Source organism: Cinclus cinclus, chromosome 14 (genome assembly GCF_963662255.1).
Source record: "Cinclus cinclus chromosome 14, bCinCin1.1, whole genome shotgun sequence".
NCBI classification, from domain to species: Eukaryota; Metazoa; Chordata; class Aves; order Passeriformes; family Cinclidae; genus Cinclus; species Cinclus cinclus.
This window is the reverse complement of record NC_085059.1, coordinates 4,962,592-5,228,447: the sequence shown is the minus strand read 5'-3', so window position 1 is coordinate 5,228,447 and position 265,856 is coordinate 4,962,592. Positions and strand designations below refer to the sequence as shown.

The following is a 265,856-nucleotide window of genomic DNA, read 5'->3' as shown; positions in this document are numbered from 1 at the left end:
GGCTGCACCATCCCGGCCGGCTCCGTTCGGGGGTCGGCAGGCTGTGTCGGCAGCTCCATCCGGCTTACAGGAGAGGAGATCGGGTCTCTGGAAGGGAATGAAGCTGAGGAAGAGCGAGGAACCGCTCCTGGGGAGAGCGGTGGCTCTGATCTTTGTCCTCTGCGTCTCGGGGATGAGAGCAGAAACCGCTCGGTACTCCGTGCCCGAAGAGGCGGAGAGAGGCTCTTTCGTGGCGAACATCGCTAAGGATTTGGGGCTAAGCGGTGAGGAATTATTGTCTCGTCAGGCTCGAGTCGTTCCTGAAGGAGAAAAGCAGTATTTACAGCTGAACCAGCACACCGGGGATTTGGTGGTGAGAGAGCAAATGGACCGGGAGGAGATGTGTGGACAGAGCGAGCCGTGCTTGGTGCGTTTCGAGGTGCTGCTGGAAAACCCACTGCAGTCCTTCCGAGCTGAGGTAAAACTCACTGACATAAATGATCACGCTCCAGTGTTCCTAAATAAAGAGATAATTTTAAAGATGCCGGAATCTGCAGTTCTGGGGACTAGGTTTTTGTTGGAAAGCGCTCACGATCCAGACGTGGGGAACAATAGTCTTCAGCATTATAGTATCAGCTCAAACGAGTATTTCCATGTGTACACCCAGCGGCGGAATGACGGCGGGAGGTACGCGGAGCTGGTGTTGGATCGAGCCCTGGACCGGGAGCAGCAGGCAGAAGTTGTTTTCAGCATCACGGCTGTGGATGGCGGGACTCCACCGCGGTCTGGCACAGCTTTAATCCGCGTGGTAGTCCTGGATATAAACGACAACATCCCGGTATTTACCCAGACTCTGTATAAAGTCTCTGTAAAGGAAAATAGCTCCCAGGACACCATAGTGGTGGTAGTGTCTGCTAGCGATTTGGACGCAGGAACGAATGGGGAAATAGTGTATTCCATATTTCGAAATTCAGAGGAAAATCTCCAAACGTTTAAAATAAACCCAGAGACAGGTCAGATTCGACTCAAAAAGCTTTTGGATTATGAAGAAAAAAAGACCTATGAGATAGACGTCCAAGCGACAGATGGAGGGGGCCTGTCCACGCATTGCAAGGTGGAGGTGCATGTGAAGGACGTGAACGATAATGCCCCCGAGGTGATCATCACCTCTCTCACCAGCACCCTCTCCGAAGCCGCCCCGCCGAACACTGTGGTGGCCCTCTTCAACGTGCGGGACCGGGACTCGGGGGACAACGGCAGGACGACTTGCGAGCTGACAGGAGAGCAGCCCTTCAGGATCACGGTGCTGGCAGCCGACGCGTACGCGCTGGTGACATCAGAGACGCTGGACCGGGAGCAGGTGGAGGAATACAACGTGACGGTGCGAGCTCGCGACGAGGGCTCTCCCGCCCTGTCGGCGTCCAAAATCCTGTTCTTGCGGCTCTTGGATGTGAACGACAATGCACCCAGCTTCACGCAGGCTATTTACACCATGGTGATGAGCGAAAACGAGCCCGCGGGAAAAAGCCTGGGCCGCCTCAGTGCCACGGACCCTGACGCAGGAGAAAACGCCCGAGTGAGATACGCTCTAGTGCCGCCACCGACAGGAACCCTCGCCGCGGCATCATTCGTGTCAGTGGACGCGGAGAGTGGGACCGTCCGGAGTTTGCGCCCGCTGGACTATGAGAAGGTTCCTGCCTTCGAGGTGACAGTGAGCGCAGCCGATGGCGGCTCCCCGCCGCTCAGCGCCCAGGCCGTGCTACGCGTGGTGGTGCGGGACGAGAACGATAACGCGCCCGTGCTGCTGCACCCGGCCCCCGACAGCAGCGCGGCCGGAGAGCTGGTGCCGCGCTGGGCACCCTCCGGCTACCTGGTGGCCAAGGTGGTGGCGGTGGACGCGGACGCGGGGCAGAACGCGTGGCTGTCGTACGAGCTGGCCAAGGCCACGGAGCCGGGGCTGTTCCGCGTGGGGCCGCACAGCGGCGAGGTGCGCACGGCGCGGGCCGTGACAGAGAGGGACGCGGCCCGGCAGAAGCTCATCGTGCTGGTGCGGGACCGCGGGCAGCCGCCGCGCTCTGCCACTGCCACCCTCGCCGTGGCACTGGTGGACGATTTCTCCGATGCCTTCCAACAGCTTGGCCACGATCCTGCAAGCGGACAGCAGCCGCAGGAGGCCGAGGAGGAAATGCTCACGACTTACCTCATCGCCTCCCTGTGCTGCGTCTCGTCCCTTTTTCTCTTGTCCGTCCTCGTCTTGACGGCTAGCACATTCTGCAAAGCTCGGGTCCGGGCAGAACTTCCTCCTCCCTCTCCCATCTGCTACGCCGATGGAGATTTTGCCAGCAAAGGCTTGGCTGTGGGCAGCACTGGCACTCTGTCGCCAGCTTACCGCTACGAAATGTGTCTGACCAGCGGCTCGGGGACGAGCGAATTCCAGTTCCTGAGGCCCATCCTGCCAAGCCCTCATATCAATGCTGAGGCGGGGCTGGACAAGGGCGAGGAGCCGCTACGCCTCTCGCAGCCTGCCTGCGTCAGGGAAGCCCAAGAGGGGAGCATAGCCGCTCCTCTCTTTTAGCTGAAAGACTGGCCAGCAGAAGTGTGCCGCCATCCCTGAGCCGCGCTGGGATGCGAATCCGTCCTCACCCTGAGATTCCACAGTAGTTGTAGTGCCGTTCCCTACTGTTACACGCCTACACTCCCTGTATAGGATCCAGGCCGGTTTCTCCTACGGGGGAAGGCACTTCAGTCCCTCCGAGTGCAGCCTCTGCCTCATGATGCCCTGGAAAATACAATCTGCCGCTTTTGCCTCTGGGTCTCTCCAAGAGCACAGAATTGCCTATAGAAGACGAGAGCGCGGGGTCGGGTCTCAGAGGGACGAGGCGGGACGAGAAGCAGATAAAGGTGATAGTGAGGCTCCACGACTTCCCCATGGCCACCCCCGATCGTGTCTTCCGCCTATCATCCCGAAGGACATGAGCGCGTCCTGCCACAGGAGCCCCAGAATGTGTGCGCGGCTCCGCGGGCCGGGGCGAGCGGCAGCGCGGGCTGCGGGCGGCGGCGGGTGCAGTCCCAGCGCGCACCGCTGGGTGGTGCCCTCGGCCAAGGCGGCGCCGAGCGGCTGCGGCAGCGGAGGAGGCCGAGCCCGGAGCAGAACCCAGCCCAGCACAACCCAGCCCAGCACAACCCAGCCCAGCACAACCCAGCCCAGCACAACCCAGCCCAGCACAACCCAGACCAGCACAACCCAGACCAGCACAAACCAGCCCAGCACAACCCAGCCCAGCAGAAACCAGCCCAGCACAACCCAGCCCAGCACAACTCAGCCCAGCAGAAACCAGCCCAGCACAACCCAGCCCAGCACAACCCAGCCCAGCACAACCCAGCCCAGCAGAAACCAGCCCAGCACAGCTCAGCGCATCTCGGACGAGCCGAGCCGAGCCGAGCCGAGCCGAGCCGGGCGGAGGTGGCAGCGGCTGCGGCGGCGAGCGCTGCCCCGTGTCACCCGCTGCCGGGACACGCCGGCCCCGTTCCGAGCCGCCGGCGGAATCTCAGCCAGCCACGGAAGGCGCCCGTCCCCCACTCCGCCGCTTTCCGCGCCCAATCGCCCGGGACATCCCCCACACCGAGCCCGGCCGACACCGCCGCCGCCGCCGCCGAGCCATGGCGATCGCAAGGCAAGTGCTTTGTCTCTCTGCTTTCCTCTCGCTGCCGCACGCTCGCGCCGAGCCCATCCGCTACTCCGTAGCCGAGGAGGCGGAAAGCGGCTCCCTGGTGGGCAAGCTGGCGGAGGACGCGGGGCTCACGCCGCCGCAGCTCTCGGCTCGCCGCGCCCGCCTGGTCTCGGAGGACGGCCGGCAGCATTTTCGCTTAGAGCGCGGCTCCGGCCGCCTCCTCGTGGCGGGGAGGCTGGACCGGGAGGAGCTGTGCGGCCAGGCCGCCACCTGCATGCTCCCCTTCGAGCTCCTGCTCTCCGACCCGCTGCAGTTCTTTCGGGTCGAGGTGGCTCTGCACGATATCAATGACCATTCGCCAGTTTTTAGGAAGGATCGTGTCAGTTTTAGGATCCCCGAAACGAGCGAGCCGGGCTCTCGTTTTCCGCTGGAGGTGGCTCGCGATCGCGATATTGGCAGCAACACTGTCCAGGCGTACAGCATATCACCGGAGAACGAGTCTTTCACTGTCTCCTATGGTAGTCGGAATGCGGATGACAAATATCTTGAACTGGTCTTGGAAAAGCCGCTGGATAGGGAGGAGCAGGCAGAGATGAGTTTAACTGTAATCGCTGAAGATGGGGGCACTCCTCCCAGAAGTGGCACCACCGAGGTGAAAATTGTTATTATAGATGCAAATGACAATGCTCCCACCTTCACACAGCAGGTGTATATTGGAAAGGTCCTGGAGAACACGCCAGAAGGTTCTGTGGTTCTGACTGTTGTGGCAAACGATCCAGATTCTGGTGTTAATGGGGACATTTCCTATGAACTCAGTGATACAGTGGGGCAGAGCGACACAGCATTTGAGATTGACCCCAAATCTGGTGAAATTAAACTCACAAAACCTCTGGACTTCGAGGCAGCAGAATCTCACGAGCTGAGTGTAAGGGCCACAGACGGTGGGGGTCTCTCCGCAATCTGCAAAGTGTTGGTGGAGGTGGTGGATGTGAACGACAATGCCCCCGAGCTGGCGGTCAGCTCCTTCAGCAGTCCCCTCGCCGAGAACGCCGTGCCCGGCACCGTGGTTGCCCTGTTCACGGTCAGGGACCGCGACTCTGGTGCCAACGGCGAGATCTCGTGTGCCCTCGACCACGAGCTCGTGTTCTCCCTGCGGCCAGCCTACAAGAATTACTATGAGCTGGTGACAGTGAGCGCGCTGGACCGCGAGCACACGGCTCAGTACGTGCTCGGGGTCACGGCAGCAGACGCGGGCTCGCCTCCTCTCTCGAGCACGCACACCTTCACCGTGGCCGTCTCGGACGTCAACGACAACGCCCCCGTCTTCAACCAGACGTCCTACACCATGTATGTGCGGGAGAACAACGTCCCCGCGGTGCTGGTGGGAGCCGTGAGCGCTGCAGATGCCGACGCGGGGCTCAATGCCAAGGTGACCTATTCCCTGGCGCCGGTGGCAGCGGCGGAGCGGCCGCCGTGCTCCTGCGTGTCGGTGAACTCTGAGAGCGGCCACGTGTTTGTGCTGCGGCCCCTGGACTACGAGCGCTTGAGGCAGACCGAGGTCACGGTGAGCGCCTCTGACGCGGGCTCTCCTCCCCTCAGAGCCAACGTCACCGTCCGCCTTGTCGTGCTGGACGAGAACGACAACGCGCCGCTCGTGCTCTACCCAGCCCAGGACGGCAGCCCGGCGGCCAGCGAGCTCGTGCCCGTGGCGGCCGAGGCGGGCTACCTGGTCACCAAAGTGGTGGCCGTCGATGCCGACTCCGGACAGAACTCCTGGCTCTCGTACCACCTGCTCAGGGCCACCGAGCCCGGCCTGTTCACCGTGGCTCTCCAGAGCGGCGAGGTGCGTCTCAAGAGGCCGCCGACCGAGAGGGACAGCGTGAAGCACAAGCTCCTCGTCCTGGTCACAGACAACGGCAAGCCCCCGCTCTCAGCCACCGCAGCTCTGAGCGCGCTCCTGCTCAAGGACTTCTCCGACGTGCGCCTCCCGCACGGCAGCCCGCCCCCAGACCATCAGGGCGACTCCCTCACCACCTATCTAATCATCTCCTTGGTCTTCGTCTCGCTCCTCTTCCTCGTCTCCACCGCCGTCTTTGTGGCTCGCCAGGCGTGCAAGAGGAAGGAGCTCGAGCCCGCCCATGTGCTTTACGCTGCCGACAACTTGCAGAGCGGCCTGGCCGATGCAGCCGCTGCAGGGACCCTGCCCCGCGCCTATTGCTACGAGATCAGCCTCACCACGGGCTCGGGCGACAGCGAGTTCAAATTCCTCAAGCCCGTCCTGCCCAGCCTGCCCCCACAGCCCTGCGCCGCGGGCCAGGACCCGCATGAACAGGAACAGGATTTCCCCCGTGTCCCTGTCAGCACAGAGGACGTGGCACCGGACTATGCTGGCACTCTCTCTGCTCCACAGTTCAACGCTCTTTCCTTTGACTAGCACGGCGTCTGCACGGACAGGGGCTCCGTGGCTCACGGGAGGAGGGCATCCAGGCTGCAGCATGTGGGAAGGGTTCCTCCACAGAAATCCTGTGTATCCAGTTGGCATAGAAAATCTCCTGGAAATTCTTTAGCTAAAATTTCGCTTCCACCCCCAAAAACACCGATAGCGAAACAAAGTTTCCGTGGTTCTCTCCCTCACGCAATAGTCTATTTTATCTCTATCTCAGCCACTTCAAATCGCCTTTAGTAATGCACTCCCAGCTTGGTTCTTGCCTCTTGCTGTCAGAACAGACCTTGGAATCATTTGTTTTCGATCAATGGCACATCCGCTGCAACGATACAAAGCCTTTTCCACGGCACGTAAAAGAAAGGCACATAGGTAAAAGCAAATAGAGCATCTGTCCCGATGTTCAGTTAGCACACGGCTTTTCCTTTCTGGGGTTCTGGATGTCCCTGTCTGAGATGGGCGGGTTCTGTGTTCCTTTCTTTTTTTTTTATGGCAGTATATATGTCTGAATGGCACTTGTGCGTCTGCAGATGCTTCACTACTTGTGCCCAGTGAAACTGTGAATTTGTCCCATCCAGCCATCGCAATGCCGGCAATTCCAGCTCTGCAGAGTCAAAGGCTGTTTAGACCCAATGAGTCCTCGGGACTCATCTCCTTCCTGGCAGACAGGAACAGGAAAATGCACAACAAATCCTTCTTCGGCTTGTGTGTGGCTTTGGTGCTCTATCCCCTTGGGATTGTCTTGGAAATACAGAAGCAGCAGTAGATGTGTTAGGGTAGGCTATATGGTAGGCTATTACTGTCGAGAGTCGTTAAAACTCATTAATTGTTCTTGTGTGCATGGAAATGCTACATGTCCGTCAGTGATGCATTTTCTGGAGTTAGAATTAAGAAGGACATGAAAACACGATTTTATTTCCTCCTTCTTGTTTCTGAATTCAGTGATCTCTTGTTGCGCCTAGAGAGCTGTCCCTGGAGGATGGTTTTCTGTTTGTGTTAGCGCATCTGCATTCCCATTTTTGCCCTTTCTCCTTCTATCCTCCGAATTGTAACGAGCATTATTTGGCTGCTTCCTCTAGACAAGGAAACCTCCCCGGTATAAAATAACAGGTTGTCTGAATGATGTCTGTGATGCATGGAATATTCAGAAATACTTCCTCACGCTGTGTTGTGCTGAACTCATGGAGTTTAAGATTGCAAACTGTTACGACTCCGAGTTCAAAAATTGTAAAATATCTAGAATCGAAATAAAGAGAACCCTCTGACTCCTTTTGTGAGCATCGAATTATTTGTAGAGGTGTTGAATCTGCAAATGCCCGGGCAAGACTTTTCCAAATTTTGCTAGTCACTTTCTCACTATGTCCCTTGACAGGAGCAATGTTGGGTGGGTGCAGCTCCTGAGTGTGGGGATGCAGGCGGGAGAGTGTTCATTGGCATGACCGTGCTGTCAGCATCGCACTACGGCCGTGCGATTTCTCCTACTGAGGGAAAAATGCTCTGTCCCTCTGGGCTGAGCCGCGGCTTTAGGCTGGGCCGGGAGAGATCGGGTTGGGTTCTTGGCGCCGGGTGTGTGGGAAGGTTTGGAATCGCGGGCCGGGGCGAGCGGCAGCGCGGGCTGCGGGCGGCGGCGGGTGCAGTCCCAGCGCGCACCGCTGGGTGGTGCCCTCGGCCAAGGCGGCGCCGAGCGGCTGCGGCAGCGGAGGAGGCCGAGCCCGGAGCAGAACCCAGCCCAGCACAACCCAGCCCAGCAGAAACCAGCCCAGCACAACCCAGCCCAGCACAACCCAGCCCAGCACAACCCAGCCCAGCACAACCCAGCCCAGCAGAAACCAGCCCAGCACAGCTCAGCGCATCTTGGACGAGCCGAGCCGAGCCGAGCCGGGCGGAGGTGGCAGCGGCTGCGGCGGCGAGCGCTGCCCCGTGTCACCCGCTGCCGGGACACGCCGGCCCCGTTCCGAGCCGCCGGCGGAATCTCAGCCAGCCACGGAAGGCGCCCGTCCCCCACTCCGCCGCTTTCCGCGCCCAATCGCCCGGGACATCCCCCACACCGAGCCCGGCCGACACCGCCGCCGCCGCCGCCGAGCCATGGCGATCGCAAGGCAAGTGCTTTGTCTCTCTGCTTTCCTCTCGCTGCCGCACGCTCGCGCCGAGCCCATCCGCTACTCCGTAGCCGAGGAGGCGGAAAGCGGCTCCCTGGTGGGCAAGCTGGCGGAGGACGCGGGGCTCACGCCGCCGCAGCTCTCGGCTCGCCGCGCCCGCCTGGTCTCGGAGGACGGCCGGCAGCATTTTCGCTTAGAGCGCGGCTCCGGCCGCCTCCTCGTGGCGGGGAGGCTGGACCGGGAGGAGCTGTGCGGCCAGGCCGCCACCTGCATGCTCCCCTTCGAGCTCCTGCTCTCCGACCCGCTGCAGTTCTTTCGGGTCGAGGTGGCTCTGCACGATATCAATGACCATTCGCCAGTTTTTAGGAAGGATCGTGTCAGTTTTAGGATCCCCGAAACGAGCGAGCCGGGCTCTCGTTTTCCGCTGGAGGTGGCTCGCGATCGCGATATTGGCAGCAACACTGTCCAGGCGTACAGCATATCACCGGAGAACGAGTCTTTCACTGTCTCCTATGGTAGTCGGAATGCGGATGACAAATATCTTGAACTGGTCTTGGAAAAGCCGCTGGATAGGGAGGAGCAGGCAGAGATGAGTTTAACTGTAATCGCTGAAGATGGGGGCACTCCTCCCAGAAGTGGCACCACCGAGGTGCAAATTGTCATTTTAGATGTGAATGACAATGCTCCCACCTTCACACAGGAGGTGTATATTGGAAAGGTCCTGGAGAACACGCCAGAAGGTTCTGTGGTTCTGACTGTTGTGGCAACCGATCCAGATGCTGGTGTTAATGGGGACATTTCCTATGAACTCAGTGATACAGTGGGGCAGAGCGACACAGCATTTGAGATTGACCCCAAATCTGGTGAAATTAAACTCACAAAACCTCTGGACTTCGAGGCAGCAGAATCTCACGAGCTGAGTGTAAGGGCCACAGACGGTGGGGGTCTCTCCGCAATCTGCAAAGTGTTGGTGGAGGTGGTGGATGTGAACGACAATGCCCCCGAGCTGGCGGTCAGCTCCTTCAGCAGTCCCCTCGCCGAGAACGCCGTGCCCGGCACCGTGGTTGCCCTGTTCACGGTCAGGGACCGCGACTCTGGTGCCAACGGCGAGATCTCGTGTGCCCTCGACCACGAGCTCGTGTTCTCCCTGCGGCCAGCCTACAAGAATTACTATGAGCTGGTGACAGTGAGCGCGCTGGACCGCGAGCACACGGCTCAGTACGTGCTCAGGGTCACGGCAGCAGACGCGGGCTCGCCTCCTCTCTCGAGCACGCACACCTTCACCGTGGCCGTCTCGGACGTCAACGACAACGCCCCCGTCTTCAACCAGACGTCCTACACCATGTATGTGCGGGAGAACAACGTCCCCGCGGTGCTGGTGGGAGCCGTGAGCGCTGCAGATGCCGACGCGGGGCTCAATGCCAAGGTGACCTATTCCCTGGCGCCGGTGGCAGCGGCGGAGCGGCCGCCGTGCTCCTGCGTGTCGGTGAACTCTGAGAGCGGCCACGTGTTTGTGCTGCGGCCCCTGGACTACGAGCGCTTGAGGCAGACCGAGGTCACGGTGAGCGCCTCTGACGCGGGCTCTCCTCCCCTCAGAGCCAACGTCACCGTCCGCCTTGTCGTGCTGGACGAGAACGACAACGCGCCGCTCGTGCTCTACCCAGCCCAGGACGGCAGCCCGGCGGCCAGCGAGCTCGTGCCCGTGGCGGCCGAGGCGGGCTACCTGGTCACCAAAGTGGTGGCCGTCGATGCCGACTCCGGACAGAACTCCTGGCTCTCGTACCACCTGCTCAGGGCCACCGAGCCCGGCCTGTTCACCGTGGCTCTCCAGAGCGGCGAGGTGCGTCTCAAGAGGCCGCCGACCGAGAGGGACAGCGTGAAGCACAAGCTCCTCGTCCTGGTCACAGACAACGGCAAGCCCCCGCTCTCAGCCACCGCAGCTCTGAGCGCGCTCCTGCTCAAGGACTTCTCCGACGTGCGCCTCCCGCACGGCAGCCCGCCCCCAGACCATCAGGGCGACTCCCTCACCACCTATCTAATCATCTCCTTGGTCTTCGTCTCGCTCCTCTTCCTCGTCTCCACCGCCGTCTTTGTGGCTCGCCAGGCGTGCAAGAGGAAGGAGCTCGAGCCCGCCCATGTGCTTTACGCTGCCGACAACTTGCAGAGCGGCCTGGCCGATGCAGCCGCTGCAGGGACCCTGCCCCGCGCCTATTGCTACGAGATCAGCCTCACCACGGGCTCGGGCGACAGCGAGTTCAAATTCCTCAAGCCCGTCCTGCCCAGCCTGCCCCCACAGCCCTGCGCCGCGGGCCAGGACCCGCATGAACAGGAACAGGATTTCCCCCGTGTCCCTGTCAGCACAGAGGACGTGGCACCGGACTATGCTGGCACTCTCTCTGCTCCACAGTTCAACGCTCTTTCCTTTGACTAGCACGGCGTCTGCACGGACAGGGGCTCCGTGGCTCACGGGAGGAGGGCATCCAGGCTGCAGCATGTGGGAAGGGTTCCTCCACAGAAATCCTGTGTATCCAGTTGGCATAGAAAATCTCCTGGAAATTCTTTAGCTAAAATTTCGCTTCCACCCCCAAAAACACCGATAGCGAAACAAAGTTTCCGTGGTTCTCTCCCTCACGCAATAGTCTATTTTATCTCTATCTCAGCCACTTCAAATCGCCTTTAGTAATGCACTCCCAGCTTGGTTCTTGCCTCTTGCTGTCAGAACAGACCTTGGAATCATTTGTTTTCGATCAATGGCACATCCGCTGCAACGATACAAAGCCTTTTCCACGGCACGTAAAAGAAAGGCACATAGGTAAAAGCAAATAGAGCATCTGTCCCGATGTTCAGTTAGCACACGGCTTTTCCTTTCTGGGGTTCTGGATGTCCCTGTCTGAGATGGGTGGGTTCTGTGTTCCTTTCTTTTTTTTTATGGCAGTATATATGTCTGAATGGCACTTGTGCGTCTGCAGATGCTTCACTACTTGTGCCCAGTGAAACTGTGAATTTGTCCCATCCAGCCATCGCAATGCCGGCAATTCCAGCTCTGCAGAGTCAAAGGCTGTTTAGACCCAATGAGTCCTCGGGACTCATCTCCTTCCTGGCAGACAGGAACAGGAAAATGCACAACAAATCCTTCTTCGGCTTGTGTGTGGCTTTGGTGCTCTATCCCCTTGGGATTGTCTTGGAAATACAGAAGCAGCAGTAGATGTGTTAGGGTAGGCTATATGGTAGGCTATTACTGTCGAGAGTCGTTAAAACTCATTAATTGTTCTTGTGTGCATGGAAATGCTACATGTCCGTCAGTGATGCATTTTCTGGAGTTAGAATTAAGAAGGACATGAAAACACGATTTTATTTCCTCCTTCTTGTTTCTGAATTCAGTGATTTCTTGTTGCGCCTAGAGAGCTGTCCCTGGAGGATGGTTTTCTGTTTGTGTTAGCGCATCTGCATTCCCATTTTTGCCCTTTCTCCTTCTATCCTCCGAATTGTAACGAGCATTATTTGGCTGCTTCCTCTAGACAAGGAAACCTCCCCGGTATAAAATAACAGGTTGTCTGAATGATGTCTGTGATGCATGGAATATTCAGAAATACTTCCTCACGCTGTGTTGTGCTGAACTCATGGAGTTTAAGATTGCAAACTGTTACAACTCCGAGTTCAAAAATTGTAAAATATCTAGAATCGAAATAAAGAGAACCCTCTGGCTCCTTTTGTGAGCATCGAATTATTTGTAGAGGTGTTGAATCTGCAAATGCCCGGGCAAGACTTTTCCAAATTTTGCTAGTCACTTTCTCACTATGTCCCTTGACAGGAGCAATGTTGGGTGGGTGCAGCTCCTGAGTGTGGGGATGCAGGCGGGAGAGTGTTCATTGGCATGACCGTGCTGTCAGCATCGCACTACGGCCGTGCGATTTCTCCTACTGAGGGAAAAATGCTCTGTCCCTCTGGGCTGAGCCGCGGCTTTAGGCTGGGCCGGGAGAGATCGCGTTGGGCTCTTGGCGCCGGGTGTGTGGGAAAGTTTGGAATCGCGGGCCGGGGCGAGCGGCAGCGCGGGCTGCGGGCGGCGGCGGGTGCAGTCCCAGCGCGCACCGCTGGGTGGTGCCCTCGGCCAAGGCGGCGCCGAGCGGCTGCGGCAGCGGAGGAGGCCGAGCCCGGAGCACAACCCAGCCCAGCACAACCCAGCCCAGCAGAAACCAGCCCAGCACAACCCAGCCCAGCACAACCCAGCCCAGCACAACCCAGCCCAGCACAACCCAGACCAGCACAACCCAGCCCAGCAGAAACCAGCCCAGCACAACCCAGACCAGCACTGCTCAGCGCATCTCGGACGAGCCGATCCGAGCCGAGACGGGCGGAGGTGGCAGCGGCTGCGGCGGCGAGCGCTGCCCCGTGTCACCCGCTGCCGGGACACGCCGGCCCCGTTCCGAGCCGCCGGCGGAATCTCAGCCAGCCACGGAAGGCGCCCGTCCCCCACTCCGCCGCTTTCCGCGCCCAATCGCCCGGGACATCCCCCACACCGAGCCCGGCCGACACCGCCGCCGCCGCCGCCGAGCCATGGCGATCGCAAGGCAAGTGCTTTGTCTCTCTGCTTTCCTCTCGCTGCCGCACGCTCGCGCCGAGCCCATCCGCTACTCCGTAGCCGAGGAGGCGGAAAGCGGCTCCCTGGTGGGCAAGCTGGCGGAGGACGCGGGGCTCACGCCGCCGCAGCTCTCGGCTCGCCGCGCCCGCCTGGTCTCGGAGGACGGCCGGCAGCATTTTCGCTTAGAGCGCGGCTCCGGCCGCCTCCTCGTGGCGGGGAGGCTGGACCGGGAGGAGCTGTGCGGCCAGGCCGCCACCTGCATGCTCCCCTTCGAGCTCCTGCTCTCCGACCCGCTGCAGTTCTTTCGGGTCGAGGTGGCTCTGCACGATATCAATGACCATTCACCCGTCTTCCCTGAGGAACGAGTTACCTTTAAGATTCCGGAGCTGAGCGAACCGGGCTCTCGTTTTCCTCTGGAGGTGGCTCGGGATCGCGATATAGGCAGCAACACAGTCCAGGCATACAGCATCTCTCCCGAGAACGAGTATTTCACTGTCTCTTATGGAAGCCTCAGTGACAATGACAGAAGTGTGGAGTTGACTTTGGAAAAGTCTCTAGACAGAGAGGAGCAGGCAGAGATGAGTTTCACTGTTATCGCTGAGGACGGTGGCTCTCCTCCCAGGAGTGGGACCATCCAAGTCAACATTATTGTTCTAGACGTAAATGACAATGCTCCTGTCTTCACACAGAAAATCTACGTTGGGCAGGTTTTGGAAAACTCACCGGAAGGTTCTGTGGTTTTGGTTGTGGTTGCAGCTGATCGGGATATAGGACTTAATGGAGACATCACCTATGAGTTCAGCCAAGCGGTGATTCAGAGCGACAACACGTTCACAATTGACTCTAAGAGTGGTGAAATCAAACTCTCAAAACCTCTGGACTTCGAGGCAGCAGAATCTCACGAGCTGAGTGTAAGGGCCACAGACGGTGGGGGGCTCTCCGCAATCTGCAAAGTGTTGGTGGAGGTGGTGGATGTGAACGACAATGCCCCCGAGCTGGCGGTCAGCTCCTTCAGCAGTCCCCTCGCCGAGAACGCCGTGCCCGGCACCGTGGTTGCCCTGTTCACGGTCAGGGACCGCGACTCTGGTGCCAACGGCGAGATCTCGTGTGCCCTCGACCACGAGCTCGTGTTCTCCCTGCGGCCAGCCTACAAGAATTACTATGAGCTGGTGACAGTGAGCGCGCTGGACCGCGAGCACACGGCTCAGTACGTGCTCGGGGTCACGGCAGCAGACGCGGGCTCTCCTCCTCTCTCGAGCACGCACACCTTCACCGTGGCCGTCTCGGACGTCAACGACAACGCCCCCGTCTTCAACCAGACGTCCTACACCATGTATGTGCGGGAGAACAACGTCCCCGCGGTGCTGGTGGGAGCCGTGAGCGCTGCAGATGCCGACGCGGGGCTCAATGCCAAGGTGACCTATTCCCTGGCGCCGGTGGCAGCGGCGGAGCGGCCGCCGTGCTCCTGCGTGTCGGTGAACTCTGAGAGCGGCCACGTGTTTGTGCTGCGGCCCCTGGACTACGAGCGCTTGAGGCAGACCGAGGTCACGGTGAGCGCCTCTGACGCGGGCTCTCCTCCCCTCAGAGCCAACGTCACCGTCCGCCTTGTCGTGCTGGACGAGAACGACAACGCGCCGCTCGTGCTCTACCCAGCCCAGGACGGCAGCCCGGCGGCCAGCGAGCTCGTGCCCGTGGCGGCCGAGGCGGGCTACCTGGTCACCAAAGTGGTGGCCGTCGATGCCGACTCCGGACAGAACTCCTGGCTCTCGTACCACCTGCTCAGGGCCACCGAGCCCGGCCTGTTCACCGTGGCTCTCCAGAGCGGCGAGGTGCGTCTCAAGAGGCCGCCGACCGAGAGGGACAGCGTGAAGCACAAGCTCCTCGTCCTGGTCACAGACAACGGCAAGCCCCCGCTCTCAGCCACCGCAGCTCTGAGCGCGCTCCTGCTCAAGGACTTCTCCGACGTGCGCCTCCCGCACGGCAGCCCGCCCCCAGACCATCAGGGCGACTCCCTCACCACCTATCTAATCATCTCCTTGGTCTTCGTCTCGCTCCTCTTCCTCGTCTCCACCGCCGTCTTTGTGGCTCGCCAGGCGTGCAAGAGGAAGGAGCTCGAGCCCGCCCATGTGCTTTACGCTGCCGACAACTTGCAGAGCGGCCTGGCCGATGCAGCCGCTGCAGGGACCCTGCCCCGCGCCTATTGCTACGAGATCAGCCTCACCACGGGCTCGGGCGACAGCGAGTTCAAATTCCTCAAGCCCGTCCTGCCCAGCCTGCCCCCACAGCCCTGCGCCGCGGGCCAGGACCCGCTTGAACAGGAACAGGATTTCCCCCGTGTCCCTGTCAGCACAGAGGACGTGGCACCGGACTATGCTGGCACTCTCTCTGCTCCACAGTTCAACGCTCTTTCCTTTGACTAGCACGGCGTCTGCACGGACAGGGGCTCCGTGGCTCACGGGAGGAGGGCATCCAGGCTGCAGCATGTGGGAAGGGTTTCTGAACACTATATCTTCATTTGCCATTTTTTTTCGTAACTTCCTGGAAATTCTTAGTCAGAATAGAAGTTTTCTTCGATTCCACAATACATAGGCAAGCATACAAAATGAATTCAGGTCCTCTCACATGAGGTATGTTTTAGCTTTGTTTTTTCTCACATTTTTTAAGGATGGGATTAACACCCCCGTTATGATCCTGTCTCTCTTGCTCTCCAGGCAGATAATAGAGCTTTTCTTGTATGTTCTGCCACAAAGGCAAAATTTGTCAGACATATCTCCTCGTTCAAAAATGTACAAAGCCCCTTTCCCAGGTTAGGAAAGCGAATATATTGAGAGTACAGTGTCACGATGTGGTTTGAGGTCTGTACTTTTTCTTCCCTGCATTCTGGTTCCCTTTGTGTGAGATGTGTGGTCTCTGTGTGTTTTGTTGTCCTGTCAGTCAATACAGCTGCTGTGTGGCTGCATATTTTTCACTAGTGCTGCCCAGTGAATGGCCAAGTTGCTCCCTTCAAACTTTTGCAATGCAGGCAATTGCAGCTCAGCTGGCAAGAAGAGTATTCTGACCCTCTGAGTACAGGAGTCTCATCCTCTCCAGGGCAGAGAAGAGCAGTAAAATGTACTGCAAAATATTCTTTTTGTCCCTATAAAGCGTTGCTTGGTGTTCTCTCTCATCGAAATACAGAAATAGAACAGCCCAAATGGTGTTTGGTTTGCTATAAATGTACAAAGTTTTGAAAACACGTTAATTTCCTTTGGCTACGTTTCATGAAAACTCCATAAGTCCTTCAGAGAGCATTTTATGAAGTGTAGAATCAACATGAAATGGCAAAAGTAACGTTTGTCTTCTTATTGTTCCTATATACCATGTCTTCCTGCTGTGAGTAGAAAGCTGTCCCCACATGATTCTCTCTATCTGTGTTAGAACATTTGCATTCCCATTTTGCTCTTTCTCCTGCTACTCTCTGAACTGAGTTCGAGCACTATTCTTCCTTTTCTGCTTAGGGACTGCCACCCCATATATAATAATTGATTATTTGAATGATGTCTGTGATGCATGTAATATTCAGAGAGCCTCACTCTATTCAGCCACACCGAATGCTGTGTTTTGTTGAAGTTATAAAATTTAACATTATAAACTTGAATAACCCTGAGTGTAAAACTGAAATAAAGAGAACGCCTGAATGCCTTGTGTGGAGACAGTCTTTGCATTTTCCTTTGCCTAGGTAGTAGGTGAGTGGGCACATTTCTCCAGTTTCAAGATGCAGTTGAAACAGCATTCAGGAAAATTGGGAGGACAATGGAACAGCTATCAGGCCTCTATTTTTTTTTTTTTTTTTTTTGAGCACTGACTTTCTGGCTCTGATAGAGCCCAGTAATAGCCAGGCCAGGGGAAACTGGACCCTACCTTAACAGAGGCCCTATGCGTGCTCTGCCTGTGTAAAGAGGTGATGTAGGGGAGTGACCTTCTCAAATCTGACAGCTGAACCCACAGATGGCAACTAAGAGGTGTTTGTAACACTTCAGATGTAGGAATTCTGGAAACAAATGGCATAAATCCAGGAAGTATTGCCCTTGGGAAGTATTTCTAGGGAGTGTCTGGGGGCGTGTATTTGCTGAGCATAAACTGCTGCCAGGGAGAAGCTTTGGTATCATGAAATGAAGAGGACTACAGCAGCACTGCTTCCACAAGGGCCAGATGAAAAGGTAAGTCCTGGGGAGGGAATGCTGTAGTGATGCTGACCAGAAGACTGAAGAACATCTGGGATGAAGTGATCCATAATCCAGTAAATCTGGGAAGACACAGGCCTCTGCTGTGCTGTGTTCTGCTCCACAAATACATTGGTGGTGGGTTAGATTAATCTCATTTTAACCAAGGAACCTGCAGGCCGTTTCCCCTTCCCAATGGTGAGAAAGCCACCCACAAGCAAGAAGTCTGCATGCAAGCTTCTTTTATTGGAACTCTAAAAATTATGAATAAAACTGATTTACTGTGTGAAAGTCCAGTAATGTCTTGACTGAGTGGAACAGGGAAACTCTTCCTTTCCTGGTACCAGGATCTGTTTGGAATTCTGTGTATGGCTGGATTCCTATGTGAAGTTACTTGACTAAATGTTCTCCACTTCTAAAGGGATGTAGAATGTACTGTGTAGAATGTACTGTAGGATGTACTGTGCTGATCTCTTCCACTATTCTGTGTTGTAAAAGAGAGCTGGTGTGTCTCTCTTACTGAGATCACTAGGGACCATCATCTTTTGTTGTTAAACTTCTCCGGTTTGGGTCATTCCAGTTTGAGGCTTCAGGTGTCTGAGGCAGTTCACAAACAGATAGTTTATTATGGCTTTAACCCTGTGAGAGGGGGAGACAGTGTCCTGTCTTAGAATGCCTGAACACACTGCTGAGTTCTCCCAAGAAGTGCACTGGAGGTGTCCTTTAGGAAGGATTAAGCCCTTAGTCCAACCCTCCTTACCAGAAGAAATGTTTTTCTGGACTTGTTGGTCATCAAGACATGTGAGCTAATCAAACACATCAAGATTGGTGGCAGGCTGGGCTGCCAGGATCATTCACTGATCAAGTTCACAGTCCTGAGGGATATGAATCAGGCAAAGAGTAAAGTCAGGACCATGAATTTTAGGAAAGCAAACTTCCAGCTCTTGAAGGATTTAGTCAGTGGGGCCCCTCGGGGAAAGTGCCCTGAGGGACAAGGGAGCAGAACAGACCTGGCAGATCTTTAGGGATGCTTTCCATACTGTCATGACCTCTTGAACCCATGTGCAGGAAATAAGAAAAAGAAGAGAACAGACCAGCATGGCTGAGGGAAGAGTTGCTGGTCTTAGGGGTAAGAAAGAAATGTGCAGCAGTGGGATGAGGGACAGATGTTCTGGGAAGAGTATAGGGATGTTGGCTGGTTGTGTTGGGGTAGGGTCAGGTCAGTCAAGGCATGGCTGGAGCTGAACCCTATTAAGAATGCAAGGAAGAGCAAAAACGGCTTCTACAGGTAAGTCAGACTGAAGAAGAAGGTTTAAAAACCCCTGTATGTGTCCTGAAGAACACAGCAGACAAACTGATAAAAACAGACCACGAGGAGGCTGAGATGCTTAGCCATATCTCTGCCTCAGTCGTCATTGACAAATCTCTTCCCACACCTATCAAGTGGATGGAACTCAAGGCAGGGACTGGGGGAAAAAAGTGTCTCCCACTGTAAGAAAAGATCAGCTTCGAGACCACCTGAGGAGCTTGCACATAGAAAAGTGCAAGCTGCTGGCTTGTGCTATCACATGGGATTTGGAAATCTGAGGTTGCTAATAGGTATTCCAGTACTGAGATGTATTGGCAGAAAAGGCAAAGGGAACAAAAAGGATATCCAGTAATGATTGCTGACAAAGCTGGGCAGTTAAGGGGGAAATTGTGGTTTTGAACTAATGGAGCATGACTAGTAATACTTCTGCTTATTTAAAGATTTACATCAATAAAAATACATTATATCAACACTTCATATCAATACTGTATCATCATGGCAAAAAAATTTTCCTGTGCGGTAGAAACATCACCGGCCTTGATCAGCTTCTCAAAGAAGAGATGGGCTTGAGAAAAGCAGAGGCAGGAGGTCCCCGCTTGACGGGTCCCGATGTCCCCGTGGCGCTGTGCTGTCCCCGCGAGTGGCCCTTGGGGGAGGCAGGACCGCAGCGCTCGGTGCTGCAGTGCCGGGAGGAGGCTGCGGGCGCCGCTGTTGACCGAGAGGAGCGAGAGGAAGCTCGGAGCGCTGCAGCCCCGCCCGCTGCGGACGGGATCTCTTGCCCGCTCCCTCTCTGACTTGGCAGGGGTTGGGATCGTCCCCGCGGTGCGGATCGGTGCTGCAGCGAGGCGGAGGGGGCAGAGGCAGCTGCTGGGAGCGGTGAGTGGGAGAAGGAATTACAGCACAAGCAGCAGCCAGAGCGTGGTGCGGTGCCGCGGCGGAGATGTTCTCGGCGGGGAGGCGCTGGGGCCGGCGGCAGCGAGCTCTGCTCTGGGTGATCCTGCTGGCGGCGGGGGAGGCGGCGTGGGGGCAGCTGCGCTACTCGGTGCCCGAGGAGATGCCCAAGGGCTCGTTCGTGGGCGACGTGGCCAAGGACCTGGGGCTGCAGCTGCCGGCGCTCCGAGATCGCGGCTTCCACATTGTAGAAAGAGATAGGATTCAATACTTCTCTCTGCATGGGAAGACGGGACATTTACTGACTGCAGAGAGGATCGACAGAGAGCAGCTGTGCGAGGATTTGCAGCAATGTGTGCTGCGCTGTGAGCTGATAGTGGAGGGAGAAATGATGATTTATGCAATAGAAGTGGAAATCACAGACATCAACGACAATCCCCCCAGCTTTCGAGAGGCAGAAATTGAACTGAGAATGAGCGAGACGACAGCTCCGCAGTCACGGTTTGCCCTTGCCAGGGCTCATGATCCGGACTCAGGCAGGAATTCCCTGCAGAGCTACGAGCTGAGCGGTGACGAGCACTTCTCGCTGGCCGTGCAGGCGGGCCCCGGCGGCGATCAGCGTCCCGAGCTGGTGCTGGCGAAGGCGCTGGACCGGGAGGAGGCGGCGTTTCACGAGCTGGTGCTGAGGGCGAGTGACGGCGGCGATCCGGCACGGACGGGCACGGCTCGGATCCGTGTTACAGTGGTGGATGCGAACGACAACGCGCCGGTGTTCAGCCAGGCGGAGTACACGGTGCGTGTGCCCGAGGACGTGCCCGTGGGCTCTGTCCTCGTCACCGTTACGGCCACGGATGCCGACGAAGGTCTGAACGGGCAAGTGAAATATTCATATGAAATTGTTTCTGTGAAAGCAACAAAAGTATTCCATCTGGAGGCCGAAACGGGAGCGATCACTTTGATACGTAATTTAGACTTCGAGGAAGCTAACTCCTATGAACTGGAGGTACAGGTTCGAGACGGCGGGGAACTTTCAGACACAGCAAAAGTCGTTATCACTGTAACAGACGTCAACGACAATGTACCGGAGATTTCGGTGCGGTCGGCAATGAGAGAGATTTCGGAAGACGCCCCATCGGAGACTGTGGTAGCCATTCTGTACGTGCAGGACCGTGACTCGGGGAGAAATGGCAAGGTGCGCTGCTCGCTTGAAGGGGATGTCCCGTTCCGGCTGCAGAGCTCCCACGGCGGCTACTACAGCGTGGTGACAGCGGGCGAGCTGGACCGGGAGCAGGTGTCGGAGTACAACGTGACGGTGCGGGCGGCCGACGGCGGGTCGCCGTCGCTGCAGAGCAGCGCGGTGCTGGCGCTGCGGGTGCTGGACGTGAACGACAACGCGCCGGTGTTCGCGGAGGAGCGCTACAGCGCGCGGCTGGCGGAGAACAACGCGGCGGGCGCGCTGGTGCTGACGGTGCGCGCGACGGACGCGGACTGGGGGCAGAACGCGCGCGTGCGCTACCGGCTGTCGGAGGGGCGGGTGCGGGGCGCGCCGCTGTCGTCGTACGTGTCGGTGCAGGCGGAGACGGGCGCGCTGTACGCGCTGCGCTCCTTGGACTACGAGCAGGTGCGCGAGCTGCGGCTGTGGGTGCGCGCGGAGGACGGCGGCGCGCCGGCGCTGAGCGGCAACGTGTCGGTGCTGCTGCTGATCGCGGACGAGAACGACAACGCGCCGCAGGTGCTGTACCCGCCGCCGGCCGCGGCGGCGTGGCGGGGCTCGGGCGCGGCGCGGTCGGTCGTGGAGCTGGCGCCGCGCTCGTCGCCGGCCGGCGCGCTGGTGGCCAAGGTGGTGGCGGTGGACGCGGACGCGGGTCAGAACGCGTGGCTGTCGTACGAGCTGGCCAAGGCCACGGAGCCGGGGCTGTTCCGCGTGGGGCCGCACAGCGGCGAGGTGCGCACGGCGCGCTCGCCGCTGGCCCGCGACGCGGCGCGCCACAGCCTGGTGGTGCTGGTGAAGGACCACGGGCGGCCGGCGCTGTCGGCCACGGCCACGCTGAGCGTGGTGCTGGCCGAGAGCGTGGCCGAGCTGCTGGCCGAGCTGGGCGGCGCGGCCGACGAGGCGGCGGCGCCGGGCGAGCCGGCCGGCAGCCTGACGCGCTGGCTCGTGCTGGCCGTGGCCGCCGTGTCCTGCCTCTTCCTCGCCTTCCTGCTGCTGCTGCTGGCGCTGCGCCTGCGCCGCTGGCGCCGCCAGCAGCTGCTGCCGCCCGACAGCGGCGCCTCCTTGCGCGGCGTGCCCGTCTCGCACTTCGTGGGCATCGACGGCGTGCGCGCCTTCCTGCAGTCCTACTCGCACGAGGTGTCGCTCACGGCCGACTCGCGCGAGAGCCGGCTGCGCTTCTCGGCCGCCGCCGCCTGCTGCGACACCCTCCCGGCCCGCCCGCTGCCCGACGAGCCCGCGCCGCTGCTCGGGGACGAGGACCCTGCCGCCGCCCTTCCCGTCGATCCCGCCGCTCCCTCGGTGAGTTTCTCTGCACAGGTTTCCTCCTAGCGCTTTCTCTTGATGATGCCCTGCTCTTCCCGCGCCGTGCCCTCTGGCTTGTCTATGAGATTTGGTTTAAAAACAAGGTGACGTTTCATTCGGTGACTTTCTGAAGACTCGTGTCCGTTGTTGTTTTGTGAACACGGCGTCGGTCCTCAGATTTCCAGTTTGTGAAGAAGGAAGGAGGGAGAAGGCTGCTCTTGGCTGTCTCTTGGTTAGGTCGGAAGTTTGGTTATTGTTCAGGTTCCAGGTATTCTTCCTTTATGTCCCATGTGCTATGTGCTCTCTGTGTTCCTGTTAGTACAAGATCTTCTGAACGGATGTATCGCATTATTAAGAAATTCACCCTTTTAGCAGGCTCACGTGTCTTCCCAACAGCACCTGTGCTTGAATAGGTTGAATGTGTCGAACAAAATGCTGATGGCTTTGCGTGGAACTTGTGTGCACGTTGCTCTCAGCCTTTATCGTTGTGCATGGTGCATAGTGGGGGTCAGCAGGAAAAGTCTTTGCGTTATCCATGCTTTGATCTTTGTCCGCAGCAAAGGATTGCGCCAGGCACCAAGTATTCCCACCGTGGTCCTTCGCTTGCATAGGTTGGTCTGCCGAAAATGAAGGTGAACTTTCGTTTAAGGGTGTTCTGTTGGCATTTGCTTCTTTCTGAAGCAGCTTGGAGGCGTGGTGGATGCAGGGCCTGAAAGTTGTTGGGAGCAGCAGGAGAAGGGAGACTGCCCTTGGATGGAGATTTTCAGAGCAGGGCTTTCTTTTTTTTTTTCATCCAGTGCCAGAGTGTAACTGTGCTTCAAGACATGGAACACTGGTTGTCTTGCTAGCTTCTTGTGAATGGAAGGGTTAAGTTTTGAGGACATTACCTTTAGGTTATTAATAGGATCCGTTTCTTTGCTTAAGTACATGCGTTTATTTTGTTGGGGCTTCTCTGGGTGTTGTAACTTCCCCTTTCTCCTTTCATTCTGCTCTCGGCCTTTATGTTCCCCCCTGATAATGCACATTAGCAAGAATAGCAATCGTCTATTCTGTCATCTTTGAGCCGCATGTAGAGGAATGGTCCGGGCAGCATTGATAATATCAATCTGCTTGTCAGGAAGAGGAAAGATATAACCTGGATGTTATTCTCCAGGTGGGATTCCCGATTCAGGGTCAGGGTCCTTCCTGTGGATGACTGTTACTGAGCACAGATATACATTTTACATTCAGGTCTGAGAGTCATCTCCTCCCACTTGGCTCTGTGCTGTGATAGGATGTTGGTGTCTTTGGGCAGATACTTGGACAACTGGGCCTGTATCTGAGCTATATATCGGTTGTGCACTTGAGAACACTCTTTATTTCTACTAAGAAGAGAAATCTCTTTACATGCCTCCATGTTATAATTTTTCTTCTCTGTAAGGAGGACCCGTGTGTGCAAGACATTTCCTTCAATGGTGACTTTCTGCAAAGATAGCATTCTGTGTTTGTGATGTTTGGGCAGGGTGAAAAACCCTGTCAGTCCTGAAACAGGGTAGGTAAAAGTTTTGCTCTGGTACAATTTGGGATGTGTAAAAGATGCAAAGATGATGGAAAAGTTCATGTTTATGTATTTGTGATTTGAGGGACACTGTTATACTTCTGTGTCCAAGCAGATTACACAGTGGCTGTGGTCCTTGGTGTGAGCTCCTGTGTAAGTGTCCTGGAGATCTTTCACTAATCAGATGCACTTCTGTGTACTTGCTGCAGTTCACATGCTCTGAAATGCCAGGGCTTTGAGCCTTGTAGAGAAATGTACCTCTCCTTTCAGGTAAACGCCCATGGCCCCATCCTGGTGCAGGTTAGAGGTATTTTGTGCGGGACACTGGCCTTTTGCTTCCGTGTACTTGCCAGTTATGGGGTTAAAAACCCAATGGAAATTGTGACAGGTTAGGGAGGAGTGTTCTGAGGGCTGGCTGTGAAGGCCGGTTAAGTGGCACAGGGGCTGTTATTTATTTGCTTCTTTCATTGTTTGGTGCACATTTGCAATATCCCACAGTGTTAATTTTTTCCTTGGTTGTGTTTTTGTAGGTTATTCTGCTTTTTTAAACAGATAACTGAGTGATGGCCCCATGGCAAATGCTGTACCTGGAGGTATTTAGGAGGAGCTAACTGGGTACTTATTACCCACTAAATATCTGAAATCCGTGCCTAGTCTGCCTGATCATGTGGCAGAGGAAGGTGTGCAGGTGAAAACTTCTTCCCTCACTTGTTCTCTTAGGGAACACTTGCAGAGATAGGAATTGAAGAAATGCTCTTGCTTGTCACGTACCCATGGCACGAAGTGAAATATGAAGCAGGGTAAGGAGAGGTTGTCTGTGCACCTTCTCTTCCAGTAGAGTCCATCTGCTGAGTTGGAAGATGCATGATAGCCATGGGAGCTGTGAAGTGTGTGTGGAGAATCTTGGGGGTGCTGTGTGTGAGGAGTACTGGTGGAGATGTGGCATGAGCAGCGTTTGTTGCCGGCCTTCTCTAAATAAAAGTGTTTTATTTTCTGCTGTCACATGCTTTCCATTCAAAGGGGCATGGTGCAGGTGCAGCAGTTTTTTCATGAGAAGTGGCAGAGTCATGTACCTTTTAAGAAGCTCACGTGCTGAAGAAATGTGATGTTGCCTTTGAGGTGATGCTTTGAAGACTGGCTCTTTGATTGATCTGCTGATCAGTTCTGCTCTTTACTACATTTTACATTTGTTCAAAGAACTGGGATGTGCAGGATAATCTCTGCATGCTTGCCTGGTTTTGAGAAGCCTTGTGTGCAACTCTTCTTCCAATGGTGTCTCTCTGCAAAGTTATCCTGTTTTGTGATAGTACTACAGGGAGAAGTGTTCTGTCTGTCCAGAGACAGCGTGGGTGGAAGAGGTCACTGTGGTGTCGTTTGAAACGACTTTAAAAAGCGAGTAAATATTTCATCTGTCCTAGCTGCTAAAAGAGGCCTACAAATCTGATCCCATCCATTTTCCTGGAATGATTTTCTAAAGACATCCATACTGCATTATCCTCTCCTGACACGTTTTGCCAATCAAGTAAGATTAATACGGGTCATAAAATGCAAGTGTTTGTTTATCAATGTGTTGTGTGTTAGTGCCTCTTGCTCATGCTACAGCAGTTGTGAGAGCCAGGAGGTGTGAGAATTCTGCTGCTTCTTTTCAGAATCTTGCTCTGCAGGCAAATGTACTTCAACTATTGGTGAGATCATAGTGCACTATTGTCCAGGATATGATTCTCCAAATGATGAGAAGGTCAGAGCTGAATCTGCCAAATCTATATGATTGGTTGGAGGACTCTAACGTTTTACTTGAGACGAAGTACAATGCAATTTGAGCAGCTCCTGCTCGATCACATGAACCTAAGAAATGTCATTGCACCTGACCCGTACATCTCTGTTGGTTTCTAATTCCGACACTACTAGTGGTCATGAGCTACCTTGTTTTATTTGGTCTAATGTGGAAGGTCAGGTCTGTTCCATTTGTCCAAGAACAGGTGCAGTCGGCACAGACACCTGTGCCATTTAGGGCTGTAAATGGGAAAGGGTTTCCTAGGCCTGTGTGTGCTCACTGAACCAAATGTCTGTAGTCTGAACCTGCAAAACCACCTCCTAAGGCACTCTTTATCGCACAGAGGTGGACACAGTGATTGATCAACGTCCATTAACACGTAGGCAGCTTTTTGGTCCTATGAGATCTCATTGTGGCTTTGGGAGTTCCCATTTTCAGCCCTTCACGTACGGGGAGGAGCAACAAGGGAATTACTTGAATACAAACAAAAATGCAAATCTGATTCTTGTCTCTTAGCATACAGAGATAAATCTTTGCTTTAGCTTGAGTTGTTTGTGCGGTCAAATAGCGGCAAGGAAATGAACACGAATAAAGCGCTTCTTCGCTTGGTTTTTAGGAGTTGGGAGAGAGGCCAGAGCCGGCTCAGGCGCTGAGCCCCGCCCAAAGCCGGGCCCCCTTGAGCGCGGCCATCCGGCGGCTGCAGCGGCGCGGCGGCGCCTCCGGGTGTCGCTGTTGGCCGCCGCCGAGCGGCGCTGGAGCCGCCGCCGCCGCCGCCGCAGCGTCCTGCCCCCGCAGGCTGCTCGCTCGCCCGGCGCCGGCCACAGCGGCAGCGGCACCGGCGGCAGCGGCAAGAGGCGGCGGAAAGCGGCGGAGAGAGGCGGAGAGAGGCGGGCAGCAGCGGCGTCCGAGTGCGGCCCGAGCGGCCTCGCCGCGCTGCCTTTCGGCGATCCGTGCGGTGTGCGGCGAGAGCGGCCGGAAGGGAGCGGCGGGGCAGCGGCGGGAGGCAGCGGCGCGGCGAGCTGTGGCGGCGGAGAATGGCGGTGAGGCTCGGGCGGAGGCTCGGCACGGGCGGCGGGCGAGCGCTGCCGGCCGCGGTGCTGCTGTGCCTGTGGTGGCGGGCGGCGGCCGAGCGGGTCCGCTACGCCATCCCCGAGGAGCTGGGCAGAGGCTCGCTCGTGGGGCCGCTGGCGCGGGACCTGGGGCTCAGCGCGGACGAGCTGCCGGCGCGCAAGCTGCAGGTGGCGTCTGGCGGCAAGAAGCAGCTGAAATACTTCACGGTGAATGAGGAGAACGGGAACATGTACGTGAATGAGAGGCTGGATCGGGAGGAGATGTGCGGCGCAGCTGCGACCTGCTCCGTCAGCTTCGAGGCTTTAGTGCAGAACCCGCTGAATATTTTCCACGTCGAGGTGGACATCCAAGACGTGAATGACAACGCGCCGCGCTTTCTCAGAAACAAATTCCAGCTGGAAATCAACGAGTTGACTTCTCCCGGCGCCCGGTTTCACTTGGGCATGGCAGAGGATCCTGACGCGGGCAGTAACTCGCTACAGGGCTACGAGCTGGAGGCCAATGGGTACTTCACGGTGGAGGTGAAAGAGAGCCCAGACGGCAGCAAATCCGCGGAGCTGGTGCTGCGTCACGCATTGGACCGGGAGACCGAGCCAGGCCTGCGGCTAATGCTGATTGCGAAGGACGGCGGAGACCCGCCCCGGACCGGCACGGCCCAGCTCTGGATCAACGTCACCGACGCCAATGACAACCCACCCGTGTTCGCGCAGGAGCGGTACCGCGTCACCCTGCGGGAGGACACGCCTCCGGGATCGACGGTGCTGAACGTGTCTGCCTCCGATGCTGACGAGGGCACCAACGCCCACATCACCTACGGCTTCGGTGAAATGGCGGCCAAGGTGCTTCAGAAGTTCACGGTGGATGCGCAGAGAGGGACGATAACGCTGCAGGAGGCACTGGACTTCGAAGAGGCGCGGGCGTTCAGCCTGGCTGTGGAGGCGACTGATGGCGGTGGTTTGGTGGCACACTGCAAGGTGGAAGTGGAGGTGCTGGACGTGAACGATAATACGCCGGTGATCACAATTCTGTCCCTCTCGAGCCCCGTGCCCGAGGACGCGCCGGTGGGCACCGTGGTGGCTCTGCTGAACGTGAACGACCCAGACTCGGGGGAGAACGGTCAGGTGTGGTGCGAGCTGTCGGGCGAGGCGCCGCTGTCGATCGTGGCGTCGGCGGGCGGCTCGTACAAGGTGGTGACGGCGAGCGCGCTGGACCGCGAGCAGGCGTCCGAGCACCGCGTGACGGTGGTGGCCCGCGACCGGGGCAGGCCGGCGCTGCGGAGCAGCAGGGAGCTGGCGCTGGAGGTGTCGGACGTGAACGACAACGCGCCGGTGTTCGAGGAGGCGGCGTACAGCGCGTACGTGGCGGAGAACAACGCGGCGGGCGCGCTGGTGCTGCGCGTGCAGGCGCGGGACGCGGACGCGGGCGCCAACGGGCGCGTGAGCTACTGGCTGGCGGGCGGCAGCGCGGGCGCGGCGGGCGCGGCGCCGCTCGTGTCGGTGGAGGCGCGGAGCGGCGCGCTGTACGCGCAGCGCTCCTTGGACTACGAGCAGTGCCGCGAGTTCGCGGTGGCGGTGCGGGCGCAGGACGGCGGCGCGCCGGCGCGCAGCTCCACGGCCACGGTGCGCGTGTTCGTGCTGGACCGCAACGACAACGCGCCGCGGGTGCTGTGGCCGGCGGCGACAGCGGGAGGGGCCGCGGCGGCCGCCCCGACGGCGTTCGAGGTGGTGCCGCGCTCGGCCGAGGCCGGCTACCTGGTGGCCAAGGTGGTGGCGGTGGACGCGGACGCGGGGCGCAACGCGTGGCTGTCGTACGAGCTGGTGCAGGCGTCGGAGCCGGCGCTGTTCCGCGTGGGGCCGCACAGCGGCGAGGTGCGCACGGCGCGGGCCGTGTCCGAGCGGGACGCGGCCAAGCAGCGTGTGGTGGCCGTGGTGAAGGACCACGGGCGGCCGCCGCTGTCGGCCACGGCCACGCTGCACGTGGTGCTGGCCGAGAGCTTGCAGGAGGCGCTGCCGGAGCTGAGCGAGCGGCCGGCGGGCGCCGAGGAGGCGGCGGCGGCCGAGCTGCAGTTCTACCTGGTGCTGGCGCTGGCGCTGCTGTCGGCGCTCTTGGTGCTGAGCGTGGCTCTGGCCGTGCTGGCGCGGCTGCGCCGGGCCGGGCCGCCCGCCGTGCTGCGCTGCCTGGGCGCGCAGCGCTTCTCGGTGGCCGGCGCCGCCTTCCCGGCCGACTTCTGCGAGGGCACCTTGCCCTACTCCTACAACCTGTGCGTGGCGGCGCCGGCCCGCGCCGTGCCCGAGGCCTCTTGGCCCCCGCCGCCGCCGCCGCCGGTGCCCGTGCTGTCAGCGGAGGAGCTTCTGGGCGGCGAGTCCTGCGAGAAGCAGATCTCGAGCAGCAGCGTCGCCGAGGGCGAGGTGCCCACTGATCCCCACGCACCGCAGGTTTGTAAGTCCTTGACGTTTTTCCTCTCTGAACCATTCCCCTACGGCGTGGTATAGGCAGTATTCTCATGAGGGTTGCTTTTTATTTTCTGGATCTTTTCGTGCCCTTTTGCGCTTTCCCAAAATGCATTAAATCGTGCCATGTCTAGCTACTTTTGCTGTCTTCTAGTCTTCACAAATGGCAATTACAGCCACATTAGCTTTTAGACTTGTATGGTTAAAGCGACGTTCTTTCCTTTCTATTTCTGCTCCATGAATGGTATGTAGAGGTTTGAAATTCTTTTTATTAATCTCATATTCTGGCTCAGTTTAATGCTTTTCCCTGGGAAAAAATTATGTCTGAATTGCTTTGTGATAGTAGGAGGCGGATCCTTATTATGTAAAATGAGACGTCCATGAGGAGTTTGTATTTGAGAACCTTCATTCCTGGCAGTTTTTGGTTTTTTTTTTTCGTCGTAGCTACGTTTATTGACTTTTAGTAGGTGGAGAAAACCCGCTGGTAAATGTTTTTATGCTGTATGACTTCTGAGAGAAAGTTGCATGTGGCTCAATGGAATAGGAAGCTCCACCTCTGTGAGTTTGTTCTCGTCTTTTGAGTGATGGCTGCTGTAGAAAAGCTTGCTCTACTGAGTCGGGTGAAATCAGAATTTCAAAACCTCTCTATGACTGAGTGGTCAGAGTAAGGCTCTGTGTCGGGTCACCGTGGGTTCAGTGCTACATAAGCTTGTAATGAAAAATTCCGACCTCGTACCCATAGAAAGGGGAGCAGTGCAAACTTTTGTATGGTAGTTGTATGTGCGGATGCAAAGTAAGGACGTGCAGTGTGGTATTAGGGGATTGCGACTGTTCACGAGTTGTTTCTCTAGACTCTGACACTGTTTCGATCCGTAAAAAGGTAATGCAGAGAGTGCTTCAAACACGAGTAGTATAAAAGCTTTGTGGGGGGGATTTGTGCTTCCAGACTTTTTCATTAGAAGTCCTTGCTTTCCTAACTTAACATTACGTGAGATTTTTATCTATGTGGTATTACCACGATAAAAACAATTTCCCCAATGGTGAAAATAACATAACCATAGGAGGCGTGTTGCTTCTGTCTGCACGTCATCAGCTGGATGATCAAGCAGGGGTCAGCAGGAGAAAACTGAAACGTGTCTGCCTACTAAGCCACCCCAGCAAGCTGCTCGTGGGCAAGGGAGGGCGGGCAGCGCTCGGTGCTGCAGTGCCGGGAGGAGGCTGCGGGCGCCGCTGTTGACCGAGAGGAGCGAGAGGAAGCTCGGAGCGCTGCAGCCCCGCCCGCTGCGGACCCGCTCGACCGGTTGCTGGCTACCTGACAGGATTAGCGGCGGACGGTCTGCGACCATACTCTCTCTGCGAAACCGGATTAAGCGAGGCGGAGGGGACTACAGAAGCACCTCTGTACAGGAGCCCGGATCGCTAGTCAGTGGCGGAGAGCTGCTTGAACAGTTGCGATACCGGCGGTGCCGCGGCGGAGATGTTCTCGGCGAGGAGGCGCTGGGGCCGGCGGCAGCGAGCTCTGCTCTGGGTGATCCTGCTGGCGGCGGGGGAGGCGGCGTGGGGGCAGCTGCGCTACTCGGTGCCCGAGGAGATGCCCAAGGGCTCGTTCGTGGGCGACGTGGCCAAGGACCTGGGGCTGCAGCTGCCCGCGCTCCAAGACCGCGGCGTCCACATTACAGAAAGAGGTAGGATACAATACTTCTCTCTGCATGGGAAGACGGGACATTTAGTGACTGCGGTGAGGATCGACAGAGAGCAGCTTTGCCGATTGGTGGAGAAATGCGTGCTGCGTTGTGAGCTGATAGTGGAGGGGGAAATGCAGGTTTACAGAATCGAAATAGAAATCACGGACATAAATGACAACTCTCCTAAATTCAGAGAGGTAGAAACGGAGCTGAGAATGAGTGAGACGACAGCCGCAGGGGCGAGATTTCCACTTCCTAGGGCTCATGACAACGATACGGGACTGAATTCCCTGCAGAGCTACGAGCTGAGCGGTGACGAGCACTTCTCGCTGGCCGTGCAGGCGGGCCCCGGCGGCGATCAGCGTCCCGAGCTGGTGCTGGCGAAGGCGCTGGACCGGGAGGAGGCGGCGTTTCACGAGCTGGTGCTGAGGGCGAGTGACGGCGGCGATCCGGCACGGACGGGCACGGCTCGGATCCGTGTTACAGTGGTGGATGCGAACGACAACGCGCCGGTGTTCAGCCAGGCGGAGTACACGGTGCGTGTGCCCGAGGACGTGCCCGTGGGCTCTGTCCTCGTCACCATCACGGCCACGGACGCTGACGACGGCTTGAATGGTCTCGTGAAATACGCTATGAAGAAAGCGACCAACATGGCACCGGATATTTTCCATCTGGATACTGAAACGGGAGCGATCACGCTGTTGCGGAGCCTGGATTTCGAGGAAGGCAATTCCTACGAATTGGAGCTGGAGGCACATGACAGCGGAGCTCTTTTCGACACAGCAATAGTCACGATCTCTATAACAGATGTGAACGACAATGCGCCCGAACTGACAGTATCATCAAAGCTGGACGAGATCTCGGAAGATGCCCAGCCGGGAACTGTTGTGGCCCTCCTGCACGTCCAGGACCGGGACTCGGGGGCCAACGGCAACGTGCGCTGCTCTCTTGAAAAGGACGTCCCATTCCGGCTGGAGAAATCTTTTGACGATTACTATCGCGTGGTGACAGCGGGCGAGCTGGACCGGGAGCAGGTGTCGGAGTACAACGTGACGGTGCGGGCGGCCGACGGCGGGTCGCCGTCGCTGCAGAGCAGCGCGGTGCTGGCGCTGCGGGTGCTGGACGTGAACGACAACGCGCCGGTGTTCGCGGAGGAGCGCTACAGCGCGCGGCTGGCGGAGAACAACGCGGCGGGCGCGCTGGTGCTGACGGTGCGCGCGACGGACGCGGACTGGGGGCAGAACGCGCGCGTGCGCTACCGGCTGTCGGAGGGGCGGGTGCGGGGCGCGCCGCTGTCGTCGTACGTGTCGGTGCAGGCGGAGACGGGCGCGCTGTACGCGCTGCGCTCCTTGGACTACGAGCAGGTGCGCGAGCTGCGGCTGTGGGTGCGCGCGGAGGACGGCGGCGCGCCGGCGCTGAGCGGCAACGTGTCGGTGCTGCTGCTGATCGCGGACGAGAACGACAACGCGCCGCAGGTGCTGTACCCGCCGCCGGCCGCGGCGGCGTGGCGGGGCTCGGGCGCGGCGCGGTCGGTCGTGGAGCTGGCGCCGCGCTCGTCGCCGGCCGGCGCGCTGGTGGCCAAGGTGGTGGCGGTGGACGCGGACGCGGGTCAGAACGCGTGGCTGTCGTACGAGCTGGCCAAGGCCACGGAGCCGGGGCTGTTCCGCGTGGGGCCGCACAGCGGCGAGGTGCGCACGGCGCGCTCGCCGCTGGCCCGCGACGCGGCGCGCCACAGCCTGGTGGTGCTGGTGAAGGACCACGGGCGGCCGGCGCTGTCGGCCACGGCCACGCTGAGCGTGGTGCTGGCCGAGAGCGTGGCCGAGCTGCTGGCCGAGCTGGGCGGCGCGGCCGACGAGGCGGCGGCGCCGGGCGAGCCGGCCGGCAGCCTGACGCGCTGGCTCGTGCTGGCCGTGGCCGCCGTGTCCTGCCTCTTCCTCGCCTTCCTGCTGCTGCTGCTGGCGCTGCGCCTGCGCCGCTGGCGCCGCCAGCAGCTGCTGCCGCCCGACAGCGGCGCCTCCTTGCGCGGCGTGCCCGTCTCGCACTTCGTGGGCATCGACGGCGTGCGCGCCTTCCTGCAGTCCTACTCGCACGAGGTGTCGCTCACGGCCGACTCGCGCGAGAGCCGGCTGCGCTTCTCGGCCGCCGCCGCCTGCTGCGACACCCTCCCGGCCCGCCCGCTGCCCGACGAGCCCGCGCCGCTGCTCGGGGACGAGGACCCTGCCGCCGCCCTTCCCGTCGATCCCGCCGCTCCCTCGGTGAGTTAGTCATGCCGGATGTCAAAATTTCGTTCAGCGACGCTTTGGTTCGCCTTGCTACGGGGTATTGCGCGTATATTTAGTTGTTTCCGGAGATAGAAGTGATGCTTTTCCGCGGTGCATCGTTTATTCTCGTCTTTGATTTTTATCTGCCGCCTGATCCTTTCTTATTTTGTCCCTTTACTCCTATATTATAGTTTTCCTCTCTGTCTTTGCTGTCCCATATCGACGTATGGCATTGTTAGTTAAGGCAATTTTGCATTATTAGCAGAATCAGATGTCTTCCCGACAGTACTTGTGTTCGACTGGAGTGAAATATTTTTGAATGAGATGCTACGTCCTTTAAGCCATTAGTCCTCTCAGCCTTTTGTTTTTCTCATGGTAAGCCAGTGACCAAGAACTGTCCTTGCATTCATCTATGTTTTGGTTTTTGTGCGCCTTGCGGAGGAATGTATGTTGCTGCGTATGAAGGGCCAGTGGAGGAATTAGCAGAGATGTTTTGCAGTTCCTATTTCTTTTGCATTTAGCATTTTTTAGGATCTGGAAATTGGTTGGCCTGAAAATTATTCTTGTGGCAAGAGCTGTGATAGTAGAGAAGCAAAGAGATTCAGGTTACAGGTGACAGGGTGAGGAGAATGCCCTTGTACAGATTTCCACCATCTCAGTCTCTCCTAGAGTACTGGTCCTTTTTGCTTTGCAGAAGTTTGAAATTTCTTCACAGCTCTCTAATGGCCAAAGAGATGTATCCTTCACCCTCACTACAGAGATCTAAAGACAGCTCTGTGAAATCCATGGTGTGATGATGTGTGTTGAAGGGAGTGGTCTAAGCCAGAAGGTGACTTCCATTTTCTCAAAGAGGCTTGACTAGAAGAGTTTATTCCAGCTGTACTGGGAGCCCTGGATGTTCCTTTCTGTGTGTTTGCAGGTTGATGAGATGTTTCTAACTAACGGCTTAATTGTGCAATTATGGAAATTGCCATAATGTGAGTTTTTGGAAGTTTTTGAATTTATTCCTTGCTGAAGACTGAAATTTGTCTCTGCTCCAAGTGCCATAATCTAGAAGAGCTGGATCTGACCTCTTGTTTTCTGCATGCTTTATTGTTATGTTCTGAAAGTGAAATGAGTCTAAAGATGTCTTACTTTTAATATCATACTGCTCATTATCTGCCTGGTCAAGGAGTAGCTTCATCAGTCTGTTTTCTTGTACTATGATATTTCCCGTGAATGGCACTTATTGAGTGTCAGCATACCCTGAATGCCAAGGTGTGAGAATAACATATCTTCCAATTTTCAGCAGCACAATTTGCTGAAGTAGGATGATGGTGTCTTTGAGATGCTACTCTGATGACTGGGTTTTCATCAGATGTGCATGTTGCTTACACAGTTCAGGACATTTTAAAGTTCTTTGAAGCATCATGATGAGCAGAGATACATCTTTGCATGCATGCATGGTGTGATCCTTGTTCTCAGTAAAGAGAAGTTGTGTGTGCTACTTTTCTCTCATGGTGTCTTGTAAAGATCTAGCGACTAAAGACACTTGCTCTGGTTGATTAGAAATAACTGACACATGTGAAGATGATGTAGCAGTTCAGTTTATCTCAGTTGTTATACGAGGCCCACAGTAATGGTTGTGTGCATTTTCCCTTCTTTATTGTCCAAAGAAACTACACTGGGATACAGTGGTTGTGGTCTTTGGTGTGGGCTTTGTTGTGAATGTTCTGTTGACTTTTTACAGATACTCTGTACATAGTCTCTTTTAGATACTCGCTTAGATACTTAGATACTTACTTAGATACTCTTTTAGATACTCAGATACTCTCTTTTAGATACTCTCTTTTAGATACTGCTTGAGCACCTCCTACTGAAATATTAAGGTATTGAAGTTTGCTGAGGGAGGCGCTTCCCAACCTTGGCGGTGTGCAGTGCACATTACAGATGTCTTCTTCTGTGCATCTGCGAGTTTTATTCCATGTTCTTGCAGCTCATGAGGGTCAGAGGACCCTTTGTAAGTTAAGAAGTGCTGAAGATCAGAGTCCTGGGGGCTGTGTGTGAAGGTCTCTGGAAATACACAAGGAATACAGTTTGCCCTTTTCCCTGACCAGTGCCCAGTTGTAGCATCAGGCAATGTGAGTTTCATCATCCCAAAATATTTAGCTTCATGACACTTTATTCCACCTATATGGGGAGCCCTGGGAGGTTCTCCTTATGAGTTTGCATCTTTTCTTCAATCCTTAACTAAAGCTTAAATATGTACTTACAACAAATACCATGGTGGAAGATTTGGGAAGATCAAACACTTCACTTAGAACCTAATAAATACTGGAATTATGTAGCTACTCTGAGCGCTCATCTGGAGCTGTATGGTATGATCCCTTCCACTGTGCATGTTTTAACTTGTAGTCTCGCTTGATCTAATGAGCTGAAGGTGGGCCGTGTGGAAGATGACGTCTGCCAGAGCTGCCGACTGTCCTGTACATGCCTTTCATGGTTTCAGATCTAAAGGAAAAAACGTCGAGAGGTGCCTTTCTGCAAAGCATCACTTTAGTAAACACTCTTTCTTGTCAAATATTCATGGTGAGAAGTCAGTGGCAAATCAGTGAGAGACTCGCCTCAGAGCAAGAAAAGAGGGGATTGCATGCTCCACTTGGCTCAGAGTGCTTTCACAGCATTTCTAGTGCCAAGATCTGTGCCACCTGTAGAACTTCCCCTTCTCCTGTATCCCAAACAGATACAGACTTAGATGGACTTGTCTGCAGACCTATCCATGGAAGCACAAACATGCTTCAAAGACTCTGTGTCTAAGAACTGTCACTTTTCCCGTTGTATGTGCTTGTAAGACTGTGGGAAAAAATGGTATATATAACAAGTATATGAAGTATATAAAAAGTATATAAAGTCTTGTCTTAGGTGTACTGAGCTTTTTCCAGCCTTGACCAACCGTCAGATGTTGTTAATGGATCTTGCTCATGTAAGTAACTGCTGGGGTTTTTTTAGCATTTAAACTGTTTGTTTGTGGAAAATGGAGGGCATGGGATGGTAGTTTTGTTAGGAAATTGTGGTTTGGGGGCTTGAGCATTTCACATTCCTTGAAATGAGAGTGAGCAGAGAAGTTCGTATTTGTGGACCTGTGCTGTGATCTTTACTCTCCATAAGGAGCAGTTGTGTGGGAAATATATTTTGATGGTGTCTGTTGGCAAAGTGGTTCCTGTTGGGTGGTGTTTGAACACACTGAAGCCTTCTGCCTGCACAGAGATAAGGCAGGTAAAAGAGTTTGCTGTGGTATAGTTTGAAGAGTGTGAAAGGCTGGTATAAACATTCCATTTCCCCTGTTTTTATCCCCGTAGTTACGGTCCTGTGCACTTTTCTTGTTTTCTGAATAAATTGCTTAGAGAACCACACTTGTGGTCTTTGGTGTAAAGTCCCATGTGATCCTCCTGTGTACTTTAGGCAAGGTAGATGATGCTTCCTGTGAACTTGCTATAGTTGACATAGTCTGAAATGTTAAGTCACGATTCTTCTGTGGCTTTCCTATTCCTTTCGTGTTTCTTATGTTCTACAAGTAGGCTTTGGCTTGGCTCATAGTCCCAGAAAGTAGAGATCTGTTCAGATTATCAGGCCATGGGAGGTGTTCTCATCCATGTTCATCCATGGAGGTGATCGGCTGCCAGCAGAAAGACTTTGGTACACCCTTATTTCCCTAGAATGTCACAGAATTTTGTGTTATTTTGCTTGTGGCTGATGTGCAGCCAAACACTGGGTACTACCCGTAGTGCAACCAAAATTTGTGAATGCAGAGCAAGGAAGGCAAGGGATTTGCTCAGAACCAGGAAAAGAGGGGTGGATCAATGTGTTTTTGGATGAGCAGTGGTTTGGTTTCATGCCTGTTGCCAAGGCCTGTATAATTTGTCTTACGATCCTGATTTGCCCGATTTGAAAGGCAATGGCAGTCCTCTGACAATAAGGTGTTAGAACGTGTGTACCTGGAACAATGATATCTGAATAGAATGGCTTGTGATTCTTGTGTGAATCCTCCGTTATCCACCTCTGTGTCTCTGGAACATTATGATACACAGTTTTCTCACAGTTGTATTTAACACTTCCTTTCAGGACTTTGTTTCCTGGAAGGTCATGGTTCATTTTCCCCCTTTCTGGAGAAAAGACATTTTTCATTGGAAGATGCAAGTGTTGTTTTGCAGCAAAAACTCCCTTTAATCACCTAAACGAGGATTTTTGTTGTAAAGCAAATGAAGAAAAAGCAAAAAAGTAGTCTCTCATATTTTCTCGTAGTATAGGAACAAGGCCCGTTATAAAGTGTGTACATTTAGGGAATTTTATTTGTAGGGAAGGTAACAGGCCACACAGTGGAAAAACAACACGAGAGCTGATGATGACTTCATGAAATGAAATTAGATGTGTACCATCCAATTTGTTTAGCTTGTGCTTAAGAAATTACTCGTGCCTTGCTTTTTGTTTTGAGTGCGACCTCGGGGTATCTGATCTCATGTGAAAGGTCCCATCTCTTCCTATTTTCCAAGTGCAGGTGGAGTTCACAGAGTTGTAGACAGTATCTCAATGTCCAGCTGGAAACTACCAATGTGTGGTGTCTTCAAGGGGCTGTACTTGGACCAATATATCCAACATCTTTATCAGTGACACAGCTAATTGGATTGAGAGTACCCTCTCCATGTTTGCAGATGACACCAAGCTAAGTGGTGCCATTGATTCAGTAGAAGGATGGGATGTCATCCCCAGGGACCTCGGCAGTCTGGAGGAGTGGGTTCCTGTCATCCTTATTAAGTTCAACAAGATCAAGTGCAAAATCATGCACCTGGGTCAGGGCAATCCCCTTTCCGTACAAACTTGAGGGACTGAGAGCTTTGGAGGAGGATTTGGGGTCCTGGTGGGTGACAAATGGGATATGAGTTGGCAGTGGGTTCCTGCAGACTAGGAAGTCAATCATATTCTGGGCTGCACAATAAACAGTGTGGCCAGCAGGACAAGGCAGATTTTCTGTCTTCACTGTGTTTTTGTGAGACCTGTTAAAGTATGTTCAGAGAAGGAAAACAAACATTTTCAAAGGGATGGAACACCTCTGCCATGTAGATGGGCAGAGAGAAGGTCTTGAGCGTGAGATGAAAAGGAGCTGGGAAGAACTTATTGTGATGTTTGCTATATAAAATGCATAACAGAAATGTGGAGAGATGTTGTATCCGTTAGTTGTTGGGGTGATAGCAAGTAAGGGAGCAGGAAGGGCCTTATGCAGGGGTTTCACAGAGATGTTTATTTGAGCCACGTGTGTGCATTGTCCATGGTTTAGAGAAGAAAAGGCCAAGAGGGGCTGAGGGGGTCCAGGTTAAGAACCCTTACAGACCAGTTACCAGGGGACACGGGGGTGTCACAAGGGTGGGGTTAGGGCACGGGCCAACAGGAAAACAGGGTGGGAGTGACCGAAAGGCTGACGGACAGGGAGAGGGCACAGGGCTGGAGGCGTCTCCTTTTCCTTAACTGGGAATGCCTCTCTGGGTCTCCACAGAGAGAAGCTTCTGCTAGGGCCCATCTTGATAGGATAAGGTCAATAGTTTGAAAAAGAGAGAAGGTAGATTAAGCCTGGTCATAGGTGAAACATGTTTCTCAGTGAGAGTGGTGACATACAGGAGCAGGTTGACAAGAGAAGATATTGATGTACCATGTTTGAAATGGTTCAGAGTCTCGATGGAAGGGGCTTTGAGAAACCTGAGTAGTGAGGTGTAGACTACACGACCATAAAGATTGCTTCACAGCCAAACCAGGACAAGGGAGAAAAGACGTTTGCTTCAATGTGTTACAGAATATTATTGACTATTCCAACGCAACTATAACCTTATGACTATTAATTTTTCCCAATTAATATAACAATTCAAAATATACCGCAGCGCTAAAGAGCTTTTAAAGTCTTCCCCAGCTATACGGTCGCTTCTTCTTCTGACAGTTTCACCTCGATTTTATTAAGAGTAGCTGATTTTACTCCTCTGGCATATTTACTTCCGATTGTTCACTGCAACAAAAGGAGATGATCTGAAAGTATGGAAAACGCCTACTCAGATTTAATCGCATCTGCTTCCGCGCTTGTTGATTGTAATGAAGGAGAGAGCCCGGAGCCGGCTCAGGCGCTGAGCCCCGCCCAAAGCCGGGCCCCCTTGAGCGCGGCCATCCGGCGGCTGCAGCGGCGCGGCGGCGCCTCCGGGTGTCGCTGTTGGCCGCCGCCGAGCGGCGCTGGAGCCGCCGCCGCCGCCGCCGCAGCGTCCTGCCCCCGCAGGCTGCTCGCTCGCCCGGCGCCGGCCACAGCGGCAGCGGCACCGGCGGCAGCGGCAAGAGGCGGCGGAAAGCGGCGGAGAGAGGCGGAGAGAGGCGGGCAGCAGCGGCGTCCGAGTGCGGCCCGAGCGGCCTCGCCGCGCTGCCTTTCGGCGATCCGTGCGGTGTGCGGCGAGAGCGGCCGGAAGGGAGCGGCGGGGCAGCGGCGGGAGGCAGCGGCGCGGCGAGCTGTGGCGGCGGAGAATGGCGGTGAGGCTCGGGCGGAGGCTCGGCACGGGCGGCGGGCGAGCGCTGCCGGCCGCGGTGCTGCTGTGCCTGTGGTGGCGGGCGGCGGCCGAGCGGGTCCGCTACGCCATCCCCGAGGAGCTGGGCAGAGGCTCGCTCGTGGGGCCGCTGGCGCGGGACCTGGGGCTCAGCGCGGACGAGCTGCCGGCGCGCAGGCTGCGGCTGAGCGAGGAGAAGCAATACTTCACGGTGAATGAGGAGAACGGGAACCTGTACGTGAATGAGCGGCTGGATCGGGAGGAGATGTGCGGCGAGTCGGTGACCTGTTCCGTCAGCTTCGAGGCTCTGGTGCACAACCCGCTGAACGTTTTCCACATTGAGGTGTCCATCGAGGACGTGAATGACAACTCCCCGACCTTTAGCAACGCTGTTCTTAAATTTGATATAGGGGAATGGACTCCCGCCGGTGCTCGTTTTCCCCTGGAGGGTGCCCAAGACTTTGACTCAGGGAGCAATTCGCAGCTGACTTACCGACTCACCAGCACCCCGTCTTTCTCTCTGGTCATGAAGGAGAGCCCTGATGGAAGTAAGCAGCCCGAATTAGTGCTGGAGAAAGCGTTGGACCGGGAGAAGCAGAGCTCTTTTGAACTGGTACTAACGGCGGTCGATGCCGGAGATCCAGTTAGATCCGGAACTGTTAAGATTCTCGTCAATGTGACAGACGCCAACGACAATCCACCCGTGTTCGGGCAGGATGGGTACCGTGCCAGATTGCGGGAGGACGCTGCCCCGGGGTCGAGAGTGTTAAACGTCTCCGCCTCCGACGCCGACAGCGGCAACAATGCTCGCATAACTTACGGCTTCGGAAAAATGCCTGCCAAGGTGCTTCAGAAGTTTATAATGGACGCGGAGACGGGAATGATCACGCTGAAAGAGGCTTTGGACTTCGAGGACACGAGAGGCTATACATTACTGGTGGAGGCAAGGGACGGTGGCGGTCTGGTGGCACAGTGCAAGGTGGTGGTGGAGGTCCTGGATGTGAATGACAACGCGCCCGAGATCACAATTTTGTCTCTGTCGAGTCCAGTGCCCGAGGACGCACCGGTGGGCACCGTGGTAGCCGTGCTGAACGTGAAGGATCCGGACTCGGGGGAGAACGGTCAGGTGTGGTGCGAGCTGTCGGGCGAGGCGCCGCTGTCGATCGTGGCGTCGGCGGGCGGCTCGTACAAGGTGGTGACGGCGAGCGCGCTGGACCGCGAGCAGGCGTCCGAGCACCGCGTGACGGTGGTGGCCCGCGACCGGGGCAGGCCGGCGCTGCGGAGCAGCAGGGAGCTGGCGCTGGAGGTGTCGGACGTGAACGACAACGCGCCGGTGTTCGAGGAGGCGGCGTACAGCGCGTACGTGGCGGAGAACAACGCGGCGGGCGCGCTGGTGCTGCGCGTGCAGGCGCGGGACGCGGACGCGGGCGCCAACGGGCGCGTGAGCTACTGGCTGGCGGGCGGCAGCGCGGGCGCGGCGGGCGCGGCGCCGCTCGTGTCGGTGGAGGCGCGGAGCGGCGCGCTGTACGCGCAGCGCTCCTTGGACTACGAGCAGTGCCGCGAGTTCGCGGTGGCGGTGCGGGCGCAGGACGGCGGCGCGCCGGCGCGCAGCTCCACGGCCACGGTGCGCGTGTTCGTGCTGGACCGCAACGACAACGCGCCGCGGGTGCTGTGGCCGGCGGCGACAGCGGGAGGGGCCGCGGCGGCCGCCCCGACGGCGTTCGAGGTGGTGCCGCGCTCGGCCGAGGCCGGCTACCTGGTGGCCAAGGTGGTGGCGGTGGACGCGGACGCGGGGCGCAACGCGTGGCTGTCGTACGAGCTGGTGCAGGCGTCGGAGCCGGCGCTGTTCCGCGTGGGGCCGCACAGCGGCGAGGTGCGCACGGCGCGGGCCGTGTCCGAGCGGGACGCGGCCAAGCAGCGTGTGGTGGCCGTGGTGAAGGACCACGGGCGGCCGCCGCTGTCGGCCACGGCCACGCTGCACGTGGTGCTGGCCGAGAGCTTGCAGGAGGCGCTGCCGGAGCTGAGCGAGCGGCCGGCGGGCGCCGAGGAGGCGGCGGCGGCCGAGCTGCAGTTCTACCTGGTGCTGGCGCTGGCGCTGCTGTCGGCGCTCTTGGTGCTGAGCGTGGCTCTGGCCGTGCTGGCGCGGCTGCGCCGGGCCGGGCCGCCCGCCGTGCTGCGCTGCCTGGGCGCGCAGCGCTTCTCGGTGGCCGGCGCCGCCTTCCCGGCCGACTTCTGCGAGGGCACCTTGCCCTACTCCTACAACCTGTGCGTGGCGGCGCCGGCCCGCGCCGTGCCCGAGGCCTCTTGGCCCCCGCCGCCGCCGCCGCCGGTGCCCGTGCTGTCAGCGGAGGAGCTTCTGGGCGGCGAGTCCTGCGAGAATCAGATCTCGAGCAGCAGCGTCGCCGAGGGCGAGGTGCCCACTGATCCCCACGCACCGCAGGTTTGTAAGTCCTTGACGTTTTTCCTCTCTGAACCATTCCCCTACGGCGTGGTATAGGCAGTATTCTCATGAGGGTTGCTTTTTATTTTCTGGATCTTTTCGTGCCCTTTTGCGCTTTCCCATAATGCATTAAATCGTGCCATGTCTAGCTACTTTTGCTGTCTTCTAGTCTTCACAAATGGCAATTACAGCCACATTAGCTTTTAGACTTGTATGGTTAGAGCGACGTTCTTTCCTTTCTATTTCTGCTCCATGAATGGTATGTAGAGGTTTGAAATTCTTTTTATTAATCTCATATTCTGGCTCAGTTTAATGCTTTTCCCTGGGAAAAAATTATGTCTGAATTGCTTTGTGATAGTAGGAGGCGGATCCTTATTATGTAAAATGAGACGTCCATGAGGAGTTTGTATTTGAGAACCTTCATTCCTGGCAGTTTTTGGTTTTTTTTTTTTCGTCGTAGCTACGTTTATTGACTTTTAGTAGGTGGAGAAAACCCGCTGGTAAATGTTTTTATGCTGTATGACTTCTGAGAGAAAGTTGCATGTGGCTCAATGAAATAGGAAGCTCCACCTCTGTGAGTTTGTTCTCGTCTTTTGAGTGATGGCTGCTGTAGAAAAGCTTGCTCTACTGAGTCGGGTGAAATCAGAATTTCAAAACCTCTCTATGACTGAGTGGTCAGAGTAAGGCTCTGTGTCGGTTCACCGTGGGTTCAGTGCTACATAAGCTTGTAATGAAAAATTCCGACCTCGTACCCATAGAAAGGGGAGCAGTGCAAACTTTTGTATGGTAGTTGTATGTGCGGATGCAAAGTAAGGACGTGCAGTGTGGTATTAGGGGATTGCGACTGTTCACGAGTTGTTTCTCTAGACTCTGACACTGTTTCGATCCGTAGAAAGGTAATGCAGAGAGTGCTTCAAACACGAGTAGTATAAAAGCTTTGTGGGGGGGATTTGTGCTTCCAGACTTTTTCATTAGAAGTCCTTGCTTTCCTAACTTAACATTACGTGAGATTTTTATCTATGTGGTATTACCACGATAAAAACAATTTCCCTTATGGTGAAAATCACATAACCATAGGAGGCGTGTTGCTTCTGTCTGCACGTCATCAGCTGGATGATCAAGCAGGGGTCAGCAGGAGAAAACTGAAACGTGTCTGCCTACTAAGCCACCCCAGCAAGCTGCTCGTGGGCAAGGGAGGGCGGGCAGCGCTCGGTGCTGCAGTGCCGGGAGGAGGCTGCGGGCGCCGCTGTTGACCGAGAGGAACGAGAGGAAGCTCGGAGCGCTGCAGCCCCGCCCGCTGCGGACCCGCTCGACCGGTTGCTGGCTACCTGACAGGATTAGCGGCGGACGGTCTGCGACCATACTCTCTCTGCGAAACCGGATTAAGCGAGGCGGAGGGGACTGCAGAAGCACCTCTGTACAGGAGCCCGGATCGCTAGTCAGTGGCGGAGAGCTGCTTGAACAGTTGCGATACCGGCGGTGCCGCGGCGGAGATGTTCTCGGTGGGGAGGCGCTGGGGCCGGCGGCAGCGAGCTCTGCTCTGGGTGATCCTGCTGGCGGCGGGGGAGGCGGCGTGGGGGCAGCTGCGCTACTCGGTGCCCGAGGAGATGCCCAAGGGCTCGTTCGTGGGCGACGTGGCCAAGGACCTGGGGCTGCAGCTGCCGGACCTAGGCGAAGGCGGCTTTCGCTTAATAGAAAGAGGTAGGACGCAGTATTTTGCTCTGCATGGGAAGACGGGACATTTAGTGACTGCGGAGAGGATCGACAGAGAGCAGCTGTGCGAGCGTGTGCAGCAATGCGTGCTGCGCTGTGAGCTGATAGTGGAGGGGGAAATGCAGATGTACGAAATCCAGGTGGGAATCACGGACATTAACGACAACGCGCCAAGCTTCCGAGACGCGGAAAAAGAATTGAGAATGACTGAGGCGACAGCTTCGGGGTCGCGGTTTCCCCTGCCACATGCTCACGACCCAGACTTGGGCAGGAATTCCCTGCAGAGCTACGAGCTGAGCGGTGACGAGCACTTCTCGCTGGCCGTGCAGGCGGGCCCCGGCGGCGATCAGCGTCCCGAGCTGGTGCTGGCGAAGGCGCTGGACCGGGAGGAGGCGGCGTTTCACGAGCTGGTGCTGAGGGCGAGTGACGGCGGCGATCCGGCACGGACGGGCACGGCTCGGATCCGTGTTACAGTGGTGGATGCGAACGACAACGCGCCGGTGTTCAGCCAGGCGGAGTACACGGTGCGTGTGCCCGAGGACGTGCCCGTGGGCTCCGTCCTCGTCACCGTCACGGCCACGGATTCGGATGAGGGGCTGAACGGGGAAATTAAATACTCGTTTCAGAAAATTACCGAGAAAGCATCGAAGATTTTCCAGCTGGACAGCCACACGGGGGTGATCATCCTGTTCAGGAGCCTGGACTTCGAGGAAGGCGATTCCTACCAATTTGACGTGGAGGCACATGACGGGGGAGGCTTTTTCGATACTGCCAAAGTTCTGGTTACGGTAACAGATGTGAACGACAATGCGCCCGAACTCACAGTGTCGTCGGCGCTGAGAGAGATCTTGGAAGACGCCCCATCAGGAACTGTCGTGGCCCTGCTTCACGCGCAGGACCGGGACTCGGGGTCGAATGGCGAGGTGCGCTGCTCGCTCGAAGGGGATGTCCCATTCCGGCTGGAGAAATCTTTTGACAATTACTATCGCGTGGTGACAGCGGGCGAGCTGGACCGGGAGCAGGTGTCGGAGTACAACGTGACGGTGCGGGCGGCCGACGGCGGGTCGCCGTCGCTGCAGAGCAGCGCGGTGCTGGCGCTGCGGGTGCTGGACGTGAACGACAACGCGCCGGTGTTCGCGGAGGAGCGCTACAGCGCGCGGCTGGCGGAGAACAACGCGGCGGGCGCGCTGGTGCTGACGGTGCGCGCGACGGACGCGGACTGGGGGCAGAACGCGCGCGTGCGCTACCGGCTGTCGGAGGGGCGGGTGCGGGGCGCGCCGCTGTCGTCGTACGTGTCGGTGCAGGCGGAGACGGGCGCGCTGTACGCGCTGCGCTCCTTGGACTACGAGCAGGTGCGCGAGCTGCGGCTGTGGGTGCGCGCGGAGGACGGCGGCGCGCCGGCGCTGAGCGGCAACGTGTCGGTGCTGCTGCTGATCGCGGACGAGAACGACAACGCGCCGCAGGTGCTGTACCCGCCGCCGGCCGCGGCGGCGTGGCGGGGCTCGGGCGCGGCGCGGTCGGTCGTGGAGCTGGCGCCGCGCTCGTCGCCGGCCGGCGCGCTGGTGGCCAAGGTGGTGGCGGTGGACGCGGACGCGGGTCAGAACGCGTGGCTGTCGTACGAGCTGGCCAAGGCCACGGAGCCGGGGCTGTTCCGCGTGGGGCCGCACAGCGGCGAGGTGCGCACGGCGCGCTCGCCGCTGGCCCGCGACGCGGCGCGCCACAGCCTGGTGGTGCTGGTGAAGGACCACGGGCGGCCGGCGCTGTCGGCCACGGCCACGCTGAGCGTGGTGCTGGCCGAGAGCGTGGCCGAGCTGCTGGCCGAGCTGGGCGGCGCGGCCGACGAGGCGGCGGCGCCGGGCGAGCCGGCCGGCAGCCTGACGCGCTGGCTCGTGCTGGCCGTGGCCGCCGTGTCCTGCCTCTTCCTCGCCTTCCTGCTGCTGCTGCTGGCGCTGCGCCTGCGCCGCTGGCGCCGCCAGCAGCTGCTGCCGCCCGACAGCGGCGCCTCCTTGCGCGGCGTGCCCGTCTCGCACTTCGTGGGCATCGACGGCGTGCGCGCCTTCCTGCAGTCCTACTCGCACGAGGTGTCGCTCACGGCCGACTCGCGCGAGAGCCGGCTGCGCTTCTCGGCCGCCGCCGCCTGCTGCGACACCCTCCCGGCCCGCCCGCTGCCCGACGAGCCCGCGCCGCTGCTCGGGGACGAGGACCCTGCCGCCGCCCTTCCCGTCGATCCCGCCGCTCCCTCGGTGAGTTTCTCTGCACAGGTTTCCTCCTAGCGCTTTCTCTTGATGATGCCCTGCTCTTCCCGCGCCGTGCCCTCTGGCTTGTCTATGAGATTTGGTTTAAAAACAAGGTGACGTTTCATTCGGTGACTTTCTGAAGACTCGTGTCCGTTGTTGTTTTGTGAACACGGCGTCGGTCCTCAGATTTCCAGTTTGTGAAGAAGGAAGGAGGGAGAAGGCTGCTCTTGGCTGTCTCTTGGTTAGGTCGGAAGTTTGGTTATTGTTCAGGTTCCAGGTATTCTTCCTTTATGTCCCATGTGCTATGTGCTCTCTGTGTTCCTGTTAGTACAAGATCTTCTGGACGGATGTATCGCATTATTAAGAAATTCACCCTTTTAGCAGGCTCACGTGTCTTCCCAACAGCACCTGTGCTTGAATAGGTTGAATGTGTCGAACAAAATGCTGATGGCTTTGCGTGGAACTTGTGTGCACGTTGCTCTCAGCCTTTATCGTTGTGCATGGTGCATAGTGGGGGTCAGCAGGAAAAGTCTTTGCGTTATCCATGCTTTGATCTTTGTCCGCAGCAAAGGATTGCGCCAGGCACCAAGTATTCCCACCGTGGTCCTTCGCTTGCATAGGTTGGTCTGCCGAAAATGAAGGTGAACTTTCGTTTAAGGGTGTTCTGTTGGCATTTGCTTCTTTCTGGAGTAGCTTGGAGGCGTGGTGGATGCAGGGCCTGAAAGTTGTTGGGAGCAGCAGGAGAAGGGAGACTGCCCTTGGATGGAGATTTTCAGAGCAGGGCTTTCTTTTTTTTTTTCATCCAGTGCCAGAGTGTAACTGTGCTTCAAGACATGGAACACTGGTTGTCTTGCTAGCTTCTTGTGAATGGAAGGGTTAAGTTTTGAGGACATTACCTTTAGGTTATTAATAGGATCCGTTTCTTTGCTTAAGTACATGCGTTTATTTTGTTGGGGCTTCTCTGGGTGTTGTAACTTCCCCTTTCTCCTTTCATTCTGCTCTCGGCCTTTATGTTCCCCCCTGATAATGCACATTAGCAAGAATAGCAATCGTCTATTCTGTCATCTTTGAGCCGCATGTAGAGGAATGGTCCGGGCAGCATTGATAATATCAATCTGCTTGTCAGGAAGAGGAAAGATATAACCTGGATGTTATTCTCCAGGTGGGATTCCCGATTCAGGGTCAGGGTCCTTCCTGTGGATGACTGTTACTGAGCACAGATATACATTTTACATTCAGGTCTGAGAGTCATCTCCTCCCACTTGGCTCTGTGCTGTGATAGGATGTTGGTGTCTTTGGGCAGATACTTGGACAACTGGGCCTGTATCTGAGCTATATATCGGTTGTGCACTTGAGAACACTCTTTATTTCTACTAAGAAGAGAAATCTCTTTACATGCATCCATGTTATAATTTTTCTTCTCTGTAAGGAGGACCCGTGTGTGCAAGACATTTCCTTCAATGGTGACTTTCTGCAAAGATAGCATTCTGTGTTTGTGATGTTTGGGCAGGGTGAAAAACCCTGTCAGTCCTGAAACAGGGTAGGTAAAAGTTTTGCTCTGGTACAATTTGGGATGTGTAAAAGATGCAAAGATGATGGAAAAGTTCATGTTTATGTATTTGTGATTTGAGGGACACTGTTATACTTCTGTGTCCAAGCAGATTACACAGTGGCTGTGGTCCTTGGTGTGAGCTCCTGTGTAAGTGTCCTGGAGATCTTTCACTAATCAGATGCACTTCTGTGTACTTGCTGCAGTTCACATGCTCTGAAATGCCAGGGCTTTGAGCCTTGTAGAGAAATGTACCTCTCCTTTCAGGTAAACGCCCATGGCCCCATCCTGGTGCAGGTTAGAGGTATTTTGTGCGGGACACTGGCCTTTTGCTTCCGTGTACTTGCCAGTTATGGGGTTAAAAACCCAATGGAAATTGTGACAGGTTAGGGAGGAGTGTTCTGAGAGCTGGCTGTGAAGGCCGGTTAAATGGCACAGGGGCTGTTATTTATTTGCTTCTTTCATTGTTTGGTGCACATTTGCAATATCCCACAGTGTTAATTTTTTCCTTGGTTGTGTTTTTGTAGGTTATTCTGCTTTTTTAAACAGATAACTGAGTGATGGCCCCATGGCAAATGCTGTACCTGGAGGTATTTAGGAGGAGCTAACTGGGTACTTATTACCCACTAAATATCTGAAATCCGTGCCTAGTCTGCCTGATCATGTGGCAGAGGAAGGTGTGCAGGTGAAAACTTCTTCCCTCACTTGTTCTCTTAGGGAACACTTGCAGAGATAGGAATTGAAGAAATGCTCTTGCTTGTCACGTACCCATGGCACGAAATGAAATATGAAGCAGGGTAAGGAGAGGTTGTCTGTGCACCTTCTCTTCCAGTAGAGTCCATCTGCTGAGTTGGAAGATGCATGATAGCCATGGGAGCTGTGAAGTGTGTGTGGAGAATCTTGGGGGTGCTGTGTGTGAGGAGTACTGGTGGAGATGTGGCATGAGCAGCGTTTGTTGCCGGCCTTCTCTAAATAAAAGTGTTTTATTTTCTGCTGTCACATGCTTTCCATTCAAAGGGGCATGGTGCAGGTGCAGCAGTTTTTTCATGAGAAGTGGCAGAGTCATGTACCTTTTAAGAAGCTCACGTGCTGAAGAAATGTGATGTTGCCTTTGAGGTGATGCTTTGAAGACTGGCTCTTTGATTGATCTGCGGATCAGTTCTGCTCTTTACTACATTTTACATTTGTTCAAAGAACTGGGATGTGCAGGATAATCTCTGCATGCTTGCCTGGTTTTGAGAAGCCTTGTGTGCAACTCTTCTTCCAATGGTGTCTCTCTGCAAAGTTATCCTGTTTTGTGATAGTACTACAGGGAGAAGTGTTCTGTCTGTCCAGAGACAGCGTGGGTGGAAGAGGTCACTGTGGTGTCGTTTGAAACGACTTTAAAAAGCGAGTAAATATTTCATCTGTCCTAGCTGCTAAAAGAGGCCTACAAATCTGATCCCATCCATTTTCCTGGAATGATTTTCTAAAGACATCCATACTGCATTATCCTCTCCTGACACGTTTTGCCAATCAAGTAAGATTAATACGGGTCATAAAATGCAAGTGTTTGTTTATCAATGTGTTGTGTGTTAGTGCCTCTTGCTCATGCTACAGCAGTTGTGAGAGCCAGGAGGTGTGAGAATTCTGCTGCTTCTTTTCAGAATCTTGCTCTGCAGGCAAATGTACTTCAACTATTGGTGAGATCATAGTGCACTATTGTCCAGGATATGATTCTCCAAATGATGAGAAGGTCAGAGCTGAATCTGCCAAATCTATATGATTGGTTGGAGGACTCTAACGTTGAGACGAAGTACAATGCAATTTGAGCAGCTCCTGCTCGATCACATGAACCTAAGAAATGTCATTGCACCTGACCCGTACATCTCTGTTGGTTTCTAATTCCGACACTACTAGTGGTCATGAGCTACCTTGTTTTATTTGGTCTAATGTGGAAGGTCAGGTCTGTTCCATTTGTCCAAGAACAGGTGCAGTCGGCACAGACACCTGTGACATTTAGGGCTGTAAATGGGAAAGGGTTTCCTAGGCCTGTGTGTGCTCACTGAACCAAATGTCTGTAGTCTGAACCGGCAAAACCACCTCCTAACATACTCTTTATCGCACAGAGGTGGACACAGTGATTGATCAACGTCCATTAACACGCAGGCAGCTTTTTGGTCCTATGAGATCTCATTTTGGCTTTGGGAGTTCCCATTTTCAGCCCTTCACGTACGGGGAGGAGCAACAAGAGAATTACTTGAATACAAACAAAAATGCAAATCTGATTCTTGTCTCTTAGCATACAGAGATAAATCTTTGCTTTAGCTTGAGTTGTTTGTGCGGTCAAATAGCGGCAAGGAAATGAACACGAATAAAGCGCTTCTTCGCTTGGTTTTTAGGAGTTGGGAGAGAGGCCAGAGCCGGCTCAGGCGCTGAGCCCCGCCCAAAGCCGGGCCCCCTTGAGCGCGGCCATCCGGCGGCTGCAGCGGCGCGGCGGCGCCTCCGGGTGTCGCTGTTGGCCGCCGCCGAGCGGCGCTGGAGCCGCCGCCGCCGCCGCCGCAGCGTCCTGCCCCCGCAGGCTGCTCGCTCGCCCGGCGCCGGCCACAGCGGCAGCGGCACCGGCGGCAGCGGCAAGAGGCGGCGGAAAGCGGCGGAGAGAGGCGGAGAGAGGCGGGCAGCAGCGGCGTCCGAGTGCGGCCCGAGCGGCCTCGCCGCGCTGCCTTTCGGCGATCCGTGCGGTGTGCGGCGAGAGCGGCCGGAAGGGAGCGGCGGGGCAGCGGCGGGAGGCAGCGGCGCGGCGAGCTGTGGCGGCGGAGAATGGCGGTGAGGCTCGGGCGGAGGCTCGGCACGGGCGGCGGGCGAGCGCTGCCGGCCGCGGTGCTGCTGTGCCTGTGGTGGCGGGCGGCGGCCGAGCGGGTCCGCTACGCCATCCCCGAGGAGCTGGGCAGAGGCTCGCTCGTGGGGCCGCTGGCGCGGGACCTGGGGCTCAGCGCGGACGAGCTGCCGGCGCGCAAGCTGCAGGTGGCGTCTGGCGGCAAGAAGCAGCTGAAATACTTCACGGTGAATGAGGAGAACGGGAACCTGTACGTGAATGAGCGGCTGGACCGGGAGGAGATGTGCGGCGCAGCTCCGACCTGCTCCGTCAGCTTCGAGGCTCTGGTGCACAACCCGCTGAACGTTTTCCACATTGAGGTGTCCATCGAGGACGTGAATGACAACTCCCCGACCTTTAGCAACGCTGTTCTTAAATTTGATATAGGGGAATGGACTCCCGCCGGTGCTCGTTTTCCCCTGGAGGGTGCCCAAGACTTTGACTCAGGGAGCAATTCGCAGCTGACTTACCGACTCACCAGCACCCCGTCTTTCTCTCTGGTCATGAAGGAGAGCCCTGATGGAAGTAAGCAGCCCGAATTAGTGCTGGAGAAAGCGTTGGACCGGGAGAAGCAGAGCTCTTTTGAGCTGGTACTAACGGCGGTCGATGCCGGAGATCCAGTTAGATCCGGAACTGTCAAGATTCTCGTCAATGTGACAGACGCCAACGACAATCCACCCGTGTTCGGGCAGGATGGGTACCGTGCCAGATTGCGGGAGGACGCTGCCCCGGGGTCGAGAGTGTTAAACGTCTCCGCCTCCGACGCCGACAGCGGCAGCAATGCTCGCATAACTTACGGCTTCGGAAAAATGCCTGCCAAGGTGCTTCAGAAGTTTATAATGGACACGGAGACCGGAATGATCACGCTGAAAGAGGCTTTGGACTTCGAGGACACGAGAGGCTATACATTACTGGTGGAGGCAAGGGACGGTGGCGGTCTGGTGGCTCAGTGCAAGGTGGTGGTGGAGGTCCTGGATGTGAATGACAACGCGCCCGAGATCACAATTTTGTCCCTCTCGAGTCCAGTGCCCGAGGACGCACCAGTCGGCACCGTGGTAGCCGTGCTGAATGTGAACGACCCAGACTCGGGGGAGAACGGTCAGGTGTGGTGCGAGCTGTCGGGCGAGGCGCCGCTGTCGATCGTGGCGTCGGCGGGCGGCTCGTACAAGGTGGTGACGGCGAGCGCGCTGGACCGCGAGCAGGCGTCCGAGCACCGCGTGACGGTGGTGGCCCGCGACCGGGGCAGGCCGGCGCTGCGGAGCAGCAGGGAGCTGGCGCTGGAGGTGTCGGACGTGAACGACAACGCGCCGGTGTTCGAGGAGGCGGCGTACAGCGCGTACGTGGCGGAGAACAACGCGGCGGGCGCGCTGGTGCTGCGCGTGCAGGCGCGGGACGCGGACGCGGGCGCCAACGGGCGCGTGAGCTACTGGCTGGCGGGCGGCAGCGCGGGCGCGGCGGGCGCGGCGCCGCTCGTGTCGGTGGAGGCGCGGAGCGGCGCGCTGTACGCGCAGCGCTCCTTGGACTACGAGCAGTGCCGCGAGTTCGCGGTGGCGGTGCGGGCGCAGGACGGCGGCGCGCCGGCGCGCAGCTCCACGGCCACGGTGCGCGTGTTCGTGCTGGACCGCAACGACAACGCGCCGCGGGTGCTGTGGCCGGCGGCGACAGCGGGAGGGGCCGCGGCGGCCGCCCCGACGGCGTTCGAGGTGGTGCCGCGCTCGGCCGAGGCCGGCTACCTGGTGGCCAAGGTGGTGGCGGTGGACGCGGACGCGGGGCGCAACGCGTGGCTGTCGTACGAGCTGGTGCAGGCGTCGGAGCCGGCGCTGTTCCGCGTGGGGCCGCACAGCGGCGAGGTGCGCACGGCGCGGGCCGTGTCCGAGCGGGACGCGGCCAAGCAGCGTGTGGTGGCCGTGGTGAAGGACCACGGGCGGCCGCCGCTGTCGGCCACGGCCACGCTGCACGTGGTGCTGGCCGAGAGCTTGCAGGAGGCGCTGCCGGAGCTGAGCGAGCGGCCGGCGGGCGCCGAGGAGGCGGCGGCGGCCGAGCTGCAGTTCTACCTGGTGCTGGCGCTGGCGCTGCTGTCGGCGCTCTTGGTGCTGAGCGTGGCTCTGGCCGTGCTGGCGCGGCTGCGCCGGGCCGGGCCGCCCGCCGTGCTGCGCTGCCTGGGCGCGCAGCGCTTCTCGGTGGCCGGCGCCGCCTTCCCGGCCGACTTCTGCGAGGGCACCTTGCCCTACTCCTACAACCTGTGCGTGGCGGCGCCGGCCCGCGCCGTGCCCGAGGCCTCTTGGCCCCCGCCGCCGCCGCCGCCGGTGCCCGTGCTGTCAGCGGAGGAGCTTCTGGGCGGCGAGTCCTGCGAGAAGCCGAGCCCCGACGACAGCGCTATTGTGGATGAGGTGCCCACTGAGCCGGGAGCAGCTCAGGTCTGTAAAGCGTTAACTCCTTCTCTTTTTGCGGTCTTTCGGCTGTGGTCCCTTTTGTCCTTGTTTTCTCTTGGTAATGTCAGTTGGGTGGTGTCATTAGTGTGTCGGTGTGGTGGCTTAAATTTTTAATTTCTCCTTCGTTAGAGCCACCGTTGAGATTGTCTGAGTATAATTCCCCTTTGAGGTAGTACTTGCGCTTTTTCATGTTTCCCGGTGTCTTGTTTTTGTGAGTTTGACTTTCCTTAGTCCGTGGTGGATTGAAATGAGGAAGGGTGTATCGCACCTCTGTGGAGATCTGGATGGAGATTGTAATGGACTTGATCCCTCCTTTGTCCAATGTTCAACTTCAGCGGAGAGCTTTTGTCTTTTACACTTGAACTCTATAAATTAGAATATTTTTACAATATTGAAATCAAATCCGTATTCGGTGGAAGGAGAATGGATGAGTCTACTTGAAGGAATCGAGTTTAAAAAGAGAGCACTGAAACTTGGTGTTGGAGCATTTTCCTTCCTGACTGATTTTCTCAGAAATGGTGTGCTTGGAAGTCGTGGGTAGCTTTAGGCGGTGTCCGTGCTGTCTGCGGTGGAGCTTCTGGGCGGGGATTCCTGCGAGAAACCGAACCTGAGTAGTGGCGCCGTGACGGGAGGGTTGCCCGCCGAGGCTGAAGTACCTCAGGTGTGTAATTTCGCAAGCGCTTTTTCTGTGAGCGGTATCTAAGAACGTGGTGGTGGAATCCGGTTCCTTGCATTAGTTCTTTGCTGCGGCGGTTGTTGCCGTTTCATATTTCCCTGACGAGTGAAATCGTTATATTCCGTCTGAATTTTGGCCGCGGCAGATGCCACAAGGCACTCCCTGCCTCGTTAGTTGTGGTGAAACTCTTATTTCTCTTAATCTGTAGCTTTCGTTATGTTTCTGAGTCGAGTTATGCCTTGTCATCGGCTATTGTTTTCAGTATTTCAAAATTTAAGGAACAACGTTACTTCTCCTTGTTAATTGTTATTTCTCGACGAAATATATTCGAACGTGATAGATAATTAAAAAAAATTCCAGTCTTAAATGTAGCTTTGATATTGTTGTACCATTGGAAGTTAGTGTGCGGCTCCCTAAATGGAGGATATATGCATGTATCGTGTATCCTAACATCTTTCGGGAAAATGGTGTCACAGAGACTCTACAACAGCGGGACGGGGTAATTTTGGATTTCAATACTAAAACAAAGGGAAAAAAAGCAAAAAAAGGAAGCGAAAAGCTGAAAGAAAAAACAAACAAAAAACCAAAACCCACACAAAGAAACTCCAAACCCTTTTTTGTGTATTTCAAAGTATCTTTTTACTAATTTATCCCTTTTTCCAATTCATACATCCTTACAGAATTGTGTTTTAGGTATGTTCTAGTATTTCGTTCTGTTTAGTTGTTTGTTTGGTTTTTTTTTTTTAATTTTTCTGAAATTTCCCCTAAAAGAGAATGCATAGGCTTGATCATATAGGAGTTTTTTTCCTAAAATGAATGATTCCATTGTTTTATGGCTCATTGCTTTCTGCTTCTGAGTTACTCTGCGTAGAAGAACCAGGTGTCAGCGCAGCCTTAGTAGGATGTAAAGCTGTAAGGAAGAATTCCGAAGTGATGTCTGGGCTGAGGTCAGGGTGGTTCTCAGCAGCCTTAGATGTGCAGCTGAAATGTAAGAAAGTCTAAAATTTTAAGGGAGTCTCTATATTGCGGCATTCGAGGATAGAACATTTCAACTCTTCACAAGTATTTCACATAATACATGGCGCTCTTTTGACTGCAAAAATGGCTGAGGAAAAGGTCCTTGAAAAAGGACTGGTATAAAAATCTGTGGAGTTGAAGGAAGGAGATTGTTTCGAGGTGTAAAAAGCCAATACTATATTCTGCATGCCTATTGGAAGAGCGTGGTATTTTATCAGCTTAAGGAACTGTTATCCGGTGCTGTAGAAATATCACAACCCCTAAAGATGTATTCAATGTGCGTGGGGATGGGCTGGATGACCGAAGAAGAGCTGGATGTTAGACAAGTCGAGGAAGAAGGTCCGCGATGCACGGGACCCCACGTCTCTGGGGTTTCTGTCCCGTTCCCGCGAGTTCTCCGTGGACAAGGAAGCACCGCAGCGCTCGGTGCTGCAGTGCCGGGAGGAGGCTGCGGGCGCCGCTGTTGACCGAGAGGAGCGAGAGGAAGCTCGGAGCGCTGCAGCCCCGCCCGCTGCGGGCCCGCTCCATCACTAGATCGCTGGATTCCTGCATCGGCAACCCGGCGATCTGCTGTCGTCTTCACAGTGCAGACCCGTGCCACGGAGCCGGTGAGCAGAGGATCCGCTGCGAAACCTCAGCAAGAGCAGGTACCTGAGCAGCAGGCTGCCGTTCCTCAGCGGCAGCGGGGAGCTGCCACGGCGGAGATGTTCTCGGCGGGGAGGCGCTGGGGCCGGCGGCAGCGAGCTCTGCTCTGGGTGATCCTGCTGGCGGCGGGGGAGGCGGCGTGGGGGCAGCTGCGCTACTCGGTGCCCGAGGAGATGCCCAAGGGCTCGTTCGTGGGCGACGTGGCCAAGGACCTGGGGCTGCAGCTGCTGGACCTAGGCGATCGCGGCTTTCGCTTAATAGAAAGAGGTAGGACGCAGTATTTTGCTCTACATGGGAAGACGGGACATTTAGTGACTGCGGAGAGGATCGACAGAGAGCAGCTGTGCGAGCGTGTGCAGCAATGCGTGCTGCGCTGTGAGCTGATAGTGGAGGGAGAAATGAAGTTCTATGAAATCGAAGTGGAAATCAAGGACATTAACGATAACGCGCCCACATTCCGAGAGACAGAAATAGATCTCAGAATGAGCGAGATGACAGCCCCGGGATCGCAGTTTCCCCTGCCAGACGCTCACGACACAGACTTGGGCCGGAATTCCCTGCAGAGCTACGATCTGAGCGGTGACGAGCACTTCTCGCTGGCCGTGCAGGCGGGCCCCGGCGGCGATCAGCGTCCCGAGCTGGTGCTGGCGAAGGCGCTGGACCGGGAGGAGGCGGCGTTTCACGAGCTGGTGCTGAGGGCGAGTGACGGCGGCGATCCGGCACGGACGGGCACGGCTCGGATCCGTGTTACAGTGGTGGATGCGAACGACAACGCGCCGGTGTTCAGCCAGGCGGAGTACACGGTGCGTGTGCCCGAGGACGTGCCCGTGGGCTCCGTCCTCGTCATCGTCACGGCCACGGACAATGATGAAGGGGTGAACGGTCACGTGAAATACTCATTTAAGAAAATCACAGAGAAAGAGTCGAATATTTTCCATCTGGACTCTGAGACTGGAGTGATCAGTCTGTTGCAGAGGCTGGACTTCGACGACGGGGCCTCATACGGGCTGGAGGTGCAGGCATATGACGGTGGAGGCCTTTTCGACACGGCGAATCTCAGAATAATCGTGACAGACGTCAACGACAATGCTCCTGAACTGACCGTATCCTCAGCCCTGTCAGAGATCTCTGAGGACGCCCCGCCCGGGACGGTGGTCGCCCTGCTACACGTGCAGGACCGGGACTCGGGGGCCAACGGCGAGGTGCGCTGCTCGCTCGAAGGGGATGTCCCGTTCCGGCTGCAGAGCTCCCACGGCGGCTACTACAGCGTGGTGACAGCGGGCGAGCTGGACCGGGAGCAGGTGTCGGAGTACAACGTGACGGTGCGGGCGGCCGACGGCGGGTCGCCGTCGCTGCAGAGCAGCGCGGTGCTGGCGCTGCGGGTGCTGGACGTGAACGACAACGCGCCGGTGTTCGCGGAGGAGCGCTACAGCGCGCGGCTGGCGGAGAACAACGCGGCGGGCGCGCTGGTGCTGACGGTGCGCGCGATGGACGCGGACTGGGGGCAGAACGCGCGCGTGCGCTACCGGCTGTCGGAGGGGCGGGTGCGGGGCGCGCCGCTGTCGTCGTACGTGTCGGTGCAGGCGGAGACGGGCGCGCTGTACGCGCTGCGCTCCTTGGACTACGAGCAGGTGCGCGAGCTGCGGCTGTGGGTGCGCGCGGAGGACGGCGGCGCGCCGGCGCTGAGCGGCAACGTGTCGGTGCTGCTGCTGATCGCGGACGAGAACGACAACGCGCCGCAGGTGCTGTACCCGCCGCCGGCCGCGGCGGCGCGGCGGGGCTCGGGCGCGGCGCGGTCGGTCGTGGAGCTGGCGCCGCGCTCGTCGCCGGCCGGCGCGCTGGTGGCCAAGGTGGTGGCGGTGGACGCGGACGCGGGTCAGAACGCGTGGCTGTCGTACGAGCTGGCCAAGGCCACGGAGCCGGGGCTGTTCCGCGTGGGGCCGCACAGCGGCGAGGTGCGCACGGCGCGCTCGCCGCTGGCCCGCGACGCGGCGCGCCACAGCCTGGTGGTGCTGGTGAAGGACCACGGGCGGCCGGCGCTGTCGGCCACGGCCACGCTGAGCGTGGTGCTGGCCGAGAGCGTGGCCGAGCTGCTGGCCGAGCTGGGCGGCGCGGCCGACGAGGCGGCGGCGCCGGGCGAGCCGGCCGGCAGCCTGACGCGCTGGCTCGTGCTGGCCGTGGCCGCCGTGTCCTGCCTCTTCCTCGCCTTCCTGCTGCTGCTGCTGGCGCTGCGCCTGCGCCGCTGGCGCCGCCAGCAGCTGCTGCCGCCCGACAGCGGCGCCTCCTTGCGCGGCGTGCCCGTCTCGCACTTCGTGGGCATCGACGGCGTGCGCGCCTTCCTGCAGTCCTACTCGCACGAGGTGTCGCTCACGGCCGACTCGCGCGAGAGCCGGCTGCGCTTCTCGGCCGCCGCCGCCTGCTGCGACACCCTCCCGGCCCGCCCGCTGCCCGACGAGCCCGCGCCGCTGCTCGGGGACGAGGACCCTGCCGCCGCCCTTCCCGTCGATCCCGCCGCTCCCTCGGTGAGTTCCTCGTCCCAAATTTCCTTCGCTATTCTATCTTCTACTGCTTCTCTACTCTTTCTCTGCGTTTTCTGTGTCTTGTAGAGCGATGATTGCCGGCTACGGTTGCGAGGTTTGTTTTAGGGAAGTGCTGATTGCGGTGCTTTTGTTTTGTGCCACGGTGGACGTTGGCTCAGACGTTGGGTTTCCAGTTTCGGGGGCATGCATGATAAGGGAGGCTTCTCTTCGCTGCAGGCTTTTTTTTAAATGAAGTTGTTTCAGTAACGTGTGATCATCACTGTCCCAGTATCTTTTGTAGGACAGGTTGTGTTTTACCTCCTTCCTGCTTCTTCTCTGAATTGTATTTCACAGATATATATTTCTTCCCTCTTAATACAGAGATGTAAAGAGAGCTGTTTGGAGTCTATCGGTTATTCTGCTGCGTGTTGGAGGGAAATAGCCTGAATTTCCAATTTGATGGAAACGGCTTTCAAACTTTCAAGGTGCAGAACAAACATGTAAACTGTTAGAGGCAGGAGATGAAAAGACTGTGCTTTATGTGTGAAAGACTTTCAGGGCATTCAAGATTTCGGTGTCCATCTGTAGTGCGGTGTAACACAATTTTCTCCTTCCCACCTAAGTGTGGCTTAACAGACATTAGTGCAGCTCTGTTGAGAGCCGTGGAGTGTTTCTGCCGTGTGCTTACAGGTGAATGTAATGTATTTGATTCATAGCCTTCTATATTCTAATCTGAAATATCTCCGTGGGAGTTTTGCAATAAGGAAATTTATTCCATGCCTACTTTTAATACGTAGATTATCTGTTTTCTCCAAGAGGCGTAATCTAGCTGAGCATGATCCTTTCATTTCTGCAGACGTTATCTTCTTACCTTGTTCTTTGTACTGATCTCAAGATGGGGCTTTTTATTTGCTGGTATCTGATCATATCTCTTTCATTTGCTTGTCTGTCCCATACATGCCTTTCAATTTTAGAACTCGAAAGAGGAAGACCTTCATAGATGTGTTTCCTTCATTTTTTTAATGGGAGAAATTGTCTTATTTCTCACGTGCACACGCGTTAAGAAGTTAAATGTTAGCCACGGTAAATTGTCACTGCAGCTTTTCTTTCATTGGAGTACATCTGGTAATGGTAAAGAGCAGAGAGGGCCACATAATCTGTAACGAGTTTGAGGAGACTCTAGCAGGTACAGCGTGTGACGAAGTACTGGGGGAGGGAAAGCAGGTGTTGTTTTAACTTCCATGGTCCATCGGTGGATTACATGAAATGAATACACTCAAGTTATAAATGGCCATGTTGTGGGTTCATAAATTTGCTTTCCTGTAATGGGCTCTCTGTGAAAGATAGTTATAAACTGTTGACTTGCTTGCCATGACCAGGTAAAGGTGAGTCTGCGTGTGTCTGAAACGTTATATGAAATTGTCTCCAGAATCCCTGATCTTACGTGTAACGTACTCCTGGTGAAGAGTCAGGGAGGGATTGGCCCCGGGGAGAGACTTGTCCCAAGTCAGGGAAAGAGGGGGGATTCTATGATCCACTAATCTGGCTGTCACTTCTTGTCATGCCTGTGCCACCTTTACCAAGGGCCCTTTTCCTATGTCCAGAAAAACGACGGCGATCCTCCCATGAATTTGTCTGCAAGCAATACCCAGGGAAGTGCACGCTTCAGGAGTTCTGTGTCTAACAACTGCTATGGGAAATGTCATTTTCTCTAGCTATACAGCCTTGCTACAATTGTGATGTAGAGTTTCATTGTGGTTGTACCGAGCCTTGCCAAGCCTCCAGCAAACCTTCGGATGTTTTTAATGGCTCTTGCTTGTGTGATGTTACGGATGATGTTTTGGTGGTACTGAAATTGGTAGGAATACAGGGATGGGAGAGTCTAATTTACCAGTGAAGTCAGGGGTTTTGGACTTGATATTTGAAGTACTTGCCAGAAAGTCACTCTGTCATGTCTGACATAGCTCTTCCCTGTGAGTGGCAACTCTTGGATGTGGATATAAACTTCACATTAATGGTTGTGGAGTGACGTATATTCAAAAATGTTCATGTGCTTAGAAAGAACGATGACATCTTTGAGCGGATTCAGATCTGAGTTTTTAACTGAGCTTCCTATTACTTATGACTGTTAGAACACTTTACAGTTCTTCAAATATCAGTGATGAGCAGAGCTCCTGTGCGTGCACCTGTGTTGTGATCCCTGTTCTCCATAAGGAGAAGTTGTGTGGAAAACTTCTTCCAGAGGTGTCTGTCTGCAAGGGGGTCCCTGTTGGGTGATGTCTGAGCATTCTGCCTGCACAGAGACAGGGCAGGTGCAAGAGCTGCTGTGTCATATTTTGAAATATCTCAAGGGTTGGTGTAAATATTCAGTTTTCCCTAGGTGTTACATGGATCACATATTTACGGTTCTATGCATTTTTAGTTGTTTTTTCTCCAATGAAATTATTTGGCGGGCCTTACCTCTAGATATTAGATATGGTTCCTATGTAGCTGTTAGAGCTGACACAAGTTAGGCCTTTAAACTTGGGCTTTCAAATTTGTGGAGTACGAGCAGGCCACATAGTAGAAAAGCAGACGAGAGTTTTTATCTATTTAATGAAATGAAGTCACACTTGTAGTCCAGAAGAGGATTTCAGGCAGGGTCACAATTCCAGCTTGAGACCTCAGTGGGTTCCAGGTGCTCGCGGGGATGAATTTCCTTGCCCAGAGTGAAGACTGAGATTTCCTCTTGGTGAGTTTCTCTGAAAGCATTCCCAGTGCATCCTTGCCTTGCTTGTGTGGTTTTCTTTTCTTGGTATGTTATTGCAGCTGATGCGGAGCAAGGAATGTGAGGAGGGCATTCTGTGTTCTGATTTTGTCATGTGTACAGAGCTGTAAAAACGACCTCAGGAGAAGTCACATCTCTGTGGATCAGTGGATATGATAAAACAGGGGGAGTGCATAGCTTGACAGAGACCTTAGGAGAGTGCTAATTACATTTTCCACCTTGGGTCTCAAATTTGGCTCTGTTTCCAGGAAGGCCATGGTTCATGTTTCTGTCCCATTTGTGAGTGCTGCTTTGCAGGAAATGGTAACTTCCATTGAGAAGCAAATAAAGACAGAACGCTGTGTGTGGGAAGTATAAAAAACTGCTTAACGCAAGCAGGGAGCTGTAAAATGCTGCTGCCCAATTCCACTTAGCTGGGGATTCTTCTTGTATCTCTGAGAACTACACAGCTACGTGCTCCTTGTGTGATTTCTGCACTGCACAGGCCCTGATGTGTCACAGTAGCGAATGACTGGCCCCACGTATGGCAGTGGGAGCTATTTGGTTTGGCTTCATTGATTTAGTAAGTGCCAAGGATTTCTGTTGTTCTCCTGCTTAGAGAAGTAATTTAGTCCAGTCAGAGAGACCTCGCAGTCCTTTAATATTCCTGCGGCTTGTCTGGCTTGCACCTTGAGGCCTCAGTGAGTTTCCAGGTGCCCTGGGAAAGAGCTTTTAAGGTTGCATTGCAGTAAAGCACCAGAAAAGAGAAGCAGTATCTCACGGACGAGGTCAGATGTAACTTTGGGGTTTGCATATGAATCTTCAGAATCAATTGAAAACCATTCCGCTGATTTTGCAGTCCTAAAATGGATTGTGCAGACGTTGGGACTTCTGCCTAGAGGGTAGGAAAATCAAAACAATGGAAATGTGAAATCAAGTACTGTAGGAGCCCTGATTTTTGAGTTTCCATGGAAAGCACGTAAGGTTTTGAGGATGGAAGAAGAGAGTGTAAGGATGAACACAGGGCAGAGTTTGCACAGCCTTGCACTTTCTCAATCTTTGTCAGGTATGTAGGTAAAGTGCCATTTTTCTGGGAGCAGATCCGCTGCTTCTGGGCTTCATACTTCTCTACAAGTGTTAATCACTGTAAAAAGGTCCTTCAGATTTACACCGGTTTCACTTAGGTGGTGGACAACCGGTATCTCGGGTATCACAGGGACAATTAAACTGTAAAGCATCTCAGGAATCTTCAGTTCTTTGACTGTGCATGACAGCAACAATTTATGTTTTACGGAAGAGGTATTTCCTTCATGGTTTTCGTGCCATCTCAAACCAGAGGATGCAAAGGACTCCCATAAGGGGCAGTACATGTTTATGTGTCTATTGCAGCTACAGGAAAACAAATCGGTCATAGACTGATGGTACTGGTGTAGTCATAGGGTTCCTACTTATAATAAAGGCACTGGGTCTGCGCTTGCAGATTGCAATCGGGGAGAGAGGCCAGAGCCGGCTCAGGCGCTGAGCCCCGCCCAAAGCCGGGCCCCCTTGAGCGCGGCCATCCGGCGGCTGCAGCGGCGCGGCGGCGCCTCCGGGTGTCGCTGTTGGCCGCCGCCGAGCGGCGCTGGAGCCGCCGCCGCCGCCGCCGCAGCGTCCTGCCCCCGCAGGCTGCTCGCTCGCCCGGCGCCGGCCACAGCGGCAGCGGCACCGGCGGCAGCGGCAAGAGGCGGCGGAAAGCGGCGGAGAGAGGCGGAGAGAGGCGGGCAGCAGCGGCGTCCGAGTGCGGCCCGAGCGGCCTCGCCGCGCTGCCTTTCGGCGATCCGTGCGGTGTGCGGCGAGAGCGGCCGGAAGGGAGCGGCGGGGCAGCGGCGGGAGGCAGCGGCGCGGCGAGCTGTGGCGGCGGAGAATGGCGGTGAGGCTCGGGCGGAGGCTCGGCACGGGCGGCGGGCGAGCGCTGCCGGCCGCGGTGCTGCTGTGCCTGTGGTGGCGGGCGGCGGCCGAGCGGGTCCGCTACGCCATCCCCGAGGAGCTGGGCAGAGGCTCGCTCGTGGGGCCGCTGGCGCGGGACCTGGGGCTCAGCGCGGACGAGCTGCCGGCGCGCAAGCTGCAGGTGGCGTCTGGCGGCAAGAAGCAGCTGAAATACTTCACGGTGAATGAGGAGAACGGGAACCTGTGCGTGAATGAGCGGCTGGATCGGGAGGAGATGTGCGGCGCAGCTGCGACCTGCTCCGTCAGCTTTGAGGCGCTGGTGGAGAACCCGCTGAACATATTCCACGTCGAAGTGTCCATCGAGGATGTGAATGATAACTCTCCGGTCTTCAGCAAGGCTGTTCTGGACCTCGAGATTGGTGAATTAATCCCTCCTGGTGCTCGTTTTCCTTTGGAGATGGCACGAGATGCAGACGTGGGAAAGAACTCACTCCTGACTTACCAGCTCACCAGCACCCCTTCATTTTCACTGTCCATGAGAGAAAAGCCGGGTGGAAAGAAGCAGCCGGAATTAGTGCTAGAGAGAGGATTGGACCGAGAGAAGCAGAGCTCCTTTGAGTTGGTGCTGACAGCCGTGGACGGCGGGGAACCAGCGAGGTCCGGGACAGTCCAGCTTCGCATAAACGTGACGGACGCAAATGACAACCCACCCGTGTTCAGCAAAAGTGTCTACGAGGCGCGAGTTGCAGAGAATCTGCCGGCGGGGTCGCTGGTGCTGCGGGTTCGTGCCACAGATGCGGACGCGGGCACGAACGGGCGAGTCTCCTACTCCTTCGGCAACGTCCCAGAAGGAGTCCGCTTGTTGTTTGCCGTCGACAGCGAGAGTGGTGAGGTCAAGACAGTGGGTCCTCTCGATTTCGAGGAGGAAAATAAATACGTTTTTGTCTTAGAGGCTACAGACGGCGGAGGGCTCACTGATCACTGCGAAGTGCAGATCGACATCACGGACGAGAACGACAACGCGCCCGAAATCACCATTCTGACACTGTCGAGCCCCGTGCCCGAGGACGCGCCGGTGGGCACCGTGGTGGCTCTGCTGAATGTGAAGGATCCGGACTCGGGGGAGAACGGTCAGGTGTGGTGCGAGCTGTCGGGCGAGGCGCCGCTGTCGATCGTGGCGTCGGCGGGCGGCTCGTACAAGGTGGTGACGGCGAGCGCGCTGGACCGCGAGCAGGCGTCCGAGCACCGCGTGACGGTGGTGGCCCGCGACCGGGGCAGGCCGGCGCTGCGGAGCAGCAGGGAGCTGGCGCTGGAGGTGTCGGACGTGAACGACAACGCGCCGGTGTTCGAGGAGGCGGCGTACAGCGCGTACGTGGCGGAGAACAACGCGGCGGGCGCGCTGGTGCTGCGCGTGCAGGCGCGGGACGCGGACGCGGGCGCCAACGGGCGCGTGAGCTACTGGCTGGCGGGCGGCAGCGCGGGCGCGGCGGGCGCGGCGCCGCTCGTGTCGGTGGAGGCGCGGAGCGGCGCGCTGTACGCGCAGCGCTCCTTGGACTACGAGCAGTGCCGCGAGTTCGCGGTGGCGGTGCGGGCGCAGGACGGCGGCGCGCCGGCGCGCAGCTCCACGGCCACGGTGCGCGTGTTCGTGCTGGACCGCAACGACAACGCGCCGCGGGTGCTGTGGCCGGCGGCGACAGCGGGAGGGGCCGCGGCGGCCGCCCCGACGGCGTTCGAGGTGGTGCCGCGCTCGGCCGAGGCCGGCTACCTGGTGGCCAAGGTGGTGGCGGTGGACGCGGACGCGGGGCGCAACGCGTGGCTGTCGTACGAGCTGGTGCAGGCGTCGGAGCCGGCGCTGTTCCGCGTGGGGCCGCACAGCGGCGAGGTGCGCACGGCGCGGGCCGTGTCCGAGCGGGACGCGGCCAAGCAGCGTGTGGTGGCCGTGGTGAAGGACCACGGGCGGCCGCCGCTGTCGGCCACGGCCACGCTGCACGTGGTGCTGGCCGAGAGCTTGCAGGAGGCGCTGCCGGAGCTGAGCGAGCGGCCGGCGGGCGCCGAGGAGGCGGCGGCGGCCGAGCTGCAGTTCTACCTGGTGCTGGCGCTGGCGCTGCTGTCGGCGCTCTTGGTGCTGAGCGTGGCTCTGGCCGTGCTGGCGCGGCTGCGCCGGGCCGGGCCGCCCGCCGTGCTGCGCTGCCTGGGCGCGCAGCGCTTCTCGGTGGCCGGCGCCGCCTTCCCGGCCGACTTCTGCGAGGGCACCTTGCCCTACTCCTACAACCTGTGCGTGGCGGCGCCGGCCCGCGCCGTGCCCGAGGCCTCTTGGCCCCCGCCGCCGCCGCCGCCGGTGCCCGTGCTGTCAGCGGAGGAGCTTCTGGGCGGCGAGTCCTGCGAGAAACCGAGCGTAAGCAGCAGCGTCGTCGAGGGCGAGGTGCCTGTGGAACCCGACGCAACGCAGGTCTGTAAAGCCGTATGCTCCTGCTGTGCTCCTCTTGCCGTTTCTAATCGTAGTCCTTTTTGTATCCTACTGTCCCCGGAGTGTGTGGGTGAGGTTAGCCGCTATGTTTCTGCCTGAAATTTGGGTCACTCCTCCCTCTAAGAGTTCGCATTTCATTGTGGCAGGTGTTGTTTGTGGGTGGTAGTAGTTCATATTCGAATTAAAGTTGTTCTCTAGAATGTTTACGTTGCAATAATTTGCATTAGTAGTAATCGTGAATGTTAATCTTTACTCCTTTGATTGCGATGATCTTTATCTCTTTCGAGCATTTGGGGAAAACAAGATTGACACTTGTTGCTGGAGATTTTTCCTTCTTAATATTTTTTTTTTCGATATAATGTGCTTAGGGATGCCTGTGGACGGTAGGATATAAACCCCATTGTTATTTCTTCCTTCTCACTACTATACTCTTAAAGACAGCCTCAGAGTCGGATTACATGAATGGAGAGTGTCAGGCTCTCTACCGGTGATGAATGACGAGAATGTCTTCTATTCTGTGGGAAATTCTGCTCCAGAAATGGCAGGAATGGCAACAGTAGTGGAAGCATTTAGCGGCTGTTAACTGCACTTTTTCCGTCCTGCTTGGTACTTCAATCTACTTTACGTTCCTGATCTTTCTTTCATTTATAAGTGAAAGTGTACAAGGTGTAAAAAAATAGACCTAGTTTTCTTTCTCTATGCTTTTTACAGAAAGAGAGAATATTTTGTACCTTTTTAAAATTGTCCTCCATTTTTTTCAATATTTTTGCATTGTTTTTTCAAATATAGAGAGGAGAGATCTAGAAAATTTCTATCACATATCAAGGTGATCTGCCATAATCACGATTTAAGTATTTGAATCAAGTCCATTTGTATATTTATCCATTGTCCCCACCATTAGGGAATGCACCGCTTCTTCTATTCTGCAATATTTTTCTTGAAAATACGTCTTGCCACCAGGAATAATCAAGAATTAGATTAATATTTTACTAACAACCTTCAAATCCTTGCACGCTGGGTTTCGAGAAAATGAAAGCCCTTTCTTCTCGCTACAGAACGACTTACTAAATGTAAGAGTGTACTAACTTAGATTATTCTAGTAAGGTTCGCTGCAGATACTTCCTGATTCCGGGTTAGTTGTAGTTCAGTCAGCGAAAAGTGCTCCAGGGACCTACAGTCTGAAATCGGGGGGTGGGAGATAATAATCTTTGAGTATCCAGAGGTTCTTCTCCTGTCCTCTCTTCCCATTTATATCTTATCGAGAGACGTCCCACAGCACCTGTCGGAAGCCTGAGCAATCAGACTTCACGGCAGAAATAAGGGGCTTTGTTAGACCCCGCCTTCTTCCGCTTTTAAGTGCCTCTTCTTAGTCGATCACAGCGAAGAAATTAATTCAGACCGTTTTCTGTATGAACTGAAAAAAAATAAAGCAAAGATCCTGTCACTGGGTTAATTAACTTGCTATATCCGGTACGCCTGTGGACAGAGTTTTGTGTGTGATCATACTGCTCTGTATTTCGGAGCCTCTTTAGTTTTGCTGTTGTCCTATCAGTAGTACAAGCAGTATGGCTTAAACTCGTGTTTTCAGTCTAATAGGACTAGGATTTTTCTACACAATTAGATCAGACAGGATATTTTACTTTATCGCCGGTAGAAAATGATATTTATCCGAAAGCTTAAACACCCTGCTATCGAGATACCTCTGGTTTCCTCACGCTCATTATATGTTCGAGCAGAAAAGAGCTTGGCTGGAGAAAAGCAGGAGGTGTCTGCGGCGAATGTCTCCATCCCGCGAGCTGCCTGTGTGCAAGGCAGGGCGAGCAGCGCTCGGTGCTGCAGTGCCGGGAGGAGGCTGCGGGCGCCGCTGTTGACCGAGAGGAGCGAGAGGAAGCTCGGAGCGCTGCAGCCCCGCCCGCTGCGGACCCGCTCCATCCCTAGATCGCTGCATTCCTGGATCGGCGGCCGAGCGCTCTGCGATAGTCCCCGTGGAGCAGACCCGTGCAGAGGAGAGGCGGAGGAGTTGGAATAAGTGAGCGGAGAAGGAGCGGGAGCGGCAGAGTGACCGGCGGGGAGCGGCCGACGTGTTTGCAGCGCCGACGGCGCCGAGGCGGAGATGTTCTCGGCGGGGAGGCGCTGGGGCCGGCGGCAGCGAGCTCTGCTCTGGGTGATCCTGCTGGCGGCGGGGGAGGCGGCGTGGGGGCAGCTGCGCTACTCGGTGCCCGAGGAGATGCCCAAGGGCTCGTTCGTGGGCGACGTGGCCAAGGACCTGGGGCTGCAGCTGCCGGAGCACAGCAATCGCGGAACGCGCATCCTGAACAAAGGTAGTACCCAGTATTTCGCTCTGCACGGGAAGACGGGACATTTAGTGACTGCGGAGAGGATCGACAGAGAGCAGCTTTGCCGGTCGCTGCAGCAATGCGTGCTGCGCTGCGAGCTGATAGTGGAGGGGGAAATGCAGGTTTACCCAATCGAAGTGGAAATCACGGACATTAACGACAACGCACCCAGCTTTAATGAAATTGATCTAGAAGAGAAGATAAGCGAAATGACAGCCCCAGGATCGCGGTTTCCCCTGGCAGAAGCTCACGACCCAGATTTGGGCCGGAATTCCCTGCAGAGCTACGAGCTGAGCGGTGACGAGCACTTCTCGCTGGCCGTGCAGGCGGGCCCCGGCGGCGATCAGCGTCCCGAGCTGGTGCTGGCGAAGGCGCTGGACCGGGAGGAGGCGGCGTTTCACGAGCTGGTGCTGAGGGCGAGTGACGGCGGCGATCCGGCACGGACGGGCACGGCTCGGATCCGTGTTACAGTGGTGGATGCGAACGACAACGCGCCGGTGTTCAGCCAGGCGGAGTACACGGTGCGTGTGCCCGAGGACGTGCCCGTGGGCTCCATCCTCGTCACTGTCGCGGCAACGGACAACGACGAGGGGCTGAACGGCCACGTGAAATTCTCCTTGAAAAAAACATCGGACATCGCATCGGATATCTTCCATCTGGACTCTGAAACTGGAGTAATCACTCTGTTGCAAAGCCTGGACTACGAGGAAGGCGAATGTTACGAACTGGAGGTGCAGGTACGGGACGGCGGAGGCCTTTCCGACGCTGCCAAAGTTGCGATCACACTCACAGACATAAACGACAATGCACCTGAGATTGCAGTGAGGTCGGCATTAAGTGAGATCTCTGAGGATGCACCATCGGGGACAGTGGTCGCTCTACTCCATGTGCAGGACCGTGACTCAGGAGGCAATGGTGCCGTGCGTTGCTCTCTCGATCGGGGCATCCCGTTCCGGCTGGAAAAGTCTTATGAGGATTACTATCGCGTGGTGACAGCGGGCGAGCTGGACCGGGAGCAGGTGTCGGAGTACAACGTGACGGTGCGGGCGGCCGACGGCGGGTCGCCGTCGCTGCAGAGCAGCGCGGTGCTGGCGCTGCGGGTGCTGGACGTGAACGACAACGCGCCGGTGTTCGCGGAGGAGCGCTACAGCGCGCGGCTGGCGGAGAACAACGCGGCGGGCGCGCTGGTGCTGACGGTGCGCGCGACGGACGCGGACTGGGGGCAGAACGCGCGCGTGCGCTACCGGCTGTCGGAGGGGCGGGTGCGGGGCGCGCCGCTGTCGTCGTACGTGTCGGTGCAGGCGGAGACGGGCGCGCTGTACGCGCTGCGCTCCTTGGACTACGAGCAGGTGCGCGAGCTGCGGCTGTGGGTGCGCGCGGAGGACGGCGGCGCGCCGGCGCTGAGCGGCAACGTGTCGGTGCTGCTGCTGATCGCGGACGAGAACGACAACGCGCCGCAGGTGCTGTACCCGCCGCCGGCCGCGGCGGCGCCGCGGGGCTCGGGCGCGGCGCGGTCGGTCGTGGAGCTGGCGCCGCGCTCGTCGCCGGCCGGCGCGCTGGTGGCCAAGGTGGTGGCGGTGGACGCGGACGCGGGTCAGAACGCGTGGCTGTCGTACGAGCTGGCCAAGGCCACGGAGCCGGGGCTGTTCCGCGTGGGGCCGCACAGCGGCGAGGTGCGCACGGCGCGCTCGCCGCTGGCCCGCGACGCGGCGCGCCACAGCCTGGTGGTGCTGGTGAAGGACCACGGGCGGCCGGCGCTGTCGGCCACGGCCACGCTGAGCGTGGTGCTGGCCGAGAGCGTGGCCGAGCTGCTGGCCGAGCTGGGCGGCGCGGCCGACGAGGCGGCGGCGCCGGGCGAGCCGGCCGGCAGCCTGACGCGCTGGCTCGTGCTGGCCGTGGCCGCCGTGTCCTGCCTCTTCCTCGCCTTCCTGCTGCTGCTGCTGGCGCTGCGCCTGCGCCGCTGGCGCCGCCAGCAGCTGCTGCCGCCCGACAGCGGCGCCTCCTTGCGCGGCGTGCCCGTCTCGCACTTCGTGGGCATCGACGGCGTGCGCGCCTTCCTGCAGTCCTACTCGCACGAGGTGTCGCTCACGGCCGACTCGCGCGAGAGCCGGCTGCGCTTCTCGGCCGCCGCCGCCTGCTGCGACACCCTCCCGGCCCGCCCGCTGCCCGACGAGCCCGCGCCGCTGCTCGGGGACGAGGACCCTGCCGCCGCCCTTCCCGTCGATCCCGCCGCTCCCTCGGTGAGTTAGTCATGCCGGATGTCAAAATTTCGTTCAGCGACGCTTTGGTTCGCCTTGCTACGGGGTATTGCGCGTATATTTAGTTGTTTCCGGAGATAGAAGTGATGCTTTTCCGCGGTGCATCGTTTATTCTCGTCTTTGATTTTTATCTGCCGCCTGATCCTTTCTTATTTTGTCCCTTTACTCCTATATTATAGTTTTCCTCTCTGTCTTTGCTGTCCCATATCGACGTATGGCATTGTTAGTTAAGGCAATTTTGCATTATTAGCAGAATCAGATGTCTTCCCGACAGTACTTGTGTTCGACTGGAGTGAAATATTTTTGAATGAGATGCTACGTCCTTTAAGCCATTAGTCCTCTCAGCCTTTTGTTTTTCTCATGGTAAGCCAGTGACCAAGAACTGTCCTTGCATTCATCTATGTTTTGGTTTTTGTGCGCCTTGCGGAGGAATGTATGTTGCTGCGTATGAAGGGCCAGTGGAGGAATTAGCAGAGATGTTTTGCAGTTCCTATTTCTTTTGCATTTAGCATTTTTTAGGATCTGGAAATTGGTTGGCCTGAAAATTATTCTTGTGGCAAGAGCTGTGATAGTAGAGAAGCAAAGAGATTCAGGTTACAGGTGACAGGGTGAGGAGAATGCCCTTGTACAGATTTCCACCATCTCAGTCTCTCCTAGAGTACTGGTCCTTTTTGCTTTGCAGAAGTTTGAAATTTCTTCACAGCTCTCTAATGGCCAAAGAGATGTATCCTTCACCCTCACTACAGAGATCTAAAGACAGCTCTGTGAAATCCATGGTGTGATGATGTGTGTTGAAGGGAGTGGTCTAAGCCAGAAGGTGACTTCCATTTTCTCAAAGAGGCTTGACTAGAAGAGTTTATTCCAGCTGTACTGGGAGCCCTGGATGTTCCTTTCTGTGTGTTTGCAGGTTGATGAGATGTTTCTAACTAACGGCTTAATTGTGCAATTATGGAAATTGCCATAATGTGAGTTTTTGGAAGTTTTTGAATTTATTCCTTGCTGAAGACTGAAATTTGTCTCTGCTCCAAGTGCCATAATCTAGAAGAGCTGGATCTGACCTCTTGTTTTCTGCATGCTTTATTGTTATGTTCTGAAAGTGAAATGAGTCTAAAGATGTCTTACTTTTAATATCATACTGCTCATTATCTGCCTGGTCAAGGAGTAGTTTCATCAGTCTGTTTTCTTGTACTATGATATTTCCCGTGAATGGCACTTATTGAGTGTCAGCATACCCTGAATGCCAAGGTGTGAGAATAACATATCTTCCAATTTTCAGCAGCACAATTTGCTGAAGTAGGATGATGGTGTCTTTGAGATGCTACTCTGATGACTGGGTTTTCATCAGATGTGCATGTTGCTTACACAGTTCAGGACATTTTAAAGTTCTTTGAAGCATCATGATGAGCAGAGATACATCTTTGCATGCATGCATGGTGTGATCCTTGTTCTCAGTAAAGAGAAGTTGTGTGTGCTACTTTTCTCTCATGGTGTCTTGTAAAGATCTAGCGACTAAAGACACTTGCTCTGGTTGATTAGAAATAACTGACACATGTGAAGATGATGTAGCAGTTCAGTTTATCTCAGTTGTTATACGAGGCCCACAGTAATGGTTGTGTGCATTTTCCCTTCTTTATTGTCCAAAGAAACTACACTGGGATACAGTGGTTGTGGTCTTTGGTGTGGGCTTTGTTGTGAATGTTCTGTTGACTTTTTACAGATACTCTGTACATAGTCTCTTTTAGATACTCGCTTAGATACTTAGATACTTACTTAGATACTCTTTTAGATACTCAGATACTCTCTTTTAGATACTCTCTTTTAGATACTGCTTGAGCACCTCCTACTGAAATATTAAGGTATTGAAGTTTGCTGAGGGAGGCACTTCCCAACCTTGGCGGTGTGCAGTGCACATTACAGATGTCTTCTTCTGTGCATCTGCGAGTTTTATTCCATGTTCTTGCAGCTCATGAGGGTCAGAGGACCCTTTGTAAGTTAAGAAGTGCTGAAGATCAGAGTCCTGGGGGCTGTGTGTGAAGGTCTCTGGAAATACACAAGGAATACAGTTTGCCCTTTTCCCTGACCAGTGCCCAGTTGTAGCATCAGGCAATGTGAGTTTCATCATCCCAAAATATTTAGCTTCATGACACTTTATTCCACCTATATGGGGAGCCCTGGGAGGTTCTCCTTATGAGTTTGCATCTTTTCTTCAATCCTTAACTAAAGCTTAAATATGTACTTACAACAAATACCATGGTGGAAGATTTGGGAAGATCAAACACTTCACTTAGAACCTAATAAATACTGGAATTATGTAGCTACTCTGAGCGCTCATCTGGAGCTGTATGGTATGATCCCTTCCACTGTGCATGATTTAACTTGTAGTCTCGCTTGATCTAATGAGCTGAAGGTGGGCCGTGTGGAAGATGACGTCTGCCAGAGCTGCCGACTGTCCTGTACATGCCTTTCATGGTTTCAGATCTAAAGGAAAAAACGTCGAGAGGTGCCTTTCTGCAAAGCATCACTTTAGTAAACACTCTTTCTTGTCAAATATTCATGGTGAGAAGTCAGTGGCAAATCAGTGAGAGACTCGCCTCAGAGCAAGAAAAGAGGGGATTGCATGCTCCACTTGGCTCAGAGTGCTTTCACAGCATTTCTAGTGCCAAGATCTGTGCCACCTGTAGAACTTCCCCTTCTCCTGTATCCCAAACAGATACAGACTTAGATGGACTTGTCTGCAGACCTATCCATGGAAGCACAAACATGCTTCAAAGACTCTGTGTCTAAGAACTGTCACTTTTCCCGTTGTATGTGCTTGTAAGACTGTGGGAAAAAATGGTATATATAACAAGTATATGAAGTATATAAAAAGTATATAAAGTCTTGTCTTAGGTGTACTGAGCTTTTTCCAGCCTTGACCAACCGTCAGATGTTGTTAATGGATCTTGCTCATGTAAGTAACTGCTGGGGTTTTTTTAGCATTTAAACTGTTTGTTTGTGGAAAATGGAGGGCATGGGATGGTAGTTTTGTTAGGAAATTGTGGTTTGGGGGCTTGAGCATTTCACATTCCTTGAAATGAGAGTGAGCAGAGAAGTTCGTATTTGTGGACCTGTGCTGTGATCTTTACTCTCCATAAGGAGCAGTTGTGTGGGAAATATATTTTGATGGTGTCTGTTGGCAAAGTGGTTCCTGTTGGGTGGTGTTTGAACACACTGAAGCCTTCTGCCTGCACAGAGATAAGGCAGGTAAAAGAGTTTGCTGTGGTATAGTTTGAAGAGTGTGAAAGGCTGGTATAAACATTCCATTTCCCCTGTTTTTATCCCCGTAGTTACGGTCCTGTGCACTTTTCTTGTTTTCTGAATAAATTGCTTAGAGAACCACACTTGTGGTCTTTGGTGTAAAGTCCCATGTGATCCTCCTGTGTACTTTAGGCAAGGTAGATGATGCTTCCTGTGAACTTGCTATAGTTGACATAGTCTGAAATGTTAAGTCACGATTCTTCTGTGGCTTTCCTATTCCTTTCGTGTTTCTTATGTTCTACAAGTAGGCTTTGGCTTGGCTCATAGTCCCAGAAAGTAGAGATCTGTTCAGATTATCAGGCCATGGGAGGTGTTCTCATCCATGTTCATCCATGGAGGTGATCGGCTGCCAGCAGAAAGACTTTGGTACACCCTTATTTCCCTAGAATGTCACAGAATTTTGTGTTATTTTGCTTGTGGCTGATGTGCAGCCAAACACTGGGTACTACCCGTAGTGCAACCAAAATTTGTGAATGCAGAGCAAGGAAGGCAAGGGATTTGCTCAGAACCAGGAAAAGAGGGGTGGATCAATGTGTTTTTGGATGAGCAGTGGTTTGGTTTCATGCCTGTTGCCAAGGCCTGTATAATTTGTCTTACGATCCTGATTTGCCCGATTTGAAAGGCAATGGCAGTCCTCTGACAATAAGGTGTTAGAACGTGTGTACCTGGAACAATGATATCTGAATAGAATGGCTTGTGATTCTTGTGTGAATCCTCCGTTATCCACCTCTGTGTCTCTGGAACATTATGATACACAGTTTTCTCACAGTTGTATTTAACACTTCCTTTCAGGACTTTGTTTCCTGGAAGGTCATGGTTCATTTTCCCCCTTTCTGGAGAAAAGACATTTTGCATTGGAAGATGCAAGTGTTGTTTTGCAGCAAAAACTCCCTTTAATCACCTAAACGAGGATTTTTGTTGTAAAGCAAATGAAGAAAAAGCAAAAAAGTAGTCTCTCATATTTTCTCGTAGTATAGGAACAAGGCCCGTTATAAAGTGTGTACATTTAGGGAATTTTATTTGTAGGGAAGGTAACAGGCCACACAGTGGAAAAACAACACGAGAGCTGATGATGACTTCATGAAATGAAATTAGATGTGTACCATCCAATTTGTTTAGCTTGTGCTTAAGAAATTACTCGTGCCTTGCTTTTTGTTTTGAGTGCGACCTCGGGGTATCTGATCTCATGTGAAAGGTCCCATCTCTTCCTATTTTCCAAGTGCAGGTGGAGTTCACAGAGTTGTAGACAGTATCTCAATGTCCAGCTGGAAACTACCAATGTGTGGTGTCTTCAAGGGGCTGTACTTGGACCAATATATCCAACATCTTTATCAGTGACACAGCTAATTGGATTGAGAGTACCCTCTCCATGTTTGCAGATGACACCAAGCTAAGTGGTGCCATTGATTCAGTAGAAGGATGGGATGTCATCCCCAGGGACCTCGGCAGTCTGGAGGAGTGGGTTCCTGTCATCCTTATTAAGTTCAACAAGATCAAGTGCAAAATCATGCACCTGGGTCAGGGCAATCCCCTTTCCGTACAAACTTGAGGGACTGAGAGCTTTGGAGGAGGATTTGGGGTCCTGGTGGGTGACAAATGGGATATGAGTTGGCAGTGGGTTCCTGCAGACTAGGAAGTCAATCATATTCTGGGCTGCACAATAAACAGTGTGGCCAGCAGGACAAGGCAGATTTTCTGTCTTCACTGTGTTTTTGTGAGACCTGTTAAAGTATGTTCAGAGAAGGAAAACAAACATTTTCAAAGGGATGGAACACCTCTGCCATGTAGATGGGCAGAGAGAAGGTCTTGAGCGTGAGATGAAAAGGAGCTGGGAAGAACTTATTGTGATGTTTGCTATATAAAATGCATAACAGAAATGTGGAGAGATGTTGTATCCGTTAGTTGTTGGGGTGATAGCAAGTAAGGGAGCAGGAAGGGCCTTATGCAGGGGTTTCACAGAGATGTTTATTTGAGCCACGTGTGTGCATTGTCCATGGTTTAGAGAAGAAAAGGCCAAGAGGGGCTGAGGGGGTCCAGGTTAAGAACCCTTACAGACCAGTTACCAGGGGACACGGGGGTGTCACAAGGGTGGGGTTAGGGCACGGGCCAACAGGAAAACAGGGTGGGAGTGACCGAAAGGCTGACGGACAGGGAGAGGGCACAGGGCTGGAGGCGTCTCCTTTTCCTTAACTGGGAATGCCTCTCTGGGTCTCCACAGAGAGAAGCTTCTGCTAGGGCCCATCTTGATAGGATAAGGTCAATAGTTTGAAAAAGAGAGAAGGTAGATTAAGCCTGGTCATAGGTGAAACATGTTTCTCAGTGAGAGTGGTGACATACAGGAGCAGGTTGACAAGAGAAGATATTGATGTACCATGTTTGAAATGGTTCAGAGTCTCGATGGAAGGGGCTTTGAGAAACCTGAGTAGTGAGGTGTAGACTACACGACCATAAAGATTGCTTCACAGCCAAACCAGGACAAGGGAGAAAAGACGTTTGCTTCAATGTGTTACAGAATATTATTGACTATTCCAACGCAACTATAACCTTATGACTATTAATTTTTCCCAATTAATATAACAATTCAAAATATACCGCAGCGCTAAAGAGCTTTTAAAGTCTTCCCCAGCTATACGGTCGCTTCTTCTTCTGACAGTTTCACCTCGATTTTATTAAGAGTAGCTGATTTTACTCCTCTGGCATATTTACTTCCGATTGTTCACTGCAACAAAAGGAGATGATCTGAAAGTATGGAAAACGCCTACTCAGATTTAATCGCATCTGCTTCCGCGCTTGTTGATTGTAATGAAGGAGAGAGCCCGGAGCCGGCTCAGGCGCTGAGCCCCGCCCAAAGCCGGGCCCCCTTGAGCGCGGCCATCCGGCGGCTGCAGCGGCGCGGCGGCGCCTCCGGGTGTCGCTGTTGGCCGCCGCCGAGCGGCGCTGGAGCCGCCGCCGCCGCCGCCGCAGCGTCCTGCCCCCGCAGGCTGCTCGCTCGCCCGGCGCCGGCCACAGCGGCAGCGGCACCGGCGGCAGCGGCAAGAGGCGGCGGAAAGCGGCGGAGAGAGGCGGAGAGAGGCGGGCAGCAGCGGCGTCCGAGTGCGGCCCGAGCGGCCTCGCCGCGCTGCCTTTCGGCGATCCGTGCGGTGTGCGGCGAGAGCGGCCGGAAGGGAGCGGCGGGGCAGCGGCGGGAGGCAGCGGCGCGGCGAGCTGTGGCGGCGGAGAATGGCGGTGAGGCTCGGGCGGAGGCTCGGCACGGGCGGCGGGCGAGCGCTGCCGGCCGCGGTGCTGCTGTGCCTGTGGTGGCGGGCGGCGGCCGAGCGGGTCCGCTACGCCATCCCCGAGGAGCTGGGCAGAGGCTCGCTCGTGGGGCCGCTGGCGCGGGACCTGGGGCTCAGCGCGGACGAGCTGCCGGCGCGCAAGCTGCAGGTGGCGTCTGGCGGCAAGAAGCAGCTGAAATACTTCACGGTGAATGAGGAGAACGGGAACCTGTGCGTGAATGAGCGGCTGGACCGGGAGGAGATGTGCGGCGCAGCTCCGACCTGCTCCGTCAGCTTCGAGGCTCTGGTGCACAACCCGCTGAACGTTTTCCACATTGAGGTGTCCATCGAGGACGTGAATGACAACTCCCCGACCTTTAGCAACGCTGTTCTTAAATTTGATATAGGGGAATGGACTCCCGCCGGTGCTCGTTTTCCCCTGGAGGGTGCCCAAGACTTTGACTCAGGGAGCAATTCGCAGCTGACTTACCGACTCACCAGCACCCCGTCTTTCTCTCTGGTCATGAAGGAGAGCCCTGATGGAAGTAATCAGCCCGAATTAGTGCTGGAGAAAGCGTTGGACCGGGAGAAGCAGAGCTCTTTTGAGCTGGTACTAACGGCGGTCGATGCCGGAGATCCAGTTAGATCCGGAACTGTCAAGATTCTCGTCAATGTGACAGACGCCAACGACAATCCACCCGTGTTCGGGCAGGATGGGTACCGTGCCAGATTGCGGGAGGACGCTGCCCCGGGGTCGAGAGTGTTAAACGTCTCCGCCTCCGACGCCGACAGCGGCAGCAATGCTCGCATAACTTACGGCTTCGGAAAAATGCCTGCCAAGGTGCTTCAGAAGTTTATAATGGACACGGAGACCGGAATGATCACGCTGAAAGAGGCTTTGGACTTCGAGGACACGAGAGGCTATACATTACTGGTGGAGGCAAGGGACGGTGGCGGTCTGGTGGCTCAGTGCAAGGTGGTGGTGGAGGTCCTGGATGTGAATGACAACGCGCCCGAGATCACAATTTTGTCCCTCTCGAGTCCAGTGCCCGAGGACGCACCGGTCGGCACCGTGGTAGCCGTGCTGAATGTGAACGACCCAGACTCGGGGGAGAACGGTCAGGTGTGGTGCGAGCTGTCGGGCGAGGCGCCGCTGTCGATCGTGGCGTCGGCGGGCGGCTCGTACAAGGTGGTGACGGCGAGCGCGCTGGACCGCGAGCAGGCGTCCGAGCACCGCGTGACGGTGGTGGCCCGCGACCGGGGCAGGCCGGCGCTGCGGAGCAGCAGGGAGCTGGCGCTGGAGGTGTCGGACGTGAACGACAACGCGCCGGTGTTCGAGGAGGCGGCGTACAGCGCGTACGTGGCGGAGAACAACGCGGCGGGCGCGCTGGTGCTGCGCGTGCAGGCGCGGGACGCGGACGCGGGCGCCAACGGGCGCGTGAGCTACTGGCTGGCGGGCGGCAGCGCGGGCGCGGCGGGCGCGGCGCCGCTCGTGTCGGTGGAGGCGCGGAGCGGCGCGCTGTACGCGCAGCGCTCCTTGGACTACGAGCAGTGCCGCGAGTTCGCGGTGGCGGTGCGGGCGCAGGACGGCGGCGCGCCGGCGCGCAGCTCCACGGCCACGGTGCGCGTGTTCGTGCTGGACCGCAACGACAACGCGCCGCGGGTGCTGTGGCCGGCGGCGACAGCGGGAGGGGCCGCGGCGGCCGCCCCGACGGCGTTCGAGGTGGTGCCGCGCTCGGCCGAGGCCGGCTACCTGGTGGCCAAGGTGGTGGCGGTGGACGCGGACGCGGGGCGCAACGCGTGGCTGTCGTACGAGCTGGTGCAGGCGTCGGAGCCGGCGCTGTTCCGCGTGGGGCCGCACAGCGGCGAGGTGCGCACGGCGCGGGCCGTGTCCGAGCGGGACGCGGCCAAGCAGCGTGTGGTGGCCGTGGTGAAGGACCACGGGCGGCCGCCGCTGTCGGCCACGGCCACGCTGCACGTGGTGCTGGCCGAGAGCTTGCAGGAGGCGCTGCCGGAGCTGAGCGAGCGGCCGGCGGGCGCCGAGGAGGCGGCGGCGGCCGAGCTGCAGTTCTACCTGGTGCTGGCGCTGGCGCTGCTGTCGGCGCTCTTGGTGCTGAGCGTGGCTCTGGCCGTGCTGGCGCGGCTGCGCCGGGCCGGGCCGCCCGCCGTGCTGCGCTGCCTGGGCGCGCAGCGCTTCTCGGTGGCCGGCGCCGCCTTCCCGGCCGACTTCTGCGAGGGCACCTTGCCCTACTCCTACAACCTGTGCGTGGCGGCGCCGGCCCGCGCCGTGCCCGAGGCCTCTTGGCCCCCCCCGCCGCCGGTGCCCGTGCTGTCAGCGGAGGAGCTTCTGGGCGGCGAGTCCTGCGAGAAGCCGAGCCCCGACGACAGCGCTATTGTGGATGAGGTGCCCACTGAGCCGGGAGCAGCTCAGGTCTGTAAAGCGTTAACTCCTTCTCTTTTTGCGGTCTTTCGGCTGTGGTCCCTTTTGTCCTTGTTTTCTCTTGGTAATGTCAGTTGGGTGGTGTCATTAGTGTGTCGGTGTGGTGGCTTAAATTTTTAATTTCTCCTTCGTTAGAGCCACCGTTGAGATTGTCTGAGTATAATTCCCCTTTGAGGTAGTACTTGCGCTTTTTCATGTTTCCCGGTGTCTTGTTTTTGTGAGTTTGACTTTCCTTAGTCCGTGGTGGATTGAAATGAGGAAGGGTGTATCGCACCTCTGTGGAGATCTGGATGGAGATTGTAATGGACTTGATCCCTCCTTTGTCCAATGTTCAACTTCAGCGGAGAGCTTTTGTCTTTTACACTTGAACTCTATAAATTAGAATATTTTTACAATATTGAAATCAAATCCGTATTCGGTGGAAGGAGAATGGATGAGTCTACTTGAAGGAATCGAGTTTAAAAAGAGAGCACTGAAACTTGGTGTTGGAGCATTTTCCTTCCTGACTGATTTTCTCAGAAATGGTGTGCTTGGAAGTCGTGGGTAGCTTTAGGCGGTGTCCGTGCTGTCTGCGGTGGAGCTTCTGGGCGGGGATTCCTGCGAGAAACCGAACCTGAGTAGTGGCGCCGTGACGGGAGGGTTGCCCGCCGAGGCTGAAGTACCTCAGGTGTGTAATTTCGCAAGCGCTTTTTCTGTGAGCGGTATCTAAGAACGTGGTGGTGGAATCCGGTTCCTTGCATTAGTTCTTTGCTGCGGCGGTTGTTGCCGTTTCATATTTCCCTGACGAGTGAAATCGTTATATTCCGTCTGAATTTTGGCCGCGGCAGATGCCACAAGGCACTCCCTGCCTCGTTAGTTGTGGTGAAACTCTTATTTCTCTTAATCTGTAGCTTTCGTTATGTTTCTGAGTCGAGTTATGCCTTGTCATCGGCTATTGTTTTCAGTATTTCAAAATTTAAGGAACAACGTTACTTCTCCTTGTTAATTGTTATTTCTCGACGAAATATATTCGAACGTGATAGATAATTAAAAAAAATTCCAGTCTTAAATGTAGCTTTGATATTGTTGTACCATTGGAAGTTAGTGTGCGGCTCCCTAAATGGAGGATATATGCATGTATCGTGTATCCTAACATCTTTCGGGAAAATGGTGTCACAGAGACTCTACAACAGCGGGACGGGGTAATTTTGGATTTCAATACTAAAACAAAGGGAAAAAAAGCAAAAAAAGGAAGCGAAAAGCTGAAAGAAAAAACAAACAAAAAACCAAAACCCACACAAAGAAACTCCAAACCCTTTTTTGTGTATTTCAAAGTATCTTTTTACTAATTTATCCCTTTTTCCAATTCATACATCCTTACAGAATTGTGTTTTAGGTATGTTCTAGTATTTCGTTCTGTTTAGTTGTTTGTTTGGTTTTTTTTTTTTAATTTTTCTGAAATTTCCCCTAAAAGAGAATGCATAGGCTTGATCATATAGGAGTTTTTTTCCTAAAATGAATGATTCCATTGTTTTATGGCTCATTGCTTTCTGCTTCTGAGTTACTCTGCGTAGAAGAACCAGGTGTCAGCGCAGCCTTAGTAGGATGTAAAGCTGTAAGGAAGAATTCCGAAGTGATGTCTGGGCTGAGGTCAGGGTGGTTCTCAGCAGCCTTAGATGTGCAGCTGAAATGTAAGAAAGTCTAAAATTTTAAGGGAGTCTCTATATTGCGGCATTCGAGGATAGAACATTTCAACTCTTCACAAGTATTTCACATAATACATGGCGCTCTTTTGACTGCAAAAATGGCTGAGGAAAAGGTCCTTGAAAAAGGACTGGTATAAAAATCTGTGGAGTTGAAGGAAGGAGATTGTTTCGAGGTGTAAAAAGCCAATACTATATTCTGCATGCCTATTGGAAGAGCGTGGTATTTTATCAGCTTAAGGAACTGTTATCCGGTGCTGTAGAAATATCACAACCCCTAAAGATGTATTCAATGTGCGTGGGGATGGGCTGGATGACCGAAGAAGAGCTGGATGTTAGACAAGTCGAGGAAGAAGGTCCGCGATGCACGGGACCCCACGTCTCTGGGGTTTCTGTCCCGTTCCCGCGAGTTCTCCGTGGACAAGGAAGCACCGCAGCGCTCGGTGCTGCAGTGCCGGGAGGAGGCTGCGGGCGCCGCTGTTGACCGAGAGGAGCGAGAGGAAGCTCGGAGCGCTGCAGCCCCGCCCGCTGCGGGCCCGCTCCATCACTAGATCGCTGGATTCCTGCATCGGCAACCCGGCGATCTGCTGTCGTCTTCACAGTGCAGACCCGTGCCACGGAGCCGGTGAGCAGAGGATCCGCTGCGAAACCTCAGCAAGAGCAGGTACCTGAGCAGCAGGCTGCCGTTCCTCAGCGGCAGCGGGGAGCTGCCACGGCGGAGATGTTCTCGGCGGGGAGGCGCTGGGGCCGGCGGCAGCGAGCTCTGCTCTGGGTGATCCTGCTGGCGGCGGGGGAGGCGGCGTGGGGGCAGCTGCGCTACTCGGTGCCCGAGGAGATGCCCAAGGGCTCGTTCGTGGGCGACGTGGCCAAGGACCTGGGGCTGCAGCTGCTGGACCTAGGCGATCGCGGCTTTCGCTTAATAGAAAGAGGTAGGACGCAGTATTTTGCTCTACATGGGAAGACGGGACATTTAGTGACTGCGGAGAGGATCGACAGAGAGCAGCTGTGCGAGCGTGTGCAGCAATGCGTGCTGCGCTGTGAGCTGATAGTGGAGGGAGAAATGAAGTTCTATGAAATCGAAGTGGAAATCAAGGACATTAACGATAACGCGCCCACATTCCGAGAGACAGAAATAGATCTCAGAATGAGCGAGATGACAGCCCCGGGATCGCAGTTTCCCCTGCCAGACGCTCACGACACAGACTTGGGCCGGAATTCCCTGCAGAGCTACGATCTGAGCGGTGACGAGCACTTCTCGCTGGCCGTGCAGGCGGGCCCCGGCGGCGATCAGCGTCCCGAGCTGGTGCTGGCGAAGGCGCTGGACCGGGAGGAGGCGGCGTTTCACGAGCTGGTGCTGAGGGCGAGTGACGGCGGCGATCCGGCACGGACGGGCACGGCTCGGATCCGTGTTACAGTGGTGGATGCGAACGACAACGCGCCGGTGTTCAGCCAGGCGGAGTACACGGTGCGTGTGCCCGAGGACGTGCCCGTGGGCTCCGTCCTCGTCATCGTCACGGCCACGGACAATGATGAAGGGGTGAACGGTCACGTGAAATACTCATTTAAGAAAATCACAGAGAAAGAGTCGAATATTTTCCATCTGGACTCTGAGACTGGAGTGATCAGTCTGTTGCAGAGGCTGGACTTCGACGACGGGGCCTCATACGGGCTGGAGGTGCAGGCATATGACGGTGGAGGCCTTTTCGACACGGCGAATCTCAGAATAATCGTGACAGACGTCAACGACAATGCTCCTGAACTGACCGTATCCTCAGCCCTGTCAGAGATCTCTGAGGACGCCCCGCCCGGGACGGTGGTCGCCCTGCTACACGTGCAGGACCGGGACTCGGGGGCCAACGGCGAGGTGCGCTGCTCGCTCGAAGGGGATGTCCCGTTCCGGCTGCAGAGCTCCCACGGCGGCTACTACAGCGTGGTGACAGCGGGCGAGCTGGACCGGGAGCAGGTGTCGGAGTACAACGTGACGGTGCGGGCGGCCGACGGCGGGTCGCCGTCGCTGCAGAGCAGCGCGGTGCTGGCGCTGCGGGTGCTGGACGTGAACGACAACGCGCCGGTGTTCGCGGAGGAGCGCTACAGCGCGCGGCTGGCGGAGAACAACGCGGCGGGCGCGCTGGTGCTGACGGTGCGCGCGACGGACGCGGACTGGGGGCAGAACGCGCGCGTGCGCTACCGGCTGTCGGAGGGGCGGGTGCGGGGCGCGCCGCTGTCGTCGTACGTGTCGGTGCAGGCGGAGACGGGCGCGCTGTACGCGCTGCGCTCCTTGGACTACGAGCAGGTGCGCGAGCTGCGGCTGTGGGTGCGCGCGGAGGACGGCGGCGCGCCGGCGCTGAGCGGCAACGTGTCGGTGCTGCTGCTGATCGCGGACGAGAACGACAACGCGCCGCAGGTGCTGTACCCGCCGCCGGCCGCGGCGGCGCGGCGGGGCTCGGGCGCGGCGCGGTCGGTCGTGGAGCTGGCGCCGCGCTCGTCGCCGGCCGGCGCGCTGGTGGCCAAGGTGGTGGCGGTGGACGCGGACGCGGGTCAGAACGCGTGGCTGTCGTACGAGCTGGCCAAGGCCACGGAGCCGGGGCTGTTCCGCGTGGGGCCGCACAGCGGCGAGGTGCGCACGGCGCGCTCGCCGCTGGCCCGCGACGCGGCGCGCCACAGCCTGGTGGTGCTGGTGAAGGACCACGGGCGGCCGGCGCTGTCGGCCACGGCCACGCTGAGCGTGGTGCTGGCCGAGAGCGTGGCCGAGCTGCTGGCCGAGCTGGGCGGCGCGGCCGACGAGGCGGCGGCGCCGGGCGAGCCGGCCGGCAGCCTGACGCGCTGGCTCGTGCTGGCCGTGGCCGCCGTGTCCTGCCTCTTCCTCGCCTTCCTGCTGCTGCTGCTGGCGCTGCGCCTGCGCCGCTGGCGCCGCCAGCAGCTGCTGCCGCCCGACAGCGGCGCCTCCTTGCGCGGCGTGCCCGTCTCGCACTTCGTGGGCATCGACGGCGTGCGCGCCTTCCTGCAGTCCTACTCGCACGAGGTGTCGCTCACGGCCGACTCGCGCGAGAGCCGGCTGCGCTTCTCGGCCGCCGCCGCCTGCTGCGACACCCTCCCGGCCCGCCCGCTGCCCGACGAGCCCGCGCCGCTGCTCGGGGACGAGGACCCTGCCGCCGCCCTTCCCGTCCATCCCGCCGCTCCCTCGGTGAGTTCCTCGTCCCAAATTTCCTTCGCTATTCTATCTTCTACTGCTTCTCTACTCTTTCTCTGCGTTTTCTGTGTCTTGTAGAGCGATGATTGCCGGCTACGGTTGCGAGGTTTGTTTTAGGGAAGTGCTGATTGCGGTGCTTTTGTTTTGTGCCACGGTGGACGTTGGCTCAGACGTTGGGTTTCCAGTTTCGGGGGCATGCATGATAAGGGAGGCTTCTCTTCGCTGCAGGCTTTTTTTTAAATGAAGTTGTTTCAGTAACGTGTGATCATCACTGTCCCAGTATCTTTTGTAGGACAGGTTGTGTTTTACCTCCTTCCTGCTTCTTCTCTGAATTGTATTTCACAGATATATATTTCTTCCCTCTTAATACAGAGATGTAAAGAGAGCTGTTTGGAGTCTATCGGTTATTCTGCTGCGTGTTGGAGGGAAATAGCCTGAATTTCCAATTTGATGGAAACGGCTTTCAAACTTTCAAGGTGCAGAACAAACATGTAAACTGTTAGAGGCAGGAGATGAAAAGACTGTGCTTTATGTGTGAAAGACTTTCAGGGCATTCAAGATTTCGGTGTCCATCTGTAGTGCGGTGTAACACAATTTTCTCCTTCCCACCTAAGTGTGGCTTAACAGACATTAGTGCAGCTCTGTTGAGAGCCGTGGAGTGTTTCTGCCGTGTGCTTACAGGTGAATGTAATGTATTTGATTCATAGCCTTCTATATTCTAATCTGAAATATCTCCGTGGGAGTTTTGCAATAAGGAAATTTATTCCATGCCTACTTTTAATACGTAGATTATCTGTTTTCTCCAAGAGGCGTAATCTAGCTGAGCATGATCCTTTCATTTCTGCAGACGTTATCTTCTTACCTTGTTCTTTGTACTGATCTCAAGATGGGGCTTTTTATTTGCTGGTATCTGATCATATCTCTTTCATTTGCTTGTCTGTCCCATACATGCCTTTCAATTTTAGAACTCGAAAGAGGAAGACCTTCATAGATGTGTTTCCTTCATTTTTTTAATGGGAGAAATTGTCTTATTTCTCACGTGCACACGCGTTAAGAAGTTAAATGTTAGCCACGGTAAATTGTCACTGCAGCTTTTCTTTCATTGGAGTACATCTGGTAATGGTAAAGAGCAGAGAGGGCCACATAATCTGTAACGAGTTTGAGGAGACTCTAGCAGGTACAGCGTGTGACGAAGTACTGGGGGAGGGAAAGCAGGTGTTGTTTTAACTTCCATGGTCCATCGGTGGATTACATGAAATGAATACACTCAAGTTATAAATGGCCATGTTGTGGGTTCATAAATTTGCTTTCCTGTAATGGGCTCTCTGTGAAAGATAGTTATAAACTGTTGACTTGCTTGCCATGACCAGGTAAAGGTGAGTCTGCGTGTGTCTGAAACGTTATATGAAATTGTCTCCAGAATCCCTGATCTTACGTGTAACGTACTCCTGGTGAAGAGTCAGGGAGGGATTGGCCCCGGGGAGAGACTTGTCCCAAGTCAGGGAAAGAGGGGGGATTCTATGATCCACTAATCTGGCTGTCACTTCTTGTCATGCCTGTGCCACCTTTACCAAGGGCCCTTTTCCTATGTCCAGAAAAACGACGGCGATCCTCCCATGAATTTGTCTGCAAGCAATACCCAGGGAAGTGCACGCTTCAGGAGTTCTGTGTCTAACAACTGCTATGGGAAATGTCATTTTCTCTAGCTATACAGCCTTGCTACAATTGTGATGTAGAGTTTCATTGTGGTTGTACCGAGCCTTGCCAAGCCTCCAGCAAACCTTCGGATGTTTTTAATGGCTCTTGCTTGTGTGATGTTACGGATGATGTTTTGGTGGTACTGAAATTGGTAGGAATACAGGGATGGGAGAGTCTAATTTACCAGTGAAGTCAGGGGTTTTGGACTTGATATTTGAAGTACTTGCCAGAAAGTCACTCTGTCATGTCTGACATAGCTCTTCCCTGTGAGTGGCAACTCTTGGATGTGGATATAAACTTCACATTAATGGTTGTGGAGTGACGTATATTCAAAAATGTTCATGTGCTTAGAAAGAACGATGACATCTTTGAGCGGATTCAGATCTGAGTTTTTAACTGAGCTTCCTATTACTTATGACTGTTAGAACACTTTACAGTTCTTCAAATATCAGTGATGAGCAGAGCTCCTGTGCGTGCACCTGTGTTGTGATCCCTGTTCTCCATAAGGAGAAGTTGTGTGGAAAACTTCTTCCAGAGGTGTCTGTCTGCAAGGGGGTCCCTGTTGGGTGATGTCTGAGCATTCTGCCTGCACAGAGACAGGGCAGGTGCAAGAGCTGCTGTGTCATATTTTGAAATATCTCAAGGGTTGGTGTAAATATTCAGTTTTCCCTAGGTGTTACATGGATCACATATTTACGGTTCTATGCATTTTTAGTTGTTTTTTCTCCAATGAAATTATTTGGCGGGCCTTACCTCTAGATATTAGATATGGTTCCTATGTAGCTGTTAGAGCTGACACAAGTTAGGCCTTTAAACTTGGGCTTTCAAATTTGTGGAGTACGAGCAGGCCACATAGTAGAAAAGCAGACGAGAGTTTTTATCTATTTAATGAAATGAAGTCACACTTGTAGTCCAGAAGAGGATTTCAGGCAGGGTCACAATTCCAGCTTGAGACCTCAGTGGGTTCCAGGTGCTCGCGGGGATGAATTTCCTTGCCCAGAGTGAAGACTGAGATTTCCTCTTGGTGAGTTTCTCTGAAAGCATTCCCAGTGCATCCTTGCCTTGCTTGTGTGGTTTTCTTTTCTTGGTATGTTATTGCAGCTGATGCGGAGCAAGGAATGTGAGGAGGGCATTCTGTGTTCTGATTTTGTCATGTGTACAGAGCTGTAAAAACGACCTCAGGAGAAGTCACATCTCTGTGGATCAGTGGATATGATAAAACAGGGGGAGTGCATAGCTTGACAGAGACCTTAGGAGAGTGCTAATTACATTTTCCACCTTGGGTCTCAAATTTGGCTCTGTTTCCAGGAAGGCCATGGTTCATGTTTCTGTCCCATTTGTGAGTGCTGCTTTGCAGGAAATGGTAACTTCCATTGAGAAGCAAATAAAGACAGAACGCTGTGTGTGGGAAGTATAAAAAACTGCTTAACGCAAGCAGGGAGCTGTAAAATGCTGCTGCCCAATTCCACTTAGCTGGGGATTCTTCTTGTATCTCTGAGAACTACACAGCTACGTGCTCCTTGTGTGATTTCTGCACTGCACAGGCCCTGATGTGTCACAGTAGCGAATGACTGGCCCCACGTATGGCAGTGGGAGCTATTTGGTTTGGCTTCATTGATTTAGTAAGTGCCAAGGATTTCTGTTGTTCTCCTGCTTAGAGAAGTAATTTAGTCCAGTCAGAGAGACCTCGCAGTCCTTTAATATTCCTGCGGCTTGTCTGGCTTGCACCTTGAGGCCTCAGTGAGTTTCCAGGTGCCCTGGGAAAGAGCTTTTAAGGTTGCATTGCAGTAAAGCACCAGAAAAGAGAAGCAGTATCTCACGGACGAGGTCAGATGTAACTTTGGGGTTTGCATATGAATCTTCAGAATCAATTGAAAACCATTCCGCTGATTTTGCAGTCCTAAAATGGATTGTGCAGACGTTGGGACTTCTGCCTAGAGGGTAGGAAAATCAAAACAATGGAAATGTGAAATCAAGTACTGTAGGAGCCCTGATTTTTGAGTTTCCATGGAAAGCACGTAAGGTTTTGAGGATGGAAGAAGAGAGTGTAAGGATGAACACAGGGCAGAGTTTGCACAGCCTTGCACTTTCTCAATCTTTGTCAGGTATGTAGGTAAAGTGCCATTTTTCTGGGAGCAGATCCGCTGCTTCTGGGCTTCATACTTCTCTACAAGTGTTAATCACTGTAAAAAGGTCCTTCAGATTTACACCGGTTTCACTTAGGTGGTGGACAACCGGTATCTCGGGTATCACAGGGACAATTAAACTGTAAAGCATCTCAGGAATCTTCAGTTCTTTGACTGTGCATGACAGCAACAATTTATGTTTTACGGAAGAGGTATTTCCTTCATGGTTTTCGTGCCATCTCAAACCAGAGGATGCAAAGGACTCCCATAAGGGGCAGTACATGTTTATGTGTCTATTGCAGCTACAGGAAAACAAATCGGTCATAGACTGATGGTACTGGTGTAGTCATAGGGTTCCTACTTATAATAAAGGCACTGGGTCTGCGCTTGCAGATTGCAATCGGGGAGAGAGGCCAGAGCCGGCTCAGGCGCTGAGCCCCGCCCAAAGCCGGGCCCCCTTGAGCGCGGCCATCCGGCGGCTGCAGCGGCGCGGCGGCGCCTCCGGGTGTCGCTGTTGGCCGCCGCCGAGCGGCGCTGGAGCCGCCGCCGCCGCCGCCGCAGCGTCCTGCCCCCGCAGGCTGCTCGCTCGCCCGGCGCCGGCCACAGCGGCAGCGGCACCGGCGGCAGCGGCAAGAGGCGGCGGAAAGCGGCGGAGAGAGGCGGAGAGAGGCGGGCAGCAGCGGCGTCCGAGTGCGGCCCGAGCGGCCTCGCCGCGCTGCCTTTCGGCGATCCGTGCGGTGTGCGGCGAGAGCGGCCGGAAGGGAGCGGCGGGGCAGCGGCGGGAGGCAGCGGCGCGGCGAGCTGTGGCGGCGGAGAATGGCGGTGAGGCTCGGGCGGAGGCTCGGCACGGGCGGCGGGCGAGCGCTGCCGGCCGCGGTGCTGCTGTGCCTGTGGTGGCGGGCGGCGGCCGAGCGGGTCCGCTACGCCATCCCCGAGGAGCTGGGCAGAGGCTCGCTCGTGGGGCCGCTGGCGCGGGACCTGGGGCTCAGCGCGGACGAGCTGCCGGCGCGCAAGCTGCAGGTGGCGTCTGGCGGCAAGAAGCAGCTGAAATACTTCACGGTGAATGAGGAGAACGGGAACCTGTGCGTGAATGAGCGGCTGGATCGGGAGGAGATGTGCGGCGCAGCTGCGACCTGCTCCGTCAGCTTTGAGGCGCTGGTGGAGAACCCGCTGAACATATTCCACGTCGAAGTGTCCATCGAGGATGTGAATGATAACTCTCCGGTCTTCAGCAAGGCTGTTCTGGACCTCGAGATTGGTGAATTAATCCCTCCTGGTGCTCGTTTTCCTTTGGAGATGGCACGAGATGCAGACGTGGGAAAGAACTCACTCCTGACTTACCAGCTCACCAGCACCCCTTCATTTTCACTGTCCATGAGAGAAAAGCCGGGTGGAAAGAAGCAGCCGGAATTAGTGCTAGAGAGAGGATTGGACCGAGAGAAGCAGAGCTCCTTTGAGTTGGTGCTGACAGCCGTGGACGGCGGGGAACCAGCGAGGTCCGGGACAGTCCAGGTTCGCATAAACGTGACGGACGCAAATGACAACCCACCCGTGTTCAGCAAAAGTGTCTACGAGGCGCGAGTTGCAGAGAATCTGCCGGCGGGGTCGCTGGTGCTGCGGGTTCGTGCCACAGATGCGGACGCGGGCACCAACGGGCGAGTCTCCTACTCCTTCGGCAACGTCCCAGAAGGAGTCCGCTTGTTGTTTGCCGTCGACAGCGAGAGTGGTGAGGTCAAGACAGTGGGTCCTCTCGATTTCGAGGAGGAAAATAAATACGTTTTTGTCTTAGAGGCTACAGACGGCGGAGGGCTCACTGATCACTGCGAAGTGCAGATCGACATCACGGACGAGAACGACAACGCGCCCGAAATCACCATTCTGACACTGTCGAGCCCCGTGCCCGAGGACGCGCCGGTCGGCACCGTGGTGGCTCTGCTGAATGTGAAGGATCCGGACTCTGGGGAGAACGGTCAGGTGTGGTGCGAGCTGTCGGGCGAGGCGCCGCTGTCGATCGTGGCGTCTGCGGGCGGCTCGTACAAGGTGGTGACGGCGAGCGCGCTGGACCGCGAGCAGGCGTCCGAGCACCGCGTGACGGTGGTGGCCCGCGACCGGGGCAGGCCGGCGCTGCGGAGCAGCAGGGAGCTGGCGCTGGAGGTGTCGGACGTGAACGACAACGCGCCGGTGTTCGAGGAGGCGGCGTACAGCGCGTACGTGGCGGAGAACAACGCGGCGGGCGCGCTGGTGCTGCGCGTGCAGGCGCGGGACGCGGACGCGGGCGCCAACGGGCGCGTGAGCTACTGGCTGGCGGGCGGCAGCGCGGGCGCGGCGGGCGCGGCGCCGCTCGTGTCGGTGGAGGCGCGGAGCGGCGCGCTGTACGCGCAGCGCTCCTTGGACTACGAGCAGTGCCGCGAGTTCGCGGTGGCGGTGCGGGCGCAGGACGGCGGCGCGCCGGCGCGCAGCTCCACGGCCACGGTGCGCGTGTTCGTGCTGGACCGCAACGACAACGCGCCGCGGGTGCTGTGGCCGGCGGCGACAGCGGGAGGGGCCGCGGCGGCCGCCCCGACGGCGTTCGAGGTGGTGCCGCGCTCGGCCGAGGCCGGCTACCTGGTGGCCAAGGTGGTGGCGGTGGACGCGGACGCGGGGCGCAACGCGTGGCTGTCGTACGAGCTGGTGCAGGCGTCGGAGCCGGCGCTGTTCCGCGTGGGGCCGCACAGCGGCGAGGTGCGCACGGCGCGGGCCGTGTCCGAGCGGGACGCGGCCAAGCAGCGTGTGGTGGCCGTGGTGAAGGACCACGGGCGGCCGCCGCTGTCGGCCACGGCCACGCTGCACGTGGTGCTGGCCGAGAGCTTGCAGGAGGCGCTGCCGGAGCTGAGCGAGCGGCCGGCGGGCGCCGAGGAGGCGGCGGCGGCCGAGCTGCAGTTCTACCTGGTGCTGGCGCTGGCGCTGCTGTCGGCGCTCTTGGTGCTGAGCGTGGCTCTGGCCGTGCTGGCGCGGCTGCGCCGGGCCGGGCCGCCCGCCGTGCTGCGCTGCCTGGGCGCGCAGCGCTTCTCGGTGGCCGGCGCCGCCTTCCCGGCCGACTTCTGCGAGGGCACCTTGCCCTACTCCTACAACCTGTGCGTGGCGGCGCCGGCCCGCGCCGTGCCCGAGGCCTCTTGGCCCCCGCCGCCGCCGCCGCCGGTGCCCGTGCTGTCAGCGGAGGAGCTTCTGGGCGGCGAGTCCTGCGAGAAGCAGATCTCGAGCAGCAGCGTCGCCGAGGGCGAGGTGCCCACTGATCCCCACGCACCGCAGGTTTGTAAGTCCTTGACGTTTTTCCTCTCTGAACCATTCCCCTACGGCGTGGTATAGGCAGTATTCTCATGAGGGTTGCTTTTTATTTTCTGGATCTTTTCGTGCCCTTTTGCGCTTTCCCAAAATGCATTAAATCGTGCCATGTCTAGCTACTTTTGCTGTCTTCTAGTCTTCACAAATGGCAATTACAGCCACATTAGCTTTTAGACTTGTATGGTTAAAGCGACGTTCTTTCCTTTCTATTTCTGCTCCATGAATGGTATGTAGAGGTTTGAAATTCTTTTTATTAATCTCATATTCTGGCTCAGTTTAATGCTTTTCCCTGGGAAAAAATTATGTCTGAATTGCTTTGTGATAGTAGGAGGCGGATCCTTATTATGTAAAATGAGACGTCCATGAGGAGTTTGTATTTGAGAACCTTCATTCCTGGCAGTTTTTGGTTTTTTTTTTTCGTCGTAGCTACGTTTATTGACTTTTAGTAGGTGGAGAAAACCCGCTGGTAAATGTTTTTATGCTGTATGACTTCCGAGGGAAAGTTGCATGTGGCTCAATGAAATAGGAAGCTCCACCTCTGTGAGTTTGTTCTCGTCTTTTGAGTGATGGCTGCTGTAGAAAAGCTTGCTCTACTGAGTCGGGTGAAATCAGAATTTCAAAACCTCTCTATGACTGAGTGGTCAGAGTAAGGCTCTGTGTCGGTTCACCGTGGGTTCAGTGCTACATAAGCTTGTAATGAAAAATTCCGACCTCGTACCCATAGAAAGGGGAGCAGTGCAAACTTTTGTATGGTAGTTGTATGTGCGGATGCAAAGTAAGGACGTGCAGTGTGGTATTAGGGGATTGCGACAGTTCACGAGTTGTTTCTCTAGACTCTGACACTGTTTCGATCCGTAGAAAGGTAATGCAGAGAGTGCTTCAAACACGAGTAGTATAAAAGCTTTGTGGGGGGGATTTGTGCTTCCAGACTTTTTCATTAGAAGTCCTTGCTTTCGTAACTTAACATTACGTGAGATTTTTATCTATGTGGTATTACCACGATAAAAACAATTTCCCTTATGGTGAAAATAACATAACCATAGGAGGCGTGTTGCTTCTGTCTGCACGTCATCAGCTGGATGATCAAGCAGGGGTCAGCAGGAGAAAACTGAAACGTGTCTGCCTACTAAGCCACCCCAGCAAGCTGCTCGTGGGCAAGGGAGGGCGGGCAGCGCTCGGTGCTGCAGTGCCGGGAGGAGGCTGCGGGCGCCGCTGTTGACCGAGAGGAGCGAGAGGAAGCTCGGAGCGCTGCAGCCCCGCCCGCTGCGGACCCGCTCGACCGGTTGCTGGCTACCTGACAGGATTAGCGGCGGACGGTCTGCGACCATACTCTCTCTGCGAAAACGGATTAAGCGAGGCGGAGGGGACTACAGAAGCACCTCTGTACAGGAGCCCGGATCGCTAGACAGTGGCGGAGAGCTGCTTGAACAGTTGCGATACCGGCGGTGCCGCGGCGGAGATGTTCTCGGCGAGGAGGCGCTGGGGCCGGCGGCAGCGAGCTCTGCTCTGGGTGATCCTGCTGGCGGCGGGGGAGGCGGCGTGGGGGCAGCTGCGCTACTCGGTGCCCGAGGAGATGCCCAAGGGCTCGTTCGTGGGCGACGTGGCCAAGGACCTGGGGCTGCAGCTGCCCGCGCTCCAAGACCGCGGCGTCCACATTACAGAAAGAGGTAGGATACAATACTTCTCTCTGCATGGGAAGACGGGACATTTAGTGACTGCGGTGAGGATCGACAGAGAGCAGCTTTGCCGATTGGTGGAGAAATGCGTGCTGCGTTGTGAGCTGATAGTGGAGGGAGAAATGCAGGTTTACAGAATCGAAATAGAAATCACGGACATAAATGACAACTCTCCTAAATTCAGAGAGGTAGAAACGGAGCTGAGAATGAGTGAGACGACAGCCGCAGGGGCGAGATTTCCACTTCCTAGGGCTCATGACAACGATACGGGACTGAATTCCCTGCAGAGCTACGAGCTGAGCGGTGACGAGCACTTCTCGCTGGCCGTGCAGGCGGGCCCCGGCGGCGATCAGCGTCCCGAGCTGGTGCTGGCGAAGGCGCTGGACCGGGAGGAGGCGGCGTTTCACGAGCTGGTGCTGAGGGCGAGTGACGGCGGCGATCCGGCACGGACGGGCACGGCTCGGATCCGTGTTACAGTGGTGGATGCGAACGACAACGCGCCGGTGTTCAGCCAGGCGGAGTACACGGTGCGTGTGCCCGAGGACGTGCCCGTGGGCTCTGTCCTCGTCACCATCACGGCCACGGACGCTGACGACGGCTTGAATGGTCTCGTGAAATACGCTATGAAGAAAGCGACCAACATGGCACCGGATATTTTCCATCTGGATACTGAAACGGGAGCGATCACGCTGTTGCGGAGCCTGGATTTCGAGGAAGGCAATTCCTACGAATTGGAGCTGGAGGCACATGACAGCGGAGCTCTTTTCGACACAGCAATAGTCACGATCTCTATAACAGATGTGAACGACAATGCGCCCGAACTGACAGTATCATCAAAGCTGGACGAGATCTCGGAAGATGCCCAGCCGGGAACTGTTGTGGCCCTCCTGCACGTCCAGGACCGGGACTCGGGGGCCAACGGCAACGTGCGCTGCTCTCTTGAAAAGGACGTCCCATTCCGGCTGGAGAAATCTTTTGACGATTACTATCGCGTGGTGACAGCGGGCGAGCTGGACCGGGAGCAGGTGTCGGAGTACAACGTGACGGTGCGGGCGGCCGACGGCGGGTCGCCGTCGCTGCAGAGCAGCGCGGTGCTGGCGCTGCGGGTGCTGGACGTGAACGACAACGCGCCGGTGTTCGCGGAGGAGCGCTACAGCGCGCGGCTGGCGGAGAACAACGCGGCGGGCGCGCTGGTGCTGACGGTGCGCGCGACGGACGCGGACTGGGGGCAGAACGCGCGCGTGCGCTACCGGCTGTCGGAGGGGCGGGTGCGGGGCGCGCCGCTGTCGTCGTACGTGTCGGTGCAGGCGGAGACGGGCGCGCTGTACGCGCTGCGCTCCTTGGACTACGAGCAGGTGCGCGAGCTGCGGCTGTGGGTGCGCGCGGAGGACGGCGGCGCGCCGGCGCTGAGCGGCAACGTGTCGGTGCTGCTGCTGATCGCGGACGAGAACGACAACGCGCCGCAGGTGCTGTACCCGCCGCCGGCCGCGGCGGCGCGGCGGGGCTCGGGCGCGGCGCGGTCGGTCGTGGAGCTGGCGCCGCGCTCGTCGCCGGCCGGCGCGCTGGTGGCCAAGGTGGTGGCGGTGGACGCGGACGCGGGTCAGAACGCGTGGCTGTCGTACGAGCTGGCCAAGGCCACGGAGCCGGGGCTGTTCCGCGTGGGGCCGCACAGCGGCGAGGTGCGCACGGCGCGCTCGCCGCTGGCCCGCGACGCGGCGCGCCACAGCCTGGTGGTGCTGGTGAAGGACCACGGGCGGCCGGCGCTGTCGGCCACGGCCACGCTGAGCGTGGTGCTGGCCGAGAGCGTGGCCGAGCTGCTGGCCGAGCTGGGCGGCGCGGCCGACGAGGCGGCGGCGCCGGGCGAGCCGGCCGGCAGCCTGACGCGCTGGCTCGTGCTGGCCGTGGCCGCCGTGTCCTGCCTCTTCCTCGCCTTCCTGCTGCTGCTGCTGGCGCTGCGCCTGCGCCGCTGGCGCCGCCAGCAGCTGCTGCCGCCCGACAGCGGCGCCTCCTTGCGCGGCGTGCCCGTCTCGCACTTCGTGGGCATCGACGGCGTGCGCGCCTTCCTGCAGTCCTACTCGCACGAGGTGTCGCTCACGGCCGACTCGCGCGAGAGCCGGCTGCGCTTCTCGGCCGCCGCCGCCTGCTGCGACACCCTCCCGGCACGACCACCAGATGATGCTTCGGGTGATCTTGTCCCTTCGGAAGACCAAGCTGCCGAAAGCGGTGGGCAAGATGCCTTTCAGGTACGTAATTTTTCAAACTTTTTTTAGTCTACGCGGTGTTTAGGATTCTTACGGTAGCTACAGATGGTTCACACTCTTGGAAATTAGGTCTTTAGGTAGTCACCCACTCATGAATGTCATCTGCTGAATCTGTGCTGAGTCTGCCTTGTGTTTTTACGTGCCCCTTTCTCTATCTCTTGCCAGAGCTCTTTTCTAATTTACCTCAAGCTTGGAAGATACGTGCAACTTCGCAAGGAAATATCTTTTTCCTGGTCTTCTACTGACCATTCCTTGAAATTGTTTAAATTCTTGCTAGTACCTGGTTCTCAGCATTTAATTGTAATCCCCTGTATAAGCTCTCATATTCCGGTTAAATTCGATGTTCTTGTAGCTAGAAAGCCGACACTTTGAAGTCCCTGATTTCTTCCACAACCGCCTTCAACAAACGAATTATTCAATCCCTCTTAAGGGGATTTGGAGAGATTAGTATTAAATGGTGAAAAATTATTCTGATCGAGGTTTTTCCCGCTGGTGAGTTTCGTGTCTTAAACTTCTGAGTCGATACAAATGTACTTGTCGACTCTTGTGCAGGCATAGTCACCAAAATGCAGTATATGTGCTAAAATATAGAGGCAAAAATACTTAAATGCCAAGTACGCTTCATCACTATTTATACGGCAGCTAATTTTGGAATGTGAGTTAACATTGAAAACATGGATTTGGACAGTGTTTCGGCGAGTCATGCATGAAAATGTGTCTGGGTTGATACAGGCAATTCTCGCCATATGGGAGGAAGTGAATTGACCAATACATATTTCAGCAGAATTCCCCCGTCCCCATGTACACAACCATACCCATCTCTTGACATCTTGTGGAGGTGCTCACAGTCTCGCGTGGCCTCTGAAACATTACAAATTCAAAACCAAGTCTTGTTCTGACAGAATGTCAGTTTGTTACCGTAGGTTGAGTATAGGTGCGGCTGGAGAGAGTTATCCTTTACTAGATGAACTATCTCAGTTTGCAGGAAAACGTATTTTCTAACGAGACATTACTGGTCCGCGGAGGATATCTTGACATCGGCATATTAGAGATCCAGGATTGGAGAATGCGCCAGGGCAACTCAATCGAGTAGATAGTGTGGGGTTGTCCAACTGCTACTTGTCTTCTTCATCAGGGGCTGTGATGATACAGAGCCTTCCTCCAGGATTTTTTTTTTTATTATTTCTCTCTTTGTGGGTTTGGTGTTTTTTTCTTTAACGTAAGAAAGACGAGGTTCTTATTTACAGGTAAAATAAAACGGCTTTTCCCAAGGAATATATCTGTTTATTCTTGGTTGTTCAAACAACCATATCTGCCGCCGACATCGCCCAGGAAATGTTCTTCAGCGATTGAGATCAGCTACAGTATCGGTCTGTTTAAGATATCAGGGAGTGAGTGGTTTGTGGGATACACACACAAGAGTAACTCGGGGTTGGGTTCTATGGGTACTGATAAAATGGTGATGAGCTTTGGATGTCGAAAAGAGATGGGAACAGGTCTAACGTGACCGCTGTGGTGTTCTCAGCGCCTGGGATTCCCTGCTTCGCTTGTCCATCAACGACCACTGTTCAAAGCTGGAAAGCTTAGTGTTAGCTGGGGAACTCTCAGCTACCGTAAATAAACCCGCAACTCACAAGCAGTGTTTCAGCGTTCGATCCGCCTTGCCTTTTTCCTCACGGAGGCGGCACGATGGCAGCGGGGACACCGAGCGATCAGTAAGTTGACAACAGGGCAGAGAACAAGGTCCTATCCCACATCCCTCAAGAAACGGGGGAGGATCTGTCCGACAGAAGACTTGCAAGTGCAAGCAATTCAGACAACAGGAATTCTTAGATGCATGGTTTCAGTGCTGATAGAGATTTTCTGTTTCTCGCTCCCGACAATATCTGTATTTACCAATCCTTCCAGATTCAAGGCAGTGCAGAGCACGACCTTACGGCTGCTCTTGTTCTTGGACGCTGCGGTTCTCAGGCGCGGACTCAGGGTGTCACTGTTGGCCAAGGCGGAGAAGCTGCTCGGCCGTCGGCTCCTCCCCGGCGCCCGCATACCCCTGCTCCAGAGCAAAGCAGAGAGAAAAGCAGGAATCGCTCGACTCAGCCCGTCCTCCGACCGGCAACAGGGTTTTCATATATTTCTCTGGGACACTGATACAGCTACCCGGAAAGCCTATTTATAAACCGTCCGCAGAATATCCTTCAGGAAAGCAGGGGATGGAGGTCAGATCGGCAGCGCAGGGCAGGGCAGGCGCTGGGCGGGTCACTTTGCCGGCCGCGGTGCTGCTGTGCCTGTGGTGGCGGGCGGCGGCCGAGCGGGTCCGCTACGCCATCCCCGAGGAGCTGGGCAGAGGCTCGCTCGTGGGGCCGCTGGCGCGGGACCTGGGGCTCAGCGCGGACGAGCTGCCGGCGCGCAAGATGCGGATAGTTGCTGGTGACGAGATGCAGTACTTCACTCTCGAGGAAGAGGATAGAAATCTGCGGGTAAAGGACAGGATAGACAGAGAGATCATCTGCGGGGCCGTGTTGCCTTGCGTCCTCAGTTTGGAGACAGTCGTGGAAAACCCTTTCGACATATTTCATGTAAGTGTTACTATCCAGGATATCAATGACAATGCTCCGCAATTTGACGCAGAACTTGTTGCGATAGAAATTATCGAGTCCACGCCTCCTGGGACCAGGTTCCCGCTGGGCAGGGCCAGAGACCCCGACATTGGAGTGAACTCTTTACAGAACTACGAACTTACCCCCAACCCACTCTTCTCCCTCTTAGTGATGGAGAGCCCTGATGGGACAAAACACGCGGAACTGGTATTGGAGAAAGTCTTAGATCGAGAAAAGCAGAGAAATCATCATTTGATACTGACAGCCGTGGATGGTGGAGATCCAACCCGATCCGGGACTGCCCAGATTAAGATCAATGTGACCGACGCAAATGACAACCCACCAGTATTCACTAAAGAAATCTACACGGTTCGACTGATGGAAAACCTGCCAGAGGGCTCCTTAGCTTTTCAGGTGAAAGCTACTGACAATGACGAAGGTACAAATGCAGAAATTACCTACTCCTTCAGCGACACATCAAAAAGTATTCGCCAGGTCTTCACTCTGGACCCTGGCACAGGGGACGTGAAGGTTACAGGACCCTTAGATTATGAAGAAAAGAAATACTACGAAGTGAGTGTCGAAGGCAAGGATGGGGGCGGACTGACCGCGCACGCCAAAGTGCACATAGACATTACAGACGTAAACGACCATGCACCAACACTTTCCCTTCTGCCTATCTTGAACCCGATACCCGAAGACTCAGTCCCGAGCACAGTTGTAGCTGTAATCAATGTCCGTGACAGAGATTCGGGAGAAAACGGAGAGGTGAACTGTAAAATGGACGGAAATTTGCCATTCAGACTAGAAGCCTCATCAGAGAACACATACAAACTAATAATAGCCAGTGCCCTGGACAGAGAAAATGTATCCTCTTACAATATCACCATCACTGCCACGGACCGGGGCAGGCCGGCGCTGCGGAGCAGCAGGGAGCTGGCGCTGGAGGTGTCGGACGTGAACGACAACGCGCCGGTGTTCGAGGAGGCGGCGTACAGCGCGTACGTGGCGGAGAACAACGCGGCGGGCGCGCTGGTGCTGCGCGTGCAGGCGCGGGACGCGGACGCGGGCGCCAACGGGCGCGTGAGCTACTGGCTGGCGGGCGGCAGCGCGGGCGCGGCGGGCGCGGCGCCGCTCGTGTCGGTGGAGGCGCGGAGCGGCGCGCTGTACGCGCAGCGCTCCTTGGACTACGAGCAGTGCCGCGAGTTCGCGGTGGCGGTGCGGGCGCAGGACGGCGGCGCGCCGGCGCGCAGCTCCACGGCCACGGTGCGCGTGTTCGTGCTGGACCGCAACGACAACGCGCCGCGGGTGCTGTGGCCGGCGGCGACAGCGGGAGGGGCCGCGGCGGCCGCCCCGACGGCGTTCGAGGTGGTGCCGCGCTCGGCCGAGGCCGGCTACCTGGTGGCCAAGGTGGTGGCGGTGGACGCGGACGCGGGGCGCAACGCGTGGCTGTCGTACGAGCTGGTGCAGGCGTCGGAGCCGGCGCTGTTCCGCGTGGGGCCGCACAGCGGCGAGGTGCGCACGGCGCGGGCCGTGTCCGAGCGGGACGCGGCCAAGCAGCGTGTGGTGGCCGTGGTGAAGGACCACGGGCGGCCGCCGCTGTCGGCCACGGCCACGCTGCACGTGGTGCTGGCCGAGAGCTTGCAGGAGGCGCTGCCGGAGCTGAGCGAGCGGCCGGCGGGCGCCGAGGAGGCGGCGGCGGCCGAGCTGCAGTTCTACCTGGTGCTGGCGCTGGCGCTGCTGTCGGCGCTCTTGGTGCTGAGCGTGGCTCTGGCCGTGCTGGCGCGGCTGCGCCGGGCCGGGCCGCCCGCCGTGCTGCGCTGCCTGGGCGCGCAGCGCTTCTCGGTGGCCGGCGCCGCCTTCCCGGCCGACTTCTGCGAGGGCACCTTGCCCTACTCCTACAACCTGTGCGTGGCGGCGCCGGCCCGCGCCGTGCCCGAGGCCTCTTGGCCCCCGCCGCCGCCGCCGCCGGTGCCCGTGCTGTCAGCGGAGGAGCTTCTGGGCGGCGAGTCCTGCGAGAAGCAGATCTCGAGCAGCAGCGTCGTCGAGAGCGAGGTAGCCACTGACGCCGTCGCACCGCAGGTCTGTAAATCTGATTACTGCTTTTGTTCTCCTTGTGCCTTTCTGAGGCATGGCCTCCTTTTTCCTTCGTTTTTACCGGATGGTTTTGATCAGGTTATTTATTATTCCTAGAAGATGTGCCGTACTGCATTCTCCTTCCTCTTTCCACAAGCAGACAGTCGTTGCATTTGGTTATTGGGTGGTATTACTTGAGAGGTCTCGTTTTGACTCCTGAACATGGTAATGTAGTCATCTTCCATTATAAAATCTTACGGAGATGCTTCGTGGTTGAAAGATTTCTTCGAATTCCCTATTCTCTAAAATTCTATACTTGGACCTGTTTCACAGCTGAACAAATGTTGACCAACGGTTTTGTGCTGTTGGAACTTAGACAATCCCTATCAAAGCTCTATGGAGTGTTTTCCCATATTTTACTGGAAAGCTGCTACAGAAATGGCAGCACTAGGCTGTTTTCCTCCAGGCATTGTTTCTCTTATGCGAAATCGTTGGTATTGCTGTTTCCCAAAGGAATTTACAATTTCAAATGTACGCGTCCACGACAGGGAAGATTTTGCTCTTTCCCGCCACTGAAGGAGGAGAATGTAAACCATGTTTCAAGATGAGGTGTCTGTAAGAATTGTGGCCCACAGAAGACTGATTAGTTATCCCATACATTGCTTTTAGTGTGCAGTTGCTTGGTGTTTTTTTAATTTGGGTTTCGTGAAACCAGAAGAGTGGGATAGAAACGAAGTATTTTAAGCAACCCATGTTAAGTACTATAGGCAAATATATGTTAGCGAGCCTGATAGCTGTAGTTCTCCGGGGGAGGGTTTGAATATCACGTCTCCTACTTTAGAGCCGGTTTCTTTATTGTATTCAAAAATGATTGCTCCAAAAATTCGTGATGAAGATTGTACTTATGGAGTAGTAAGGTAAGATTCATAATATCACGCGCTTCATGTGATGAGAATCTTGTTCACTTAAGATATGTCCACGTAAGAGACTTTTCCCGAGCGGTAGTAATAACCAAAGAGGGACTCTACATTTTTCTCTGTGATGATCAGTTAAGGGTCGGGTACTGGCCGAAAAAAAGCCGTAGCAGGGTCGATGTCTCCGTGGTGAATGTCCCGTCCCCGCGATGTGCTGGTGTGCGAAGCAGGGCGGGCAGCGCGCGGTGCTGCAGTGCCGGGAGGAGGCTGCGGGCGCCGCTGTTGACCGAGAGGAGCGAGAGGAAGCTCGGAGCGCTGCAGCCCCGCCCGCTGCGGACCCGCTCCATCACCAGATCGCTGCATTCCTGGATCGGCGGCCGAGCGCTCTGCGATCGGACCGGCGACGGGGAACTCAGCTGCCCAGAAGCGGAGAGAAGGGCGGCAGAAGCTGAAAGCGTGAGGGTCATCGGTGATGGGCGGTGAGGAGCTACCGGCGGCGGAGATGTTCTCGGCGGGGAGGCGCTGGGGCCGGCGGCAGCGAGCTCTGCTCTGGGTGATCCTGCTGGCGGCGGGGGAGGCGGCGTGGGGGCAGCTGCGCTACTCGGTGCCCGAGGAGATGCCCAAGGGCTCGTTCGTGGGCGACGTGGCCAAGGACCTGGGGCTACAGCTGCCGGACCTCCGAGATCGAGGCGTCCGTGTTGTCTCACAAGGTAGTACTCAGTATTTCGTCTTGCATGGGAAGACGGGACATTTAGTGACTGCGGAGAGGATCGACAGAGAGCAGCTGTGCGAGGATTTGCAGCAATGCGTGCTGCGCTGTGAGCTGATAGTGGAGGGGGAAATGAAGTTCTATGAAATCAAAGTGGAAATCACGGATATTAACGACAACACTCCCAACTTCAAGGAAATTGATTTGGAACAGAGAGTGATCGAGGGAACAGCCCCTGGGTCGCGATTTCCCTTACCCGAGGCTCATGATCCGGACTCAGGCAGGAATTCCCTGCAGAGCTACGAGCTGAGCGGTGACGAGCACTTCTCGCTGGCCGTGCAGGCGGGCCCCGGCGGCGATCAGCGTCCCGAGCTGGTGCTGGCGAAGGCGCTGGACCGGGAGGAGGCGGCGTTTCACGAGCTGGTGCTGAGGGCGAGTGACGGCGGCGATCCGGCACGGACGGGCACGGCTCGGATCCGTGTTACAGTGCTGGATGCGAACGACAACGCGCCGGTGTTCAGCCAGGCGGAGTACACGGTGCGTGTGCCCGAGGACGTGCCCGTGGGCTCTGTCCTCGTCACCGTTACGGCCACGGATGCCGACGAAGGTCTGAACGGGCAGGTGAAATACTCGTTTAAGAAAATCACAGAGAAAGCATCGAAGATTTTCCACCTGGACTCTGAGACTGGAGCGATCACGCTGTTGCGGGGCCTGGACTTCGAGGAAGGCAATGCTTATGAACTGCAGGTGAAGGCACAAGATGGCGGCGGCTTTTCTGACACTGCCAAAGTTGGGATCAGCGTCTCAGACATAAATGATAACGCGCCGGTGATTTCCGTGCGGTCAGAGCTGAGTGAGATTTCCGAGGACGCACCATCGGGAACAGTGGTGGCTCTGCTGCACGTACATGATCGAGACTCGGGAGCCAACGGCGAGGTGCGCTGCTCGCTCGAAGGGGATGTCCCGTTCCGACTGCAGAGCTCCCACGGCGGCTACTACAGCGTGGTGACAGCGGGCGAGCTGGACCGGGAGCAGGTGTCGGAGTACAACGTGACGGTGCGGGCGGCCGACGGCGGGTCGCCGTCGCTGCAGAGCAGCGCGGTGCTGGCGCTGCGGGTGCTGGACGTGAACGACAACGCGCCGGTGTTCGCGGAGGAGCGCTACAGCGCGCGGCTGGCGGAGAACAACGCGGCGGGCGCGCTGGTGCTGACGGTGCGCGCGACGGACGCGGACTGGGGGCAGAACGCGCGCGTGCGCTACCGGCTGTCGGAGGGGCGGGTGCGGGGCGCGCCGCTGTCGTCGTACGTGTCGGTGCAGGCGGAGACGGGCGCGCTGTACGCGCTGCGCTCCTTGGACTACGAGCAGGTGCGCGAGCTGCGGCTGTGGGTGCGCGCGGAGGACGGCGGCGCGCCGGCGCTGAGCGGCAACGTGTCGGTGCTGCTGCTGATCGCGGACGAGAACGACAACGCGCCGCAGGTGCTGTACCCGCCGCCGGCCGCGGCGGCGCCGCGGGGCTCGGGCGCGGCGCGGTCGGTCGTGGAGCTGGCGCCGCGCTCGTCGCCGGCCGGCGCGCTGGTGGCCAAGGTGGTGGCGGTGGACGCGGACGCGGGTCAGAACGCGTGGCTGTCGTACGAGCTGGCCAAGGCCACGGAGCCGGGGCTGTTCCGCGTGGGGCCGCACAGCGGCGAGGTGCGCACGGCGCGCTCGCCGCTGGCCCGCGACGCGGCGCGCCACAGCCTGGTGGTGCTGGTGAAGGACCACGGGCGGCCGGCGCTGTCGGCCACGGCCACGCTGAGCGTGGTGCTGGCCGAGAGCGTGGCCGAGCTGCTGGCCGAGCTGGGCGGCGCGGCCGACGAGGCGGCGGCGCCGGGCGAGCCGGCCGGCAGCCTGACGCGCTGGCTCGTGCTGGCCGTGGCCGCCGTGTCCTGCCTCTTCCTCGCCTTCCTGCTGCTGCTGCTGGCGCTGCGCCTGCGCCGCTGGCGCCGCCAGCAGCTGCTGCCGCCCGACAGCGGCGCCTCCTTGCGCGGCGTGCCCGTCTCGCACTTCGTGGGCATCGACGGCGTGCGCGCCTTCCTGCAGTCCTACTCGCACGAGGTGTCGCTCACGGCCGACTCGCGCGAGAGCCGGCTGCGCTTCTCGGCCGCCGCCGCCTGCTGCGACACCCTCCCGGCCCGCCCGCTGCCCGACGAGCCCGCGCCGCTGCTCGGGGACGAGGACCCTGCCGCCGCCCTTCCCGTCGATCCCGCCGCTCCCTCGGTGAGTTTCTGGGACCAAATTCTTTGTGCGGCGCTTCCCTGTAGTGCTCCCCTCTCATTTCTTCCCGTGATCCGTGTATGGAGTAGGAAGATTTGTAGAGACGAATACCAATGACCCGTTTATCTCCCAGCTGTGTTCTGGTGCTTCTTGCTGTGAGTCAGTGTTCTGCCTTAAATTTGACCGGCACGGTAGGAGAAGTGAGGCTGCTCTTGGCTGGCGGTTGGTTCTTTCTTTTTATCAAATCATTTTTCGTTCCTCTTTTCTGTCCCGTGGGAAGTGAAATTCCTGTCAGCATTTCATGTTCTCAATGGATGTGTTGTGTTTTACTCGAATGGAATTGATTTTTTTGGCAGGGTCCGCTGTTCCCTGGCAGCACATGTGCATGAGCAGCTTGAATTTCTTCTGAAGCTTCACTTAGTGGCCCCGTGTGTAACATCGCTTTAAAATTTAAAGTTTTAGAACAATGTACTTTCCCAGTTAGCCATGTTCTGAGCCAGCATGAGCCTTTTATGCGATGACTGGGTCCTTTTTAGAGAGGTGTATCACTTACGCACTTGGGAGTATTTTAATTTAGTTAGGAGCGCTCATTTCCTTTGGGTATCAGTGATCGTTCTCAGGTAGTGAGAGGCTGTGTGTACTGCTTTTCATTCGCTGGGGACTGACTGCAGATGGAGCTTTCCGGTTGCGTAAAGTTTGGGTAGCTTGTAAAAATCTGTTTAGATATAGGGCAGATACTGGGAAGACTATAAGTTGCGGGGCCTTTTCGCAAAATCATAAAGGTATAAACATGCTGTAGAAATTATTTTTTTCCTCGCTGTTTCACGGCTGCTGCAGTTGTGGTTCCTCATGTATCACCTCTTTTACTGAACAAAGAACTTATATTAATAGCCTGTGGGCGTGGCCACTGCTAAGAGCTGTCAGAGTGTTCTGTGGGCCTTTGCTTCCTAGATACCCTTCTCTTGCACTTACAACTGTTGGGATAATCTGAAATGTCAGGCTGTTGAACCTTGCAGAGGAATCCAACTCCCATTCCTGGTCAACGTACATGGGCTGACAGAGGTGGATGGGAATGATGTTTTATCTGGTGTTTTAATACATGTTCTTGCAGATTATGAGGGGTCAGAGATGCCGTGGAATTCTGCAGGGCTGGACACAAGAGTCCCGTGGCCTGAGTGTGGAGGTCTGCTGAAACAGGAGAGACATGATTGGTTCTTTTCCATGTTCAGTGTTTAGCCCTGTTCTATGCAATGTGATTGTCTTCTACCATGATAAGTTTGCCCGAAGTGATCTTACTTGATTTGTGTGGGGAGCCCTTGGAGATTCCTCCCGTGTGTTTTCAGGTTGCTGTGGTATTTTAGTGATTGGTTAAACGCAGTTGTTTTGGCAAGAGGATAAGGGGATTGTGGGTGGATCCAACTCTGTATTCATCACCTGCTAAGTACCTGAACCCTGTGCCTAACCTTAGTGCCTTCATCTTCAAGAGTGTGGATCTCCTCCTTTCTGCAGATGTTAACATTTTGCCTCGGTCCTTCTAATAGCAGTGGTTTTTAAAGTGTCACTGGAAGGAATTCTCATGCCTGTCACATACTCAGGTTGAGAAGTGAAATATTGTCCACGGGAATTGGAAGCTGTGTGAGGAACCTTTCTTTTGGTGATGCCTTTCCATCAAAAGAAGGAATTAAGGAGAGGCGTGTTTGTGAGAAGGTAGTTTTGGAGATAAGCCATGTGTTGTGTTTATCGCCTGTGTTTATTCCTGACCTTCTTAGAATTGTCTAAAGGTGTGTTCATTTTTTGATATTCCGTCGTTTAGACTCAAAGGATGAGTTTGTGTTTTCACCATTTTGGTTTTCTGATTGATTATGTTTTCCGTGAATGGTAATTCTTCGGTAGAGATGGAAACCTTGCATTGAATAGGAGAGTCACAGACTCTCCAAAGAACTCATGTCCTGGAGAAAGATGACGTTACCTTTGAGTAATACTTTGGTGACTGGACCACAAATTGAGATACTGTTGTCTTTAGCCTTTACAAAATTTTAGAATAGTTGAAATAATTGTGATGAGCAGAAATGTTGTTGTGCATGCATTCGCGTTGTGACCCTTGAAATTTGAGAAGTTGTGAGAACGACTTTTAATAGTGTCTGTCTCCAAAATTTGCTTTTGTGTTGCGCGTTATGAGAGAGAATTCTATCTATCCAGAGACAGGGCCAGTGTAGGACTTTACTCTGCTGTGGTTTGAAATGGGTAAAGAGATGTATAACATTTTGTTTGCCCTGTAAATTAGAAGAAGACCTCACCTTTAGGTGCAAGGAGTTTGCTTTTTTTTATTGTTCCAGGGAATGAGTGTTTCTTGGGTGTGTGCACTTTGTACAAGACAGGTTCCTTTGTTGTGTAGCTACTAGAGCAGACAGAACAAGAAACATGAAATTTTACATTGTAGTGGTTTCAGGGGTGTTGTCTAAATACCCAGACCAAATCGGGTGTGTCCGTAAACTTCAAATGCCGTTCGAGTAGGCTGAGAGACTGATTTTGATCCAGGAAATTGGTGTGCCAAAGGGGTTTTGTTTGGAAAATAGTTTTATTTCATCTCTGGGGTCTAGGCCTGTGCCATTTTTTACCCTGTGATCCCTTTGCAGAAAGTGAATGACAGTCATCCATCAATAATGAACGAATAGAAGGGTTGCTTGTTGCTCGAATAGAAGGGTTTATAATTCCAATGTGAAATATCTTCATTTGATTCAATGAAAGACTCAGAAATGGCTTTAGACTTTTTCACTGTAAGGGTCTCCAGTATGGAGAAACAAAATAAGGAAATAACATGATTCAGAAAGAAACAAGAACTTTATTCACTCTTGGAATAAAGCTTTAAATTTTGCTTCAGGCTGATGTGATTTTCAGATAAATTCCTTTGTAAGAGAAGTTGAATTCAACGTGAGTGGTGGAGATCTGAAAGGCCCCAAAGATATTCCTTTCTATAATATCATAGAACCCAGGCTCTTGTAGTGGTATCAGGATTTTGGAATGGTCAAGTCTTTTCTCTCTTTCAATCTTATTGCTTTTCCACAAAGTCATAAGACCTAGGATTGAGTGGGAATGAAGGAGATGAGCTGAATTCACACAAAAGCACATCTCACTTAATAACGATTCTGGTGTCGCATGAAATATCTGCTCGTACGCTCGCGGTTTGCAGTCGAGGAGAGAGCCCAGAGCCGGCTCAGGCGCTGAGCCCCGCCCAAAGCCGGGCCCCCTTGAGCGCGGCCATCCGGCGGCTGCAGCGGCGCGGCGGCGCCTCCGGGTGTCGCTGTTGGCCGCCGCCGAGCGGCGCTGGAGCCGCCGCCGCCGCCGCCGCAGCGTCCTGCCCCCGCAGGCTGCTCGCTCGCCCGGCGCCGGCCACAGCGGCAGCGGCACCGGCGGCAGCGGCAAGAGGCGGCGGAAAGCGGCGGAGAGAGGCGGAGAGAGGCGGGCAGCAGCGGCGTCCGAGTGCGGCCCGAGCGGCCTCGCCGCGCTGCCTTTCGGCGATCCGTGCGGTGTGCGGCGAGAGCGGCCGGAAGGGAGCGGCGGGGCAGCGGCGGGAGGCAGCGGCGCGGCGAGCTGTGGCGGCGGAGAATGGCGGTGAGGCTCGGGCGGAGGCTCGGCACGGGCGGCGGGCGAGCGCTGCCGGCCGCGGTGCTGCTGTGCCTGTGGTGGCGGGCGGCGGCCGAGCGGGTCCGCTACGCCATCCCCGAGGAGCTGGGCAGAGGCTCGCTCGTGGGGCCGCTGGCGCGGGACCTGGGGCTCAGCGCGGACGAGCTGCCGGCGCGCAAGCTGCAGGTGGCGTCTGGCGGCAAGAAGCAGCTGAAATACTTCACGGTGAATGAGGAGAACGGGAACCTGTGCGTGAATGAGCGGCTGGATCGGGAGGAGATGTGCGGCGCAGCTGCGACCTGCTCCGTCAGCTTTGAGGCGCTGGTGGAGAACCCGCTGAACATATTCCACGTCGAAGTGTCCATCGAGGATGTGAATGATAACTCTCCGGTCTTCAGCAAGGCTGTTCTGGACCTCGAGATTGGTGAATTAATCCCTCCTGGTGCTCGTTTTCCTTTGGAGATGGCACGAGATGCAGACGTGGGAAAGAACTCACTCCTGACTTACCAGCTCACCAGCACCCCTTCATTTTCACTGTCCATGAGAGAAAAGCCGGGTGGAAAGAAGCAGCCGGAATTAGTGCTAGAGAGAGGATTGGACCGAGAGAAGCAGAGCTCCTTTGAGTTGGTGCTGACAGCCGTGGACGGCGGGGAACCAGCGAGGTCCGGGACAGTCCAGGTTCGCATAAACGTGACGGACGCAAATGACAACCCACCCGTGTTCAGCAAAAGTGTCTACGAGGCGCGAGTTGCAGAGAATCTGCCGGCGGGGTCGCTGGTGCTGCGGGTTCGTGCCACAGATGCGGACGCGGGCACCAACGGGCGAGTCTCCTACTCCTTCGGCAACGTCCCAGAAGGAGTCCGCTTGTTGTTTGCCGTCGACAGCGAGAGTGGTGAGGTCAAGACAGTGGGTCCTCTCGATTTCGAGGAGGAAAATAAATACGTTTTTGTCTTAGAGGCTACAGACGGCGGAGGGCTCACTGATCACTGCGAAGTGCAGATCGACATCACGGACGAGAACGACAACGCGCCCGAAATCACCATTCTGACACTGTCGAGCCCCGTGCCCGAGGACGCGCCGGTCGGCACCGTGGTGGCTCTGCTGAATGTGAAGAATCCGGACTCGGGGGAGAACGGTCAGGTGTGGTGCGAGCTGTCGGGCGAGGCGCCGCTGTCGATCGTGGCGTCGGCGGGCGGCTCGTACAAGGTGGTGACGGCGAGCGCGCTGGACCGCGAGCAGGCGTCCGAGCACCGCGTGACGGTGGTGGCCCGCGACCGGGGCAGGCCGGCGCTGCGGAGCAGCAGGGAGCTGGCGCTGGAGGTGTCGGACGTGAACGACAACGCGCCGGTGTTCGAGGAGGCGGCGTACAGCGCGTACGTGGCGGAGAACAACGCGGCGGGCGCGCTGGTGCTGCGCGTGCAGGCGCGGGACGCGGACGCGGGCGCCAACGGGCGCGTGAGCTACTGGCTGGCGGGCGGCAGCGCGGGCGCGGCGGGCGCGGCGCCGCTCGTGTCGGTGGAGGCGCGGAGCGGCGCGCTGTACGCGCAGCGCTCCTTGGACTACGAGCAGTGCCGCGAGTTCGCGGTGGCGGTGCGGGCGCAGGACGGCGGCGCGCCGGCGCGCAGCTCCACGGCCACGGTGCGCGTGTTCGTGCTGGACCGCAACGACAACGCGCCGCGGGTGCTGTGGCCGGCGGCGACAGCGGGAGGGGCCGCGGCGGCCGCCCCGACGGCGTTCGAGGTGGTGCCGCGCTCGGCCGAGGCCGGCTACCTGGTGGCCAAGGTGGTGGCGGTGGACGCGGACGCGGGGCGCAACGCGTGGCTGTCGTACGAGCTGGTGCAGGCGTCGGAGCCGGCGCTGTTCCGCGTGGGGCCGCACAGCGGCGAGGTGCGCACGGCGCGGGCCGTGTCCGAGCGGGACGCGGCCAAGCAGCGTGTGGTGGCCGTGGTGAAGGACCACGGGCGGCCGCCGCTGTCGGCCACGGCCACGCTGCACGTGGTGCTGGCCGAGAGCTTGCAGGAGGCGCTGCCGGAGCTGAGCGAGCGGCCGGCGGGCGCCGAGGAGGCGGCGGCGGCCGAGCTGCAGTTCTACCTGGTGCTGGCGCTGGCGCTGCTGTCGGCGCTCTTGGTGCTGAGCGTGGCTCTGGCCGTGCTGGCGCGGCTGCGCCGGGCCGGGCCGCCCGCCGTGCTGCGCTGCCTGGGCGCGCAGCGCTTCTCGGTGGCCGGCGCCGCCTTCCCGGCCGACTTCTGCGAGGGCACCTTGCCCTACTCCTACAACCTGTGCGTGGCGGCGCCGGCCCGCGCCGTGCCCGAGGCCTCTTGGCCCCCGCCGCCGCCGCCGCCGGTGCCCGTGCTGTCAGCGGAGGAGCTTCTGGGCGGCGAGTCCTGCGAGAAACCGAGCGTAAGCAGCAGCGTCGTCGAGGGCGAGGTGCCTGTGGAACCCGACGCAACGCAGGTCTGTAAAGCCGTATGCTCCTGCTGTGCTCCTCTTGCCGTTTCTAATCGTAGTCCTTTTTGTATCCTACTGTCCCCGGAGTGTGTGGGTGAGGTTAGCCGCTATGTTTCTGCCTGAAATTTGGGTCACTCCTCCCTCTAAGAGTTCGCATTTCATTGTGGCAGGTGTTGTTTGTGGGTGGTAGTAGTTCATATTCGAATTAAAGTTGTTCTCTAGAATGTTTACGTTGCAATAATTTGCATTAGTAGTAATCGTGAATGTTAATCTTTACTCCTTTGATTGCGATGATCTTTATCTCTTTCGAGCATTTGGGGAAAACAAGATTGACACTTGTTGCTGGAGATTTTTCCTTCTTAATATTTTTTTTTTCGATATAATGTGCTTAGGGATGCCTGTGGACGGTAGGATATAAACCCCATTGTTATTTCTTCCTTCTCACTACTATACTCTTAAAGACAGCCTCAGAGTCGGATTACATGAATGGAGAGTGTCAGGCTCTCTACCGGTGATGAATGACGAGAATGTCTTCTATTCTGTGGGAAATTCTGCTCCAGAAATGGCAGGAATGGCAACAGTAGTGGAAGCATTTAGCGGCTGTTAACTGCACTTTTTCCGTCCTGCTTGGTACTTCAATCTACTTTACGTTCCTGATCTTTCTTTCATTTATAAGTGAAAGTGTACAAGGTGTAAAAAAATAGACCTAGTTTTCTTTCTCTATGCTTTTTACAGAAAGAGAGAATATTTTGTACCTTTTTAAAATTGTCCTCCATTTTTTTCAATATTTTTGCATTGTTTTTTCAAATATAGAGAGGAGAGATCTAGAAAATTTCTATCACATATCAAGGTGATCTGCCATAATCACGATTTAAGTATTTGAATCAAGTCCATTTGTATATTTATCCATTGTCCCCACCATTAGGGAATGCACCGCTTCTTCTATTCTGCAATATTTTTCTTGAAAATACGTCTTGCCACCAGGAATAATCAAGAATTAGATTAATATTTTACTAACAACCTTCAAATCCTTGCACGCTGGGTTTCGAGAAAATGAAAGCCCTTTCTTCTCGCTACAGAACGACTTACTAAATGTAAGAGTGTACTAACTTAGATTATTCTAGTAAGGTTCGCTGCAGATACTTCCTGATTCCGGGTTAGTTGTAGTTCAGTCAGCGAAAAGTGCTCCAGGGACCTACAGTCTGAAATCGGGGGGTGGGAGATAATAATCTTTGAGTATCCAGAGGTTCTTCTCCTGTCCTCTCTTCCCATTTATATCTTATCGAGAGACGTCCCACAGCACCTGTCGGAAGCCTGAGCAATCAGACTTCACGGCAGAAATAAGGGGCTTTGTTAGACCCCGCCTTCTTCCGCTTTTAAGTGCCTCTTCTTAGTCGATCACAGCGAAGAAATTAATTCAGACCGTTTTCTGTATGAACTGAAAAAAAATAAAGCAAAGATCCTGTCACTGGGTTAATTAACTTGCTATATCCGGTACGCCTGTGGACAGAGTTTTGTGTGTGATCATACTGCTCTGTATTTCGGAGCCTCTTTAGTTTTGCTGTTGTCCTATCAGTAGTACAAGCAGTATGGCTTAAACTCGTGTTTTCAGTCTAATAGGACTAGGATTTTTCTACACAATTAGATCAGACAGGATATTTTACTTTATCGCCGGTAGAAAATGATATTTATCCGAAAGCTTAAACACCCTGCTATCGAGATACCTCTGGTTTCCTCACGCTCATTATATGTTCGAGCAGAAAAGAGCTTGGCTGGAGAAAAGCAGGAGGTGTCTGCGGCGAATGTCTCCATCCCGCGAGCTGCCTGTGTGCAAGGCAGGGCGAGCAGCGCTCGGTGCTGCAGTGCCGGGAGGAGGCTGCGGGCGCCGCTGTAGACCGAGAGGAGCGAGAGGAAGCTCGGAGCGCTGCAGCCCCGCCCGCTGCGGACCCGCTCCATCCCTAGATCGCTGCATTCCTGGATCGGCGGCCGAGCGCTCTGCGATAGTCCCCGTGGAGCAGACCCGTGCAGAGGAGAGGCGGAGGAGTTGGAATAAGTGAGCGGAGAAGGAGCGGGAGCGGCAGAGTGACCGGCGGGGAGCGGCCGACGTGTTTGCAGCGCCGACGGCGCCGAGGCGGAGATGTTCTCGGCGGGGAGGCGCTGGGGCCGGCGGCAGCGAGCTCTGCTCTGGGTGATCCTGCTGGCGGCGGGGGAGGCGGCGTGGGGGCAGCTGCGCTACTCGGTGCCCGAGGAGATGCCCAAGGGCTCGTTCGTGGGCGACGTGGCCAAGGACCTGGGGCTGCAGCTGCCGGAGCACAGCAATCGCGGAACGCGCATCCTGAACAAAGGTAGTACCCAGTATTTCGCTCTGCACGGGAAGACGGGACATTTAGTGACTGCGGAGAGGATCGACAGAGAGCAGCTTTGCCGGTCGCTGCAGCAATGCGTGCTGCGCTGCGAGCTGATAGTGGAGGGGGAAATGCAGGTTTACCCAATCGAAGTGGAAATCACGGACATTAACGACAACGCACCCAGCTTTAATGAAATTGATCTAGAAGAGAAGATAAGCGAAATGACAGCCCCAGGATCGCGGTTTCCCCTGGCAGAAGCTCACGACCCAGATTTGGGCCGGAATTCCCTGCAGAGCTACGAGCTGAGCGGTGACGAGCACTTCTCGCTGGCCGTGCAGGCGGGCCCCGGCGGCGATCAGCGTCCCGAGCTGGTGCTGGCGAAGGCGCTGGACCGGGAGGAGGCGGCGTTTCACGAGCTGGTGCTGAGGGCGAGTGACGGCGGCGATCCGGCACGGACGGGCACGGCTCGGATCCGTGTTACAGTGGTGGATGCGAACGACAACGCGCCGGTGTTCAGCCAGGCGGAGTACACGGTGCGTGTGCCCGAGGACGTGCCCGTGGGCTCCATCCTCGTCACTGTCGCGGCAACGGACAACGACGAGGGGCTGAACGGCCACGTGAAATTCTCCTTGAAAAAAACATCGGACATCGCATCGGATATCTTCCATCTGGACTCTGAAACTGGAGTAATCACTCTGTTGCAAAGCCTGGACTACGAGGAAGGCGAATGTTACGAACTGGAGGTGCAGGTACGGGACGGCGGAGGCCTTTCCGACGCTGCCAAAGTTGCGATCACACTCACAGACATAAACGACAATGCACCTGAGATTGCAGTGAGGTCGGCATTAAGTGAGATCTCTGAGGATGCACCATCGGGGACAGTGGTCGCTCTACTCCATGTGCAGGACCGTGACTCAGGAGGCAATGGTGCCGTGCGTTGCTCTCTCGATCGGGGCATCCCGTTCCGGCTGGAAAAGTCTTATGAGGATTACTATCGCGTGGTGACAGCGGGCGAGCTGGACCGGGAGCAGGTGTCGGAGTACAACGTGACGGTGCGGGCGGCCGACGGCGGGTCGCCGTCGCTGCAGAGCAGCGCGGTGCTGGCGCTGCGGGTGCTGGACGTGAACGACAACGCGCCGGTGTTCGCGGAGGAGCGCTACAGCGCGCGGCTGGCGGAGAACAACGCGGCGGGCGCGCTGGTGCTGACGGTGCGCGCGACGGACGCGGACTGGGGGCAGAACGCGCGCGTGCGCTACCGGCTGTCGGAGGGGCGGGTGCGGGGCGCGCCGCTGTCGTCGTACGTGTCGGTGCAGGCGGAGACGGGCGCGCTGTACGCGCTGCGCTCCTTGGACTACGAGCAGGTGCGCGAGCTGCGGCTGTGGGTGCGCGCGGAGGACGGCGGCGCGCCGGCGCTGAGCGGCAACGTGTCGGTGCTGCTGCTGATCGCGGACGAGAACGACAACGCGCCGCAGGTGCTGTACCCGCCGCCGGCCGCGGCGGCGTGGCGGGGCTCGGGCGCGGCGCGGTCGGTCGTGGAGCTGGCGCCGCGCTCGTCGCCGGCCGGCGCGCTGGTGGCCAAGGTGGTGGCGGTGGACGCGGACGCGGGTCAGAACGCGTGGCTGTCGTACGAGCTGGCCAAGGCCACGGAGCCGGGGCTGTTCCGCGTGGGGCCGCACAGCGGCGAGGTGCGCACGGCGCGCTCGCCGCTGGCCCGCGACGCGGCGCGCCACAGCCTGGTGGTGCTGGTGAAGGACCACGGGCGGCCGGCGCTGTCGGCCACGGCCACGCTGAGCGTGGTGCTGGCCGAGAGCGTGGCCGAGCTGCTGGCCGAGCTGGGCGGCGCGGCCGACGAGGCGGCGGCGCCGGGCGAGCCGGCCGGCAGCCTGACGCGCTGGCTCGTGCTGGCCGTGGCCGCCGTGTCCTGCCTCTTCCTCGCCTTCCTGCTGCTGCTGCTGGCGCTGCGCCTGCGCCGCTGGCGCCGCCAGCAGCTGCTGCCGCCCGACAGCGGCGCCTCCTTGCGCGGCGTGCCCGTCTCGCACTTCGTGGGCATCGACGGCGTGCGCGCCTTCCTGCAGTCCTACTCGCACGAGGTGTCGCTCACGGCCGACTCGCGCGAGAGCCGGCTGCGCTTCTCGGCCGCCGCCGCCTGCTGCGACACCCTCCCGGCCCGCCCGCTGCCCGACGAGCCCGCGCCGCTGCTCGGGGACGAGGACCCTGCCGCCGCCCTTCCCGTCGATCCCGCCGCTCCCTCGGTGAGTTTCTCTGCACTGGTTTTCTCCTAGCGCTTTCTCTTGATGATGCCCTGCTCTTCCCGCGCCGTGCCCTCTGGCTTGTCTATGAGATTTGGTTTAAAAACAAGGTGACGTTTCATTCGGTGACTTTCTGAAGACTCGTGTCCGTTGTTGTTTTGTGAACACGGCGTCGGTCCTCAGATTTCCAGTTTGTGAAGAAGGAAGGAGGGAGAAGGCTGCTCTTGGCTGTCTCTTGGTTAGGTCGGAAGTTTGGTTATTGTTCAGGTTCCAGGTATTCTTCCTTTATGTCCCATGTGCTATGTGCTCTCTGTGTTCCTGTTAGTACAAGATCTTCTGAACGGATGTATCGCATTATTAAGAAATTCACCCTTTTAGCAGGCTCACGTGTCTTCCCAACAGCACCTGTGCTTGAATAGGTTGAATGTGTCGAACAAAATGCTGATGGCTTTGCGTGGAACTTGTGTGCACGTTGCTCTCAGCCTTTATCGTTGTGCATGGTGCATAGTGGGGGTCAGCAGGAAAAGTCTTTGCGTTATCCATGCTTTGATCTTTGTCCGCAGCAAAGGATTGCGCCAGGCACCAAGTATTCCCACCGTGGTCCTTCGCTTGCATAGGTTGGTCTGCCGAAAATGAAGGTGAACTTTCGTTTAAGGGTGTTCTGTTGGCATTTGCTTCTTTCTGAAGCAGCTTGGAGGCGTGGTGGATGCAGGGCCTGAAAGTTGTTGGGAGCAGCAGGAGAAGGGAGACTGCCCTTGGATGGAGATTTTCAGAGCAGGGCTTTCTTTTTTTTTTCATCCAGTGCCGGAGTGTAACTGTGCTTCAAGACATGGAACACTGGTTGTCTTGCTAGCTTCTTGTGAATGGAAGGGTTAAGTTTTGAGGACATTACCTTTAGGTTATTAATAGGATCCGTTTCTTTGCTTAAGTACATGCGTTTATTTTGTTGGGGCTTCTCTGGGTGTTGTAACTTCCCCTTTCTCCTTTCATTCTGCTCTCGGCCTTTATGTTCCCCCCTGATAATGCACATTAGCAAGAATAGCAATCGTCTATTCTGTCATCTTTGAGCCGCATGTAGAGGAATGGTCCGGGCAGCATTGATAATATCAATCTGCTTGTCAGGAAGAGGAAAGATATAACCTGGATGTTATTCTCCAGGTGGGATTCCCGATTCAGGGTCAGGGTCCTTCCTGTGGATGACTGTTACTGAGCACAGATATACATTTTACATTCAGGTCTGAGAGTCATCTCCTCCCACTTGGCTCTGTGCTGTGATAGGATGTTGGTGTCTTTGGGCAGATACTTGGACAACTGGGCCTGTATCTGAGCTACATATCGGTTGTGCACTTGAGAACACTCTTTATTTCTACTAAGAAGAGAAATCTCTTTACATGCATCCATGTTATAATTTTTCTTCTCTGTAAGGAGGACCCGTGTGTGCAAGACATTTCCTTCAATGGTGACTTTCTGCAAAGATAGCATTCTGTGTTTGTGATGTTTGGGCAGGGTGAAAAACCCTGTCAGTCCTGAAACAGGGTAGGTAAAAGTTTTGCTCTGGTACAATTTGGGATGTGTAAAAGATGCAAAGATGATGGAAAAGTTCATGTTTATGTATTTGTGATTTGAGGGACACTGTTATACTTCTGTGTCCAAGCAGATTACACAGTGGCTGTGGTCCTTGGTGTGAGCTCCTGTGTAAGTGTCCTGGAGATCTTTCACTAATCAGATGCACTTCTGTGTACTTGCTGCAGTTCACATGCTCTGAAATGCCAGGGCTTTGAGCCTTGTAGAGAAATGTACCTCTCCTTTCAGGTAAACGCCCATGGCCCCATCCTGGTGCAGGTTAGAGGTATTTTGTGCGGGACACTGGCCTTTTGCTTCCGTGTACTTGCCAGTTATGGGGTTAAAAACCCAATGGAAATTGTGACAGGTTAGGGAGGAGTGTTCTGAGGGCTGGCTGTGAAGGCCGGTTAAGTGGCACAGGGGCTGTTATTTATTTGCTTCTTTCATTGTTTGGTGCACATTTGCAATATCCCACAGTGTTAATTTTTTCCTTGGTTGTGTTTTTGTAGGTTATTCTGCTTTTTTAAACAGATAACTGAGTGATGGCCCCATGGCAAATGCTGTACCTGGAGGTATTTAGGAGGAGCTAACTGGGTACTTATTACCCACTAAATATCTGAAATCCGTGCCTAGTCTGCCTGATCATGTGGCAGAGGAAGGTGTGCAGGTGAAAACTTCTTCCCTCACTTGTTCTCTTAGGGAACACTTGCAGAGATAGGAATTGAAGAAATGCTCTTGCTTGTCACGTACCCATGGCACGAAGTGAAATATGAAGCAGGGTAAGGAGAGGTTGTCTGTGCACCTTCTCTTCCAGTAGAGTCCATCTGCTGAGTTGGAAGATGCATGATAGCCATGGGAGCTGTGAAGTGTGTGTGGAGAATCTTGGGGGTGCTGTGTGTGAGGAGTACTGGTGGAGATGTGGCATGAGCAGCGTTTGTTGCCGGCCATCTCTAAATAAAAGTGTTTTATTTTCTGCTGTCACATGCTTTCCATTCAAAGGGGCATGGTGCAGGTGCAGCAGTTTTTTCATGAGAAGTGGCAGAGTCATGTACCTTTTAAGAAGCTCACGTGCTGAAGAAATGTGATGTTGCCTTTGAGGTGATGCTTTGAAGACTGGCTCTTTGATTGATCTGCTGATCAGTTCTGCTCTTTACTACATTTTACATTTGTTCAAAGAACTGGGATGTGCAGGATAATCTCTGCATGCTTGCCTGGTTTTGAGAAGCCTTGTGTGCAACTCTTCTTCCAATGGTGTCTCTCTGCAAAGTTATCCTGTTTTGTGATAGTACTACAGGGAGAAGTGTTCTGTCTGTCCAGAGACAGCGTGGGTGGAAGAGGTCACTGTGGTGTCGTTTGAAACGACTTTAAAAAGCGAGTAAATATTTCATCTGTCCTAGCTGCTAAAAGAGGCCTACAAATCTGATCCCATCCATTTTCCTGGAATGATTTTCTAAAGACATCCATACTGCATTATCCTCTCCTGACACGTTTTGCCAATCAAGTAAGATTAATACGGGTCATAAAATGCAAGTGTTTGTTTATCAATGTGTTGTGTGTTAGTGCCTCTTGCTCATGCTACAGCAGTTGTGAGAGCCAGGAGGTGTGAGAATTCTGCTGCTTCTTTTCAGAATCTTGCTCTGCAGGCAAATGTACTTCAACTATTGGTGAGATCATAGTGCACTATTGTCCAGGATATGATTCTCCAAATGATGAGAAGGTCAGAGCTGAATCTGCCAAATCTATATGATTGGTTGGAGGACTCTAATGTTTTACTTGAGACGAAGTACAATGCAATTTGAGCAGCTCCTGCTCGATCACATGAACCTAAGAAATGTCATTGCACCTGACCCGTACATCTCTGTTGGTTTCTAATTCCGACACTACTAGTGGTCATGAGCTACCTTGTTTTATTTGGTCTAATGTGGAAGGTCAGGTCTGTTCCATTTGTCCAAGAACAGGTGCAGTCGGCACAGACACCTGTGCCATTTAGGGCTGTAAATGGGAAAGGGTTTCCTAGGCCTGTGTGTGCTCACTGAACCAAATGTCTGTAGTCTGAACCTGCAAAACCACCTCCTAAGGCACTCTTTATCGCACAGAGGTGGACACAGTGATTGATCAACGTCCATTAACACGTAGGCAGCTTTTTGGTCCTATGAGATCTCATTGTGGCTTTGGGAGTTCCCATTTTCAGCCCTTCACGTACGGGGAGGAGCAACAAGGGAATTACTTGAATACAAACAAAAATGCAAATCTGATTCTTGTCTCTTAGCATACAGAGATAAATCTTTGCTTTAGCTTGAGTTGTTTGTGCGGTCAAATAGCGGCAAGGAAATGAACACGAATAAAGCGCTTCTTCGCTTGGTTTTTAGGAGTTGGGAGAGAGGCCAGAGCCGGCTCAGGCGCTGAGCCCCGCCCAAAGCCGGGCCCCCTTGAGCGCGGCCATCCGGCGGCTGCAGCGGCGCGGCGGCGCCTCCGGGTGTCGCTGTTGGCCGCCGCCGAGCGGCGCTGGAGCCGCCGCCGCCGCCGCCGCAGCGTCCTGCCCCCGCAGGCTGCTCGCTCGCCCGGCGCCGGCCACAGCGGCAGCGGCACCGGCGGCAGCGGCAAGAGGCGGCGGAAAGCGGCGGAGAGAGGCGGAGAGAGGCGGAGAGAGGCGGGCAGCAGCGGCGTCCGAGTGCGGCCCGAGCGGCCTCGCCGCGCTGCCTTTCGGCGATCCGTGCGGTGTGCGGCGAGAGCGGCCGGAAGGGAGCGGCGGGGCAGCGGCGGGAGGCAGCGGCGCGGCGAGCTGTGGCGGCGGAGAATGGCGGTGAGGCTCGGGCGGAGGCTCGGCACGGGCGGCGGGCGAGCGCTGCCGGCCGCGGTGCTGCTGTGCCTGTGGTGGCGGGCGGCGGCCGAGCGGGTCCGCTACGCCATCCCCGAGGAGCTGGGCAGAGGCTCGCTCGTGGGGCCGCTGGCGCGGGACCTGGGGCTCAGCGCGGACGAGCTGCCGGCGCGCAAGCTGCAGGTGGCGTCTGGCGGCAAGAAGCAGCTGAAATACTTCACGGTGAATGAGGAGAACGGGAACATGTACGTGAATGAGAGGCTGGATCGGGAGGAGATGTGCGGCGCAGCTGCGACCTGCTCCGTCAGCTTCGAGGCTTTAGTGCAGAACCCGCTGAATATTTTCCACGTCGAGGTGGACATCCAAGACGTGAATGACAACGCGCCGCGCTTTCTCAGAAACAAATTCCAGCTGGAAATCAACGAGTTGACTTCTCCCGGCGCCCGGTTTCACTTGGGCATGGCAGAGGATCCTGACGCGGGCAGTAACTCGCTACAGGGCTACGAGCTGGAGGCCAATGGGTACTTCACGGTGGAGGTGAAAGAGAGCCCAGACGGCAGCAAATCCGCGGAGCTGGTGCTGCGTCACGCATTGGACCGGGAGACCGAGCCAGGCCTGCGGCTAATGCTGATTGCGAAGGACGGCGGAGACCCGCCCCGGACCGGCACGGCCCAGCTCTGGATCAACGTCACCGACGCCAATGACAACCCACCCGTGTTCGCGCAGGAGCGGTACCGCGTCACCCTGCGGGAGGACACGCCTCCGGGATCGACGGTGCTGAACGTGTCTGCCTCCGATGCTGACGAGGGCACCAACGCCCACATCACCTACGGCTTCGGTGAAATGGCGGCCAAGGTGCTTCAGAAGTTCACGGTGGATGCGCAGAGAGGGACGATAACGCTGCAGGAGGCACTGGACTTCGAAGAGGCGCGGGCGTTCAGCCTGGCTGTGGAGGCGACTGATGGCGGTGGTTTGGTGGCACACTGCAAGGTGGAAGTGGAGGTGCTGGACGTGAACGATAATACGCCGGTGATCACAATTCTGTCCCTCTCGAGCCCCGTGCCCGAGGACGCGCCGGTGGGCACCGTGGTGGCTCTGCTGAACGTGAACGACCCAGACTCGGGGGAGAACGGTCAGGTGTGGTGCGAGCTGTCGGGCGAGGCGCCGCTGTCGATCGTGGCGTCGGCGGGCGGCTCGTACAAGGTGGTGACGGCGAGCGCGCTGGACCGCGAGCAGGCGTCCGAGCACCGCGTGACGGTGGTGGCCCGCGACCGGGGCAGGCCGGCGCTGCGGAGCAGCAGGGAGCTGGCGCTGGAGGTGTCGGACGTGAACGACAACGCGCCGGTGTTCGAGGAGGCGGCGTACAGCGCGTACGTGGCGGAGAACAACGCGGCGGGCGCGCTGGTGCTGCGCGTGCAGGCGCGGGACGCGGACGCGGGCGCCAACGGGCGCGTGAGCTACTGGCTGGCGGGCGGCAGCGCGGGCGCGGCGGGCGCGGCGCCGCTCGTGTCGGTGGAGGCGCGGAGCGGCGCGCTGTACGCGCAGCGCTCCTTGGACTACGAGCAGTGCCGCGAGTTCGCGGTGGCGGTGCGGGCGCAGGACGGCGGCGCGCCGGCGCGCAGCTCCACGGCCACGGTGCGCGTGTTCGTGCTGGACCGCAACGACAACGCGCCGCGGGTGCTGTGGCCGGCGGCGACAGCGGGAGGGGCCGCGGCGGCCGCCCCGACGGCGTTCGAGGTGGTGCCGCGCTCGGCCGAGGCCGGCTACCTGGTGGCCAAGGTGGTGGCGGTGGACGCGGACGCGGGGCGCAACGCGTGGCTGTCGTACGAGCTGGTGCAGGCGTCGGAGCCGGCGCTGTTCCGCGTGGGGCCGCACAGCGGCGAGGTGCGCACGGCGCGGGCCGTGTCCGAGCGGGACGCGGCCAAGCAGCGTGTGGTGGCCGTGGTGAAGGACCACGGGCGGCCGCCGCTGTCGGCCACGGCCACGCTGCACGTGGTGCTGGCCGAGAGCTTGCAGGAGGCGCTGCCGGAGCTGAGCGAGCGGCCGGCGGGCGCCGAGGAGGCGGCGGCGGCCGAGCTGCAGTTCTACCTGGTGCTGGCGCTGGCGCTGCTGTCGGCGCTCTTGGTGCTGAGCGTGGCTCTGGCCGTGCTGGCGCGGCTGCGCCGGGCCGGGCCGCCCGCCGTGCTGCGCTGCCTGGGCGCGCAGCGCTTCTCGGTGGCCGGCGCCGCCTTCCCGGCCGACTTCTGCGAGGGCACCTTGCCCTACTCCTACAACCTGTGCGTGGCGGCGCCGGCCCGCGCCGTGCCCGAGGCCTCTTGGCCCCCGCCGCCGCCGCCGCCGGTGCCCGTGCTGTCAGCGGAGGAGCTTCTGGGCGGCGAGTCCTGCGAGAAGCAGATCTCGAGCAGCAGCGTCGCCGAGGGCGAGGTGCCCACTGATCCCCACGCACCGCAGGTTTGTAAGTCCTTGACGTTTTTCCTCTCTGAACCATTCCCCTACGGCGTGGTATAGGCAGTATTCTCATGAGGGTTGCTTTTTATTTTCTGGATCTTTTCGTGCCCTTTTGCGCTTTCCCAAAATGCATTAAATCGTGCCATGTCTAGCTACTTTTGCTGTCTTCTAGTCTTCACAAATGGCAATTACAGCCACATTAGCTTTTAGACTTGTATGGTTAAAGCGACGTTCTTTCCTTTCTATTTCTGCTCCATGAATGGTATGTAGAGGTTTGAAATTCTTTTTATTAATCTCATATTCTGGCTCAGTTTAATGCTTTTCCCTGGGAAAAAATTATGTCTGAATTGCTTTGTGATAGTAGGAGGCGGATCCTTATTATGTAAAATGAGACGTCCATGAGGAGTTTGTATTTGAGAACCTTCATTCCTGGCAGTTTTTGGTTTTTTTTTTTCGTCGTAGCTACGTTTATTGACTTTTAGTAGGTGGAGAAAACCCGCTGGTAAATGTTTTTATGCTGTATGACTTCTGAGAGAAAGTTGCATGTGGCTCAATGGAATAGGAAGCTCCACCTCTGTGAGTTTGTTCTCGTCTTTTGAGTGATGGCTGCTGTAGAAAAGCTTGCTCTACTGAGTCGGGTGAAATCAGAATTTCAAAACCTCTCTATGACTGAGTGGTCAGAGTAAGGCTCTGTGTCGGGTCACCGTGGGTTCAGTGCTACATAAGCTTGTAATGAAAAATTCCGACCTCGTACCCATAGAAAGGGGAGCAGTGCAAACTTTTGTATGGTAGTTGTATGTGCGGATGCAAAGTAAGGACGTGCAGTGTGGTATTAGGGGATTGCGACTGTTCACGAGTTGTTTCTCTAGACTCTGACACTGTTTCGATCCGTAAAAAGGTAATGCAGAGAGTGCTTCAAACACGAGTAGTATAAAAGCTTTGTGGGGGGGATTTGTGCTTCCAGACTTTTTCATTAGAAGTCCTTGCTTTCCTAACTTAACATTACGTGAGATTTTTATCTATGTGGTATTACCACGATAAAAACAATTTCCCCAATGGTGAAAATAACATAACCATAGGAGGCGTGTTGCTTCTGTCTGCACGTCATCAGCTGGATGATCAAGCAGGGGTCAGCAGGAGAAAACTGAAACGTGTCTGCCTACTAAGCCACCCCAGCAAGCTGCTCGTGGGCAAGGGAGGGCGGGCAGCGCTCGGTGCTGCAGTGCCGGGAGGAGGCTGCGGGCGCCGCTGTTGACCGAGAGGAGCGAGAGGAAGCTCGGAGCGCTGCAGCCCCGCCCGCTGCGGACCCGCTCGACCGGTTGCTGGCTACCTGACAGGATTAGCGGCGGACGGTCTGCGACCATACTCTCTCTGCGAAACCGGATTAAGCGAGGCGGAGGGGACTACAGAAGCACCTCTGTACAGGAGCCCGGATCGCTAGTCAGTGGCGGAGAGCTGCTTGAACAGTTGCGATACCGGCGGTGCCGCGGCGGAGATGTTCTCGGCGAGGAGGCGCTGGGGCCGGCGGCAGCGAGCTCTGCTCTGGGTGATCCTGCTGGCGGCGGGGGAGGCGGCGTGGGGGCAGCTGCGCTACTCGGTGCCCGAGGAGATGCCCAAGGGCTCGTTCGTGGGCGACGTGGCCAAGGACCTGGGGCTGCAGCTGCCCGCGCTCCAAGACCGCGGCGTCCACATTACAGAAAGAGGTAGGATACAATACTTCTCTCTGCATGGGAAGACGGGACATTTAGTGACTGCGGTGAGGATCGACAGAGAGCAGCTTTGCCGATTGGTGGAGAAATGCGTGCTGCGTTGTGAGCTGATAGTGGAGGGAGAAATGCAGGTTTACAGAATCGAAATAGAAATCACGGACATAAATGACAACTCTCCTAAATTCAGAGAGGTAGAAACGGAGCTGAGAATGAGTGAGACGACAGCCGCAGGGGCGAGATTTCCACTTCCTAGGGCTCATGACAACGATACGGGACTGAATTCCCTGCAGAGCTACGAGCTGAGCGGTGACGAGCACTTCTCGCTGGCCGTGCAGGCGGGCCCCGGCGGCGATCAGCGTCCCGAGCTGGTGCTGGCGAAGGCGCTGGACCGGGAGGAGGCGGCGTTTCACGAGCTGGTGCTGAGGGCGAGTGACGGCGGCGATCCGGCACGGACGGGCACGGCTCGGATCCGTGTTACAGTGCTGGATGCGAACGACAACGCGCCGGTGTTCAGCCAGGCGGAGTACACGGTGCGTGTGCCCGAGGACGTGCCCGTGGGCTCTGTCCTCGTCACCATCACGGCCACGGACGCTGACGACGGCTTGAATGGTCTCGTGAAATACGCTATGAAGAAAGCGACCAACATGGCACCGGATATTTTCCATCTGGATACTGAAACGGGAGCGATCACGCTGTTGCGGAGCCTGGATTTCGAGGAAGGCAATTCCTACGAATTGGAGCTGGAGGCACATGACAGCGGAGCTCTTTTCGACACAGCAATAGTCACGATCTCTATAACAGATGTGAACGACAATGCGCCCGAACTGACAGTATCATCAAAGCTGGACGAGATCTCGGAAGATGCCCAGCCGGGAACTGTTGTGGCCCTCCTGCACGTCCAGGACCGGGACTCGGGGGCCAACGGCAACGTGCGCTGCTCTCTTGAAAAGGACGTCCCATTCCGGCTGGAGAAATCTTTTGACGATTACTATCGCGTGGTGACAGCGGGCGAGCTGGACCGGGAGCAGGTGTCGGAGTACAACGTGACGGTGCGGGCGGCCGACGGCGGGTCGCCGTCGCTGCAGAGCAGCGCGGTGCTGGCGCTGCGGGTGCTGGACGTGAACGACAACGCGCCGGTGTTCGCGGAGGAGCGCTACAGCGCGCGGCTGGCGGAGAACAACGCGGCGGGCGCGCTGGTGCTGACGGTGCGCGCGACGGACGCGGACTGGGGGCAGAACGCGCGCGTGCGCTACCGGCTGTCGGAGGGGCGGGTGCGGGGCGCGCCGCTGTCGTCGTACGTGTCGGTGCAGGCGGAGACGGGCGCGCTGTACGCGCTGCGCTCCTTGGACTACGAGCAGGTGCGCGAGCTGCGGCTGTGGGTGCGCGCGGAGGACGGCGGCGCGCCGGCGCTGAGCGGCAACGTGTCGGTGCTGCTGCTGATCGCGGACGAGAACGACAACGCGCCGCAGGTGCTGTACCCGCCGCCGGCCGCGGCGGCGCGGCGGGGCTCGGGCGCGGCGCGGTCGGTCGTGGAGCTGGCGCCGCGCTCGTCGCCGGCCGGCGCGCTGGTGGCCAAGGTGGTGGCGGTGGACGCGGACGCGGGTCAGAACGCGTGGCTGTCGTACGAGCTGGCCAAGGCCACGGAGCCGGGGCTGTTCCGCGTGGGGCCGCACAGCGGCGAGGTGCGCACGGCGCGCTCGCCGCTGGCCCGCGACGCGGCGCGCCACAGCCTGGTGGTGCTGGTGAAGGACCACGGGCGGCCGGCGCTGTCGGCCACGGCCACGCTGAGCGTGGTGCTGGCCGAGAGCGTGGCCGAGCTGCTGGCCGAGCTGGGCGGCGCGGCCGACGAGGCGGCGGCGCCGGGCGAGCCGGCCGGCAGCCTGACGCGCTGGCTCGTGCTGGCCGTGGCCGCCGTGTCCTGCCTCTTCCTCGCCTTCCTGCTGCTGCTGCTGGCGCTGCGCCTGCGCCGCTGGCGCCGCCAGCAGCTGCTGCCGCCCGACAGCGGCGCCTCCTTGCGCGGCGTGCCCGTCTCGCACTTCGTGGGCATCGACGGCGTGCGCGCCTTCCTGCAGTCCTACTCGCACGAGGTGTCGCTCACGGCCGACTCGCGCGAGAGCCGGCTGCGCTTCTCGGCCGCCGCCGCCTGCTGCGACACCCTCCCGGCCCGCCCGCTGCCCGACGAGCCCGCGCCGCTGCTCGGGGACGAGGACTCTGCCGCCGCCCTTCCCGTCGATCCCGCCGCTCCCTCGGTGAGTTTCTGGGACCAAATTCTTTGTGCGGCGCTTCCCTGTAGTGCTCCCCTCTCATTTCTTCCCGTGATCCGTGTATGGAGTAGGAAGATTTGTAGAGACGAATACCAATGACCCGTTTATCTCCCAGCTGTGTTCTGGTGCTTCTTGCTGTGAGTCAGTGTTCTGCCTTAAATTTGACCGGCACGGTAGGAGAAGTGAGGCTGCTCTTGGCTGGCGGTTGGTTCTTTCTTTTTATCAAATCATTTTTCGTTCCTCTTTTCTGTCCCGTGGGAAGTGAAATTCCTGTCAGCATTTCATGTTCTCAATGGATGTGTTGTGTTTTACTCGAATGGAATTGATTTTTTTGGCAGGGTCCGCTGTTCCCTGGCAGCACATGTGCATGAGCAGCTTGAATTTCTTCTGAAGCTTCACTTAGTGGCCCCGTGCGTAACATCGCTTTAAAATTTAAAGTTTTAGAACAATGTACTTTCCCAGTTAGCCATGTTCTGAGGCAGCATGAGCCTTTTATGCGATGACTGGGTCCTTTTTAGAGAGGTGTATCACTTACGCACTTGGGAGTATTTTAATTTCGTTAGGAGCGCTCATTTCCTTTGGGTATCAGTGATCGTTCTCAGGTAGTGAGAGGCTGTGTGTACTGCTTTTCATTCGCTGGGGACTGACTGCAGATGGAGCTTTCCGGTTGCGTAAAGTTTGGGTAGCTTGTAAAAATCTGTTTAGATATAGGGCAGATACTGGGAAGACTATAAGTTGCGGGGCCTTTTCGCAAAATCATAAAGGTATAAACATGCTGTAGAAATTATTTTTTTCCTCGCTGTTTCACGGCTGCTGCAGTTGTGGTTCCTCATGTATCACCTCTTTTACTGAACAAAGAACTTACATTAATAGCCTGTGGGCGTGGCCACTGCTAAGAGCTGTCAGAGTGTTCTGTGGGCCTTTGCTTCCTAGATACCCTTCTCTTGCACTTACAACTGTTGGGATAATCTGAAATGTCAGGCTGTTGAACCTTGCAGAGGAATCCAACTCCCATTCCTGGTCAACGTACATGGGCTGACAGAGGTGGATGGGAATGATGTTTTATCTGGTGTTTTAATACATGTTCTTGCAGATTATGAGGGGTCAGAGATGCCGTGGAATTCTGCAGGGCTGGACACAAGAGTCCCGTGGCCTGAGTGTGGAGGTCTGCTGAAACAGGAGAGACATGATTGGTTCTTTTCCATGTTCAGTGTTTAGCCCTGTTCTATGCAATGTGATTGTCTTCTACCATGATAAGTTTGCCCGAAGTGATCTTACTTGATTTGTGTGGGGAGCCCTTGGAGATTCCTCCCGTGTGTTTTCAGGTTGCTGTGGTATTTTAGTGATTGGTTAAACGCAGTTGTTTTGGCAAGAGGATAAGGGGATTGTGGGTGGATCCAACTCTGTATTCATCACCTGCTAAGTACCTGAACCCTGTGCCTAACCTTAGTGCCTTCATCTTCAAGAGTGTGGATCTCCTCCTTTCTGCAGATGTTAACATTTTGCCTCGGTCCTTCTAATAGCAGTGGTTTTTAAAGTGTCACTGGAAGGAATTCTCATGCCTGTCACATACTCAGGTTGAGAAGTGAAATATTGTCCACGGGAATTGGAAGCTGTGTGAAGAACCTTTCTTTTGGTGATGCCTTTCCATCAAAAGAAGGAATTAAGGAGAGGCGTGTTTGTGAGAAGGTAGTTTTGGAGATAAGCCATGTGTTGTGTTTATCGCCTGTGTTTATTCCTGACCTTCTTAGAATTGTCTAAAGGTGTGTTCATTTTTTGATATTCCGTCGTTTAGACTCAAAGGATGAGTTTGTGTTTTCACCATTTTGGTTTTCTGATTGATTATGTTTTCCGTGAATGGTAATTCCTCGGTAGAGATGGAAACCTTGCATTGAATAGGAGAGTCACAGACTCTCCAAAGAACTCATGTCCTGGAGAAAGATGACGTTACCTTTGAGTAATACTTTGGTGACTGGACCACAAATTGAGATACTGTTGTCTTTAGCCTTTACAAAATTTTAGAATAGTTGAAATAATTGTGATGAGCAGAAATGTTGTTGTGCATGCATTCGCGTTGTGACCCTTGAAATTTGAGAAGTTGTGAGAACGACTTTTAATAGTGTCTGTCTCCAAAATTTGCTTTTGTGTTGCGCGTTATGAGAGAGAATTCTATCTATCCAGAGACAGGGCCAGTGTAGGACTTTACTCTGCTGTGGTTTGAAATGGGTAAAGAGATGTATAACATTTTGTTTGCCCTGTAAATTAGAAGAAGACCTCACCTTTAGGTGCAAGGAGTTTGCTTTTTTTTATTGTTCCAGGGAATGAGTGTTTCTTGGGTGTGTGCACTTTGTACAAGACAGGTTCCTTTGTTGTGTAGCTACTAGAGCAGACAGAACAAGAAACATGAAATTTTACATTGTAGTGGTTTCAGGGGTGTTGTCTAAATACCCAGACCAAATCGGGTGTGTCCGTAAACTTCAAATGCCGTTCGAGTAGGCTGAGAGACTGATTTTGATCCAGGAAATTGGTGTGCCAAAGGGGTTTTGTTTGGAAAATAGTTTTATTTCATCTCTGGGGTCTAGGCCTGTGCCATTTTTTACCCTGTGATCCCTTTGCAGAAAGTGAATGACAGTCATCCATCAATAATGAACGAATAGAAGGGTTGCTTGTTGCTCGAATAGAAGGGTTTATAATTCCAATGTGAAATATCTTCATTTGATTCAATGAAAGACTCAGAAATGGCTTTAGACTTTTTCACTGTAAGGGTCTCCAGTATGGAGAAACAAAATAAGGAAATAACATGATTCAGAAAGAAACAAGAACTTTATTCACTCTTGGAATAAAGCTTTAAATTTTGCTTCAGGCTGATGTGATTTTCAGATAAATTCCTTTGTAAGAGAAGTTGAATTCAACGTGAGTGGTGGAGATCTGAAAGGCCCCAAAGATATTCCTTTCTATAATATCATAGAACCCAGGCTCTTGTAGTGGTATCAGGATTTTGGAATGGTCAAGTCTTTTCTCTCTTTCAATCTTATTGCTTTTCCACAAAGTCATAAGACCTAGGATTGAGTGGGAATGAAGGAGATGAGCTGAATTCACACAAAAGCACATCTCACTTAATAACGATTCTGGTGTCGCATGAAATATCTGCTCGTACGCTCGCGGTTTGCAGTCGAGGAGAGAGCCCGGAGCCGGCTCAGGCGCTGAGCCCCGCCCAAAGCCGGGCCCCCTTGAGCGCGGCCATCCGGCGGCTGCAGCGGCGCGGCGGCGCCTCCGGGTGTCGCTGTTGGCCGCCGCCGAGCGGCGCTGGAGCCGCCGCCGCCGCCGCCGCAGCGTCCTGCCCCCGCAGGCTGCTCGCTCGCCCGGCGCCGGCCACAGCGGCAGCGGCACCGGCGGCAGCGGCAAGAGGCGGCGGAAAGCGGCGGAGAGAGGCGGAGAGAGGCGGGCAGCAGCGGCGTCCGAGTGCGGCCCGAGCGGCCTCGCCGCGCTGCCTTTCGGCGATCCGTGCGGTGTGCGGCGAGAGCGGCCGGAAGGGAGCGGCGGGGCAGCGGCGGGAGGCAGCGGCGCGGCGAGCTGTGGCGGCGGAGAATGGCGGTGAGGCTCGGGCGGAGGCTCGGCACGGGCGGCGGGCGAGCGCTGCCGGCCGCGGTGCTGCTGTGCCTGTGGTGGCGGGCGGCGGCCGAGCGGGTCCGCTACGCCATCCCCGAGGAGCTGGGCAGAGGCTCGCTCGTGGGGCCGCTGGCGCGGGACCTGGGGCTCAGCGCCGACGAGCTGCCGGCGCGCAAGCTGCAGGTGGCGTCTGGCGGCAAGAAGCAGCTGAAATACTTCACGGTGAATGAGGAGAACGGGAACCTGTACGTGAATGAGAGGCTGGATCGGGAGGAGATGTGCGGCGCAGCTGCGACCTGCTCCGTCAGCTTTGAGGCGCTGGTGGAGAACCCGCTGAACATATTCCACGTCGAAGTGTCCATCGAGGATGTGAATGATAACTCTCCGGTCTTCAGCAAGGCTGTTCTGGACCTCGAGATTGGTGAATTAATCCCTCCTGGTGCTCGTTTTCCGCTGGAGATGGCCCGAGACGTGGATGTAGGAAGCAACTCGCAGCTGACTTACCAGCTTGCCAGCAACCCATCTTTCTCTTTGGGCTTAAAGGAGAGCTCCGATGGAAGTAAGCAGCCGGAATTGGTACTGGACAGAGTCCTGGACCGAGAGAAGCAGAGTTCCTTTCAGTTTGTGCTGACAGCAGTGGATGGTGGAATCCCTGCAAGGTCCGGGACTGTCCAGATTCGTGTCAAAGTTACAGATGCCAACGACAACCCGCCCGTGTTTAGTAAAAGTGTCTATGAGGTGAGAGTGCCAGAGAATCTTGCGGCGGGGTCTCTGGTGCTGCAGGTGCAGACGACAGATGCGGACGCCGGCTCTAACGGGCAGGTCTCCTACTCCTTCAGTAACGTTCCAGGCATCATCATGGAGTTGTTCACTGTGGACAGTGAGAGCGGGGAGGTCAAGACAGTGGGTCCTCTCGATTTCGAGGAGAAGAGTAAATATAGCTTCAGCCTGGAGGCGAGGGACGGCGGTGGCTTAGTCTCACACTGCAAAGTGCAAATAGACATCACGGACGAGAACGACAACGCGCCCGAGATCACGGTTCTCTCCGTGTCGAGCCCCGTGCCCGAGGACGCGCCGGTGGGCACGGTAGTGGCTCTGCTGAACGTGAACGACCCAGACACGGGCGAGAACGGTCAGGTGTGGTGCGAGCTGTCGGGCGAGGCGCCGCTGTCGATCGTGGCGTCGGCGGGCGGCTCGTACAAGGTGGTGACGGCGAGCGCGCTGGACCGCGAGCAGGCGTCCGAGCACCGCGTGACGGTGGTGGCCCGCGACCGGGGCAGGCCGGCGCTGCGGAGCAGCAGGGAGCTGGCGCTGGAGGTGTCGGACGTGAACGACAACGCGCCGGTGTTCGAGGAGGCGGCGTACAGCGCGTACGTGGCGGAGAACAACGCGGCGGGCGCGCTGGTGCTGCGCGTGCAGGCGCGGGACGCGGACGCGGGCGCCAACGGGCGCGTGAGCTACTGGCTGGCGGGCGGCAGCGCGGGCGCGGCGGGCGCGGCGCCGCTCGTGTCGGTGGAGGCGCGGAGCGGCGCGCTGTACGCGCAGCGCTCCTTGGACTACGAGCAGTGCCGCGAGTTCGCGGTGGCGGTGCGGGCGCAGGACGGCGGCGCGCCGGCGCGCAGCTCCACGGCCACGGTGCGCGTGTTCGTGCTGGACCGCAACGACAACGCGCCGCGGGTGCTGTGGCCGGCGGCGACAGCGGGAGGGGCCGCGGCGGCCGCCCCGACGGCGTTCGAGGTGGTGCCGCGCTCGGCCGAGGCCGGCTACCTGGTGGCCAAGGTGGTGGCGGTGGACGCGGACGCGGGGCGCAACGCGTGGCTGTCGTACGAGCTGGTGCAGGCGTCGGAGCCGGCGCTGTTCCGCGTGGGGCCGCACAGCGGCGAGGTGCGCACGGCGCGGGCCGTGTCCGAGCGGGACGCGGCCAAGCAGCGTGTGGTGGCCGTGGTGAAGGACCACGGGCGGCCGCCGCTGTCGGCCACGGCCACGCTGCACGTGGTGCTGGCCGAGAGCTTGCAGGAGGCGCTGCCGGAGCTGAGCGAGCGGCCGGCGGGCGCCGAGGAGGCGGCGGCGGCCGAGCTGCAGTTCTACCTGGTGCTGGCGCTGGCGCTGCTGTCGGCGCTCTTGGTGCTGAGCGTGGCTCTGGCCGTGCTGGCGCGGCTGCGCCGGGCCGGGCCGCCCGCCGTGCTGCGCTGCCTGGGCGCGCAGCGCTTCTCGGTGGCCGGCGCCGCCTTCCCGGCCGACTTCTGCGAGGGCACCTTGCCCTACTCCTACAACCTGTGCGTGGCGGCGCCGGCCCGCGCCGTGCCCGAGGCCTCTTGGCCCCCGCCGCCGCCGCCGCCGGTGCCCGTGCTGTCAGCGGAGGAGCTTCTGGGCGGCGAGTCCTGCGAGAAGCCGAGCCCCGACGACAGCGCTATTGTGGATGAGGTGCCCACTGAGCCGGGAGCAGCTCAGGTCTGTAAAGCGTTAACTCCTTCTCTTTTTGCGGTCTTTCGGCTGTGGTCCCTTTTGTCCTTGTTTTCTCTTGGTAATGTCAGTTGGGTGGTGTCATTAGTGTGTCGGTGTGGTGGCTTAAATTTTTAATTTCTCCTTCGTTAGAGCCACCGTTGAGATTGTCTGAGTATAATTCCCCTTTGAGGTAGTACTTGCGCTTTTTCATGTTTCCCGGTGTCTTGTTTTTGTGAGTTTGACTTTCCTTAGTCCGTGGTGGATTGAAATGAGGAAGGGTGTATCGCACCTCTGTGGAGATCTGGATGGAGATTGTAATGGACTTGATCCCTCCTTTGTCCAATGTTCAACTTCAGCGGAGAGCTTTTGTCTTTTACACTTGAACTCTATAAATTAGAATATTTTTACAATATTGAAATCAAATCCGTATTCGGTGGAAGGAGAATGGATGAGTCTACTTGAAGGAATCGAGTTTAAAAAGAGAGCACTGAAACTTGGTGTTGGAGCATTTTCCTTCCTGACTGATTTTCTCAGAAATGGTGTGCTTGGAAGTCGTGGGTAGCTTTAGGCGGTGTCCGTGCTGTCTGCGGTGGAGCTTCTGGGCGGGGATTCCTGCGAGAAACCGAACCTGAGTAGTGGCGCCGTGACGGGAGGGTTGCCCGCCGAGGCTGAAGTACCTCAGGTGTGTAATTTCGCAAGCGCTTTTTCTGTGAGCGGTATCTAAGAACGTGGTGGTGGAATCCGGTTCCTTGCATTAGTTCTTTGCTGCGGCGGTTGTTGCCGTTTCATATTTCCCTGACGAGTGAAATCGTTATATTCCGTCTGAATTTTGGCCGCGGCAGATGCCACAAGGCACTCCCTGCCTCGTTAGTTGTGGTGAAACTCTTATTTCTCTTAATCTGTAGCTTTCGTTATGTTTCTGAGTCGAGTTATGCCTTGTCATCGGCTATTGTTTTCAGTATTTCAAAATTTAAGGAACAACGTTACTTCTCCTTGTTAATTGTTATTTCTCGACGAAATATATTCGAACGTGATAGATAATTAAAAAAAATTCCAGTCTTAAATGTAGCTTTGATATTGTTGTACCATTGGAAGTTAGTGTGCGGCTCCCTAAATGGAGGATATATGCATGTATCGTGTATCCTAACATCTTTCGGGAAAATGGTGTCACAGAGACTCTACAACAGCGGGACGGGGTAATTTTGGATTTCAATACTAAAACAAAGGGAAAAAAAGCAAAAAAAGGAAGCGAAAAGCTGAAAGAAAAAACAAACAAAAAACCAAAACCCACACAAAGAAACTCCAAACCCTTTTTTGTGTATTTCAAAGTATCTTTTTACTAATTTATCCCTTTTTCCAATTCATACATCCTTACAGAATTGTGTTTTAGGTATGTTCTAGTATTTCGTTCTGTTTAGTTGTTTGTTTGGTTTTTTTTTTTTAATTTTTCTGAAATTTCCCCTAAAAGAGAATGCATAGGCTTGATCATATAGGAGTTTTTTTCCTAAAATGAATGATTCCATTGTTTTATGGCTCATTGCTTTCTGCTTCTGAGTTACTCTGCGTAGAAGAACCAGGTGTCAGCGCAGCCTTAGTAGGATGTAAAGCTGTAAGGAAGAATTCCGAAGTGATGTCTGGGCTGAGGTCAGGGTGGTTCTCAGCAGCCTTAGATGTGCAGCTGAAATGTAAGAAAGTCTAAAATTTTAAGGGAGTCTCTATATTGCGGCATTCGAGGATAGAACATTTCAACTCTTCACAAGTATTTCACATAATACATGGCGCTCTTTTGACTGCAAAAATGGCTGAGGAAAAGGTCCTTGAAAAAGGACTGGTATAAAAATCTGTGGAGTTGAAGGAAGGAGATTGTTTCGAGGTGTAAAAAGCCAATACTATATTCTGCATGCCTATTGGAAGAGCGTGGTATTTTATCAGCTTAAGGAACTGTTATCCGGTGCTGTAGAAATATCACAACCCCTAAAGATGTATTCAATGTGCGTGGGGATGGGCTGGATGACCGAAGAAGAGCTGGATGTTAGACAAGTCGAGGAAGAAGGTCCGCGATGCACGGGACCCCACGTCTCTGGGGTTTCTGTCCCGTTCCCGCGAGTTCTCCGTGGACAAGGAAGCACCGCAGCGCTCGGTGCTGCAGTGCCGGGAGGAGGCTGCGGGCGCCGCTGTTGACCGAGAGGAGCGAGAGGAAGCTCGGAGCGCTGCAGCCCCGCCCGCTGCGGACCCGCTCCATCACTAGATCGCTGGATTCCTGCATCGGCAACCCGGCGATCTGCTGTCGTCTTCACAGTGCAGACCCGTGCCACGGAGCCGGTGAGCAGAGGATCCGCTGCGAAACCTCAGCAAGAGCAGGTACCTGAGCAGCAGGCTGCCGTTCCTCAGCGGCAGCGGGGAGCTGCCACGGCGGAGATGTTCTCGGCGGGGAGGCGCTGGGGCCGGCGGCAGCGAGCTCTGCTCTGGGTGATCCTGCTGGCGGCGGGGGAGGCGGCGTGGGGGCAGCTGCGCTACTCGGTGCCCGAGGAGATGCCCAAGGGCTCGTTCGTGGGCGACGTGGCCAAGGACCTGGGGCTGCAGCTGCTGGACCTAGGCGATCGCGGCTTTCGCTTAATAGAAAGAGGTAGGACGCAGTATTTTGCTCTACATGGGAAGACGGGACATTTAGTGACTGCGGAGAGGATCGACAGAGAGCAGCTGTGCGAGCGTGTGCAGCAATGCGTGCTGCGCTGTGAGCTGATAGTGGAGGGAGAAATGAAGTTCTATGAAATCGAAGTGGAAATCAAGGACATTAACGATAACGCGCCCACATTCCGAGAGACAGAAATAGATCTCAGAATGAGCGAGATGACAGCCCCGGGATCGCAGTTTCCCCTGCCAGACGCTCACGACACAGACTTGGGCCGGAATTCCCTGCAGAGCTACGATCTGAGCGGTGACGAGCACTTCTCGCTGGCCGTGCAGGCGGGCCCCGGCGGCGATCAGCGTCCCGAGCTGGTGCTGGCGAAGGCGCTGGACCGGGAGGAGGCGGCGTTTCACGAGCTGGTGCTGAGGGCGAGTGACGGCGGCGATCCGGCACGGACGGGCACGGCTCGGATCCGTGTTACAGTGGTGGATGCGAACGACAACGCGCCGGTGTTCAGCCAGGCGGAGTACACGGTGCGTGTGCCCGAGGACGTGCCCGTGGGCTCCGTCCTCGTCACCGTCACGGCCACGGACAATGATGAAGGGGTGAACGGTCACGTGAAATACTCATTTAAGAAAATCACAGAGAAAGAGTCGAATATTTTCCATCTGGACTCTGAGACTGGAGTGATCAGTCTGTTGCAGAGGCTGGACTTCGACGACGGGGCCTCATACGGGCTGGAGGTGCAGGCATATGACGGTGGAGGCCTTTTCGACACGGCGAATCTCAGAATAATCGTGACAGACGTCAACGACAATGCTCCTGAACTGACCGTATCCTCAGCCCTGTCAGAGATCTCTGAGGACGCCCCGCCCGGGACGGTGGTCGCCCTGCTACACGTGCAGGACCGGGACTCGGGGGCCAACGGCGAGGTGCGCTGCTCGCTCGAAGGGGATGTCCCGTTCCGGCTGCAGAGCTCCCACGGCGGCTACTACAGCGTGGTGACAGCGGGCGAGCTGGACCGGGAGCAGGTGTCGGAGTACAACGTGACGGTGCGGGCGGCCGACGGCGGGTCGCCGTCGCTGCAGAGCAGCGCGGTGCTGGCGCTGCGGGTGCTGGACGTGAACGACAACGCGCCGGTGTTCGCGGAGGAGCGCTACAGCGCGCGGCTGGCGGAGAACAACGCGGCGGGCGCGCTGGTGCTGACGGTGCGCGCGACGGACGCGGACTGGGGGCAGAACGCGCGCGTGCGCTACCGGCTGTCGGAGGGGCGGGTGCGGGGCGCGCCGCTGTCGTCGTACGTGTCGGTGCAGGCGGAGACGGGCGCGCTGTACGCGCTGCGCTCCTTGGACTACGAGCAGGTGCGCGAGCTGCGGCTGTGGGTGCGCGCGGAGGACGGCGGCGCGCCGGCGCTGAGCGGCAACGTGTCGGTGCTGCTGCTGATCGCGGACGAGAACGACAACGCGCCGCAGGTGCTGTACCCGCCGCCGGCCGCGGCGGCGCGGCGGGGCTCGGGCGCGGCGCGGTCGGTCGTGGAGCTGGCGCCGCGCTCGTCGCCGGCCGGCGCGCTGGTGGCCAAGGTGGTGGCGGTGGACGCGGACGCGGGTCAGAACGCGTGGCTGTCGTACGAGCTGGCCAAGGCCACGGAGCCGGGGCTGTTCCGCGTGGGGCCGCACAGCGGCGAGGTGCGCACGGCGCGCTCGCCGCTGGCCCGCGACGCGGCGCGCCACAGCCTGGTGGTGCTGGTGAAGGACCACGGGCGGCCGGCGCTGTCGGCCACGGCCACGCTGAGCGTGGTGCTGGCCGAGAGCGTGGCCGAGCTGCTGGCCGAGCTGGGCGGCGCGGCCGACGAGGCGGCGGCGCCGGGCGAGCCGGCCGGCAGCCTGACGCGCTGGCTCGTGCTGGCCGTGGCCGCCGTGTCCTGCCTCTTCCTCGCCTTCCTGCTGCTGCTGCTGGCGCTGCGCCTGCGCCGCTGGCGCCGCCAGCAGCTGCTGCCGCCCGACAGCGGCGCCTCCTTGCGCGGCGTGCCCGTCTCGCACTTCGTGGGCATCGACGGCGTGCGCGCCTTCCTGCAGTCCTACTCGCACGAGGTGTCGCTCACGGCCGACTCGCGCGAGAGCCGGCTGCGCTTCTCGGCCGCCGCCGCCTGCTGCGACACCCTCCCGGCCCGCCCGCTGCCCGACGAGCCCGCGCCGCTGCTCGGGGACGAGGACCCTGCCGCCGCCCTTCCCGTCCATCCCGCCGCTCCCTCGGTGAGTTCCTCGTCCCAAATTTCCTTCGCTATTCTATCTTCTACTGCTTCTCTACTCTTTCTCTGCGTTTTCTGTGTCTTGTAGAGCGATGATTGCCGGCTACGGTTGCGAGGTTTGTTTTAGGGAAGTGCTGATTGCGGTGCTTTTGTTTTGTGCCACGGTGGACGTTGGCTCAGACGTTGGGTTTCCAGTTTCGGGGGCATGCATGATAAGGGAGGCTTCTCTTCGCTGCAGGCTTTTTTTTAAATGAAGTTGTTTCAGTAACGTGTGATCATCACTGTCCCAGTATCTTTTGTAGGACAGGTTGTGTTTTACCTCCTTCCTGCTTCTTCTCTGAATTGTATTTCACAGATATATATTTCTTCCCTCTTAATACAGAGATGTAAAGAGAGCTGTTTGGAGTCTATCGGTTATTCTGCTGCGTGTTGGAGGGAAATAGCCTGAATTTCCAATTTGATGGAAACGGCTTTCAAACTTTCAAGGTGCAGAACAAACATGTAAACTGTTAGAGGCAGGAGATGAAAAGACTGTGCTTTATGTGTGAAAGACTTTCAGGGCATTCAAGATTTCGGTGTCCATCTGTAGTGCGGTGTAACACAATTTTCTCCTTCCCACCTAAGTGTGGCTTAACAGACATTAGTGCAGCTCTGTTGAGAGCCGTGGAGTGTTTCTGCCGTGTGCTTACAGGTGAATGTAATGTATTTGATTCATAGCCTTCTATATTCTAATCTGAAATATCTCCGTGGGAGTTTTGCAATAAGGAAATTTATTCCATGCCTACTTTTAATACGTAGATTATCTGTTTTCTCCAAGAGGCGTAATCTAGCTGAGCATGATCCTTTCATTTCTGCAGACGTTATCTTCTTACCTTGTTCTTTGTACTGATCTCAAGATGGGGCTTTTTATTTGCTGGTATCTGATCATATCTCTTTCATTTGCTTGTCTGTCCCATACATGCCTTTCAATTTTAGAACTCGAAAGAGGAAGACCTTCATAGATGTGTTTCCTTCATTTTTTTAATGGGAGAAATTGTCTTATTTCTCACGTGCACACGCGTTAAGAAGTTAAATGTTAGCCACGGTAAATTGTCACTGCAGCTTTTCTTTCATTGGAGTACATCTGGTAATGGTAAAGAGCAGAGAGGGCCACATAATCTGTAACGAGTTTGAGGAGACTCTAGCAGGTACAGCGTGTGACGAAGTACTGGGGGAGGGAAAGCAGGTGTTGTTTTAACTTCCATGGTCCATCGGTGGATTACATGAAATGAATACACTCAAGTTATAAATGGCCATGTTGTGGGTTCATAAATTTGCTTTCCTGTAATGGGCTCTCTGTGAAAGATAGTTATAAACTGTTGACTTGCTTGCCATGACCAGGTAAAGGTGAGTCTGCGTGTGTCTGAAACGTTATATGAAATTGTCTCCAGAATCCCTGATCTTACGTGTAACGTACTCCTGGTGAAGAGTCAGGGAGGGATTGGCCCCGGGGAGAGACTTGTCCCAAGTCAGGGAAAGAGGGGGGATTCTATGATCCACTAATCTGGCTGTCACTTCTTGTCATGCCTGTGCCACCTTTACCAAGGGCCCTTTTCCTATGTCCAGAAAAACGACGGCGATCCTCCCATGAATTTGTCTGCAAGCAATACCCAGGGAAGTGCACGCTTCAGGAGTTCTGTGTCTAACAACTGCTATGGGAAATGTCATTTTCTCTAGCTATACAGCCTTGCTACAATTGTGATGTAGAGTTTCATTGTGGTTGTACCGAGCCTTGCCAAGCCTCCAGCAAACCTTCGGATGTTTTTAATGGCTCTTGCTTGTGTGATGTTACGGATGATGTTTTGGTGGTACTGAAATTGGTAGGAATACAGGGATGGGAGAGTCTAATTTACCAGTGAAGTCAGGGGTTTTGGACTTGATATTTGAAGTACTTGCCAGAAAGTCACTCTGTCATGTCTGACATAGCTCTTCCCTGTGAGTGGCAACTCTTGGATGTGGATATAAACTTCACATTAATGGTTGTGGAGTGACGTATATTCAAAAATGTTCATGTGCTTAGAAAGAACGATGACATCTTTGAGCGGATTCAGATCTGAGTTTTTAACTGAGCTTCCTATTACTTATGACTGTTAGAACACTTTACAGTTCTTCAAATATCAGTGATGAGCAGAGCTCCTGTGCGTGCACCTGTGTTGTGATCCCTGTTCTCCATAAGGAGAAGTTGTGTGGAAAACTTCTTCCAGAGGTGTCTGTCTGCAAGGGGGTCCCTGTTGGGTGATGTCTGAGCATTCTGCCTGCACAGAGACAGGGCAGGTGCAAGAGCTGCTGTGTCATATTTTGAAATATCTCAAGGGTTGGTGTAAATATTCAGTTTTCCCTAGGTGTTACATGGATCACATATTTACGGTTCTATGCATTTTTAGTTGTTTTTTCTCCAATGAAATTATTTGGCGGGCCTTACCTCTAGATATTAGATATGGTTCCTATGTAGCTGTTAGAGCTGACACAAGTTAGGCCTTTAAACTTGGGCTTTCAAATTTGTGGAGTACGAGCAGGCCACATAGTAGAAAAGCAGACGAGAGTTTTTATCTATTTAATGAAATGAAGTCACACTTGTAGTCCAGAAGAGGATTTCAGGCAGGGTCACAATTCCAGCTTGAGACCTCAGTGGGTTCCAGGTGCTCGCGGGGATGAATTTCCTTGCCCAGAGTGAAGACTGAGATTTCCTCTTGGTGAGTTTCTCTGAAAGCATTCCCAGTGCATCCTTGCCTTGCTTGTGTGGTTTTCTTTTCTTGGTATGTTATTGCAGCTGATGCGGAGCAAGGAATGTGAGGAGGGCATTCTGTGTTCTGATTTTGTCATGTGTACAGAGCTGTAAAAACGACCTCAGGAGAAGTCACATCTCTGTGGATCAGTGGATATGATAAAACAGGGGGAGTGCATAGCTTGACAGAGACCTTAGGAGAGTGCTAATTACATTTTCCACCTTGGGTCTCAAATTTGGCTCTGTTTCCAGGAAGGCCATGGTTCATGTTTCTGTCCCATTTGTGAGTGCTGCTTTGCAGGAAATGGTAACTTCCATTGAGAAGCAAATAAAGACAGAACGCTGTGTGTGGGAAGTATAAAAAACTGCTTAACGCAAGCAGGGAGCTGTAAAATGCTGCTGCCCAATTCCACTTAGCTGGGGATTCTTCTTGTATCTCTGAGAACTACACAGCTACGTGCTCCTTGTGTGATTTCTGCACTGCACAGGCCCTGATGTGTCACAGTAGCGAATGACTGGCCCCACGTATGGCAGTGGGAGCTATTTGGTTTGGCTTCATTGATTTAGTAAGTGCCAAGGATTTCTGTTGTTCTCCTGCTTAGAGAAGTAATTTAGTCCAGTCAGAGAGACCTCGCAGTCCTTTAATATTCCTGCGGCTTGTCTGGCTTGCACCTTGAGGCCTCAGTGAGTTTCCAGGTGCCCTGGGAAAGAGCTTTTAAGGTTGCATTGCAGTAAAGCACCAGAAAAGAGAAGCAGTATCTCACGGACGAGGTCAGATGTAACTTTGGGGTTTGCATATGAATCTTCAGAATCAATTGAAAACCATTCCGCTGATTTTGCAGTCCTAAAATGGATTGTGCAGACGTTGGGACTTCTGCCTAGAGGGTAGGAAAATCAAAACAATGGAAATGTGAAATCAAGTACTGTAGGAGCCCTGATTTTTGAGTTTCCATGGAAAGCACGTAAGGTTTTGAGGATGGAAGAAGAGAGTGTAAGGATGAACACAGGGCAGAGTTTGCACAGCCTTGCACTTTCTCAATCTTTGTCAGGTATGTAGGTAAAGTGCCATTTTTCTGGGAGCAGATCCGCTGCTTCTGGGCTTCATACTTCTCTACAAGTGTTAATCACTGTAAAAAGGTCCTTCAGATTTACACCGGTTTCACTTAGGTGGTGGACAACCGGTATCTCGGGTATCACAGGGACAATTAAACTGTAAAGCATCTCAGGAATCTTCAGTTCTTTGACTGTGCATGACAGCAACAATTTATGTTTTACGGAAGAGGTATTTCCTTCATGGTTTTCGTGCCATCTCAAACCAGAGGATGCAAAGGACTCCCATAAGGGGCAGTACATGTTTATGTGTCTATTGCAGCTACAGGAAAACAAATCGGTCATAGACTGATGGTACTGGTGTAGTCATAGGGTTCCTACTTATAATAAAGGCACTGGGTCTGCGCTTGCAGATTGCAATCGGGGAGAGAGGCCAGAGCCGGCTCAGGCGCTGAGCCCCGCCCAAAGCCGGGCCCCCTTGAGCGCGGCCATCCGGCGGCTGCAGCGGCGCGGCGGCGCCTCCGGGTGTCGCTGTTGGCCGCCGCCGAGCGGCGCTGGAGCCGCCGCCGCCGCCGCCGCAGCGTCCTGCCCCCGCAGGCTGCTCGCTCGCCCGGCGCCGGCCACAGCGGCAGCGGCACCGGCGGCAGCGGCAAGAGGCGGCGGAAAGCGGCGGAGAGAGGCGGAGAGAGGCGGGCAGCAGCGGCGTCCGAGTGCGGCCCGAGCGGCCTCGCCGCGCTGCCTTTCGGCGATCCGTGCGGTGTGCGGCGAGAGCGGCCGGAAGGGAGCGGCGGGGCAGCGGCGGGAGGCAGCGGCGCGGCGAGCTGTGGCGGCGGAGAATGGCGGTGAGGCTCGGGCGGAGGCTCGGCACGGGCGGCGGGCGAGCGCTGCCGGCCGCGGTGCTGCTGTGCCTGTGGTGGCGGGCGGCGGCCGAGCGGGTCCGCTACGCCATCCCCGAGGAGCTGGGCAGAGGCTCGCTCGTGGGGCCGCTGGCGCGGGACCTGGGGCTCAGCGCGGACGAGCTGCCGGCGCGCAAGCTGCAGGTGGCGTCTGGCGGCAAGAAGCAGCTGAAATACTTCACGGTGAATGAGGAGAACGGGAACCTGTGCGTGAATGAGCGGCTGGATCGGGAGGAGATGTGCGGCGCAGCTGCGACCTGCTCCGTCAGCTTTGAGGCGCTGGTGGAGAACCCGCTGAACATATTCCACGTCGAAGTGTCCATCGAGGATGTGAATGATAACTCTCCGGTCTTCAGCAAGGCTGTTCTGGACCTCGAGATTGGTGAATTAATCCCTCCTGGTGCTCGTTTTCCTTTGGAGATGGCACGAGATGCAGACGTGGGAAAGAACTCACTCCTGACTTACCAGCTCACCAGCACCCCTTCATTTTCACTGTCCATGAGAGAAAAGCCGGGTGGAAAGAAGCAGCCGGAATTAGTGCTAGAGAGAGGATTGGACCGAGAGAAGCAGAGCTCCTTTGAGTTGGTGCTGACAGCCGTGGACGGCGGGGAACCAGCGAGGTCCGGGACAGTCCAGCTTCGCATAAACGTGACGGACGCAAATGACAACCCACCCGTGTTCAGCAAAAGTGTCTACGAGGCGCGAGTTGCAGAGAATCTGCCGGCGGGGTCGCTGGTGCTGCGGGTTCGTGCCACAGATGCGGACGCGGGCACGAACGGGCGAGTCTCCTACTCCTTCGGCAACGTCCCAGAAGGAGTCCGCTTGTTGTTTGCCGTCGACAGCGAGAGTGGTGAGGTCAAGACAGTGGGTCCTCTCGATTTCGAGGAGGAAAATAAATACGTTTTTGTCTTAGAGGCTACAGACGGCGGAGGGCTCACTGATCACTGCGAAGTGCAGATCGACATCACGGACGAGAACGACAACGCGCCCGAAATCACCATTCTGACACTGTCGAGCCCCGTGCCCGAGGACGCGCCGGTGGGCACCGTGGTGGCTCTGCTGAATGTGAAGGATCCGGACTCGGGGGAGAACGGTCAGGTGTGGTGCGAGCTGTCGGGCGAGGCGCCGCTGTCGATCGTGGCGTCGGCGGGCGGCTCGTACAAGGTGGTGACGGCGAGCGCGCTGGACCGCGAGCAGGCGTCCGAGCACCGCGTGACGGTGGTGGCCCGCGACCGGGGCAGGCCGGCGCTGCGGAGCAGCAGGGAGCTGGCGCTGGAGGTGTCGGACGTGAACGACAACGCGCCGGTGTTCGAGGAGGCGGCGTACAGCGCGTACGTGGCGGAGAACAACGCGGCGGGCGCGCTGGTGCTGCGCGTGCAGGCGCGGGACGCGGACGCGGGCGCCAACGGGCGCGTGAGCTACTGGCTGGCGGGCGGCAGCGCGGGCGCGGCGGGCGCGGCGCCGCTCGTGTCGGTGGAGGCGCGGAGCGGCGCGCTGTACGCGCAGCGCTCCTTGGACTACGAGCAGTGCCGCGAGTTCGCGGTGGCGGTGCGGGCGCAGGACGGCGGCGCGCCGGCGCGCAGCTCCACGGCCACGGTGCGCGTGTTCGTGCTGGACCGCAACGACAACGCGCCGCGGGTGCTGTGGCCGGCGGCGACAGCGGGAGGGGCCGCGGCGGCCGCCCCGACGGCGTTCGAGGTGGTGCCGCGCTCGGCCGAGGCCGGCTACCTGGTGGCCAAGGTGGTGGCGGTGGACGCGGACGCGGGGCGCAACGCGTGGCTGTCGTACGAGCTGGTGCAGGCGTCGGAGCCGGCGCTGTTCCGCGTGGGGCCGCACAGCGGCGAGGTGCGCACGGCGCGGGCCGTGTCCGAGCGGGACGCGGCCAAGCAGCGTGTGGTGGCCGTGGTGAAGGACCACGGGCGGCCGCCGCTGTCGGCCACGGCCACGCTGCACGTGGTGCTGGCCGAGAGCTTGCAGGAGGCGCTGCCGGAGCTGAGCGAGCGGCCGGCGGGCGCCGAGGAGGCGGCGGCGGCCGAGCTGCAGTTCTACCTGGTGCTGGCGCTGGCGCTGCTGTCGGCGCTCTTGGTGCTGAGCGTGGCTCTGGCCGTGCTGGCGCGGCTGCGCCGGGCCGGGCCGCCCGCCGTGCTGCGCTGCCTGGGCGCGCAGCGCTTCTCGGTGGCCGGCGCCGCCTTCCCGGCCGACTTCTGCGAGGGCACCTTGCCCTACTCCTACAACCTGTGCGTGGCGGCGCCGGCCCGCGCCGTGCCCGAGGCCTCTTGGCCCCCGCCGCCGCCGCCGCCGGTGCCCGTGCTGTCAGCGGAGGAGCTTCTGGGCGGCGAGTCCTGCGAGAAACCGAGCGTAAGCAGCAGCGTCGTCGAGGGCGAGGTGCCTGTGGAACCCGACGCAACGCAGGTCTGTAAAGCCGTATGCTCCTGCTGTGCTCCTCTTGCCGTTTCTAATCGTAGTCCTTTTTGTATCCTACTGTCCCCGGAGTGTGTGGGTGAGGTTAGCCGCTATGTTTCTGCCTGAAATTTGGGTCACTCCTCCCTCTAAGAGTTCGCATTTCATTGTGGCAGGTGTTGTTTGTGGGTGGTAGTAGTTCATATTCGAATTAAAGTTGTTCTCTAGAATGTTTACGTTGCAATAATTTGCATTAGTAGTAATCGTGAATGTTAATCTTTACTCCTTTGATTGCGATGATCTTTATCTCTTTCGAGCATTTGGGGAAAACAAGATTGACACTTGTTGCTGGAGATTTTTCCTTCTTAATATTTTTTTTTTCGATATAATGTGCTTAGGGATGCCTGTGGACGGTAGGATATAAACCCCATTGTTATTTCTTCCTTCTCACTACTATACTCTTAAAGACAGCCTCAGAGTCGGATTACATGAATGGAGAGTGTCAGGCTCTCTACCGGTGATGAATGACGAGAATGTCTTCTATTCTGTGGGAAATTCTGCTCCAGAAATGGCAGGAATGGCAACAGTAGTGGAAGCATTTAGCGGCTGTTAACTGCACTTTTTCCGTCCTGCTTGGTACTTCAATCTACTTTACGTTCCTGATCTTTCTTTCATTTATAAGTGAAAGTGTACAAGGTGTAAAAAAATAGACCTAGTTTTCTTTCTCTATGCTTTTTACAGAAAGAGAGAATATTTTGTACCTTTTTAAAATTGTCCTCCATTTTTTTCAATATTTTTGCATTGTTTTTTCAAATATAGAGAGGAGAGATCTAGAAAATTTCTATCACATATCAAGGTGATCTGCCATAATCACGATTTAAGTATTTGAATCAAGTCCATTTGTATATTTATCCATTGTCCCCACCATTAGGGAATGCACCGCTTCTTCTATTCTGCAATATTTTTCTTGAAAATACGTCTTGCCACCAGGAATAATCAAGAATTAGATTAATATTTTACTAACAACCTTCAAATCCTTGCACGCTGGGTTTCGAGAAAATGAAAGCCCTTTCTTCTCGCTACAGAACGACTTACTAAATGTAAGAGTGTACTAACTTAGATTATTCTAGTAAGGTTCGCTGCAGATACTTCCTGATTCCGGGTTAGTTGTAGTTCAGTCAGCGAAAAGTGCTCCAGGGACCTACAGTCTGAAATCGGGGGGTGGGAGATAATAATCTTTGAGTATCCAGAGGTTCTTCTCCTGTCCTCTCTTCCCATTTATATCTTATCGAGAGACGTCCCACAGCACCTGTCGGAAGCCTGAGCAATCAGACTTCACGGCAGAAATAAGGGGCTTTGTTAGACCCCGCCTTCTTCCGCTTTTAAGTGCCTCTTCTTAGTCGATCACAGCGAAGAAATTAATTCAGACCGTTTTCTGTATGAACTGAAAAAAAATAAAGCAAAGATCCTGTCACTGGGTTAATTAACTTGCTATATCCGGTACGCCTGTGGACAGAGTTTTGTGTGTGATCATACTGCTCTGTATTTCGGAGCCTCTTTAGTTTTGCTGTTGTCCTATCAGTAGTACAAGCAGTATGGCTTAAACTCGTGTTTTCAGTCTAATAGGACTAGGATTTTTCTACACAATTAGATCAGACAGGATATTTTACTTTATCGCCGGTAGAAAATGATATTTATCCGAAAGCTTAAACACCCTGCTATCGAGATACCTCTGGTTTCCTCACGCTCATTATATGTTCGAGCAGAAAAGAGCTTGGCTGGAGAAAAGCAGGAGGTGTCTGCGGCGAATGTCTCCATCCCGCGAGCTGCCTGTGTGCAAGGCAGGGCGAGCAGCGCTCGGTGCTGCAGTGCCGGGAGGAGGCTGCGGGCGCCGCTGTTGACCGAGAGGAGCGAGAGGAAGCTCGGAGCGCTGCAGCCCCGCCCGCTGCGGACCCGCTCCATCCCTAGATCGCTGCATTCCTGGATCGGCGGCCGAGCGCTCTGCGATAGTCCCCGTGGAGCAGACCCGTGCAGAGGAGAGGCGGAGGAGTTGGAATAAGTGAGCGGAGAAGGAGCGGGAGCGGCAGAGTGACCGGCGGGGAGCGGCCGACGTGTTTGCAGCGCCGACGGCGCCGAGGCGGAGATGTTCTCGGCGGGGAGGCGCTGGGGCCGGCGGCAGCGAGCTCTGCTCTGGGTGATCCTGCTGGCGGCGGGGGAGGCGGCGTGGGGGCAGCTGCGCTACTCGGTGCCCGAGGAGATGCCCAAGGGCTCGTTCGTGGGCGACGTGGCCAAGGACCTGGGGCTGCAGCTGCCGGAGCACAGCAATCGCGGAACGCGCATCCTGAACAAAGGTAGTACCCAGTATTTCGCTCTGCACGGGAAGACGGGACATTTAGTGACTGCGGAGAGGATCGACAGAGAGCAGCTTTGCCGGTCGCTGCAGCAATGCGTGCTGCGCTGCGAGCTGATAGTGGAGGGGGAAATGCAGGTTTACCCAATCGAAGTGGAAATCACGGACATTAACGACAACGCACCCAGCTTTAATGAAATTGATCTAGAAGAGAAGATAAGCGAAATGACAGCCCCAGGATCGCGGTTTCCCCTGGCAGAAGCTCACGACCCAGATTTGGGCCGGAATTCCCTGCAGAGCTACGATCTGAGCGGTGACGAGCACTTCTCGCTGGCCGTGCAGGCGGGCCCCGGCGGCGATCAGCGTCCCGAGCTGGTGCTGGCGAAGGCGCTGGACCGGGAGGAGGCGGCGTTTCACGAGCTGGTGCTGAGGGCGAGTGACGGCGGCGATCCGGCACGGACGGGCACGGCTCGGATCCGTGTTACAGTGGTGGATGCGAACGACAACGCGCCGGTGTTCAGCCAGGCGGAGTACACGGTGCGTGTGCCCGAGGACGTGCCCGTGGGCTCCATCCTCGTCACTGTCGCGGCAACGGACAACGACGAGGGGCTGAACGGCCACGTGAAATTCTCCTTGAAAAAAACATCGGACATCGCATCGGATATCTTCCATCTGGACTCTGAAACTGGAGTAATCACTCTGTTGCAAAGCCTGGACTACGAGGAAGGCGAATGTTACGAACTGGAGGTGCAGGTACGGGACGGCGGAGGCCTTTCCGACGCTGCCAAAGTTGCGATCACACTCACAGACATAAACGACAATGCACCTGAGATTGCAGTGAGGTCGGCATTAAGTGAGATCTCTGAGGATGCACCATCGGGGACAGTGGTCGCTCTACTCCATGTGCAGGACCGTGACTCAGGAGGCAATGGTGCCGTGCGTTGCTCTCTCGATCGGGGCATCCCGTTCCGGCTGGAAAAGTCTTATGAGGATTACTATCGCGTGGTGACAGCGGGCGAGCTGGACCGGGAGCAGGTGTCGGAGTACAACGTGACGGTGCGGGCGGCCGACGGCGGGTCGCCGTCGCTGCAGAGCAGCGCGGTGCTGGCGCTGCGGGTGCTGGACGTGAACGACAACGCGCCGGTGTTCGCGGAGGAGCGCTACAGCGCGCGGCTGGCGGAGAACAACGCGGCGGGCGCGCTGGTGCTGACGGTGCGCGCGACGGACGCGGACTGGGGGCAGAACGCGCGCGTGCGCTACCGGCTGTCGGAGGGGCGGGTGCGGGGCGCGCCGCTGTCGTCGTACGTGTCGGTGCAGGCGGAGACGGGCGCGCTGTACGCGCTGCGCTCCTTGGACTACGAGCAGGTGCGCGAGCTGCGGCTGTGGGTGCGCGCGGAGGACGGCGGCGCGCCGGCGCTGAGCGGCAACGTGTCGGTGCTGCTGCTGATCGCGGACGAGAACGACAACGCGCCGCAGGTGCTGTACCCGCCGCCGGCCGCGGCGGCGCGGCGGGGCTCGGGCGCGGCGCGGTCGGTCGTGGAGCTGGCGCCGCGCTCGTCGCCGGCCGGCGCGCTGGTGGCCAAGGTGGTGGCGGTGGACGCGGACGCGGGTCAGAACGCGTGGCTGTCGTACGAGCTGGCCAAGGCCACGGAGCCGGGGCTGTTCCGCGTGGGGCCGCACAGCGGCGAGGTGCGCACGGCGCGCTCGCCGCTGGCCCGCGACGCGGCGCGCCACAGCCTGGTGGTGCTGGTGAAGGACCACGGGCGGCCGGCGCTGTCGGCCACGGCCACGCTGAGCGTGGTGCTGGCCGAGAGCGTGGCCGAGCTGCTGGCCGAGCTGGGCGGCGCGGCCGACGAGGCGGCGGCGCCGGGCGAGCCGGCCGGCAGCCTGACGCGCTGGCTCGTGCTGGCCGTGGCCGCCGTGTCCTGCCTCTTCCTCGCCTTCCTGCTGCTGCTGCTGGCGCTGCGCCTGCACCGCTGGCGCCGCCAGCAGCTGCTGCCGCCCGACAGCGGCGCCTCCTTGCGCGGCGTGCCCGTCTCGCACTTCGTGGGCATCGACGGCGTGCGCGCCTTCCTGCAGTCCTACTCGCACGAGGTGTCGCTCACGGCCGACTCGCGCGAGAGCCGGCTGCGCTTCTCGGCCGCCGCCGCCTGCTGCGACACCCTCCCGGCCCGCCCGCTGCCCGACGAGCCCGCGCCGCTGCTCGGGGACGAGGACCCTGCCGCCGCCCTTCCCGTCGATCCCGCCGCTCCCTCGGTGAGTTAGTCATGCCGGATGTCAAAATTTCGTTCAGCGACGCTTTGGTTCGCCTTGCTACGGGGTATTGCGCGTATATTTAGTTGTTTCCGGAGATAGAAGTGATGCTTTTCCGCGGTGCATCGTTTATTCTCGTCTTTGATTTTTATCTGCCGCCTGATCCTTTCTTATTTTGTCCCTTTACTCCTATATTATAGTTTTCCTCTCTGTCTTTGCTGTCCCATATCGACGTATGGCATTGTTAGTTAAGGCAATTTTGCATTATTAGCAGAATCAGATGTCTTCCCGACAGTACTTGTGTTCGACTGGAGTGAAATATTTTTGAATGAGATGCTACGTCCTTTAAGCCATTAGTCCTCTCAGCCTTTTGTTTTTCTCATGGTAAGCCAGTGACCAAGAACTGTCCTTGCATTCATCTATGTTTTGGTTTTTGTGCGCCTTGCGGAGGAATGTATGTTGCTGCGTATGAAGGGCCAGTGGAGGAATTAGCAGAGATGTTTTGCAGTTCCTATTTCTTTTGCATTTAGCATTTTTTAGGATCTGGAAATTGGTTGGCCTGAAAATTATTCTTGTGGCAAGAGCTGTGATAGTAGAGAAGCAAAGAGATTCAGGTTACAGGTGACAGGGTGAGGAGAATGCCCTTGTACAGATTTCCACCATCTCAGTCTCTCCTAGAGTACTGGTCCTTTTTGCTTTGCAGAAGTTTGAAATTTCTTCACAGCTCTCTAATGGCCAAAGAGATGTATCCTTCACCCTCACTACAGAGATCTAAAGACAGCTCTGTGAAATCCATGGTGTGATGATGTGTGTTGAAGGGAGTGGTCTAAGCCAGAAGGTGACTTCCATTTTCTCAAAGAGGCTTGACTAGAAGAGTTTATTCCAGCTGTACTGGGAGCCCTGGATGTTCCTTTCTGTGTGTTTGCAGGTTGATGAGATGTTTCTAACTAACGGCTTAATTGTGCAATTATGGAAATTGCCATAATGTGAGTTTTTGGAAGTTTTTGAATTTATTCCTTGCTGAAGACTGAAATTTGTCTCTGCTCCAAGTGCCATAATCTAGAAGAGCTGGATCTGACCTCTTGTTTTCTGCATGCTTTATTGTTATGTTCTGAAAGTGAAATGAGTCTAAAGATGTCTTACTTTTAATATCATACTGCTCATTATCTGCCTGGTCAAGGAGTAGTTTCATCAGTCTGTTTTCTTGTACTATGATATTTCCCGTGAATGGCACTTATTGAGTGTCAGCATACCCTGAATGCCAAGGTGTGAGAATAACATATCTTCCAATTTTCAGCAGCACAATTTGCTGAAGTAGGATGATGGTGTCTTTGAGATGCTACTCTGATGACTGGGTTTTCATCAGATGTGCATGTTGCTTACACAGTTCAGGACATTTTAAAGTTCTTTGAAGCATCATGATGAGCAGAGATACATCTTTGCATGCATGCATGGTGTGATCCTTGTTCTCAGTAAAGAGAAGTTGTGTGTGCTACTTTTCTCTCATGGTGTCTTGTAAAGATCTAGCGACTAAAGACACTTGCTCTGGTTGATTAGAAATAACTGACACATGTGAAGATGATGTAGCAGTTCAGTTTATCTCAGTTGTTATACGAGGCCCACAGTAATGGTTGTGTGCATTTTCCCTTCTTTATTGTCCAAAGAAACTACACTGGGATACAGTGGTTGTGGTCTTTGGTGTGGGCTTTGTTGTGAATGTTCTGTTGACTTTTTACAGATACTCTGTACATAGTCTCTTTTAGATACTCGCTTAGATACTTAGATACTTACTTAGATACTCTTTTAGATACTCAGATACTCTCTTTTAGATACTCTCTTTTAGATACTGCTTGAGCACCTCCTACTGAAATATTAAGGTATTGAAGTTTGCTGAGGGAGGCACTTCCCAACCTTGGCGGTGTGCAGTGCACATTACAGATGTCTTCTTCTGTGCATCTGCGAGTTTTATTCCATGTTCTTGCAGCTCATGAGGGTCAGAGGACCCTTTGTAAGTTAAGAAGTGCTGAAGATCAGAGTCCTGGGGGCTGTGTGTGAAGGTCTCTGGAAATACACAAGGAATACAGTTTGCCCTTTTCCCTGACCAGTGCCCAGTTGTAGCATCAGGCAATGTGAGTTTCATCATCCCAAAATATTTAGCTTCATGACACTTTATTCCACCTATATGGGGAGCCCTGGGAGGTTCTCCTTATGAGTTTGCATCTTTTCTTCAATCCTTAACTAAAGCTTAAATATGTACTTACAACAAATACCATGGTGGAAGATTTGGGAAGATCAAACACTTCACTTAGAACCTAATAAATACTGGAATTATGTAGCTACTCTGAGCGCTCATCTGGAGCTGTATGGTATGATCCCTTCCACTGTGCATGATTTAACTTGTAGTCTCGCTTGATCTAATGAGCTGAAGGTGGGCCGTGTGGAAGACGACGTCTGCCAGAGCTGCCGACTGTCCTGTACATGCCTTTCATGGTTTCAGATCTAAAGGAAAAAACGTCGAGAGGTGCCTTTCTGCAAAGCATCACTTTAGTAAACACTCTTTCTTGTCAAATATTCATGGTGAGAAGTCAGTGGCAAATCAGTGAGAGACTCGCCTCAGAGCAAGAAAAGAGGGGATTGCATGCTCCACTTGGCTCAGAGTGCTTTCACAGCATTTCTAGTGCCAAGATCTGTGCCACCTGTAGAACTTCCCCTTCTCCTGTATCCCAAACAGATACAGACTTAGATGGACTTGTCTGCAGACCTATCCATGGAAGCACAAACATGCTTCAAAGACTCTGTGTCTAAGAACTGTCACTTTTCCCGTTGTATGTGCTTGTAAGACTGTGGGAAAAAATGGTATATATAACAAGTATATGAAGTATATAAAAAGTATATAAAGTCTTGTCTTAGGTGTACTGAGCTTTTTCCAGCCTTGACCAACCGTCAGATGTTGTTAATGGATCTTGCTCATGTAAGTAACTGCTGGGGTTTTTTTAGCATTTAAACTGTTTGTTTGTGGAAAATGGAGGGCATGGGATGGTAGTTTTGTTAGGAAATTGTGGTTTGGGGGCTTGAGCATTTCACATTCCTTGAAATGAGAGTGAGCAGAGAAGTTCGTATTTGTGGACCTGTGCTGTGATCTTTACTCTCCATAAGGAGCAGTTGTGTGGGAAATATATTTTGATGGTGTCTGTTGGCAAAGTGGTTTCTGTTGGGTGGTGTTTGAACACACTGAAGCCTTCTGCCTGCACAGAGATAAGGCAGGTAAAAGAGTTTGCTGTGGTATAGTTTGAAGAGTGTGAAAGGCTGGTATAAACATTCCATTTCCCCTGTTTTTATCCCCGTAGTTACGGTCCTGTGCACTTTTCTTGTTTTCTGAATAAATTGCTTAGAGAACCACACTTGTGGTCTTTGGTGTAAAGTCCCATGTGATCCTCCTGTGTACTTTAGGCAAGGTAGATGATGCTTCCTGTGAACTTGCTATAGTTGACATAGTCTGAAATGTTAAGTCACGATTCTTCTGTGGCTTTCCTATTCCTTTTGTGTTTCTTATGTTCTACAAGTAGGCTTTGGCTTGGCTCATAGTCCCAGAAAGTAGAGATCTGTTCAGATTATCAGGCCATGGGAGGTGTTCTCATCCATGTTCATCCATGGAGGTGATCGGCTGCCAGCAGAAAGACTTTGGTACACCCTTATTTCCCTAGAATGTCACAGAATTTTGTGTTATTTTGCTTGTGGCTGATGTGCAGCCAAACACTGGGTACTACCCGTAGTGCAACCAAAATTTGTGAATGCAGAGCAAGGAAGGCAAGGGATTTGCTCAGAACCAGGAAAAGAGGGGTGGATCAATGTGTTTTTGGATGAGCAGTGGTTTGGTTTCATGCCTGTTGCCAAGGCCTGTATAATTTGTCTTACGATCCTGATTTGCCCGATTTGAAAGGCAATGGCAGTCCTCTGACAATAAGGTGTTAGAACGTGTGTACCTGGAACAATGATATCTGAATAGAATGGCTTGTGATTCTTGTGTTAATCCTCCGTTATCCACCTCTGTGTCTCTGGAACATTATGATACACAGTTTTCTCACAGTTGTATTTAACACTTCCTTTCAGGACTTTGTTTCCTGGAAGGTCATGGTTCATTTTCCCCCTTTCTGGAGAAAAGACATTTTGCATTGGAAGATGCAAGTGTTGTTTTGCAGCAAAAACTCCCTTTAATCACCTAAACGAGGATTTTTGTTGTAAAGCAAATGAAGAAAAAGCAAAAAAGTAGTCTCTCATATTTTCTCGTAGTATAGGAACAAGGCCCGTTATAAAGTGTGTACATTTAGGGAATTTTATTTGTAGGGAAGGTAACAGGCCACACAGTGGAAAAACAACACGAGAGCTGATGATGACTTCATGAAATGAAATTAGATGTGTACCATCCAATTTGTTTAGCTTGTGCTTAAGAAATTACTCGTGCCTTGCTTTTTGTTTTGAGTGCGACCTCGGGGTATCTGATCTCATGTGAAAGGTCCCATCTCTTCCTATTTTCCAAGTGCAGGTGGAGTTCACAGAGTTGTAGACAGTATCTCAATGCCCAGCTGGAAACTACCAATGTGTGGTGTCTTCAAGGGGCTGTACTTGGACCAATATATCCAACATCTTTATCAGTGACACAGCCAATTGGATTGAGAGTACCCTCTCCATGTTTGCAGATGACACCAAGCTAAGTGGTGCCATTGATTCAGTAGAAGGATGGGATGTCATCCCCAGGGACCTCGGCAGTCTGGAGGAGTGGGTTCCTGTCATCCTTATTAAGTTCAACAAGATCAAGTGCAAAATCATGCACCTGGGTCAGGGCAATCCCCTTTCCGTACAAACTTGAGGGACTGAGAGCTTTGGAGGAGGATTTGGGGTCCTGGTGGGTGACAAATGGGATATGAGTTGGCAGTGGGTTCCTGCAGACTAGGAAGTCAATCATATTCTGGGCTGCACAATAAACAGTGTGGCCAGCAGGACAAGGCAGATTTTCTGTCTTCACTGTGTTTTTGTGAGACCTGTTAAAGTATGTTCAGAGAAGGAAAACAAACATTTTCAAAGGGATGGAACACCTCTGCCATGTAGATGGGCAGAAAGAAGGTCTTGAGCGTGAGATGAAAAGGAGCTGGGAAGAACTTATTGTGATGTTTGCTATATAAAATGCATAACAGAAATGTGGAGAGATGTTGTATCCGTTAGTTGTTGGGGTGATAGCAAGTAAGGGAGCAGGAAGGGCCTTATGCAGGGGTTTCACAGAGATGTTTATTTGAGCCACGCGTGTGCATTGTCCATGGTTTAGAGAACAAAAGGCCAAGAGGGGCTGAGGGGGTCCAGGTTAAGAACCCTTACAGACCAGTTACCAGGGGACACGGGGGTGTCACAAGGGTGGGGTTAGGGCACGGGCCAACAGGAAAACAGGGTGGGAGTGACCGAAAGGCTGACGGACAGGGAGAGGGCACAGGGCTGGAGGCGTCTCCTTTTCCTTAACTGGGAATGCCTCTCTGGGTCTCCACAGAGAGAAGCTTCTGCTAGGGCCCATCTTGATAGGATAAGGTCAATAGTTTGAAAACGAGAGAAGGTAGATTAAGCCTGGTCATAGGTGAAACATGTTTCTCAGTGAGAGTGGTGACATACAGGAGCAGGTTGACAAGAGAAGATATTGATGTACCATGTTTGAAATGGTTCAGAGTCTCGATGGAAGGGGCTTTGAGAAACCTGAGTAGTGAGGTATAGACTACACGACCATAAAGATTGCTTCACAGCCAAACCAGGACAAGGGAGAAAAGACGTTTGCTTCAATGTGTTACAGAATATTATTGACTATTCCAACGCAACTATAACCTTATGACTATTAATTTTTCCCAATTAATATAACAATTCAAAATATACCGCAGCGCTAAAGAGCTTTTAAAGTCTTCCCCAGCTATACGGTCGCTTCTTCTTCTGACAGTTTCACCTCGATTTTATTAAGAGTAGCTGATTTTACTCCTCTGGCATATTTACTTCCGATTGTTCACTGCAACAAAAGGAGATGATCTGAAAGTATGGAAAACGCCTACTCAGATTTAATCGCATCTGCTTCCGCGCTTGTTGATTGTAATGAAGGAGAGAGCCCGGAGCCGGCTCAGGCGCTGAGCCCCGCCCAAAGCCGGGCCCCCTTGAGCGCGGCCATCCGGCGGCTGCAGCGGCGCGGCGGCGCCTCCGGGTGTCGCTGTTGGCCGCCGCCGAGCGGCGCTGGAGCCGCCGCCGCCGCCGCCGCAGCGTCCTGCCCCCGCAGGCTGCTCGCTCGCCCGGCGCCGGCCACAGCGGCAGCGGCACCGGCGGCAGCGGCAAGAGGCGGCGGAAAGCGGCGGAGAGAGGCGGAGAGAGGCGGGCAGCAGCGGCGTCCGAGTGCGGCCCGAGCGGCCTCGCCGCGCTGCCTTTCGGCGATCCGTGCGGTGTGCGGCGAGAGCGGCCGGAAGGGAGCGGCGGGGCAGCGGCGGGAGGCAGCGGCGCGGCGAGCTGTGGCGGCGGAGAATGGCGGTGAGGCTCGGGCGGAGGCTCGGCACGGGCGGCGGGCGAGCGCTGCCGGCCGCGGTGCTGCTGTGCCTGTGGTGGCGGGCGGCGGCCGAGCGGGTCCGCTACGCCATCCCCGAGGAGCTGGGCAGAGGCTCGCTCGTGGGGCCGCTGGCGCGGGACCTGGGGCTCAGCGCGGACGAGCTGCCGGCGCGCAGGCTGCGGCTGAGCGAGGAGAAGCAATACTTCACGGTGAATGAGGAGAACGGGAACCTGTACGTGAATGAGCGGCTGGACCGGGAGGAGATGTGCGGCGAGTCTGAGACCTGCTCCGTCAGCTTTGAGGCTTTAGTGCAGAACCCGCTGAACATTTTTTACGTCGAGGTGGCCATCGAGGACGTGAACGACAACTCCCCGACCTTCAGTAATGCTGCTCTGGACCTCGAGATTGGTGAATGGACGCTACCCGGTGCTCGTTTTCCCCTGGAGGTGGCCCGAGATTCGGACGTGGGCAGCAACTCCCTTCTGATTTACCAGCTCACCAGCAACCCGTCCTTCACTTTGGCCATGAAGGAGAGTCCTGGTGGAAGTAAGCAGCCGGAACTAGTCTTGCAGAAAGCGCTGGACCGAGAGAAGCAGAGTTCCTTTGAGCTTGTGCTGTCAGCAGTGGACAGTGGGGACCCCGCCAGGTCTGGGACTGTCCAGGTTCGCATAAACGTAACAGATGCCAACGACAACCCGCCCGTGTTCAGCAAAAGGCTCTACGAGGGGAGAGTGCCGGAGAATTTGCCGGCGGGGTCTCTCGTACTGCAGGTACACGCGACGGATGCAGACGCGGGAAGCAACGGACAGGTGTCCTACTTCTTCGGCAATGTCCCGGAAAGCATCCGCGCGTTGTTCACTGTTAATAGTGAGAGTGGCGAAGTCAGGAACTCGGGTCCCCTCGATTACGAGGGACAGAGTAAATACAGTTTCCGGCTGCAGGCAAGAGACGGCGGCGGTCTGAGCGATCACTGCGAAGTGCAGATAGATATCACGGACGAGAACGACAATGCGCCCGAAATCACCATTCTGACCCTGTCGAGTCCAGTGCCCGAGGACGCACCGGTCGGCACCGTGGTGGCCTTGCTGAAAGTGCGGGACAGAGACTCGGGCGAGAACGGTCAGGTGTGGTGCGAGCTGTCGGGCGAGGCGCCGCTGTCGATCGTGGCGTCTGCGGGCGGCTCGTACAAGGTGGTGACGGCGAGCGCGCTGGACCGCGAGCAGGCGTCCGAGCACCGCGTGACGGTGGTGGCCCGCGACCGGGGCAGGCCGGCGCTGCGGAGCAGCAGGGAGCTGGCGCTGGAGGTGTCGGACGTGAACGACAACGCGCCGGTGTTCGAGGAGGCGGCGTACAGCGCGTACGTGGCGGAGAACAACGCGGCGGGCGCGCTGGTGCTGCGCGTGCAGGCGCGGGACGCGGACGCGGGCGCCAACGGGCGCGTGAGCTACTGGCTGGCGGGCGGCAGCGCGGGCGCGGCGGGCGCGGCGCCGCTCGTGTCGGTGGAGGCGCGGAGCGGCGCGCTGTACGCGCAGCGCTCCTTGGACTACGAGCAGTGCCGCGAGTTCGCGGTGGCGGTGCGGGCGCAGGACGGCGGCGCGCCGGCGCGCAGCTCCACGGCCACGGTGCGCGTGTTCGTGCTGGACCGCAACGACAACGCGCCGCGGGTGCTGTGGCCGGCGGCGACAGCGGGAGGGGCCGCGGCGGCCGCCCCGACGGCGTTCGAGGTGGTGCCGCGCTCGGCCGAGGCCGGCTACCTGGTGGCCAAGGTGGTGGCGGTGGACGCGGACGCGGGGCGCAACGCGTGGCTGTCGTACGAGCTGGTGCAGGCGTCGGAGCCGGCGCTGTTCCGCGTGGGGCCGCACAGCGGCGAGGTGCGCACGGCGCGGGCCGTGTCCGAGCGGGACGCGGCCAAGCAGCGTGTGGTGGCCGTGGTGAAGGACCACGGGCGGCCGCCGCTGTCGGCCACGGCCACGCTGCACGTGGTGCTGGCCGAGAGCTTGCAGGAGGCGCTGCCGGAGCTGAGCGAGCGGCCGGCGGGCGCCGAGGAGGCGGCGGCGGCCGAGCTGCAGTTCTACCTGGTGCTGGCGCTGGCGCTGCTGTCGGCGCTCTTGGTGCTGAGCGTGGCTCTGGCCGTGCTGGCGCGGCTGCGCCGGGCCGGGCCGCCCGCCGTGCTGCGCTGCCTGGGCGCGCAGCGCTTCTCGGTGGCCGGCGCCGCCTTCCCGGCCGACTTCTGCGAGGGCACCTTGCCCTACTCCTACAACCTGTGCGTGGCGGCGCCGGCCCGCGCCGTGCCCGAGGCCTCTTGGCCCCCCCCGCCGCCGCCGCCGGTGCCCGTGCTGTCAGCGGAGGAGCTTCTGGGCGGCGAGTCCTGCGAGAAGCCGAGCCCGAACTGCGGCGGCCTTGGGGAAGAGGCGCCTACCGAATCTGAGGTACCACAGGTTTGTGAGCCTATATGCCCTTTTGCTCCTATCCTTCATTTCCTAAGAGCGTGCAGCAGTGCATTCTTAAGTTCGTTTGTCATTTGGGACTGCTCAGACTGGACTCTGTTTCCTTTAGTTCCTATCAGCATCTTTCCTGTTTCTTAGCAGCCAGCTTTGGAAATTGTACTTTTTGTTTCGTCAGTTGATGATGAGACTAAGACTCAATGGATTGTCTCTTAGTTTTCAGCTTATGCTGTATAAAGTCTTTCCGGATTGGTGATGCTCTGATTTACGCTTTCCTTTCCTTGCTTTTCTACGTAGAAAAGGCAGGCAGAGAGAGAAGTGTTTTTCCATCCTCTTGTGAGGTTTCGTTGTCGAAACTTTTTTTCTAAAACTCTGAAAATTGCTAATGATGAAGGGAAATTTTTCGCACCGGAGGTCTGCAAAGCGAGAGGTCTTCCTATTTTTGACGCCTTACCGATGGTTGTCTCTTTATCCCTGGTATTGTGTGGCGCGTGTCAATTGGGATTCCTCATCTGTGTCTCTGTGTAGTGGCTGAAAAATCTGAGTTCTCCTTAAGAAGAATTTCTGCCTCTGATGCTTTGCGTATAACTCTTGTTGGAGCCAGCAGCCGCGCTTTTCACGTTTCCCGGTGTGCTGTGTTGTCAGTTTGACTTTCCTGTCTCCGTGGTGAATGGAAATGAGGAAGGGAGTATTCCGCCTCCATGGAGAGCTGGATGGACTTGATTCCTCATTGGTCAATGGTTCAATTTCAGTGGAGGGTTTTTTTTCTAACACTTGAACTCTATAAATTAGAATGTGTTTGCAGTTTTGAAAGCAGATTCGTATTCTGTGAAAGGAGAACGGCTGATTCTGTATGACTGAATCGCGGGAAAAGTAGAGAGCACTGATACTTGGTGTTGGAGCTTTTTCCTTCCAGACTGATTTGCTCAGAAAGGGTGTGCTTGGAACAGGTGTATAGCTTGAGGTAAACCCGTTCGTTAAGCTTTGTTTTGTCCCCATTAGAATGAGAAATGAAAGGAATGTGACAAGTTCCGTTCTCTATACTTAGAGAACAAAGAGTTTGTTGTGCATTTTGGGGAGGATTACAGTATTGGAGCTAGATGGCTTCCTTCATGCATCCGGGCTGCAGTTCGCTCTGGTTTGCCCTTTATGAACTTTATTTGGTATACTGGTGACAGTGTTGAATTATTTCTGTTTAAGAGGTTTTTTTTCTATCCTCTTTACATCGCGAATCGTACCAACATTTACATACATATCGAACCAAGGGGATTAAGATATATTTAGATGGATAGATTACTAACGAGCTTCAACGCTTTAGACATTGATTTCAGAAAAAGAAATAAACCTGGAATGACCGGAATAATTTTGAATCTCTATGAACCAAGAGAACAATAGGTTTGCCTTAGGAAGGGATATCAAATATTTGAAGACCTGGAACTTTACTTTGAGAGTTTAAAAGGCATGTTTATCTGTACGTGAAATTCAGTCCTGTAACAATTGGCTCCCTGACTGCAAAAAGCACAGAATTGCGCTGCTCCCGCTTGTGTTAATGAGGCTGATAGCTCTGTTTTTTCGGGATGCGGTATCTTCCCCTTTTCTCGCTGAGGCGCTGTGGTTCAAGGTGCTTTTGGCCAAAAAGGAAAAGATTAACAATAAGCTACAGGGTAAAATACGAAAACTGTGTTTTCTTTTACGTACAATGGCATTAGGAAGTGATTCGTTTCCCGTGCGGTTAAAGAACCAAGCCCACGGAATTCCTCTGCCTTCCTCCCATTGGTGATACCCTGGGGATGAAATGAGAGATCGGCTGGAGAAATGAGGAGGCAGGAGATCAGCGCCGAGCGAAAAGCGACGTCTCCGTGGGGAATCCTCGCTGGATGTAGCGAGGCAGGGCGGGCAGCGCTCGGTGCTGCAGTGCCGGGAGGAGGCTGCGGGCGCCGCTGTTGACCGAGAGGAGCGAGAGGAAGCTCGGAGCGCTGCAGCCCCGCCCGCTGCGGACCCGCTCCATCACTAGATCGCTGCATTCCTGGATCGGCGGCCGAGCGCTCTGCGATAGTCCCCGCGGTGCCGATCCGCGCTACAACGAGAAAGAATGACCGGAGGCAGAAGGCGGGAGAGCTGAGCCGGGTCCTGAATTGAAGGAGGATACGGAACGCTAAACGGAGGCGGGGAAGGTCTGGACGTGCTGCTGCGGTGCCGCGGCGGAGATGTTCTCGGCGAGGAGGCGCTGGGGCCGGGGGCAGCGAGCTCTGCTCTGGGTGATCCTGCTGGCGGCGGGGGAGGCGGCGTGGGGGCAGCTGCGCTACTCGGTGCCCGAGGAGATGCCCAAGGGCTCGTTCGTGGGCGACGTGGCCAAGGACCTGGGGCTGCAGCTGCCCGCGCTCCAAGACCGCGGCGTCCACATTACAGAAAGAGGTAGGATACAATACTTCTCTCTGTATGGGAAGACGGGACATTTAGTGACTGCGGAGAGGATCGACAGAGAGCAGCTTTGCCGGCTGGTGGAGAAATGCGTGCTGCGCTGCGAGCTGATAGTGGAGGGAGAAATGCAGGTTTACCCAATCGAAGTGGAAATCACGGACATTAACGACAACGCGCCCAGGTTCCGAGAGACAGAAACAGAGCTAAGAATGAGCGAGACCACAGCTCCGGGAGCGCGATTTCCACTTCCCGGGGCTCATGACCCTGATACGGTTCTGAATTCCCTGCAGAGCTACGATCTGAGCGGTGACGAGCACTTCTCGCTGGCCGTGCAGGCGGGCCCCGGCGGCGATCAGCGTCCCGAGCTGGTGCTGGCGAAGGCGCTGGACCGGGAGGAGGCGGCGTTTCACGAGCTGGTGCTGAGGGCGAGTGACGGCGGCGATCCGGCACGGACGGGCACGGCTCGGATCCGTGTTACAGTGGTGGATGCGAACGACAACGCGCCGGTGTTCAGCCAGGCGGAGTACACGGTGCGTGTGCCCGAGGACGTGCCCGTGGGCTCCGTCCTCGTCACCGTTACGGCCACGGACGCTGACGACGGCTTGAATGCGCACGTGAAATACTCTATAAAGAAAGCGATCGACATGGCATCTGATATTTTCCATCTGGATACTGAAACGGGAGCGATCACGCTGTTGCGGAGCCTGGATTTCGAGGAAGGCAATTCCTACGAATTGGAGCTGGAGGCACATGACAGCGGAGCTCTTTTCGACACAGCAATAGTCACGATCTCTATAACAGATGTGAACGACAATGCGCCCGAACTGACAGTATCATCAAAGCTGGACGAGATCTCGGAAGATGCCCAGCCGGGAACTGTTGTGGCCCTCCTGCACGTCCAGGACCGGGACTCGGGGGCCAACGGCAACGTGCGCTGCTCTCTTGAAAAGGACGTCCCATTCCGGCTGGAGAAATCTTTTGACAATTACTATCGCGTGGTGACAGCGGGCGAGCTGGACCGGGAGCAGGTGTCGGAGTACAACGTGACGGTGCGGGCGGCCGACGGCGGGTCGCCGTCGCTGCAGAGCAGCGCGGTGCTGGCGCTGCGGGTGCTGGACGTGAACGACAACGCGCCGGTGTTCGCGGAGGAGCGCTACAGCGCGCGGCTGGCGGAGAACAACGCGGCGGGCGCGCTGGTGCTGACGGTGCGCGCGACGGACGCGGACTGGGGGCAGAACGCGCGCGTGCGCTACCGGCTGTCGGAGGGGCGGGTGCGGGGCGCGCCGCTGTCGTCGTACGTGTCGGTGCAGGCGGAGACGGGCGCGCTGTACGCGCTGCGCTCCTTGGACTACGAGCAGGTGCGCGAGCTGCGGCTGTGGGTGCGCGCGGAGGACGGCGGCGCGCCGGCGCTGAGCGGCAACGTGTCGGTGCTGCTGCTGATCGCGGACGAGAACGACAACGCGCCGCAGGTGCTGTACCCGCCGCCGGCCGCGGCGGCGCGGCGGGGCTCGGGCGCGGCGCGGTCGGTCGTGGAGCTGGCGCCGCGCTCGTCGCCGGCCGGCGCGCTGGTGGCCAAGGTGGTGGCGGTGGACGCGGACGCGGGTCAGAACGCGTGGCTGTCGTACGAGCTGGCCAAGGCCACGGAGCCGGGGCTGTTCCGCGTGGGGCCGCACAGCGGCGAGGTGCGCACGGCGCGCTCGCCGCTGGCCCGCGACGCGGCGCGCCACAGCCTGGTGGTGCTGGTGAAGGACCACGGGCGGCCGGCGCTGTCGGCCACGGCCACGCTGAGCGTGGTGCTGGCCGAGAGCGTGGCCGAGCTGCTGGCCGAGCTGGGCGGCGCGGCCGACGAGGCGGCGGCGCCGGGCGAGCCGGCCGGCAGCCTGACGCGCTGGCTCGTGCTGGCCGTGGCCGCCGTGTCCTGCCTCTTCCTCGCCTTCCTGCTGCTGCTGCTGGCGCTGCGCCTGCGCCGCTGGCGCCGCCAGCAGCTGCTGCCGCCCGACAGCGGCGCCTCCTTGCGCGGCGTGCCCGTCTCGCACTTCGTGGGCATCGACGGCGTGCGCGCCTTCCTGCAGTCCTACTCGCACGAGGTGTCGCTCACGGCCGACTCGCGCGAGAGCCGGCTGCGCTTCTCGGCCGCCGCCGCCTGCTGCGACACCCTCCCGGCCCGCCCGCTGCCCGACGAGCCCGCGCCGCTGCTCGGGGACGAGGACCCTGCCGCCGCCCTTCCCGTCGATCCCGCCGCTCCCTCGGTGAGTTTCTCTGCACTGGTTTTCTCCTAGCGCTTTCTCTTGATGATGCCCTGCTCTTCCCGCGCCGTGCCCTCTGGCTTGTCTATGAGATTTGGTTTAAAAACAAGGTGACGTTTCATTCGGTGACTTTCTGAAGACTCGTGTCCGTTGTTGTTTTGTGAACACGGCGTCGGTCCTCAGATTTCCAGTTTGTGAAGAAGGAAGGAGGGAGAAGGCTGCTCTTGGCTATCTCTTGGTTAGGTCGGAAGTTTGGTTATTGTTCAGATTCCAGGTATTCTTCCTTTATGTCCCATGTGCTATGTGCTCTCTGTGTTCCTGTTAGTACAAGATCTTCTGAACGGATGTATCGCATTATTAAGAAATTCACCCTTTTAGCAGGCTCACGTGTCTTCCCAACAGCACCTGTGCTTGAATAGGTTGAATGTGTCGAACAAAATGCTGATGGCTTTGCGTGGAACTTGTGTGCACGTTGCTCTCAGCCTTTATCGTTGTGCATGGTGCATAGTGGGGGTCAGCAGGAAAAGTCTTTGCGTTATCCATGCTTTGATCTTTGTCCGCAGCAAAGGATTGCGCCAGGCACCAAGTATTCCCACCGTGGTCCTTCGCTTGCATAGGTTGGTCTGCCGAAAATGAAGGTGAACTTTCGTTTAAGGGTGTTCTGTTGGCATTTGCTTCTTTCTGGAGTAGCTTGGGGGCGTGGTGGATGCAGGGCCTGAAAGTTGTTGGGAGCAGCAGGAGAAGGGAGACTGCCCTTGGATGGAGATTTTCAGAGCAGGGCTTTCTTTTTTTTTTTCATCCAGTGCCAGACTGTAACTGTGCTTCAAGACATGGAACACTGGTTGTCTTGCTAGCTTCTTGTGAATGGAAGGGTTAAGTTTTGAGGACATTACCTTTAGGTTATTAATAGGATCCGTTTCTTTGCTTAAGTACATGCGTTTATTTTGTTGGGGCTTCTCTGGGTGTTGTAACTTCCCCTTTCTCCTTTCATTCTGCTCTCGGCCTTTATGTTCCCCCCTGATAATGCACATTAGCAAGAATAGCAATCGTCTATTCTGTCATCTTTGAGCCGCATGTAGAGGAATGGTCCGGGCAGCATTGATAATATCAATCTGCTTGTCAGGAAGAGGAAAGATATAACCTGGATGTTATTCTCCAGGTGGGATTCCCGATTCAGGGTCAGGGTCCTTCCTGTGGATGACTGTTACTGAGCACAGATATACATTTTACATTCAGGTCTGAGAGTCATCTCCTCCCACTTGGCTCTGTGCTGTGATAGGATGTTGGTGTCTTTGGGCAGATACTTGGACAACTGGGCCTGTATCTGAGCTATATATCGGTTGTGCACTTGAGAACACTCTTTATTTCTACTAAGAAGAGAAATCTCTTTACATGCATCCATGTTATAATTTTTCTTCTCTGTAAGGAGGACCCGTGTGTGCAAGACATTTCCTTCAATGGTGACTTTCTGCAAAGATAGCATTCTGTGTTTGTGATGTTTGGGCAGGGTGAAAAACCCTGTCAGTCCTGAAACAGGGTAGGTAAAAGTTTTGCTCTGGTACAATTTGGGATGTGTAAAAGATGCAAAGATGATGGAAAAGTTCATGTTTATGTATTTGTGATTTGAGGGACACTGTTATACTTCTGTGTCCAAGCAGATTACACAGTGGCTGTGGTCCTTGGTGTGAGCTCCTGTGTAAGTGTCCTGGAGATCTTTCACTAATCAGATGCACTTCTGTGTACTTGCTGCAGTTCACATGCTCTGAAATGCCAGGGCTTTGAGCCTTGTAGAGAAATGTACCTCTCCTTTCAGGTAAACGCCCATGGCCCCATCCTGGTGCAGGTTAGAGGTATTTTGTGTGGGACACTGGCCTTTTGCTTCCGTGTACTTGCCAGTTATGGGGTTAAAAACCCAATGGAAGTTGTGACAGGTTAGGGAGGAGTGTTCTGAGAGCTGGCTGTGAAGGCCGGTTAAGTGGCACAGGGGCTGTTATTTATTTGCTTCTTTCATTGTTTGGTGCACATTTGCAATATCCCACAGTGTTAATTTTTTCCTTGGTTGTGTTTTTGTAGGTTATTCTGCTTTTTTAAACAGATAACTGAGTGATGGCCCCATGGCAAATGCTGTACCTGGAGGTATTTAGGAGGAGCTAACTGGGTACTTATTACCCACTAAATATCTGAAATCCGTGCCTAGTCTGCCTGATCATGTGGCAGAGGAAGGTGTGCAGGTGAAAACTTCTTCCCTCACTTGTTCTCTTAGGGAACACTTGCAGAGATAGGAATTGAAGAAATGCTCTTGCTTGTCACGTACCCATGGCACGAAGTGAAATACGAAGCAGGGTAAGGAGAGGTTGTCTGTGCACCTTCTCTTCCAGTAGAGTCCATCTGCTGAGTTGGAAGATGCATGATAGCCATGGGAGCTGTGAAGTGTGTGTGGAGAATCTTGGGGGTGCTGTGTGTGAGGAGTACTGGTGGAGATGTGGCATGAGCAGCGTTTGTTGCCGGCCTTCTCTAAATAAAAGTGTTTTATTTTCTGCTGTCACATGCTTTCCATTCAAAGGGGCATGGTGCAGGTGCAGCAGTTTTTTCATGAGAAGTGGCAGAGTCATGTACCTTTTAAGAAGCTCACGTGCTGAAGAAATGTGATGTTGCCTTTGAGGTGATGCTTTGAAGACTGGCTCTTTGATTGATCTGCTGATCAGTTCTGCTCTTTACTACATTTTACATTTGTTCAAAGAACTGGGATGTGCAGGATAATCTCTGCATGCTTGCCTGGTTTTGAGAAGCCTTGTGTGCAACTCTTCTTCCAATGGTGTCTCTCTGCAAAGTTATCCTGTTTTGTGATAGTACTACAGGGAGAAGTGTTCTGTCTGTCCAGAGACAGCGTGGGTGGAAGAGGTCACTGTGGTGTCGTTTGAAACGACTTTAAAAAGCGAGTAAATATTTCATCTGTCCTAGCTGCTAAAAGAGGCCTACAAATCTGATCCCATCCATTTTCCTGGAATGATTTTCTAAAGACATCCATACTGCATTATCCTCTCCTGACACGTTTTGCCAATCAAGTAAGATTAATACGGGTCATAAAATGCAAGTGTTTGTTTATCAATGTGTTGTGTGTTAGTGCCTCTTGCTCATGCTACAGCAGTTGTGAGAGCCAGGAGGTGTGAGAATTCTGCTGCTTCTTTTCAGAATCTTGCTCTGCAGGCAAATGTACTTCAACTATTGGTGAGATCATAGTGCACTATTGTCCAGGATATGATTCTCTAAATGATGAGAAGGTCAGAGCTGAATCTGCCAAATCTATATGGTTGGTTGGAGGACTTTAATGTTTTACTTGAGACGAAGTACAATGCAATTTGAGCAGCTCCTGCTCGATCACATGAACCTAAGAAATGTCATTGCACCTGACCCGTACATCTCTGTTGGTTTCTAATTCCGACACTACTAGTGGTCATGAGCTACCTTGTCTTATTTGGTCTAATGTGGAAGGTCAGGTCTGTTCCATTTGTCCAAGAACAGGTGCAGTCGGCACAGACACCTGTGACATTTAGGGCTGTAAATGGGAAAGGGTTTCCTAGGCCTGTGTGTGCTCACTGAACCAAATGTCTGTAGTCTGAACCTGCAAAACCACCTCCTAAGGTACTCTTTATCGCACAGAGGTGGACACAGTGATTGATCAACGTCCATTAACACGCAGGCAGCTTTTTGGTCCTATGAGATCTCATTGTGGCTTTGGGAGTTCCCATTTTCAGCCCTTCACGTACGGGGAGGAGCAACAAGGGCATTACGTGAATGCAAACAAAAATGCAAATCTGATTCTTGTCTCTTAGCATACAGAGATAAATCTTTGCTTTAGCTTGAGTTGTTTGTGCGGTCAAATAGCGGCAAGGAAATGAACACGAATAAAGCGCTTCTTCGCTTGGTTTTTAGGAGTTGGGAAAGAGGCCAGAGCCGGCTCAGGCGCTGAGCCCCGCCCAAAGCCGGGCCCCCTTGAGCGCGGCCATCCGGCGGCTGCAGCGGCGCGGCGGCGCCTCCGGGTGTCGCTGTTGGCCGCCGCCGAGCGGCGCTGGAGCCGCCGCCGCCGCCGCCGCAGCGTCCTGCCCCCGCAGGCTGCTCGCTCGCCCGGCGCCGGCCACAGCGGCAGCGGCACCGGCGGCAGCGGCAAGAGGCGGCGGAAAGCGGCGGAGAGAGGCGGAGAGAGGCGGAGAGAGGCGGGCAGCAGCGGCGTCCGAGTGCGGCCCGAGCGGCCTCGCCGCGCTGCCTTTCGGCGATCCGTGCGGTGTGCGGCGAGAGCGGCCGGAAGGGAGCGGCGGGGCAGCGGCGGGAGGCAGCGGCGCGGCGAGCTGTGGCGGCGGAGAATGGCGGTGAGGCTCGGGCGGAGGCTCGGCACGGGCGGCGGGCGAGCGCTGCCGGCCGCGGTGCTGCTGTGCCTGTGGTGGCGGGCGGCGGCCGAGCGGGTCCGCTACGCCATCCCCGAGGAGCTGGGCAGAGGCTCGCTCGTGGGGCCGCTGGCGCGGGACCTGGGGCTCAGCGCGGACGAGCTGCCGGCGCGCAAGCTGCAGGTGGCGTCTGGCGGCAAGAAGCAGCTGAAATACTTCACGGTGAATGAGGAGAACGGGAACCTGTACGTGAATGAGCGGCTGGATCGGGAGGAGATGTGCGGCGCAGCGGCGACCTGTTCTGTCAGCTTCGAGGCTTTAGTGCAGAACCCACTGAACGTTTTCCACGTCGAAGTGTCCATCCAGGACGTGAATGATAACTCTCCCGTCTTCAGCAAGGGCGATCTGCGTCTCGATATTGGTGAATGGAGTGTTCCCGGTGCTCGTTTTCCTTTGGAGATGGCACGAGATGCAGACGTGGGAAAGAACTCACTCCTGACTTACCAGCTCACCAGCACTCCTTCATTTTCACTGTCCATGAGAGAAAAGCCGGGTGGAAAGAAGCAACCGGAATTAGTGCTAGAGAGAGGATTGGACCGAGAGAAGCAGAGCTCCTTTGAGTTGGTGCTGACAGCAGTGGACGGCGGGGAACCAGCGAGGTCCGGGACAGTCCAGGTTCGCATAAACGTGACGGACGCAAATGACAACCCACCCGTGTTCAGCAAAAGCGTCTACGAGGCGCGAGTTGCAGAGAATCTGCCGGCGGGGTCGCTGGTGCTGCGGGTTCGTGCCACAGATGCGGACGCGGGCACGAACGGGCGAGTCTCCTACTCCTTCGGCAACGTCCCAGAAGGAGTCCGCTTGTTGTTTGCCGTCGACAGCGAGAGTGGTGAGGTCAAGACAGTGGGTCCTCTCGATTTCGAGGAGGAAAATAAATACGTTTTTGTCTTAGAGGCTACAGACGGCGGAGGGCTCACTGATCACTGCGAAGTGCAGATCGACATCACGGACGAGAACGACAACGCGCCCGAAATCACCATTCTGACACTGTCGAGCCCCGTGCCCGAGGACGCGCCGGTCGGCACCGTGGTGGCCTTGCTGAATGTGAAGGATCCGGACTCTGGGGAGAACGGTCAGGTGTGGTGCGAGCTGTCGGGCGAGGCGCCGCTGTCGATCGTGGCGTCGGCGGGCGGCTCGTACAAGGTGGTGACGGCGAGCGCGCTGGACCGCGAGCAGGCGTCCGAGCACCGCGTGACGGTGGTGGCCCGCGACCGGGGCAGGCCGGCGCTGCGGAGCAGCAGGGAGCTGGCGCTGGAGGTGTCGGACGTGAACGACAACGCGCCGGTGTTCGAGGAGGCGGCGTACAGCGCGTACGTGGCGGAGAACAACGCGGCGGGCGCGCTGGTGCTGCGCGTGCAGGCGCGGGACGCGGACGCGGGCGCCAACGGGCGCGTGAGCTACTGGCTGGCGGGCGGCAGCGCGGGCGCGGCGGGCGCGGCGCCGCTCGTGTCGGTGGAGGCGCGGAGCGGCGCGCTGTACGCGCAGCGCTCCTTGGACTACGAGCAGTGCCGCGAGTTCGCGGTGGCGGTGCGGGCGCAGGACGGCGGCGCGCCGGCGCGCAGCTCCACGGCCACGGTGCGCGTGTTCGTGCTGGACCGCAACGACAACGCGCCGCGGGTGCTGTGGCCGGCGGCGACAGCGGGAGGGGCCGCGGCGGCCGCCCCGACGGCGTTCGAGGTGGTGCCGCGCTCGGCCGAGGCCGGCTACCTGGTGGCCAAGGTGGTGGCGGTGGACGCGGACGCGGGGCGCAACGCGTGGCTGTCGTACGAGCTGGTGCAGGCGTCGGAGCCGGCGCTGTTCCGCGTGGGGCCGCACAGCGGCGAGGTGCGCACGGCGCGGGCCGTGTCCGAGCGGGACGCGGCCAAGCAGCGTGTGGTGGCCGTGGTGAAGGACCACGGGCGGCCGCCGCTGTCGGCCACGGCCACGCTGCACGTGGTGCTGGCCGAGAGCTTGCAGGAGGCGCTGCCGGAGCTGAGCGAGCGGCCGGCGGGCGCCGAGGAGGCGGCGGCGGCCGAGCTGCAGTTCTACCTGGTGCTGGCGCTGGCGCTGCTGTCGGCGCTCTTGGTGCTGAGCGTGGCTCTGGCCGTGCTGGCGCGGCTGCGCCGGGCCGGGCCGCCCGCCGTGCTGCGCTGCCTGGGCGCGCAGCGCTTCTCGGTGGCCGGCGCCGCCTTCCCGGCCGACTTCTGCGAGGGCACCTTGCCCTACTCCTACAACCTGTGCGTGGCGGCGCCGGCCCGCGCCGTGCCCGAGGCCTCTTGGCCCCCCCCGCCGCCGGTGCCCGTGCTGTCAGCGGAGGAGCTTCTGGGCGGCGAGTCCTGCGAGAAGCCGAGCCCCGACGACAGCGCTATTGTGGATGAGGTGCCCACTGAGCCGGGAGCAGCTCAGGTCTGTAAAGCGTTAACTCCTTCTCTTTTTGCGGTCTTTCGGCTGTGGTCCCTTTTGTCCTTGTTTTCTCTTGGTAATGTCAGTTGGGTGGTGTCATTAGTGTGTCGGTGTGGTGGCTTAAATTTTTAATTTCTCCTTCGTTAGAGCCACCGTTGAGATTGTCTGAGTATAATTCCCCTTTGAGGTAGTACTTGCGCTTTTTCATGTTTCCCGGTGTCTTGTTTTTGTGAGTTTGACTTTCCTTAGTCCGTGGTGGATTGAAATGAGGAAGGGTGTATCGCACCTCTGTGGAGATCTGGATGGAGATTGTAATGGACTTGATCCCTCCTTTGTCCAATGTTCAACTTCAGCGGAGAGCTTTTGTCTTTTACACTTGAACTCTATAAATTAGAATATTTTTACAATATTGAAATCAAATCCGTATTCGGTGGAAGGAGAATGGATGAGTCTACTTGAAGGAATCGAGTTTAAAAAGAGAGCACTGAAACTTGGTGTTGGAGCATTTTCCTTCCTGACTGATTTTCTCAGAAATGGTGTGCTTGGAAGTCGTGGGTAGCTTTAGGCGGTGTCCGTGCTGTCTGCGGTGGAGCTTCTGGGCGGGGATTCCTGCGAGAAACCGAACCTGAGTAGTGGCGCCGTGACGGGAGGGTTGCCCGCCGAGGCTGAAGTACCTCAGGTGTGTAATTTCGCAAGCGCTTTTTCTGTGAGCGGTATCTAAGAACGTGGTGGTGGAATCCGGTTCCTTGCATTAGTTCTTTGCTGCGGCGGTTGTTGCCGTTTCATATTTCCCTGACGAGTGAAATCGTTATATTCCGTCTGAATTTTGGCCGCGGCAGATGCCACAAGGCACTCCCTGCCTCGTTAGTTGTGGTGAAACTCTTATTTCTCTTAATCTGTAGCTTTCGTTATGTTTCTGAGTCGAGTTATGCCTTGTCATCGGCTATTGTTTTCAGTATTTCAAAATTTAAGGAACAACGTTACTTCTCCTTGTTAATTGTTATTTCTCGACGAAATATATTCGAACGTGATAGATAATTAAAAAAAATTCCAGTCTTAAATGTAGCTTTGATATTGTTGTACCATTGGAAGTTAGTGTGCGGCTCCCTAAATGGAGGATATATGCATGTATCGTGTATCCTAACATCTTTCGGGAAAATGGTGTCACAGAGACTCTACAACAGCGGGACGGGGTAATTTTGGATTTCAATACTAAAACAAAGGGAAAAAAAGCAAAAAAAGGAAGCGAAAAGCTGAAAGAAAAAACAAACAAAAAACCAAAACCCACACAAAGAAACTCCAAACCCTTTTTTGTGTATTTCAAAGTATCTTTTTACTAATTTATCCCTTTTTCCAATTCATACATCCTTACAGAATTGTGTTTTAGGTATGTTCTAGTATTTCGTTCTGTTTAGTTGTTTGTTTGGTTTTTTTTTTTTTAATTTTTCTGAAATTTCCCCTAAAAGAGAATGCATAGGCTTGATCATATAGGAGTTTTTTTCCTAACATGAATGATTCCATTGTTTTATGGCTCATTGCTTTCTGCTTCTGAGTTACTCTGCGTAGAAGAACCAGGTGTCAGCGCAGCCTCAGTAGGATGTAAAGCTGTAAGGAAGAATTCCGAAGTGATGTCTGGGCTGAGGTCAGGGTGGTTCTCAGCAGCCTTAGATGTGCAGCTGAAATGTAAGAAAGTCTAAAATTTTAAGGGAGTCTCTATATTGCGGCATTCGAGGATAGAACATTTCAACTCTTCACAAGTATTTCACATAATACATGGCGCTCTTTTGACTGCAAAAATGGCTGAGGAAAAGGTCCTTGAAAAAGGACTGGTATAAAAATCTGTGGAGTTGAAGGAAGGAGATTGTTTCGAGGTGTAAAAAGCCAATACTATATTCTGCATGCCTATTGGAAGAGCGTGGTATTTTATCAGCTTAAGGAACTGTTATCCGGTGCTGTAGAAATATCACAACCCCTAAAGATGTATTCAATGTGCGTGGGGATGGGCTGGATGACCGAAGAAGAGCTGGATGTTAGACAAGTCGAGGAAGAAGGTCCGCGATGCACGGGACCCCACGTCTCTGGGGTTTCTGTCCCGTTCCCGCGAGTTCTCCGTGGACAAGGAAGCACCGCAGCGCTCGGTGCTGCAGTGCCGGGAGGAGGCTGCGGGCGCCGCTGTTGACCGAGAGGAGCGAGAGGAAGCTCGGAGCGCTGCAGCCCCGCCCGCTGCGGGCCCGCTCCATCACTAGATCGCTGCATTCCTGGATCGGCAACCCGGCGATCTGCTGTCGTCTTCACAGTGCAGACCCGTGCTACGGAGCCGGTGAGCAGAGGATCCGCTGCGAAACCTCAGCAAGAGCAGGTACCTGAGCAGCAGGCTGCCGTTCCTCAGCGGCAGCGGGGAGCTGCCACGGCGGAGATGTTCTCGGCGGGGAGGCGCTGGGGCCGGCGGCAGCGAGCTCTGCTCTGGGTGATCCTGCTGGCGGCGGGGGAGGCGGCGTGGGGGCAGCTGCGCTACTCGGTGCCCGAGGAGATGCCCAAGGGCTCGTTCGTGGGCGACGTGGCCAAGGACCTGGGGCTGCAGCTGCTGGACCTCCGAGATCGCGGCTTTCGCTTAATAGAAAGAGGTAGGACGCAGTATTTTGCTCTGCATGGGAAGACGGGACATTTAGTGACTGCGGAGAGGATCGACAGAGAGCAGCTGTGCGAGCGTGTGCAGCAATGCGTGCTGCGTTGTGAGCTGATAGTGGAGGGGGAAATGAAGTTCTATGAAATCGAAGTGGAAATCACGGATATTAACGATAACGCGCCCAGATTCCGAGAGACAGAAATAGATCTCAGAATGATCGAGATGACAGCCCCGGGATCGCGGTTTGCACTGCCAGACCCTCATGATCCGGACTCTGGCCGGAATTCCCTGCAGAGCTACGAGCTGAGCGGTGACGAGCACTTCTCGCTGGCCGTGCAGGCGGGCCCCGGCGGCGATCAGCGTCCCGAGCTGGTGCTGGCGAAGGCGCTGGACCGGGAGGAGGCGGCGTTTCACGAGCTGGTGCTGAGGGCGAGTGACGGCGGCGATCCGGCACGGACGGGCACGGCTCGGATCCGTGTTACAGTGGTGGATGCGAACGACAACGCGCCGGTGTTCAGCCAGGCGGAGTACACGGTGCGTGTGCCCGAGGACGTGCCCGTGGGCTCCGTCCTCGTCATCGTCACGGCCACGGACAATGATGAAGGGGTGAACGGTCACGTGAAATACTCATTTAAGAAAATCACAGAGAAAGAGTCGAATATTTTCCATCTGGACTCTGAGACTGGAGCGATCAGTCTGTTGCAGAGGCTGGACTTCGACGACGGGGCCTCATACGGGCTGGAGGTGCAGGCACATGATGCTGGAACACTTTTCGACACGGCGAATCTCAGAATAATCGTGACAGACGTCAACGACAATGCTCCTGAACTGACCGTATCCTCAGCCCTGTCAGAGATCTCTGAGGACGCCCCGCCCGGGACGGTGGTCGCCCTGCTACACGTGCAGGACCGGGACTCGGGGGCCAACGGCGAGGTGCGCTGCTCGCTCGAAGGGGATGTCCCGTTCCGGCTGCAGAGCTCCCACGGCGGCTACTACAGCGTGGTGACAGCGGGCGAGCTGGACCGGGAGCAGGTGTCGGAGTACAACGTGACGGTGCGGGCGGCCGACGGCGGGTCGCCGTCGCTGCAGAGCAGCGCGGTGCTGGCGCTGCGGGTGCTGGACGTGAACGACAACGCGCCGGTGTTCGCGGAGGAGCGCTACAGCGCGCGGCTGGCGGAGAACAACGCGGCGGGCGCGCTGGTGCTGACGGTGCGCGCGACGGACGCGGACTGGGGGCAGAACGCGCGCGTGCGCTACCGGCTGTCGGAGGGGCGGGTGCGGGGCGCGCCGCTGTCGTCGTACGTGTCGGTGCAGGCGGAGACGGGCGCGCTGTACGCGCTGCGCTCCTTGGACTACGAGCAGGTGCGCGAGCTGCGGCTGTGGGTGCGCGCGGAGGACGGCGGCGCGCCGGCGCTGAGCGGCAACGTGTCGGTGCTGCTGCTGATCGCGGACGAGAACGACAACGCGCCGCAGGTGCTGTACCCGCCGCCGGCCGCGGCGGCGTCGCGGGGCTCGGGCGCGGCGCGGTCGGTCGTGGAGCTGGCGCCGCGCTCGTCGCCGGCCGGCGCGCTGGTGGCCAAGGTGGTGGCGGTGGACGCGGACGCGGGTCAGAACGCGTGGCTGTCGTACGAGCTGGCCAAGGCCACGGAGCCGGGGCTGTTCCGCGTGGGGCCGCACAGCGGCGAGGTGCGCACGGCGCGCTCGCCGCTGGCCCGCGACGCGGCGCGCCACAGCCTGGTGGTGCTGGTGAAGGACCACGGGCGGCCGGCGCTGTCGGCCACGGCCACGCTGAGCGTGGTGCTGGCCGAGAGCGTGGCCGAGCTGCTGGCCGAGCTGGGCGGCGCGGCCGACGAGGCGGCGGCGCCGGGCGAGCCGGCCGGCAGCCTGACGCGCTGGCTCGTGCTGGCCGTGGCCGCCGTGTCCTGCCTCTTCCTCGCCTTCCTGCTGCTGCTGCTGGCGCTGCGCCTGCGCCGCTGGCGCCGCCAGCAGCTGCTGCCGCCCGACAGCGGCGCCTCCTTGCGCGGCGTGCCCGTCTCGCACTTCGTGGGCATCGACGGCGTGCGCGCCTTCCTGCAGTCCTACTCGCACGAGGTGTCGCTCACGGCCGACTCGCGCGAGAGCCGGCTGCGCTTCTCGGCCGCCGCCGCCTGCTGCGACACCCTCCCGGCCCGCCCGCTGCCCGACGAGCCCGCGCCGCTGCTCGGGGACGAGGACCCTGCCGCCGCCCTTCCCGTCGATCCCGCCGCTCCCTCGGTGAGTTAGTCATGCCGGATGTCAAAATTTCGTTCAGCGACGCTTTGGTTCGCCTTGCTACGGGGTATTGCGCGTATATTTAGTTGTTTCCGGAGATAGAAGTGATGCTTTTCCGCGGTGCATCGTTTATTCTCGTCTTTGATTTTTATCTGCCGCCTGATCCTTTCTTATTTTGTCCCTTTACTCCTATATTATAGTTTTCCTCTCTGTCTTTGCTGTCCCATATCGACGTATGGCATTGTTAGTTAAGGCAATTTTGCATTATTAGCAGAATCAGATGTCTTCCCGACAGTACTTGTGTTCGACTGGAGTGAAATATTTTTGAATGAGATGCTACGTCCTTTAAGCCATTAGTCCTCTCAGCCTTTTGTTTTTCTCATGGTAAGCCAGTGACCAAGAACTGTCCTTGCATTCATCTGTGTTTTGGTTTTTGTGCGCCTTGCGGAGGAATGTATGTTGCTGCGTATGAAGGGCCAGTGGAGGAATTAGCAGAGATGTTTTGCAGTTCCTATTTCTTTTGCATTTAGCATTTTTTAGGATCTGGAAATTGGTTGGCCTGAAAATTATTCTTGTGGCAAGAGCTGTGATAGTAGAGAAGCAAAGAGATTCAGGTTACAGGTGACAGGGTGAGGAGAATGCCCTTGTACAGATTTCCACCATCTCAGTCTCTCCTAGAGTACTGGTCCTTTTTGCTTTGCAGAAGTTTGAAATTTCTTCACAGCTCTCTAATGGCCAAAGAGATGTATCCTTCACCCTCACTACAGAGATCTAAAGACAGCTCTGTGAAATCCATGGTGTGATGATGTGTGTTGAAGGGAGTGGTCTAAGCCAGAAGGTGACTTCCATTTTCTCAAAGAGGCTTGACTAGAAGAGTTTATTCCAGCTGTACTGGGAGCCCTGGATGTTCCTTTCTGTGTGTTTGCAGGTTGATGAGATGTTTCTAACTAACGGCTTAATTGTGCAATTATGGAAATTGCCATAATGTGAGTTTTTGGAAGTTTTTGAATTTATTCCTTGCTGAAGACTGAAATTTGTCTCTGCTCCAAGTGCCATAATCTAGAAGAGCTGGATCTGACCTCTTGTTTTCTGCATGCTTTATTGTTATGTTCTGAAAGTGAAATGAGTCTAAAGATGTCTTACTTTTAATATCATACTGCTCATTATCTGCCTGGTCAAGGAGTAGCTTCATCAGTCTGTTTTCTTGTACTATGATATTTCCCGTGAATGGCACTTATTGAGTGTCAGCATACCCTGAATGCCAAGGTGTGAGAATAACATATCTTCCAATTTTCAGCAGCACAATTTGCTGAAGTAGGATGATGGTGTCTTTGAGATGCTACTCTGATGACTGGGTTTTCATCAGATGTGCATGTTGCTTACACAGTTCAGGACATTTTAAAGTTCTTTGAAGCATCATGATGAGCAGAGATACATCTTTGCATGCATGCATGGTGTGATCCTTGTTCTCAGTAAAGAGAAGTTGTGTGTGCTACTTTTCTCTCATGGTGTCTTGTAAAGATCTAGCGACTAAAGACACTTGCTCTGGTTGATTAGAAATAACTGACACATGTGAAGATGATGTAGCAGTTCAGTTTATCTCAGTTGTTATACGAGGCCCACAGTAATGGTTGTGTGCATTTTCCCTTCTTTATTGTCCAAAGAAACTACACTGGGATACAGTGGTTGTGGTCTTTGGTGTGGGCTTTGTTGTGAATGTTCTGTTGACTTTTTACAGATACTCTGTACATAGTCTCTTTTAGATACTCGCTTAGATACTTAGATACTTACTTAGATACTCTTTTAGGTACTCAGATACTCTCTTTTAGATACTCTGCTTGAGCACCTCCCACTGAAATATTAAGGTATTGAAGTTTGCTGAGGGAGGCGCTTCCCAACCTTGGCGGTGTGCAGTGCACATTACAGATGTCTTCTTCTGTGCATCTGCGAGTTTTATTCCATGTTCTTGCAGCTCATGAGGGTCAGAGGACCCTTTGTAAGTTAAGAAGTGCTGAAGATCAGAGTCCTGGGGGCTGTGTGTGAAGGTCTCTGGAAATACACAAGGAATACAGTTTGCCCTTTTCCCTGACCAGTGCCCAGTTGTAGCATCAGGCAATGTGAGTTTCATCATCCCAAAATATTTAGCTTCATGACACTTTATTCCACCTATATGGGGAGCCCTGGGAGGTTCTCCTTATGAGTTTGCATCTTTTCTTCAATCCTTAACTAAAGCTTAAATATGTACTTACAACAAATACCATGGTGGAAGATTTGGGAAGATCAAACACTTCACTTAGAACCTAATAAATACTGGAATTATGTAGCTACTCTGAGCGCTCATCTGGAGCTGTATGGTATGATCCCTTCCACTGTGCATGATTTAACTTGTAGTCTCGCTTGATCTAATGAGCTGAAGGTGGGCCGTGTGGAAGATGACGTCTGCCAGAGCTGCCGACTGTCCTGTACATGCCTTTCATGGTTTCAGATCTAAAGGAAAAAACGTCGAGAGGTGCCTTTCTGCAAAGCATCACTTTAGTAAACACTCTTTCTTGTCAAATATTCATGGTGAGAAGTCAGTGGCAAATCAGTGAGAGACTCGCCTCAGAGCAAGAAAAGAGGGGATTGCATGCTCCACTTGGCTCAGAGTGCTTTCACAGCATTTCTAGTGCCAAGATCTGTGCCACCTGTAGAACTTCCCCTTCTCCTGTATCCCAAACAGATACAGACTTAGATGGACTTGTCTGCAGACCTATCCATGGAAGCACAAACATGCTTCAAAGACTCTGTGTCTAAGAACTGTCACTTTTCCCGTTGTATGTGCTTGTAAGACTGTGGGAAAAAATGGTATATATAACAAGTATATGAAGTATATAAAAAGTATATAAAGTCTTGTCTTAGGTGTACTGAGCTTTTTCCAGCCTTGACCAACCGTCAGATGTTGTTAATGGATCTTGCTCATGTAAGTAACTGCTGGGGTTTTTTTAGCATTTAAACTGTTTGTTTGTGGAAAATGGAGGGCATGGGATGGTAGTTTTGTTAGGAAATTGTGGTTTGGGGGCTTGAGCATTTCACATTCCTTGAAATGAGAGTGAGCAGAGAAGTTCGTATTTGTGGACCTGTGCTGTGATCTTTACTCTCCATAAGGAGCAGTTGTGTGGGAAATATATTTTGATGGTGTCTGTTGGCAAAGTGGTTTCTGTTGGGTGGTGTTTGAACACACTGAAGCCTTCTGCCTGCACAGAGATAAGGCAGGTAAAAGAGTTTGCTGTGGTATAGTTTGAAGAGTGTGAAAGGCTGGTATAAACATTCCATTTCCCCTGTTTTTATCCCCGTAGTTACGGTCCTGTGCACTTTTCTTGTTTTCTGAATAAATTGCTTAGAGAACCACACTTGTGGTCTTTGGTGTAAAGTCCCATGTGATCCTCCTGTGTACTTTAGGCAAGGTAGATGATGCTTCCTGTGAACTTGCTATAGTTGACATAGTCTGAAATGTTAAGTCACGATTCTTCTGTGGCTTTCCTATTCCTTTCGTGTTTCTTATGTTCTACAAGTAGGCTTTGGCTTGGCTCATAGTCCCAGAAAGTAGAGATCTGTTCAGATTATCAGGCCATGGGAGGTGTTCTCATCCATGTTCATCCATGGAGGTGATCGGCTGCCAGCAGAAAGACTTTGGTACACCCTTATTTCCCTAGAATGTCACAGAATTTTGTGTTATTTTGCTTGTGGCTGATGTGCAGCCAAACACTGGGTACTACCCGTAGTGCAACCAAAATTTGTGAATGCAGAGCAAGGAAGGCAAGGGATTTGCTCAGAACCAGGAAAAGAGGGGTGGATCAATGTGTTTTTGGATGAGCAGTGGTTTGGTTTCATGCCTGTTGCCAAGGCCTGTATAATTTGTCTTACGATCCTGATTTGCCCGATTTGAAAGGCAATGGCAGTCCTCTGACAATAAGGTGTTAGAACGTGTGTACCTGGAACAATGATATCTGAATAGAATGGCTTGTGATTCTTGTGTTAATCCTCCGTTATCCACCTCTGTGTCTCTGGAACATTATGATACACAGTTTTCTCACAGTTGTATTTAACACTTCCTTTCAGGACTTTGTTTCCTGGAAGGTCATGGTTCATTTTCCCCCTTTCTGGAGAAAAGACATTTTGCATTGGAAGATGCAAGTGTTGTTTTGCAGCAAAAACTCCCTTTAATCACCTAAACGAGGATTTTTGTTGTAAAGCAAATGAAGAAAAAGCAAAAAAGTAGTCTCTCATATTTTCTCGTAGTATAGGAACAAGGCCCGTTATAAAGTGTGTACATTTAGGGAATTTTATTTGTAGGGAAGGTAACAGGCCACACAGTGGAAAAACAACACGAGAGCTGATGATGACTTCATGAAATGAAATTAGATGTGTACCATCCAATTTGTTTAGCTTGTGCTTAAGAAATTACTCGTGCCTTGCTTTTTGTTTTGAGTGCGACCTCGGGGTATCTGATCTCATGTGAAAGGTCCCATCTCTTCCTATTTTCCAAGTGCAGGTGGAGTTCACAGAGTTGTAGACAGTATCTCAATGCCCAGCTGGAAACTACCAATGTGTGGTGTCTTCAAGGGGCTGTACTTGGACCAATATATCCAACATCTTTATCAGTGACACAGCTAATTGGATTGAGAGTACCCTCTCCATGTTTGCAGATGACACCAAGCTAAGTGGTGCCATTGATTCAGTAGAAGGATGGGATGTCATCCCCAGGGACCTCGGCAGTCTGGAGGAGTGGGTTCCTGTCATCCTTATTAAGTTCAACAAGATCAAGTGCAAAATCATGCACCTGGGTCAGGGCAATCCCCTTTCCGTACAAACTTGAGGGACTGAGAGCTTTGGAGGAGGATTTGGGGTCCTGGTGGGTGACAAATGGGATATGAGTTGGCAGTGGGTTCCTGCAGACTAGGAAGTCAATCATATTCTGGGCTGCACAATAAACAGTGTGGCCAGCAGGACAAGGCAGATTTTCTGTCTTCACTGTGTTTTTGTGAGACCTGTTAAAGTATGTTCAGAGAAGGAAAACAAACATTTTCAAAGGGATGGAACACCTCTGCCATGTAGATGGGCAGAGAGAAGGTCTTGAGCGTGAGATGAAAAGGAGCTGGGAAGAACTTATTGTGATGTTTGCTATATAAAATGCATAACAGAAATGTGGAGAGATGTTGTATCCGTTAGTTGTTGGGGTGATAGCAAGTAAGGGAGCAGGAAGGGCCTTATGCAGGGGTTTCACAGAGATGTTTATTTGAGCCACGTGTGTGCATTGTCCATGGTTTAGAGAACAAAAGGCCAAGAGGGGCTGAGGGGGTCCAGGTTAAGAACCCTTACAGACCAGTTACCAGGGGACACGGGGGTGTCACAAGGGTGGGGTTAGGGCACGGGCCAACAGGAAAACAGGGTGGGAGTGACCGAAAGGCTGACGGACAGGGAGAGGGCACAGGGCTGGAGGCGTCTCCTTTTCCTTAACTGGGAATGCCTCTCTGGGTCTCCACAGAGAGAAGCTTCTGCTAGGGCCCATCTTGATAGGATAAGGTCAATAGTTTGAAAAAGAGAGAAGGTAGATTAAGCCTGGTCATAGGTGAAACATGTTTCTCAGTGAGAGTGGTGACATACAGGAGCAGGTTGACAAGAGAAGATATTGATGTACCATGTTTGAAATGGTTCAGAGTCTCGATGGAAGGGGCTTTGAGAAACCTGAGTAGTGAGGTGTAGACTACACGACCATAAAGATTGCTTCACAGCCAAACCAGGACAAGGGAGAAAAGACGTTTGCTTCAATGTGTTACAGAATATTATTGACTATTCCAACGCAACTATAACCTTATGACTATTAATTTTTCCCAATTAATATAACAATTCAAAATATACCGCAGCGCTAAAGAGCTTTTAAAGTCTTCCCCAGCTATACGGTCGCTTCTTCTTCTGACAGTTTCACCTCGATTTTATTAAGAGTAGCTGATTTTACTCCTCTGGCATATTTACTTCCGATTGTTCACTGCAACAAAAGGAGATGATCTGAAAGTATGGAAAACGCCTACTCAGATTTAATCGCATCTGCTTCCGCGCTTGTTGATTGTAATGAAGGAGAGAGCCCGGAGCCGGCTCAGGCGCTGAGCCCCGCCCAAAGCCGGGCCCCCTTGAGCGCGGCCATCCGGCGGCTGCAGCGGCGCGGCGGCGCCTCCGGGTGTCGCTGTTGGCCGCCGCCGAGCGGCGCTGGAGCCGCCGCCGCCGCCGCCGCAGCGTCCTGCCCCCGCAGGCTGCTCGCTCGCCCGGCGCCGGCCACAGCGGCAGCGGCACCGGCGGCAGCGGCAAGAGGCGGCGGAAAGCGGCGGAGAGAGGCGGAGAGAGGCCGGCAGCAGCGGCGTCCGAGTGCGGCCCGAGCGGCCTCGCCGCGCTGCCTTTCGGCGATCCGTGCGGTGTGCGGCGAGAGCGGCCGGAAGGGAGCGGCGGGGCAGCGGCGGGAGGCAGCGGCGCGGCGAGCTGTGGCGGCGGAGAATGGCGGTGAGGCTCGGGCGGAGGCTCGGCACGGGCGGCGGGCGAGCGCTGCCGGCCGCGGTGCTGCTGTGCCTGTGGTGGCGGGCGGCGGCCGAGCGGGTCCGCTACGCCATCCCCGAGGAGCTGGGCAGAGGCTCGCTCGTGGGGCCGCTGGCGCGGGACCTGGGGCTCAGCGCGGACGAGCTGCCGGCGCGCAGGCTGCGGCTGAGCGAGGAGAAGCAATACTTCACGGTGAATGAGGAGAACGGGAACCTGTACGTGAATGAGCGGCTGGATCGGGAGGAGATGTGCGGCGAGTCGGTGACCTGTTCCGTCAGCTTCGAGGCTCTGGTGCACAACCCGCTGAACGTTTTCCACATTGAGGTGTCCATCGAGGACGTGAATGACAACTCCCCGACCTTTAGCAACGCTGTTCTTAAATTTGATATAGGGGAATGGACTCCCGCCGGTGCTCGTTTTCCCCTGGAGGGTGCCCAAGACTTTGACTCAGGGAGCAATTCGCAGCTGACTTACCGACTCACCAGCACCCCGTCTTTCTCTCTGGTCATGAAGGAGAGCCCTGATGGAAGTAAGCAGCCCGAATTAGTGCTGGAGAAAGCGTTGGACCGGGAGAAGCAGAGCTCTTTTGAACTGGTACTAACGGCGGTCGATGCCGGAGATCCAGTTAGATCCGGAACTGTTAAGATTCTCGTCAATGTGACAGACGCCAACGACAATCCACCCGTGTTCGGGCAGGATGGGTACCGTGCCAGATTGCGGGAGGACGCTGCCCCGGGGTCGAGAGTGTTAAACGTCTCCGCCTCCGACGCCGACAGCGGCAACAATGCTCGCATAACTTACGGCTTCGGAAAAATGCCTGCCAAGGTGCTTCAGAAGTTTATAATGGACGCGGAGACGGGAATGATCACGCTGAAAGAGGCTTTGGACTTCGAGGACACGAGAGGCTATACATTACTGGTGGAGGCAAGGGACGGTGGCGGTCTGGTGGCACAGTGCAAGGTGGTGGTGGAGGTCCTGGATGTGAATGACAACGCGCCCGAGATCACAATTTTGTCTCTGTCGAGTCCAGTGCCCGAGGACGCACCGGTGGGCACCGTGGTAGCCGTGCTGAACGTGAAGGATCCGGACTCGGGGGAGAACGGTCAGGTGTGGTGCGAGCTGTCGGGCGAGGCGCCGCTGTCGATCGTGGCGTCGGCGGGCGGCTCGTACAAGGTGGTGACGGCGAGCGCGCTGGACCGCGAGCAGGCGTCCGAGCACCGCGTGACGGTGGTGGCCCGCGACCGGGGCAGGCCGGCGCTGCGGAGCAGCAGGGAGCTGGCGCTGGAGGTGTCGGACGTGAACGACAACGCGCCGGTGTTCGAGGAGGCGGCGTACAGCGCGTACGTGGCGGAGAACAACGCGGCGGGCGCGCTGGTGCTGCGCGTGCAGGCGCGGGACGCGGACGCGGGCGCCAACGGGCGCGTGAGCTACTGGCTGGCGGGCGGCAGCGCGGGCGCGGCGGGCGCGGCGCCGCTCGTGTCGGTGGAGGCGCGGAGCGGCGCGCTGTACGCGCAGCGCTCCTTGGACTACGAGCAGTGCCGCGAGTTCGCGGTGGCGGTGCGGGCGCAGGACGGCGGCGCGCCGGCGCGCAGCTCCACGGCCACGGTGCGCGTGTTCGTGCTGGACCGCAACGACAACGCGCCGCGGGTGCTGTGGCCGGCGGCGACAGCGGGAGGGGCCGCGGCGGCCGCCCCGACGGCGTTCGAGGTGGTGCCGCGCTCGGCCGAGGCCGGCTACCTGGTGGCCAAGGTGGTGGCGGTGGACGCGGACGCGGGGCGCAACGCGTGGCTGTCGTACGAGCTGGTGCAGGCGTCGGAGCCGGCGCTGTTCCGCGTGGGGCCGCACAGCGGCGAGGTGCGCACGGCGCGGGCCGTGTCCGAGCGGGACGCGGCCAAGCAGCGCGTGGTGGCCGTGGTGAAGGACCACGGGCGGCCGCCGCTGTCGGCCACGGCCACGCTGCACGTGGTGCTGGCCGAGAGCTTGCAGGAGGCGCTGCCGGAGCTGAGCGAGCGGCCGGCGGGCGCCGAGGAGGCGGCGGCGGCCGAGCTGCAGTTCTACCTGGTGCTGGCGCTGGCGCTGCTGTCGGCGCTCTTGGTGCTGAGCGTGGCTCTGGCCGTGCTGGCGCGGCTGCGCCGGGCCGGGCCGCCCGCCGTGCTGCGCTGCCTGGGCGCGCAGCGCTTCTCGGTGGCCGGCGCCGCCTTCCCGGCCGACTTCTGCGAGGGCACCTTGCCCTACTCCTACAACCTGTGCGTGGCGGCGCCGGCCCGCGCCGTGCCCGAGGCCTCTTGGCCCCCGCCGCCGCCGCCGCCGGTGCCCGTGCTGTCAGCGGAGGAGCTTCTGGGCGGCGAGTCCTGCGAGAAGCAGATCTCGAGCAGCAGCGTCGCCGAGGGCGAGGTGCCCACTGATCCCCACGCACCGCAGGTTTGTAAGTCCTTGACGTTTTTCCTCTCTGAACCATTCCCCTACGGCGTGGTATAGGCAGTATTCTCATGAGGGTTGCTTTTTATTTTCTGGATCTTTTCGTGCCCTTTTGCGCTTTCCCAAAATGCATTAAATCGTGCCATGTCTAGCTACTTTTGCTGTCTTCTAGTCTTCACAAATGGCAATTACAGCCACATTAGCTTTTAGACTTGTATGGTTAGAGCGACGTTCTTTCCTTTCTATTTCTGCTCCATGAATGGTATGTAGAGGTTTGAAATTCTTTTTATTAATCTCATATTCTGGCTCAGTTTAATGCTTTTCCCTGGGAAAAAATTATGTCTGAATTGCTTTGTGATAGTAGGAGGCGGATCCTTATTATGTAAAATGAGACGTCCATGAGGAGTTTGTATTTGAGAACCTTCATTCCTGGCAGTTTTTGGTTTTTTTTTTTCGTCGTAGCTACGTTTATTGACTTTTAGTAGGTGGAGAAAACCCGCTGGTAAATGTTTTTATGCTGTATGACTTCTGAGAGAAAGTTGCATGTGGCTCAATGAAATAGGAAGCTCCACCTCTGTGAGTTTGTTCTCGTCTTTTGAGTGATGGCTGCTGTAGAAAAGCTTGCTCTACTGAGTCGGGTGAAATCAGAATTTCAAAACCTCTCTATGACTGAGTGGTCAGAGTAAGGCTCTGTGTCGGTTCACCGTGGGTTCAGTGCTACATAAGCTTGTAATGAAAAATTCCGACCTCGTACCCATAGAAAGGGGAGCAGTGCAAACTTTTGTATGGTAGTTGTATGTGCGGATGCAAAGTAAGGACGTGCAGTGTGGTATTAGGGGATTGCGACTGTTCACGAGTTGTTTCTCTAGACTCTGACACTGTTTCGATCCGTAGAAAGGTAATGCAGAGAGTGCTTCAAACACGAGTAGTATAAAAGCTTTGTGGGGGGGATTTGTGCTTCCAGACTTTTTCATTAGAAGTCCTTGCTTTCGTAACTTAACATTACGTGAGATTTTTATCTATGTGGTATTACCACGATAAAAACAATTTCCCTTATGGTGAAAATAACATAACCATAGGAGGCGTGTTGCTTCTGTCTGCACGTCATCAGCTGGATGATCAAGCAGGGGTCAGCAGGAGAAAACTGAAACGTGTCTGCCTACTAAGCCACCCCAGCAAGCTGCTCGTGGGCAAGGGAGGGCGGGCAGCGCTCGGTGCTGCAGTGCCGGGAGGAGGCTGCGGGCGCCGCTGTTGACCGAGAGGAGCGAGAGGAAGCTCGGAGCGCTGCAGCCCCGCCCGCTGCGGACCCGCTCGACCGGTTGCTGGCTACCTGACAGGATTAGCGGCGGACGGTCTGCGACCATACTCTCTCTGCGAAACCGGATTAAGCGAGGCGGAGGGGACTACAGAAGCACCTCTGTACAGGAGCCCGGATCGCTAGTCAGTGGCGGAGAGCTGCTTGAACAGTTGCGATACCGGCGGTGCCGCGGCGGAGATGTTCTCGGCGGGGAGGCGCTGGGGCCGGCGGCAGCGAGCTCTGCTCTGGGTGATCCTGCTGGCGGCGGGGGAGGCGGCGTGGGGGCAGCTGCGCTACTCGGTGCCCGAGGAGATGCCCAAGGGCTCGTTCGTGGGCGACGTGGCCAAGGACCTGGGGCTGCAGCTGCTGGACCTCCGAGATCGCGGCTTTCGCTTAATAGAAAGAGGTAGGACGCAGTATTTCGCTCTGCATGGGAAGACGGGACATTTAGTGACTGCGGAGAGGATCGACAGAGAGCAGCTGTGCGAGCGTGTGCAGCAATGCGTGCTGCGCTGTGAGCTGATAGTGGAGGGGGAAATGCAGATGTACGAAATCCAGGTGGGAATCACGGACATTAACGACAACGCGCCAAGCTTCCGAGACGCGGAAAAAGAATTGAGAATGACTGAGGCGACAGCTTCGGGGTCGCGGTTTCCCCTGCCAGATGCTCAAGACCCAGACTTGGGCAGGAATTCCCTGCAGAGCTACGAGCTGAGCGGTGACGAGCACTTCTCGCTGGCCGTGCAGGCGGGCCCCGGCGGCGATCAGCGTCCCGAGCTGGTGCTGGCGAAGGCGCTGGACCGGGAGGAGGCGGCGTTTCACGAGCTGGTGCTGAGGGCGAGTGACGGCGGCGATCCGGCACGGACGGGCACGGCTCGGATCCGTGTTACAGTGCTGGATGCGAACGACAACGCGCCGGTGTTCAGCCAGGCGGAGTACACGGTGCGTGTGCCCGAGGACGTGCCCGTAGGCTCCATCCTCGTCACCGTCACGGCCACGGATTCGGATGAGGGGCTGAACGGGGAAATTAAATACTCGTTTCAGAAAATTACCGAGAAAGCATCGAAGATTTTCCAGCTGGACAGCCACACGGGGGTGATCATCCTGTTCAGGAGCCTGGACTTCGAGGAAGGCGATTCCTACCAATTTGACGTGGAGGCACATGACGGGGGAGGCTTTTTCGATACTGCCAAAGTTCTGGTTACGGTAACAGATGTGAACGACAATGCGCCCGAACTCACAGTGTCGTCGGCGCTGAGAGAGATCTTGGAAGACGCCCCATCAGGAACTGTCGTGGCCCTGCTTCACGCGCAGGACCGGGACTCGGGGTCGAATGGCGAGGTGCGCTGCTCGCTCGAAGGGGATGTCCCATTCCGGCTGGAGAAATCTTTTGACAATTACTATCGCGTGGTGACAGCGGGCGAGCTGGACCGGGAGCAGGTGTCGGAGTACAACGTGACGGTGCGGGCGGCCGACGGCGGGTCGCCGTCGCTGCAGAGCAGCGCGGTGCTGGCGCTGCGGGTGCTGGACGTGAACGACAACGCGCCGGTGTTCGCGGAGGAGCGCTACAGCGCGCGGCTGGCGGAGAACAACGCGGCGGGCGCGCTGGTGCTGACGGTGCGCGCGACGGACGCGGACTGGGGGCAGAACGCGCGCGTGCGCTACCGGCTGTCGGAGGGGCGGGTGCGGGGCGCGCCGCTGTCGTCGTACGTGTCGGTGCAGGCGGAGACGGGCGCGCTGTACGCGCTGCGCTCCTTGGACTACGAGCAGGTGCGCGAGCTGCGGCTGTGGGTGCGCGCGGAGGACGGCGGCGCGCCGGCGCTGAGCGGCAACGTGTCGGTGCTGCTGCTGATCGCGGACGAGAACGACAACGCGCCGCAGGTGCTGTACCCGCCGCCGGCCGCGGCGGCGCCGCGGGGCTCGGGCGCGGCGCGGTCGGTCGTGGAGCTGGCGCCGCGCTCGTCGCCGGCTGGCGCGCTGGTGGCCAAGGTGGTGGCGGTGGACGCGGACGCGGGTCAGAACGCGTGGCTGTCGTACGAGCTGGCCAAGGCCACGGAGCCGGGGCTGTTCCGCGTGGGGCCGCACAGCGGCGAGGTGCGCACGGCGCGCTCGCCGCTGGCCCGCGACGCGGCGCGCCACAGCCTGGTGGTGCTGGTGAAGGACCACGGGCGGCCGGCGCTGTCGGCCACGGCCACGCTGAGCGTGGTGCTGGCCGAGAGCGTGGCCGAGCTGCTGGCCGAGCTGGGCGGCGCGGCCGACGAGGCGGCGGCGCCGGGCGAGCCGGCCGGCAGCCTGACGCGCTGGCTCGTGCTGGCCGTGGCCGCCGTGTCCTGCCTCTTCCTCGCCTTCCTGCTGCTGCTGCTGGCGCTGCGCCTGCGCCGCTGGCGCCGCCAGCAGCTGCTGCCGCCCGACAGCGGCGCCTCCTTGCGCGGCGTGCCCGTCTCGCACTTCGTGGGCATCGACGGCGTGCGCGCCTTCCTGCAGTCCTACTCGCACGAGGTGTCGCTCACGGCCGACTCGCGCGAGAGCCGGCTGCGCTTCTCGGCCGCCGCCGCCTGCTGCGACACCCTCCCGGCCCGCCCGCTGCCCGACGAGCCCGCGCCGCTGCTCGGGGACGAGGACCCTGCCGCCGCCCTTCCCGTCGATCCCGCCGCTCCCTCGGTGAGTTTCTCTGCACAGGTTTCCTCCTAGCGCTTTCTCTTGATGATGCCCTGCTCTTCCCGCGCCGTGCCCTCTGGCTTGTCTATGAGATTTGGTTTAAAAACAAGGTGACGTTTCATTCGGTGACTTTCTGAAGACTCGTGTCCGTTGTTGTTTTGTGAACACGGCGTCGGTCCTCAGATTTCCAGTTTGTGAAGAAGGAAGGAGGGAGAAGGCTGCTCTTGGCTGTCTCTTGGTTAGGTCGGAAGTTTGGTTATTGTTCAGGTTCCAGGTATTCTTCCTTTATGTCCCATGTGCTATGTGCTCTCTGTGTTCCTGTTAGTACAAGATCTTCTGGACGGATGTATCGCATTATTAAGAAATTCACCCTTTTAGCAGGCTCACGTGTCTTCCCAACAGCACCTGTGCTTGAATAGGTTGAATGTGTCGAACAAAATGCTGATGGCTTTGCGTGGAACTTGTGTGCACGTCGCTCTCAGCCTTTATCGTTGTGCATGGTGCATAGTGGGGGTCAGCAGGAAAAGTCTTTGCGTTATCCATGCTTTGATCTTTGTCCGCAGCAAAGGATTGCGCCAGGCACCAAGTATTCCCACCGTGGTCCTTCGCTTGCATAGGTTGGTCTGCCGAAAATGAAGGTGAACTTTCGTTTAAGGGTGTTCTGTTGGCATTTGCTTCTTTCTGGAGCAGCTTGGAGGCGTGGTGGATGCAGGGCCTGAAAGTTGTTGGGAGCAGCAGGAGAAGGGAGACTGCCCTTGGATGGAGATTTTCAGAGCAGGGCTTTCTTTTTTTTTTTCATCCAGTGCCAGAGTGTAACTGTGCTTCAAGACATGGAACACTGGTTGTCTTGCTAGCTTCTTGTGAATGGAAGGGTTAAGTTTTGAGGACATTACCTTTAGGTTATTAATAGGATCCGTTTCTTTGCTTAAGTACATGCGTTTATTTTGTTGGGGCTTCTCTGGGTGTTGTAACTTCCCCTTTCTCCTTTCATTCTGCTCTCGGCCTTTATGTTCCCCCCTGATAATGCACATTAGCAAGAATAGCAATCGTCTATTCTGTCATCTTTGAGCCGCATGTAGAGGAATGGTCCGGGCAGCATTGATAATATCAATCTGCTTGTCAGGAAGAGGAAAGATATAACCTGGATGTTATTCTCCAGGTGGGATTCCCGATTCAGGGTCAGGGTCCTTCCTGTGGATGACTGTTACTGAGCACAGATATACATTTTACATTCAGGTCTGAGAGTCATCTCCTCCCACTTGGCTCTGTGCTGTGATAGGATGTTGGTGTCTTTGGGCAGATACTTGGACAACTGGGCCTGTATCTGAGCTATATATCGGTTGTGCACTTGAGAACACTCTTTATTTCTACTAAGAAGAGAAATCTCTTTACATGCATCCATGTTATAATTTTTCTTCTCTGTAAGGAGGACCCGTGTGTGCAAGACATTTCCTTCAATGGTGACTTTCTGCAAAGATAGCATTCTGTGTTTGTGATGTTTGGGCAGGGTGAAAAACCCTGTCAGTCCTGAAACAGGGTAGGTAAAAGTTTTGCTCTGGTACAATTTGGGATGTGTAAAAGATGCAAAGATGATGGAAAAGTTCATGTTTATGTATTTGTGATTTGAGGGACACTGTTATACTTCTGTGTCCAAGCAGATTACACAGTGGCTGTGGTCCTTGGTGTGAGCTCCTGTGTAAGTGTCCTGGAGATCTTTCACTAATCAGATGCACTTCTGTGTACTTGCTGCAGTTCACATGCTCTGAAATGCCAGGGCTTTGAGCCTTGTAGAGAAATGTACCTCTCCTTTCAGGTAAACGCCCATGGCCCCATCCTGGTGCAGGTTAGAGGTATTTTGTGCGGGACACTGGCCTTTTGCTTCCGTGTACTTGCCAGTTATGGGGTTAAAAACCCAATGGAAATTGTGACAGGTTAGGGAGGAGTGTTCTGAGGGCTGGCTGTGAAGGCCGGTTAAGTGGCACAGGGGCTGTTATTTATTTGCTTCTTTCATTGTTTGGTGCACATTTGCAATATCCCACAGTGTTAATTTTTTCCTTGGTTGTGTTTTTGTAGGTTATTCTGCTTTTTTAAACAGATAACTGAGTGATGGCCCCATGGCAAATGCTGTACCTGGAGGTATTTAGGAGGAGCTAACTGGGTACTTATTACCCACTAAATATCTGAAATCCGTGCCTAGTCTGCCTGATCATGTGGCAGAGGAAGGTGTGCAGGTGAAAACTTCTTCCCTCACTTGTTCTCTTAGGGAACACTTGCAGAGATAGGAATTGAAGAAATGCTCTTGCTTGTCACGTACCCATGGCACGAAGTGAAATATGAAGCAGGGTAAGGAGAGGTTGTCTGTGCACCTTCTCTTCCAGTAGAGTCCATCTGCTGAGTTGGAAGATGCATGATAGCCATGGGAGCTGTGAAGTGTGTGTGGAGAATCTTGGGGGTGCTGTGTGTGAGGAGTACTGGTGGAGATGTGGCATGAGCAGCGTTTGTTGCCGGCCTTCTCTAAATAAAAGTGTTTTATTTTCTGCTGTCACATGCTTTCCATTCAAAGGGGCATGGTGCAGGTGCAGCAGTTTTTTCATGAGAAGTGGCAGAGTCATGTACCTTTTAAGAAGCTCACGTGCTGAAGAAATGTGATGTTGCCTTTGAGGTGATGCTTTGAAGACTGGCTCTTTGATTGATCTGCTGATCAGTTCTGCTCTTTACTACATTTTACATTTGTTCAAAGAACTGGGATGTGCAGGATAATCTCTGCATGCTTGCCTGGTTTTGAGAAGCCTTGTGTGCAACTCTTCTTCCAATGGTGTCTCTCTGCAAAGTTATCCTGTTTTGTGATAGTACTACAGGGAGAAGTGTTCTGTCTGTCCAGAGACAGCGTGGGTGGAAGAGGTCACTGTGGTGTCGTTTGAAACGACTTTAAAAAGCGAGTAAATATTTCATCTGTCCTAGCTGCTAAAAGAGGCCTACAAATCTGATCCCATCCATTTTCCTGGAATGATTTTCTAAAGACATCCATACTGCATTATCCTCTCCTGACACGTTTTGCCAATCAAGTAAGATTAATACGGGTCATAAAATGCAAGTGTTTGTTTATCAATGTGTTGTGTGTTAGTGCCTCTTGCTCATGCTACAGCAGTCGTGAGAGCCAGGAGGTGTGAGAATTCTGCTGCTTCTTTTCAGAATCTTGCTCTGCAGGCAAATGTACTTCAACTATTGGTGAGATCATAGTGCACTATTGTCCAGGATATGATTCTCCAAATGATGAGAAGGTCAGAGCTGAATCTGCCAAATCTATATGATTGGTTGGAGGACTCTAATGTTGAGACGAAGTACAATGCAATTTGAGCAGCTCCTGCTCGATCACATGAACCTAAGAAATGTCATTGCACCTGACCCGTACATCTCTGTTGGTTTCTAATTCCGACACTACTAGTGGTCATGAGCTACCTTGTCTTATTTGGTCTAATGTGGAAGGTCAGGTCTGTTCCATTTGTCCAAGAACAGGTGCAGTCGGCACAGACACCTGTGACATTTAGGGCTGTAAATGGGAAAGGGTTTCCTAGGCCTGTGTGTGCTCACTGAACCAAATGTCTGTAGTCTGAACCTGCAAAACCACCTCCTAAGGTACTCTTTATCGCACAGAGGTGGACACAGTGATTGATCAACGTCCATTAACACGCAGGCAGCTTTTTGGTCCTATGAGATCTCATTGTGGCTTTGGGAGTTCCCATTTTCAGCCCTTCACGTACGGGGAGGAGCAACAAGGGCATTACGTGAATGCAAACAAAAATGCAAATCTGATTCTTGTCTCTTAGCATACAGAGATAAATCTTTGCTTTAGCTTGAGTTGTTTGTGCGGTCAAATAGCGGCAAGGAAATGAACACGAATAAAGCGCTTCTTCGCTTGGTTTTTAGGAGTTGGGAAAGAGGCCAGAGCCGGCTCAGGCGCTGAGCCCCGCCCAAAGCCGGGCCCCCTTGAGCGCGGCCATCCGGCGGCTGCAGCGGCGCGGCGGCGCCTCCGGGTGTCGCTGTTGGCCGCCGCCGAGCGGCGCTGGAGCCGCCGCCGCCGCCGCCGCAGCGTCCTGCCCCCGCAGGCTGCTCGCTCGCCCGGCGCCGGCCACAGCGGCAGCGGCACCGGCGGCAGCGGCAAGAGGCGGCGGAAAGCGGCGGAGAGAGGCGGAGAGAGGCGGGCAGCAGCGGCGTCCGAGTGCGGCCCGAGCGGCCTCGCCGCGCTGCCTTTCGGCGATCCGTGCGGTGTGCGGCGAGAGCGGCCGGAAGGGAGCGGCGGGGCAGCGGCGGGAGGCAGCGGCGCGGCGAGCTGTGGCGGCGGAGAATGGCGGTGAGGCTCGGGCGGAGGCTCGGCACGGGCGGCGGGCGAGCGCTGCCGGCCGCGGTGCTGCTGTGCCTGTGGTGGCGGGCGGCGGCCGAGCGGGTCCGCTACGCCATCCCCGAGGAGCTGGGCAGAGGCTCGCTCGTGGGGCCGCTGGCGCGGGACCTGGGGCTCAGCGCGGACGAGCTGCCGGCGCGCAGGCTGCGGCTGAGCGAGGAGAAGCAATACTTCACGGTGAATGAGGAGAACGGGAACCTGTACGTGAATGAGCGGCTGGATCGGGAGGAGATGTGCGGCGAGTCGGTGACCTGTTCCGTCAGCTTCGAGGCTTTAGTGCAGAACCCGCTGAACATTTTTTACGTCGAGGTGGCCATCGAGGACGTGAACGACAACTCCCCGACATTTAGCAAAGCTGTTCTGGACCTCGAGATTGGTGAATTTATCCCTCCTGGTGCTCGTTTTCCTTTGGAGATGGCCCGAGATCGCGACGCGGGGAGCAACTCGCTGCTGACTTATCAACTAAGCAGCAGCACGTTCTTCTCACTGTCCATGAAGGAAAAACCGGGTGGAAAGAAGCAGCCCGAATTAGTGCTGGAGAAAATGTTGGACCGGGAGAAGCAGAGTTCCTTTGACTTGGTGCTGATAGCGGTGGACGGTGGGGACCCCGCCAGGTCCGGAACTGTCCAGGTTCGCATAAACGTGACAGATGCTAACGACAACCCACCCGTGTTCGGCAAAAGCCTGTATGAAGCGCGGGTGGCAGAGAATGTGCCGGTGGGGTCGCTGGTGCTGCGGGTAAGGGCGACGGATGCAGATACAGGCTCGAATGGACGAGTGTCCTACTCCTTTGGCAGTGTCCCGGAGGTCATCAGGGCATTGTTCGCTATCGACAGTGAGAGCGGAGATGTGAAGACAGCAGGTCCCCTCGATTTCGAAGAGAACAGTCAATACATTTTGAGCCTGGAGGCAACAGACGGTGGTGGGCTCACCGATCACTGCGAAGTCCACATAGATATCACCGACGAAAACGACAACGCGCCCGAGATCACGATTCTCTCCCTGTCCAGTCCGGTGCCCGAGGACGCGCCGGTCGGCACCGTGGTGGCCTTGCTGAAAGTGCGGGACAGAGACTCCGGCGAGAACGGTCAGGTGTGGTGCGAGCTGTCGGGCGAGGCGCCGCTGTCGATCGTGGCGTCGGCGGGCGGCTCGTACAAGGTGGTGACGGCGAGCGCGCTGGACCGCGAGCAGGCGTCCGAGCACCGCGTGACGGTGGTGGCCCGCGACCGGGGCAGGCCGGCGCTGCGGAGCAGCAGGGAGCTGGCGCTGGAGGTGTCGGACGTGAACGACAACGCGCCGGTGTTCGAGGAGGCGGCGTACAGCGCGTACGTGGCGGAGAACAACGCGGCGGGCGCGCTGGTGCTGCGCGTGCAGGCGCGGGACGCGGACGCGGGCGCCAACGGGCGCGTGAGCTACTGGCTGGCGGGCGGCAGCGCGGGCGCGGCGGGCGCGGCGCCGCTCGTGTCGGTGGAGGCGCGGAGCGGCGCGCTGTACGCGCAGCGCTCCTTGGACTACGAGCAGTGCCGCGAGTTCGCGGTGGCGGTGCGGGCGCAGGACGGCGGCGCGCCGGCGCGCAGCTCCACGGCCACGGTGCGCGTGTTCGTGCTGGACCGCAACGACAACGCGCCGCGGGTGCTGTGGCCGGCGGCGACAGCGGGAGGGGCCGCGGCGGCCGCCCCGACGGCGTTCGAGGTGGTGCCGCGCTCGGCCGAGGCCGGCTACCTGGTGGCCAAGGTGGTGGCGGTGGACGCGGACGCGGGGCGCAACGCGTGGCTGTCGTACGAGCTGGTGCAGGCGTCGGAGCCGGCGCTGTTCCGCGTGGGGCCGCACAGCGGCGAGGTGCGCACGGCGCGGGCCGTGTCCGAGCGGGACGCGGCCAAGCAGCGCGTGGTGGCCGTGGTGAAGGACCACGGGCGGCCGCCGCTGTCGGCCACGGCCACGCTGCACGTGGTGCTGGCCGAGAGCTTGCAGGAGGCGCTGCCGGAGCTGAGCGAGCGGCCGGCGGGCGCCGAGGAGGCGGCGGCGGCCGAGCTGCAGTTCTACCTGGTGCTGGCGCTGGCGCTGCTGTCGGCGCTCTTGGTGCTGAGCGTGGCTCTGGCCGTGCTGGCGCGGCTGCGCCGGGCCGGGCCGCCCGCCGTGCTGCGCTGCCTGGGCGCGCAGCGCTTCTCGGTGGCCGGCGCCGCCTTCCCGGCCGACTTCTGCGAGGGCACCTTGCCCTACTCCTACAACCTGTGCGTGGCGGCGCCGGCCCGCGCCGTGCCCGAGGCCTCTTGGCCCCCGCCGCCGCCGCCGCCGGTGCCCGTGCTGTCAGTGGAGGAGCTTCTGGGCGGCGAGTCCTGCGAGAAGCCGAGCCCGAACTGCGGCGGCCTTGGGGAAGAGGCGCCTACCGAATCTGAGGTACCACAGGTTTGTGAGCCTATATGCCCTTTTGCTCCTATCCTTCATTTCCTAAGAGCGTGCAGCAGTGCATTCTTAAGTTCGTTTGTCATTTGGGACTGCTCAGACTGGACTCTGTTTCCTTTAGTTCCTATCAGCATCTTTCCTGTTTCTTAGCAGCCAGCTTTGGAAATTGTACTTTTTGTTTCGTCAGTTGATGATGAGACTAAGACTCAATGGATTGTCTCTTAGTTTTCAGCTTATGCTGTATAAAGTCTTTCCGGATTGGTGATGCTCTGATTTACGCTTTCCTTTCCTTGCTTTTCTACGTAGAAAAGGCAGGCAGAGAGAGAAGTGTTTTTCCATCCTCTTGTGAGGTTTCGTTGTCGAAACTTTTTTTCTAAAACTCTGAAAATTGCTAATGATGAAGGGAAATTTTTCGCACCGGAGGTCTGCAAAGCGAGAGGTCTTCCTATTTTTGACGCCTTACCGATGGTTGTCTCTTTATCCCTGGTATTGTGTGGCGCGTGTCAATTGGGATTCCTCATCTGTGTCTCTGTGTAGTGGCTGAAAAATCTGAGTTCTCCTTAAGAAGAATTTCTGCCTCTGATGCTTTGCGTATAACTCTTGTTGGAGCCAGCAGCCGCGCTTTTCACGTTTCCCGGTGTGCTGTGTTGTCAGTTTGACTTTCCTGTCTCCGTGGTGAATGGAAATGAGGAAGGGAGTATTCCGCCTCCATGGAGAGCTGGATGGACTTGATTCCTCATTGGTCAATGGTTCAATTTCAGTGGAGGGTTTTTTTTCTAACACTTGAACTCTATAAATTAGAATGTGTTTGCAGTTTTGAAAGCAGATTCGTATTCTGTGAAAGGAGAACGGCTGATTCTGTATGACTGAATCGCGGGAAAAGTAGAGAGCACTGATACTTGGTGTTGGAGCTTTTTCCTTCCAGACTGATTTGCTCAGAAAGGGTGTGCTTGGAACAGGTGTATAGCTTGAGGTAAACCCGTTCGTTAAGCTTTGTTTTGTCCCCATTAGAATGAGAAATGAAAGGAATGTGACAAGTTCCGTTCTCTATACTTAGAGAACAAAGAGTTTGTTGTGCATTTTGGGGAGGATTACAGTATTGGAGCTAGATGGCTTCCTTCATGCATCCGGGCTGCAGTTCGCTCTGGTTTGCCCTTTATGAACTTTATTTGGTATACTGGTGACAGTGTTGAATTATTTCTGTTTAAGAGGTTTTTTTTCTATCCTCTTTACATCGCGAATCGTACCAACATTTACATACATATCGAACCAAGGCGATTAAGATATATTTAGATGGATAGATTACTAACGAGCTTCAACGCTTTAGACATTGATTTCAGAAAAAGAAATAAACCTGGAATGACGGGAATAATTTTGAATCTCTATGAACCAAGAGAACAATAGGTTTGCCTTAGGAAGGGATATCAAATATTTGAAGACCTGGAACTTTACTTTGAGAGTTTAAAAGGCATGTTTATCTGTACGTGAAATTCAGTCCTGCAACAATTGGCTCCCTGACTGCAAAAAGCACAGAATTGCGCTGCTCCCGCTTGTGTTAATGAGGCTGATAGCTCTGTTTTTTCGGGATGCGGTATCTTCCCCTTTTCTCGCTGAGGCGCTGTGGTTCAAGGTGCTTTTGGCCAAAAAGGAAAAGATTAACAATAAGCTACAGGGTAAAATACGAAAACTGTGTTTTCTTTTACGTACAATGGCATTAGGAAGTGATTCGTTTCCCGTGCGGTTAAAGAACCAAGCCCACGGAATTCCTCTGCCTTCCTCCCATTGGTGATACCCTGGGGATGAAATGAGAGATCGGCTGGAGAAATGAGGAGGCAGGAGATCAGCGCCGAGCGAAAAGCGACGTCTCCGTGGGGACTTCTCGCTGGATGTAGCGAGGCAGGGCGGGCAGCGCTCGGTGCTGCAGTGCCGGGAGGAGGCTGCGGGCGCCGCTGTTGACCGAGAGGAGCGAGAGGAAGCTCGGAGCGCTGCAGCCCCGCCCGCTGCGGACACGCTCCATCACCAGATCGCTGCATTCCTGGATCGGCGGCCGAGCGCTCTGCGATCGGACCGGCGACGGGGAACACAGCGGCCGAGAAGCGGAGAGAAGGGCGGCAGAAGCTGAAAGCGTGAGGGTCATCGGTGATGGGCGGTGAGGAGCTACCGGCGGCGGAGATGTTCTCGGCGGGGAGGCGCTGGGGCCGGCGGCAGCGAGCTCTGCTCTGGGTGATCCTGCTGGCGGCGGGGGAGGCGGCGTGGGGGCAGCTGCGCTACTCGGTGCCCGAGGAGATGCCCAAGGGCTCGTTCGTGGGCGACGTGGCCAAGGACCTGGGGCTGCAGCTGCCCGCGCTCAGTGACGGCGGTGTTCATATATTAGACAAGGGTAGTACGCAGTATTTCGCTCTGCATGGGAAGACGGGACATTTAGTGACTGCGGAGAGGATCGACAGAGAGCAGCTGTGCGAGCGTGTGCAGCAATGCGTGCTGCGCTGTGAGCTGATAGTGGAGGGGGAAATGCAGGTGTACGGAATCCAGGTGGGAATCACGGACATTAACGACAACGCACCCAGCTTCCGAGAGGAAGAAGTTGTAGTCAGAATGAGCGAGATGACAGCCCCGGGATCGCGGTTTCCCCTGGCTGAAGCTCACGACCCAGATTTGGGTTGGCATTCCCTGCAGAGCTACGATCTGAGCGGTGACGAGCACTTCTCGCTGGCCGTGCAGGCGGGCCCCGGCGGCGATCAGCGTCCCGAGCTGGTGCTGGCGAAGGCGCTGGACCGGGAGGAGGCGGCGTTTCACGAGCTGGTGCTGAGGGCGAGTGACGGCGGCGATCCGGCACGGACGGGCACGGCTCGGATCCGTGTTACAGTGCTGGATGCGAACGACAACGCGCCGGTGTTCAGCCAGGCGGAGTACACGGTGCGTGTGCCCGAGGACGTGCCCGTGGGCTCCGTGCTCGTCACCGTCACGGCCACGGACAATGATGAAGGGGTGAACGGTCACGTGAAATACTCATTTAAGAAAATCACAGAGAAAGCTTCGCAGATTTTCCAGCTGGATTTCGACAAAGGATCGATCAGTCTCTTGCGGAGTCTGGATTTCGAAGAAGGTGGTTCCTACGAACTGGAGGTGCAGGCACGTGACGGGGGAGGCCTATCCGATACTGTCCAAGTCATCGTTACTGTAACAGATGTGAACGACAATAGCCCCGAACTCACAGTGTCATCGGCGCTGAGCGAGATCTCTGAGAATGCGCCATCGGGGACGGTGGTGGCCCTGATACACGTGCAGGACCGAGACTCTGGGGCGAACGGGGAGGTCCTCTGCTCACTCGACGGGCAAGTCCCATTCCGGCTGGAAAAGTCTTATGAGGATTACTATCGCGTAGTGACAGCGGGCGAGCTGGACCGGGAGCAGGTGTCGGAGTACAACGTGACGGTGCGGGCGGCCGACGGCGGGTCGCCGTCGCTGCAGAGCAGCGCGGTGCTGGCGCTGCGGGTGCTGGACGTGAACGACAACGCGCCGGTGTTCGCGGAGGAGCGCTACAGCGCGCGGCTGGCGGAGAACAACGCGGCGGGCGCGCTGGTGCTGACGGTGCGCGCGACGGACGCGGACTGGGGGCAGAACGCGCGCGTGCGCTACCGGCTGTCGGAGGGGCGGGTGCGGGGCGCGCCGCTGTCGTCGTACGTGTCGGTGCAGGCGGAGACGGGCGCGCTGTACGCGCTGCGCTCCTTGGACTACGAGCAGGTGCGCGAGCTGCGGCTGTGGGTGCGCGCGGAGGACGGCGGCGCGCCGGCGCTGAGCGGCAACGTGTCGGTGCTGCTGCTGATCGCGGACGAGAACGACAACGCGCCGCAGGTGCTGTACCCGCCGCCGGCCGCGGCGGCGTGGCGGGGCTCGGGCGCGGCGCGGTCGGTCGTGGAGCTGGCGCCGCGCTCGTCGCCGGCCGGCGCGCTGGTGGCCAAGGTGGTGGCGGTGGACGCGGACGCGGGTCAGAACGCGTGGCTGTCGTACGAGCTGGCCAAGGCCACGGAGCCGGGGCTGTTCCGCGTGGGGCCGCACAGCGGCGAGGTGCGCACGGCGCGCTCGCCGCTGGCCCGCGACGCGGCGCGCCACAGCCTGGTGGTGCTGGTGAAGGACCACGGGCGGCCGGCGCTGTCGGCCACGGCCACGCTGAGCGTGGTGCTGGCCGAGAGCGTGGCCGAGCTGCTGGCCGAGCTGGGCGGCGCGGCCGACGAGGCGGCGGCGCCGGGCGAGCCGGCCGGCAGCCTGACGCGCTGGCTCGTGCTGGCCGTGGCCGCCGTGTCCTGCCTCTTCCTCGCCTTCCTGCTGCTGCTGCTGGCGCTGCGCCTGCGCCGCTGGCGCCGCCAGCAGCTGCTGCCGCCCGACAGCGGCGCCTCCTTGCGCGGCGTGCCAGTCTCGCACTTCGTGGGCATCGACGGCGTGCGCGCCTTCCTGCAGTCCTACTCGCACGAGGTGTCGCTCACGGCCGACTCGCGCGAGAGCCGGCTGCGCTTCTCGGCCGCCGCCGCCTGCTGCGACACCCTCCCGGCCCGCCCGCTGCCCGACGAGCCCGCGCCGCTGCTCGGGGACGAGGACCCTGCCGCCGCCCTTCCCGTCCATCCCGCCGCTCCCTCGGTGAGTTCCTGGGACCAAATCCTATGTGCGGCGCTTCCCTTCTAAGCTCCTCTCGCATTTTTTCCCGTGATCCGTGTATTGCGGCAAATAATTTGCGGAGATTGAATGCGAAGACTCATTCATTAACACGCTTTCTTTCGTTGTTTCTTGCTATGTGTAGGTCGATGTTGGTTCCGTGTTCAGCCTTACATTTGATGGGTGCTGTAGGAGAAGAGAGGTTGCTCTTGCCTGAATGTTGGTTCTTTGTGTTTTCATCAAGTTGTATTTCGTCCCTCCTTTTTGTCCCATGGGAAGTGTGATTCTTATCAGCATTTCGTATTCTCAAAGGATGTGTTGCATTACAGTCCAGTGGAATTTACAGTGTTTGTAGGCTCAGGTGTTTCCTCGAAAGCACATGTGCATGAGCGGATTGAAGTTCTTTTGTAATAACTCTTAGTGGCCCACTGTGTAACACCACTTTTCTGGTTAAACTCTGAGAATCATGTCCTTTCCAAATTAGCCATGTGCTGAGGTTGGATGGGCAGTTATTTTAATGAGTGGGGCCTTTTTAGAGAGGTGTATCGCTTTTTCACTTGACAACATTTCAATTTAGTGAGTAGCACTCATTTCCTTTGGGTATCAGTGATCGCTCTCAGGTAGTGAGTGGTTGTGTGTCCTGCTTTTCTTTCGCTGGGAACTCACTGCAGATGGAGCTTCCCTGTTGCAAAATACTTGGACAGTGTGAAAATTACTTTTTGCAGATACAGACAAAAAGTTGCAGGTGGTTTTTTTTGGCAAATTCCATATGGTGCGAAGATGGTGTAGAAATTCATTTTGTACTCGTTGTTATATGAGACCTCAGTTGCGTTTCCGTGCACTTCATCCTTTTTTACTGAACAAAAAAATCACAATGAAAATCTATGGGCGTGGCTATTTGAATGAGCTTCTGTGTGCCTTCTGTACGTTTCGCTGCTGTTGGGATAATTTGAAATGTCAGGCCATGGAACCTTGCAGAAAATCCAGCTCCCCTTCCTGGTCAACCTACATGGGCTGATGTTGATGGATGGGAAAGATGTTTTATCTGGGGTTTGATTACATGTTCTTGCAGATTATGAGGGTCAGGGATACTGTGGAACTGTGCAGGGTTGGACACAAGAGTCCCGTGGCCCGAGTGTGGAGGTCTGCTGAAACAGGAGAGACATGATTGGTTCTTTTCCTTGTTCAGTGTTCTGTCCTGTTCTATGCAATGTGATTTTCTTCTACCATGGTAAGTTTGCCCAAAGTGATCTTACTTGAGCTGTGTGGGGAGCCCTTGGGAGCTTTCTCCTGTGTGTTTGCAGGATGTTGTGGGGTTTTTTTGGTGAATGTTTAAACTAGGTTTTTATGGCAAGTTCCATAAAGGAATCGTGGGTGGATCCAACTCTGTATTCATCACCTGCTAAGTACCTGAACCCTGTGCCTAACCTTAGTGCCTTCATGTTCAAGAGTCTGTGTTGACCCCCTCCTTTCTGCAGATGTAAACCTGTTTGTTTGCTTGTTTTAATAGCAGTGATTTTGAAAGTGTTACTGGAAGAAATTCTCATGCTTGTCACATACTGAGGTTGCAAAGTGAAATATTATCCACGGGAATGGGAAGCTGGGTGAGGAACTTTTCTTTTGGTGGTGCCTTTCCACCAAAAGAAGGAATTGAGAAGAGATTTGTTTGTGAGAAGGTGAAGTTGGAGAAAAGGCCTGTGTGTTGTTGATCCCCAATTCTGACAATTGCCTAAAGTGTCTTCCTTTTTTGATTAGGCCAGTTTCTGTGTTCAGTATTTCAGTTTTCTAATTCATTATATTTTCCGTGAATGATAATTCCTCTGTAGATATGGAAACCTTGCATTTAGTAAGAGAGACGCACACTCACCAAAGAACTTATGTGCTGGAGAAAGATGATGCTACCATTGAGTGATACTTCGGTGACTGGATTGGCAATTGTGTTACTAATGTCTTTAGCCTTTTCAGCATTTCAGAATATTTGACGTTATTGCGATCAGCAGAAAAATCTCTGCATTCATTTATGTTCTGATTCTTGGGATCTGAGAAGTTGAGAGAGGGACTTGTAATAGTGTCTGTCTCCAAAATTTGCTTTCATGTTGTCTGATGACCGAGAGAACTTTGTCTCTCCAGAGACAGGGCCAGTGTAGTTCACTGTAGTATGGCTCTAAATGGATAAAAGAAATGTGCGAAGTTCCATTTGTCATGGTATTTAGACGAGGCCTTCACCTGTGGTTGCAAAGAGTTTCCTTTTTTTCGTGTTCCAAGGGAATGACTGTGGCTTGCGGGGGGTTTCAGGTGCTGTGTTGCCCTCTTGTGTACTCAGTACAAGACAGTTTTATTTGTTGTATAGCTACTACAACTGACAGAAGAGGAAATATAAATTTATACATTGTGGTGATTTCGGGAGTGTTGTGCAAATACCCTACCTAAGTTGGTTGTTTCTGAAGCCTTGGAGTGCATGGCGAGTAGGTGGACAGACTGATTGTGATCCACAGAATCAGATGTTCAAAAGAGCTTTTTTGAGAAGTGGATAGATTTTATGCCTGATGTCCAATCCTGCTCCGGTTTTTTTTCCTTGTGATGCTCGTTTTCGTTTGCTGAATGTAAATGACAGTTATCCAGGAATAATGATCTATACTGCTGGGATAGGGGGGTTATAATTGCAATGTGAAACATCCTTTAACAGATTCTATGAAAGACACAAAAATGACTTTGCATTTTCCCACTGTCAGATTCTCCAGTACAGAGAGACAAAATAAGCAACTTACATGAATCAGAAAAAAATAATAGGTGTTGTTGTAACTTAGGATAGAACTCTAAACATTGCTTTGCGACGAATATTCAGGTTAATCTATCCTATGTAAAGAAACCAGAATTCAAGACAGACGATGGAGATCTTAAGTTCTCCATAAATCATCCCTCACCATAATAGAGATTAATGCACATACATAACGATAAAAGTAAAAACCGCTGAGATAGTTTCCGTACTGCTCTGCAACGAATACTTAATTATGGCTATTCAGTGTGATAAAGGAAATGACCTAAAGTGCCCGACAGTTCACCTCAGTTAAAAAAGCCGATGGAGTCACACCGAGTCTGTGTTTCTGCCCTTGCTGTTTGCAGTCGAGGAGAGAGCCCGGAGCCGGCTCAGGCGCTGAGCCCCGCCCAAAGCCGGGCCCCCTTGAGCGCGGCCATCCGGCGGCTGCAGCGGCGCGGCGGCGCCTCCGGGTGTCGCTGTTGGCCGCCGCCGAGCGGCGCTGGAGCCGCCGCCGCCGCCGCCGCAGCGTCCTGCCCCCGCAGGCTGCTCGCTCGCCCGGCGCCGGCCACAGCGGCAGCGGCACCGGCGGCAGCGGCAAGAGGCGGCGGAAAGCGGCGGAGAGAGGCGGAGAGAGGCGGGCAGCAGCGGCGTCCGAGTGCGGCCCGAGCGGCCTCGCCGCGCTGCCTTTCGGCGATCCGTGCGGTGTGCGGCGAGAGCGGCCGGAAGGGAGCGGCGGGGCAGCGGCGGGAGGCAGCGGCGCGGCGAGCTGTGGCGGCGGAGAATGGCGGTGAGGCTCGGGCGGAGGCTCGGCACGGGCGACGGGCGAGCGCTGCCGGCCGCGGTGCTGCTGTGCCTGTGGTGGCGGGCGGCGGCCGAGCGGGTCCGCTACGCCATCCCCGAGGAGCTGGGCAGAGGCTCGCTCGTGGGGCCGCTGGCGCGGGACCTGGGGCTCAGCGCGGACGAGCTGCCGGCGCGCAAGCTGCGGCTGAGCGAGGAGAAGCAATACTTCACGGTGAATGAGGAGAACGGGAACCTGTACGTGAATGAGCGGCTGGATCGGGAGGAGATGTGCGGCGAGTCGGAGACCTGCTCCGTCAGCTTTGAGGCTTTAGTGCAGAACCCGCTGAACATTTTTTACGTCGAGGTGATAATCGAGGATGTTAATGACAACTCCCCGGCCTTCAGGAAGCCTGCTCTTAACCTCGAGATTGGAGAATGGATCCCTCCGGGTACTCGTTTTCCTTTGGAGATGGCGCGAGACGCAGACGCGGGAAGCAACTCGATGCTGAATTACCAGCTCACCAGCAATCCGTCATTCTCACTGTCCATGAAGGAAAAGCCAGGGGGAAAGAAGCAGCCCGAATTAGTGCTGGAGAGAGTGTTGGACCGGGAGAAGCAGAGTTCCTTTGAGTTGGTGCTGATAGCGGTGGACAGTGGGGACCCCGCCAGGACCGGGACTGTCCCGGTTCGGATCAATGTGACGGATTTAAACGACAACCCACCCGTGTTCGGCAAAAGCCTGTATGAAGCGCGGGTGGCGGAGAATGTGCCGGTGGGGTCGCTGGTGCTGAGGGTAAGGGCGACGGATGCAGATGCAGGCTCGAATGGACGAGTGTCCTACTCCTTTGGCAGCGTCCCGGAGGCCATCAGGGCATTGTTCACTATCGAGAGTGAGAGCGGAGAAGTAAGGACAGCAGTTCCACTCGATTTCGAAGAGAACAGTCAATACATCTTCGGCCTTGAGGCAACAGACGGTGGTGGGCTCACCGATCACTGCGAAGTGCAGATATACATCACGGACGAGAACGATAACGCACCCGAAATCACCATTCTGACCCTGTCGAGTCCAGTGCCCGAAGACGTGCCGGTCGGCACCGTGGTGGCCTTGCTGAAAGTGCGGGACAGAGACTCCGGGGAGAACGGTCAGGTGTGGTGCGAGCTGTCGGGCGAGGCGCCGCTGTCGATCGTGGCGTCGGCGGGCGGCTCGTACAAGGTGGTGACGGCGAGCGCGCTGGACCGCGAGCAGGCGTCCGAGCACCGCGTGACGGTGGTGGCCCGCGACCGGGGCAGGCCGGCGCTGCGGAGCAGCAGGGAGCTGGCGCTGGAGGTGTCGGACGTGAACGACAACGCGCCGGTGTTCGAGGAGGCGGCGTACAGCGCGTACGTGGCGGAGAACAACGCGGCGGGCGCGCTGGTGCTGCGCGTGCAGGCGCGGGACGCGGACGCGGGCGCCAACGGGCGCGTGAGCTACTGGCTGGCGGGCGGCAGCGCGGGCGCGGCGGGCGCGGCGCCGCTCGTGTCGGTGGAGGCGCGGAGCGGCGCGCTGTACGCGCAGCGCTCCTTGGACTACGAGCAGTGCCGCGAGTTCGCGGTGGCGGTGCGGGCGCAGGACGGCGGCGCGCCGGCGCGCAGCTCCACGGCCACGGTGCGCGTGTTCGTGCTGGACCGCAACGACAACGCGCCGCGGGTGCTGTGGCCGGCGGCGACAGCGGGAGGGGCCGCGGCGGCCGCCCCGACGGCGTTCGAGGTGGTGCCGCGCTCGGCCGAGGCCGGCTACCTGGTGGCCAAGGTGGTGGCGGTGGACGCGGACGCGGGGCGCAACGCGTGGCTGTCGTACGAGCTGGTGCAGGCGTCGGAGCCGGCGCTGTTCCGCGTGGGGCCGCACAGCGGCGAGGTGCGCACGGCGCGGGCCGTGTCCGAGCGGGACGCGGCCAAGCAGCGCGTGGTGGCCGTGGTGAAGGACCACGGGCGGCCGCCGCTGTCGGCCACGGCCACGCTGCACGTGGTGCTGGCCGAGAGCTTGCAGGAGGCGCTGCCGGAGCTGAGCGAGCGGCCGGCGGGCGCCGAGGAGGCGGCGGCGGCCGAGCTGCAGTTCTACCTGGTGCTGGCGCTGGCGCTGCTGTCGGCGCTCTTGGTGCTGAGCGTGGCTCTGGCCGTGCTGGCGCGGCTGCGCCGGGCCGGGCCGCCCGCCGTGCTGCGCTGCCTGGGCGCGCAGCGCTTCTCGGTGGCCGGCGCCGCCTTCCCGGCCGACTTCTGCGAGGGCACCTTGCCCTACTCCTACAACCTGTGCGTGGCGGCGCCGGCCCGCGCCGTGCCCGAGGCCTCTTGGCCCCCGCCGCCGCCGGTGCCCGTGCTGTCAGCGGAGGAGCTTCTGGGCGGCGAGTCCTGCGAGAAACCGGACCTGAGCAGTAGCGCCGATGTGGGAGAGCCGCCCGCCGACCCGGATGCAGCTCAGGTCTGTAAAGCAAATTCCTTCCTTCTGCGCCTTTAAATAACGCTCTGCTGTTGGCTGCGAGTTCTTGTGTCTTTTTCTTCCCTGAGCCTGTTAGTTGTTATTTTTTTCCCCATTAGTTCGTAAAATAATTGCCTCTCTTTTGTCTTTTTGCATCAAGTCTTTTGAACGGGCTGTTGTTGCCTCATCAGGTGTAAGATTGCTAGGCTCAGGGAGGTTCTTTCAACGGTGTCGAAGCACATTTGATTCATGACATATTCTGTTTCATGTGAAGGATTTTCTTTAGGAAAATTATGTTTTCCTAATTGTTACTTGTCAATAACGAAAGGGGAGTATCTTCATTGTGTAGGATGAGATGCACATGATGCATTGGCGTGGAGAGTTTTCCTTACTGATAGTTATTGAAGGCTACTGAAGGTTGAAGGCATGTACTTGGACCTACTGAGAGGTGGAGTAAACTCCTTTTAGTGAATGCTGCTGTAGCGAGTGTTGCACTACTGAGTCGAGTTAACTTAGGACTTCAAAAGGACACCGTGTGGGAGTACAAGGTAATCAGAGTGAGGACTGCCATGCCTTTATTGAGTGAAACTGTAATGAAAAAAGTGCTAACTCGTGGAGAACGGGGAGTAATGCATACTTATTCAGAGTAGAGTCTGACGTGCAGATGCAAAATTGCAATGCCCCTGCCGTGCTGGATTTGGTGACCATTGTGAACACAGTGACAGTTCATGAGTAGTTTTCCGATTCCGTAACACTGTTGTGATGCGCTGAAAGGCTGTTCTTCATTCACGAATAGTATAAAAAATAATTGGTGGAGGTGTTCGCGCTTTTAGTCGTGTGCAGTAAAACTCGTGGTATCCCCAGACGTCACATGGAGAGATGATTCCATCCCTGTTAGACAATCACGATAAAGACATTTTCCCGGGCGGTAGAAATAACATAATCACAGGAGGCGTGTTGATTGTGTCCGCTCGTTACCGGTGGAGGATGAAACCAGAGATCAGGTGGGCAAAAGCCGAAGCGGGAGGTCCGCGCTGGCGAAAAGCGACGTCTTGTTAGCGGTTATGTACCGTCCCGCGAGCTGCCGGTGTGCGAGGCAGGGCGGGCAGCGCTCGGTGCTGCAGTGCCGGGAGGAGGCTGCGGGCGCCGCTGTTGACCGAGAGGAGCGAGAGGAAGCTCGGAGCGCTGCAGCCCCGCCCGCTGCGGACCCGCTCCATCACTCATTCGCTCGGTGTCAGGCTCGGCCGCCGGGAGGTCCGCGACCGTGTCAGCGGTGCGGAGGCGTTCTGTAGCGACACGGAGAAGCCGGTGGGAGAAATACCGTGAGGAAGCTGAGATCAGAGTCGGAGACGGAGCTGTCTGTGTTGGCGGCGAGGACCTGCAGAGGGAGGAGCTACCGGCGGCGGAGATGTTCTCGGTGGGGAGGCGCTGGGGCCGGCGGCAGCGAGCTCTGCTCTGGGTGATCCTGCTGGCGGCGGGGGAGGCGGCGTGGGGGCAGCTGCGCTACTCGGTGCCCGAGGAGATGCCCAAGGGCTCGTTCGTGGGCGACGTGGCCAAGGACCTGGGGCTGCAGCTGCCGGACCTCCGAGATCGCGGTGTCCGTGTTGTCTCTGAAGGTAGGACTCAGTATTTTGCTCTGCACGGGAAGACGGGACATTTAGTGACTGCGGAGAGGATCGACAGAGAGCAGCTTTGCCGGCTGGTGGAGAAATGCGTGCTGCGCTGCGAGCTGATAGTGGAGGGAGAAATGCAGGTTTACCCAATCGAAGTGGAAATCACGGACATTAACGACAACGCGCCCAGCTTCAAGGAAATTGAGCTAGAAGACAGGATAAGCGAAATGACAGCCCCGGGATCGCGGTTTCCCCTGCCAGACGCTCATGACCCGGACTCGGGCCGGAATTCCCTGCAGAGCTACGAGCTGAGCGGTGACGAGCACTTCTCGCTGGCCGTGCAGGCGGGCCCCGGCGGCGATCAGCGTCCCGAGCTGGTGCTGGCGAAGGCGCTGGACCGGGAGGAGGCGGCGTTTCACGAGCTGGTGCTGAGGGCGAGTGACGGCGGCGATCCGGCACGGACGGGCACGGCTCGGATCCGTGTTACAGTGGTGGATGCGAACGACAACGCGCCGGTGTTCAGCCAGGCGGAGTACACGGTGCGTGTGCCCGAGGACGTGCCCGTGGGCTCCACCCTTGTCACCGTCACGGCCACGGACTCGGACGAGGGGCTGAATGGGCAGGTGAAATACTCGTTGAAAAAAGTGTCGGACATGGCATCGAATATCTTCGATCTGGACTCTGACACTGGAGATATCACTCTGTTACAGAGCCTGGACTTCGAGGAAGGTGACTCTTACGAACTGGAGGTGCAGGCAAGAGATGGAGGACAGCTTTTCGACACTGCCAAAGTCGTGATTACTGTCACAGACATAAACGATAATGTACCCGAAATTTCTGTGCGGTCTGCGCTAAGTGAGATTTCTGAGGACGCCCCGTCGGGGTCAGTGGTGGCCCTGTTACACGTGCATGATCATGACTCGAAGGCCAACGGTGACGTGCGCTGCTCGCTCGACGGAGATGTCCCGTTCCGGCTGGAGAAATCTTTTGACAATTACTATCGCTTGGTGACAGCGGGAGAGCTGGACCGGGAGCAGGTGTCGGAGTACAACGTGACGGTGCGGGCGGCCGACGGCGGGTCGCCGTCGCTGCAGAGCAGCGCGGTGCTGGCGCTGCGGGTGCTGGACGTGAACGACAACGCGCCGGTGTTCGCGGAGGAGCGCTACAGCGCGCGGCTGGCGGAGAACAACGCGGCGGGCGCGCTGGTGCTGACGGTGCGCGCGACGGACGCGGACTGGGGGCAGAACGCGCGCGTGCGCTACCGGCTGTCGGAGGGGCGGGTGCGGGGCGCGCCGCTGTCGTCGTACGTGTCGGTGCAGGCGGAGACGGGCGCGCTGTACGCGCTGCGCTCCTTGGACTACGAGCAGGTGCGCGAGCTGCGGCTGTGGGTGCGCGCGGAGGACGGCGGCGCGCCGGCGCTGAGCGGCAACGTGTCGGTGCTGCTGCTGATCGCGGACGAGAACGACAACGCGCCGCAGGTGCTGTACCCGCCGCCGGCCGCGGCGGCGTGGCGGGGCTCGGGCGCGGCGCGGTCGGTCGTGGAGCTGGCGCCGCGCTCGTCGCCGGCCGGCGCGCTGGTGGCCAAGGTGGTGGCGGTGGACGCGGACGCGGGTCAGAACGCGTGGCTGTCGTACGAGCTGGCCAAGGCCACGGAGCCGGGGCTGTTCCGCGTGGGGCCGCACAGCGGCGAGGTGCGCACGGCGCGCTCGCCGCTGGCCCGCGACGCGGCGCGCCACAGCCTGGTGGTGCTGGTGAAGGACCACGGGCGGCCGGCGCTGTCGGCCACGGCCACGCTGAGCGTGGTGCTGGCCGAGAGCGTGGCCGAGCTGCTGGCCGAGCTGGGCGGCGCGGCCGACGAGGCGGCGGCGCCGGGCGAGCCGGCCGGCAGCCTGACGCGCTGGCTCGTGCTGGCCGTGGCCGCCGTGTCCTGCCTCTTCCTCGCCTTCCTGCTGCTGCTGCTGGCGCTGCGCCTGCGCCGCTGGCGCCGCCAGCAGCTGCTGCCGCCCGACAGCGGCGCCTCCTTGCGCGGCGTGCCCGTCTCGCACTTCGTGGGCATCGACGGCGTGCGCGCCTTCCTGCAGTCCTACTCGCACGAGGTGTCGCTCACGGCCGACTCGCGCGAGAGCCGGCTGCGCTTCTCGGCCGCCGCCGCCTGCTGCGACACCCTCCCGGCCCGCCCGCTGCCCGACGAGCCCGCGCCGCTGCTCGGGGACGAGGACTCTGCCGCCGCCCTTCCCGTCGATCCCGCCGCTCCCTCGGTGAGTTCCTGTCGTCGCATTCTGTCCGCGACCCTTCATTCTTCTTCCTCGCTGTCCTTTTACCCGGTTTTCTCTTCCCTGAATAGGGAAATATTCTGACAAGTAATGTAAGCTCTCGGTGATCAGTGCGCTGCAGCGTCTTGCTGCGGGGAGATGAACACAGGACTCGGATCTCAGTGTTATGGTGTTTGACCCTTTTGTGATAATTCAGTCTGTTCTCCTCTGGAGATTCTGTGGTGGAGTCCTTTTCTTCTTATGAGTCCATGTAGTTTAATTCAGGGTATTTCGGCAGTATTAGGTTTGGTATTCTGTTGTTGTGCCTTGTAAAGTGGTGGAAGTCTGTGTTGTTTGCTGTGTCAGCTCTATTCTCCACGGCACACTTGCTTGATATGTGTGACAGAACATTCGTGTTCCCGTCTAGAAATTTTAATTTCCCTATAGTATTTTTAGCTTTGTACACAATGTTACCCTTTTCCTTTTCCTTTTCCTTTTCCTTTTCCTTTTCCTTTTCCTTTTCCTTTTCCTTTTCCTTTTCCTTTTCCTTTTCCTTTTCCTTTTCCTTTTCCTTTTTCTTTTTCTTTTCCTTTTCCTTTTCCTTTCCTGCCTCTGCCCCTGCCCCTGCCCTTGCCCTTGCCCTTGCATCATCGTTTGCTCGTGGGTATCGCCCCACTTGTTCTTATGTTTCTTTATTATTTATTACCGTTGAAAACGGAGTACGGACTATACTGCAGTATGGATTTTTAACAGCAGCACTTTTCTCAAGTTTAGCTTTGGTATACTTAATTATTACTCTCCCGGTATTCCTTTTCTTTAAATAGTATTTAGGATAAATGTAAGCCATTGTTTGAAACTGGAGCTGTGTTTTGCCTTTCGTTGTCTCAAATTGAACGTAAACCCGTTTGCCTGCTTTGTGTTGGGTTTCTTACATTTCTTACATTTAAAAGGGTCTCATACAGCGAATTCCTCATCCAGTAGTTGCAGCAATATCAACTTTGTGTAGCATTCTGTGTTTTCCGGGAGATCATTCCCAGACATTCTTCGAGTTTGCTTGCGGGAATTTCTTCGGTTGCTTAAAAAGTGAGCTTCACACTCGAGAGTGAGTAGAGATGGTGGAAGAGCAGCGCAATTGCTTCTTGCTAATGTTAAATCTGAAATACATGTGTTATCACTGATTTGTCATCTTGATGGTGCGTCATCTCTGTGCTCCTGCAATGATGGACTCAGCGAACTGGATGTTCCCAGAAGGTTCAGATTACAGATAATATGCCTCTTTTTATGCCTCAAACTATGGGTTAATATCTAGAATTTAGAGCGTATTGCCGAGATTTCGGCTGAGATGCGTTACTGGTGGCCCGGCACTGCGAGGAAAGTTGGAGTACGCTTGTGTGAAGGGTTGTTTGTGCTTTTTACGCCGACTTAAATCTTGTTTTGCATCATTCTCTCTCGAGTAGCAACGCTCGATCTTTCCATGCCAAGTGTTTAAAATCGATGCAACGCGTGAGGAACATTCTTACATTCTTAATGCATGGCAGGTGAGAAATTGTAGTTTTTTCCTTCTCTGCTCCTTACCGGCTGGTGAGCATAATCCGGGGTCATTGGGAATTGAGGGATTTTGTCAGAAAGACCTGATTGTTGACGAGAAGCCTGTTCTGCCAAACAAAAGTTGATTTCTGGATGATTTTCCCTGCTCTATGGATTTTTTTTTTCTATTTTACTCTTGGCCATTGTGCCTTTTTCAGAGAGATGTAAATACAAATGGTGCTGTAGTCAAGGGTGTAGCGACAATAGGTCCTAATGTGCCCCAAGTTCATTAGCCAATGTTCATTTCTTGATCACAGCGTTGCTCACAGGTTTGGACTCTTAGACATGTACAGGTTTTTTCATCGTGAACTCTTTATTGGTTGAAGTTCTTTTTCCCCGGAAGTTAGTAATCCGTTTTTGTATTTATCACAGTTGTTGTACAACACAGAGTTTTCAATTAACATTAATGATTTGAAATCTTAAAAGCAGTGTCTAAGTTGTATAATACAACAAAGAGTGAGGAAGGGCGAGATTCTACTTAAATACTTTTTAGTATTCTCTGAAGCCAGAGTGCGGCTGCTTCAGAGCCTGCTCTCACAACAGTGTTGGGGTGGAACAGTCGTTTCCTAATAACTGCTACAACAGAAGAAGTTTGTGAAATAAAAACGGAATCTTGTAGTTTCCATCTTTGTTTCTTTCGAGACAGTGGTAAGAGTGGCATAACTGGGAATCGAGTAATCACCAGAACCTTGTGAATGAACACAGTAATAATTAATGGAGTTACTTCTTGAGCAGTAGAGTGTTGGAAAAACCTTCTGTACCCGTAGTTTCCCAAAACCTGATTTGTGCAGCACCTGGAATGGTTCAGCTGATCGTAATGCGCCCTGCTCTCTACAGAGTCATGAAACAAGAGGTGTTGTTTTGTGGAGAGACTTTTATTTCGAGATTTCCTATGGTTGTTGCAGAGAGGTGGTGTCAGTACACAAAGCAGCCGAGGTGGATCAAGTGTGTTTTTCCATAAGTGCTGCTATAAAGAGTGATTTATCATTTCTGTTTTCAGACCATCCCACGCCAGGAGCGTTCAGTGTTTTTAGTGGCAAAGGACGCGTCAGTTTGAGCCGTGGGTAAACTGATTCTCTAGTTTTGCCTTTCTAAGATTCCTTTTTGTGACTCGTTTTATTGTCTTTTTATCTCCAAGTCTCTCTCCTGGGAAAGGTAGCTGACATGCCTCGGGCATCACCACAGAGGAGTAAAAAGCCCCTCCTTTTTTTTTTTTTACAATTGTAAAAAAATTCAGCACGCTGGTAACTGAAGTATCCTGCGGGCATGGATACCTTTTTCAGTGTGTCCGCATTCTTAGATCTACTTACTTATGCCATTCACTGAGAAAACTTTTTGAAGAAATGCTTTAAGAGGTCATTCTTCCCAGTTCCAGGACATGAACTTGTAATCTCCAGGATTTGTAAAACTGGGGCCATATAACGATAATGCTGTTGTAGAGAATAAGACTTTCCCTTCAGTCACAGTTACTGTGAGAGGGTTATAAAATTGAAAGGAATATAAATAAGAATCTCCAGTGAAATCAAGGGAAAGAAAATATTGCTTCTGGGTGCTTCTCTTCTACAAAGGCTTCTCTTCCCAAGTAGATGTTGTAGATTTTGTAGACGTTGCAGATTTTGTAGACGTTGCTTCACAGAGAGGGTAGAAATGAAATAAAAGAGCTGCGTAAAGGGGCCCCGCAATAGTAACAGAAGGGAGAGGAAACGGAAAAGCATTTGATAAACAGTGTACCTGCTAATACTTACCTGTACTCACCTGTACTCCCTTGGGCGGAGTCAGCGTGATACTCCATTCCTCCGCTACACGTTCCCCGGCCAGACTCCGCATTTTTGCTTCTGAACAGAGGTCCTCGAGTCCTCCTTCCGCGGGTATCAAAAACCTCGCCAAGCTCAACTCAGACTCGCGCTTTTCGGTACCAGCTAGATGTGAACCGGCAACCGAGGGGGAGACCGCCTGGGGCACGGCCATCCGGCGGCTGCAGCGGCGCGGCGGCGCCTCCGGGTGTCGCTGTTGGCCGCCGCCGAGCGGCGCTGGAGCCGCCGCCGCCGCCGCCGCAGCGTCCTGCCCCCGCAGGCTGCTCGCTCGCCCGGCGCCGGCCACAGCGGCAGCGGCACCGGCGGCAAGAGGCGGCGCACCGACCTCGCTGCCTTTCAGCGGTCTCTGTTCTCGCCGGCGGAAAGCGGCTGGAAGGGAGCGGCGGGGCAGCGGCGGGAGGCAGCGGCGCGGCGAGCTGTGGCGGCGGAGAATGGCGGTGAGGCTCGGGCGGAGGCTCGGCACGGGCGGCGGGCGAGCGCTGCCGGCCGCGGTGCTGCTGTGCCTGTGGTGGCGGGCGGCGGCCGAGCGGGTCCGCTACGCCATCCCCGAGGAGCTGGGCAGAGGCTCGCTCGTGGGGCCGCTGGCGCGGGACCTGGGGCTCAGCGCGGACGAGCTGCCGGCGCGCAGGCTGCGGCTGAGCGAGGAGAAGCAATACTTCACGGTGAATGAGGAGAACGGGAACCTGTACGTGAATGAGCGGCTGGATCGGGAGGAGATGTGCGGCGAGTCGGAGACCTGCTCCGTCAGCTTCGAGGTCGTGGTGCACAACCCGCTGAACGTTTTCCACGTCGAGGTGGACATCGAGGACGTGAATGACAACACGCCACGGTTCCTTAAGGAAAATATCCATTTCGAAATCATTGAGTCTACACCTCCTGGCGCGCGATTTTCCGTGGGTGTAGCCGAGGATGCGGACGAGGGCAGTAACTCGCTGCGGGGCTACGAGCTGCAAGATAACAAGTACTTCGCGGTGGAGGTGAAGGACAGCCAGGATGGCAGCAAGTTCGCGGAGCTGGTGCTGCGACGCACGCTGGATCGGGAGAGCGAGCCGAGTCTGCGTCTGGTGCTGACTGCTGTGGACGGCGGAGACCCGCCCCGGACCGGCACCGCCCAGCTCTGGATCAACGTCACCGACGCCAATGACAACCCACCCGTGTTCGCGCAGGAGCGGTACCGCGTCACCCTGCGGGAGGACACGCCTCCGGGATCGACGGTGCTGAACGTGTCTGCCTCCGATGCTGACGAGGGCACCAACGCCCACATCACCTACGGCTTCGGGAAAATGGCGGCCAAGGTGCTTCAGAAGTTCACGGTGGATGCAGAGAACGGGACGATCGGTCTTCAGGAAGAGCTGGATTTTGAGGACGCGCGAGGCTACGTATTGCTGGTGGAAGCGAGGGACGGTGGCGGTTTGGTGGCGCACTGCAAGGTGGTGGTGGAAGTGCTGGACGTCAATGACAACGCGCCCGAGATCACGATTCTCTCCCTGTCGAGCCCGGTGTCCGAGGATTCGCCGGTCGGCACCGTGGTGGCTTTGCTGAACGTGAAGGATCCGGACTCTGGGGAGAACGGTCAGGTGTGGTGCGAGCTGTCGGGCGAGGCGCCGCTGTCGATCGTGGCGTCGGCGGGCGGCTCGTACAAGGTGGTGACGGCGAGCGCGCTGGACCGCGAGCAGGCGTCCGAGCACCGCGTGACGGTGGTGGCCCGCGACCGGGGCAGGCCGGCGCTGCGGAGCAGCAGGGAGCTGGCGCTGGAGGTGTCGGACGTGAACGACAACGCGCCGGTGTTCGAGGAGGCGGCGTACAGCGCGTACGTGGCGGAGAACAACGCGGCGGGCGCGCTGGTGCTGCGCGTGCAGGCGCGGGACGCGGACGCGGGCGCCAACGGGCGCGTGAGCTACTGGCTGGCGGGCGGCAGCGCGGGCGCGGCGGGCGCGGCGCCGCTCGTGTCGGTGGAGGCGCGGAGCGGCGCGCTGTACGCGCAGCGCTCCTTGGACTACGAGCAGTGCCGCGAGTTCGCGGTGGCGGTGCGGGCGCAGGACGGCGGCGCGCCGGCGCGCAGCTCCACGGCCACGGTGCGCGTGTTCGTGCTGGACCGCAACGACAACGCGCCGCGGGTGCTGTGGCCGGCGGCGACAGCGGGAGGGGCCGCGGCGGCCGCCCCGACGGCGTTCGAGGTGGTGCCGCGCTCGGCCGAGGCCGGCTACCTGGTGGCCAAGGTGGTGGCGGTGGACGCGGACGCGGGGCGCAACGCGTGGCTGTCGTACGAGCTGGTGCAGGCGTCGGAGCCGGCGCTGTTCCGCGTGGGGCCGCACAGCGGCGAGGTGCGCACGGCGCGGGCCGTGTCCGAGCGGGACGCGGCCAAGCAGCGTGTGGTGGCCGTGGTGAAGGACCACGGGCGGCCGCCGCTGTCGGCCACGGCCACGCTGCACGTGGTGCTGGCCGAGAGCTTGCAGGAGGCGCTGCCGGAGCTGAGCGAGCGGCCCGCGGGCGCCGAGCTGACGTCTGATCTGAACCTCATTCTTGTTGTGTCGCTCTCTATCGTGTCCTTATTATTCGTTTCCACGGTCGTTTTTGTTTTTTTCTCTAAATGTCGACAGTCGAGGAGCCCTCCCATTTTTATAACTTCTGATAAGGAACTATATTCCACCTTGGGCTCAAAAGCACCGCACAACTATTGCAGCAGCACTCTACCCTTGCCCTATTCCTACGAGGTGTGTTTAGCCTCTGAGTCGGGGCAGAAGGACTTCAGCTTCCTGAGACCAGCGGCGGCAGCCTTGCCTGCCCGTCTGCCGTCTGCTGATCCCTGCTCAGGTGCTCATTCTGGGAAGGACCCGCCTATCCCCGGGACCTCGGCACAGGTGAGCTTCTGTCCTACGGTTCCTGCCTGTGAGTTTCTGTGAATCGTTTTTTCCTCTCTTCTGCTGTCGGTAATCAGTGAGGAACCGTCAGATCTGAACGTGCCGGCGCACTACTCAATAGCTCAGGGGCGTGATGATGTGAATGATTGAGTGTGTGTGTGTGTGTGTGTGTGTGTGTGTGGGTAAGATCCCGACTCTTCCTTTTGACGTGCCAAGACTTATCCGTAAATTGATGATTTTCGCCGAGGACCGACGCAAATGTTGTCAGTATTTCTGTCTGTCCTGAAGAAGGACAGACAGGTGCGACTCTCATCGAACTGGAATGGTGAGGTGGACTCGGGATGGAGAATGAAGATGAGACAACCCTTTCGCCTTGGTTTAGTGATCATTAACTGTCTCAGCCACGTTTGGGCGCTTTCATGTGATAATGATATGTGATCTATCCTGTCGTGTTTACTCAATGGTGGCAGCCACGCTGTAGCTCTTTCCTTTTCTGGCAAGCTTGGTTCTTTAGCTCTCTCAACCCCTTTAACAGAAGGTGTTGTGTGCACTCGTAACTCAGCTTTTTCCCTCCGTCTGTAGAGCCGGAGCTGGTACTTCAGTGCAGCTCCAAGCCTGGTAACGAGCAGAAGAAAATTCCTGTTCCGTGCAGCCCCCGGCTTCTCTGGAGCCTCAGTGGAGTCCGGAAACATGCCGAAATGAGAGGCTTAGGCTGGGATTTGGCTTGAACCCGTCCCAGAAGGAATTCCTGGTGCAGGGGAAGGCATCTTCTCCCTTAGCTGTTGTCATTTTCCATTCCTCTCCCTCAAAACGGCGCTTTCAGACGCTCTGAAGCGTCGTCTGGAATATTCAGGCTTCCCATCAAGGTGGAGGAGACATAATATCTCCAGATTAATCAAAACATGGTAGATGGAGCTGTTCTGTTTTCCGTGCCTTTCCCGAGATCTCTGTTCTACTCGTCTCTCCCTTGCTTGGCCATTCCACTGCTGCTGGCATTAAACGGAGAAGGTGCTCTGGTACAGGTGATGTGTGCACTCATAGGAAGGGAAATTACTTGAGAAATTGTGTGGTAAATCGCGCGTAGGAAAAACCTGAAATGGGCAGTGATTGGAAAAAGTGTTCAGAGTTTACAGTGGTTGGAAAAGGATTCAGAGTTTATTTCAGACAAGTAAGTCGCTATTTCAAGACTTGGGTGGAAGAGAGCTGTGGATTTTCTTGGTGTTAGATTATATGTAAGAAAGACAGGAAATTGGGACTTGGTTTTCTGTGAGAAAATAAGTGCTTTGGAAACGTTAGATGGCCATTATTGGATTTTATCTGTGTGAAACCCTATCACATGCGAGCGCTATGTAAACTTTTTATCACATTCTGGGGACAGGCGATAAGAATGATAAATAGCGCTGATAAAATTTATCTTTTGACAACGATTAATCAGGAGAAAAGGAAATAGCTGAGCATGTAGATAGAACATATTGCGCCGACTTCTTCGGTATTGCCGACTCTTCATGTAAGCGCAGAACTACTGCGTCTCTTGGTGGATCCCATGTGCTCACGGCAACTTTTGGGATTAGCGGGTCGAGGACACGCAGACAGGGTCGAGATCCCTCTCGCTCTGGCAAATGTCACTGTCCAGCTCGGGTGCGAGCTCAGCCACCGCAATTAGCGGTTAACAAATAATCGGCCGCAAGTTTCCGAGCTTTTGAGGGCCTCCATAAGTGAATGAACGCGTGGGCGCTGATTTCCAATCCGGTTTTTGCCGGACATCGCCGTCCCTTCCTTATCAGTGTCGGCTGTGACACACCTGAGCGCTGTGTCACAGATGGGTTTTCACAGGGTTCGTGGCGCTCCCTTATCGGGCTGCCTTGTCCCCTTTTCATTAACCCGTGACAACCGAGCTGCTTTGCGGGTGACAGATGCCGGAATTTCGGTCATTTTATCTTTATGAGTGCGTGAAAAGTCGGAAAACCCGACGTAGCACGAGTTGTTGATGACAGCAACAACATCCCAAGGGCAGGTTTTCGACCAGGCACTGCCGGTGGTGTGATCTGCCAGGCTGTTGCTTCACGGGAACGGTATCTGTTCCCATCCCGGTGAACTTGCACCGCAAGTCGCGGAGCGTGATTTCACTTAGTCTGCCTGGTGGAAAAAAAGTACCGGCGAGCAACCCGGGAGATGGCAAGAGTAGGAGGGCGTGTTAAACCGAGATTTCTGCGGTTCGTCAGGAAAGACGCCTGCAGGGATAGTGGTGGCGGTGTAGGAATCACGCAGGAGGGGCGATGCTCCTGGAAATTTTGCGGCGGGAGCCGCCCCGCGGCGGGACTCAGTGTTGCGGCAGGAGGAACTGATCGTAATTCGGCATCGCGAAATCAGTGTCGTTTTTCAGGCTACGTTGCTTTGGTGGAGCCTTGGCCTTGAAAGGGGGCTCTCAGGAAGCATTTGGGTGGGAGGAACCGCATCCTGAAGGACCTGAGAAACACGGGGGGCTGGCTGCCGGTTCTGGCTCTCCCTGTCACCCTGCGTAGCCCGGAGGACCCTCCCCACTCATCCTCCCGCCCTCTCCACTTCCCCTTCTCATTCCAGCGAGGTGTTCCCGGGACCCGCACCCCAGACACTCCAAAATCCCCAAAGCGACTCCACTTTTGTCGTCACTATCTATGCCAATATCTCTACCTTCCTGCCCGCACACGCCGTCCCTGCGCCCGATCTACCCTGCCCGTGCCAGCGCTTCCCCCGCCCGGCTGTTCTTATAGCGGGGCTTCTCTCAGGGCTGTGCTCTCCCTTCGGGTTCTGCTCGCTCGAGCTGCGCTGTCCTCGGGCCGAGGTGGCCGCGCTCCCTCCGGCGGGGCTCGGTGGCGGCGGGGCTCCTGCGCTCTGTGCAGTTATTGGACGGGACTCTGTGTGCCGCTGTCGGCCAATGATGGAGCGGGGGGGAACTGGCGGCCCGGCCCCGCTCGGAGCCGGGATGAGGCGCAGACGGTCTCACAGAGACTCTGGGAGTGAGTCACCGCCGAGCCCGCCGAGCAATGCCCGGCTCCCCGCCGCCGCCGCCGCTTCCCGGGGCCGCTGGGCAGCGGCATGACGGGGCGAGCTGAGAATTTCTAGCCGGGGCGGAGAGGCGAAGCAAAGAGCGCGGCCGTCCTGTGCGATGAACGGCGTTGCTGTGAGGAGCCGCGGGGTGACGACGGGGCAGGTACTGAGCCTCTTGCTTTTGTTCGGCGTTTCCGACTGGGTTTCCGCCGCTATTCGCTATGCGATCCCCGAGGAGGCGCGGAGAGGCTCCGTTGTGGGGAATGTGGTAGCCGACCTGGCGCTGGACCTCGGGCGGCTGCCGGGTCGCCGATTGCGGGTGGTGTCAGGAGGCAACAAGAAGTACTTCGGGGTGGATCTGACGAGCGGGGCGCTGCTGGTGAACGAGAGGATAGACCGGGAGGAGCTTTGCGGCGCGCTCTCTCCCTGCTCCCTCAGCTTTGAGATCGTGGTGGAAAACCCGCTCGAGCTGTACAGTGGCACCGTAGAGATCCAGGACATCAATGACAACGACCCGGTTTTTCCCAGCAGCCAGGCGAGGCTGGAAATCAGTGAGTCGGTGGCTGCCGGAGCGCGCTTCCCGCTAGAGAGCGCGCAAGATCCCGATGTGGGAATTAACTCTTTGCAGACCTACCAGCTGAGCGCCAACCCGAACTTTGCGCTCGACGTGCAGACCAGGGTGGATGGCAGCAAGTACGCGGAACTGGTGCTAGAGAAGGAGCTGGACAGGGAGGAGCAAAGGGAGCTGAATTTGGTTCTGACTGCGCTGGATGGAGGCAGCCCGCCCCGGTCGGCTCACGTGCAGATCCACATTGATGTTGTAGATGCCAACGATAATGCCCCGGTCTTCAACCAATCCACCTATAAGGCGAGTGTGAGGGAGAACACGCCCAGCGGCACCCTGGTCGCCAGGATCAGTGCATACGATCTGGATGATGGGTCCAATGGGGACATCGTCTACTCCTTCAGCAGCCACACCCCTGCCAAGGTACGAGAACTCTTTGCTCTGGACTCAGCCACAGGAGAGTTGAGGGTCAAGGGACAGCTGGACTATGAGGAAGCAAAATTGTACGAGATTTACTTACAGGCTAAAGACAAGGGAGCCGTTCCTGGTGTGGCTCATTGCAAAGTGCTGGTGGAAGTCATGGATGTGAACGACAACGCTCCAGAGGTGACAGTGACTTCTGTGTACAGCCCTGTGCCTGAAGATGCAGTCCCAGGGACAGTCGTAGCTCTGCTGGGTGTAACAGACTTGGACTCCCATGACAACGGTCTGGTGAACTGCTTTATTTCCCCTGGAATCCCGTTCATGCTCAGCTCCTCCGTCAAAAATTACTACACATTGAAAACAGAAGGAGCTCTGGACCGGGAAAAGGCAGCAGAGTACAACATCACTATCACAGCCAAGGACTCGGGCTCACCACCCTTGTCGGCAGTAAAGCACATCCTGGTGCAGGTGTCAGATGTCAATGACAATGCACCCAAGTCGTCCCAGGACTCCTATGATGTCTATGTTCCGGAGAACAACATGCCCGGCATCCCCATCCTTAACGTGAGCGCCACAGATCCAGACCTCGGGCGCAATGCCCACCTCTCCTATACCCTTTTGCAGGGTGACACCACTTTTGGCCACCTCTTCTCCATCAACCGGGAGAATGGCACCCTCTACCTGCTCACCTCCCTGGACCATGAGGACCAGGTGGAGTTCAGCATGATGGTGCAGGTCCAGGACGGTGGCTTTCCGCCTCTGGCCACTAATGTCTCAGTCAGTGTGTTTGTCACTGACCTCAATGACAATGCCCCAACGGTGCTGTACCCTCACCCCAACACCACTGCCACCTACACTGATGTGGTGGCACCGGGCACTCCTGCCGGACACATGGTCACCAAGGTGGTGGCAGTGGATGCGGATGCAGGGTACAACGCCTGGATCTCCTATACCCTGTTGCAGGCCACTGACCCCAGCCTCTTCTCAGTGGGGCTGCACAACGGGGAGATCTTCACGGCCCGCCAGCTCCGTGAGGATGACGCTCCTGAGCACACCTTAGTCATCCTGCTGAAGGACCACGGGGAGCCTGTGCTGTCCACCAGTGCCACTATCTCCATCTCTGTGGCCGAGATGGTCAAGGAGGTGCTCACTGACCTCACTGATGTGGCCCCTGCCAGTGATCCTAGAAGACACGTGACTTTCTATCTCATCCTGGCTGTGATTTTGGTGTCAGCAGCCTTCTTCATCACCATGTTGTCCGTGGGCATCTTCAAGTGCTACAAGTGGAGGAAGTCAAAGGAGCTGTACAACAGCTCCAGGAGTACCACGTACAGGACACCAGGGCCCTTCCACCACATCGATGCCGTGCGGGGCGGCTTCACACCACCCAGCTTCTACCACCAGGTCTATCTCACCACAGACTCACGCCAGAGCGACCTCCTGTGTAAAAAGCCCTTCACTTCCAGCCCCTTGGGGAGCCGCCAGGGCACCATCAGGAATGGTGAGCCAGGGCTGTACCACCAGATTGTGGGCACTGCCAGCCGGCTCCCCACACCTGCTGAGGTAATGTAGCTCCTTCCACGGCATGTCCCAGCTCTGCGCAGAGCCATGGTTCGTTTGTGCCATACGTGTGCAGTTGCGTGTTGGTGTTGGGAGGGATATCCAGTTGTGCCACGCTCCTGAAGAGTTCAGCTCAAGATGAATGGGTGTTCTTTGGAGTTAAATGGGCTGTCCTGAGGGTTGATGACTTTTGCACTGTGGTGAGCAGGATCAAGTGAGTCAGTTTGTTCATGCTGACAATTATACGTCTTTTGGATGCAGTTTTGGGTACGCCTTGCATGAGTAACCATTGGAGGATGAGGTCAGCTTGAAAACACTTGTTAATCCTTGGCACAAAGTTTGTTGCTGGTGGTATTTCCTTCCCTTTGCAAAAGGAGAGCCAAGGGGAGCACTTGCTTGGCAGGGGGAACGTAAACTCCGCGCATTGTGACTTGATGGGGGCTGGAGAGGTGGTGGTGCAGATGGGGCAGGGAGCTGGGGATTGGCGTGTCGCCTCTCACGGTGCAGCACACAAAGCTGAAGGATGCTGCTGGTTCCTGTGACAGACCAGGGTCACAGAGCAGTCCGTCCCATCTGTGCCGCTCCTCGTGTTTGGCTCCTGAATGGTTCTGGTTTTATTTCCACGGAAGTTCTGTGCTGAGGTTCACTTTGGGGGAGGAGGTGGGATTGCAGACTGCCCCAGGGCTCCGCTGAGCTGGACTTTGGCTCTGAGCAGGGTGGTGAGTCCTCCATTCAGATGTTTTTCAAAAACCCCTATTTCAAGCTCTGCATGATTCGTATTATGCTCTCTGGGTGATGTCTGATGTCCTGACTGAACAAACTGCAGGCTGGAAGGCGTCTGCGCATGGCAGCAGCTTCTGTGCTTCTCCCCCGATGGGAACTGTGGTGCTCAATTTCAAAGCTTTCAATTACAGAAATGCTTCATTCTTCAGAGGTGAGGCCAGGTAGTGGATCCAGTGGAGGGGGAGTGTGGATCTGCTGGATTTCCAAGGTCGTTGATGCTGGTAATTTGTCCTTCCTGGGAAGCAGTGGGTAGGAGCGACCGGTTCCTCAGAGCAGAAGGAAGTGAGGTGCAGCGGAAGCTGTTCCTGGGTGTGAGGCTGCGTGTGCTGCCTGCTCAGTGTGGCCAAATCACAGATGGAGGCAGAAACCTCTCAGAATTATTTTATGCTTTTCCCCCCTCTGCTTGCGTCACTGCTCAGACTCAGCACTTCTGATTTGTGGTAGGTGAGAATGGCTGCAGCAGCTGCAGGAGCAAGTGTTCCTCTGCATTGTGTGGGCTGTGCTAAGGCTGGGGACAAGGATGTCCCCTCCACCAAAATGTGCTGACAAGAAGCTTCTGGTGGTGAGGGAAATAAATGATTTGAGAGTGTCAAATCAACTCCTTTGAGGGTGGAAGGAGGGCAGCAAGCCTGAGCTTCAGCCATGGCTCCCTCCTCCTCCCCAATACTGCACTGGAAAGGCACTGGCAGTGAGAAATCTGCTGGGCTGGTTCTGGATTTTTAGTCTTTGTGGTGATAACTGTGTCAAGCCTGCAAAAGCTTTACACCTCTTTGCTCTGTAGGCACAGAGCACAGTCAGCCCCTAAAAGTGATGCAGTGGGAAGGGTGTTGGACCCGTCTCTAGAAGGTGACATGTTCTGCCGTGAGGGATCCTACCCTGCAGGATTTTCAGTGATCCCTGGGTAGTCTGGCTCGGTGCTTTTCCACAGAGTGAGCTCTGACCCTGTGGAATAAGGAACATCTCCTTCTCCATCCTAGACACCCCATACCCTCCCTGCCTTGTCACACTGTCCCCATTCCAGGCTTTGACAGATCCAAACAGCAGCAGGATTCCCATGTAAAGCCCTTGCTCCAGCTCCTTGGAGGCTGAGCCATCTCAGGACACTGAGTGGATTCTCCCAGGCTGTGTGGGATTTGCAGGGGACTTCTGCTGAGGCACTGCAGCAGCACCAAACCCATTCCCATTGCTGCAGCACCCTGTAGTGCCAGTGGAAAACTCTTGTCACTCAGCAGTACTGTCTGGGCCCCAGCCTGGGATGGAGACAGGGCACATTCCAGAGCTAAGGTTACTGTGACAGCTTCCTGCTGGTGGCAGCGTCAGGAGCCTTGGGGAAATGAGTATGTACAAGATGGAATCGGTCTCTGTGTGCTGAGGAATGCCTTGTCCGGTATTTTTTTCTGCATTGTCTCTTTAAGGACGCCTTCTCCCCTCCTCCGGCGCCGGCAGTAGGTGGGACCCGGGCAGTGTTCTCATCATTCCTAAGGTTCTTCCCGGTGTCTCTGCCTGACTGGCAGCAGGGTGGTCCCGCCTCACGGCTCTCAGAATAGGCAGCGAGGTGCTGCAGACGGGAGGGAGGACCCTGGACTGCAGCACTTTCACCGTCCCTTTCCTCGCCAGAAGGATGCTGTCCTGTCACCATCCACCGTGCCGGGCATCAGTCTCTCTCACCTATTCCCCAGATCCCTCTGGTGCCCAGGTGTTGGGGACAGGCAGGACCCCGGTCTGCCACACCACTGCAGCCCCCAGCCCCAGGGTCTGTGTGCCCCTAGCTCCAGGGTCTGTGTGCACCCAGGGGAGGGTCAGGGTGGCTTCCAGTGCACCGGGGACAGGAGACGGAGAGGGACTTTTTACAAAAGCATGTAGTGATAGGACAAGAGAGAATGGTTTTAAATTGACAGAGGGTTTAGATTAGATAACAAGTATAAAAATTCTTCCCTGTGACGGTGGTGAGGCACTGATACAGGTTGCCTAGAGAAGCTGTGGCTGCGGCATCCCTGGAAGTGTTCAAGGCGGGGCTGGATTTAGCTCTGAGCAACCTGGTCTAGTGGGAGGCGTCCCTGCCCAGAGTATGAGGTCAGAATGAGATGATCTATAAGATGCCTTCTAACCCAGGCCATTCTGTGACTCTAGGACTGCACAAGGCTTCTGCAGGGATGTGAACTGAACTAAAAGTCTGCAGCTTGCCAATATCGTCTGGGACATGAAGAGCAGGAAATGACTGTGCTCCCCCCTGGGGAGGCTAAGACTCGTGCTCTTGCCCTCAGGAGGCTGACTGCAAAGCTGGACTGCCACAAAATATCAGTGTGTGCGTGTGTGTGTGTGTGTGTGTGTGTGTGTGTGTGTGTGCACCAGGTGGGAGACTTGGGCTTCCTTCCCACTCCGTCATCCTGACCTGGTGTTGGGATCCTGCAGTGATCTAGTGGCCGTGTTTTCTGGCTCTGTGTGTTTGCAGTGATTTGGGTACTGTGAAGACTGACCCATTCCTTGCCCCAGGGTGAGGAAGTGGCTTCCAGTCACGTGTGCATTGGGAGCAATTGTATTCTGGTTTTGAATGGCTCACCTGCCTTTGCTTTTCCACCTTCAGCCTCTCACTCTCACGGTGGGCTGGCAGGGGTGGCATCCCTGTCTCAGTGCAAGGTTTCCTGGCCGGTGGTGGTACTGGTGGCAGTGATGCCTCACTCAGATAGGCAATCATGGGGTGCAGGCAGCAGCCAAAGCAGTAGCCGAGGGGGAGAAGAGGGGTGAGAGAAGAGCCCCTGGCACCTCGGGGCTCTAACAAGCACCTTTTCATCGGGCATGAAAAGTCCTTTGGCCTGCGTTCATGACAGCTGCCCTTTGTCTGTGGGCATGATGTGAAGCCACCATTGTGGAGGGGGAGCACACAGGGAGGGCTTGTACCTTGCTTCCAGGCTGCCAGGACGTGCAGTTTCCCTGTGAACGCGAAGCGAGCTGTCGGAGCAAGTGAGTCAGGCTGGCAGAGGGGAGGCCGGGGGTGGCAGCCCCGCTGTTGCCGGCTCGGGCCCCTGCTTCCCGCAGCTCCGGAGCCGCTGCTGGCCGAGAGGGGATGGAGCTCTCGGCCAATTGGGCGCTGATCTGAAGCGAGGGGGGGGAAATCGGCTTCTTCTCCCCCACCCCCCCCTCCCACCTCCGCGCTGGGGCTGTGATTCAGTTCCCCTCCCCCAGCCCACCCCCTCTACTTGGAGGCTGACAGTTGGAGCCGCAGCTTGCCGGAGCCCCGGAGCTGTTTTCTAAGCCGTGGAAGAGAGACCCAGGGATTTATTCACAGTTCCTCAGTGCCTGCTGTGTCCCGGGCCGGATGCGCACGGACATGGAGAGTGCCAGCCTCCAGCGATCCGCCTGGAAATGGCAAGTACTGAGTTTGTTTTTGCTCTGCGGCTGGGGCTGGGTCTCCGGGCAGATCCACTACTCGGTGGTTGAGGAGTCAGAGTTGGGAACCGTGGTGGGGAACGTGGCCCGGGACCTGGGCTTGAAGGTGGAGGAGCTGCCAGGTCGCAGGCTGCGCCTGGGCTCAGAGGAGAGCTTGCGCTACTTCGCCGTGCGCCTGGACAGCGGCACGCTGGTGGTGAGCCAGCGGCTGGACCGCGAGCGTCTGTGCGGAGCAGCTGCCAGCTGCGTGCTGTCGGTGCAGGTGGTGACAGAGAACCCCCTGCAGCTCTTCCGCCTGGAAGTGGAGGTCCTGGATCTGAATGACAACTCCCCGAGCTTCCCCACTGCTCACCGCACCTTGCGCATCGCCGAGTCTGCCACGGTGGCTGCGCGCTTCCCCCTGGAGAGCGCGCAGGACCCCGACGTGGGCAGCAATGCTGTGAGCTCCTACCGGCTGAGCCCGAACTCTCACTTCTCGCTGGACGTCAAGCAGCAGCCGGATGGCAAACTCTTCCCGGAGCTAGTGCTGGAGCGTGCCCTGGACCGGGAAGAGCAGCCAGAAGTGCAGCTGGTGCTGACGGCTGTGGACGGGGGAAGCCCAGCGCGCTCGGGCACGGCGCAGATAACGATCCAGGTCCTGGATGTCAATGACAACGCGCCCACCTTTGACCACACCACATACAAGGTGAAGGTCCCGGAAAACACACCTGTGGGGGCTGTGCTCCTCCGGGTCAATGCGTCTGACCCCGATGAGGGTCCCAATGGGGAGACACAGTACTCCTTCGGGGTTCACACCTCCGACTCGGTGCGGAGGCTCTTTGCCCTGGATCCCCGCTCCGGCGAGGTCCGGGTGAGTGGGGCCCTGGACTTTGAGGAATCGCGTTTCTACGAGATCTACGTGCGAGCCCACGATGGAGGGGTCCCGGAGATGGAGGGCAATTGTGTGCTGCAGGTGCAAGTGGAGGATGCCAATGACAACCCCCCGGAGGTACTGCTCACCTCCCTGTTGAATCCGGTGCCAGAAGACACACCACCGGAGACTGTCGTGGGGCTCTTCAATGTACGGGACCGAGACTCAGGGGCCAATGGGGATGTGAGCCTGGAGATCTCCCCCGATGTGCCTTTTGCCATCAGGCCCCTTCAGAACCACTTCTCCCTGGTCACCCAGAAGAGCCTGGACCGAGAGTCTACCTCACAGTACACAGTGGAGCTGATCGCCCAGGATGGTGGCTCTCCTGCCCTCACCACTACACTGACGCTGCTCCTCAATATATCTGATGTGAATGACAACCCCCCACGCTTCTCGCAGCCCTCCTACGACGCCTTTCTCCAGGAGAACAACCCGCCTGGCTCCCTGCTGTGCGCGGTCTCTGCCTCAGATCCCGACGACGGGGATAATTCCCGGCTTGTTTACTCCTTAGAAAGTGGCCAAGTGCAGGATGCCCCCATCTCTTCCTTTGTCCACATCAACCCTGACAATGGTAATCTCTATGCTCAGCGCACCTTCGACTTCGAGCTGCTGCAGGTTCTGCCGGTGTCTGTGGTCGTGAGGGACTCGGGGTCTCCCCCTCTCTATGCCAATGTTACCGTCTACATCTTTGTGCTGGACCAGAATGACCATCCCCCCACCATCCTGCACCCCGCCAGTGACAGCGATGTGCCGGCACCCCAGAGGGTCCCGCTGTCTGCCCCACCGGGCTACCTGGTGGCCAAGGTGACAGCAGTGGATGCGGATGCTGGGCACAACGCCTGGCTCTCGTACCGACTGTTGCCGCAGTCCACCGATCCCTCCTTGTTCCACGTGTCGCTGTACACAGGGGAGGTGCGGACGGCCCGTGCCTTCCAGGACAGCGACATGGCAGTGCAGCAGCTCGTTGTCCTGGTGACGGACAACGGTGACCCCCCGCTCTCCACCACTGCCACCATCACCGTGGCCCTGGAGGAGGCAGCCCTGGAGGAGAGCTCCAAGCCTCAGGATTTCCTGGCTGGTGCCAAGGAGAAGCCGGACCTGACCTTCTACCTGATCATCGCGCTGGCAGCTGTTAGCACGGTGGCACTGGCCACTGTCACCCTCCTGGCCGCCCGGTGCCTCCGGCGCAGGGGCCGCGCCGCCGTCTCACCCTACTGCTGCTGCTGGCTCAGCGAGTCGCCCTCCCGGGACTTCTGCAAGCACTCCAGCCCCAAGCTGCAGCTCAGCTCCGACGGCACCCTTAAGTACATGGAGGTCACGCTGCGACCCACCGACTCCCCATCCCAGCGCTACAGCACCTGCTTCTCCCCCGGCTCCGAGCGGAGCGACTTCACCTTCCTGCGGCCCTGCCCAGCCCCCGCCACCCTACCGAGGGAGAGCGGGGCTTTCCTGCCCGCCGCCGGCACGCTGCGGGACCGCGGCCAGGTGAGCGGCAATGCCGGGGCGGGGTCCGGCCGTGCCGGGCGTTCCGACGGCGCGGGCCCCGCGGGGGGCGCGGAGCGGCCGCTCCGGTTCGCGGCGCGCGGCGCCGGTTCGCGGGCCGTGATTGGCGCCGGTGTTGCTGTCCTGGGGAAGGAGCGCGGCGATTGGAGCGGCGCCGCCGCTCCCGCAGCCAATGGCGGGGCGGCTGCGCGGCCGCGCTCCCCCCGCCCCGTCGAGCCGCGTCCGCCCCAAACAATGAATGGGAGCGGCGAGCGCTGAGCGCGGCCCCCGGCGCCGAGGGCATCGCTCCCCGGCCGGCCACCCGGCAAGGATGCCGAGGGCAGGGCAGGCGCGCCGGTCCCTGGGGCTGCCGCGTGTCTTCTCCTTCTGTTTGTTCTTGCACAGCTCATCTGCTCAGATCCGATACAGCATCCCGGAGGAGCTCACGCGGGGTGCCTTTGTGGGCAATATCGCCAAGGACCTGGGCACTGATGTGGCTAAACTGGCGGCAGCTAATCTGCAAGTACTGTCGGATTCGGATTCCCAGTACTTCTCCGTCAATGTGAACAGCGGGGTTATTATGGTCAGCGAGAGGATAGACCGAGAGCAGCTCTGCGGGCAGAACCCACGCTGCTTCCTCCACTTGAAACTTGCCATCGAGAACCCAGTGGAGTTTTACCGTATCGAGGTGGAGATCCTGGATATCAATGACAACCCCCCGGAGTTCCCCAGTGATGAGGTTTCCTTGCGCATCTACGAGCTGGCGTCTCTGGGCGCCCGCTTCCCCATCCAGCCAGCCCAGGACCCCGACGTGGGCACCAACACCTTGCAGACCTATCACTTGAGTGCCAACGACAACTTCAACCTCAATGTGAAGGCCCGCACCGATGGCGGGAAATTCCCTGAGCTGGTGCTGGAGCGGGCCCTGGACCGGGAGTTCAGAGCTTTCCACTACCTGGTCCTGACTGCTGAAGATGGGGGCTCTCCCCCACAGTCCAGCAAGATACGCATCACTATTCAGGTCCTGGATGCCAATGACAACCACCCGGTCTTTGACAGACCATCCTACGGAGCACGCTTGGTGGAGAACTCGCCGCTGGGCACCCTCGTGGTGAAGTTAAACGCCACTGATGTGGACGAAGGACCCAACGGAGACATCCGCTACTCCCTTAGCAGCCACAACTCGGCTGCCTTACGCCAGATCTTTGCCATCGATGAGCAAACTGGGGAGATTCGAGTCCAGGGCAACCTGGACTTTGAGGAGGCAACAGTGTATGAGATCGAAGTGGAGGCCAAGGACATGGGGTCGCCCACCATGGAGGAGCACTGCAGCGTGGTGGTGGAAATCACTGATGTCAATGACAACGCCCCCGAGGTCATTCTTACCTCCTTCTCGAGCACCCTGAGCGAGGATGCACTGCCAGGCACGGTGGTGGCCGTGATACACGTCAGAGATAGGGACTCTGGCGAGCAGGGCAAGGTCCTGTGTCATGTGTCTCCAGATCTTCCCTTCCAGCTGCGTAAGGACTACGAGCACCAGTACTCGCTGCTCACCAGCACCCGTTTGGACCGGGAGCACGTCGCCTACTACAATGTCACCGTCTCTGCCTCAGACCTGGGCAATCCCCCTCTCTCCCGCCACACCATCTTGCCAATCACCCTGATAGACGTCAATGACAATGCTCCCCAGTTTGAGCAAGCGACCTATGAAGTGCTGGTGGCAGAAAACAATCCAGTGGGCAGTGTGCTGGTTACAGTCTCTGCTGCCGACCCCGACTCGGAGCAGAATTCCCGCCTGTCCTACTCCATCCTGCGAGCTGGTGGGACAGATCCAGGCCTGGATCCTACTCGCTACCTCTCGATACATCCCACGAACGGGCAGGTCACAGCCAAATTCCCTTTTGACTATGAGCAAACCACCTATCTCCAGTTCCATGTGGAGGTCTCTGATGGTGGCTCCCCGGCCCTGAGGAACAGAACACTGGTTCATGTTTTTGTGGTGGACCAGAATGACAACGCCCCAAGGGTGCATTTCCCCAGGGCTGGGGAGGACTCTGCTACTCAGTTCCGAATTTCCCCGTCCATCGTCCCTCCTGCCCTCATCACCAAGGTGGTGGCAATAGATGCGGACTCGGGGCGCAATGCCTGGCTATCCTATCACCTCGTGGAAACCACAGACCTGGGGCTTTTCAGCGTGGCCCTGCGTTCCGGGGAGGTCCGGATCATGAGGGCTCTGCAGGAGACGGACGCCTCTGAGCACGAACTGCTGGTGGTGGTCCGGGATGCCGGGGAGCCCCCGCTCTCCACAGCGGTCACACTGGTGGTGCTGGTGGAGGAGAAGGGTCCAGAGGCCCTGCAGGGCTCCGAGGCTCGGGCCGCTGATGGCGGGGGCTTGCCCACTATTACCCTTTATCTGATTGTGTCCCTAGCGCTCATCTCCACCGTCTCGCTGGTGGGAATGGCAGCGCTGGGAATTCGGTGCCTCCGGCGGGGCTCTGCACCTGCCAACCAGGGCTGCTGCGTGGAGAGCGTGAACACGCTTCAGCCTCCTCCCAGCCACATCTTTGGGCACTTGCACTATGAGCCTAAGAAAGGGGACACTGTGATGGGCGTGCAGGTGACAGCAACGGCACCCCCCGCCCCTCGTTACCGCTCCTGCTTTTCGCCAGTCTCGGATATCAGCGAGTTCATGTTTGTGAAACCCTCGGCGGATCCCACCCTGTGCAGCGAGGTGAGCTCGGGAGTACGGTCTCCAGCCTGAACACAGCGCCGATGCCCGCCGGGCTCGGCACCGAACCGACCGGTTTTGGGGAGGGGGGTGTCCGCCAGTGCCCGGTGCCCGCAGCCGGGCGGGCGGAGCGGGGTTCCCGCTGCCGGGAGTCCCCGGCGCCCTCCCGGCGCTGCGGGGGAGGAGTGGCGGCAGCGGGGGAAGGGGGAGGGGGGCTACGCCGTGCGTATTTTGGGGAAGGCGGTGAGATGGAGAAGGGGAGGAGGAGAGAGAGAGAAAAAGGAGGAGGAGGAGGAGGAGGGGGCTGTGGAGAGACGTAAAACTGTCACTCGGTCCATCCCCTCCGCTCTCAGACTTTGTGTGTCTTTGCGTGTCGAGAAGCGGTTCAGCCGGCCGGGCTGCGCTCGCCCCCTCCCCCGCCTCCTCTATCCCTCCCTGTCCGGCTCCGGCGGCGGCTTCCTCCCTGCAAAAGCCGCTCGGACCCCCCCGGGGAGCAGGGGTTCCGGCTGCGGGGGCGGGGAGGAGGGGGAGGCTGCGCGGAGCCGCCGCCGCTCCTCTCCGCGCTGCTCCGTTCGCACACCGGGCGCGGGATGCTCGCGGGACAGAGTTTGCCATGGCAGCTCCCGCTGCTGCTCGCAGCCCTCTCCTGCTTGCCGGCTCCCAGCTGCGCCCAGCTCCGCTACTCCGTGCCCGAGGATCGCGAGCCGGGCTTTTCTGTGGGCGACCTGGCTAAGGACTTAGGGGTGGAGGTGCGGAGCCTGGCCGCCCGCAACCTGCGCCTGGTGAGCGAGGGTGGGCAGCGGCACTTCCAGGTGGACCTGGCGGCAGGTGTGCTGCTCCTGGACAGTAGGCTGGACCGGGAGGCACTGTGTGGGCAGAGCCCCGCGTGCTCTCTGCACCTCCAACTCGTCATGGAGAATCCCCTCCAGCTCCACCGGGTTGAGGTGGACGTCCTCGACGTGAACGACAACGCACCCCAGTTCCCCAAGCCAGAGGTGGTGTTGGAGATCACTGAGGTTGCCAACCCTGGGACCCGGCTGCCCTTGGAGGTAGCAGAAGACCCGGATATGGGCTCCAACTCCATCTCCACCTACGAGCTCAGCCCCAGCAAGCATTTTGCCCTGAGCATCAACGTGAGAGGAGATGGTGTTAAAATGCCCGAGATCGTACTTGAAAAAGCCCTGGATAGAGAGAAAGTGCCTGTTCATCATCTAACACTGACAGCCCTGGATGGAGGGAATCCTGTGAAATCTGGCACTGCCAGGGTTACCATCCATGTCTTGGATGCCAATGACAACCCTCCTGTCTGTGACCCACCCATATCCAAGGTACTCCTGGAGGAGAACGTGCCAGTGGGCACTCTGGTCACCAAGCTGAATGTCACCGACCTGGACGAAGGTCCCAACGGGGATGTGGAATATTCTTTCAAAACCAGCAATAATGCACCTGGTAAATTCACTAAACTGTTCTCCTTAGATGCCCGTACAGGGGAGATCAGAACCAAAGCCCCACTGGATTATGAGGAATCCAGTGCTTACGAGATTGCAGTTCGAGCCAGGGACAAGGGGTCCCCAGCCATGGAAGGCCACTGTCACCTGCGAGTGGAATTAATTGATATCAACGATAACAGCCCAGAGATCCTGCTGACCTCTGTCTCCAGCCCAGTGCAGGAGGATGCAGCCCCAGGCACGGTGATCACCCTCATCGGGGTGAAGGACAGTGATTCCGGTGACAACGGGCAGGTCCATCTGCAGATAGCAAAAGAGCTCCCATTTAAACTGGTGTCGTCTTTTAAAGAGCATTTCTCACTGGTCACCAGTGGTCCCCTTGATCGGGAGAAAGCCAGTGGATACAACATCACAGTGAGGGCTGTGGATTCAGGGTCCCCCCAGAGGGCCACACAAAAAACCTTTTATCTCCGCATCGCTGACGTGAATGATAACGCGCCAAATTTCTCCAGCCCTTTTGATACAGCTCATGTTCAGGAGAACTCCCTCCCTGGAACTTCTGTCTTTTCAGTGTCAGCATCAGACCCTGATGAGGGTAGCAATGCCAAGCTGTCTTACTCCATCCTGGACAATGGGATGCAGGATGTACCTATCTCCACCTACTTCCGAATAGACCAGGACAACGGCACCATCTACACCGTGCGAGCTCTGGATTACGAACAGGACAAGGTGTTCCAGGTGCCTGTGGAGGTGAAGGATGCTGGGTCTCCTGCTCTGAGTAGCACTGCTGTGGTCCATGTGTTTGTCCTGGATGAGAATGACAATGCTCCCAACATTGTCTACCCGTCTGTCCCCAAGGGCTCTGCCTTCCACCAAGCCATCCCGGCCTTGGCAGAGCCTGGCTATCTGGTAACTAAAATTGTAGCAGTTGATGCTGACAGTGGCCATAATGCCTGGCTGTCCTACCAGCTGCAGGAATCTGCTGAGGCTTTGCCTTTCCAAGTGGAACGCCGCTCCGGAGAGATAAGGCTTGCACAGGCTCTCAGGGAGTCCCAAGATTCCCACAGGCTGGTGGTGGAAGTGAGGGACAATGGCACGCCGTCCCTCTCTGCCTCTGTGGTAATTGTCATTTCTCCGGAGGAAAACAGCGTGCAGGACTTCTCCAAGTCCTTGGACCTCCCCCAGTCTTCTCCCGAGGATTCCAACCTAACGCTTTACCTCATCATCTCCTTGGTGTCCATCTCCCTCGTGTCCTGCGTGATGTTTGGACTGGTGGCTGCCCGGTGCCTCAAAGCTGGCAGTGCCAGCTGGACCTTGGCGGGTTGCTGCCGAGGGACTGGCCGCAAGCACGCCTCCCATTTCCGAGGGCAGATGAAGCCAGATGGCTTCATCAAGTACCTGGACGTGGGAGGAGCAGGCTTGACCTCCCAGGCACAGAATTACACCTCTTGTTTCTCGCCCATGTCTGAGCAGAGCGATTTCCTCTTTGTAAAGCCCTTCAGCCATTCCAGCACTGCAGAGACCGTGGCGGCCTATGAGCAGGTGACCAGCACCTTAGCGAGTCCCTGCGATGGGGTAAGAGATGGCTGTTTCTCACTGTCCTCTCTGCTGAGTGCAACAGTTTGTCATATCCAGGCCAGCTGGCTGTTCTCCGTCTGTCCTTCCTCCTAAGACGGTGGCCTCAGGGAACACTTGTCACCGTCATCTCCTGGGAGGTGGCAGGTGAAAGTTTTGGCTCGGCTAGGTGGAGGTGGGGGAAGGGGCTGGGCAGAGTTATGGAATCAAGGACTTTGTGTTTATAGCAGTGCAGAGTTTCCCCTTGGCCCCGCTCGTACTTTCTTCTATTTAAAGTGATTCTTAGCGTGGTCAGGAACGGGTTTTTTTTGGAGGTTTAACTTCTTGGTTTTGTTTAACTCCTTTTTCCTACACAGCACATGAAGTGTGGTGTGGGGGAGGTTATCTGAAAGGAAAGTCTGCCTGCGTCTCTTTCGCTCAGTTTTAGAGGTGCATTGTAGAAATGTCTCATTTCTCAAACCCCAAGTGTTATTAATTACTGACTGTGCCTCAGCAAGGGATCATTTTCCAGCTTGATTATGTTGAGCAAGGAGCTGAATTGGGAATTCAGCACTAAAATACTGAAAAGTCAAGAGTGACATTATTCACAGAGATCCTGGTGACCTTATGTGCCCTTGGGCTTGGAGAGGCTGAGGAGCAGCAAGCTTTGAAAACTTGAGCTGTTTGTACTCAGATGTCTAAATATAGATGTAGGTGACTGTGTTTAGCTGGAGCTTTTATAACTTTGAGATATAAAAAGTAAAGCAATTTTGTGTCACAAATGCCTTGTCCTAAATTTGAAAATGGTAATTACAACAGGAATTCAAAAAATGGAAGGGCTATTCAAAATATTGGGAAGGGCTTATCTAGTGCACTATTGTGTGTCAGCGTGTGCAAAAATGTGTATCTGAAATCTGGAGGGCAAGTCTTGAAACAGCTTCATTTGCATGCAGCATGGGGACCAGTGGGGCATCTATTTTAGGGGAGTAATTTATTCTAATATCTTCTTTCATGAGCATCATCAAAGCTGCAGTGAAATTAGTGAGAACACATCTACTAAATAAAAATCTAGGTCAGCTCTACTCGTTTTCACTTTTCCTTAGTAATTGCATGTACAAGCAGAATAATCCTATAAAACTGATGTTCCACTATCAGCTGCTCCTTCCGAAAATAGCTGGGGGAAGTGTTGTCCTTTCCAGGTAGTATGTAATCACTCTGGAGTTAATTAAGATGATCTCGATTTTCGGAAGTGTGTGTGTTTTCCCGACAGAAATAGTTGTGTTATTTAGTGCTTTCCACAAAGGCGTGATTCAAACAGGAATATACAAGCTTGCTCCATGTCCTTCCTTATTTACAAAATGTTCATTGTCTGGTTGTAAAACAACACGGGCAGACAGCGATACGGGGGCTTATTAATGAGGTTACAAATTGTGCTGCTGTGTCTGAAGGTTATTGTGTCTCCTAAACAAATAATGCTTTTTCCTCTTGCTGTCGGAAGTTTATTCTTTCCTCCATGGACAGAAAAAAAAATATTGTAGTGCTCCAAGGCCACTAGGAGCAAGGAAAAGTCATTCAACTACAAAGCATGAGAGCACAAGCTCAGGCAGGCCTTTTTAAGGACAGAAGAAGGAGAGATTAGGAAGGTTTGTTACCATTTTACCTTAGAGTATTTAAAAACATCTTTCTCAGTATCAATTAACTCTGCCACCCCCTCACACCCTCCCTTCCTCCTCCAAGCTCATTACTGTGGTACCACTGCTCCTGCTGAATTCATGCCCTTATCAGTTTATTTCATGCTTCATTTCTTTCACAGCCTGGTTTCCTGAGCTGCTTTGGAAGATTATTCTCTGAACAGTTTTTGTCATGCTTTTTGGTATTCATGCTGCTTCAGAAATACTCAAGAAAGGGGGTAGGGGGGGAGCTTTCTCTTTGTTCTAATTGATTTGCTTCACTTGGACAGAATATGCTGATATTCCAGACTGAAATAATCCAGGATCATTTTCAAATGCAAGAATGGAGGTATTAAAACTCTTCTTTTTCTTTGCAGCAAGCTCAGCCTAACACAGACTGGCGCTTCTCTCAGACCCAGAGACCTGGAACAAGTGGGTAAGTGGCTCTTCCTTCATTTATCTGTGAGATGAAGGTTTCTTTTCTTGGTGTGCCACTTTCAGTGCTGGAAAGTCCAAGAGTGGCAGCTCTGAGAGCTGGTGTCCCTGTCATTGATGGAGTCAGAAGTGGAGTCAGAAATAGGGCTGTTCCTGTGTCAGCTGTGTTTGGTGGGGGTGTGACAGCTGCTGTTGGCAGTGGTGTGTCTGGGTTTGGTGTCTGCACCTCAGGACCTGGAAGGAACTCCAGGGGAAGTCAGGGGATGGTTGAAACACTGGACACTGGGTTTCATACAGAAACACCTCTTTGCTAAAGCAGATTCTGAGCATGTCAATTCCTTCCCGAGTCAAAAATCTTAATTTGTCTCCCTTCATGGAGGCCACTGGAAATCTCTCCCTTTTTACCAATCATGGCACCCTGAGCTCTGTGCTGCTGAGACGTGTTCACAGAACCACGGGATGGGTCAGGGAACCTCAGAGCTTCACCTGCTCCCACCTTCCTGCTCAGCTGGGTCATCCAGAGCACACAGCACAGGATTGTGTCCAGGTGTTGGAACCCTGGGAGTTTTGAGCTTTCTGTGCTTTCTGACACTGATCCCCAGGAGAACCCTGCTTTGGACTTGAGGCCTTGGAGAAGCTTCCAAATTTGAGTGATGGACTTAGAATCACTGGTGTGTAGTTTTAAGTGTGTGATTTCACATAGTGAAGGGTTTGGAATTTGGGGCCTTTAGAATGTAGTAATAGGTAAGGAACAAGATGAAAGTTCTTTGGTGTTGTCTCTTTCTGTCTTCTTCCTTCTTCATGCTTTCAGGTAGTAGTTTTTGGTTGGACAGTCAGTGCTACACTGTGGGTCACAGGAGTTTGGTTATTGGGTCAAAAGTATAAATAATATAGGTGTTAGTTCTCCATTGGACTGTTTAGCTTCAAAAAACCTTGTAAGTAGCTAAATTCATCTCCATTTTGCTCGCTTTTAGCTGATAGCTAGAAGTGTTGCAAAACTCTCTGTAGTTTAAATAAGGTTTAATAAACAGCCAAGTCAGAACATGAGGAATTATTCTCCTTCATATTTTTAATCCTGACTCTGAGTAAAAAAAAAAAAAAAAAAAAAAAAAAACAAAAAAAAAAAAAAAACCCAAAAAACAATCCATTAATAAGTTGGTGCAGTTTACCCATTTACATCCAGGCAGTCCTGGAATATCCCCAGAGAGGGAGATCCCACACCTCTCTGTGAGGTCAGAAAAGAAGCCCCAGAAGCAGAGCAGAGAGCTCCCAAGTGAGTGCCCTGCTCTTGGTGCTCTCTTGCCCTGGTCCACCAAGGTTTCTTTGTCTTGGTCCACAGTAAGAGACCACTGGCAACAGAATGTTGTTCTTTGCCTCTCCCGTCTTTTCTGGTGACAGAGATCCCTTCAGAGGGTGAACTCCCTTGAAAGAGAGAACTTTAACTGCATTCCATCTTTCTCTGGGGATACCCCAACCAGAGGTTACTCTGTATGAGGGAGCTGGCTCCAGGGTAATTTATATGTGAAAAGACTGTATTTTTTTGGGGCAAACCTGAGGCTTATACTCTCTGGATAATCAGGAGTAAATTTGAGTGATGTGCTTTCTCATCTGGCTGGCTCAGGCACTGTATTTCTGTGCTTTGTCATTCCTGGTGGTCATTTGGGCAGCTCCTATGGAGGTTAAAATAGTAACATGGGAGTACTGGGTGCTAGGTTTTGGTGTCAGAGCTTGCAATTCAACATCTGCAGCAGCTGCCTGTGCCTGACTCTCTGGGTCTGGGTCAATAATTTATCTTATCAGAAAATTAAGAGATTGGCTGTAGCCAACTTGCTGAAGTGATTAAACTTTCCTATGCCAGCTGATAAAACTAAAATGGAGTGAGGGTTTGATGTAATTAGATAAAGTGCTCATAGTAGAAACTGGCCTTGGACTTTAAAACAAAGCTATAGCTGGAATAGTTTCCTCAGAGGTCTGTTGAGTTCCCCATCACTGGCAACATTTTAATCAAGGAAAATCTTTCTAAGCATTTCCGCTCTAGTTCAAATGACAATTAACAAAGCCCTGTTAATGCAGAAGTGCTCCACAGCTGCTGTAATTGTTTTTCTGTGAGGAGGCAGCAAATGAGCCCCGTCAGAGCAGGCTCTGCTGCTCCCTCTTCCAGCATCATGCTGGAGCTCTGCAGGCCACAGAGCTGACACAGTCCAGACCCCCTCAGCTCAGTGACAGGGACTTTTCTCAGGTCATGGGACAGTGGCACTCAGCCCAGCTCCCAGCCCCTTCCCGGATCTCTTCACAAGCTCCATCCCCTTCCCAGGGCCTGAGACAGCAGCAGCTTGTGGTGTGGGAAGAGCAAGGGCAAGAGCAAAGGCAGCCTCTGCCTGTTTATGGGGTGCTGAACGAGTGTGACACGATATTTCTATGATGTCACTGCTGAGGATCTGTGACCTAAGTGCCCAGGATGGTCCCTGGAGCAGCTTGTCTTCCATCACAGAATTGTTTGGGTTGGAAGCTTATCCAGGGATGAGCCGGGACACCTTCTCCTGGTCCAGGTTGCTCTGAGTCCATGTTGTGACAGAGGTTTCCATACCATGGGCTGAACCCTGACTTTGGAGAAAGACTTTGCCCAAGCACAGGCTGCTGCTGAAATAACTGGAAAAACTCAGTGGATTTTCATTCCTGCTGGTTTCCCCCACTTGCCTGTGTCCACATTTGCAACAAAACAGTTCGTGTAGAGTTTTTCCCCGTTTCTTTCATCCTGTTTTAAGTTAAATGAAGGGGGATGTTTATTATGCAAGCTATTAAAGTTATGAAATAGAAAGTGCTCTCCTGTGTTCAGTGCCCAGCCCTGACATCTCCTTGGTGATCAAACAGGCAGCTCCTGGAAAGCAGCCCACTCCCCATTGTGCTGCTCCCGTGCTCTTCCCAGCATTTTGATGCCTGGTGTGTGAATTCCCCAGGCACTGCTTGGTAGTACAGGCATTAAAGAGGGGGCAAGTGCAGCTGCCTGAGCCCGGCTCGCTGTTCTCTCCCTGCTGTTAAACCTGTACAAATGTGTCTCCTGCTGACAGGTGAGGCTCTGTAGCACCACGAGCTCTCTGAACTGCAGGGCTCTGCTCGGTGCCAGGGGAGCACAGCCTGCCTTTTAGCTGAAAATCAAAACAAGGGACGCGCTCTTAACTCTGTTTGACCCAAATTAAAGAACAATAAAGACACACCAGCTTGGGGCAGGGGTTTGGATGGAGCGTGGGGGGAGCCTGGCGCTGACCCTAAGACAGAAACAAGCTCAAAACCCTGTTGGGATTTCTCCCTTGCTGTCTCCATGGGAGCTGGGGAAGAAACAATCCTGTCTTTTCTCTGCATAGCCCAGCCCATCACAACAAATCCCACATGGCTCTGGGCACCTGGAACCAGGCAGAACAGGGGAAGCTCAGTCAGGCAGGGACCAGCTCTTGATCTTGTGCATCGCTGCTGCTCCAGGACAACAAAGGGAATCTGCTCTTTGTTCTGAAACACGGGAGAGCTCTGGTGCACATGCTCAGGAGAAAGGAGCTCAGACAATATGCTCTGAAAATGTGGTAGCGAGGCAGACCTGAGCAAAGCAGAATTATCTTGTTTGGAAGAAATATGAGGATAGGATGATTAATTGAATGATGTTTGTGTTTTGTTTTTCTTTAAAAAAAAACAAAAAGAAAAGAAAACAAAAAACCCTCCACACCCGTGCTGTCGCTAGGCAAATGTAAATGAATCCAGACTGATTCCGAGCAGCAGATGCCATTCCCAGATAAATCAGATCAGTGGCTGTAGTGGAGATTACAGTGATGAATTGGCCAAAGTGGAGTAAATGAATGGTCCAGCAGCATCGCAGGATATCCCTGTGGGATCATCGGTGTGGGGTTTCCCTGTGGGAGGAGGCTGGTGGTGTAGGGGAGGAGAGTGCAGGGACTGGAACCGGTGCAAAGGACCCATCTTGTTGTTCTGGTTTGTTTTCAATGTTGTGCCCTGCGTGTTCATGGTGCTGCCTGACCCTGGCTGCTCTTTGTTTTGGTGTCCGTGTGATGATTTGTTCCGGAAAACACCGGGCTGGAGTCAGGATTTCCTTCCTGGAGGATGGGGAGGGCTCTGAGCTGCTCACAGGTGGGCATGAGGGGGTGAGGCAGGTCTGGGAGGCACCTCGTGGCAGGAGCGAGGACAATTTTGGGCTTTGTGGACGGGCTGGGAGGAGATGCCAGGCAGGAGACACCCCAGAGACAGCGGCAGGGGACTCAGGGAAGCAGTGTGAGAATCCATGGCAACTCCAGGGGAGGGAGGAGCAAAGCGCGTGGAGAAGTTGCCGGATTGCCATTTCACACCCCCCTTCCATTTGTTTTCTCCAATCCTAAATCCCCCTTTGTTAATGCTTCCCGAAGCTGTTGCTGGCCAGGTTTTCCCCTCCCCGGGCTGAGCACAGCCAATGGTGATGTTCACTTTGCTTCCCTTGTTTATCCAACAGCATCACAGCTGTCCTGTCTGGCCCAAAATATCATCCCCCCACCCACAGCATGAGGGGCTTGGGGCTGGCACTGGAGATGCTACAGCAAGAGACAGTCAGGAAGGAAAAAAAAGGATTTAATTTTTTTTTTTAGCTCTTTACTTTGTTTTCATGCAAGAGCTTCAAGAGCTGGGCTTGCAGGACTTATCAACAGGCTGCATGTGTGTGCTGGGGGCTGGGGAGAAGAATACAGAATAGTTCTTTAAGCTCTCAGGGGTGTTCTTGTGGCTCAAAGCATGCAGGTATTGCCAAGGAGAAGCTTGTGGTGTGTTTTTGGTGTGCCTGATTATTGGAACCCTGAATCCTGGGAGTTTTGAACTTTTGTGCAGTCAGGCACAGACCCCCAAGGGAACACTGCTTTTGACTTGAGACCTTGGAGAAGGCTTCCAAAACTGAATGATAGAACTGGAATCACTGGTGTGTAGTTTGAATAGAGGTGTGTGATATCACATGGTGAAGGGTTTGAATTTGGGGTTTTAGAATATAGTAATAGGTATGGGACAAGATGGAGGTTTTGAAGGTTTTAGGGCATTGTCTCTTTCTTCTTCTTCTTCTGCTTCTTCTTCTTCTCCTTCTTCTCCTTCTTCTCCGGTTTAGGTTGTATTTTTTAATTGGATAGAAAATGCCACCCTGTGGGTCATGGGTGCTTGGTCATTGGGTCAAAAGTATAAATAATTCAGGTGTTAGCTTTTAGTTGGACAATTAGGCCTTAAAAGACCTTGTAACAAGCAAAATGCATCACCATTTCCTCCTTTTTAACTTGTTAGCTCCAAGTGCTGAGGTGCTTGTTGTACTGTAGATAAAAATTAATAAACAACCGAGTCCCAACATGAAACTCCATCTCTTGTGCTTTAATCCCAACTCTGACAGAACAGGGAAAAATAAGATGGAAATTAATACATGACAGTGTGCCAGGACACTGACCCCACCTCTGTGTCTAGGGGGGACATCCTAGAGCAAATGGGGCCAGAGAAGGAAACACGGACATTCCTGGGCATACAGAGCATGGGGGTGGATACCCAGCAGAAGGACAGCTGGCCACAGCTGCAGGCTTTGCCCACATCCTTCCTAAAAATAAATAATTGCAGACCCAGGAGCCACAGGCGTGTCTGTGGGTGTTGTAAAGGCTGAGGAATTTACGCTGTGAGTTTGTGTCGTGTTGTAGTGGATCCAGGAGCAGGTGCTACCAAGCATGTGCACAGGGCACCAGTGAGGCTGTGCAGATAAATAATGATGGATTTTCTGCTCATTCATGGAAAATGTGGAAATGGGCACATGCCATGGACAGGCTGCAGCTTCTCACTGACAGGAGCAAGAGGAGCAGCACAGCCAAGTGCCACTGTGGGAAGTTTGGGAAGTAATTACAATTCTCACTCACATTGCCATCCCAAATGCACCCCAGGGTGAAGCCAGCAGTAGTATTTCCTTTGCCAGCTGTGCTTCCACACGTTTTGCAGGTGAATTATAAAGCTGTACCAGTGTCTGGGCTAAAATTCCTGCTTCTTTCTGCCTGGGTTGTATTTGTTTGCCCGGTCAGTTTTGAGTGGCAGCGATTCCTCCACAGCTCCTGCAGCACGTGGAAGGTGGAGCTGGTCTCAGCTGCCTCCCCAAGGCCTGGGGAAGGTGTGAGTGGAGCCCTGCAGCCTGAAAAACCACAGCAGCCTCTGGAGATCTATTGGAGGGCATGGCTTTGAAGGGACAGCCATAATCTAAGTGACAGGGTTCTCCTAAGGGTGAGAACTGCTGGGCTTTAATGTGGGCTGTGAATCTCTGGATGCAGGAGGAGCTGTGCCGGTGGAGGAGCTCTGCTCCAAAGGGGTTTTCCCCGTGCCGAATTCTTGGGGCTGAGCAACTCAAATCACCAAGTGCTGCCACGTCCTGGGGAGCCTGGGAGAGAAGCTGCCTTTTTGGGGAGTGTCTGGGAGTTGTTTGCGTCCAGTGATGAAGGCCACACCAGTCCCCAGTCTGTTTGTGTGGCTTTGGCTCAGCAAACACCTTGCAGGGAACCACAGAAGCCCAGGAAGGGCCAGGCTGTTTTATCTGGCAGGTTTGACCTGGGGGGTTGTGAAACAGAAAAGGTTGAAGACAACTTAGGGGCTGGAGTGTGTCCAGGGAAGGGAATGGAGCTGGGAAAGGGAGTGGAGCCCCAGGAGAGGCTGAGCGAGCTGGAAAGGGGCTGAGCCTGGAGAAAAGGAGGCTCAGGGGGGACCTTGTGGCTCTGCACAACTCCCTGACAGGAGGGGACAGCCGGGGGGGATTTGGGATCTGCTCCAGGGAACAGGGACAGGAGCAGAGGGAATGGGCTTGAGCTGCACCAGGGGAGGTTGAGATTGAATATTCGGGACAATTTCTTCTCTGACAGAGTACTCAGGTGTTGGAACAGACTACCAGGGCAGTGGTGGAGTCTCTGTCCCTGGAAGGATTTAAAAGCTGTGCAGATGTGGCACCTGGGGCTTGGGTTCGTGCTGCAGTTGTCAGTGCTGGGTTAATGGTTGGGCTCGATGATCTCAGGGGACTTTTCCAACCTAGCAATTCTGTGATTTAATTACTGGGGTCTCCTGTCAACCCTACAGACAAAAGACTGTTCATAAAGGACTGTGAGGCTGCTCAGAGCCTGGCTTTGCTCTGAGCATGGGCTGCAGCCTTGTGGTGCAATTCTGGAGTGGATTTGCGTTGCTGGGGCAGGCAGGAGCTGTTTTGATGCTGGGAACAGGACTTGCCCCTGGATAACTCCTCTCCCTCTTCCTACAGACCTGATCTGATCATGGCATTGGAAGCTGAAGGTTTTTTTAGAGGTGTGTCCTGTCCCATCCCACCTCCCTTTCCACAGTCAGGAGAACACAGAGCTGGTCCTCTCTGCCACCTGTGAGCACTCCTTGCAGGGTCCACTCTTTTGTCTATTAACAGCCTAAATCTCAACAGATTCAGTATTTGGGCTTCTTTCTACCTCATGCAACCCTTTAAAACTATTTCCTTCCATTATGGACCGTTCTGGGCCAATAATCCCTTTATCTTCATTTGTCATGGCCCTTGAAGTCTGAACCCTCCAGATCCTGCCAAGTGGGACAAAAGCTGTAAAGACTTTTGTAGAGAAAAGGAAATATCCAAGTGATGGGATGTGTTTCTCATTGTGGAGAGCCCCAAGAATATCAGGGGTTTCATCCCCAGTTTTATGTATAGGAAAGCTATTTTAGGTAATTTAACAGGTGCTACGTGTATTAGTTGAATTTTTCTCTCTCCATCTGCTTCCTGCACAGCTGAGCATGTGCCATGGCCGGCTGCAGAGATGGATCTGAAAAATAGGCACAACAACCTTTCCAAAGAATTTCTCAAAATATCCTTCCTGGCATGTCTGGGATGCAGGTGGTGGCAGGATGGCCTGGGGGAAATAATTACTGGTCTGGGCTCTGTCTCCTTCAGGAGTGTTAGAAGAGTTCCAGGGAGAGGGGACACTGCCCAGGCCCCACTTTTAGAAACATTGCAGGGTTTTGTTCTGCCTTCATCCAGCACAGCAGCAATCCAGCAGCTCCACAGGCTGGAAGTAAAGGCTCTGCAGTGCTTTGGAGGCTGGAAATCTTCCCCCTCGCTCACGATTCCTCGCTAACATTTTCAATTGCATCTTTGCAAAGTCATGATCTTAAAGCTGGGCTTCATCCAGGCTCCCTCCAGGCCTTGTAATTGCATTACAGAAGTGGACGGGAATGTACAGAGCCGAGGGAACGTGGGGGAAGGGTCGGCAGAATCCTCTGATAGGGATGGGAGGACGGGAAATTTTGGCAATTCTGGAGCTGATCCCGTCTTTTTTTTTTTTTTTTTTTTTTTCGGAGGCTGGGGGAGGGTGGTGGGCTGGCGTGGGAAGTAGGACAGAGGGATGCTCGCCCTGGGTTGTGTCCCCAAGGCACGGGGCTGTGTCCCCACACGCCTCGAGCTCAGCACCGGCAGGGATGGATCTGCTCCCTCCCACTTGTCACTTTGCCAGCTTGGGAATGTTCGGGCTGAGATTTTACTGCTGCTGCCGCCTCCGGCTGGAGCCGCGTGTGGGAGGCAGCGGGAGGGGATGGGGAGGAAGGAGAAGTGCGGGGGGAGGGGGGTTAGGCAGGGGAGCAGAGACCGCTCGGGAATGGGGCTGGAGGAATGGGCTTGAAGATACCCCCGGCTCCGGGAAACTGAGAACAACGTCGCGTAAATGGGGGTGAAAGGAGGAGAAGTAAATCCCAGTCACATCCCCTTGCCTCGAGCGGGGAAGCCTGGGAGCGGCCGGGATCACGGGTTAGGAGAGGGCATTGCCATAGGAGCCAGAAAGCCCCAAATAAGAGAGGAGAGAGGATGCTGAGAGTGTCCCGTGAAAATCCGCAGCCCAAGCACTTCCCACAGCCCTGCCAGGCGCCTCGCAGTGCTGAGGTCTCGTCCTCCGGGCACTGAGCTGCCCTCTCCATCCCCTGGGGCTCTGACAGCACTGCTCTGGCACGAATAAACTTTCCCGGTTTGTTGTGGCGCTGCTGTGACTCGTGTTTCCAGCTGCAGAGCAAGGAAAACAATTTTTCAAGAATCCATCGGGCGATTGTGCAAATAAATGTTTGCGAGGCCTTTGGCTGCCATAGTGACGAGCTCCATGGCAACCCCGCAAGGAAATGAATAATTCTGTGCTCGAAGTGGAATAATTTTGTGCTGGGAGCGAGTGGAAGATAAACAGGGACTTGATGGCTGAGGGTGCTGCAAATTATCTGATGAGCAAAGCGCCCAAGTGCCCCCCTGGTGTGGGTGCTTGTGGCAGCTCTGGTGATGGAGCGGTGCTGGGATGCAGATGGATGCACTGGGGCTGTGGCAGGACTGCCAGAAGAGCCGTTTCTCTGGTTATTCCATGATTTCCATGTAGCCAGGTTTGTTGAAGGCAGCTCCAGGTGGTGCAGAAGCTGTACCTGTCTCTCCTGACGCAGCACCTGGCCTGTGCTCCGTGTCCACCACGCCCTGAACCCCTGAAGATGCTGCACCCCTGGCTTTGTCTCAAATGTGGCTTTGATTCCTTCTCTCCAGTTCTAGCTACGCTGAAAGCATTCCTGAAAATGAAAGCCAGCTCTTTTCTGAGCTTTGAAGTGTGGAGTAGAACTGAACAGAGAGAGAGAGAGAGAAAAAAAATCTATCTTATGGGGGATGGGTTTTTTGAAAAACACGCAGTTGAATCAACAGCATTTGTGTTAAAACCAACGAGTCCTTGGAGTATTTCCACAGGATCTCGCCTTCTCATTCCGGGCAGGCTCCCTGCAGCAGCATCCAGAGATGGGGACGAGTGGGGAGCAGTGGCAAGGGGGGGTTCTGGGGTGTGCCCACCCCGGGCAGGGCCAGCAGGCCAGGGAAGGCTGCTCACTGTTGAGTCAGTGATTCACAGCTGTGACTCACAGCCCCATCCTATGGGCGTGGAGGGCAGCCAGGTCTGGCCATCAGCTGTGTGCATTCTCCGCTGCGAGAAGTTATTTTTGGATGTTTTTAGATTACAGCCCTCGGGTTTTTTTTTTTTCCTGTGCCTCTGAATTCTGGATGATTGTGCTGCAAGTAAATGAGACACTTGAATTTCCTGCTTAGAGAAGTGAGTTCAATACGGTTTTTTTATATTATTATTATTGCAATGCTAAGGCATTTCTAAAATAGCTTTTCTACGTGGCGTCGTGAGGAGCAGGCACGCAGCTCTGTGCAAAATTCGGGAACGCTGGGTGCAGTAAGGTCGAAAAAAAGGACATAGTGGTGTCAGGTTGGACGTGAATCACCAGTGCACCCTTGCTGTGACAAGAGACTGACTGGTTTTACTGGTCAGCTTGTAGCCAGCGGGACAAGAAGTTGCCCTCAATTCTCCCGTGGCACCCACAGATCCACACCTGGAGCGCTGTGCCAAATTTTGGGCTCCTCACTGCAACAAAAGCGGGGCCATGTGAGAGCCACCAAAATGATCGGAGCACTGGAGCCCAAGGCAGGGTGGGGGAGCTCCTTCCTCTTGGAAGTGTGGGACCTAGGGGCACTGCAGAGTCCAACCCAAACCATTGTAGGATTCCATGATTCATGCCCCTCTTCCAGTCAGATTTTGTGATCTCACAGGGAATTTAGGGGATGTAGAGCTTTCGGTGTGCCCCAGGCAGCGGAGGGGCTGGTGAGGCTCATGCCAGGAGTTCATGTGTTCATCCCTCACTAAGAACACAAGGAAGGAAAAGGGTTTGAAACGCTGCCCATCCTGAGCTGGTGATGCCCAGTCCTCCTTCCCTGGGACACACAGCTCTAAACCAAAAGCACAAAACAGCTTGAGCAAGGTCCGTGTTTCTTGGGCTGTGCACTGGGAGGGTTGTGCCACTCAGATCCCTCCCAGGCTGCAGGGACTGCCCAGACCCTTCATCCCTCCCTTTGCACCCCATTCCTGGCCAAGTCTGGTGCCCAGCAGTGCCAGCTCTCCTGTCTGTGCCTTCATGCAGCCCTGAGACCAAGGACTGTTGGGGTGCTGAGGGGGCTTGGTGGGGTCAGGAGTCCTGGTGCAGGTGAATTTCCTGACCACAGCGTGAGCCTTTCCTTCTGTGCATTCCCATTTGTGTGGGACATGGAGCCTGTGACGGGAGGCAGGAGGAATTTCTGTAAAGGAAAACCTGGAGGAGTTGCCTGAAGGAGGGGTGGGAGAGAGGAGGGATGAGTTTTTTGGGAGGTGGAAAATGTGATGCTGGCACTGCCACGTCAAAGAGGGAGTTGAACCTGAGCCTCTGATTTCTTAACAGAGTTCAAGCCACCGGAATATTATAATTAAAAAAAAACCGAATCAAACCAACCACGTAAACAAAAAAAACAACAATAACCAACCAACCAACCAACCACCCCCTCCCAAAAAAAAAAAAAAAAAAACAACAAAACCCAAAAAAACCACCAAACCCACCCAAAATGTACTTAGCACTTTCTTGTGCTTTCCCTCCCCCCATCTCTGGGTACCACCATCATGTTAGGGCAGCTCCCAGAGCCAGGATCAGTGGCTGGGAGGCTCGGGGATGTTTCTGAGCAGCTTTCCCAAAGCCCTGAAAAGCCTGGGAACCTCATCTTCCAGCTGGGGGTGGGGCAGGAGCTGCTGGGGTTAACGGGTGGCTGAATGAATTGTGGTTTGCAGTGGAGTTTAGGTTCCTAAGTCCTTTATTGGATCTAGCCCGGGGCTCTATTCCCAGCCCCGGCTGTGACATTAACAGGTCACTGCAGCCCCAGGGCTGTCCCCACCTTGTCCTGGCACCGAGCCCGGGATCCGCGGCCGAGGAGTCTCGGCACAAACATCACGGAGGAATCAATTTGGGAAGCGAGCACGCCTCACTTCTGGATTTTTTGAAACAGTGCCACCACTCACAGAGCGCAGGAGGGCTGTGAATAGTGCCCAGGATGCCCTGGGAAGCGGCAGACAGCAGGTATTTCAGGATGCTGCCGGCAGGGTCGTGCCGGGGCAGCTTCTGCTCTATTCGTGGTTCTTTGCATCCTCTAAAAGATTAGCTGGTGTTAGAACAGCGCCTTGTGCCCGCTGGGGGTGGATCAGGCACGGGATACAGAAGGGGAGGGATGGTCTTGTGCTCCTGGCTCAGGTCTTGCATGTCTTTGGGCAAGTTGCTTAAGACCAGATTTTGTGCAGAGCACCTGGGAATGTCTGCACAGCATCCTTACGGTCAGATATTGTGTTTCAAAGGGTGTTTGGACATACACTCAGAATTCAAGAATGGTTTGGGTTGGAAAGGACCTCACAGACCATCTCATTCCAGCCCCTGCAATGAGCAGGGACACCTTGACTGTCCCAGGTAGCTCCAAGCCCTGTCCAACGTGGCCTTGGACACTTCCAGGGGTCATTGGACAGCTTCTCTGGGCCCCCTGTGCATGTACAAGGATTTCACAGGGATGGTGACAGCTCACGTGCATTCAAGGCTTCTCTCCTTGCAGAGCTTTGATGCGGCTACGAGGTCACTGTGGCAGGTACAACCTTCGAGAACGTGCCCGTGGGTCTATCCCAGTTCCAGAATGTCCACATTGAGCCTGTTCTGTGTGTGAGGGCGCAGGTGGAGGGGGCACTGGGGCAGGGGGATGCTCAGCAGGGCGTGAGGAGCCCATCTGGTGCCCAGCACAGGGCACTGAGCTGGCACCGGCCGTGCCCGTGCTGGCATTTGCAGCGTGCACGATGCGGAGCGCTCAGGCACGGAGCTGCCTGTGGGACAGCCCAGAGCTGGGGGTGTCGGCTGCTGGAGCATGGCTGAGCAAGAATTCAGGGGCTGAGCAGGAATTCAGGGGCTGAGCAGGAATCTGGTGTCCAAACAGGATGTTGAAATCTCAGGGCTTAAGGATCTGAGCAGAGTGCTGGGATCTGAGCTGGGTGTTGGGGTCTGAGCAGGGTGTTGGGGTCTGATCAGAGTGTTGGGGTCTGAGCAGGGTGTTGAGATCTGAGCAGGGTGCTGGGGTCTGAGCAGGGTGTTGGGGTCTGAGCAGGGTGTTGAGGTCTGAGCAGGGTGTTGGGGTCTGAGCTGGGTGTTGGGATCTGAGCAGGGTGTTGAGATCTGAGCAGGGTGCTGGGGTCTGAGCAGAGTGTTGGGATCTGAGCTGGGTGCTGGGGTCTGAGCTGGGTGTTGGGGTCTGAGCTGGGTGTTGGGATCTGAGCAGGGTGTTGAGATCTGAGCAGGGTGCTGGGGTCTGAGCAGAGTGTTGGGATCTGAGCTGGGTGCTGGGGTCTGAGCTGGGTGTTGGGGTCTGAGCTGGGTGTTGGGATCTGAGCAGGGTGTTGGGGTTTGAGCAGGGTGTTGAGGTCTGAGCAGGGTGTTGGGATCTAGCAACTCCTGGGCTGGGACCACAGTGGTGGAGGAGGCAACCTCTGTGCCTTGTAGCCTGGTGGTTTCAACATTTTCCTGGGAAATGTGCTAAAGTCTCTTCATGGGAAGGGCTTTCCAACCCCCCCCCATCCTCCCCTGTCTCACCTCAGGAGATCTCCCAGCTGCAAGAGTAGGGCAGCCCTCATCCCAAGGGAGCCAGCACACAGCCGAGGGGTAAATCCTGGCATTCCAATGGATGGAAAGGGCTGTGGGTGGTCAGAAGAGGGACTGGGAGAGGAGACAGCAGTGATCTGAGCGGTGAGGTCACTCGGGGACAGAGCAGAGGGGACCCCAGGAAGCTGCTGAGATGTTTAGAAAGTGTGGAGGCTCTGGAGGGAGCGCAGCCCTGAGCAGTGAGCGGTGGCTGAGCACAGCTGACACCTGGCAGACGTGAAAGCGGGGCTTGTTAGCCTGTGCACAGAGAGCTGATTGTAGCCTCGGCCACAAAACCTCCCCAGCCAAAGTCTGTCAGCATCCCCCGAGTTTTCCCAGGCAGATCTGTGGTGCTCAGCACCCCCAGCAGCCAAGGGGAACTGAGGCAGATGCCCAGATGGTCCCTGCTCTCCTCTCCCTGCTGCTCCAGCCTCTCCTGTACTGATCTTGGACTCTTTTCAAAGCAAATTCTGTGGTGCCAGGCAGCTGCTGCATGATGATCCCAAATCTCACCACGCCATGGGGTTTTCTCACCCTCCCTCACATGAATGAAGCTGCAGAATGGAGTTGTAACCTGAAAGAGGTTGAAAGGTGCATCCACTCACAGCCTGCAGAAGGACACAGGACATGGTCATACAAGGGTATATCTGCACCTCTGGGGCTTTAGGACTGCAGTTTTTATGATATTACGTTGTAATTTTAGCAATGGATTGCATTATATCCCACGACAGGGGGTTGGAAATAGATGATCTTCAAGTTCTCTTCTGATCCAAACCATTCTGTGACTCCACACTGGTGGGATTTTAAGAAGATGAGATGCTTGGCTGTAGCCTCTGAAGGCAGCAGGAGTTAGCAAGGTGCTGCTGGAAGCACCACTGAGTCCCCAGGTGTTTTGGTGGTTATTCTTCAAGAGCCTGGTGAGGGATGGACACCTCTGGAAGGCTCTCGGCTCCCGAGTGCTGTTTAATAGTAGGATTGAAAGCGTGCACTAGTCCAGCCCACTCCTCCTGACTGAACTGGAGTAACTTGCTGTTTGTTTTCTTTTCCCACAGCTCCCAGAATGGAGAGGAAGCTGGAGCCTGGCCCAACAATCAGTTTGACACAGAGATGCTCCAAGCCATGATCCTGGCTTCAGCCAACGGTTGGTGTCCATCCCTCATGGGAAAACCCTGACTCCTGCTCTGTGGGGCCATCTTGGGGTCATGCTGATAGAGAAGATGCTGTGGGGCTGATTTATCTGGGTTAGCTCGGCTGGCTGCAAAAGTTCTGCTCCCACAGATCCCAAAGCTGGTGGAAAAACACTGAGAGGGGTCAGGAAGGATCCAGGCAGAGGAGAAAACTGGTTCCTGTGGGCAGGGACACCTCTTCCACCCAAACTCAGTTTGAAACACCATCTACCTGTGCTGTGCTTGTGTTACATGGAAGAGCCAGTCTGGAGATGATGTTTTATAAACCACTTGGTTCCAGGAAGCCACAGTAAATTAAACTTGCTGGAAGGTGAGAAGGAAGGAAGGCTGGAAGCTTGTGTGTGGCTGGAGGCTGGAGCAGGGAAACAGCAAATGCCTGATTCCATAATCCCAACAAACCTTGTGTGCAGAGGAGCCCCCCGAGCCCCTCTGCTGAGCCCATCAAGGTTCCCCCTTGGCTGCTGCTGTCTCCTTGCAGTTGTATTTGCAGGAAGGTGCTTTGGGGTCATTTTGGGTTGGTTTGTGGCTGTGCAGAAGTCTTGGGCAGGGAGGGATGTTCCCATGCAAACCCAGTCTCCGTGGCTTTGCAAAAAACAAGGACAATTCTCACTCTGTGCAGCACGATGGATAAAGAGCCTGATTTTCATAGAGCCTTTGTTTATAAATACCTCCAAGTCTTCCCCCCTTGATTTAAAAATAGAAGCACAGCCATAAAACCCTGTGCAAAATGCTTGGGATGTTTCCTTTGAGCTGTCGGGAGGGAAGGAATCTGAGGGAGGAGGAATGGCTTTGGTGTTGCTTTCTTGGAAAGCTGCTGCTGCTGAACTTTGCTGCTCCTCAGACACCAGGAGACAGCTGCCATGGCTGGGCAGGGGGACGAAGGTCTGGGCCGAGGGAGTTGTTTACACTCAAGAAAAAGAAACAATGAGAAAATGTGTCTTTGCTCTGAAAAACGACCACGGAAAAAATAGCCCTTGGGGTTGCATGTGGTTATCATCACCCAGTGTCTCCAGATCCGGTTTCCTTGCTGGTAAATAAAGCTGTTTTTCTGCTCCAGCAATCCCCAGGATCAGAGCTAAGCGGGTCCCTTCCAGGTTAAGCACCGACTTTACGGAGCCCCGGGCCCTATTGCAGCAAATCTGCCCCAATCCCCAAATCTCACACGGTCCTAACCTCTCCCACGGCTCCAGTCCGCCCAGGGGGTTGATGTAAATCAAATCCCTCCTACAGATAATGGCTTTCCCTTATCCATCCTTTTCAGGCCCTTTCTGTGCTGGATGTGTGGATGGGGACTCAACACAAGTTTGGTTTTCTTTCCTCCAGCGCAGTGTTTTCGTGTCACCCTCGCTCTCTATCCCCCGTTTCTGCTCTCTCTTGGAACCAATAGTGTTGATTGGAGCAGGCTTTGATTAGAGGCAGCGCTAATTGCCGGTTAAGCTTTGTGCTACCCATCCCTGGGTGTGATTTCCTGGCCATTTAAATAATCCTTAGCTTTCACTGTCACCCCCTGAGCTCTGTTTGAGGATGCCTTGGATGTATCCTTACCCTGGGCCAGGGGTTTTCCTTGGCTTCAGCAGGAGGCAGCGCTGGCCGTGCCATGCCAAGCCTACACCGTCCAGCCCTTTGAGAATTAAATCCCTTTCCCAGTGCTTAAATTACCAACCCAAGCCACAGTATCTGAGGACCTGATTTTCCCCCGAGGGCTGTGATTTTGCTTTAGGGTTCTGTCTCCCTTCCCAGCCATCCTTCCTCTGGATCTTGCTGCCTTGCAGCTGAGAGCAATATGAAAAACCAGCCTTTTGGACGGTCTGAATGGGCAGAGGCAGCTGCTAGGGCGGCCTAAGGAGCTCCAGGACACCAGACACGAGGGCAGACATCCTGTCCTTAAAATACTCTGGCTCCCAGCGAGAATTTAGAGAGGTGCCGTGGGACGGTGGGAGAGCAGACGGAAAGGCAGCCCGGGGAGGTCCTTGTCCCCCCAGGCAGGGACACACACGCTATATTGGGTGCCCTAAAAGCCCCTCCAGCAGCTGCGGCCGCACATGCTCTGGGGCTGCACCCAGCCTCCCTTCTGCCCACGGGGGGATGGAGCCACTCGCTGGTTATTTTTGCCAAAGCCCAAATTCTTGTTTTCCTCCTCAGGACCGTTTGGGATAATGACAGGCTGCTGGTAGAGGCTGAGCGTGACCTTTCCAGCAACAAGAGCTCAAGTGCTTTGCTTGGCAAGAGCACTTCGGTGCCCATTTATAACCCTCTATTGTTCCTGTTCTCTCTTCTTTTCAGCCTTAATGTCAGTGTTACCTAGAAACAGCCGGGTGCCCTTACCCGGGACTGCCTGGCAGGCTGAGAACTTCACCAGTGCCTTTTTCTCCTTTTTCTCCTTTTTCTCCTTTTTCTCCCTGGTGGAAGCTGTGCTGAGAGTGCAAATTAATTCATGGGGGCTTGGGTGATGCTGGCAGCCCCCATCCCTTCACTGCTCAGAGCCCTGGGATGGCCCAGGGTGACACAGGGCAGCAATAACCAGGGAAGAGAAGGTGCCCAAGTCCACCCAGCCTCTCACTGGGCTGACTCCAGCTGGGACAGCCCAGAAATAACAATTTTCCCTTGGCTGGAGGCTTTGGTCCATCTGTGAGATGGTCCCTGCACATCTCCAGTCACCCCATCCCATAGGAATAATTTCTAACACCTCGACGGGTGTGGTCTTGAGTTGATTGCTAATGAAATAAGATGCTGCTCAGGCGAGTGAGGATTAGCAAAAAATATCTCTAATTACAGCCACATCTCCCCAGCACAAGATCCTCCAAGCCTTGCTAGGTCTGGAACCCATTTCATGGGGACTCTGGAAGAATTCTCTTGTGGTGAATGCTTCCAGAGTGGGAAGTGAAAGGCATTTCCCTACGTTGGGTCGCTGTGTTTGTTCACCACGGCCCCCACCCCGGTGTCTGGTTTTGGCCTCGCTGTGTTTTTCCTCCCTGCCCGCTCCAACGGAGCAGCTGCAACTTTTCAAAACTGCAGTTGCTTCATCTTCCGACCCCTGCAAAGGGAATGTGTACACAGCCGTGTTTCAGGGCGGGTGATGGTGGGATGTGGTCCAGCTTTTTGTCCAGCTTTCTAGCTGGCTTAGCCACCTCCATCTGCTTAGGGAAAAGCAAAGGCAGCACAGAGGCGTGCACAGGGCTGGTCTGGAGTGAGGAGAAACGCGAGGGGACCCAGCCCACCACCTCTGCTCATTGTTTTCCTTTGTTCCCACAACCTCCCTGCCTGTGTAAGGAGGCAGCTGCACCCCTGGGCTCTGCCTTGGGTGCCCTCGCTGGGTGTCCCCATCCTCCAGGAGAGCCTGGAGCCACCCCAGAGCCCAGCCGTGAGCATCGGGCAGTCAAAGGCCGAGACGGGAGCCACAGTCTCTCCTACAAAGGCTGAGTTTCAACAAATCATTTCTGAGCAGGGCTGGGCAAGGATCCCACCCGAGCCGTGCACGGGCAGCTGCGCTGGAGCAGAGCGTGCAGCAGCTCATGGCAACAGCATCACTCGAGCCCTGCCATCCCCCCCGTGCTCACTTCTCGCCCTGCCTCCACGCATCCCCCCCGTCTCCATCTGGTCTCCAGCATCCAGCAGAGCCCCAGCATTCCGGGGGGAGCCTGTGCCCCTCCTCGCTCCGTGCTGGAGTTTTGCATAGCGACAGGAATGAATTTGCCTTCCCCTCCCCCTGCTCCCAGGTCTGGACCATCATTGATTTCCTTCGCGCTCGGCTTCCTAGAGCCATTTTGTGGTATTGCAGGGGAGGGGTTTTCTTTCTCATCTCCCGTGTCCCGCTCCCTGAATAAACCTGGCTGCAGAAAAATACCGCGGGCAGGGTTTGAAATGCGGCGGAAAAATAAATAAGTATTGGATTTCCTTTAATGCATCACTAATGGTGACTGCACGATATGTTTGTGAAGGGCAGTTTCGGGGGTAGGGGGGTGGTTCTGTGCCAGCGCGGCCCTGTGAGGAGCTCAAGGGTGATGTTTTGGGTTTGCCACCCTGTGGGGCTGCTGGGGTTTGGGGGTCTCCAGCTGGCTTTAACATCCTGCCTTTCTCTTTCCACCTTTCCCCGGCGTTCCCCGCAGAAGCTGCTGACGGTAACTCCACCCTGGGCGGTGGCAATGGCACGATGGGGCTGAGCGCCCGCTACGGCCCCCAGTTCACCCTGCAGCACGTCCCCGACTATCGGCAGAACGTCTACATCCCGGGCAGCAATGCCACCCTCACCAACGCCGCCGGCAAGCGCGACGCCAAAAACGCCGCCCCCGCCGGAGGCAACAAGAAAAAATCCGGGAAGAAGGACAAGAAGTAGTGAAGAAGAGAAAAAGGAGACCTTAGAGCTACAGGGCAGCCGGCTCCAGCACTCCCCCCAAAACCACAGCCCAGGCCGGAGGACGAATGTGATTTTTTTTTTTTTTTTTTTTTTTTTTTTTTTGTGGTGCAAAAGTAGGAAATGTTGCGAATGTATCTCGTCATCATCAGAGCTGAGAGCAGGGGCTCGCTGCTCTCAGGTCTCGTGATGGAAACCAATCCGGAATCTAAACCGAACGCAAACAAGTGCCCTGTGAATAATGTTTTTTACAATCCCTCGGGTATTAGAATATGCAAGGGCGGAAGGTCTTTTGCCATGTCTTTGGATCACGTTTGCTCCCAGTTAGTCCGAGGAAAGGCACAAGGCTTGTGCTCGGCTTTTCCCAGTGTAAATAATTTTAATGTGGATCTTTTAATTTATAGCCCTTCAGCTATTTTTTTGAAAGGAAAAGGAAGTTCTTAGCTTAGAGCCCGCGCTCCAGTTCTTTGCTCTTAAATTTTCCATTCGTAAAATTCACCCTCAGTCAATGATAGTGATGGATTTTGGAATTTGGAAGTTGGTTGGGAGTGCTTCAGTTCCTGCTTACCTTGTCATCTGGGAAAAAAAAGAAAAAAAAAAGAAAAAAAAAAGAAAGTGTTTATATTGCATGAGTCAAAGGGAATATGGCAAAGCTGCATCCTAAACTTTTTTTTTTTGGTTTGTTGTTTTTTCAAAGTGTAACCACTAATGGCCTGAAATAAGATAAGGAAAAAAAGCCCTCCTGCTGTGTGAGAGGCAGGGAATTCCACAAGGAGCACGCCGAGGTGTGCGGCAGCTGCCCCGGCGGTTCTAGGGGTCTCCGAAGAGCAGACACATCTCAAACCTTCTTTTGCAGTAAATATTTATATGTACAGTCGATGTTCTGATGGAATTAAGGCTAAGAGAGCCTCGCTCCCCCACGGCCAGGCCTGGCCGTGTCCCCCTCACCTAGGGGGACACGGGGACGACTCTTCGCTGTCTGCACACGGTGTCTGCATGCACGTCCCTCACCTCACGCCTGCACTAGCGCAGTAGCTCCACGGACCCGCACAAGTCCTCGCATGCCCACGCGGCGTGAACGCGCCGGCAGCAGCCCGAGCATCGTGCCGGGGCTGCCCTGGGGAAGGGGTGGGAGGGGGTGGGATGGCTCAGGAGAGCTGGGGGAAACTCGTTATTGCTTCTAGTTGGGGACCCAAAGGTTGTTCGGGGTGGTCGGGTGGTTCTACAAGGCGGCTCTTGGGGTGGGATGCGCGGAGCTGCCCGTGCATGGCTTTGGGGGGGGTTTGGTGGCTGAGTAAGTGATGGTGGTTTTGGTGGCGTTCGGGGACCAGATCAGGGCGAGGGAGCCAAGAGCAGGGGGTGACGCTGCAAAATGGGGGGCAATAACTGGGGGAGTGTCACATGAGCCCGGAGGAGGTGATGATCCCGCTGGCTTTGGGCTTTGTGCCCTGCGGGGAGAATTGGAGGATGAGGGTTAGAGTTTCTCCATGTGCCCATCACCAAAGCACCAGGCCAGCTTCCCATAGCAAAGCGGCTCTGAGCCCCCGGGGGAGGCAGATGGGGGCTTTGTGTAGCCAGAGCCAGGAGAGGAGCTGCGGGGTGGCCAGGACGGGGCCACACCGAGTTTCCCGGGGTGTGTGTGTGGTTTTTTGGTTTTGGTTTTGTTTTGTTTTTTTTTTTCTTTTTTAATCACTAACACGTAACTCACCCGAGCAGATCCAGCCCTTTCAGCCAGGCTCTCCCCACCCCTGCCCCCTCCCCAACCCCAGGGCAGCAGGAGCATCCTCCGTGTTTTCATCCGGATTCTGCCACCTCCGGCGCTGGCTGCACTGGGAGCGGGTCCCACCCTGTCCCCTGCAGCTGCCACCTGCCCCTCCTCTAGAAATGCTGTAGCTGAATCGTAGTCTTTATATTTTTCTTTTTAATCTGCAATCTGAGGTAGCGTAGTGAGTGTCGTGTATTTAGTGGTGTGTTATTTTTAATCGCGGTAACTAACTCGTGGACATCAGTATTTTCAATTTTCTCTGTATCTTCTTTCCATGTGGTCTGTGCTCCGAGTGTACGTGAAATGAAACACGTTTGCCCTTTCAATGTGTCTAATATTGAATTATACTTATATATTATATATATGCTTATATCCTTCTTATACCCATATAGACCAATGTCGATGTGTTACACGCAAGTTTTATACTCTAATATTTATATTGCTTTTTTTCTTTGGGAAAAAAAATAATAAAATGATTTCTTCTGAATGAATGGTATTTATTCTGATCGGAAAAGGGAGGCACAGATGGGGTCTGGCCTTCCCGGTGCTTCTGACGGGGGATGCTCCAGCAGTGGGGATGGTTTTGGGGCACCCCCAGTCTCGTGTCTGCTCTGGTGGCACCGCCATCCCCTGGTCACCCAGGCCTTTGAGTGGAGGGTGACACGGCCGTGGATCATGACTGGGGGTGTGATGGGTGAGTAGCTACAGCCCCAAGAGGATCCAGCTGCCCCTCTCCATCACTGGTCACTGCTGCCCAGTCCTGGAGGATCTGGAGAACCAGACCCAGCTGGGATTCCCTCACCTTTCCCCATCACCAGCAGGAATCCACTGTCTCTTCTCCAGCTCCGCTCTGCTTTCTGCGGTGTCCCCTCTCCGCCCTTGGGGACAGTGGGTGGGACATCCAGACATTGTGACCGGGACTCCCCGGCCAAGACAATCCTCCCACCCTCTCCCTGCGGGGGTCCAACACAGCTGAGGAAAAACATCCCGTGGCTCAGGGTGTCGCAACCCTGGAGGAAAAGAAAATCAGCTGCTGCTGGCCAGATGTGAGAGGGAGGGTGGAGGAGGCGGGGGAAGAGCAGTGCCGAGAGACAGACAGACAGACAGACGGACAGAACCCGGGATTGGGGGTTGGGGCTGGTCCTCCCTGTTAGCAAAGCACAGGTGTGAAGGGCACAGCCCCATCCCTGTATTCCCACCCATCCCCACCCAGTGTCTCTGTCCAGGTGCAGCTCTGTCTTCTCCACCCTCTGCCCCCCGAACCCTCCCGGTTCTGCCCTCACACACAGCGAGCACCCCCTGAGCTCCCCTTGCAGACTGGCAGACACTTCCCAAATCCCCCAGCGCCCCACAGAGACCCCAAACCCCCATCCAGTTGCACAGAGACCCCTGAAAATCCCCATGCGCCTCTCAGAGGGACATCCCTCTCCCCAAATTCCCTTGCATCCCACAGATCCAGCCTCCCCTGCGCACATGGGGACAGCCCTGGTCACACACACACACGCAGGGGGTTCTAACCAGCGCATCCTCCTTTGGGACAGGCGGCCCCAGACCACAGGAGAGGCCACGGGGGTGACAGGGCAGGGATTTGCTGCTCTGGGATCCCTGGGACACCGCGTCCTCTGCCCCCAACCCCGGAGCTGCTGTCCCGCCCGTGCCGGATCACCTGCGTGCATCAGAGACAGCTCCAGGGTGGCGGTGGGGATCAATCCCATGGACCCGCAGCTAATGGAGAGCAGGGCTGAGCGCTTCCAGGTGCCACCCGCGGGCTGTCCCCGGCACCTGTCCTGGCTGGGGTGGCTTCATCGTTGGGCACCAGGCATCACTGCCCGCTTGGCTGGTGATGCCACTGGGTGCCTGTGGTGCCTTGGGTTTTAGCTTTTATATTTTCCAGAATCTCTGCTGCTTAGTGTGCGACTCTGAAACTTTTTATTAGGTGTTGGTGAGTTCTCTTCACAGGGGAGTCAGACAAAACAATTCCTTCCCAGCTGGAGAATCAAGGACAACTGGTACCCAAAGAGCAGAAACAACAGCGAGGGAAAGGGGGCAAGGCAGGGGGCTGAGACTTCACAGCCTGGGGCTGTGCTTGGATAATGGACCCCAATATGGAGGTGAACCAAAACTTATAAAAGTGTAAAACTCGTGACCAGGATCCACCTTGGATTTGATTTGGGTGTAGCCCCGGCCGGGCTCTTGCACTGCCCAAAGTGGATCCTTTCAATAAATACTGATTTTATTCCTTTTGCTCTGCCTGGTCTCTGCTCCAGCTCAGCCTTTCCAGGCAGCACCTGGAGCTGAGCGCTGAGGGTGAAGAAACCGGGGATGGTCAAGTGAGTGGGTGACAGTCAGCACTGGTGGGGAGCAAAGGGGCTTTGCAGAGCTCCAGGGTTGGGCTTGGCTTGAGGAGCCAGAGCCTCGCCGCTGCCCCGAGCCCCGCGGTGTCCCCGTGTCCCATCTGCGGGTGCTGTGTCGGGATGTGTGCAGTGACAGGGAGCACATCGAGTTCCATGTCGTTTCTCTTCTCTCTTGAGCTGAAATTACCCCAGGGCACGGCGAGAGCCAGGAAGGGGAAGCCGCAAACACAGACCTGGCCAATTAGCACTGCTGAAGGAAACCCGGTCAGCCGCGCTAATTAACGGGGACAGGCGGGAGCGGGGACGTGCTCAGCGCAGCGTGGCGAGCTGGGGGAATTCCCGAGCTGAGGCGGTGACACGGGGGAGGGATGGAACAGAAACAGAGCCAGAGACACAGGGACAAAAGGGACGCAAGGAGCGTGGCAAGGCAGAGCCCCCGGCAGGCGCTCGGGACGTCGCGGGGTTCAGGGCATCGCTCCGGGGAAGGGTGACCTGGCCTTGGGAAGGAGGTCCTGGATGTGGGATGGCAGCGAAGGAGAAGTGCGGGAGATCTTTTACTCTCAGAGTGACTCTGGGGCCGGGCTGTGGGTCACAGCCTCTGTGCTCCGTGCTGGCCGTGGGGGATGAGTGCCCTTGTCCCCCTCAGAGCAGGTGGGGACTCACTCTGGGGTGCCCAGCCAGTTCCAGATGTGCCTGGGTATCCATGCTGGGGAGCTCTGAACATCTTTCAACAGCCAGAAGACGCTCGGATCTTCCTCCACCTTGGTGCCCTCCTCCTGCTGCTGCTTCTCCCCCTTCTCCATCTCCTTTCCCCACCACTGGGATTAGCTCAGCACCTCTCCCTCCCCTCCCTGTCATTGTCCCGGGTACAACTGCGGCGTGGGACCAGGGAACCTTCAGACTCCACAGGCATTAGGGCTGGAAGCCCTTGGTGGTACAGGAACAGGTTCCACAGAGGTGGAGACCACTTCCTTCCCCCTCTGGGGGTTGTCCCCAGCTCACTCCGTGCTCCTGGCAGAGCTGGAGCATCCAGATGCCACAGGCAGTGCTGGTCCCCCCACCACCAGTTTATGGAGCCCTTGTTTGCAGCAGTTTTATTTTGTTTTTCCCCAACTGACCTTGAAAATCAAACCAAAACACATCAGAAAAAAAAAGAAAATTTGAGCCAAGCCAATTTTCCATTGGATCTGTGAGCTGAGCTGAGCTGAGCTGTCACTCGGCCCAGGGAGGGTTGGCTGGGGAGCTGGAATCTCCATCGGGCTGGGGTCATGGGCTGAGCCTCCTCAGCAGCTCCTCCAGTCAGGACTTCACCTAGCAAAGCAGGGGGAAGGTGGAAACCACCAATAAATCCAAGTTTTCATGCCGCTGTCTCTCACTCCTTCTTTTGGGGTCCCCAAAGGCACTGGGACTGTCTGACACAGGCACTGGGAGCTAGAGCCTGCCCACAGCAGAAGCCACCCCTGGGAGCTGGTGGCAGCAGGGGCTTCTCCTGCCGTGAATGCCTCAGAAGGGAGAGCGGCCAGTGCCATCAAAAAGCACCTGGAAATGGCAGTACTTGGGATATAAAAGATCCCAAAGGGATGCAGGGGCGTGCAAAAGACCAGGTGAGGAGAGGGGGTATCCATAGCAGGGGATGTGGTGGAAAAGCCCCTCAAGACACCCCCTGGGATTTTATTTCCCCCTACACAGCTGGTTCTTCTCCCACCTCACATTCCCGGGTGGGGGAGGGAAGCAAGAGGTGTTTCACCATCCTCCACATCCCTTCCTGCTCCAGAAATCCACTTCCCGCCGCTGTGATTTATTATTATTTATAACAATAATAAAGCCTGCGTAGATGGAATAAAATTTGCCTTTTGCTGACTGAAACCTTGTGACCGCGGGGAAGGAGAGGGGGAGGGAGGGCCCTGCTGGCCCTTGGCCGGCCCCTCTGGGACTCGGGTGATGCCAAAGGCTCGTCCATCACGTGGAGGAGCAGGATCAGCCCTCAGCCACTGTCTGGACAAAATAGGATGTGCTGGGATTTGACCCTTTCGCAGCCTCTGTGCTCTTGTGGTGGCCTTTGCCATGAGCTCCCAGGAGAACACTCTGTCTGTCTGTCTGTCTGTCCCCCCTTGTCCCAGCTGTGCTGGTGGCCGGGTGCCTGAGGAGATCAGTGCCAGGGAAGCAGCCAGAACCTGAGGTCACGGGGCTGGGAGAAGGGAGGGCAGGAGAGCGATGCCAGGAAGGATGAGGCCACACCAACGATTCTGGGCACTGCTGTTAGGACTCAGAGCGGCTGCAAGGGCTCAGTTCCAAGGGGACACCCCTGTGTGTGTCCCCTCTCCCGAACCTCCCTCACTGTGGCCCCTGCAGTGCTGTTGGTGGCACTTGCCAAGGTCACTGTCACCGAGCCAGCCCGTGTGCCCGGTCCCAAGGTCTGCTGCTGCCTCTGCAGGCAGGAACATCCCTCTGCTCCCCCAGAACCCGGGGCTGCCCCCACCAAACCATGCCTGGGCTGTTGCTGGAAGCACAGAGCCAGGCAGGGTTAATTAATTCCCTCATGGATACCTGCAGCCGTTAGCCACAGGGAGCTGGGGCAAGGGCAGAGCTTTGCAAAACCCCCACCAGAAAAAAAAAAAAAAGGACAAGAAAAGCCAAAATGCCCTTCTGGTATGGTACTGCCATGCCTGACCCTTCTCCCTTTGGCACATGACAAAAGCTGCGGTGCCCAGTGTGGGGTGGGGGTTTTTGGCCCCCTCAGATGCTCCATGGTCTTTTCTTCTTTTGTTCTTCCTCTTCTTGTTCTTCCTCTTCTTGTTCTTCTTCTTGTTGTTCTTGTTCTTGTTCTTCTTCTTCCTTCTCCTTCTCCTTCTCCTTCTCCTTCTCCTTCTCCTTCTCCTTCTCCTTCTCCTTCTCCTTCTCCTTCTCCTTCTCCTTCTCCTTCTCCTTCTCCTTCTCCTTCTCCTTCTCCTTCTCCTTCTCCTTCTCCTTCTCCTTGTGGTGGTAGTGATGATGATGGTGGAGGAAGAGAGAGAGAGTGAGAGAGAAGAGCATGTCTCCCCTATGCAGGATTCTTATTTACAAATTTCCCAATAAGCTAAAAATACAAATCTGAATAATTTCTTCTTAACCTATTAGAATTCCTGTTTTTAAGCACAAAAGTTTACATATAATCTACGTATGTGGCCTATCTGTTCTGTCTGGAAAATGTAAGCAATATTCTTACTATATTTTTAACCCTATTTTTATATTATTTTACCATATTTTTATGTTATTTTACCATATTTTTTGTATTATTTTGCCATATTTTTATTATATCTAAAACTATGTTTTTGAGCTCTCACTGAGACTTGTTTTTTTTTTGGCTCAGCAACTCTGGGCCAAACCACCTCAAGCTTTTCTGGGAGCAGGAAAGGGAATGGATCCTGCAGTGTCGGGGTGTCCTGGAGGACAGGGATGTGGGTGACACGGAGCCCAGCACGTCCTGCTGGCCAAGGTTCAGGAGCCACTGCCAGCTTTGGGTTGGGGAGCAGAGACACATCCCGGGAACCTCCCCTCCTCTCCTGCGGGGCTCAGACCCGTGGGATTTGATTTGGGGATTTCAGAGGAGCCCTCCTGGGTGAGCTCCAGGTGCCACAGCCTGGCTGGCACAGGGAAGGGAGAGCAGCCGAGGGGTGCAGGAGGAAAAGAACCCCCCAAGAGTCCAGAGGGTTTTGGGGAGCAGTGGCCACCCCTCGCTCCAGTGCCACCTGCACCGCTGCGCCCCAGGATGCGGGGTGGGGACCCTGCCATCCTCCCTGTCACCTCCAGACTGGGGGGGCCCTGTGAGCTGCCAGGGGCCGTGGGGGGCTGGGACTCCCCCAGATAAATGGAGGAGGAGGGTCCTTGTGCTGCAGAGTGGGATGGGACGGGCGCCAGGGGAGGGAGAGCAGCCAGAGGGGAGCAGAGGGACAGGAAGAGGGAGACAAGGCTGCTTTGTGCAGGGAAAGAGAGGGAATGGGGTAGGGGCTCGTGGGTGCCAGGGGAGGGGGCCAGGCCGGCTCCCTTCAACCCCGTGCAAGAGGTAATCCACGAGGGTGCAGGAAGAAAAATGTGTTTTGGACCATGAATAACTTCAAAAATATTTAAAACCAGCGTTTTTTTCCATCTCTCCCCCATCCCTTTTTTTTTACCTCCTGTTTTAGCTTTAAAGTGTGCTTGTTAGCCCAGCAGTACGTCTAGGGAATTTGTCAATCAGTGGATATACTGGGGGGGATGTAGAATAAAAAAATGTGGAAGCTGGAACTCTACACGGTGCTGGGGGGGTGCCTGAGGGTGTTAGAGACCAAGAATCCTCCCCCACTGCTGCAGCACCCAGGGGTGATGAGGCCTCTCCTTGCTGAAGCTCACGGGGTCTCTCCCAGCCCCTGCAGAGATTTTGGGTGTCCCCACCCCAAATCTGAGCATCACCCCCGAGGTCTCTCTGAGGCCACCCCAGCCTGGCTTCCTTCCATCCCCCTGGTCCCTGCAGTCAGGCCCAGTGCCAGGTTTAAACAATTATTTTTAACCTGGCTTTTTCTTTTTCTCTCCTCTTCTCACAGGGCGCTGTGGGCCTCCCACTCCTCAATTAGCAACTTGTCATTGACAAGCTCATCAAAAGGCTGCTAAAAAAACCCAAACTGAGATCTGATGCAAACTAGGGCAATAATCAGGTCTCTGCCCTGGTTTCTAAATTATCCCAGCAGTCCCTGTGTGTCCACGCCCGTGGGGACCCTCTCCTGAAAGCCTCGTGGAGCCAGTGCTGTTCAGCTGGCTCCATCCCACACCTCTGCAGAACAGGGACGCGTCTGGTGGGAAAGGGGCTGGGGAAGGGGCAGGGACATTTTGGAACACAAGACCTGGCTGGTGATCACGCTGGTGGCCCCCACCTCGGGTAAAGGAGCCCTGCCTGGGTAGGAGGGGTTGGGGTTGACCACAAGGAGGGACTGGGCACCCCTTGGAGCACCCAAGGTGAGGTGCCAGCAGGACCTGGGCAGCAAGACGGCCGCTGCAAGGGGCACTTGGCCCCAGAGCAGGAGCGGAGCCTGGGCTGGGATGTTCCTGTGCTGCCCTGGCCTCAGAACTGGTCCCAAGGACAAAACCCTCCCGTGGCACCAAGCCAGGGTCACCTGGAGGAACGTTTGTCCCTGCAAAGTGGCCATCTGGGAGAAGATGTCCTTCATCCCAGCAGAGCAGCAGGGAGCTGCAGCCTGGCCCAGTTCTGGCTGGTTTGACCTCTAAACTCAGCTGGTGGCTCGGCTGCTGCTCCTCGGGTGACTGCAAGGGCAGGGGGACCCTCTGGGGGGGTCCCCAGGAGGGACAGTGCTGTCCCAGAGCTGTCACACAGGTGTGCACACCCTCTGGGACAAAAAGGCTCGAGTGGTGTGACCAGGGCTCCGCTTGCTGCTTTGTCCCTGGGCAATGACAAGTGGCAATGACGGTGGGGGTGGCTCCTGTCCTCCCCACTTCCCACTCACCAGGTTTTCAGCCCTGGTGACATTTGGGGCGGGAGGGGGACACCTCCATCCCCCTGAGGCTCTGAGACACCACACCTGCTGTGCCAAGGTGGATTTTTGGGGCAGGGAACAGGATTTTCAACAGTCTCCAGGGATGTGGTGGCAGCGTCCAGCCCACCACAGCAGTGATGCTGCTCCAGCTCCTCAGCTGCCCCCTCCAGCCTGGATGAGCTCCCTGCAGCTCAGTGCCGCAAGGCTCTGGGTTCAGCTCTGCACCAGCAAAGTTATGATATGGAGACAAAAATCACGTTTTTGTACCGAAAATCATGTTTATCTCTCAATCTTCTTTTGTATAAAAGCTCTCACCGTGCTCTCAGAGCATCTCTTTCCCACAGCTGCAAAGGCATGAAAAAAAGGGAACTGGTACAAGGAAATACAAATTCCCAGGCAGGGCTCCAGGCTGGCCCGGATTCAGCTCACATATCCCAATTTCTCTCTCATTTTGAAGCTTTCCAGGACATTTGGCAGCTCCTGTCTGCCCTGACCGGCTCTGTCACCCTGCCATGAGGGTGGCACAGCTCTTGGCCCCACCAGGAGCCCTCTCACACTCCGGGTGCTGGGAAGGCAGCAGGAGGGACCAATGCCTCAATTGTCCTACCCTGTGCATCTCATGCTCTTCTTGACCCCCTCACCCCTTCCTGAAGGGCTCCAGTGCTCCATCCAACCCCCCTGCAGCAACAGGGGAGCTGTGGCTCACCCAGCTTCCAGCAGGGACTCCCTGCACTGTGGCCAGAGGCTGAAGCACACCAAATCCTGCTCTCTAAAAGCAGCATTTCTCTCCCTTTAGCTTTCCCAGCACAGGATCTCCCTCTCTTCCTCCCGTGGGCTCATCTTCGCTCTCTGCTCCGCGCGGTTCAGGCTCCGCTGGATCCGCAGCCCCTGGGATGGCAGAGGGAGCGAGCTGGGAGCTTCGTGTCCTGCACAAAGAGCATCTCCGAGCGCTGCCGCTGCCGGGAGGGGCACAGGGGACACGCCGTCCTCGGCTCGTTCAGCTTTTTGTTAGAGCTTCCAACCCGTGGCGTGGTAACGAGCCCCAGGAATGCTCCAAATGCTATGGGGAAAAAAAAAAAAGGAATTATTATCGTTATTGAGCTCTTAAATGAACATAAAAAATCTGCTTCAGTGGAAGGTGTCCCTGCCCGTGGTGGGGGTGAGCTTTAAGGTTCCCCCCCCCCCAGACCAAACCTTTTCGTGATTCTATGAAAAGTGCATTAAAACAAAAAAGTTTCAAAGGTTCTGTGTGATCCCAGGAGGGACCAGTGCTCCCAGTAGCGCTCTGGTGTGCAGAGATTCCTGCAGGAAAGGGTGACCCCAGCCATGTCCCCAGACCCTGCTGCCACACCTGGGCTGGCTCAGTCCCCCTAGGGAGCTCTCCTGTTGGAACCCTGAAAGTTTAAAACTTTCTGTGCTTTCTAACCCTGACCCCCAAAAGAACACACTGCTTTTGACTTGAGGCCTTGGAGAAAGCTTCCAAAATGTGAGTAATAGAGTTAAAATCGCTGGTGTGTAGTTGGAAGAGAAGTGTGTAACATCACATGGTGAAGGGTTTTGAATTTGGGGTTTTAGAATATAGTAATAATATAGGACAAGATGGACATTCTTAAGCATTGTCTTTTTCTTCCTTCTTATTCATGATTTCAAGCACTAGTTTTTGGTTGGATGGAAAGTACTGCAGTGAGGGTTACAGGTATTTAGTTATTGAGTCAAAAGTATAAATAATATAGATATTAGCTTTTAATTGAATAGATAAGCTTTAAAAGACCTCGTAACCAACTAGATACGACTCAATTTTCTCACTTCTGGCTTGATAGCTGAAAGTGTTGAAAAACTCTCTGTACTTTAAATAAGATTTAATAAACAACCAAGTCCAAACAAGAAACCCATCTCTCAAACATTCAATCCTGACTCTAAATAAAGACTAAAGAAACCCTTACCACTATCACTCTCCCAGATTAAAGGGTGTCAATGCCTTCTCCCCATGAGCATTCCCTATTTCCTTCTCCATGTTCCAAACACCCCAGTTCTTAGCTGGGCTGGGATCAGCCTGCCTCCTCCTGCAGGGGTGTGACAGCAGCCAGGCTCTGTGCCAGTCCCAGGTGATGCTGGGCTGTTATGGATCCCTCTGTTACCTCAACGTTATAAATATGTTAACTTAGAACAAGAAAAGAACTCAAAATATGCAAAGCGCAAGCTGGGGCAGAGCTGTTCCTGCTGCTAACTCCACCAGGAGCCAGAAGCCCAGACCTGGGGTCCCTGGCTGTCACCCCAGCTCTGAGCGATGGAGATGTCTGTGGCTTTACCCTGTCCCTGCCTTCCTGCCCAGTCTGCTCCACCACCAGAACCACAGATGATGTTCCTCCCCTTAACTGAAGTCTTTGACCCTCTGGCTGTCAGCAGGGACAGACCCAAGACGGGACAGGAGAGCTAAAACTGCACAAACCCTGCCACAAAACAGCCCCAAGAGCTGCAAGGAGAATAAACCCTTCCTAGCCATGTGCAGGTCCCAAAGTGAAACTTTATTTTATTTACTGAAAGCTCATTTGGGTCCAGCAGCCTACTGCCTTTTTCAATGTCCAGGGATGCTCTATTTCTTGTCACCTCGCTGGCTTTGCTGGCTCTGAAAAACAGGAGGAGAAGCTCATCCAGGCCAGCTCTGGCCCCGTCCTTGCCCAGGGGCTGCCTGGCTGGACCTGGGACACTGGGGACGCTGGGGATGTTTGGGATACTGGGGACACTCCCACAGCGGGGTCAGGCCCGCAAGGTGCCCTATGTTCAGGGTTCAGGCATCCCCCTGTTTTCACCCCAGAGAAACCCAGAGCTCTCAAGGGGCAGCAAATGGGACTGCAGAGTTCCAGACACCACATCCTTAGCAGGCTGTCGTGCATCCCGTGCAATTCCCTGTGCATCCCTGCATTCCCTGTGCATCCCGTGCAATTCCCTGTGCATCCCTGCACTCCCTGTGCATCCCTGCATTCCCTGTGCATCCCGTGCAATTCCCTGTGCATCCCCTGCATTCCCTGTGCATCCCCTGCACTCCCTGTGCATCCCTGCACTCCCTGTGCATCCCTGCATTCCCTGTGCATCCCTGCATTCCCTGTGCATCCCCTGCACTCCCTGTGCATCCCGTGCAATTCCCTGTGCATCCCTGCATTCCCTGTGCATCCTGTGCAATTCCCTGTGCATCCCTGCACTCCCTGTGCATCCCTGCACTCCCTGTGCATCCCTGCATTCCCTGTGCATCCCTGCATTCCCTGTGCATCCCGTGCACTCCCTGTGCATCCCTGCATTCCCTGTGCATCCCTGCATTCCCTGTGCATCCCTGCACTCCCTGTGCATCCCTGCATTCCCTGTGCATCCCGTGCACTCCCTGTGCATCCCTGCATTCCCTGTGCATCCCTGCATTCCCTGTGCATCCCTGCACTCCCTGTGCATCCCTGCATTCCCTGTGCATCCCTGCACTCCCTGTGCATCCCTGCATTCCCTGTGCATCCCTGCATTCCCTGTGCATCCCGTGCAATTCCCTGTGCATCCCCTGCACTCCCTGTGCATCCCTGCACTCCCTGTGCATCCCTGCATTCCCTGTGCATCCCGTGCAATTCCCTGTGCATCCCTGCACTCCCTGTGCATCCCTGCATTCCCTGTGCATCCCTGCACTCCCTGTGCATCCCTGCATTCCCTGTGCATCCCTGCATTCCCTGTGCATCCCTGCACTCCCTGTGCATCCCCTGCACTCCCTGTGCATCCCTGCACTCCCTGTGCATCCCTGCACTCCCTGTGCATCCCGTGCAATTCCCTGTGCATCCCTGCACCCCCTGTGCATCCCTGCACTCCCTGTGCATCCCTGCATTCCCTGTGCATCCCTGCATTCCCTGTGCATCCCCTGCATTCCCTGTGCATCCCCTGCACTCCCTGTGCATCCCTGCATTCCCTGTGCATCCCTGCATTCCCTGTGCATCCCCTGCACTCCCTGTGCATCCCTGCATTCCCTGTGCATCCCTGCATTCCCTGTGCATGCCCCGGCACAGGCCAGCACTGTGATGGACGATGCTGCCCGCAGGAAGAGCGTTACAGCCCCCCCAGCTCCCCCCACACTTGGACATTATCCAGTTAAGCCCAGCCTGGCGCTGCTGTCCCAATAACCAGACCCAGACAGGGTTTTTTCCCCCTAAGAAGCCTTTGTAGCTTATAAGCCTGAGCTCATCCAGCTCATGACGCTACGCCCGAGGCAGGAACCCCGAATTAGAGCAGCTGCTGAGTGCCAGCCGGCTCTGGGCACAGGGGGGCCGAGGGCACGGGGTGAGTGTGGCACTGCCCCGGCCACCGGGCTGGGGCTGGCAGCCGGGCATGACCCCGCTCCTGCCTCGGGAGATGCATTTTTACCACTGGGAGGAGGCGGCAGAAGGGAGGTGAACTGCTCAGGTATATGAAGCAGCAGCTGAATTATTGCCCAGGCGCTGCAGGCGCGAGGATTTAACTCTTTCAGGGCTGAAAAATCTTCCCCAGCTCCTGAGGCATCTCCTCCTCCAAAGGCAAGCACGTGAAAGTGCGCAGAAAGAAGCTGTGGGATTGAAAAGCCTTTTGGAGACTGCTAAATAACAACCACAAACCCAGCACCCCTCTCTCACCATCTCCACGCCCTGGAGCATCCCTGAAAATCGCCCTCGTCCCTCCTTGGTGCATTTGCCTCCGCTGCAAACGGAGGAGGATGGAACTGAGGCGCAGAGGGCTGGAGATGTCACTTCTGGGTCCGTCCTCAGCCCTAAAAACCGGCGAAGCAAGAGAACCGTGGGGTTTGCACAGGAGATGGCTCTGCCAGGACTCGCGAGGGGCTGTCACACGCAGGTCACACAGATCTGGACATCTCCGA

The 265,856-nt window shown here is 55.8% G+C and overlaps 37 protein-coding genes across 37 annotated transcripts; all 37 read left to right on the top strand.

The window, feature by feature from the left end:
* The first annotated feature begins 97 nt into the window (after positions 1 to 97).
* Positions 98 to 6,084, top strand: LOC134049803 (uncharacterized). The gene is made up of 3 exons (XM_062502477.1): positions 98 to 2,509; positions 2,972 to 3,119; positions 3,371 to 6,084. The coding sequence occupies exons 1-3, from the start codon at positions 98 to 100 to the stop codon at positions 6,082 to 6,084; spliced, it is 5,274 nt and encodes a 1,757-aa protein (XP_062358461.1).
* Positions 6,085 to 8,172: 2,088 nt separating this feature from the next.
* On the top strand, positions 8,173 to 10,623 carry LOC134049528 (protocadherin beta-15-like). The gene has a single exon (XM_062502033.1). The coding sequence runs from the start codon at positions 8,179 to 8,181 to the stop codon at positions 10,621 to 10,623; it is 2,445 nt and encodes an 814-aa protein (XP_062358017.1). The 5' UTR covers positions 8,173 to 8,178.
* A 2,117-nt stretch (positions 10,624 to 12,740) lies between these two features.
* LOC134049527 (protocadherin beta-15-like) lies at positions 12,741 to 15,191 on the top strand. Its single transcript, XM_062502032.1, has one exon. It carries the CDS (start codon positions 12,747 to 12,749, stop codon positions 15,189 to 15,191), a length of 2,445 nt encoding a protein of 814 aa, XP_062358016.1. The 5' UTR covers positions 12,741 to 12,746.
* A 4,031-nt stretch (positions 15,192 to 19,222) lies between these two features.
* Positions 19,223 to 22,022, top strand: LOC134049802 (protocadherin gamma-A12-like). The gene is made up of 2 exons (XM_062502476.1): positions 19,223 to 21,685; positions 22,008 to 22,022. Exons 1-2 carry the CDS (start codon positions 19,223 to 19,225, stop codon positions 22,020 to 22,022), a joined length of 2,478 nt encoding a protein of 825 aa, XP_062358460.1.
* Positions 22,023 to 23,505: 1,483 nt separating this feature from the next.
* Positions 23,506 to 29,836, top strand: LOC134049801 (protocadherin gamma-B5-like). Its single transcript, XM_062502475.1, has 7 exons — positions 23,506 to 23,532; positions 23,946 to 24,025; positions 24,890 to 24,910; positions 25,031 to 25,096; positions 25,703 to 28,505; positions 29,372 to 29,400; positions 29,698 to 29,836. Exons 1-7 carry the CDS (start codon positions 23,506 to 23,508, stop codon positions 29,834 to 29,836), a joined length of 3,165 nt encoding a protein of 1,054 aa, XP_062358459.1.
* Positions 29,837 to 29,985: 149 nt separating this feature from the next.
* Positions 29,986 to 33,232, top strand: LOC134049800 (protocadherin gamma-A5-like). The gene is made up of 2 exons (XM_062502473.1): positions 29,986 to 32,460; positions 33,161 to 33,232. The coding sequence occupies exons 1-2, from the start codon at positions 29,998 to 30,000 to the stop codon at positions 33,230 to 33,232; spliced, it is 2,535 nt and encodes an 844-aa protein (XP_062358457.1). The 5' UTR covers positions 29,986 to 29,997.
* A 2,875-nt stretch (positions 33,233 to 36,107) lies between these two features.
* On the top strand, positions 36,108 to 41,511 carry LOC134049799 (protocadherin gamma-B5-like). The gene is made up of 3 exons (XM_062502472.1): positions 36,108 to 36,141; positions 37,155 to 37,292; positions 38,642 to 41,511. The coding sequence occupies exons 1-3, from the start codon at positions 36,108 to 36,110 to the stop codon at positions 41,509 to 41,511; spliced, it is 3,042 nt and encodes a 1,013-aa protein (XP_062358456.1).
* A 1,436-nt stretch (positions 41,512 to 42,947) lies between these two features.
* Positions 42,948 to 45,768, top strand: LOC134049798 (protocadherin gamma-A10-like). The gene is made up of 2 exons (XM_062502471.1): positions 42,948 to 45,410; positions 45,733 to 45,768. Exons 1-2 carry the CDS (start codon positions 42,948 to 42,950, stop codon positions 45,766 to 45,768), a joined length of 2,499 nt encoding a protein of 832 aa, XP_062358455.1.
* A 2,946-nt stretch (positions 45,769 to 48,714) lies between these two features.
* LOC134049796 (protocadherin gamma-B5-like) lies at positions 48,715 to 54,466 on the top strand. The gene is made up of 4 exons (XM_062502470.1): positions 48,715 to 48,815; positions 49,422 to 52,224; positions 52,787 to 52,900; positions 54,239 to 54,466. The coding sequence occupies exons 1-4, from the start codon at positions 48,715 to 48,717 to the stop codon at positions 54,464 to 54,466; spliced, it is 3,246 nt and encodes a 1,081-aa protein (XP_062358454.1).
* A 170-nt stretch (positions 54,467 to 54,636) lies between these two features.
* On the top strand, positions 54,637 to 57,222 carry LOC134049795 (protocadherin gamma-A10-like). Its single transcript, XM_062502469.1, has 2 exons — positions 54,637 to 57,099; positions 57,184 to 57,222. Exons 1-2 carry the CDS (start codon positions 54,637 to 54,639, stop codon positions 57,220 to 57,222), a joined length of 2,502 nt encoding a protein of 833 aa, XP_062358453.1.
* A 1,002-nt stretch (positions 57,223 to 58,224) lies between these two features.
* LOC134049794 (protocadherin gamma-B5-like) lies at positions 58,225 to 64,726 on the top strand. The gene is made up of 4 exons (XM_062502468.1): positions 58,225 to 58,282; positions 61,323 to 61,725; positions 61,769 to 64,229; positions 64,673 to 64,726. The coding sequence occupies exons 1-4, from the start codon at positions 58,225 to 58,227 to the stop codon at positions 64,724 to 64,726; spliced, it is 2,976 nt and encodes a 991-aa protein (XP_062358452.1).
* A 1,622-nt stretch (positions 64,727 to 66,348) lies between these two features.
* LOC134049793 (protocadherin gamma-A10-like) lies at positions 66,349 to 69,583 on the top strand. Its single transcript, XM_062502467.1, has 2 exons — positions 66,349 to 68,811; positions 69,512 to 69,583. Exons 1-2 carry the CDS (start codon positions 66,349 to 66,351, stop codon positions 69,581 to 69,583), a joined length of 2,535 nt encoding a protein of 844 aa, XP_062358451.1.
* A 2,875-nt stretch (positions 69,584 to 72,458) lies between these two features.
* Positions 72,459 to 82,809, top strand: LOC134049792 (uncharacterized). The gene is made up of 7 exons (XM_062502466.1): positions 72,459 to 72,492; positions 73,506 to 73,643; positions 74,993 to 77,811; positions 78,374 to 78,487; positions 79,826 to 80,036; positions 80,105 to 82,686; positions 82,771 to 82,809. Exons 1-7 carry the CDS (start codon positions 72,459 to 72,461, stop codon positions 82,807 to 82,809), a joined length of 5,937 nt encoding a protein of 1,978 aa, XP_062358450.1.
* Positions 82,810 to 83,811: 1,002 nt separating this feature from the next.
* Positions 83,812 to 91,135, top strand: LOC134049791 (protocadherin gamma-B5-like). The gene is made up of 5 exons (XM_062502465.1): positions 83,812 to 83,869; positions 86,910 to 87,312; positions 87,356 to 89,804; positions 90,671 to 90,699; positions 90,997 to 91,135. Exons 1-5 carry the CDS (start codon positions 83,812 to 83,814, stop codon positions 91,133 to 91,135), a joined length of 3,078 nt encoding a protein of 1,025 aa, XP_062358449.1.
* A 149-nt stretch (positions 91,136 to 91,284) lies between these two features.
* Positions 91,285 to 94,222, top strand: LOC134049790 (protocadherin gamma-A5-like). The gene is made up of 2 exons (XM_062502464.1): positions 91,285 to 93,756; positions 94,127 to 94,222. The coding sequence occupies exons 1-2, from the start codon at positions 91,297 to 91,299 to the stop codon at positions 94,220 to 94,222; spliced, it is 2,556 nt and encodes an 851-aa protein (XP_062358448.1). The 5' UTR covers positions 91,285 to 91,296.
* Positions 94,223 to 95,463: 1,241 nt separating this feature from the next.
* LOC134049789 (protocadherin gamma-B5-like) lies at positions 95,464 to 99,844 on the top strand. The gene is made up of 4 exons (XM_062502462.1): positions 95,464 to 95,489; positions 95,683 to 95,894; positions 95,962 to 98,453; positions 99,497 to 99,844. Exons 1-4 carry the CDS (start codon positions 95,464 to 95,466, stop codon positions 99,842 to 99,844), a joined length of 3,078 nt encoding a protein of 1,025 aa, XP_062358446.1.
* Positions 99,845 to 99,863: 19 nt separating this feature from the next.
* LOC134049788 (protocadherin gamma-A10-like) lies at positions 99,864 to 103,380 on the top strand. Its single transcript, XM_062502461.1, has 3 exons — positions 99,864 to 102,326; positions 102,457 to 102,514; positions 103,340 to 103,380. Exons 1-3 carry the CDS (start codon positions 99,864 to 99,866, stop codon positions 103,378 to 103,380), a joined length of 2,562 nt encoding a protein of 853 aa, XP_062358445.1.
* An 818-nt stretch (positions 103,381 to 104,198) lies between these two features.
* Positions 104,199 to 108,910, top strand: LOC134049787 (protocadherin gamma-B5-like). The gene is made up of 4 exons (XM_062502460.1): positions 104,199 to 104,212; positions 105,514 to 105,909; positions 105,953 to 108,413; positions 108,857 to 108,910. Exons 1-4 carry the CDS (start codon positions 104,199 to 104,201, stop codon positions 108,908 to 108,910), a joined length of 2,925 nt encoding a protein of 974 aa, XP_062358444.1.
* Positions 108,911 to 110,532: 1,622 nt separating this feature from the next.
* On the top strand, positions 110,533 to 113,332 carry LOC134049786 (protocadherin gamma-A10-like). The gene is made up of 2 exons (XM_062502458.1): positions 110,533 to 112,995; positions 113,318 to 113,332. Exons 1-2 carry the CDS (start codon positions 110,533 to 110,535, stop codon positions 113,330 to 113,332), a joined length of 2,478 nt encoding a protein of 825 aa, XP_062358442.1.
* A 3,011-nt stretch (positions 113,333 to 116,343) lies between these two features.
* Positions 116,344 to 121,155, top strand: LOC134049785 (protocadherin gamma-B5-like). The gene is made up of 5 exons (XM_062502457.1): positions 116,344 to 116,419; positions 116,652 to 116,687; positions 116,925 to 119,824; positions 120,691 to 120,719; positions 121,017 to 121,155. Exons 1-5 carry the CDS (start codon positions 116,344 to 116,346, stop codon positions 121,153 to 121,155), a joined length of 3,180 nt encoding a protein of 1,059 aa, XP_062358441.1.
* A 161-nt stretch (positions 121,156 to 121,316) lies between these two features.
* On the top strand, positions 121,317 to 132,096 carry LOC134049784 (uncharacterized). Its single transcript, XM_062502456.1, has 7 exons — positions 121,317 to 123,779; positions 123,910 to 123,967; positions 124,793 to 124,820; positions 126,967 to 127,362; positions 127,406 to 129,854; positions 130,417 to 130,530; positions 131,869 to 132,096. The coding sequence occupies exons 1-7, from the start codon at positions 121,317 to 121,319 to the stop codon at positions 132,094 to 132,096; spliced, it is 5,736 nt and encodes a 1,911-aa protein (XP_062358440.1).
* Positions 132,097 to 132,266: 170 nt separating this feature from the next.
* LOC134049783 (protocadherin gamma-A10-like) lies at positions 132,267 to 134,852 on the top strand. The gene is made up of 2 exons (XM_062502454.1): positions 132,267 to 134,729; positions 134,814 to 134,852. The coding sequence occupies exons 1-2, from the start codon at positions 132,267 to 132,269 to the stop codon at positions 134,850 to 134,852; spliced, it is 2,502 nt and encodes an 833-aa protein (XP_062358438.1).
* A 1,002-nt stretch (positions 134,853 to 135,854) lies between these two features.
* On the top strand, positions 135,855 to 142,356 carry LOC134049782 (protocadherin gamma-B5-like). The gene is made up of 4 exons (XM_062502453.1): positions 135,855 to 135,912; positions 138,953 to 139,355; positions 139,399 to 141,859; positions 142,303 to 142,356. The coding sequence occupies exons 1-4, from the start codon at positions 135,855 to 135,857 to the stop codon at positions 142,354 to 142,356; spliced, it is 2,976 nt and encodes a 991-aa protein (XP_062358437.1).
* Positions 142,357 to 143,978: 1,622 nt separating this feature from the next.
* On the top strand, positions 143,979 to 146,450 carry LOC134049781 (protocadherin gamma-A10-like). The gene has a single exon (XM_062502452.1). The coding sequence runs from the start codon at positions 143,979 to 143,981 to the stop codon at positions 146,448 to 146,450; it is 2,472 nt and encodes an 823-aa protein (XP_062358436.1).
* A 6,053-nt stretch (positions 146,451 to 152,503) lies between these two features.
* On the top strand, positions 152,504 to 157,537 carry LOC134049779 (protocadherin gamma-B5-like). The gene is made up of 3 exons (XM_062502451.1): positions 152,504 to 152,955; positions 152,999 to 155,426; positions 157,325 to 157,537. Exons 1-3 carry the CDS (start codon positions 152,504 to 152,506, stop codon positions 157,535 to 157,537), a joined length of 3,093 nt encoding a protein of 1,030 aa, XP_062358435.1.
* Positions 157,538 to 157,648: 111 nt separating this feature from the next.
* On the top strand, positions 157,649 to 160,448 carry LOC134049778 (protocadherin gamma-A2-like). Its single transcript, XM_062502450.1, has 2 exons — positions 157,649 to 160,111; positions 160,434 to 160,448. The coding sequence occupies exons 1-2, from the start codon at positions 157,649 to 157,651 to the stop codon at positions 160,446 to 160,448; spliced, it is 2,478 nt and encodes an 825-aa protein (XP_062358434.1).
* Positions 160,449 to 163,460: 3,012 nt separating this feature from the next.
* On the top strand, positions 163,461 to 172,583 carry LOC134049777 (uncharacterized). Its single transcript, XM_062502449.1, has 7 exons — positions 163,461 to 163,522; positions 164,129 to 164,449; positions 164,493 to 166,935; positions 167,498 to 167,611; positions 168,951 to 169,161; positions 169,230 to 171,811; positions 172,512 to 172,583. Exons 1-7 carry the CDS (start codon positions 163,461 to 163,463, stop codon positions 172,581 to 172,583), a joined length of 5,805 nt encoding a protein of 1,934 aa, XP_062358433.1.
* Positions 172,584 to 175,446: 2,863 nt separating this feature from the next.
* Positions 175,447 to 180,850, top strand: LOC134049776 (protocadherin gamma-B5-like). The gene is made up of 3 exons (XM_062502448.1): positions 175,447 to 175,480; positions 176,494 to 176,631; positions 177,981 to 180,850. The coding sequence occupies exons 1-3, from the start codon at positions 175,447 to 175,449 to the stop codon at positions 180,848 to 180,850; spliced, it is 3,042 nt and encodes a 1,013-aa protein (XP_062358432.1).
* Positions 180,851 to 182,285: 1,435 nt separating this feature from the next.
* LOC134049775 (protocadherin gamma-A10-like) lies at positions 182,286 to 187,915 on the top strand. Its single transcript, XM_062502447.1, has 6 exons — positions 182,286 to 184,748; positions 185,071 to 185,091; positions 185,165 to 185,252; positions 186,404 to 186,441; positions 187,009 to 187,088; positions 187,891 to 187,915. The coding sequence occupies exons 1-6, from the start codon at positions 182,286 to 182,288 to the stop codon at positions 187,913 to 187,915; spliced, it is 2,715 nt and encodes a 904-aa protein (XP_062358431.1).
* A 176-nt stretch (positions 187,916 to 188,091) lies between these two features.
* On the top strand, positions 188,092 to 192,403 carry LOC134049774 (protocadherin gamma-B5-like). The gene is made up of 4 exons (XM_062502446.1): positions 188,092 to 188,163; positions 188,673 to 189,070; positions 189,114 to 191,541; positions 192,392 to 192,403. The coding sequence occupies exons 1-4, from the start codon at positions 188,092 to 188,094 to the stop codon at positions 192,401 to 192,403; spliced, it is 2,910 nt and encodes a 969-aa protein (XP_062358430.1).
* A 1,316-nt stretch (positions 192,404 to 193,719) lies between these two features.
* On the top strand, positions 193,720 to 203,513 carry LOC134049773 (uncharacterized). Its single transcript, XM_062502445.1, has 5 exons — positions 193,720 to 196,182; positions 197,502 to 197,521; positions 199,406 to 202,190; positions 203,052 to 203,191; positions 203,288 to 203,513. The coding sequence occupies exons 1-5, from the start codon at positions 193,720 to 193,722 to the stop codon at positions 203,511 to 203,513; spliced, it is 5,634 nt and encodes a 1,877-aa protein (XP_062358429.1).
* An 82-nt stretch (positions 203,514 to 203,595) lies between these two features.
* Positions 203,596 to 208,696, top strand: LOC134049772 (protocadherin gamma-A10-like). Its single transcript, XM_062502443.1, has 2 exons — positions 203,596 to 206,058; positions 208,640 to 208,696. The coding sequence occupies exons 1-2, from the start codon at positions 203,596 to 203,598 to the stop codon at positions 208,694 to 208,696; spliced, it is 2,520 nt and encodes an 839-aa protein (XP_062358427.1).
* A 107-nt stretch (positions 208,697 to 208,803) lies between these two features.
* On the top strand, positions 208,804 to 212,464 carry LOC134049771 (protocadherin gamma-B5-like). The gene is made up of 4 exons (XM_062502442.1): positions 208,804 to 208,828; positions 209,037 to 209,110; positions 209,483 to 212,314; positions 212,396 to 212,464. The coding sequence occupies exons 1-4, from the start codon at positions 208,804 to 208,806 to the stop codon at positions 212,462 to 212,464; spliced, it is 3,000 nt and encodes a 999-aa protein (XP_062358426.1).
* A 2,995-nt stretch (positions 212,465 to 215,459) lies between these two features.
* Positions 215,460 to 217,901, top strand: LOC134049770 (protocadherin gamma-C3-like). Its single transcript, XM_062502441.1, has one exon. The coding sequence runs from the start codon at positions 215,460 to 215,462 to the stop codon at positions 217,899 to 217,901; it is 2,442 nt and encodes an 813-aa protein (XP_062358425.1).
* A 4,087-nt stretch (positions 217,902 to 221,988) lies between these two features.
* On the top strand, positions 221,989 to 224,710 carry LOC134049768 (protocadherin gamma-C5-like). The gene is made up of 2 exons (XM_062502440.1): positions 221,989 to 224,540; positions 224,605 to 224,710. The coding sequence occupies exons 1-2, from the start codon at positions 221,989 to 221,991 to the stop codon at positions 224,708 to 224,710; spliced, it is 2,658 nt and encodes an 885-aa protein (XP_062358424.1).
* LOC134049767 (protocadherin gamma-C5-like) lies at positions 224,711 to 227,212 on the top strand. Its single transcript, XM_062502439.1, has one exon. The coding sequence runs from the start codon at positions 224,711 to 224,713 to the stop codon at positions 227,210 to 227,212; it is 2,502 nt and encodes an 833-aa protein (XP_062358423.1).
* An 11-nt stretch (positions 227,213 to 227,223) lies between these two features.
* Positions 227,224 to 251,866, top strand: LOC134049766 (protocadherin gamma-C5-like). Its single transcript, XM_062502438.1, has 5 exons — positions 227,224 to 227,422; positions 227,561 to 230,151; positions 232,229 to 232,287; positions 246,872 to 246,960; positions 251,113 to 251,866. The coding sequence occupies exons 1-5, from the start codon at positions 227,224 to 227,226 to the stop codon at positions 251,337 to 251,339; spliced, it is 3,165 nt and encodes a 1,054-aa protein (XP_062358422.1). The 3' UTR covers positions 251,340 to 251,866.
* Positions 251,867 to 265,856: the final 13,990 nt, after the last annotated feature.

Excerpts from the sequence above, each read along its gene's own strand:
- LOC134049801 (XM_062502475.1), top strand. The coding sequence starts at position 23,506 with ATGGCCCCATCCTGGTGCAGGTTAGAG. Across the intron at positions 24,026-24,889 it reads GAAGTGAAATATGAAGCAGG|GCAAATGTACTTCAACTATT; the intron begins GTAAGGAGAGGT and ends CTTGCTCTGCAG. Across the intron at positions 28,506-29,371 it reads CTGATCCCCACGCACCGCAG|ACTCTGACACTGTTTCGATC; the intron begins GTTTGTAAGTCC and ends TTGTTTCTCTAG.
- LOC134049790 (XM_062502464.1), top strand. The coding sequence starts at position 91,297 with ATGTTCTCGGCGAGGAGGCGCTGGGGCCGGCGGCAGCGAGCTCTGCTC. Across the intron at positions 93,757-94,126 it reads GTGGGCAAGATGCCTTTCAG|CTAGAAAGCCGACACTTTGA; the intron begins GTACGTAATTTT and ends ATGTTCTTGTAG.
- LOC134049788 (XM_062502461.1), top strand. The coding sequence starts at position 99,864 with ATGTTCTCGGCGGGGAGGCGCTGGGGCCGGCGGCAGCGAGCTCTGCTC. Across the intron at positions 102,327-102,456 it reads TCGATCCCGCCGCTCCCTCG|CTGTGTTCTGGTGCTTCTTG; the intron begins GTGAGTTTCTGG and ends TTTATCTCCCAG. Across the intron at positions 102,515-103,339 it reads CCTTAAATTTGACCGGCACG|AGGAATCCAACTCCCATTCC; the intron begins GTAGGAGAAGTG and ends TGAACCTTGCAG.
- LOC134049786 (XM_062502458.1), top strand. The coding sequence starts at position 110,533 with ATGTTCTCGGCGGGGAGGCGCTGGGGCCGGCGGCAGCGAGCTCTGCTC.
- LOC134049776 (XM_062502448.1), top strand. The coding sequence starts at position 175,447 with ATGGAGGTGATCGGCTGCCAGCAGAAAGACTTTG. Across the intron at positions 175,481-176,493 it reads CTGCCAGCAGAAAGACTTTG|ATGACACCAAGCTAAGTGGT; the intron begins GTACACCCTTAT and ends CCATGTTTGCAG. Across the intron at positions 176,632-177,980 it reads GTGCAAAATCATGCACCTGG|CGCGGCCATCCGGCGGCTGC; the intron begins GTCAGGGCAATC and ends GGCCCCCTTGAG.
- LOC134049798 (XM_062502471.1), top strand. The coding sequence starts at position 42,948 with ATGTTCTCGGTGGGGAGGCGCTGGGGCCGGCGGCAGCGAGCTCTGCTC. Across the intron at positions 45,411-45,732 it reads TCGATCCCGCCGCTCCCTCG|TACAAGATCTTCTGGACGGA; the intron begins GTGAGTTTCTCT and ends TGTTCCTGTTAG.
- LOC134049795 (XM_062502469.1), top strand. The coding sequence starts at position 54,637 with ATGTTCTCGGCGGGGAGGCGCTGGGGCCGGCGGCAGCGAGCTCTGCTC. Across the intron at positions 57,100-57,183 it reads TCGATCCCGCCGCTCCCTCG|AGCGATGATTGCCGGCTACG; the intron begins GTGAGTTCCTCG and ends TGTGTCTTGTAG.
- LOC134049778 (XM_062502450.1), top strand. The coding sequence starts at position 157,649 with ATGTTCTCGGCGAGGAGGCGCTGGGGCCGGGGGCAGCGAGCTCTGCTC.
- LOC134049783 (XM_062502454.1), top strand. The coding sequence starts at position 132,267 with ATGTTCTCGGCGGGGAGGCGCTGGGGCCGGCGGCAGCGAGCTCTGCTC. Across the intron at positions 134,730-134,813 it reads TCCATCCCGCCGCTCCCTCG|AGCGATGATTGCCGGCTACG; the intron begins GTGAGTTCCTCG and ends TGTGTCTTGTAG.
- LOC134049771 (XM_062502442.1), top strand. The coding sequence starts at position 208,804 with ATGCCTCGGGCATCACCACAGAGGA. Across the intron at positions 208,829-209,036 it reads TCGGGCATCACCACAGAGGA|GATTTGTAAAACTGGGGCCA; the intron begins GTAAAAAGCCCC and ends TGTAATCTCCAG. Across the intron at positions 209,111-209,482 it reads TCCCTTCAGTCACAGTTACT|AGGTCCTCGAGTCCTCCTTC; the intron begins GTGAGAGGGTTA and ends GCTTCTGAACAG.
- LOC134049796 (XM_062502470.1), top strand. The coding sequence starts at position 48,715 with ATGATTGGTTGGAGGACTCTAACGTTGAGACGAAGTACAATGCAATTT. Across the intron at positions 48,816-49,421 it reads AATGTCATTGCACCTGACCC|CGGCGCGGCGGCGCCTCCGG; the intron begins GTACATCTCTGT and ends CGGCGGCTGCAG. Across the intron at positions 52,901-54,238 it reads CCGAGGCTGAAGTACCTCAG|AAGAGCTGGATGTTAGACAA; the intron begins GTGTGTAATTTC and ends GGATGACCGAAG.
- LOC134049782 (XM_062502453.1), top strand. The coding sequence starts at position 135,855 with ATGGTAAAGAGCAGAGAGGGCCACATAATCTGTAACGAGTTTGAGGAG. Across the intron at positions 135,913-138,952 it reads GTTTGAGGAGACTCTAGCAG|ATTGCAATCGGGGAGAGAGG; the intron begins GTACAGCGTGTG and ends CTGCGCTTGCAG. Across the intron at positions 141,860-142,302 it reads CAACGCAGGTCTGTAAAGCC|ACAGCCTCAGAGTCGGATTA; the intron begins GTATGCTCCTGC and ends ATACTCTTAAAG.
- LOC134049784 (XM_062502456.1), top strand. The coding sequence starts at position 121,317 with ATGTTCTCGGCGAGGAGGCGCTGGGGCCGGCGGCAGCGAGCTCTGCTC. Across the intron at positions 124,821-126,966 it reads AACTCCCATTCCTGGTCAAC|TCGAGGAGAGAGCCCGGAGC; the intron begins GTACATGGGCTG and ends CGCGGTTTGCAG. Across the intron at positions 127,363-127,405 it reads CGGCGGGAGGCAGCGGCGCG|GCTCGGCACGGGCGGCGGGC; the intron begins GCGAGCTGTGGC and ends GCTCGGGCGGAG.
- LOC134049800 (XM_062502473.1), top strand. The coding sequence starts at position 29,998 with ATGTTCTCGGCGAGGAGGCGCTGGGGCCGGCGGCAGCGAGCTCTGCTC. Across the intron at positions 32,461-33,160 it reads TCGATCCCGCCGCTCCCTCG|AAGTTTGAAATTTCTTCACA; the intron begins GTGAGTTAGTCA and ends TTTGCTTTGCAG.
- LOC134049791 (XM_062502465.1), top strand. The coding sequence starts at position 83,812 with ATGGTAAAGAGCAGAGAGGGCCACATAATCTGTAACGAGTTTGAGGAG. Across the intron at positions 87,313-87,355 it reads CGGCGGGAGGCAGCGGCGCG|GCTCGGCACGGGCGGCGGGC; the intron begins GCGAGCTGTGGC and ends GCTCGGGCGGAG. Across the intron at positions 90,700-90,996 it reads CTGTTTCGATCCGTAGAAAG|GGAGGGCGGGCAGCGCTCGG; the intron begins GTAATGCAGAGA and ends CTCGTGGGCAAG.
- LOC134049774 (XM_062502446.1), top strand. The coding sequence starts at position 188,092 with ATGCAATTTGAGCAGCTCCTGCTCGATCACATGAACCTAAGAAATGTC. Across the intron at positions 188,164-188,672 it reads CACCTGACCCGTACATCTCT|GAGTTGGGAAAGAGGCCAGA; the intron begins GTTGGTTTCTAA and ends CTTGGTTTTTAG. Across the intron at positions 189,071-189,113 it reads CGGCGGGAGGCAGCGGCGCG|GCTCGGCACGGGCGGCGGGC; the intron begins GCGAGCTGTGGC and ends GCTCGGGCGGAG.
- LOC134049792 (XM_062502466.1), top strand. The coding sequence starts at position 72,459 with ATGGAGGTGATCGGCTGCCAGCAGAAAGACTTTG. Across the intron at positions 78,488-79,825 it reads CCGAGGCTGAAGTACCTCAG|AAGAGCTGGATGTTAGACAA; the intron begins GTGTGTAATTTC and ends GGATGACCGAAG. Across the intron at positions 80,037-80,104 it reads TGCAGCCCCGCCCGCTGCGG|TGCAGACCCGTGCCACGGAG; the intron begins GCCCGCTCCATC and ends TCGTCTTCACAG.
- LOC134049802 (XM_062502476.1), top strand. The coding sequence starts at position 19,223 with ATGTTCTCGGCGGGGAGGCGCTGGGGCCGGCGGCAGCGAGCTCTGCTC.
- LOC134049781 (XM_062502452.1), top strand. The coding sequence starts at position 143,979 with ATGTTCTCGGCGGGGAGGCGCTGGGGCCGGCGGCAGCGAGCTCTGCTC.
- LOC134049768 (XM_062502440.1), top strand. The coding sequence starts at position 221,989 with ATGCGCACGGACATGGAGAGTGCCAGCCTCCAGCGATCCGCCTGGAAA. Across the intron at positions 224,541-224,604 it reads GGCGCGGAGCGGCCGCTCCG|GAGCGCGGCGATTGGAGCGG; the intron begins GTTCGCGGCGCG and ends GTCCTGGGGAAG.
- LOC134049767 (XM_062502439.1), top strand. The coding sequence starts at position 224,711 with ATGGGAGCGGCGAGCGCTGAGCGCGGCCCCCGGCGCCGAGGGCATCGC.
- LOC134049803 (XM_062502477.1), top strand. The coding sequence starts at position 98 with ATGAAGCTGAGGAAGAGCGAGGAACCGCTCCTGGGGAGAGCGGTGGCT. Across the intron at positions 2,510-2,971 it reads GCCTCTCGCAGCCTGCCTGC|GAGCCCCAGAATGTGTGCGC; the intron begins GTCAGGGAAGCC and ends GTCCTGCCACAG. Across the intron at positions 3,120-3,370 it reads GCGGCAGCGGAGGAGGCCGA|AAACCAGCCCAGCACAGCTC; the intron begins GCCCGGAGCAGA and ends CCAGCCCAGCAG.
- LOC134049785 (XM_062502457.1), top strand. The coding sequence starts at position 116,344 with ATGCAATTTGAGCAGCTCCTGCTCGATCACATGAACCTAAGAAATGTC. Across the intron at positions 116,688-116,924 it reads TGATCAACGTCCATTAACAC|GAGTTGGGAGAGAGGCCAGA; the intron begins GTAGGCAGCTTT and ends CTTGGTTTTTAG. Across the intron at positions 120,720-121,016 it reads CTGTTTCGATCCGTAAAAAG|GGAGGGCGGGCAGCGCTCGG; the intron begins GTAATGCAGAGA and ends CTCGTGGGCAAG.
- LOC134049794 (XM_062502468.1), top strand. The coding sequence starts at position 58,225 with ATGGTAAAGAGCAGAGAGGGCCACATAATCTGTAACGAGTTTGAGGAG. Across the intron at positions 58,283-61,322 it reads GTTTGAGGAGACTCTAGCAG|ATTGCAATCGGGGAGAGAGG; the intron begins GTACAGCGTGTG and ends CTGCGCTTGCAG. Across the intron at positions 61,726-61,768 it reads CGGCGGGAGGCAGCGGCGCG|GCTCGGCACGGGCGGCGGGC; the intron begins GCGAGCTGTGGC and ends GCTCGGGCGGAG.
- LOC134049772 (XM_062502443.1), top strand. The coding sequence starts at position 203,596 with ATGTTCTCGGTGGGGAGGCGCTGGGGCCGGCGGCAGCGAGCTCTGCTC. Across the intron at positions 206,059-208,639 it reads TCGATCCCGCCGCTCCCTCG|ACCATCCCACGCCAGGAGCG; the intron begins GTGAGTTCCTGT and ends TTCTGTTTTCAG.
- LOC134049777 (XM_062502449.1), top strand. The coding sequence starts at position 163,461 with ATGCAATTTGAGCAGCTCCTGCTCGATCACATGAACCTAAGAAATGTC. Across the intron at positions 167,612-168,950 it reads CCGAGGCTGAAGTACCTCAG|AAGAGCTGGATGTTAGACAA; the intron begins GTGTGTAATTTC and ends GGATGACCGAAG. Across the intron at positions 169,162-169,229 it reads TGCAGCCCCGCCCGCTGCGG|TGCAGACCCGTGCTACGGAG; the intron begins GCCCGCTCCATC and ends TCGTCTTCACAG.
- LOC134049787 (XM_062502460.1), top strand. Across the intron at positions 105,910-105,952 it reads CGGCGGGAGGCAGCGGCGCG|GCTCGGCACGGGCGGCGGGC; the intron begins GCGAGCTGTGGC and ends GCTCGGGCGGAG. Across the intron at positions 108,414-108,856 it reads CAACGCAGGTCTGTAAAGCC|ACAGCCTCAGAGTCGGATTA; the intron begins GTATGCTCCTGC and ends ATACTCTTAAAG.
- LOC134049528 (XM_062502033.1), top strand. The coding sequence starts at position 8,179 with ATGGCGATCGCAAGGCAAGTGCTTTGTCTCTCTGCTTTCCTCTCGCTG.
- LOC134049789 (XM_062502462.1), top strand. The coding sequence starts at position 95,464 with ATGGCAGCGGGGACACCGAGCGATCA. Across the intron at positions 95,490-95,682 it reads GCGGGGACACCGAGCGATCA|ATTCAAGGCAGTGCAGAGCA; the intron begins GTAAGTTGACAA and ends CAATCCTTCCAG. Across the intron at positions 95,895-95,961 it reads GTCCTCCGACCGGCAACAGG|AATATCCTTCAGGAAAGCAG; the intron begins GTTTTCATATAT and ends AACCGTCCGCAG.
- LOC134049799 (XM_062502472.1), top strand. The coding sequence starts at position 36,108 with ATGGAGGTGATCGGCTGCCAGCAGAAAGACTTTG. Across the intron at positions 36,142-37,154 it reads CTGCCAGCAGAAAGACTTTG|ATGACACCAAGCTAAGTGGT; the intron begins GTACACCCTTAT and ends CCATGTTTGCAG. Across the intron at positions 37,293-38,641 it reads GTGCAAAATCATGCACCTGG|CGCGGCCATCCGGCGGCTGC; the intron begins GTCAGGGCAATC and ends GGCCCCCTTGAG.
- LOC134049779 (XM_062502451.1), top strand. The coding sequence starts at position 152,504 with ATGGAAAACGCCTACTCAGATTTAATCGCATCTGCTTCCGCGCTTGTT. Across the intron at positions 152,956-152,998 it reads CGGCGGGAGGCAGCGGCGCG|GCTCGGCACGGGCGGCGGGC; the intron begins GCGAGCTGTGGC and ends GCTCGGGCGGAG. Across the intron at positions 155,427-157,324 it reads AGGCGCCTACCGAATCTGAG|CGAGGCAGGGCGGGCAGCGC; the intron begins GTACCACAGGTT and ends CGCTGGATGTAG.
- LOC134049766 (XM_062502438.1), top strand. The coding sequence starts at position 227,224 with ATGCCCGCCGGGCTCGGCACCGAACCGACCGGTTTTGGGGAGGGGGGT. Across the intron at positions 230,152-232,228 it reads ATTCCAGCACTGCAGAGACC|CAAGCTCAGCCTAACACAGA; the intron begins GTGGCGGCCTAT and ends TTTTCTTTGCAG. Across the intron at positions 232,288-246,871 it reads CAGAGACCTGGAACAAGTGG|CTCCCAGAATGGAGAGGAAG; the intron begins GTAAGTGGCTCT and ends CTTTTCCCACAG.
- LOC134049527 (XM_062502032.1), top strand. The coding sequence starts at position 12,747 with ATGGCGATCGCAAGGCAAGTGCTTTGTCTCTCTGCTTTCCTCTCGCTG.
- LOC134049793 (XM_062502467.1), top strand. The coding sequence starts at position 66,349 with ATGTTCTCGGCGGGGAGGCGCTGGGGCCGGCGGCAGCGAGCTCTGCTC. Across the intron at positions 68,812-69,511 it reads TCGATCCCGCCGCTCCCTCG|AAGTTTGAAATTTCTTCACA; the intron begins GTGAGTTAGTCA and ends TTTGCTTTGCAG.
- LOC134049770 (XM_062502441.1), top strand. The coding sequence starts at position 215,460 with ATGAACGGCGTTGCTGTGAGGAGCCGCGGGGTGACGACGGGGCAGGTA.
- LOC134049773 (XM_062502445.1), top strand. The coding sequence starts at position 193,720 with ATGTTCTCGGCGGGGAGGCGCTGGGGCCGGCGGCAGCGAGCTCTGCTC. Across the intron at positions 197,522-199,405 it reads GATGTTGTGGGGTTTTTTTG|CGGCGCGGCGGCGCCTCCGG; the intron begins GTGAATGTTTAA and ends CGGCGGCTGCAG. Across the intron at positions 203,192-203,287 it reads AGGATGAAACCAGAGATCAG|GGCGGGCAGCGCTCGGTGCT; the intron begins GTGGGCAAAAGC and ends TGTGCGAGGCAG.
- LOC134049775 (XM_062502447.1), top strand. The coding sequence starts at position 182,286 with ATGTTCTCGGCGGGGAGGCGCTGGGGCCGGCGGCAGCGAGCTCTGCTC. Across the intron at positions 184,749-185,070 it reads TCGATCCCGCCGCTCCCTCG|TACAAGATCTTCTGGACGGA; the intron begins GTGAGTTTCTCT and ends TGTTCCTGTTAG. Across the intron at positions 187,089-187,890 it reads GAAGTGAAATATGAAGCAGG|CAGTCGTGAGAGCCAGGAGG; the intron begins GTAAGGAGAGGT and ends CTCATGCTACAG.